Source organism: Bos taurus, chromosome X, assembly GCF_002263795.3.
Source record: "Bos taurus isolate L1 Dominette 01449 registration number 42190680 breed Hereford chromosome X, ARS-UCD2.0, whole genome shotgun sequence".
Lineage (NCBI taxonomy): Eukaryota > Metazoa > Chordata > Mammalia > Artiodactyla > Bovidae > Bos > Bos taurus.
In genome coordinates, this window is record NC_037357.1 from 121,073,224 (window position 1) to 121,300,356 (window position 227,133).

Below are 227,133 nucleotides of genomic sequence, written 5' to 3' on the forward strand. Positions count from 1 at the left end.
TTTGTTGTAGCCACGCGTTCCAGGAAACAAACTCACTCAGAAGGACAATGCAGATAGTGGAGTGCAGTTTATTACACGGGCGGGCCCCAGGCAGAGTCTCCTCTTAGCCAAGGACCCCGACCAGCATTTGTGAAAATCTTTTATACCCCATGTGTACATGTCTGAACCCACCACCCCAAATTCCTTGAGACTTATACAAACCAAGGAAAATACAATCCCAATAACCCCATCATTCATGTGCTATGTGCTCATGTGCTCAAACAGTCAAACAGTTAGCCAATAATCAATAAACCCGAGGTTACACTCCGATAGATAAAGAAAAATTTATGGCCTGTCTGGAGGAAGGGGTGATTAGCGTATGTTTTCTCTTAGGCGATGAGTAACCTAGATACGATCTTCAAGGCTCCCCTGTCTGGAGGGGGTCTTATCCTTTCACTGTTGTTTTCATAGGCACTAAACACAGAGTTCAGAGTCCATTGGAAAGGTGGCCAAGCACAATCAGCATGATCAGGCCTAAGATGGAGTCCAGGCCCTATGAATTCCTTCTTCATTTTCATCATGATCATTTTTTAGGCCAAAAAAAAAAAAAAAATCACTTACAAATGCCTGGTCAATCTTGGAAAAAATCTGCCCTGGGTTATTTTATTCATTCATCAAATGTCACTGGGGTGGGAGGGTAGCATGGCTGTTACCAGGGAACAGATTCCATAGACTTCTAAATCAGTGTGGAAATTGACAGAGTTCACTTCTAAATGATAAACTGTACTGTTCTTTCTGCTTAGGACATACGCAGACATTTCAGCCTAACTGCCAGCATAAATGCTACCTAATATTTTTGGTAGCTTCTACATTGCTGATTTTAACTTAATCATTTAGTGCTTCTGTCTCTGTGAAGTTACGTCTCAATCCAGAATTAATTCGAATGGTACTTTTGTGGCTTGTACGTGGACACTCATCTTTGTTTCTTGGACTCTGAGCCTCAATTTCTCTTTTAAATGGAGAAAGCATAAAACATGAATATGAAGAAGAGCATTTTTCAGCTCTCATTGAGAGGGTAACAGGCAGGAAGGCCAGGGGCCCCCAAATGGAGGAAACAGGCTGCAAGTGTCAGACGTTTTTTATCTCTCTCTTAAGCGGCAGGAGGAAACAAACTCTAAGTGTCAGATTTTTTTCCCCCTTCTCTACACAAAATTAAAAGGAGGTTTCTTTTAAAATCCTGTGTTGCCATGAGGACACCTGGTTCCACCTGAACTTAACTTTTTTAGACCTTGAGCTAGCCAATGCGTTTATCTTATGGAAATGTTTTTCTTAAGCTATGTTAATGAACTATGTATTTACTTCAGACTCTGTCTGTCTTCAAGTCGGTTCCCTAGGATTCAGAACCGACTTGACAAACCAGTATGTTTTACTCAACAAACCAGTATGTTTTAAGCTATGTTCATGAGGCTAGGCTTGGAAACCCACCTTTCTTCAAGATCCATGTTAATAGTTTTAGGGCCCAGGATGACTCACCTTGTGCCAATGTTATCTCAAAATGCATGTTGTGGGTGAGGGGCCTCTCTGAGTTTTGAGACATTTCCTTTCTCTAATTAGCAGTCTGCTAGTAGGTATATAACTTCCTGCTAAAGACTAGCAGGGAGGCACTCTTTCTGCCCCCTTCTAATGTCTATGTCAGAAGCTTTCTCTTTCTCTTTTATACTTCAATAAAACTTTGTTATACAAAAGCTCTGAGCAGTCAAGCCTCATCACTGGCCCCGGATTGAATGCCTCTCCTCCAGAGGCCAAGAATCCTAGCCAAGAGCCCTTTCAGGGCTCAGCATCAACTTTTCATTATGAAGGGAGAAGTAAAAATAATTTTCATAGAAATTCTCTAAAAATCCTAGAAGACATAGCACATATTATTTCATATTTTATTTATTGTCTCAATGGGATCTATTTTAAAAGCTTAGACCATACTGTAAATCCATGGCATAGCCACAGAGTCTTATATTGTTATCTTCCTAATTGAGACAATTAACAAAACAAAATACACATTCAAATGAAACATGTAGCTAAACCATTTATAAATAACTAAAATTATAGATCAGGTTTTCATTCACTGATCACAAATTATGGTAATGCTTTTGTGGTGCTCATTTCCGGGCTCACTTTGGAGTGTTTATTAAAGCACAGTATTGTCAGATCACAGGGACTATCTCATTCTCATTTTCTTATCTCCAATTCTAAAGGGGGTTAAATTATCCAATTAAACTGTTAATTAAAAAGACTCCTACAGAATAAACTGCAGGCTACCAATGGCATTTAAGATTTTTCATTGTGCTGTGCTCAAAAGCAATTTCCTGAATTCAGAAGAGCTCCATGTGACTGGCCAGTATTTCACTTTAGAAGGTATGGCTGGTATCACTACATAATAGACAAACCCATTTCCTCTCCTCTCTCGGCCCACAGCTAGACTATATATCCCAGCCTCCCCTGCAGTTAGGTTTGGCCATATGACTGAGTGCTAGTCAATGGAATATGGGCAGAAGTAACATAGATAACTTATTGGATTAGACCAAACCTTCCATTAGGTATCTTCAATAGCTTCTTCCCCTCCACCAGCTTCGTGTGGATGAGCATACATTCAATAGCACTGAAAATGGCAGAATCATATGGAACGAACGTTGGTCTCAATATCAACAACTGTAGGAGAGAAGCTCATTGATGGTTAATAACCATTTTGTATGTCATGTAAACAAGACATTAGCTCAAACTGGGTTAAACCATTGAGATGATCTCTTTCAACATGTAGTGTGATCTTAACAAAGAAAGCAATTGGACTTGAGGGACATGTAAATACCTTAAGCCTAATTGGAAACATCAGCCTCCAAATTTTGATCAGGTCCACTAAGATATACATCTAAAAATTGAAGTAGACTGAATATCTCATAAAATCTATCAAATTGACCCTAGCAAGAGAGATTCTAGACTTCTTGCCTTCATTCCCCCAAAGCCTGTCCTTCCCGTCCATGCCCCAGAGATCACTCATAAACTCAATCATTTCTATACATCCTTCCTCCTGCCACTACCCTACAGGCAAAAATTCTTTTTTCAAGGATCAGCTCAGAAACTAGAGTAGACTCTCAGAGGGGCACTAACAGGTCATACTGAGACGCTTATTACCTACCAGCTCTACAGTCTGTCTGATGTCTATCTCCTGTACATGAACACTGTGGTACCCCTACCATAAACCAGTAGTTTTCACATCTCTGAATACATCAGAAAGATGTTTAAAATAATCAACAGGGGACTCTACTTCCACTGCCAGTCTAATACCAAAATGCCCCCCGAGGGAAGTTAGTATGAATTCTATGGTATGCTTCTGGATTTGTCTGGACTCAGGAAAGGCAGGCAGGCTTTCATTGTCCTGTACCACTCACTCGTTGTCCAAAGGTCACCAGGGGATGAAAATGGCAGGCACTTCCAGCTCCCTGGAAGTACATGGGGCACAGACGCTCCAGTAGCATGAGGGCAGCCATCCTAGAGATCTACAGCCAATGAGAAAAAAAAAAAAAAAAAAAGCACACAGAAGGTGAAGTTAGGGTCCCCAGTAAAAGGGCTGGGATCTGGGTAGAGAGAACTCTGATAGCATCCACTTGAGGAGAAGTGAATAAATCTTTCTCTGCGTACCAAACCACAACCCAATGTCCTTGAATTTCATCACACTTGCCATGATACAGGGTGAATGTAGCAATTTATGTGTCTGTTTACCATGTTAGACCAGACTGTTCATTGAAGCTGAAACTGCACATGATCTGCTTAAATACAGCTAGTTCAGTGACTTAAATCAAATGGTGGTCAGTTACTATGTACTGAATGAGTGACCATAATCTGACTTAATGGGTAAAGAAAGGTGACAGCAAAATAGAGATTCTTTGGTTTGACAGTAACCGTAATGTTCCTTGTCACTTTTGCAAGACCAGCCATACCATGGTTGATAATCTCCTCCGAAGCCTCTCTTTTCCTCATTAGGAATATAACTGCATAAGCAATAAACCATATCCGTTTATATCCTGGAAGAAAATATAATGGCCAACTCTCAAATCTCTCATTGTCTACAGAAAAAGTTACTGCATTCAAATCTCACTTTCCTAAACTGAGAAACCTAGTCCACTCCAATGCTTTGTGTACTTTTTAGGCAAATATTGTCTAAAATATAACTGAGTATGCTAATGGATATAATCAATTTTAATATTATTTTTAAAAAGAAAGGAAACAGAATATCTTCAACTTTTTATTGTCCTTAAAATGATCGTTCACATTGTTTCACAAGTAAGGGAAGAAAATACAAAGACCATTTAGATATGAAATGCATAATCCAAGAACACCTTTCTTCGAACCAGTGGGGCACTTCCACTAGCAATGAGAATGTTGTTGCTTGAAATAATCATATATTCTTCCATAATTTAATATGCAACTGAGACATACTGTTAAAAATATCAAGGAAGAAGTATATCAAATGCTAATAATTACAGAAATACTGCTGGAACAAATGTATTCAGAAATGGGGTGACCTAAGGGATGAAGGTTAATGCAAAGGCAAGCAGCCCAAAGAACAAAGGCTTTAACTCTCCTGACTCTGGGGTACTTGAGAAGCAATCTCAAACCTCTCCACTGATCTGGTGCAAGCATAACCTATGTGGCAAGCTACAGTTCCTAGTTGCTTCTTAGTGATGCTCTAGGGCTAAATAAGATAAAATTTATGTGCTATGCTTTAAGCTCCATTGAGGAAAGGCACTGAATAAACTTAAGGATAATTTATGAATCCTGAGCTTGCAGTAGTCACTTCCAACTCCATTTCATAAAAGGAAAAAATGGAAATAGGAGGCCAGTGCTGTGTGGTTGGTAAAAAGCTCAACAAACTTTGGGCAATGATGATAAGCCAAACAAGACCATTTTATACACATAAGAACCTTGACTAAACCAGGAGAATTTCACAAAAACCTAACGCCTTCCATTTCGCAGGCAATAGTTCACTGGCAGAATACCTGGTGTATGAATCAGAGAAGTGTGCTATGGCAGTCATAGTCTGAGATCCAATATCTAATTGCCTTTTAATTTTGCATAATTATTTTTGTAATATTTTATGGCTCTCCTCCAGTGGATGTGCTTAGCAAGAACTGACAAAATCCTGGATTCTCCTTCAGAGTCACATTCCTAGGCCAGCTTCTCCTTTCCCCTCCCCCGATTTCCAGTCGCATTTTACCTTCTTCCTTACACAACTTAATCGGTATCTGACTCTTTTCTATTAGTCTGTATTGAAGAGAAGAGACAATAAGAATGTACTCTGAAAATCTGAACAGGAACATGAATTTGGAAATTCAATCTAGAAAATTGTCCCAGCGAGTCGTGGTGACTTGAGCTACTCTAAGTCTATTTTAACAACGGCCATCCTATCGACAGCTTGCAGTATAATTGAGTTACATCAAGTAAAGTTAGTCAAGACAAGTAGCCATATCACTTAGAAACTGTTCAGGCCCCAACTGTTCACCAACCTGTTTTCCTAAACCATTAAGTGACTGATCAAGTCCCATTTCCAAAGCCTATTTCTACACTTTTATCAAACACTTTCTCTGACCGGCAGGAATGTGTTTATTTGGAGTTTAAAAAGAGAAAACTAGAAGGAATATGCTGTTTATGTAAGCCTTAAAAACGTTTAAGCTGATTTTAAATGTCCAGATATAGGAATGAAACAAGGAGAATCTTCTAAGTCTAAACCAAATCAGAATGATTCCTCTAGAGAAAAGACATGGAGGTTTCCAGCACCCTTAACTGCTTTTTTGAAAATGCAAACTAAGGTGATATCAAGTCATGGTTAAGGCGGAAAAGGTAGCTGCCCTTCAGGAGTTTATCGATTCAGAGAGGAGGAAGTCAAGGGGAAAATCACTCTTCACTGACTAATGCACTGAAATTGTTTTCCTCATGATGGTGCCCCTGCATTTTTCTCCCCTACGTTCCCATGGTTACAAAAGGACATGGTGTGTGCACACACACACACTTTTTAATGACAAATTCTAGGGATGTAAAATGGCTTCCTATGGTTAGTCTGAATTTGTCATTATGCTTTTGAGATTTTCCTATTGACCAGCTTAACCTAGAACCACGTGTACAAGGAATAATGGGAAGAGGGGATGGCTATTTTAAAAAGCAAAAATGCCAGGGAAGCACTTTAAAGCTGTTACAATTTTATCCTGCACACACACTCTCTAATAAGACATGGAATAGTTCCCTTGAAAGGACAGAGTTCTGAGGACCGAAAACAGAGTAATGCTCTTTCTTATAAACTCTTTAGAAGAAGTCTTGAAGAGTAAACATTATGTTTCTTTGGACTATGCAGGGAATTTTAAATTCAATCAATAGATTCTAACATGTCTTTAATCAAGAAATTTTTCAAAAAGGATTTTTAAAAGAGGTAACTGAGCCTCAATGTGGGGTTTATGCCTTTGCACTCAAGGGGAGGGAAAGCCATATGTTCCTAATTGGGAATTAGAAAATCATTTTTTTTATGCCTACTTATTTCAGAAACAGGAGAAGGCACATATACGAGGATAACAAGACAACCAGAAATTAGACTGAAGAGAAGCATCTAGCAGATAACATAATTGCCAAGGTTTGAACAGAACAGATCAAATTTTGGAGATTTTGTTTCCTACTGTGCCTGCGGTTGCATGACTAGGAGTTTTGACTTCTTCTGGGACTTAGAGATACAGCCTTGTCTTACTATTTGATAAACTCAAGCCTTCACCAAGCAGTCTTTTCTGCCAGCTTTGTTCATTCTGACTTGAACAGGGCAGTGGGCTACATCAGATACAAGCTATGAGGCGTGTTTTCATCCCAAGAGACTCCAAAGCTGAAGGCCAGAACTTCATCAAATACTGTCAAATGAGGATTCAACATTATTTCTGACTTAACCACCTTAGAGTTAATCAATGCTATGAAAGGATGGTGCAGGAAATCTAACAGTACAGAAGACCTCCCAGGCAACCTCGCACATGTCCACACCACTGAGGGTTGCTAGTGTAATAGGCTGATTTTTTTTTCTGGATATATTCTACCTAGGGCCCCTGCAAAGCTGTAGATAAAAATGGTACATACCGCTTAGCTGCAACTTATACACTAAAATGGACAATAGCAACAATTCAGCAAACAACATTTTAACAAAAGCAGCCTGGGGACTTAATTGGCTTTCTAAAGAAACATATGTGATTCGATTTTTTGTATTCCATTTTTTTAAGTCTTACAACTTTGAATAATGTTTAGATCTAAGCAATACCCAAATACCAAAGATGCATTAAAATAAACATCTTCAGGGGAACACAGGCCTAGGGCAGTAGGTGATGAGCACCGCGCAGCTCTCTCAGGATGGCAGGAACCAACAGTCCTGCTACCAGAGTCGGCAGGATTCTGCGCCTCTGTTCATTGTGGAATTGGATGGACAATTAAAAGCCTTCTGGAATTCTTCAAAGTTGCTAACTGCACCATTGACCCTGAAAAAGATATGTCATAGTCCATGTCATTTAATTCTTACAAATCAACAGGTTCTGAATAAAACTCTAGCAACCTATGGCTTGATAAAATAGTCCATTCATTTAGTCTATTTACAAGGAGATAACTGAAGTCCAAAATGGTTAAGTAGATTTTCAAGAAAATTAACAGAGCTGAGACTAGAACCAGACAAATGCTATTAGTCTTCAAAATATCTTTAAATTTCTATAAACTGTAGGGTTTACAATTCCTATAAATTGTATATGTGGTGGTACATTGCTATAAATTTACAAATTCCTACAAACTATACAATTTACCAATACTTAACTTTTCTAACCATTTTTTAATTTAACTTTTTATGGAACATATAACTGACGTAGCACATGCACATTTAAAATGTAAAGTTCATTGAGTTCACATGTATACACCCATGTTATTACCACCCAGATCAAGACATGGGATATTTTCAGCACCTAGAAGGCTCCTGTGTATGCCCTAACAGTAGTACCTCCAAGCATAACTACTAGTCTGACCTCTGTGGCCACAGATCAATTCTACTGGTTTTTCAACTTCACATCAGTGGATCACACTCTATGCACTCTTTTGTCTCTGATTTCTTTCACTCAGTATTATGTCTGTAAGATTCATTCATGTTGTTGCTATCTCTAAATTATCTTTAAAGAACTCATTCAATCCACAGAAACACTTTCTATAAATTCCTATTACGCTTGCAGGCTCATATTTACCTAGAATTTGGTTCATGCAACAGTAAACTAATGAACGGGGTCTAGTTGCTATTGATGAGTAATGCTTTGCTGGAGTTAGCTCCAAAATCTGGTGTTCTTGCAAGTTCCCTGCCTGACTGCAGTAAAGACTACAGATTCCTACTCAGCACTTTGATTTTAACTGCCTTTTGAAAGTGGTATTTCCATTGTGTGAAATCGGCTACATTCAAAATCTACAGTTAGTGCAGACATCACTAACAAGCTAGCAAAGATCCACCCCCCTCATCTATTTCTTACTCAACTGCAGGTTCAAAAGGCTGACTAGAGACAGCATTCTTGGTCAATGACTCTTTCTTCCCTAATGATTTTGTTCCCTGTGGGCATTTGAATGAATATATCGGCTTGTAATTCAAAACCCCCATAACCTCTTGTGTGTCAGCTGGGATGAAAGAGTCAGACACGACTGAGCAACTGAGTGCACATGCACGCATGTGCACACACACACACACACAGGGAGGGATGCAGGTTTCACACACAGTAATGGCAATCCACTCCAGTATTCTTGCCTGGAGGATCCCATGGACGGAGGAGCTTGGTGAGCTATAGTCCACGGGTCGGACACGATTCAGCGACTTTCACTTCACTTTCACTATGATTCACCCTGGGCAAGTGTTAAGGATCAAATTTAGCTGACAGGTAAGTGTACTCTGAAAATTATCAGTTAAAATCCAACATTACAGGCAACAAGTTAGTGAGAGGAACTTAGTTTTTAAGAACTTATCTGTTGAGTAATTAATCTACTGTGTGATTTCATCTGCATCATTTGTGAGTGGAAGCACAGTTTATTAGAGACTGTCAGCATTTTTGACAGTTTAGCTCAGTGGGGGAGAATTTCTAACATAGTGATTAGGTTTTTATGCTATGGGGTAATTTAGAGTCAATTTCTTGAGAATTTCTAAGGCAAGGTTTTGGGAATAACATTTCAACATATGGAACTTTTAGATGACTTTCCTACAATATGCTAATGGATTCATTTAAACATTACATATAAAGATACCAAGAAATAATACGTTCTAAGCAAAGAACAAATAAATACAAATTACTGTGTTTCTTGGATTTACTATTATAACTCTGTCCCTTAGCACAGAAAATTTCCCTCAAACTATGCTAGAAACTTACTATGGGGTAGGTAATAGTAATCTTAATTTTATTTTTACTTAATATTTTATACATCCTGACAATTAAGATGGTAATTCATTTCCCTTCATATATAAGCAACTGTTTCAAAATAAGACTCAAACTAAAAGCTAAAACGTAGAGCTTTTGCCTCTAGATATGAATTACAATAGCTAAATGCCACCATATATCCTCCTTTGTGTTCAGAGCTATTCTGTAAGCGGGCACTCATTCATGTCTGTTGGCTGGCTGCATGAAAGAACAAGAGGCATTAAATAGGATATTCTACAGCACAAATTAAACCAGAGCTCTAGGTGTTTTAAGGCATAGTACATAAGAGCTCATTTGTATCTAAAAAAGGCTTTTCTGGTCAATATTTTTAAAAAGTAGGCGGTTGGATAAATCAAACATGCCAGTCTATGGAGCACCCATGGTGTACTCATGGCACCCGAGGATTGCTGCCTTTCAAAAACCAGAAGATAATAAGTGGGAATTACTACTAAAGCTATGATTTGGATTCTAAATTACCTTTGGAGTCTTGTACAGTCTCATAGATCTCTTGATACTAGAGGTGTGTACAAAAGCCTACTACAAAAATTTAGGTGAGAGAGTACTGGCTAAACCAGCTTCCTACTAATTAAAGAAAAGACGCTTAGTTTCTGTTTGGCCAGATTTTTTTTTTTTTTGGTCTGTGAAATGAGCTATCACTGTTCACAATGCAGGCTGTTTTTCGGATCACCCATTTGTAGAGCCCTGGAATGGCTGGGGAAGAGAGGAGGTGGAGATGCACAGTTAAAAACTCGTGTCACCCATATGCCTATTTACCTAAACTGTGGGGGGCTGTGAGCACCAGCTTGGATTTGTTCTCGAGCAGCTTCTGGTCTGTAGGAATTGCACCTCACCTAGAAGGAAAAACATCCCGATGATTATGCTTCCATTTCAATCACACATTGTCTACTGCCTTACCTGCTTCAAATCACACGAAGAGTAATTTGAGACTCGATGGATGACAAGCTGTTTTAGTAGATCAGATAAACCTTCATCAGTAGTAACATCTATTATTCCAATCCTCAGAGTAGAAGTTTTTATCACTGTGAATGCTTTCACTATTTGAGTAAATTAAGACAGGTTTCCAGACAAATGCTTTAAATGAAGAGAATAGCATATGTGTCCAGGAATCAACCAATGTATTCATTCAATTAACATAATGTTTGGAATAGCCGTTATCAAAGTTAACCATATTCATTTGAATCAGTAAAATGAATCACTCATCCATTATTGAGTATGGTCATAAGTGGGAACGGAGAAGGCAATGGCACCCCACTCCAGTACCCTTGCCTGGAGAATCCCATGGACGGAGGAGCCTGGTAGGCTGCAGTCCATGGGGTTGCTAAGAGTCGGACATGACTGGGCAACGTCACTTCCACGCCTTGGAGAAGGAAATGGCAACCCACTCCAGTGTTCTTGCCTGGAGAATCCCAGGGACGGGGGAGCCTGGTGGGCTGCCGTCTATGGGGCTGCACAGAGTCGGACACAACTGAAGTGACTTAGCAGCAGCAGCAGCATAAGCGGGAAGGATTTTGCACCCTGGGTGCCTTGTTTGCTTCATCTTAGTTCAGTCCTTGGATAGGAGGACATTGTTCCATCCCCTTTGAAGTTAGGCATGGCTATATGGTCACTTGCTCTCACCAATGAAATGTGAGCAGAAGTGACATATGTTACTTCCTTGGGGAAGCTTTAAAAATCTGGCAGAACTTTTAAGAGTATTAAAAACAATTTAGGATGCTACATTAAAGGCCAGTGCACATTTTCTCCCTACTCCTTCCCTAGTCCTGTCGTGACCATGGAAGCACCTACAAGATAAAGATTCCAAAACCCAGGTCCTGAGTAGTAACTATGAGCAGAGGCCCACTGCTGACCCATGTTACACACGGAACATGAACAAGAAGAAAACTTTTCCTTGCACTGTTTATTCATGTACCATAACCTACTTAATCCTGATTTGAAGTGTATCTTGAAATATGATATAGCTTGAAGTATGAATAGAACTAGGACATATGAATATGATGGGGGGAATTCCAAGTGGAGGAGAAAATGGAAACAAAGACATATTGGAGAAGAAAAAAACAAGACATTCAGCTTGGCTGGACTGTGTGGTGCATAGTGGGCAGCAATGGGAGACCAGGGAAGGGTGAGGATGGGGCCAGATTTCTGGCCTGAGCAAGTCCTGAGCAAGAGGCTACCATATTTAGGTTAACGTATTGCTAATCTTGTTTAACAATACTTAAATATTGTTAATGAGCATGAAGGTGATTAAAAATACATTTTCAAAAGATTTATCCAGCAGGGGCACAGGAGTAGGAGGAAATGAGAGACTAGTTTGAAGATTATTTATGGGCCCCAGGAAGGATCTCCATGAATGTCCACTGAAAGAGGAGCAATGAGAAGAAAGAAGGAGGATAAGAATATCTAAGGAAAAATGGACAGAAACTACGGGGACAGAGGCAGCAGCAAAGGTGATAGGATGCTACTGCTTTTGGAAAAGAGAAACCATCCATCACAGTGGTTCTGAATTTGACTCTAAAGATGTTTCTGTAATGGGAGTACTTAACTTCCTCAGAAGCTAGCTAAGGTGAAGTTGTTTCTCACAATCAATTCCACCTCACTTTTTCTAATGTTATTTCCTCTTGCATTATTATATAGTACTGTCTTTGCTTCATATATCATTTAAGAGATTTCTAAAAACACATTTTTGTTCTTACTGTTTTCCTAGTACCTTCTCAGGAGACAAAATAATTTTCCTCCTTATGAGCAGACTTATTTCAGTTTACAAAAGGTTGAAAATCTCATTCTGCCAGTAGGGAAAAGCTCCAAGAGAAATTTCTCATTAGTAATATAAAATCACTTGCCATTTTTCTTCTTAATCTCTTTAAAGTAAGTCATATATAGTTTGGAATTTTATTTGGAGACATTTCAAAACTGACTGTAATGTTAATATCAGTTAGTTTACTTCATCTACTAAGATGGACCTCAAGTAAGTAAGTAAGAACCTAAATAAGAACTGACGGACCTTGTACTTTGTCCTCTAGAGCATGGGACAGCAAACATTTTCTGTAAAGAGACAGATAATAAATATTTTAGGCTTTGCAGACTGTAAGTCTCTATTCTAAGTACTCAACTCTGGCACTGTAGCACAAAAACAGCCATAGACAATATGTAAAGACCATGGCTGTTTTCCAATACAAAATAGACAGCAGGCAACATATGGCCCATGGGTCCTAGTTGGCCAATCCCTGCTCCAGAAAGTTCTATCTATATTTGCATGCTTATTTTGGATATCTGACCCAGTACTGACCCAAAAGAAAGTCTCTTTAATTGAACTGTGTTAATCTCATCCTTTTCAAGCAATTCGTCTAAAAACGTCAAGTGTCTTCAATATACCCAGCTTCTTTGTTGGATGCTATGGGGATAAATAATAAGTGTATGAAGATACACAAGCTATGAAGATAAAAATCTTCAACATTTTGATAACAAGGTAACTGCACAGTAAAGAAGATAAGTGCAAAGGAGTTAGAGATTTTTTTTTTAGTGAGACCTGGAATCCATAGGGAAGTTTGTGGAAGATGTGGAAGAGGTAAAACTTGACATGGATCCTAAATGGTAAAGATGGAATTGAATAATCTGAGGGGGAGAAGTACAAAGAGGGTCACTTTGCAGAAGGCAAATCTAAAGCAAAACCAGAGACAATGATGAGCATGACATTGTGGAGTGGAAGTGAGGACACCTGCCCAGCTAAGGGTGAGTCTGGTAGAGCTATGGGGATTTAGAGCTGGTTGGGTAGAGTTGTATAAGACTGAGGAGAACTTTGAGAGGCATTTGGTCTCCATGTGGCAGGCACCTGGGAGCCACTGCAGTTCTTTCAGCAGGTCAGCTATGAAATAAAAATGGTATTTCAGTGGCATGTAAGACAGGCAATGGTGGAAAGAAGCCAAATCAGGAAAACATGCCATAAGGCTGTTGGGATAATTCAAAGCAGAAGAGATGGAGGCTTAGTCTACAGATGACAAGACAGGGTAATGGGGAAAAAGAGAGGCTGAATCTGAAGAACAGTTAATGGGATGAAACATCAGCTTTTGAGACACATGTCATATAAATGAGGATAAATTGATCAAATAAGACCTAAGAGTCCAGATTTTCTAACCAGAAAGACCCAAAGGCTGATGGTTGAGGGTATGTTGATAAAAGTAGGAAAACTAGAAAGGAGAGTCACTTTGTTGTTGATTACACTTTTGCTGATGTCAGGTTGATAAATGATCATTTATTTAGTGCTGCCATGTCAGCTTTAAGAGATAACAGACCCCAGACAGATGAGAATCCTTTAACCGGAGTCAAGTGAAGAAGACATGGAAATTAATGAGCTTACTGAGGAGTGAATGAAAAAACTTAGGAACAAAAGATTGTATTGATAAAAACCTCTGTCTAGTTTTGAGCAATACAGATACAGATTTGCCCACTGTGAGGCCATGCATCAGGACTTCATCAACCCAACCCAGACTTGTTTGAAAATGAGGCCTACATATTTGTGACATAAACTAGGGCAATAACAAAGAACAACTGGCACTTGCATCATTGGCCAGATACTCGAACTCGGAATTGTGCCTTATTTAGGGCACATCTTCTTTCAGTTTCTGCTCAGAGAGCCCATTAAACTCGCAAAAGGGTGATATGCCTCTCACCTTTGCTGCTGCTATTTGCAGCTCTAGTACTCTTCACATGTTCATTTGGCAGTTGGGAACATAGACTTGAGGGACCCCCAGGTTGACAGTGGCGGGATCAAGTCAGCAAATGAGGTGAAGGAGGAGAAATGCAGGAAACAACAGAGCCAAGAAAGACTCTAGAGAATGAGTCACTAGAAATGGTTACAAATAGTATCAAATACATTAAGAAGTCAGGATATACTGAAGAAATATCAAGTGAGTCACCTCAGGGCTGGTAACTCACTTGATAAAAAATACCAATAAGCCTCGATTCAATCAGTTAATTAATTATATCCCATAGAACATGAAACACATGAAATTTATCCAGACAATAAGCAGCAAGATACAATTTCAGCTAAAATCAAAAGTTATGTCATTAAACTTTTGTTCCAGACCTTTGACCCAGGAAGCAAGTCAAAGTCCCACATTTTCTCTCTGAGGCCCCTTCCTCAGTCTTACTCACGTGAGCATAACTCATGAAGAAAAGCTGGTTGTTGGTGAATTCAATGCCTGGTAGGAGAGGCTCCTCAACTCCCTGCCTCTTGTCATTTATCCATTTCCTGTAAGCCTGGGGCGAGAAGTAGAGGAGATGACCCTCTGCAATAATGGCTTTTCTCTTTTCTCCTCCAATATAGATATTAACTATATCCTCCCCCATGTGCAAAATGTATCCTGTCAAGCTTTCCTTTAAGAAAACAAACATCTGGAAATGCAAGTCAATGGTGTGTTGCTTAACAGTGAGACAGGTTCATCTGCAAAAAGACCTTTCACTCAACAGATACCAAAGCAGCTGGGCCAAAGTAGGCACATGTTAAGTAACATCCTTTCTTCCCCCCAAAAAAGCTATTTTTTCTATTCCTACCAGGGAACAAATAAATCTAACAAAATGGCAAGCCCTATGGAAATAAATATTGGGACCAATCTATCAGCAAATTTATTTATTTTGCCAGGTAAGAGAGAAAACTATAATCTTCGATCACCATCATTTTATAAACTGAAGTATATTTTAACTAGAATTAGAGGAAGAATATAACCTCAGAATAACAGCTTGCTCTTGACACTGAATACATATAGCTTTATGTATATCTTTCTACATCATCCTTATGTGTTTTGCTTAACCGTGGAGCAGGGGATAATGAAAACATTATGATGGACTCCTACCTGGCCCACTACATGTGAAACACTAGCCTCTGACTGTAATTTAGAAGCTTAGTATTTTAAGAGAAAATTGTAAGGAGGGTTGCATAGAGTATACTCAAAGAAAACACCTACAAACCTAGCCCCAAGATTTCTGTAGCATGTTTTAAGACTACACTAAAAGTATCCTCTGAAAAGTATCTTTTAACTACATGAATCTTAATAACCAATATTACTGTTAGGGTGACTTTATTCTCCAAAAAGAAAAAGGAAAGAAATTCAGCTCTACTCATTTAACAGAATATAACAGTCAAAGGGGAAATATAATTCAATTTACAGAAATTCACAGAATTTATAGAAATCTAACTCCTCAAGAAAATGTCTGTAGTGTAAACTGAGGTGCACCCAAATGGTATTTTATAGCTTAATTTGTAAAATCACAGCAAACATCGCAGTGCATACCCTAAAAGCTTGTCGCAGCCCTCCATTATCAGCAATATTTTCTCCCAGTGTCCTCTTCCCCTTCACCTAACAGAAAGAAAAAGAAAAAATAAGAGTGTTTCACAGCCAACCATCATTCAGCAAGAGGCATAAATATGATAGCAAGAAAACACTGCTGTATTTTAAGGAGAAAATTGCATTCAATACATCAGAGGTAGTCATAACATATTGTGAGATGGCAAACGAACCCCAGCAAAGTGCTCCTGAATATAATTTCTATTTTATTATACTACTCATTTCTTTCTCACCCATCTCTCTATTCTCACCAATTTAGCCAGCTCCAACAAAATGTTAACATATTCTGAGTGACTCTGGTTTAATGGGGACAAAATAGAAATGTCAACATACAGATTATTTTCTCTGATTAACTAACATAATTTGAGTATTCTTTTTAGTGAGCTTCTGTTTCCAAAAATCTACCATCCATACAGGAATAAGGTTTTAAGACCAACCACTACCATTTTACCTTCAGCAACTTTCATGAAAAATTAAGAAGATAGTTCTCCTGGGGAACAAAAATCCAATAGAAGAAGTGCAGACCACAAGGTCAAGGTTTGCAATATGTATGACAACCAGCCAAGCACAGTGAAGAAATTCTTCCAAACACTTGAAGATTATTTCTTCAACCCTTAAATAGGCGAGGACAAAAAGTATTCTAAACCAAGACAGCCACAAGCCAAACTCCAGCCTCCTGCTTGTTTTTGCACAGGCTGCAGGGCAAGCCTGGGTTTTACATTTTTCAATGGTTTGGAAGAAAATAGAAAGAAGGATAATGTCTCGTGGCATGTGAAAATTATACAAAGTTCAAATTTCAGTGTCTGTAGCTCAACTTCTATGGGAACACAGGCACATCCATTCAAGTGCATGTTGTCTGTGGTTGTCTGCTTCCTACAGTGGCAGAGTTGAGTAGTTGCAACAGACCTTGCAACTCACAAAACCAAAGTTATTTACTGTCCGGCCCTTGACAGAAAGAGTTTGCCAAGCCCCATATCAGAGACAAAATAATGCCCTATAATAATAAAGAGGTCTATGTTCTAATCCCTAGAACCTGTGAAAAGATGACTTTCCGCAGCAAAAGGCACATTTAAAACATGATTACACTAAGGATCTTGAGATGGACACATTAGCCTACATTATCCAGAAGAAAGTGAAGTTGTTCAGTCGTGTCCGACTCTTTGTGACCCCATGGACTGTAGCCCACCAGGCTCCTCCGTCCGTGGGATTCTCCAGGCAAGAATACTGGAGTGCGTTGCCATTTCCTTCTCCAGGGGCTCTTTCCAACCCAGGGATCGAACCCAGGTCTCCTGCATTGCAGGCAGACACTTTAACCTCTGAGCCACCAGGGAAGCCCAAAGAGTCCAGTGTACTTAATTACAAGGGTCTATATAAATGGAGGAAAAGGAAGTTAGGAGAGGGAGTGTGTCAGGGTGATGCCATGTGACAAGACCTGACCAGTCATTGCTGGCTTTGAAGAAGAAAGGGAGCAGGAGCCAAAGAATGTGGGCAGCCTCTAAAAGCTAGAAAAGGCAAGGCAAAAGATTCTCTCCTAAAGCAGCTAGAAAGGAAAGCAGCCCTGCAGACACCTTGACTTGAGCCCACTGAGACCTGAGTCAGAAATACAGAACTGCAAAATAATACATTGGTGCTGCTTCAAGTCACTAAGTTTGTGGTGATTTGTTATAGCAGCAACAGACTAATACACATAGTTCCAAATTTTCAAGCTACAGATCCTACCAACTCTACCAACTCCTTATTTTTAAGATAGCCCAGTCACCTGGGTATCAGGAAATACCCATGAATAAAAACAAATCTTCAGAAAACACTCATCTCTGTAATCACCCAAGATCCTCCTAGCTTGCGTCCCCAAAAGTTAGCACTCCTGCTTTACCCAGCGTCTTTCTTTTACTACAGTCCTATGAGGCAAGCGCTGTTATCACCACCGTTTGCTTAACAAATGAGGAATCTAAGGCTGAGAGTGTGTGTCAAAGGTGTTACCCGGTGCTGCACCAGATCCCCTGTCCCACCAGGAACCCATTCCAGCAACTGCTACAGGCTGAGGAAGATTAAGCTTAGCTTAGGGGAATCCACTCCCCTCAAGCTTGCTGGGAGATGATACCAGTTACTTCTCAGTGTGCAGTGAGAACATTCCAGCCCCTCATCCCAGGCTGAACAATTTCTGTGATGCAACTCATGCTCCAGAATCCTCTAAGGGATGAGACTGAGGCTAAACTTCTGAAACCAGCATGTTTTCCTCATCATTTTACAGGTTTCTCCTGAAACTATTTCTGTGGCTGACTCCTTTATCTAAGAAACCCCTTCTCAGGCTCTGTTCTAATGGACCTGACCTAAGAGGGATGCAGTGAACTCACATTTCACAGGGATTCGAACTCAAGTAATCTCTGCCCAGAGCCTTTGCTCCATAATATGTAACCTTCTCAAGTCTTAACTCCTTTTGATTCTACTGCTTCTGTTTCTAACCACTCATGCTCAAATTGAATCTCCTTCCTTGTTCCTCTAAGCTTTTCTTTTAGAGGTCTGAGGAGTAGTTTTACCCCTCAGGCTCCTCCCACTCTTGACCACCTCAGTAGAACATATGACCTCAAGTTTGCCTCTCAGGACTCATCGGCTGCTAAGAGCCTGTTTCTCAGATGCTCCACTGGAGCTCCCCCCAGTCCACAGCAAAGAATAACTCAGGCACAGAGGACTGGCCTCCACAGATGAAGCTAGAAAAATACAGCATGGTCCTTTATATCCACAAAGGAAGCCATCCCTTCTCCTCAGGGAATGAGACCGAAGCCGTTTTCTGATGGTTGAATGGATTTATGCTGAGACAGGCATGCCCTTTCTAGCGTCCTTGTTGCAAAGGTACACATTTGTCAGAATTCAGTTTTGGTATCTGACACTTTGGCCAAAATGGATGTTGTAGAACAGTCCCTGCCCAACACATCACGCAGGTTTCAAATAACGTAAAGTAAGACAATGATATGGGAAGAAGAGTAGGGGTTTTGGAGTCATACCAGTGTAAGCTCTAATGTAGATTCTACCATGGGTTTTAATCTCTTTGAGCCTCAGTTTCCTCATATGTAAAATAGCCTAGTAATATGAACACCTCTCAAACCATTATGAGGATGAAATTCGTTCCAAGTGTAAAGTCTAATCCCCATGCCTGTATATAATAATCACCAGGAAATATGCATTCCCTTCCTCCAAGAAAATTGCTCTTCTACTGTTTGTTTTTTTTTTTTTTTTTTTTAGCCACTATTGTTTGTTCTCCCCTGGGATGGTGTACCTACGAGTATGTCACAAAGCATTAGGAATATTAAGCATGACTCATTGAGTGCTTATTGCACAGCAGGCATTGTGCCAGTGCTTTACATTATCTCAGTTATTTAATTCTTATGACAAGCGAATAAAGAGTTAAAAAATAGCTACCCGTTTCACAGATGAAGTCTCTGAGACACTGGAATGTTAAATAACTTGCCTAAGTTAAAAAAAACTTACAATCTGCGATTGGTTGAACCAAAATATGGACCTGTGTCTGACTCTAGAATCCTTCCCCTGTGCTTTTTTTTTTTTAATTTTGAGAATACTTTGCTAGTTTTCTAGATGGATTTTCACAATGTGATAACCCCTGAATTGAAAACAGAAACACAAAAGTATCTGTTTTAGGTCTTCCCATGACATTGTTGTAGACATTTTAAAAATACATGGGCAGAGAAATGGCTTTCCAGGGCACTGATGAAGCAGCTAGAGATATAGACTCAAGGATACAGACTCTGCTCTCATGTCCCAGATAAGGAGTGGTCTCCCTTGTGCTGTACATAGATCAAGAACCAGCAGAACCAACTCAGCGTTTATAAACATTCCCTTTAAAAGTGCATGGATTTTTTACCTGAATTCTTCTGGACTGATGAAATATAGCTCAGCAGACTAGACTTGAGGCATAGTGAGGTTTCAGGTGCTGTCCCAGCCCCAGGAAGTTACTGGGTAGAGGACATGCTTGACTGATGGACCAAGAGACTCTAGAGAAACCCTGTGTAGACACATCCATCTACCCTGGTTTTGCGGGGTCTCCTGCTTTTCTTAGGTGCTGTGCCCTTGACTAGACAAATTAGGAGCACACAGTTTTCACAGCGTTTTAGAGGAAGATCTTCATGCAGACCCATAACCTACCAACAATTCTTCATTACTGGTCTCATTGTCAAATACAGTGAGAGAAATCTGTGACTTATAATTATGAAAGCAGGGACAGAAAATGCAACTGGAAAACTACAAGAAAAAAAAAAAAACTAATAGTAGGGGAAGGGAATGAAAGCTAACCTGATCAAACCAGCAAAATAAGAAAAGGAAAAAGAAGTAATAAACAATGTATAGGAGATAAACTATACAGAGAAAACTGTAAAATTGCATTTGAAAGCCTGGAACAAAAACCAAATAGATGGAAAGATATACCACATACTTGAACAACAGGACTATGACAGAAATGCCAATTACATACATTTAATGTGATTTAACTTAGAATCTTGGGCTTCCCACGTGGTGCTAGTGGTAAAGAAGACATATGCCAATGGAGGAGACACAAGAAACATGGGTTTGATCCTTGGGTCAGGAAGATCCCCTGGGAGGAGGGCATGGCAACCCACTCCAGTATTTTTGTCTGGAGAATCCCACAGACAGAGGAGACTGGCGGGCTACAGTCCATGCGGTCTCAAAGAGTTGGACACACAACTGAAGCAACTTAGCACGCATGCACACAACTTAGAATCATAATGGGATTTTCTTGGGGAGTGGGTAAAGAGTGGGTAAAAGGATCCTGGAATTTATACAGAGGTATATTTGCCTGAGAATGGCCAACCATATAAAAGAACAGTGAGGGAGAGCTTGTATTGGCAGATACCAGAAAAATCCATACAGCCACAGTAAAAATGCACTGGTACAGAAATCAACAAGTAGATCAGTGGACTAGAATATATAAATCAGAAATTTATCTCAGTATATATGAGATTCTAGTATTTCACGAATATTCAATTCAGTAAGAAAAAAAAAACACATATTTTAGTCAGTGATACTGGATCAATTTATCCTTTTGGAAGAAGATAAAAGTGAACTTTCATATTAAACTCCATAGCAAAATAAGTTGCACATGCATGAATATTTAAATGCAAAATGACAAAACAATAAAAAAAAAATCCTTCCCAGTAAAGCTGCTGCTGCTACTGCTAAGTCGCTTCAGTCATGTCCGACTCTGTGCGACCCCAGAGACGGCAGCCCACCAGGCTCCCCCGTCCCTGGGATTCTCCAGGCAAGAACACTGGAGTGGGTTGCCATTTCCTTCTCCAATGCATGAAAGTGAAAAATGAAAGTGAAGTCTCTCAGTCGTGTCCAACTCTTAGCGACCCCATGGACTGCAGCCTACTAGGCTCCTCCATCCATGGGATTTTCCAGGCAAGAGTACTGGAGTGGGGTGCCATTGCCTTCTCCATCCCAGTAAAGCTAGGAGACTTCATATATGATATAGAATGGAAATGCATAAAAAAGAGGCATCTTTTGACTCTATGGAAATATTTAAATTTTGTTTGTCAAAAAATACCATATACAAAGTACAATGGATGAGAAATATATTGAGGGGGAAATACTATAATATGAATGACATAAAACTTTAACATCTATAATATTTTTTAAAGTTCTCATAAATTGACAAGAAAATAATACATAAATGTTTCTCCACATATCACTGGTAGAAATGTGAAATATTATAGCTTCTTAGGAACAGTAGGAAACTATCCTATAGGGCAAAAAAAAAAAAAAAGAATATACACATAATAAGAGTATTTACTGCCACAGTATTTATTATGGAGAAATAACTGGAGACACAGTGTAACCCTTCAACAGGACATCAGTCAGCTGTGTTAGACTAGGGGTCCCCAACCTCTGGGATCTAATGCCTGATGATCTGAGGTGAAGCTGATGTAATAATAATAGAAACAAAGTACACAATAAATGTAACGCACATGAATCACCCCAAAACCATGTCCCCCACCCCATCCAAGGAAAAACTCTCTACCTTGACACTAGTCCCTCATTCCCAAAAGGTTGGATGCCGCTGTGTTAAGAGTCCATTCACACCATGGACTTTTAGGCAGCCACTAAAAACAATGAAGTAAAGGCAGGTGCGTGGTGTACACACATGTGTATGTGTGTGTGTGTGTGCATCTCCACGTGAGAATGGGGAAAAAGTGTATCAAGGTTATTGAGATGGATTATAGGTGGGGAAGATAAAAGCGATGAGAGGGAAAGGGGAAGGCAGTAGAGGTGAAGACAGAAAAGGAAAGGAACAATATTTCACACAGAAAAAGCATGTATAAAATCACATTGTCTTTATAAGAATGCATATAAGTATATATAAGAGAAAATCAACATTTTAAAAGTTTTTTTTTTTTTTTTGCTCCAACTTCTTTATCTAAGAGCTCTTAACCAATTCAGAGTTATTAATTCAAATTGTGGCATGTCAATGAGAGTTTGCTGTATGGCTCAGGAAACTCAAAGGGGGGCTCTGTATCAACCTAGAGAGGTGGGATGGAGAGGGAGATGGGAGGGAGTTTCAAAAGGGAGGGGATATACGTATAGCTATGACTGATTCATGCTGAGGTTTCACAGAAAACAGCAAAATTCTGTAAGGTAGTTATTGTTCAATAAAAAATAGACAAATTTAAAAATTAAAACAAAATTGTGGCATGTGTGCTCAGTCGTGTCCAATTCTTTGAGACCCCTTGGACTGTAGCCCACCAGGCTCCTCTGTCCATGGGGATTCTCCAGGCAAGAATACTGGAGTGGGTTGCCATGCCCTCTTTAAACTGGTGATTTTTTTTTTTCAATGAATTAAAGCTAAGCAGTAGTTTGGAAAGAAATCTTTCTAATGATACACAATTCATATTTTTGAGATATTTATTGTTTATCTTTGCTACACAGTTTTCTATACTAATCTGAATCTAGGAGAATAGACTAATGCTTAGGCCTATAATTCTCAAACTGTAGCTTCTATCAGAATCACCAGAAGGCTTATGAGAAGACAAAACGCTTGACTACCAGGCTCCACCCTCCCACCTACCCCTACACCCCCACTCCCCAACTCCAAGATTCTGAGTCAGTAGGTCTGAATTAAGACTAAAGAATTTGTATTCCTGACAAGTTCCCCAGGGAGTCTGACACTGTTGACCTGGGAAATACATTTTGAGTACCAATGCTCGAAAGCAAGCTAGTGTCTACATGAGGAAAAATGACTCACAGCATGTCCCCTCCACTGCAGTTGTACTCACATTTAAGCCAGCTTTCTTCCAATAATAGTTGCTATACTGGTTAATCATGCACTTTGTTTTTTCCTTAAACTTTTCTTCTGAATCCATAGACCACCAAGGATCCAGGTTTCCATTTTTATCATATTTTCGACCTGGCCAAAAGGAAAGTTAAAATATATTTGCATTATTTATGGAAACAAATAAATTTCTGCACCTTCCCTTTCCTTCACTTCAACAAGCCTTGAAAACACAGTCATGGACCACTCCTGGAAGCACTTCCTGCTTTCTCTCCAGTGTCACAGGTTAATTAATTATAAAAAGTAAAGAAAGGAGAAAAAGGTCTGAGGAAGTTCTTTACTTCTAAGCAACCAAGGATACTTTAAGGTTTATCAACTTATGGCATGTACCATTCTTGACCAATCTCAGATTGTTTCTACCTGCTCTGACCTCAAATATTCTCTAAATTATGAAATGAAATGGCTGCCTTCAGAAAGCCCATGAAAGGAGTCAAAGCACCACTGCCTGTGAAATTCCAAATGATCCATAGGAACAGCCTCAGTGAGTCACTCACACCCTGCGACCACAGCCCCTGACTCAGCGCTAAAAGGACTGTGTTTCCTCCAAGTTGCCAGCAGCCAAGAGACATATAAAACCTCTCTTATGAATCATTCCACAGCCATCAGTGTAGATGGAAGGCCCATCTGTCCTGCTCTGACAAGGAAGGTTGCTCTAAAAACAGAACTTGAAACAAGAATGGAAATCTCCAAAACACAATGGAAATAAAGATGAGTTATACATGCTTTTTTGCTACAGGTTCATTGTTCATTTTCCCTGTATCCCTCAAAAAAAAAAAAAAACACAACAACAACAACTCTAGGTGTATCTGGACTATCTCCTATACTCAAGGTTGTTATTGGTTTAAATTTAATTGCACAGAGAACTTCTCACTGAGCTTAGAAGAAAGTCCCCAAAGCAAAGGTGTTGAGGAAAATGACCCAGAGCTCTTCAGCAAGGCTGCATGCCACTACCACCCCGATCCCCCCACTCCTGGAGAGCTCCAAGTCACTGTCCTTGACCTGCTAACCAAGCAATCATTAAATAGTTACTGTGCGATGCACTCTTCTAAGTACTGGTTACAGAATGAAATGCCATCTTTAGATTCTGTCCAAAAGGCTGCCAGAAGATTCTGAGGGACAACTATACTGAAGTTTCCCAGGGAAAAAAAAAAAGCCTAGAACCAAGAGACCACTACTGGCTTTTGTTTCTTAGCTAAGAATCTCCTCTCAGATAACCCAAATGCAGCTCAGGGGATTCAGGTGACTCCCAGGCAGCTACATTTCAGCAGGGAGGGGTGGCAAGGGGAGCAAAAAAACTCCAGTGATTAAGGAAAGGCTGGCTGCTGGGAGTAAAGAATTATCCAGAAGGAGAGGAACCGAAAGGGTCTCTGGCCCTGGGGTAGACATCCAGGAAAGGATGTTGGAGATCTCACAGATATGGAAGAAAGAAGTCCCTCTAAACGGGGTTGCCTTGGGCTAGGCAGTTCCTGAGCCTGCTCTGTATATCACTGTGTGCCAGGCTCTCTCTGTCCACGGAATTCTCCAGGCAAGAATATTGGAGTGGGTTGCCATTTCCTTCTCCAGGCGATCTTCCCAACCCAGGGATCGAACCCACATCTCCTGCTTGGCAGGTGGATTCTTTAACACTGAGCCACCTGGTAAGCCCAAAGGAGAAAGGAGTTCTGATTTAAAATGATGACTTTCAAAGGGCAGTCATTTGTTTCGTTTGTGCAATACTCTGCTCTTTTTGCTTATATGTCATCAAGATACATACCATACTCTATATTATGTATTATCAGGAAAACATAGCCTTTCTAAAAGAAATTCTGAATACATGACAGCATAGAGGAAAACTGAGATTCAACACTGCATAAATCTTGAAATAGTGTAAAGGAATCAGTTAGCCAAGTTTCAAGAATCCTAACTGACTGAGTCCTAACTCGGCAGCATGTATAATCATCTTCAGAGCAAAGCTCACACCTCTGGGGAGAGCATCTCAAAATGGTGAATAAAGAAAGGAAGAGAAGCTATAAAGTCATTCCTATAACTACTGTGGCAGCTACAGCAATTCAGATCTAAATGCAAAACTAATTTCACTGAAATTACAAGGTCTGCTTTAATGCTACCCCATCTCCAACAGGAACAATTATTTATTTATTGCAAGCTAATACAACAAGACATGGGGGGAAGTTTTCAATCAGCAATTATACTGCTTTGGATAATCTTCAATCTAAGATGATGCCACTCTCCAAAGATAATAGCAACAATTAACATCCATATCATCAACATGACCATAAAAGCATCAGCTTATACAGTGAATCGGTACTTACCATTATTATCAAATCCATGTGTAAATTCATGTCCAACAATTACTCCTATAGCACCATAACTCAGAGATCTATGACATAAATATATAAATGAGCTAAAATTATAAGCATGAATGTCAGAGCATAATTCTTTATTTTTTTTTCAATGAAAAGCCAAGACAATTCGTTTTCTACTAACCACATCCACAAAATTATAATGAGAGAAAAAAGTAAACACATCCTTGTCATTGAAATAGACAAAGAAACTATAATTTCTAATGGTGTCACTATGAGCATATATGAGCCTTAGTTTCTACCCAGTGAAATCAGGGATATGAAAGTGATGGTTTCTAAAGTCCCTTTCAGCCCTAAGGCTTCTGTGGGTATATATGCACTCTAACTGCAGTTTATATTTATAAACACCCAAAGCAGTAGCAGATTTTGAAAAGATCCTGTCAGTAAACATACTGTTTATTTTTCATCTGTGAACCTGCTGAAAATTGTTTTCCAAATGTAGACATAAAACAGGAATAGAATAGAGATTAAAAGGGATCACCCTGCTTTGGAAGGTAGTCACATTCCTCTGCTTCTGTGACAGACAAATTCACAGGTGGACAGCAAAGACTATGAAGCCTGAACCAGATTTGGAAAAGGTGTTAGAGTATTTCTGTTCACCTACAAAGGTGAATGCTGACAATTCCACACACCCTGAATGCGTATGCTCCTCCTCCCACCAAGAGTTAATCTATTTCCCTCCTGCTTGAAACTGGATGGGCCTCGGGACTTGCTGTGGCCACCAGAATGCAGTGCAAGGGGCCAGGTGTGACTTCTGGGCTGAGGCCTTACAGCTTCCATTTGTGTGCCCTCTTGGAAGTTAGTTGCAATGTAAAGAAGTTGGAGTAATGAGCTGGAGATGCCAAGTGAAGCAAGTGAGAGATGCCAAACGTTGAGAGACATCTAAAGGACGAGAGAAGCCCAGCCATTCGAGCCAGCCCAACCAAGGCACCAGACATGTGAGTGAAGTCATCTTAGATCCCATGGCCCCAGTCGAGCTGCTGAGCCAATACTACACGGAGCAGAAATAAGCTGTCTTGACTGGAGTACTGCCCCAACTGCAGAATCAGGAGCTAACAGTGGTGGCACTTTGTTACATAGCAATAGGTAACTAAAAGAAAACACATAAATGATGTATCAGGAAATCAGTAAGGGGGTTTCCCTATGTATATGTCTGGGATCTTCTCTTTCAACTAAAAGTTCCCTGAAGACAAAACCCTTATCTACTTGATTGCTGCTAAATTCTCTGGACTTAGGACACTGTAAATGAGTAACAATGATTTAACTAACTGATTAATTTGACCATTTCTTGCAAGTGACAGATCAATATGTTACTTATTTTAGTCATTCAATGTGCGCATGAGGATTATAGACAACTTTAAATCCTTGTTATAAAGATTCTTCCTGAGATTTGTAATTATACACAAATATTTCACAGTTGATTCCTGACATGCAACATCAAAATCACCCAGCACTAGATAGGACCTATAAGTGGAAGGAACAAGAAATTTGAAGCAACATGTTATTACAGGACATAATGATCCTTAACATGCTAATTGCTTGTCACAACTATACCCAAGGAAGTGCTGCAAGATTTAATTTTTCCCCTTGGTGGCAATTCCTTCCTTTGTTATTTCTTTCCTGCAAGGTAATTTGCATTTGAAAAAAATGCTTTCCTACTGTTTTTCCATCATTGCAAACCTTCATTAAAGAAGTGAGAGTAAAACGGTGCATTTCAATCATAGAGCTATGAGAGCAGGGTGGGACAAACTTGTAATTCTACATAGAGCTAATTTTTGCAGCAGTAGCTCTCACTATGCAGCCTGTAACATTTCGCTTTTCTAGGACTCTTAGCTCCAAGAATAGTACTCAGTCCTCTACAAGCCTCAGTCAATGCTGTTGACTGGATGAATTTAAGGGATGAACCACGGGGGCTTATAGCAACTGCTCTGCAATAAATGTCCCTTAAGAGGGAGACCTGGCGTGCTGCGATTCATGGGGTCGCAAAGAGTCGGACACGACTGAGCGACTGAACTGACTGAACTGAACTGACTAAGAGGGACTGCTCCAAAGAGCTTCCTATTCACAAAGGGTAATAGAGAATTCAGAAAATGATTGAATCATTGTAAGTTTCAATTCTCAGTTACATAATCACAATCCTTTGGACAAGAGACAAAAAGTAAAAGTAATTTTAGATGACTAAGCCTGACAATGATAATGTTTCATAACACTAAATTTGCATCTTTCATTTTATCAATGGACATTATTTAAATTAGCATGTCATAAAAATAAATTAATAAATTCGTATGCCTTTTAAAATGTGACTGGCTGGCCAGAAACAAGAAGACTCCTGCAGAGAAAATCTAGCCTTCCAAAAATAAAATGAAAAAGATGACAATTTTTCCACCCACTCAGTTTCTCTTTTGTTCTTACCACCCAATGGGTTGCACATATGCACAGGATTTGCTGTCAACAACAAAGCAACTGTGATCTCACTCTGTCATCAAGCAAAGGCTACTCTAGGTCTGGTGTGGAAATTCATAAAAATCTCAGAGTTACAAGCAGCTTTAAGGTCAATTAGTTCAATTCCTTAGCAGAGGCATAGGTCCCCTTTACAAAAAACCCATTAAAATGATCCTAAGAATTCTCTTCTTAGGTGTGTCCGATAACCAGGAGCTCACCCCCTTCTGAGGCGGCCCATTCCCTCTTTGAGTAGTTCTAGATAAAACAGCGCTCCCTAATGCTGACCTGGAATCTCTCTCCTATCTATTGGTCTGGTGGAATGGTACAAGGTGTTCTAGCTGAATACCCTCTGACCTCCCCAAATTTACTAAATGATCTTGCCACACTTTCTTTCAAAAACGTGAAGACGCTTACGAGGTTATCCCTCAAGTACTCTCTTCTCAAGTTCTTTTAACTCTTTCTCTTCAGTCATGAATTTGAGGCCAGCAATTTCCAAAACACAGGAAAAAGGGAGGTTAGGAACTCTGAATTAAACACCTTTAGATAGAATTTTCTTGCAGAACTTCTTGGGAATTTCTATGCTGCTAAGTACTGTGATTCTCCAAAAGAAAGGGAAGGGAAGGACGATTCACCTCCATTACTACTTCATGGGACACACACTTTGGAATATGCTGTCCTAGGCCATTTAAAATCCTGATTTTTTTCTCTGGAAACAATTCAGCTTGTTGATATCACCACAGTTAGACACAACACTCATGAGGGGGCTAAGCTCACCAGTGTGAGGAGCGGGAATACCCACTCATTGGATCTGGAGGAGATCCATCTAGAAGAGATGGATATATGGGAACCCATCTCACTATACTGTGATTCCCATCTCAACAGCATCACCATATTTCCAATGCTAAGTGTCCAAAAGATGCTTAATAATTATTGAATGGGTATCTTAACAGAGGATGGAAGGCTTCAATGCAAAATATAGAACCCCTAGGAAAAAAATAAAAATCTCTCTCTTGCTCAGCATAAAGGTAAACATCAACATTTCCTAAGTTTCTATGATTTTGACTTTTATATCAGAAAATCATCTCATGGACATGATAAACAAATTCATTGATCAATAAATTCAAACTCCAACCTGACTATGTCCAAGTGTCCAGGCATATAACCACAATAACAGAAGATTAGTTTAATTACTAATGATAAGCAACATCAAAAAATTCTAGGACCCTCTTTAGTTTGAAGCAAGCTTAGTGAATATTCAGTCTGTCTTTAACTTTATGGAAATATATATAAATTTCTAATCTTAACAATACAAAAAAAATTGATTACAAATATCTAAACACTGATTAAAACTCTCTGAACACTGATGAAAACTGCTGACAAAGGTCTCTCTAGTCAAAACTATGGTTTTTCCAGTAGTTATGTATGGACTACACATGATATGTGAGAGTTGGACTATAAAGCAAGCTGAGTGCAGAAGAATTGATGCTCTTGAACTGTAGTGTTGGAGAAGACTATTGCCGCTGCTGCCAAGTCGCTTCAGTTGTGTCTGACTCTGTGCGACCCCAGAGATGGCAGCCCACCAGGCTCCCCCGTCCCTGGGATTCTCCAGGCAAGAACACTGGAGTGGGCTGCCATTTCCCTCTCCAATGCATGAAAGTGAAAAGTAAAAGTGAAGTCACTCAGTCATGTCTGACTCTTAGCAACCCCATGGACTGCAGCCTACCAGGCTCCTCCGTCCATGGGATTGTCCAGGCAAGAGTACTGGAGTGGGTTGCCACTGCCTTCTCCGGAAGACTATTTGAGAGTCTTCTGAACTGCAAGATCAAACTAGTCGATCCTAAAGGAAATCAGTCCTGAATATTCATTGGAAGGACTGATGCTGAAGCTGAAGCTCCAATACTTTGGCCACCTGATGCAAAGAACTGACTCACTGGAAAAGACCCTGATGCTGGAAAAGATTGAAGGCAGGAGGAGAAGGGGATGACAGAGGATGAGATGGTTCAATGGCATCATTGACTCGATGGGCATGAGTTTGAGCAAGCTCTAGGAGTTGGTAATGGACAAGGAAGCCTGGCGTGCTGCAGTCCATGGGGTCACAAAAAGTTGGACACGACTAAGCGACTGAACTAAACTGATGAAAACTATACAGCTGAAACCTGGGATGATATGAATGGATTTTGTCCATACAAACTGGTCAATTTTATTTATGCTAATGACAGTGCTTCCCTATTGTAGGCTTTATTGATGCCTGATCCTGTCTCTGGGCACTCACCATTTTTAAGCACACCAATCTGACAGCTTCCAACTGCCAGCACCTGAAACTATTTGCCTGAGAGCTTTCTCTGGCCACCAGAGCCCTCTAGGCTTATGCAGGGCAATGCCAATGAGTTAAAACACCCAGTGGCAGCCTTCAATCAGTTGTGGAAAGTGAGTTGGAAGACAAATACCCCAGTTCCCTTGCCCCTGAGATGAAATTGTGCTGAAGCTTATTCTACAATCTTCCAGCAGATATGAATTCAAGTTGCCTGCAGTAATAATTGGCTTTAACAAAAAGTGAAGGAGAATTTCCCTGGTGGTCCATTAGTTAAGAATCCACCTGCCAATGCAGGGCACATAGGTTTGCTCCCTGATCCAGGAAGATCCCACGTGCTTCAGAGCAACAAAGCCAATGTGACACAACCACTGAAGCCCATGTGCCTAGAGCCAGTGCTCCACAACAAGAGAAGCCCCCACAGTGAGAAGCCTGTGCACCACAACCAGGGAGCAGCTCCTGGTCTCTGCCACTAGGGAAAGCCCTCCTGAAGCAATGAGGGGCCAGAGCAGCCAAAAAGAAATAAGTTTTTTAAGTGGAGGAGAAGGCAGATAAGGAGAGCCAGAATGAGATGTGATTATGAATGAGTGAATGGTCAGAGTAATGCAACTTTGCTAGTTTGGAAGATGGAGGAAGAGCGCCACGAGCCAAGGAATGTGGGCCACCTCCAGAAGCTAGACAAGGCAAGCAAACAGACTCCTCCCTATAGCTTCCAGAAAGAAATGCTGCCCTAACAACATCTTGTGTTTAGCACAGGGAGACCCAGGTTGGAGTTCTGACCCTTAGAACTGTAAGCTAATAAATTTACATCGTTTTAAGCCACTTCATCGGAGAAGGCGATGGCACCCCACTCCAGTACTCTTGCCTGGAAAATCCCATGGATGGAGGAGCCTGGTAGGCTGCAGTCCATGGGGTCGCTAGGAGTCGTACACGACTGGGCGACTTCACTTTCACTTTTCACTTTCATGCATTGGAGAAGGAAATGGCAACCCACTCCAGTGTTCTTGCCTGGAGAATCCCAGGGACCGGGGAGGTTCTGGTGGGCTGCCGTCTATGGGATCGCACAGAGTCAGACACGACTGAAGCGACTTAGCAGCAGCAGCAGCAGCAAGCCACTTTGTTTGTGATAACTCATTATGACCATCATAGAAAATTCATCTGACACAGTTAATTGGTTTCCTTCCTTCCCTGTCCCACTTGCTCACTGCCCTGGTGGTATTTCCTGGTGTCACCTCTGAGAAGAACTACTTGCACTTGAATCCTAGTTACAGAATCTGCTTCTGGGAAAACCCAAATAACAACATTGCCACTGTATTTCTCTTATTTATATATGTATGTGATCCTATGTCATTTTAACCTGCAGAATCATATTCAAATTGTCGCTGATCCAAACCAAAATATAAGTGACTATTAAAATCAAGACTACATTTTTTGTGCATTAAATCATCAGAGCAAGCAAAGGCACATAATAAAAGTGGTGATATAACTGACAATGATTATTAGAATTTCCACTATGTGTGGAAATTCTGAATTACATGAGTCTACAGTAAGTTGGTATTGACAGCCTCTAAAGTGAAATCCCTAACTCCAGACACTGTCCATTTCTGACCTGTTGTATAGCTACCCAGTTTATGCTTCTAAAGACAAACTTCATTATCTCTACTTGCTCAAAAACGTCAGTATCTTCTATTGCCTAATGTCCAGGCTCCTTACTGGAATTCAGAGCACTCCAATATCAAACATCAACCTCCTTTTCCAGACTTCTTTTCTACTATTTCCCTTCAAATAACACTTGGACTCACCAAACCAGACTCTTTGCTATTCTAAAAGCAATTTTCTTCCCTTTTTTCACGTCGTTTCTTCCATTTGGAATGGGTTTCAATCCATCACCATAAAGTCAAATCCCAACAGTCCTTTAAGGTTCACGTATTTCCAGTATGCATCAATACATAAATAAACAAATGCATAACAAATGAAAGCTCCCTGTGTACAGGTTAGCCTTCTTATCCAATCATACACCCTGGTAACAAGCATTAGGAAACAGCTAACATGATGAGAATGGGGACTACCCAAGCTGGTTTCCATGCCTTCTTTTATTTGGTTTTGCTTTTGATTTGTTTGTTTGTTTTTACTTTATATTCTGTGCTCTGCCAAACATCATGTTCTTCCTTTCCTGTCAGTAACTGATTTCTCTTATTAGTTTACTTACCGAGGATATTCTGTTCCCCAAAAGAAAGGCTTCTGGAGTTCTCCTGCTGGAAATCCTAGGAGAAAGACAAACACAACTGTAAGGGATATAGAGATTGATTTGATGATGAGTACCTGACTGTAGCCTTAGTCTTAGAGTTTCAAAGGCCCATCAGAAAGGTACTCCTCATGGAGCTGGGAGCCCTCGAATAGATCCAACTGCCTCTAAGATATTAATTCAACTGAGTTTGAAATCAGTGTCTTCCATCAGTTTCAAGGAGACCATTTTGTGTGGATACACTATGGGCAGTAGTGCAGGCTGCTGTGAGAGGGGTTCCTTCAGACACAGCACATGAGAGAGGCTTCCAGCTGTCCTGCAGCTTCCCCTGACACAGAAAGGGTTGGCTTCACGGGTGCACAACCAGTGCAGTCACACAGGGCCCCGTGCAAAAGAGCCTCACACTGGATTTAACGCTCTGTTGTCACTGTCTGAAACACTTAACAATTTTATGTTTGAATGTGATTTTGGAAGTGGAGACCAAGGGGACAATAAAGCACGTTTGTGAGTAAAGGAGCCATGCATGACATTTCTGTCCACAGTTCCTATTACGCTCTATTTGCACACAGCATACAAGATGCTCCCTGGAAGCACAGAACTCTGGTAGACCCACAACACGTGTGAATTCAGCAGGATTCAAAGCAAGCACAAGTATGTTACATCTAGGACTGAATAAGTGGAGGTTCTGACAGCCACGAAAGGGCTCTTTCAACTGGAACCAGAATTTGCCTTGACCACCAAAAGGCAGCAGTGGCATTCTAACCATGTGAATAAGAATTCTATCTTATTAGACAGATAAGAATTCTATCTTACTCCTGTTACTTCACTGCATTAGGCAATCACATACACCAAAATGATGACATAAGAGGAAGGGGAAAGATAGGACTACCCCTGGTATCTTTCCCTTTCAGCCCTTCCTTATTCATCAGTATACCAAAGGTAGAGATTGTTGATAGAATGCACATGTAATAAGAAATGAAATAAAACCTTCTGAATTAGTTTTCTGCAGTGTTTCCACCATCCTGACAAGAAGAAAATACATCCTCATGTATAAGCTAGAAAATACAAACTATAATTTTGGTGATTCCATAGCTCAAGTAAAAGTTCTTGTATCTGTATTTGTTTTGGCATTGTACAATATAAAGATGAATGGTAAAATAATGCTGATGATTTAAATTTTTAATTTTCCTTCCAACTCACAGTACTAAATAGCAGATAAAAAATACTGTGACCAGTCTACAGAATGAGAGACTTTGGAAGGAAGGCCAAAGCTTTCTGTTGCAGTCCCTTGACAGCACTTTTTCCTGCTTTCTGAAAAGGAGGTCCCTGTTTCTTCATTTGGTACTGAGCCCCACAAATGATGTAGCTGGCCCAGGGTACAGATGAGTGGGAGAAATGCCTTGCTTTGCTTTGCCACTGCAACTCACCATAAATTTTGTACCCTAGAGTGGATCCTAGGAGCTGTACTTATAAGTCATTACAACTGGGAATTGCAATCAATAGTTACAAAAAAAAAATTAGAAAGAGATCCTTTCTGCAACATCCCTGCCTGTTACAGGGCTACTGCTCAAGGATCCTAGAGACTGAAAGCTCTTTCATGAGTTCAGAGGTTTTCTCTCCCTTCTTTTCCTCTCAACAACCTGTCTACCTCCCCTCCAAGATAGGATATTATGAGTCATGAGGGCAGGAAAGCAGGTTCTTAATTTAGAAGTGAAATATTAATTTATATAATTCATATATATATTATTGATATTTTCTTAATAACATCATAGTTTGCAATATCAGGGTACAAAAACCTTATTGTACAATGGAGATGGATCCAGCCTGGAGTCCTCTCTCTTCCTGCTGCTTTCACATAATGGAAACTGCAGAGGGGTGATGTCAAATTAATCTTCATAATTTCCACATTTTCTTAAATATCCTTGGCATCTTTACATCAAAATTCCATCCTCTTTTTGGTGATTACTTTTAGTAAGTCATTCTGACTTGGAGATATATATATATATATATATATATGCAAATATATACCATATATATATGCAAATCACAGTGTTTGTATGAAAATTCTGTCTCATATATCATCAAAAAGCAATGATCTTTGCTAATAAGAACAATGATCATAGACCAATGTGATTTAATTATTAAATCATTACGGCTTTCTTGCTTGGTAATGTGCCCAGCTGGCAGCATTTATGTCCACTGCAAACCCCCTTACAGGAAAGCATCTGACACCTGCTTGAGCCTCCTTTCTGCTGCTGTCACCGTTAGAGGCCCCAGACTCGCCAGCCTCAGCCATCATGCTCCCCTGATCATCTGGGTCTTCACAGCTTGTCAGGGCCAGGGAACCCAACACTGATCAACACAAGAATCTGATGCCCTTAGGACCATTTAGCTAAAGTGAATGGATTAACAGTTTAAGCTGCATTTTTGGAGATGTCAACTGGCAAGAGTGATAGATCAAATTTCAACAGGGCCAACTCGGTATCTTATCTCATAAAGTGAGTGAGTTCTATTGAGCAAAGGGAGAAGTGAAAATAATTAAATAAATGGAAATGGGATTCTTTTTCTTTTTCTCTCCCTTTTTAATAGGCTTTTCTTATCTTTTCTTGCATATTTATTTTATCTCCTCTTCTTCCCATTTCAGCACTGCCTTGCCACCTATTTCAAACTTTTCAAGATTCTTTTTCTATCTGTATATTTATGGGAAACATTCCTTACAAGGTAAATTCGTATGTGTGCATATGTATGTACACATAAATACACATACATATATGAACATGAGAGGAGAGAGGGAGGGAGAGGGAGGAAAGAGAAATTTGACTGTTGGACTGGCAAAAATTAATCAATTGAATAATAGGTAATATTGGCCAGGGTGTAGGAAGTATGTTAGTGGGAGTATAAATTGTTGCGAGCATTTTGGAAAGCAATTTAGTCATCTCTTAAACCTTGAAATGCCAGTGGTTCTCCAATTTTGCCATGCATCAGAATCACCTTATTGAAATACAGATTACTGGGCCCCACCCTTAGAGTTAGGTCCAGAGAGGTGGTTAGGAATTTGCATCTCTAACAAGTCCCCCTGAGAGGCTGATGCTTGGGCAACCACACTTCAAGAACCACTGCCCAATCACTGGTTCACATGCACTGTAGAGTCATGACTAAATACGTTTATTGTTGCATCACTGTAACTGAGAAAAGCGTGCAACAACCTAGATGTCCAACAGGAGGGGAATGACTTGATGATATAACCATTTTATGGACTGCTGTGCAGCAAAGGAAGAGTCAAGAGGTAGATCTCCGTCTTCTAGCATGGGAAACACTCTAAGAAATGCTATTGGCATAAATCAGGGCATAGATACAGACATATAAATGCCATTTATATATTTAAAGTAGCCCAGTTTGTGTATATGTATGAAAATTCACACTAAAGGTCTATAAAATACATATCAAAGTGGTCACAGTAGTCATTTATCTCTTAGAGATCATTGGGATTTGGGGTGGTGGGTGGTTAAAGGGGCTTTGGACATAAATGTAATATTTTAAATATTGATTAATCAAAGGTAATCATCTGTAATTAAAATAAACTCTTTTAGAAATAAACATGTGTGGGGCTTCCCTCGTGGCTCAGTGGTGAAGAATTCACCTGCCAATGCAAGAGACACAGGTTCAATTCCTGATCAGGGAAGATTCCACATGCCACGGAGCAACTAGGCCTATGAGCCACAACTATTGAGCCTGTGCTGGAGAGCCCAGGAGCCACAACCACTGAAGCCCACGTGTCCTAGAGCCTGTGAGAGTAGCCCCACTCACTGCAACTAGAGAAAAGCCCATGCAGCAAAGAAGACCTAACACAGCCAAAAATAAATAAATTTTTTAAAAAGAAATAAATGTATGTGTGTTATAGAAAATTCTTCCAAAGATTACCCAAAAACAGTTTATAGTCTACTCAGCTTACATGGCAGTATTTTGCTCATACATTTGTAAATACCAGCAAATTTCTATTTCAAGCAAAAATACAGCTTGTAGTAAAATAATTTAAAACATTTAACATGAGGCTTCCTGTGTGCTGTTTTGGATCTGTCAGGAATTCTCTGTTCCTTATTAATTCCTGAATATTCAGGAACTAAGAGGAGAGGCAAGCCTCTCCCAGGGGCTGAGGAATCCAGGCATTTCCTTCATTAGTGTTTCTATATGGTGATAAGTACCCTCTTCCCTCTTGTGAACCATATGGTAAAAGTGATTGTTTATAAATCTGTCTCTTTAATACGGATTGCCTATGTTTTGTAAGTCTGGAATTTTCCTCTTTATCTTTGCTGAAAATAACTACTTTGTAAGACGGTATATATGCCCACACCATGTTGATTAAAACACCTTTGCTCCATCAGAGCTCTGGTCCCCGTGTCTTTCTTTCTTTCTCTCTCTCTCTCTCTCTCTCTCTCTCTCTCCCCCCCTCTCTTTTTCAGGCTGATCCCCTGGAGCGCAGAGGCTCTCTGAGTTCACTTTCCTGCCCGGGCTTCTAAGACCCTCTGGAGAAGGTGCTCTGCGCCTTCACCCCATCGAGAGGGCGCCTGAGGCCTTCGTGAATAGAGCAAGCCCCGTGCAGGGACTTCATTGGCTTTCTATATAAACCAAGGAATATCAGCCTCTTTCTCTCCTTTACTTTCTTATCGTCGACTCCGGACCACCAAGTTCCGGTCCATTAAAGGACCTCAACAACTAAAATTCTGACCAAAAAAAATACTGGCATTTATATGGGCTTCCCAGGTGGCGCTAGTGGTAAAGAATCCTCCTGCCAATACAGGAGATACAAGAGACATGGGTTGGATCCCTGGGTTGGGAAGATCCCCTGGAGAAGGGAATGACAACCCACTCCAGTATTCTTGCCTGGAAAATTTCATCAGCAGAGGAGCCTGGCGGAATACAGTCCATGGGGCCACAAAGAGTAGGACACAGCTATGCATAAACACACATGCTATAATAACCTCATTATTTGGTAGCAAAAAATTCTCTTTCTCAAATCTACAGGTAGGAAAATCATAAGGCCTGCTTCAGGCTTTCTACTTGGTCAGCCTTCCATTTTCACTGCAGTTTCTCATAACTCTATTAATGAATACTGACTAATCTGGTTGCAGTCTTAGCAAAACGGTAATGGTAAAAGGCATAGAGTACTTTTGCTTAGGACACAAGTGCAAAAGAACTGATCACATTCACTGGGTCAGGTTCAACTAGTTGGCCTTTGAAGTCATAGTTATATCCTAACTGTAGCTACATCTTTCCAGAAAAAGGCAAATGCCTCAATGTCTCTGGGTTCTAGTATTCATTTTATTAGTGTAAAATCATATTAATTAGGTTTTTTTTTATAGGTAAATATAGAGAAAAAACTAGCCCGTTATCCTAAAGCCTAGACCCTAGAAAACAAACATATGTCCTCAGGCATAGCAAATTCAAACTATTGAGCTTTATGCAAAAACCCAAATGGACTTTTTTGGCCAATCTATTATGCAGAGAGATCAAAATAAAAATTAGTAATTTCTCTTTTTTCTCTCCCCCCAACCCAGAACTTCCCACTACTGTGTTTAAAACTAGCTTCAGATATTTACTCAAATGTCACTTTCTCATTAAGGCTTTCCCTAGTGCTTTTTTAAAGGAGCCAAGTATTATCCTATCCCCCTCAATTGGTTTATATCTCATCATAATATCACCATCTATGGTATCCACATTTTACTTATTGTCTATAAAGTATTGTCTGTCTTTCCCCAATTGGAATGCAAGCTCCGTAATAAAAGGACTTTTATTTACTTTCACCATTCTTTCACTGCAATATCTTCAGAGCTGGAACAATGCCTGGCATGTGGTAAGCACTCAATAAATATTTGTTGAGTAAATGGAATCTGCACTTTGTGAAACTCTAAAGGGTGATGGGGATTAAACATTACCTATAAGTGGGGGTTAGCCAAAGTCTAAAACATTACACAATATTATTAATACTATCGATTTGCTACCTCTTGAAGTTTGCATATTCAGCACCAGAATGGGGATATGCTCCATTGTTCAAACTCTGGTTTTTGTTTACCTTCTAGATTAGGGACTCTGTTGGTTCTACTCCCTTATATTCATAGCCAAACTAGTATAGTTTTGAGGTTTGCATATTTTTTTCCAATAAACTCTCAATCAGAAAGCAAATATTGACAAGATAAAAAGACCTGTCCAGCTCCGTGCCAATTCCATCACCCCTATGTCCTCTTAGCCCTCCCTACCACCAAAGAATAAAAGTAGGATATTTTCCCTTTTGTGGTTAGAGCATAGGCTACAAAGAGAAAATCAGACAAAATACTGATATAGATCAGAGTCCTTTGGTCCTAACAATATTGAACAAACTTAATCTCTTTTCCCTACATTCTTTGTATGTTTTCATGTAATTGCCACATTAATTTTAAGTTCCATATCTGATATCTCTAAGTGTACGGCTCAGAAAGGTTATCATGTGGCAAGTATTTTAAAAGCATTATCTTCCAAAGTTTGGTTATTTTTAGGTGTGAAGTTTTTTAATACATTAACATTTACAAATGGTGACTATTTTAAAAATGACTATAGTCAGACTGGCACATCATTTCCTATTGTTTCCATGTTTGGTCAGATTTAACAAGATGGGAGGCCTCCAATTTTCAGTATGTGTGCAAGCAAATGACTCTTTATGACCCCCTGGACTATAGCCCACTAGGCTTCTCTGTCCATGGGATTTCCCAGGCGAGAAAACTGAGGTGGGGTGCCATTTCCTCCTCCAGGGGATCTTTCTGATTCAGAGATGAAACCCATGTCTCTTGCACCTCCTGCATTGGCAGGCAGATTCTTTACCACAGCGCAACTGGGAAATCCACACACACAAAAAAGAATAAATCCATTCAACGTTCAGGAACATAGATAAAACTAGGGATCATCAAACTAAGTGAAGAAAGCCAAAAACTACAAATGTCCTCAAAGAAGCTACAACCCAGGGAAAGGAAAAAGGATGTAACTAGAAAAAAAATTCCATTTTGTAAAATCTAAAAGGAAGGTGAATTGATACCAAATCTCTCTAAAGTGTATGTTTAATTGAAATATTCTTTAAACTTAGTGGAGAAATATTGGATACAGAGGAGTAGATACATACGTGTGTTGTGGAAAGGGGTTACCTATACACATGTATAGGCTAATGGGTAAAAGATTTGTAAGATCAGTGGGGGTCAGAGTTTTCAACAGGTCCCCAGTTATTTTGGAGCATCCTAATTGCAACCCCCTGACTTAGATCAGAATAAGGATTCTCAACCCCAACTGTACATTAGAATCCTTTGGGGAGGCTTTATAAAATAAACCCACGTCTGCCTCAGACATATCAGGTCACAATGTCTGGGATGGAGCCCTAAACGTCAGTATGCTGATGCATACTGAGCTTATAAAAGCTCCCCAGGTGATTCTAATATGCAAACAAGTACAGAAATCTCAGTTTAGGAAAAATAAGGAGCCGCTTATATTTAACTTAACTGATGTATATAAATCAGCCCTCTTGTCTCATTCTCCTCTCTTTATTGCTCCTCAACGCAGTACTTGTAACATATGATTAGATATTTGTATTATAATTTCACAGACTATTCTTTCAAAACTGAAACTTTACATGGCTTATAAATTATGATTTTACAATAGGACAAAAATAGTTTTAATTGCAACTGCTTTGGAAAATCCAGGCTGAATTCTCACTCTAAGAGAGAATGACTGTTACATCTTATTCAGGATTAGTTCTCATAATCAGATAAGCCGGATACCATTCTTCTAGAAGCTAGGGGGCCATCAGTAGGAACATGGAAATTGCTGCAATTACAAAGCACTTTTGGTTATATTTTTTGCTGTAAAGGGATTTCATTGTCATCACTGCTAAGATTAATAGTGGATTTTTTTTTTTTCAATTTGGCATCTTGCAGTAGTTTGGTGAATGCCAACCATCCCCTTTTCAGAAAATATCAAGTTCTAACAGCTGTGACTCATGTCAAGGGATTCAGCAAGATGCCTTGGCCATCTGCTGGCTTCCCGCAGGTAACCTCCTGCCACCATATCCATCAGCCTAGAACTGACAAGCAGAAAGCAGCTTCCAAAATCTGCCCTCCATCTTGAAACCTTCTCCTCTGGCCTGTCTATTCTTTTTGTGCCATAATTACCTCCAGGCTGCAATAAACAGATCCTCTTCTTATTTACCAGGGTGACCAACCATCACTGTTGGCCCAGGCTTGAAGGGGCTCCTAGGATGTGGAGCTTTCAGTGATGAGACTGGGACAGTCCCAGGCGAGCCAGGCCAAGTTAGCCTCCCTACCTTTACCCACCCAAGTCTGACTTCTTTTGCATTTGCTCCATTTTTATAGCTCAGCAGTTCTCAAACTTCAGCATGCAGCAGAGGTTTGATAGTTAAAATCTTCTTAAAACATATATTGCTGGGCCTATCGCCAGAGTTTCTTATTTGGGAGGTCAGGGGTGGGACCAGGTAAGGTCCGTTTATTATAAATGATGCTGATGCTGCTGATCCAGGGGCCACACTTTGAGAACCACTGCTCGAGTTCAACATCTGGCAGAGAAAACACAGATTTCCTCCCACAGTGCAGCTCAGTATCTCGGATTCTACTCATGTTCCACCAGGTCATTCCACACACACAATTGCTATCCTAGGTATTCAAAACTGACAGTATGGGTAGTGATGTTCAGTCCAGGCCTGGGAGAACAGTAGATGCCTCAACAAATGCCTGTGTGGTGTCACCGAGCCATACCTAGGTGTGACTAACATCTTCCCCTTATCAATTAGGCAAAACAAACAAAAAAACACTGAGTCTCTTTATTCATCTCCTCCAGCAGTATCTTCACAATGCCTAACTCAGTAAAAGAAAACCATCTCATCTACTGTTAGTGAAGATATAAATTGGTACCACTCTTCTCAAGAGAAGCAGGATAACATGTATTTTAAAACTTCATAAATTGAGCATACCATTTGACTCCGCAGTTTCTCCACGTCTGGGAATTTACCCTAAAGAATACTCTCATATTTGACAAAGACTTAGCCACAAAATGCATCTCAGTAGTTTTTGCTGTTGTTGTTGTTTGCAATAGTAGAAGAGCCTAAATGTCTATCGGTAGAAAATTAGAGAAATTAAGGAGATTTTATTTGGTGGAATACTAAGCATGGTGACTGAGAAGAATTCGTAATAGATTTTAAAAAATATTTGTTACAAATTTCAGTGGGAAAAAAAACAGTGTAATTGGATGAGCTCATGTTTAATTTCAATTTTTAAATATGGTAGATAAACATATTGAGATTCAACAAAGGTATTAAATGTAGCTATTTTTAAATTATGATCCACTTTAAAAATATTTTTAGCTTATCTAAATTTTTCGAGATTTGGCACAATAAAGATAAAATACTTTTGTAATAAGGGTTAAAAACAACTAATTTTTCTTCATGGGAGGACAAGTGAGATTGTGACCATCATGACAGATGAGTGAGATTTCTGACGCCTGTTTCCTCTCACCATGGCTCTTTTCCAGCTTTCTGAGGCTTTCCACACTCTGGCTCATATCCATGTCACTCCTAGAGCATGTTCCACTCACAGCCTGCCTCTTGAATCAGAAAGTGAGAGTTGCTCAGTTGTGTCCGACTCTTTGCGACCCCATGGACTATACAGTTCATGGAATTCTCCAGGCCAGAATACTGGAGTGGGTAGCCTTTCCCTTCTCCAGGGGATCTTCCCAACCCAGGGATCGAACCCAGATCTCCTGTGTTGCTGGTGGATTCTTTACCAGCTGAGCCACAAGGGAAGCCCTACTGACCTTTAAAACCGTTCTGTTTTCTGCTGGTGGCCCTGCAGCGAAGCTGCCAGTCTTCTGTCTGGAAATAGCATGTGTCCTGCCCCATGCATGCATGTTCAGAAGTGCACGGCAGGTGGTAAACATGTCCCTCTGCGCAAGGGTCCTGGTACTCACCATTTCCAGGGATGCCGTGAGACTACAGGGCTCCCCACGTAAAGGTACCTTGTCCCTCAGTGGCACTGCCCAGAATGTCATTCTCAGCTGCCTCCTTGGTCAGGCCCCAAGACAGGAGGCTGTATTAGGACCTCCAGAGTCTTGGACTAGACCAGGACAAGAACGTCTTAAAATAGTCATAGCAGGTGTCCCATGACCTTGCTAAGTGCATCATGTACACCATTTTGCAAACTATTTGCAGTTTGTTTATGACTTCACTTCAATGCACTTAAAAGTTTTTGAATTTCGCAGTAAATTTTGTGAAGAAAAACATTTTGGGGAAATAGAGCAAAATATATAACCCATAACCCCCCTCCCCCACTCTACCAGAATCCAGTGGTCGGAAGATCAGGGGTATAACCAAACAGCTCACTCTCACAGACGGCACACATCAGTGGCTGCTCCAGGCCCCACCCTTGAAGACACAATATTAGCACAGCCACCTGATCTTCCAATCCTCACCTCCTGGCTGTCCCCACATCCAACAATATCTTGCTTCCATATCAAACAGAAACAACCCCCCACCACATGGGGAAGGGCAGAATAGCGTGATTACTCTAACATACAATTATATCATGCTTGCAACTTTGTCTGAGTGTGTTCACAGCTACCATTTCATGTAATTCTCACATTTCTAACCCAGCATGGAGCAGTGTAGGGTGAAGATTAAGTCTGTAATGAGAGAAGCTGCACTATACTCCCAGCTGTGCTAGCTGTGTGCTCTTTCACATGTGATTTGGCCTCCCTGAGCTTCAGTTTCTTCTTCTGTAAAATGGCCCACAATGCCAAGCTTAGAGACCTTCCATGAAGACTAGAGATGACACATGGTAAAGTATCCAGCAGGCTTCCCTGGTGGCTCAGAGGGTAAAGCATCTGCCTACAATGCAGGAGACCCGGGTTCGATCTCTGGGTCAGGAAGATCCCCTGGAGAAGGAAATGGAAACCCACTCCAGTACCCTTGTCTGGAAAATCCCATGGACAGAGAAGCCTAGTAGACTACAGTCCATGGGATCGCAAAGAGTCGGACATAACTGAGTGACTTCACTTTCACTTTCTTTTCAAAGTATCCAGCACAATGCTTGGCACATTAGTGGTTCTCAGTGAAGAGCAGCTGCAAAGAACAATTATACTCTCCATTTTATGAGAGTCCTTCAAAGCATCAGTGGAAAAGTTGTGAAACTACCTGTATTATCATTACACCGTTATTTGAGAACAATCTTGGGATTTAACTTATCTACTTCCTAATTCTTCTCACCACTGCCACCACATAGGTTTGCACCCTCCCCAATCTTCCCTTGAACCACTTTCCCAACCCCTAGCTGGCCTCAGTGGCCTCAGGAGCCTCAGTCTTTTCCCTCTTCAAGCCATGATCTTTGAGACTAAAACCAAGGAACTGAGACTGAAGCTTCTCACCTCCCAAAAAAAACCGATGTGCTGTGCTGTGCTAAGTCACTTCAGTCGAGTCTGACTCTTTGCAACTCCAGGGACTGTAGCCCGCCAGGCTCCTCTCTGTGGAATTCTCCAGGCAAGAATACTGGAGTGGGGTGCCATTTTCTTTTCCAGAAAGAAAACTATATCAGTTCCCTATGGCTTGCTCCTCAATGTGGCTTATAAGGTCCTCATTTACTTCTCCTACATTTCATCTCCCATCATGCCTTCCTCCTCGCATCTAACACATGCAGTCTGTCCCCCAGCAATTGTGACCACCTCGCTATCCTATGTGTGTGTTGTCTTTGTACCAGCCAGTACTTCTGCATGTCCCAACCTACCGTCTTTGCCTACAGATTTCTTTTCCTTTCAAAGCCCACTCAAATGCCTTTTTCACTGTGAAGCCAACCTTCACTCCCCTAGGTAATTACCACTGCTCTGAGGCTACCAGGATGCACTGCGCACCCTTTCGTTGCACACTATGATCTCTTATAAATGACTTTTCACAAGTCTCTCTCTCTCCGGACGCCTCAAAAGCAAGAACTCTTTAACAGCTAAGATTTATTGATTACCTACTACAAACCAGTTTCTCTTCCAAACATTTTATATATATATTACCACCTTTAATCTTCACAACCCTACAGGATAGTCACTACTATTATCTCCATTTTATAGATAATTAAACTGATGCCTAAAGATGTTAAGCAACCTGTTCAAGGTTGCGAGTTATCAGTGGCCAAGTCAGGATTCAGAATCAAAGCCCACACTCTTAACCACTACACCATGCAATATTATATAGACTTAACACTGAACTCAGTACCTGGGGAGTTGTAATGTCTATATTACTTATCTTTTGCTAGCTAACAAAGCATTCCCCCCAAATAGTGGCTCAAAACAAAAAATATTTACTGTCTCACAGTTTCTCTGGGTCAGGAATTCAGACACAGCTTACTTGGATGGTCTGTCTCAGGGTCTCTCATGAGGTTGCTGTCAGGATACCAGTGTGGGCCGCCATCACCTGAAGGCTTGGCTGGACTACAGGACCAGCTTCCAAGATGGCCGGCGCACAGGGTGCTGGTCATGGGCAGGAGGCCCTGGGTCATTTACACGTGGACCTCTCCACCAGCTTCCTGAGGGCCCTCATGACATGGCTGCTGGCTTCCCCCCGGGTTATCAATCCAAGAGAACAAGGCAGAAGTCACATGTCTGTTACGACCTAGCCTCAGAAGTCACACTCTGCCATTTCTACAGTATCCTATTAGTTACGGAGGTCAGCCTCATCTGGTGTTGGATAGACTACACAGGAGTGTGACTACCAGAAAGTAAGAATCTTTGGGGGGGGGGGGGCGCTATAAATATGACATGAATCAGTAGAAAAATTACTAAGAATTGCTCTGTCAGGATCTCTTCTAGATAATAATAAGTCTGGATTAGGTGGCCACTTGAGTTTCCTTTCTTCGAGGTCCCAAACTATGGCAGATTATTTTCAAATTCTCCTCAAATACACCATTCAAGTGGATTCAGGGATTTAATTTCATTAAAGTCCAGTAGAGGCCGCAGGTGAGTATTTGCTAACTTGGCTTCCACTTTATGGTTTCAGGCAGTCAGCAAAGCATGAGAAATTCTACCAGTCTGAAACACAGTTATTTCCTTAACAGCAAAACAAGTCTATGTTTGATTTCGGGATTAATTCTATAGTTTGATGCCAACTTAAGCCCAGCCGGGGGACAAAGGCTTATCTTCTTTAGCAGAGTATCTGTGATTAAACTGACGCAACTAAATCCCTTGTGTATAAGATAATAAAATCATTGGTTTTAGCCCTTAGGCCTTGCTTATTTTCAAACCAAGGTTTCATTTGCTTAAAATAAATGCTTAATATGATTTGAGACCTATTAAGATAAAAAAGTAATATTGAAATGAGGCACTACGCAGATACACTTTGATACTGAATACATGAATCTTCTGCTAAACACCAGTCCGTATCAGTGGAGATGAGAACCAAATGTGAGTGGCTCCCCACCACGGCACTGGACCACTGCCTGACTGGACCTGAAGTATTATACTTTGGAAGCTGGGGCAGCAACACACTACAAGGTTCCCTGGATCCCATCCTCTCCCAGTGCTCTCCACTCCGACTGGCAAACTGCAGCCCTCTAAAGAGTTGTGCTGGAGCGCAGCCATGCTCATCTGTTTATGAATTGTCCGTGGCTGCAACAGCAAAGTTGAGAATTTGCAACAGAAATCATATGGCTTCCAAAGCCAAAAGTATTTACTATCTGGCCCTTTACAGAAAATGTTTGTGATCCCTCATCTACACTTCTGGCAGCCTCATCTGAGGTCACCTGTCATCAGCTCATATGTCTATGTATGGTCTATGCTATTCTAAACTTTTCAAAGGGAGAACGGAGGTATTACTATTTATGTTGAGGTATTATATACATAAAGTAAAGGCAAAATTCTATGGTATATAAAAAAATTACAATAGAACACAGTGAGGTTTTACCAAAGTATCACCTGTGCAAACACTTCCTAGATCAAGATGATGTTTCTGTGCCCCATCTCAGTCAATATCCCCCCAAACAAAGGGCATCATTATTTTAATCCTGTCACTTCGACCACAAATTCATTTCCCTATTCCTGAACTTCATATAAATGGAACCACGCATTGTTTCACTGGGCATTATAAGTTAGAGGCATTTTCACATACTGTAGAATGGAGCAGTTTGTTCTTTTTCATTGCTGTGCAATATTCAGTTGTATGAATATACCACAGTTCATTCACCTACTCTTCTGTTGATGGAAATTAGGTTCTTTCTGGATTTTTGCTATTATGAATAAAGCTGCTATGAACATTTATTTGGTCACTCCATGTGGCATGTGGGATCTTAGTTCCCTAACCAGGGATCGAACCTGAGCCTCCTGCAGTAGAAGCTCAGAGTCTTAACCACTGGACCACCAGGGAAGTTTACCAAAACATTTTTTTAATGTATAAAATCTTCTGAGGACAAAAGTTCAAAATATCCCTTCCCCCAAGCTTCATATTATGCTGTGTATCCTGTGACCGACTGGCTATCCCAGGCATTACTAGTGGGCATGGCGGTTTTTGATATACAAAATCATGACCCTGATTATATGCTGGCACTTTTCAAGTTGATCTTGTTAAATCCTATCAAAAACTCTAACCTCAACATGTGGCAGATGAGGACAAGAGGGCTCAGGAAGGAGAAACACCTTGACCAAGGTCATGCAACTGAATCAGTGGCATACAAGGTCTCCCATCAAAGTCTGGTCTCCTTACTAAAAGCAGGAAGACCAGCCCTACACCTATCACAGAGTTAGGGAAGCACAAGTTTAGGCACTAACAACCTCAGCTCCTTGTCTTCCTGTTTAACCACCTTATCAGTTCAAATATAGTTAAATTATGCAATAGCTCCTAAGTATAACTTCCCATACAGCAGACTTAAGTCATTATTATTTCACACTACACTCTGTGTCTGAAGACACTGCTACCTAGCTTGACAAGGGTAGAAAAATAAGAAGCTATAAACACCCTGCAAAAATCTAACATTGAAAGATGACCACAAGTCATAGGATTTCACATACAGGTATGGATTTGTAAAAACAAACAAACAGATCAACCAAAACCCTACAGGTTTTCTATTTTCTACTCAAGTCTCTACTGCATTCAGAAGTTGACGTAAATGGCATAAATCAGAAAATGATAATGGGAACTGAGTGAAATTCTCATAAATCACGTTACTAAGTATAGCTACAACTAGATGTGAAACCCAATTAAACAGATGGCCACATGCTGTCAGAACAGGCCCCTAATCAATAAAGACGTTCATTTTAGAAAATCACTTCAATTTTCCACTCCTTCAGTGGAGCAAAAAGAAGGCAGTTGGGGGTTGGGGGGGCATCCCAGGAAACCCAGTGGGGAAATGTATAAGAAGGAACTCCACCTGTCTTAATTTGTAGTCCAGAAAATAAGAAAAAGAAGAAAGAAAAAAAGTTACCCATAGGACTCCTTGTCATCGTGCCTGAGAATGTAATTTACAATGAGAGCAAGCACTGGTCATTAGGAAAATAGAAACAGCTTGAATCTCTTAATTAAAATACTGCTTCAAATTGTCCATTCCAAACCTCCTCTGCTCCTGAGCTTCCTGAAACCACTTGGTTACCCTGAAATGGCTGCTTCTTCAGTAAACCTCTGATAAGATCAGCTCTTCCCAGAAAAAAAAAATGTTGAACAGGGATGAATCCTGGAGGCAAAAATATTATTAGGCATACTTAAATCCCCCAAAGAGCAGTAAGCATTCACTGACATTGGAAAGTGAATGTGGAAATATTGGTGAGCAATCTATCTCAATGCTTTTTCTGGCATAAGAACTGATCTATTACATTCACTAGAATGGTGAAAATTCTGTCTACCAACGCCAAGAAGTGATGAAAATGAGAACTGGTGAAGACACTCTGTACTTTGGAACACTGACTGTGGAAACATTGGGTGTTACCTGGTAAAGTTGAGTATTTACAAAGTAATTCCACTCAATCATAGTATATACCTAAAACACTTGTTTCAGGGGACATGTATGAGAATATTCTCTCCACCAGGGAGACTTCCCTGGTGGCTCAGATGGTAAAGATGGTCTACAATGTGGGAGACCTGGGTTCAATCCCTGGGTCAGGAAGTTCCCTGGAGAAGTAAAAGGCAACCCCCTCCAGTACTCTTGCCTAGAAAATCCCATGGACGGAGGAGCCTGGTGTCTATGGGGTCGCAAAGAGTCGGATACGAATGAGCAACTTCACTTTCACTTTCATGAGAATATTCAAAGCAACGCTGTTTAGAACAGTGAAAACCTAGGAAAAGGGAAACTCATAGCTCTGTAGAACAGATAAGTAATCTAGGGTACAGTCGCACAATGGAATGTCACACAGCAGTGAAAATGAAAGTCGTACTGCCACATGCTACCTGGATGAATCTTAAAAAAATGCTGAAGGAAAATCACAGTTGCTTAAGATCATGCTAAAAATAACTGAAAATAAATAATATATTGCTTAGGGATATGTAAATGGCTTCAAATTTCTTTAAAAAGAGAAATGATAAACACAAAAATCAGAACAGTGCAATGGTGGGGAATAAGAAAGGGATGGAGAGGAACATAGACAGATGCAATAACATCAGGAATGTTCTGGTTCTTGGATGTGTGGTGGGTTCATAAACATTATTTATTTTATTGTATGTTTTCTTGTATACTTTATAACTTTCTGTGTTCTAGCATGTTACTTATATTCTTTTCCATGTACCTAGTAAAACATTTTCTTTAAAAATAGATAATTCAAAGAATTTTCTATCGCCCAATAAGTTATTCCAAATTATATAATTCATATTATATAAACAAAACCCATATTATTATAAATAGTAGCTATAATTATTATCTAAAATGTAAGTACCCATGTAACACATGCAGCTTAGCTCTCAACTCAGAGCTATAACAAAGCATCATGTTGTATATTTTAAATATATACAATTTTTATTTGTCAATTATACTGCAATAAAGCTGGGGGCGGGGGAAGAAAGCAATGGCGTTTTCATAATAATAATACACCGCCAGCTAACATACTGTTAAGTACTATCCCATACCAGTTCCAGTTCTGTAGACACTGTCGTTCCTCAAAGTGGCCACATGAGGGCGACGCTAAAAAGGTGTGCTTGCTGGGAGTGGGCTATTCTCTCTAGTCAGGGAGTCCTGTCAGGATGCCAGAGGACCTGCCATGAGTGGGTGGCCAGGAGGCCTCAATGAGAAAGTGGCATTCAAGCAAGGATTTGAAGGAAGATTTGATCTTCACAAACCATGCAGATCACTTGGGGAGATTTTCCACGGCAAAGAGAATCCCAAGTACAAATGCCTGGAAGGAAGATTATTTCGTGGTCCAGGAACAGGATGGAGGCCAGTGTGACTGAAACAGAGTGGGGACAAAGGCAGCATGATAACAGGCCTCAGTAACAGGCCCCACTTCAAGTAATATGGCTTGTATTCTGTGTGAGGTGGGATGCTAATAATGGGTTTTGAGCAAAGAAGGGACATGAGACAACTGTAAAAAGCATTAAAATGGCTACAATGTTATATTTAGACTAGATCAAAGGGGGATGAGTTCAGAAGCAGGGAGGCAAGTGAGGAGGGTATTAGAGGGATCTGGGGGGAAACAATAGGGGCGGGCCAAGGGTAGCAAGTCCTCATAAATTCCATCACCTGCATTCACCAAACAGCAAAGAGACAGGCTTAAAACCATGGGGTTAGATGTGCACTTAAAATCACAGGATTCAACGTACACACCATACAAGCGAGGGCATGTGGAGACCAGAAGAGGTGCAAGGTGGGTGAAAAACCAGCAAGGGCATCAGCGGGAATAGCCTGCCCTCCCACAACAGCTCACTGCCACCTTGCACTCGGTGTCTGTCATTTTCTGTCAGTGTCTTCATACTTTTACTACACATGGACGGACCTGTGGACAATATATAGAACTGTTCTGCGTGCTTTTCAACTCTTTTTTTATGATGTCTTCCTCCATGTACTCTCCCAAGTTGTTTTTTCACACACACACACAGCCTATTACTTGTGAACTTCATCCACATCACTCTGGTCACTCATTGTGCACTGCTGCATGGCATGCCCTTGTGTGAACATGACACATTTCATTCATTTTCTTTTGGTGCGCCAGGTAAGTTATTCCCCTCTAGGTGCTATCATAAGGAACACTGCTATGAGCATTCTCATGTGGGCCTCCCCATGTGAGACTTCTCTAGGGCACTGCTTCCCCAGGTATGTTAGCCTCACCTGGAGGGCTTAATAAAACAGATTTCTGGGCCCAATATCCAGGGTTTATGAACAATAGGTCTAAAGTGGGGCCGAATTTGCATTTCTAACAAGTTCCACCTTGGGCTCTGTTGCTGATAATCACTGGACCACACTTTGAGTGACAGCATTTGGGCACATGTCAAGAGCTTAAATGACATTCAAGGACATATACATCCATCTCTGACTTTTCCAGGTGTTGCCCAATTGTGCAGCAAGGTGGGTGAACCAATTTACATTTCCACTAGCACTATGCATCTCTGTCATCAATACTTGGTGCTATCAGATTTTTTTATTTGTGGCAATATGATCCTTAATAATGTTTTTAACTTATCATGGTATTTATAATTAGGTACCTAATTTGTTGCTGTTGTTTAGTCGCTCAGTTGTGTCTGACTCTTTGGGACCACATGTACTGTAGCCTGCTAGGCTCCTCTTTCCATAGGATTTCCCAGACAAGAATACTAGAGTGGGTTACCATTTCCTTCTCCAGGGATCTTCCCACCCCAGGGATCAAACCCACATCTACATTGGCAGGTGGATTCTTTACTACTAGGATACCTGGGAAGCCCATGTACTAGTACATGTAAATAAAAGAAACTCAAGACTTTACATCCGAGGATTATTTAGAGCATTTCAAAGCTTTTCTTAACAGCTTCTAAAATCTGCCCAGTTACCTACTTGTTTTTCCCATCAGTCCTAGAAAGAAAACAAACATCAGTAAGACCATCATGACAGAAAAGTGGAAGCTTGTTCCTTTTTCATGGCCAACATCACTGCAGTTTTATATATTGTAGTTGTTCTCTTTTTTTTAACTTAATGGTTATATAAAGCTTGGGCTTCCCTGGTGGCTCAGATGGTAAAGAACCTGCCTGCAATGCTGGAGACCTGGGTTGGATCCTTAGGTTGGGAAGATCCCCTGGAGGAGGGCATGGCAATTCACTCCAGTATTCTTGCCTGGAGAATTCCATGGACAGAGGAGCCTGGTGGGCTCCAGTCCGTTGTGTCACAAAGAGTTGAACACGACTGAGCAACTAACACTTAGTTATATAAAGCTCTCGAAAAAAAAAGCTTAAAAGGTAAAGAAAATGAGGAAAGCCGGACATAGAGGCAGGGAAACAAACTTTCTTCACCAACATGCCTGGTCACTTCTAGGGGGAAATAAAGAATGCCCTGCTCTTAAATCACAGTTCTGCCCATTTTGGAGCACGTTAAGGAGACAAGGAGCCAGCACTCACGGATCTGGTTGGTGGATGCACTGTAGAAGGCATTGACAGTCGTTGGATTTGTAAACCACCTGTAGAAAGAGAAACAAACATCACCACGTGATCACCATTATCCAGGCAGGAGTGCAGTGAAACACATACAAGCTGGCACAATTTATTAGCAAATAACCAGGGAACAATGGGGAAATAGAACATGTGGGGAAATTACCACCTCAGTTAAGGGCTATTGCTCTGCTCTATGAATAATCTCATCCTAAACCAAACATATCTGGTTATTCACCATTACTGAAAATGGAAAGGGGTACCAGGGCTTCTGAAACAACTTTAATGAAAAATTCTCAAATCTACAGAGATCCACCCACAGATGGAAACAGAGCAACACACTGATGTTTAGCAGGCCCTGTTCAATGGGGCCACGGGACAGCTGAGTTTTGTAGGTTGACTTGGCCATTAAAGGCTTGAGACAGGTGACAACATAGAAGTCCATGTAAAGAGAGATAATAAAGCAAAAACATGCTACCCAAAAGGTCTGCCGGCTCCCATAGAACATTTACTGATTTAAGCACCAAAGGTTCTAATGGCTCATCCGGGCCCTGTCACCAATTAGCCAGGTTGTGGTGCACAAGTCGCCTATCTTCCTGGTTCAGTGTCTCTATAACACTAAGGTACTGCACTAAGCGCTCTTGGGAATGCCTTCCAGCGATGAAGAGTCTACACTGCATTTTAAATGCACAGGAGGTTACTCAGATCGGACTCAGCAAATTTTCTGTGTAAACAGATCGTAAACTTTTAGGCATTTCCTGGACCTAGAGGCAAAATCAAGGATATGTAGGTTCTTCTAGAGTGAGAGAAAATTTTCTATCAAGTTTTATTGATGAAAGTCAAAATATAATAATCGAGTATAGTTTTTGGTAATATGGGCCTATTAATGAGAGGAACAAAATTCTTCAGTGGCAGGAGAACATTACGCTTTGAAGTTCAAAGTTAGTGCTTCCTCCCATCAAACTGACTATGAACATTTACCTCTAAACATCATTCTTAGCTTCTGGGCTGTACAAAACCATGCAGCAGGCAAGATTTAGCCCTCAACCCATAGTTTGCTGACCCCTGACTTTATGCCTGTGAGTTTCATGCACTGCCCTTTATGATTAAAACCAAGCTTTCGTCTTAAGCTAAAGTACTCAAAATAAACATATAAATCCCTTTTCAGAACAATCATTTTACCAATTTATGTCTAAAAAAGTAATTCCATCAGACTAATAATTTATGTCAGACTAACATGAAACTGGCAGGAAATGCAAGTGCTCATTCTACTTGGTCCACCCATACCTTCTCCTCTTATAAAAAGCCCATGACGGTCATCTTGTTATTATCATTAGTAGCAGTAGCAGCAGCAGCTAACACTCACTGAGCACTTATTATGCCCTATGCACTTTCTAGCCACAGGTTAATAATTCTTATAGTTTCTATGGGGGAAAACCTATCTCACAGGAAAGGACAATGAGATTGACAAATACTATATACTCGCACAAGGTCTAGTCTGTCTGCCTTTAAACCAGTTTTCTTCAGGATTATACTGGGGACAACACTGGAAATCAAGAAAGAGTGCCTCTTGCCCAAGCTGAAACCTATATTCATTTACATAAAATATATATATTATTTGCCTTCAAATTTAGGATTTGTGTTTCAATAAATCCTAATGTGTGACACAAATTTACTGGCTGGCTTAAGAAAGCACATTTACTGACCTAATGTCACTACTTGTAGTTAAATATAATTAAGCATCCTCCCAAAGATGTCCGTGCCTTCATCTCTGGATCTTGTGGATATGCTACACTGCATGGCAAAGAGGACTCTGCAGGTGTAATTAAGGTCAAGGAGCTTAAAACAGGGCAATTATCCTAGACTATCCCAGGACCATCCCCATGGGAAAGAAATGCAAAAAGCAAAATGGCTGTCTAAGAAGGCCTTACAAATAGCTGTGAAAAGAAGAAAAGTGAAAAGCAAAGGAGAAAGGGAAAGATATTCCCATTTGAATGCAGAGTTCCAAAGAATAGCAAGGAGAAAGCCGCCTCAGTTATCAATGCAAAGAAATAGAGGAAAACAACAGAATGGGAAAGACTAGAGATCTCTTCAAGAAAATTAGAGATACCAAGGGAACATTTCATCCAAAGATGGGCTCGATAAAGGACAGAAATGGTATAGACCTAACAGAAGCACAAGATATTAAGAAGAGGTGGCAAGAATACACAGAAGAACTGTACAAAAAAGATCATCACAACCCAGATAATCACGATGCTGTGATCACTCACCTAGAGCCAGACATCCTGGAATGTGAAGTCAAGTGGGCCTTAGAAAGCATCACTACAAACAAAGCTAGTGGAGGTGATGGAATTCAAATTGAGCTATTTCAAATCCTGAAAGATGATGCTGTGAAAGTGCTGCACTCAATATGCCAGCAAATTGGGAAAACTCAGCAGTGGCCACAGGACTGGAAAAGGTCAGTTTTCATTCCAATCCCAAAGAAAGGCAATGCCAAAGAATGCTCAAACTACCACACAATTGCACTCATCTCACACGCTAGTAAAGGAATGCTCAAAATTCTCCAAGCCAGGCTTCAGCAATATGTGAACCATGAACTTCCAGATGTTCAAGCTGGTTTTAGAAAAGGCAGAGGAACCAGAGATCAAACTGCCAACATCTACTGGATCATCGAAAAAGCAAGAGAGTTCCAGAAAAACATCTGTTTCTGCTTTATTGACTATGCCAAAGGCTTTGACTGTGTGGATCACAATAAACTGTGGAAAATGCTGAAAGAGATGGGAATACCAGACCACCTGACCTGCCTCTTGAGAAACCTATATGCAGGTCAGGAAGCAACAGTTAGAACTGGACATGGAACAACAGACTGGTTCCAAATAGGAAAAGGAGTACATCAAGGCTATATATTGTCACCCTGCTTATTTAACTTATATGCAGAGTACATCATGAGAAACACTGGGCTGGAAGAAGCACAAGCTGGAATCAAGATTGCCGAGAGAAATATCAATAATCTCAGATATGCAGATGACACTACCCTTATGGCAGAAAGTGAAGAGGAACTAAAAAGCCTCTTGATGAAAGCGAAAAAGGAAAGTGAAAAAGTTGGCTTAAAGCTCAACATTCAGAAAACTAATTTCATGGCATCTGGTCCCATCACTTCATGGGAAATAGATGGGGAAACAGTGGAAACAGTGTCAGACTTTATTTTCGGGGGCTCCAAAATCATTGCAGACAGTGACTGTAGCCATGAAATTAAAAGACGCTTACTCCTTGGAAGGAAAGTTATGACCAACCTAGATAGCATATTAAAAAGCAGAGATATTATTTTGCCAACAAAGGTCCATCTAGTCAAGGCTATGGTTTTTCCAGTGGTCATGAATGGATGTGAGAGTTGGACTGTGAAGAAAGCTGAGTGCCAAAGAATTGATGCTTTTGAACTGTGGTGCTGGAGAAGACTCTTGCGAGTCCCTTAGACTGCAAGGAGATCCAACAGTCCATTCTAAAGGAGATCTGTCCTGGGTGTTCACTGGAAGGACTGATGCTGAGGCTGAAACTCCAATACTTTGGCCACCTCATGCGAAAAGTTGACTCATTGGAAAAGACTCTGATGCTGGGAGGGATTGGGGGCAGGAGGAGAAGGGGACGACAGAGGATGAGATGGCTGGATGGCATCACTGACTCGATGGACATGAGTTTGGGTGAACTCCGGAGTTGATGATGGACAGGGAGGCCTGGCGTGCTGCAATTCATGGGGTCGCAAAGAGTCGGACACAACTGAGCGACTGAACTGAATTGAACTAATCCCAGGCTAGCCTAATCTAATCACACACATCCTTAAAAATGAGGAACGTTCTCTGGCTTGAACCCTAGAGATGCAATAGGAAAGAAAGTAAGAAGAGATGTTGCAGAACAAAAAGTCAGAGAAATTCCAAGGGCAAGGTGGATTTGACATGCTGTGGCTGGCTGTGAGAGGCAGGGGCCACAGCAAAGAGCAGACAGAGTCATCTAGGAGCTAAGAGTGGCCCCCAGCTGACAACCAGCAAAGAAGTAAGAACCTGAGTTCTACAACCACAAGGAACTGGATCTGCCAATGCTTGAATGAGACAGAAAGAGGGTTCTCCCCAGGGGCTCCCACTAAGAGCCAAGCCAGCTGACATCCTGATTTCAGCCTTATGAAAACTGAAGTTGAGAAACCAGCCAAGCCATCCCACATTTCTGACCTACAGAACTGTGAGGGACCACATTTGTGTTGTTCTGAATTGCTGATAAGGTTGTGATAATTCATTACAGCAGCAATGGGAAACCACTACACAAAGAATCCAGCATTTTTATGTCTGCCCTTTGACTCAAGAGGGAAGAATTAACTTGGCTTCTAAATCACATTGAGCTGAACCACAGCATGTACCAAAGATGAAATGTATTCCTATAACTCATCTCTACTCTACCCATTCTTCCCAACTCCCCTCCCTTTAGTAAATAATAAACTTTCAAAACATTAGGGTAAGACCCATGTAGAAACAATGTTTCTAACTTCTAGGGGACAAAGGCAGACAAAACAAAGAAATCAAACAACCAGATGGAGCCTGATGGGGCCTCTGAAGCTTCACTGCTGCTGCTAAGTCGCTTCAGTCGTGTACGACTCTGTGCGACCCCAGAGACAGCAGCCCACCAGGTTCCTCCGTCCCTGGGACTCTCCAGGCAAGAACACTAGAGTGGGTTGCCATTTCCTTCTCCAGTGCATGAAAGTGAAAAGTGAAAGTGAAGTCGCTCAGTCGTGTCCGACTCTAGCGATCCCATGGACTGCAGCCTACCAGGCTCCTCCATCCATGGGATTTTCCAGGCAAGAGTACTGGAGTGGGGTGCCATTTCCTTCAGTAAGAATTACTAAAACATCTTATATGAGATGCATGATCGAACCTTTCCTGATTTCCCAGGGTTCCCTGACTCTAGGATGTATTTGGAGCCTTGGAGATATAAAGCAGCTATACTAACAGAGCCTATCAGTTGTGGATGCTATTATTTCTTCTCCTGGGATAGTACCCACACCAAGTCAGTCTTTAGATATTTTGTATATCTCCCTAATTATATCTGAATATATCTTATATTTAGTTGTACTATTCTCCAACATAATATGACCTGTCTTGGTTTTAATACCTGTTTGTAATTTTTTTATATTCTTTTCATTAAGAAGTGGACTCAAGTTTTCTCCTCTTGACTATAGGCTAGCCTTGGTGACTCAATTCTAAAGCATAAAATGCAGCAGAAATAATACCACATGACTTCCAGCAATCAGAGAAGAAAAATAAATAAAAGGAATCTAGATTGGAAAAGAAGAAGTAAATCTTTCACTGTTTGCAGATGACATGATCCTCTACATAGAAAACCCTAAATATACCACCAGAATATTACTAGAGGTAATCAATGAATATAGTAAAGTGACAGAATATAAAATTAACACACAAAATCCCTTGCATTCCTATACACTAACAATGAGAAAACAGAAAGAGACATTAAGGAAACAATTCCATTCAGCATTGCAACGAAAAGAATAAAATATTTAGGAATAAATCTACCTAAAGAAACAGAAGACCTATATATAGAAAACTATAAAACACTGATGAAAGAAATCAAAGATGACACAAATAGATGGAGAAATATACCATGTTCATGGATTGGAAGAATCGATATAGTGAAAATGAGTATACTACCCAAAGCAATCTATAGATTCAATGCAATCCCTATCAAGCTACCAACGGTATTCTTCACAGAGCTAGAACAAATAATTTCACAGTTTGTATGGAAATACAAAAAACCTCGAATAGCCAAAGCAATCTTGAGAAAGAAGAATGGAACTGAAAGAATCAACCTGCCTGACTTCAGACTATACTACAAAGCTACAGTCATCAAAACAGTATGGTGCTGGCACAAAGACAGAAATATAGATCAATGGAACAAAATAGAAAGCCCAGAGATAAATCCACGCACCTATGGACACCTATCTCTGACAAAGGAGGCAAGAATATACAATGGAGAAAAGACAATCTCTTTAACAAGTGGTGCTGGGAAAACTGGTCAACCACTTGTAAAAGAAGGAAACTAGAATACTTTCTAACACCATACACAAAAATAAACTCAAAATGATTAAAGATCTAAACGTAAGACCAGAAACTATAAAACTCCTAGAGGAGAACATAGGCAAAACACTCTCTAACATAAATCACAGCAGGATCCTCTATGACCCACCTCCAAGAATAATGGAAATAAAAGCAAAAATAAACAAATGGGACCTAATTAAACTTAAAAGCTTTTGCACAATGAAGGAAACTATAAGCAAGATGAAAAGATAGCCTTCAGAATGGGAGAAAATAATAGCAAATTAAGCAACTGACAAAGAATTAATCTCAAAAATATACAAGCAGCTCCTGCAGCTCAATTCCAGAAAAATAAATGACACAACCACAAAATCGGCCTAAGAACTAAACAGACATTTCTCCAAAGACGACATACAGATGGCTAACAAACACATGAAAAGATGCTCAACATCACTCATTATCAGAAAAATGCAAATCAAAATCACAATGAGGTACCATCTCACACCAGTCAGAATGGCTGCTATCAAAAAGTCTACAAACAATAAATGCTGAAAAGGGTACGGAGAAAAGGGAACCCCCTTACATTGTTGGTGGGAATGCAAACTAGTACAGCCACTATGGAGGACAGTGTGGACATTCCTTAAAAAACTAGAAACAGAACTGCCATATGACAGAGCAATCCCACTGCTGGGAAACCAGAATTGAAAGAGACACGTGTACCCTGATGTTCATCACAGCACTGTTTACAATATCCAGGACATGGAAGCAACCTAGATATCCACTGGCAGATGAATGGATAAGAAAGCTGTGGTACATATATACAATGGAATATTACTCAGTCATTAAAAAGAATGTATTTGAATCAGTTCTAATGAGGTAGATGAAACTGGAGCCTATTATACAGAGTGAAGTAAGTCATAAAGAAAAACACCAGTACAGTATATTAATGCATATATATGGAATTTAGAAAGATGGTAACGATGACCCTATATGTGAGACAGCAAAAGAGACACAGATGTAAAGTACAGACTTTTGGACTCTGCGGGAGAATGTGAGGGTGGGATGATTTGAGAGAATAGCATTGAAACATGTATATTATCATATGTGAAATAGATCGCCAGTCTAGGTGCAACACATGAGACAGGGTGCTCAAGGATGGTGCACTGGGATGACCCTGAGGGATGGGATGGGGAGGGAGGTGGGAGGGAGGGTCAGGATGGGGAACACATGTACACCCATGGCTGATTCATGTCAATGTATGGCAAAAAAAAAAAAAAAAAAAAAAAAAACCTGCAGTATTATAAAGTAATTAGCCTCCAATTAAAACAAATTAATTAATTTTTTAAAAATACCACATGACTTCCAATCCTAGGCAATTAAAGGTGATACAAGCTCCCCCTGGTAAACACATGTGCACCCTCATTCCTTCTTTTTCGGGAAACTTGCTCTTCAAAATTTCTTGCTCAATCAGCACACCACAAAGAAGCCCAGTACACATGGAGAGGCCACAGCAGGCCTTCCAGACCACAGCCAGCATCAATCATTCTAGACTAGAAGAGGAAGCCTCCCATGTGACTCCAGCCCCTGCCACTGTCTGACAGCAACTGCAGGCAACACCATGAGCAAGAAGCACCCAGCTGGGCCCAGTGACCACCAGAGCCACGCCAGAGAAAAATGAATAATTATTGCTGCTTTAATCCTCTAATTTTTGGGGTGATTCATTACACAGCAAAAGGTAACTGAAACACTGAAAAGCTGCCTGTCCACGGATAAAGTCCTAGCCAATGGGTTGAATTTCTCCAGGAAAAAAAAAAAAAAAAGTTTTATTGGCCCAACACAGAGGTTTTAGAAGTACCGAACCAAAATTCCTTCAAATGAGGCATGCAATCAATCACTAGTTCTCCATGGCCTCCGTCACTCCTTCCCATGTCTAGGTCAACATGTGTCAACTGATTGGGCCCTGAAGGCATATGAGTTTGCACAACTTACCTCCCAACAAGATTTTAAGTTCCTCTTGGACTAAGACTATTGCCTAAGTGGTATATGCTGAGCAAAAATTCATTAAAATCTATTTAAATCATTGTATTGCTATATATGCACGCGTGCATGCTCAGTCGCTTTAGTCGTGTCCAACTCTTTGTGACTCTATGGACTATAGCTTGCCAGGCTCCTCTGTCCATGGGATTCTCCAAGCAAGAACACTGGAGTGGGTTGCCATGCCCTCCTCCAGGGGAATCTTCCCCACCCAGGGATCAAACCCACATCTCATGCATCTTCTGCCGTGCAGGTGGAATCTTTACCACTGAGCCACCAGGGAAGCCCACTGCTATGTATACATCTACTTAAATAAACAAAGGGTGTCATTCAAGTGCTTTAAATTCTTTTTCTTATGTCTTTACCATGTTCCTGCAGTCTGTGTTTGGAGAAGGATTTGATAGATGAGGTATGAAAAAAGTCTCGTATAAATTTCAAAAATATATGGAGATGAAATTGTACTGGACAATGGGATATATGAAAGGAATATGATGATGAAATGCAAAAATCTAAAGGAAAAGACACTGATACTCTGATTTCTTTGAACAATATAAAATAGATATATGTCAAGCTAAAGTTTCGCATTTTACCTATTAACTCTCAAAGACAGTCTAGGGAAATGTGGAATGGGAAAACCATAGAGTATTTACTGCTTTATTTCTCATATCCTGCAGATTGCATTCATCCCATTCCATGCTATGGGTAATTCTGGGCAGGACCATAATCTGTAGAGACATTTGATGTATTTTTACATATTTTTCAGAAGCTAGAGGAAAAAAAAAACCAGACATGTCTAGTCACAGTAGAATGAGAGTGAGTTAATAGGGAGGCTGGCTTAAAATCACTTCTGTCAAAGAAAGAGGATCCTAAGGGAAAGAAATTACTTTTGACTCAAGCTGAGCAGTGAAGTAAATCCTCTATTTTTAAGCAAGCTGATGAAGTGACAATTCTGAGAACAAACCCCTAAATATGTACCTTCAGGGATGACCACCCAATTAATTTCATTCTTGCTGACATTCCCCATCGTGTTAGAAACTTCCTAATGCACATTAGTGCAGCTAAAATGGATTCCATGAGAATGAAAGATAAAGGGTGTTTATCTCCTATACCCACAAAGAAGCAAAACATTTATTTCAGGGCCTTGTGGAAATATAACCACGATGTGCTGTTCAAAGAAAACCAGTGTAGTGGAGCTACTCCAGAATCATCCTCACTCAATTAACTCCTGAATTTGCAGACCTAAAAAGATGTCAATTACAGTTACCAGGTATCATGAAGCTAAAATTCGCCACAATGCCTGAAAAGGACCCACCTGAAATTTCTTTAAAAAAAAAAAAAACAGGGTCTATCATACCACTGTATCATGCAAAGAGAATCTTAAATTTCTTAATGTTGTTTTCCCTGAAATAAGACATATGGTCTGAAGAATGACTAGCACTGCACTGATTTTCATTCCAGCAGAACTTTTCCAGAAACATTAACCAATTTAATGTTCTTGTGAAAGAGGTATTTGTTTTCACTGACAGAGAAGGAAAAGACACAAATCACACAGTTTGCTTAAGCCCACAGTCAGTCAGCACTTTTCCGAGGCATAAATATTAAAAATAGTCAAGGCCATTAGAGTCTTACAGCCCATCGGCATTTTAGGATGATGTTAAAAATGGCACATTTAGGAGTTTTTAAATTAGCAAGCCAGGCCTTGCTATACACCCAAATGAATAATGACATTTTGAAATTTAAAAAATTAACTTGGCAGCATCTCAAATATAGAAGAAACCCTGAGAAGACCCTGAGAGTTCACAAAAATACTGGTGAGAAGCTTGAATTTTTCATAAGTTGCAAAAACAAGAGTTTGAACTTATCTGAAGTAGACCTGAAGGGGCAGAACACTTTACTTACTACATGTAGCTGCTCATTGAGATACTGGAAACTATTAATATGTGAAGCTGTGAGATTTGAGAAGCTAGTTTAAGAATCCTAAATCTAACATTTCTGTTGAATAGTTCAGATTGGAATGAAACAGGCAAGATAGCCTGAAAGATACTGTGATGAGAAGAGAAAATGAAGGACAGTGGGGCAGTTGGCTACTCATCAGCTATGCGTCATTTCCAAAGAAGTTCCAAAGCCTTCTGTTTCCTTTCTTTGGGCTTCTGAGTGGAGTCAGGGATAGGTAAAGGGAAGAGTTCAGCTTCAGGCCTACTCCTTAAAGTTAAATACTTTTACTTTGCAGATGGATGCTGTAAGAAGATTTGAAGGGCAGAGGGCAGGAGGGCTAGACGGGAGCCCTGGCTAAGAGGGAGAGGCAGTAATCATAGCCTTAAGCCAAGGGATGGTCAACGGCCTAGAGTTTTTCCTAGAGGCCAGAACAGAGGTGGGAGTTGGAAGAGAGAGTAATGAGAGACCCAGAGAGCATAAAAAAGCCAGCAAAAAATCTGGAGACCAGAATTATCGGCCAGGGTTAACACATGGGCCATGAAAAAAAATTTGGGCCATAGAAGTCAGGCTTCCAGCTAAGACACACGAAAAGGTCAACAAATCCTTTCCACCAAAATCAGGTATAAAAATGGACAAAATTGTCAACAAGCAACCATTTTAGGGCCCTGGAGACTGATTGAAGGCAAACAACACATTGAAAAACATTTAATTTTGAAAAACAGCCAGAACTTAAAAGAAGTGGAACAGGAGTCTGTGGCCTTCTTGCCCAGGACTCCTCCCATCCCTCCCCGTTCGATCAGAGAGAACTTAATTTGACTACGATAGGACTGGCTGGAAAATTAGCAGCTCTGCTGCCACAGGGGATGAGCTCACTTGGGGTCATGGTAGAAAGTTGCAGCTCTGTCAGCTAGAAGTGATAAACTTGGTAGAAAACAAATGAGGAAAACCCACACCTTTGTTCCCCTGAAGTTACAGTTCCCATTGGGGAAAGTGATAGAGCAGCCAGAAATGTAAAAGGGAGATAGTGTAACTGAAAGAGTCAGAGAAGCGTGGAGATAAGCTCTCCACACATCCCTGGCTGCGTGGGAAATTAGGCATGTATACAGGGGAGACCCCAGAGAGACCAGTGGAAAGTAAACTGCAAGGGTGATTGAGAACGGCTTGTGACTTGGAATGCACTCCGAACTCCGACACAGATCAACTGGCAGAGGACTAAGCCATGTAGACACAGAGACAGCATACATGAAGTGAGGCTAAAAAACAAAAATAAGAATTTAAAAAGTGAGTAGAGACATCCATGGCCACAAACTGTAGCCAAGACAGATTCTACAGAGTAAGTCCAGGAAAGTAACTTTTTAAAAAGCCTCAGAAAAATAAATCAGAATCCACAGTTGCTACAATACATTGTCGAAAAGGTCATTTTCAACAATGACATAAAATAATGCTAGAAGAAAAAGTGTACAAAAGGAAAAAAAGCAATCAATAAAAACTGACCCTGAGTGAGCCCAGATGCTAGATTTAGCAAAGACTTGAAAGCAGCCATTGTAAATTAGTTCAAAGAATTAAAATAAACTGTATTCAAAAATTAATGGAGAATATGATGACAAATGACAACAAAGAGTCTTAACAAAGAAATAGAAATTATTATTATAAAAATTATATTTATAAAAATTATTATTTTTATAATTTTTTTTACTATTTTTAAAAAAAGCAAATGGAACTTTTGGAGTTGAAAAGTACAAAAATCAAAACAAAAACTGTGTTAATGAGTCAAAAGCAAATTTGAGAATGCAGAAGAAAGAACTGGTAAATTTGAAGATGGCTCAAAAGAAATTACCCAATCTGGAGAAGACAGAGAAAACAACCTTGGAGAACTGGGTCATAGCGGAACAGAGTACAAATATCAACAGGCAGAACGGAAAGTAATGTAAACCTGAGCTGAAGAATTTCTCAGTTGTAAGCCTCTTGTTCATTTTGTAAAATGGGGATAATAAATAGAACCAACAACTCACAGAATTGACTAGAGGATAAATATGAATTAAAATATATAAGTCACTTCCCAGAACATTATTAGCACATAATTTTTAGTTCCTGTCATCATCATGATCATTGAGAATCACAACTGGCCCTGACCCCAAAAGTTCCTAGTGAAACCTCCCCACCTGTAGGAAAAGTTTCTACCAGTACTGGGAAGAGCAGTATAAATCACAACTGCTACTGAAGGAAAATAATCAGAGCTTCAGTTCTTTGATATGCATTCAGTTCAGTTCAGTTCAGTCGCTCAGTCGTGTCCGACTCTTTTCGACCCCATGAATCGCAGCACGCCAGGCCTCCCTGTCCATCACCAACTCCCGGAGTTCACTCAGACTCACGTCCATCGAGTCAGTGATGCCATCCAGCCATCTCATCCTCTGTCGTCCCCTTCTCCTCCTGCCCTCAATCCCTCCCAGTGTCAGAGTCTTTTCCAATGAGTCAACTCTTCGCATGAGGTGGCCAAAGTACTGGAGTTGATATACATTAGCTCAACAAATTCCATAATCATAGGCATACCTTGGAGATTGTGAGTTCAGTGATAGGTCGCCATAATAAAGCAAACATCACAAAATTTTTTTTTGGTTTTGCAGTGCATATAAGTTACATTTATACTATACTGTAGTCTACGAAGTGTGCAATGGCATTATATCTAAACATATATGTACCTTAATTTAAAAATACTTTATCATTACAAAATGCTAAACTTCATCTGACAACAGAGGGTTGCCACAAAACTTCAATTTGTAAAAAATGCACTGTCTGCAAAGTTTGATAAAGCCAAGTGTAATAAAATGAGTTGTGTCTGTATACAATTATTTCTACATTTGTAATCATACTTTATTTTTTAGATATTTGTTTAAGATCTTCAAAAATTTCTGCCCAAGTGTGAAATTCTAGAGCAATTTGTTTGAATTTATAAATATATATACACACATACACTCACAATGAGATTGGGAAATGATTTGAACATTTGTGTCTTAATTAGCCTTCTTTTGATATGTATTGATGCTAGGAGTGGGGAAGTCATAACTAGATTGAACAACTGATTCATACAACATCAGAAATAAGAGTTGCTAAAAGGTAACACAGATTTTGCCAAACCAAAATAATTGGCAAGCCAGCTACTCTGACTTGAGGGGAATTACAAAGTTTGATTTAAAGAGACTCCACTACCCATCAACATATTTATCTCTTTCACTTTTAATTTCTTATTTTTTTTTTTACTCACTCTGTTTTGGGAACAGCTTTTCTCAGCCAGAAGAAATCAGTCTGTGCTAAATACTTGCGGGTTTGCAGGACGTTGCCAAAGTAGTCAGATTCTGAAAACTTGATCTGAATAAAACAAACCACAACCATCACTGTTCTAAGTGTAGATAAGAGATGGCTCTGAAAAAAAGAAAAGAATTCAGCACACAAAAGAGTGGCCAGCAAAGATACCACACTCCTTGCATCATCTCTCAGCCATCACTGGTTAACCAGTATTCACAAAACCATGAAATTTCACCTCAGTGATTTTTCTCTTAAAATAAAAAGCTCAAAAATCAATATGGTCAATTCTGGATTACAATTTTTAAAAAAGTAAGAGAAGCTGCACTAATTTACAATGCATTTCATTTGCTTTACAACTGAAAAATCTACTTTAACCTTTACAGAACATATTAGGTTTGAAATTTCTTTGCCTACATGACTTCTTAATCTTTTTTAAAAATGTGTACTTTATTTATCTGTCATATAGGTTCTTCTAATAACACTCAGTTTAGTCAGCTGAAACCTCGTTTAGTTCATAGATGATGATTTAGCCAAGGGGCAAAATCTAATTTATTGTAATCAGTATTTGTTCATGAAGGGAAAAAAATGAAAGTGATTCAGGCTGATTTTCTACCCTAAGAGTCACTAGAATAATTTAATTATTAACTGAAATTAGCTATCAACACTCAAAAATGATCCGGTCACAAAAAATTCATGAAATGACAGAAGCAAAGTATATATAGCTCACATAGAAAAATAGGAAGTTGATAGCTCACAACAACGCTGATTAAAATAGGGAAAAAGACATAATTGATTCTTGAGTTCCTTTTTGTTGGAAGGAGAATGGCAGACAGTTTTAATTCTATAGGCACTATCTATAAAACTAGCAGTACTTAAATATTGTAAATAGTATCTGTGTAACAGTAAAAGCAATGGTTTGTAGTGCTCCCTGATACTTCAGTTTTAAATATATTAAAATGTAGCAAATAAAATAAGAATAATACACATTTGAAGAAGCAAATAATCAAGAGTAATCATATTTTATTAGCTGTAATATTTTTGTAAATTTAAGCCATGATATTCTTAAAAGCAAAAATTGAAATACAGCAAATGAAGGTATATGAGACCCAGAGGCATCACATCACAGATATGAATGAATATATACAACTTGACAGTTATAAACTTGACAACAGCCTGTTTGTTGGCCAATGTCTGGCTCAGGTTTCTCTTTTCCCTAACATATCATGGATATTCATTTTGTCTGCAGAGTAACGTTTGTTACTCATCTTAGCTTAACTTTAATTTCTCATCTTAGCAATCCTTCCAGGGGACCATGCCAATATATACAGAAAAGAATAAAATAACTAAAGCCACAGAGAGTGAGAAAGGAAGGAATGAAAGGATCAAATCCTGGCATCTTTGGCAATCCAGATGGCCAACAAGTCAGAGAGATAAGACTTCAAATTGTCCCTCCCTCAATCCTCTTAGGGGTGGTGGCTGATAAATAAACCGAGGTATAGTCACCTGAGCCTTCCCTGGTGGCTCAGATGGTAAAGTGTCTGCCTACAATGCAGGAGACCTGGGTTCAATCCCTGGGGAGGGAAGATCTTCTGGAGAAGGAAATGGCAACCCACTCCAGTACTCTTGCCTGGAAAATCCCATGGACGGTGGAACCTGGTAGGCTACAGTCCATGGGGTCACAAAGAGTCGGACACAAGTAAGCACTTCACTTTCACTTTCATAGTCACCTAAAGGAATACCACACAGAAGTCTAAACAAATTGTCTCTATGTGTGAACATGAAATAATTTCAAAGGCAATGCTGAGAACATTAGACTAGTTGTATGCATTAGAGAACTTAAAAATTTTAAACTAATTAAATAATACTATATGTTGTTTATGGGCACATACTTATGTAGCAGAAGCATAAAGAAATGCATGAGAATGAGAAACACTGAATTCAAGAGAGGATATCTAGGGAAGGAGACAGCCTGGGGGGAAGGAGACAGGCAGGGAAGAAGGACATTAGGTCAAGGAGGATTACACGAAGAATTTCCAATGTATGTGCTTTATTCACTTAAAATGTATGTATGCATGTATACAGCTAATATGGCAAATATGTTTGATATATGTTAAAGCTTGAGGTGTTCAAAGTATGATTTTATATGCTTTTCTGATGTTTGAAATGCTTTATAATAAAGAGGAATCTTAAAAATCAATTGCATTTTAGTTAGATGTTTATACTCAGCCTCAGATGAAACAGAGTAAATTCCTTGTTCAAATAAATGACCTTAACTAGAAATCCTAATACATTCCCAGATCACACAGTTAAAAGATGTGTCTGCTATTTAATCATTTTTTAGCTTTCGTTCCCAACACAGCTCTGTCAGAATTTTTAGAATGTGATTGCAACTGATAGAAAATTCAGATATGTTCTTGGGTTCACAGCATGTCCTGGAAAATGCTCCCAAAGGAATTTTCTTCAAAAATACTAACTTTTTTTTTTTGTACTATCAATGGGGTCACTTGTTACTTTTAGAAGAGTTTGCTAATGGTACTTTCCTGTTCCATTTGGGGGAAAGAAAAAAAAAAAAAAAAAAAAAAAACCTTGACATTCAGGTTGTTCTACAGATATTAAATGCAAAATTTTCTTTAAAAAAAAAGGAGTTCCAAGTCTAAAAATACTTTAAATAAATATGGTCCTACCATAGCCATGGAAATGATTATGGAGAACAAAACTTGGAGGCAAATAATGACAATTTGCCAACAGCTTACCTATGTTCAGAGGATACATTTTAAATTGTTTTTATTATTAAACTGAGCATAGCTTCTATTTCTTAGCCTGGTTTGGTTGATCTATTCTATTTATTCAATGGAAATCACAGGTCATGCTGCTGCTGCTAAGTCGCTTCAGTCATATCCGACTGTGTGACCCCAGAGACGGCAGCCCACCAAGCTCGTCCGTCCCTGGGATTCTCCAGGCAAGAACACTGGAGTGGGTTGCATTTCCTTCTCTAACGCATGCATGCATGCTAAGTCGCTTCAGTTGTGTCCGACTCTATGCAACCTTATGGACAATAGCCCACCAGGCTCCCCTGTCCACAGGATTCTCCAGGCAAGAATGCTGGAGTGGGTTGCCATTTATTCAATGGAAATCACAGGTAATAGGGGACAATTTTTACCTTCTCCTGTAAGACAGGTTGAGTGTTCGGGGATAGGAAAGGGCCATATGGGAAATAGAGATGGAGAGATTAGGGAACCTGGCTAAATCTTTCAGTCCACATCATTAGGCTCCTACTTCAATGTTATTTTCACTGGCCCTAATAAGAAAACTGATGATTCAACAGAAAGAGTACAGGGAAGGAGGAGGAGAAGCTGTGATTAAATAAATCAGGGTACAGTTTACTTACTATCAGACAGCTTTTAAAATAATGGTAATGAAGGCTATGGAAGACAAGGACGAAACAATCTATCAACTGTAAAGGTCAGTGTACAAAATTATATATAAGCATCAATTACAGCTATACAAAAATGGAAGGACAAAATAACACACTAAAACAGAAGTATGTATTATTATGTTTGAATAACAACATTCAGGGTTTTTTTCATTCCTTTTCTCTATTTCTCAAATTTTCCATCATGTGATAATACTGTGATAATTTCAAGCATTTCAATAGGACCCTGAAGGAGAAAAAACTATGAAACCTAGCAACCATTGGGAAAGTTCTGCTTGTTGTAGAGATAGCAATAAGAATGAATGTGCATGAATATTTTAGAACCACTTGTGATCTTCCAAAAAAATGTTTTAACTTTGAAAGTGACAATAATTGGCTCAAAAGTCTCTTGTCCTTTCAGTTACTGGTGACAATCTAGGTCAAGCTGATAATGACTTTCAATCAATTGTATCTCCCAACTTTTATTGGGGCTCTCATGTCATTTTCTAAGAATAGCTGTCCAAAAGATAAAATCTAGGGGAATCTGATTTTCTCTTGGTGGACACCCTATCCTGGATGCCTAGCACCAAATGCAACAGATTAAATAGAAAAATAAAACTATTACCCTTCTCAAAGGTGTGGAACACATAATAACGGCAAAACAAGGCAATGTATTCAGCTTCTCTGTAGGATCAGTAAATACAAGTTGATAAGACATTTGGAAAAGGAGATGGCACCCCACTCCAGTACTCTTGCCTGGAAAATCCCATGGATGGAGGAGCCTAGAGGCTACATAGTCCAGACATGACTTAGCGACTTTACTTTCACTTTCAAGATACTACATGAGCCAACAGGAAGTACAGATTCTAAACTACTTTTTAAGTTAACCCATTCAAACATGCTCAGCAATATATCCAGACTCCTCTAGGAAAGATTTTATTTTAGGCAGCAAAGAACTGTGAAAACTTCAATGGCATCCAGATTTTAGAATTATGTTTTCCTTTATTTAAATAGCAAAGTAATATGCAAGATTGCTGTGTTTAGATGGCTTTGCTGTAAGTGGTTATGTATGTATACATATATACACACCTACATACAGGGATGGTGTTCACAATGTTTAACAACCTCCATATACAGAACACTGCAGAAGATAGAATTCCCACAAGCAGCCACGCAAGGGTGACTCTGAGGGAGCATCAACTAGCACACCAACCAGGAAGCAGATGAAACTAGATGGCCTGCTGCCACCACTGGGGATAAAGGGGAGTCCTGGTCTGCTGTAGCCAGCAGAGCACTGAAGATGGAGGCTGGTGTGCAGGAGGGATGGGGGATGGGCTACAAGGCTGGTGGGCACCAGTGCACCTCCCTCCAATGCCCACTCTTGCCTTTCCAGGGTCATGAGGGCCAGAGATCACTTGAGACAGTTGGCCACAATGGTTCATTTTGTGTTTTTACCAAGGAGTACAGAATGGTTTCAACAACCTGTTTTTCTAGAGCACTCCACCTAAGTATCACCTCACTCTTGCACAGTGGCAACAGCACTCTCTGTCATTTATGCACACATAAAACATATTCACACATAAACACACAAGTATTCCACTGGGAAGAATAGACCAAGACCTGCCCCAGAGAACATTATGTGGGTTCATATATTACCTAGACATCTCTATTCACATATTTATGTCTGTGTATCAAATGTATGTGTGTATCACTCACCAGAAACACTGATCTCTGAAAAATTACCCACATCCTATTCTCCTAAGTCTGATAGCTCAGCTGGTAAAGAATCCACCTGCAATGCAGGAGACCTGGGTTCGATCCCTGGGTTGGGAAGATCCCCTGGAGAAGGGAAAGGCTACCCACTCCAGTATTCTGGCCTGGAGAATTCCATGGACTATATAGTCTACACAGTCGCAAAGAGTCGGACACGACTGAGCGACTTTCACTCACTCAATTCTCCTAAGTAAACGGATGCTGGCTATGATGCTGACTTGGGCTCCTACTGTAATTCGCCACTGGCTTTCACAACAGTGAGTGATGTGCCTAATGGGCTCGATTATTTCCCTATTGTCTCTCAGATACACCCTCGCCCTTTTACTTGGTTCTGTAATGCTGGGCTGTGAATCTGAAAACCATGTTTCCCAGGCGCCATTGCCAGTTGGCTTCCTGCCAATAAGAGGCACTGAGGGAAATCAGCCGGTGGTGGCAGGAGGGGAAAGGGTGCTGTGCTTGTTCTCTGCGGTTCCTCTTTCTCCTTTCTTCCAACAATGATGCTGGAGTGGCAGTTCCTACCACCACCTCCTCCCTTTTGCATCCCTAGACACAAGGAACATCACTGCTTCCTGGAAAAGTTACTAATCTCTGGTTTACCTCACCTTCCAACCTATTTACTGTATTAAATCTCCTCTCTTTGAAATACCTGGTGTTGTTTGGCTTTCCTGGCTGATAAGGAAATCTCCCCCAAATTGGGAAAAACTCATTCTTGTGTCTCTCTCCATTAAGGAGCAGTGAAGGTACACTTTATAAGGTTTGTCTAAACGTAGACTGATGTCTTTCTTTTTGGGCTGAGTAGCAGGCTTCCTGTACACTACTGGTGTGTGTGTGTTAGTCACTTAGTCGTGTCTGACTCTTTGCAATCCCATGGACTATAGCCCACCAGGCTTTTCTGTCCATGGACTTCTCCAGGCAAGAATACTAGATGAGTAGCCATCTTCTCCAGGGGATCTTCCCGACCCAGGGATTGAACCTGTGTCTCCTGCATTGCAGGCAGATTCTTTAGCGTCTGAGCTACCAGGGAAGCCTGTACACTACTGGAGGTTCACATAAAGGGCTTTGCCTTTCTTCTTGCTCTTTTAAAAAACTACAAAAAGACTGCTGTTCAGAAAAACTTTGCTGGCTATCTTAGTTTACCCTGTCATGCTCAGAAGAAACATTTTTTTCTAATTCTTTACATTTGCCTGTGAGTTCTTTTCCATTTGCTCTTATCTCCACATGACCCCAACTTCAGTTTTCAGCCTTTCTCCTTGTTGTTGTTGTTGCTCAGTCACTCAGTTGTGTACAACTCTTTATGAACCCCCAGACTACAGCATGCTAGGCTTCTCTGTCTTCCACTAATTCCCAAAGTTTGCTCAAATTCATGTCCATTGAGCTCATGATGCTGTCTAACCATCTCATCCTCTGCTGCCTTCTTTTCCTGTTGCCTTCAATCTTTCCCAGCATTAGGGTCTTTTCCAGTGAGTTGGCTCTTTGCATCAGGTGGCCATCAATCCTTCCAATGAATATTCAAGGTTGATTTCATTTAAGATTGACTGGTTTAATCTCCCTGCAGTCCAGGGGACTCTCAAGAGTCTTCTTCAGCACCACAATTCAAAGGCATCAATTCTTTGGTGCTCAGCCTTCATTATGGTCCAACGCTCACATCCATACATAATTACTGGAAAAACCATAGCTTTGACTAGACAGACCTTTGTCAGCAAAGTGTAGCCTTTGCTTTTTAAAACACTGTCTAGGTTTGTCATAGCTTTCCTTCCAAGGAGCAAGCATCTTTTAATTTCATGGCTACAGTCACCAACCACACTGATTTTGGAGCCCAATAAAATGAAATCTGTCACTGCTTTCACTTTTTTTGCTTCTATTTACCATGAAGTGATAGGACCAGATGCCATGATCTTAGTTTTTTGAATGTTGAGTTTTAAGCCAGCTTTTTCACTCTCCTCTTTCACCCTCATCAAGAGGCTCTTTGGTTCCTCTTCACTCTCTGCCATTAGAGTGGTATCATCTGCACATCTGAAGTTGTTGATATTTCTCCCAGCAATTTTGATTCCAGCCTGTGATTCACCTAGCCTGGCATTTCACATGATGTACTCTGCGTATAAGTTAAATAAGAAGCATAACAGTATAAAGCCTTGTTGTACTCCTTTCCCAATTTTTAACCAATCAGTTGTTCCATATAACATTCTAACTATTGCTTCTTGACCCACATAGAAGTTTCTCAGGAGGTAGGTAAGGTGATCTGGTATTCCCATATCTTTCAGAATTTTCCACAAAGTGTTGTGATCCACACAATCAAAGGCTTTATCAATGAAACAGAAGTAGATGTTTTTCTGGAATTCCCTTGCTTCCTCTATGTTCCAGTGATCAATTTCTCCTCGACTTTTATCTAATCCATTCCCCAGTCCCTATCTTTCCTTTTGTGTTTGTGCCTGATGAATCACATCTTTACTTGCAACAAATAAAGTAAGCTGCTTTTCATTTGCAACAGCCTTTCCTGTTCAGAGTTTGTATTAACAGAAATTTCTCAGAGGCCCTATAGTAGTCCTTATCTACATATTTCTCAAAACCGAAAACACAGTCCCATTGTGTATCAGCAATACTTTAGTCCTTTTGCTATTAACCTTGGTGACACTGTTACTATCTATCACACCATGCATCCTTCACCTATTTTCAGGTTTTCTTTATCAGTTTATGAACAGAAATGGATTTTTTGCTTCTTGCATTTGTATTTTTTTCACTGTCTTTTTTTAAACTGTTAGAAATTCTGTGGCATAATTGTGTTTATCTCAGTAATGAGTCAGATAAAAGCCATTTCTTCACAAAAGTACTTTAAAATCTTGGTGTATAATGTCTTCAGTTCAGGCTGTGGAGACACGAGGAAATATACCTAACACTACATCCTGTCTGGCGTCTTGTCTCTTTTCACAAAAGGTACTACATTTATTGAACTCTTAAATTTGAGGCATTCACTTTAAACAGCAGCAGGCTGCCAACAAAACTTGATCAACTAAACACTGTGAATGAGCCCTGAATGCTATCTTATTGGATTAAGGCTTGAGACTGTTCCATCTGTGCAGCCTCTTAAATCAATTTCAGGCACATGGATACTATATGTGTTAATTTGTAATGACTTCTCCAAACCAAAATAATTTACTATGGGAAGTGAAAATTGAAGAAGCTATAACTAACACTTCTAGTGTGCTTCCTGTGTGCCAGGACCAGTTCTATATACTTTAAGTATGTTAACTTATCTGAGCCTCATAGCAGCCCTGTAGGCAGGGACTGGTGATGGACAGAGTTGGTGATGGACAGGGAAGCCTGGCGTGCTGCAGTCCATCAGGTCACAAAGAGTCAGACATGACTAAGCAACTGAACTGCACTGAACAGAACTGAAGGCAAGGATTATTACTATCTCCATTTTGATATGAGGAAACTGAGATGAGTAAACTGAGGCACAGAGAGATAGTATAACCTACCTCAGGTCGCACAGCTAGAAAACAGAAGAATAGGGATTTAACTCCAGACACTTTGATCCCAGGATCCATGCTCATAACCACTACAACAAACTGCCTCTCAAATCTTCTCATCTGCATTCATTTTTTAAAAATATGTATTTTGGGCTGTGTTGAGTCTTAGTTGCAGTGCACAGGAACTTTCACGGCAGCAGTGCAGGATTCTCTCTAGTTGTGGCACACAGAGCACACGGGCTCAGCAGTTCCAATGTGCAGGCTCAGTAGCTATGGTGCACAGGCTTAGTTGCTCCATGGCCTGTGGGACCTTAGTTCCCCAACCAGAGATCGAATCCACATCCCCAGTATTAGAGGACGGATTCTTAACCACTAGACCACCAGGGAAGTCCCCTCCTCTGCAGTCCTGACTTGAGATGTTTGCCAATCACATGTAATTCTCCAGGTTCTCCTGCTGAGGTACTTTGTGACCTGGTGATGCTCTTCTTAGCAACAATAGTTCTCATTGCTGCTAAGTTATAGCTATCATTTACAGGGAGATGACTTATGTGCCAGACATTATGCTAGTTGCTTTTACATTTATTTAATCTCATTTAAAAGATGCTTGCTCCTTGGAAGAAAAGCTATCACAAACCTAGACAGCATATTAGAAAGCAGAGACATTACTTTGCCGACAAAGGTCCATCTAGCCAAAGCTATGGTTTTTCCAGTAGTCATGTATGGATGTGAGAGTTGGAGTATAAAGAAAGCTGAGGGCTGAAGAATTTATGCTTTTGAACTGTGGTGTTGGAGAAGACTCTTGAGAGTCCCTTGGACTGCAAGCAGATCAAACCAGTTCATCCTAAAGGAGATCAGTCCTGGGTGTTCATTGGAAGGACTGATGCTAAAGCTGAAACTCCAATACTTTGGCCACCTGATGTGAAGAACTGACTCATTTGAAGAGACCCTGATGCTGGGAAAGATTGAGGGCAGGAGGAGAAGGGGACGACACAGGATGAGATGGTTGGATGGCATCACCGACTCAATGGACATGAGTTTGAGTAAGCTCTGGGAGTTGGTGATGGACAGGGAGGCGTGGTGTGCTGCAGTCCATGGGGTTGCAAAGAGTCGGACATGACTGAGCAACTGAACTGAATCTCACTTAATCTTTTCAACAATACTAAGACTTGACTATTATTATCTCCAGTCTTCAGATAACCAAAGGGAAGCCAACTGAAATTTAAAAACTTGCACTATCTCAAATAACTAGTAAGTGGAAGCTCCAGAATCACTCCAAAGCCTGTGCTCTTACCCAGTTAACAATATGACCTCCATCCCTTCACTCATTTCAACCCAACCAGCTCTGCGAAAGCAGTTCCTACCCACTCTTCAACTTACTCCTCTGTTCCTCCAGCAGGGGTGCCTGACAAGAACCCTGCAAAACCCCTTCTCTGATTACAAGCAGAGTTTCCTAGACCCAGATTTCAGTCCTGGCTCTGATGCTTGGCAGGGCACTAAGGAAATCACTTAACTAATTTGAGTCTCTATGTCCTTTTCTGCAAGACTCAGATAAATACCATTTATTTCACAGGTTCAGTGTGGTGTTTAAAAGATAATGTACATGAAGGTGTCAGTATCTTTCATCATCATACTCATGGTGAGATTTTTCAGGACCAAAACAATGTGTAATAAGATGGGCTGTCAGAGCTTTGGGATACTGTGAAGCACAATTATTTTCCTCTAAAGCAACTAGATCAATACTTTGGAAGGCTGTATCTTGGAGCCCAATGGAGAAACTTTCAAATTAAAGTTTTCACTCACTTTTGGATGATCTTATAAAATTCCAATGTTCATGTACAAAGCTAGGATTGCTCATTAAACCACAATCTCAGGAAAGAGCTACACTACAGAACCATAGTTATTTAATTAATTTTTTAAAAACTACTTTTTCAAGAAAATCTAGTGAACGGTAAAAAGAGGGGGTTTTGTGATGAAGAAAAGTTCTTTACCAGAACTATCTGTAGGAAAGCAAATGACAGTGGTTATGGTTAGAAAGGCCTGCCACTACTGGAAAATATATGTCCCATAATATTAGAATAAAAATTATTATTTCTCCATCAGAAACTTACTATACATATACAGTCCAATTCACAACAAATTATAGAATCATATGTATATCCACTTAGTTTGCCAAAACACTCATAAAGTTTAATGAAGTTAACTCACAACAGGCAAGATTTATTACTAGTCATTTACTATGAATGAAGCACATAAAGACTATTTAACAACAAACATCATATATTCACCATTAGAACATGTACATTAGTTGTAAAATACTCAGTTTTCTTAACTCTTTCCTTTATGATCAAAGTAGACCAAATCCAAACCCTTTACGGTATCCATTCAGGTACACATTCTTTCTGACACTTGCTTTATTGTGAATCTGCTCTAAATCTTATGATATGTCTGGCATAATGAGGCTCATATCTAGCCAAGGAATGAGTCAAAAGTTGGTGCTTTATGGCACAACCAGATTTAATTGCCTAGACTTGGGTTAATAGAAAGGCATGAGGCCAGTACAACTTGCCAGGGGAAAAAAAAAAGAAATATAGTAAATTTAGCACTTACTGCCTTGAGGTCTTCATTAATATGAGTATCATTCATTATAAACTCAGGATAGCCAACTTTTGCCAAAACAGCTCTTGCCTATAAAAAGGAAAAAGAAAAATGATGTCAGAATTTCAGCACTTAAGTCATTAATAATCACAAGATGTAAGAATGTAACCTTCATCTGAAAACTCTATTTACTGAATATCTACTATATGTAATCAACTGTGAAGGACAAAAAAATTAAAAAAAAATCTAAGTCCCTTCCCTCAATACGTTAAAAGTATAGTGAATGTAGCAAAGAACTATATAATTCAACATAAAGGTTTAGATATAGACAATATTATCTATAAATAGATAACTATTTATAGACAATATTATTATTGAAGTCCAGAGCAGATACTATTTCCTCATGGGGAAGATGCTTAATGGAGAAGGGGAACAAACTGAGTCTCAGAGAATGGCTGGGATTCAAAATGTAGAACTAAGAGGAAGGAATTCCAGGAGAGAAAACAGCAGGGGCAAAGTCAAGGAGATAAAAAACAAAGCGTACACCAGAGAGATGGTGAGTAGTTGCACGGAGCTGGACAGAAAGCACAAATGGTGGGCAGAAAACAATGCAGGAAAATCAACTTCGGCCTGTTCCCAGGGTTTCCCGAATGCCATGCTGAGAAGTCTGTGTCTGATTTTACAGACAAGAGAGAACAAAGTATTTTTAGCAGCAATAAAATGAGTCACCCTTCAGTGAGATTATCTGTGCAATGATGGCTAGGATGATGGCTGGGAACGATGGCTAGGATGCCAGAAAAATTGGAGGGAGGGGGTCTAGACTAATTGAAGATGCATCATAACCATCCTTTTGATAGACATACCACTTATTCCCTGTTTTGCAGGATACAGGAAATGGATAAAGGAAAAAGCTGTCTCAGGTACATACAAGGAGCCTCCACAGCAGGGACGGGCAAAGTATGGCCTCTGGGCCAAATCTCTCTGCCTCCCTCCCCCTCCATCTGTTTCTATAAATCAAGTTTCACTGGCACAGAGCTACGCCCACTCATTTGCATGACTCATTTACATGGCTGCTTTTACACTATAATGGCGGAGTTGAAGAGTTGGGAGAGAAACCCTGTGGTCCACAAAGTCTCAAATATTTACTCTCTAGCCCTTTACTTTAAAGAAAAGGTTTGCCAACCCTTGCCCTCGAGAAACTGTCTCCCCTCATCCCCCCAATTCAGGGTTTCACCAAAACAAAAGAACAGCTTACTCAAAGGGTAAGTACAGTGGCGGGGCTCTGGCCAGATCCCTTTTGTCACTTCAGCACATCTCTCCCCAGGATCTATGTTCTTCTTCCTTTCTAAAGTCAAGCACCTGAGACTCTGAAGGCCCACCCAAGGGCTACTCCTTGTGAGCACTCAAGACAGCTCCTTCCTTGGGAGTTTATCTGCCTTGGGCCCCCAGCTCCACTGGCGGCCAAGCAGCCCTCAGCCAACGACTGACTATAGCAGGAATGTGAAAGTCCAGCTCCTTTGCTTCAGTTCAGGATGGAGTATAAGGTACAATTTGCATGCCAGAGTTCCCCACAGGATCAGACTATCTGAGACTTCCCCTGAAACAGGACCCGGGTCCATCTCTTACCCTTCCCAGACTGGCTTCCCTCATTCCCCTGCTGGCTGCTCCTGGGAACATTTGCTGAATAAATCATAAATCATTTGAATGTGAATCCTCATCTCCAACTCTGCCTCGAGAAGACCCGATGTAAGACACCAGGCAATCCCAAACATACTGATTTTATTCCATCAAAGCTAAAACCATTGCCCTTTGCACACTGCTCTTAGTAATGAGTCTTTTTTTCCTTCAACCCTTTCAATTTTCCTTACTCAAGAAAGAAATAGAATAAGATAGTACATTTTCTTTATCTTCCTTGAGATAATTCAAATATTAAATGTCTGAGTCTTGAAACTCCAGACTCAGAGAAGATTTTACAAGTGCCATAGGACACAGTCATAATGGGTTTTGCTATTCCAGACTCAAATACAGCACAGATCAAATTTTGTCTTCAAAGCCCTGTGAGTTACACCGAAAGCCTGATGTGACCCAGACAGGAGATAACTAGAGGTTACAGCTCTCCCTCAACACCGAACAATACAGCATATGTCTCTAGGTTACCTTCTTCCGAGACTCTTCTAATATTTCCCTCATTGTTTAATTCCTCACTGTGTTTTATCAGCTCACCACAAGTCATATATATAACTATAACAAATAAAGAGCTCCCGATAGCTTCAAAAAATAAAGGAATATACAAGCTGAGTCATCCACAATTGTTTTCTGAACATCGCTCTTTCCAGAGCATGCTGGTGAATTATGCATTGTTTTTCAAATCTCACGCTCTGGGTCCCCCACTGCACTATAGAGCTTCACAGAATATATTACCTTCTGCACTGTATATGCAGGTCACTGAATCCTTTTTTATTATTTAGCAATACCATGATTTGAAGAGAGCCAGAACAGAGGTATAAAAAATCTCTATTCATCTGCTAAGAACAGAAAGATAAAGTAATAATACTAATAGCAACACTGCCAACATTGGAAAAGAATATTTCTTCCCCCAAACTGTGCTGTGTTGTTATACCTCTATTCAAACTCAAGTCATCCCTGCCAGTCAGCCGTTGTCACCTCCACATCTTCCCACCCCACCCCACCCCATGCTACTCTCCCCTGAGAAGCCTCAAAACCCCATCTCCCCAGACCCCATGGGACCTGGCTCCAGGTCAGACTTTGTGAATGAAAAGCATTCACAGGAGACAGGAGGAGACACGTTATTCACTCACAGCCAGTAGCTCCGGGCAGGCATGGCGCATCTGCAGGTAGCAGATAGAACACTTGACCAGCAGCTCCCACACACTCTCTGCAGAAGACCCCTAAGGGTATGGGCAGCAGAGACCATGGGCAGGCTCTACACTTCACTGCCCAGCCCTCCTGATGACTGCATAAGCCTCCAAATCCCTCTATTACACACCTTTCCACTTGACACACTTAGAAGGGCACCCACTCTCCAAATAAACTCTGAAAGACCCTTTAAAGGAAATAACTGATGACATCACTTTGTAATTTTTCAAGAATGGAAGAAACAAGGCACCAACAGCTTGATGGCAAAGCATTAGTGAGGCAGGCCTGAAATCAATTACTCCATGAGTTATATGGAAAAGAAGGAAAGGAAAGGGCCACAGCAAATACTGAGAGAATGGGGGGATAGATGGATAACAGACTGCACGTTATATCCTGCAAGAAACATTTCCCAGGCTATTTGTGGCTGATCAAAAACTCCAGTCTTCCATAACAAGTACATGCATTCAGTTCAGTTCAGTCACTCAGTCGTGTCCCACTCTTTGCAACCCCATGGACTGCAGCACACCACGCCTCCCTGTCCGTCTCCAACTCCCAGAGTTTACTCAAATTCATGCCCATTGAGTTGGTGATGCCATCCAACCATCGCATCCCCTTCTCCTGCCTTCAATCTTTCCCAGTATCAGGGTCTTTCAAATGAGTCAGTTCTTCACATCAGGTGGATGGATTGGTTGGATCTCCTTGCAGTCCAAGGGACTCTCAAGAGTCTTCTCCAACACCACAGTTCAAAAGCATCAATTCTTCGGCTCTCATCTTTCTTCACAGTCCAACTCTCACATCCATATACGACTACTGGAAAAACCATAGCTTTGACTAGACAGAACTTTGTTGGCAAAGTAATGTCTCTGTTTTTTAATATGCTGTCTAGGTTGCTCATAACTTTTCATCTTTCCTTGCTATTCTTTGGAACTCTGCATTCAAATGGGTATATCTTTCCTTTTCTTCTTTGCTTTTCACTTCTCTTCTCTTCATAGCTATTTAAAAGTACTCCTCAGACAGCCATTTTGCTTTTTTACATTTCTTTTTCTTGGGGATGGTCTTGCTCCCTGTCTCCTCTACAATGTCACGAACCTCATTCCATAGTTCATCAGGCACTCTATCGGATCTAGTACCTTAAATCTATTTCTCTCTTCCACTATATAATCATAAGGAATTTGATTTAGGTCATACCTGAATGGTCTAGTGGTTTTCCCTACTTTCTTCAATTTAAGTCTGAATTTGGCAATAAGGAGTTCATGAGCTGAGCCACAATCAGCTCCCAGTCTTGTTTTTACTGACTGTATAGAGCTTCTCCATCTTTGGCTGCAAAGAATATAATCAATCTGATTTTGGTGTTGACCATCTGGTGATGTCCATGTATAGAGTCTTCTCTTGTGTTGTTGGAAGATGGTGTTTGGTATGACCATTGTGTTCCCTTGGCAAAACCCTATTAGCCTTTGCCCTGCTTCATTCCATACTCCAAGGCCAAATTTGCCTGTTGCTCCAGGTGTTTCTTGACTTCCTACTTTTGCATCTCAGCCCCATATAATGAAAAGGACATCTTTTGGGGGTATTAGTTCTAGAAGGTCTTGTAGGTCTTCATAGAACCGTTCAACGTCAGCTTCTTCAGCATTACTGGTTGGGGCATAGACTTGGATTAGTGTGATATTGAATGGTTTGCCTTGGAAACGAATAGAGATCATTCTGTCGTTTTTGAGATAGCATCCAAGTACTGCATTTCAGACTCTTTTGTTGAACATGATGGCTACTCCATTTCTTCTAAGGGATTCTTGCCCACAGTAGTAGATATAATGGTCATCTGAGTTAAATTCACCCATTCCAGTCCATTTTAGTTCGCTGATTCCTAAAATGTCAACGTTCACTCTTGCCATCTCCTGTTTGACCACTTCCAATTTGCCTTGATTCATGGACCTAACATTCCAGGTTTCTATGCAATATTGCTCTTTACAGCATCAGACCTTGCTTCCATCACCAGTCACATCCACAACTAGGTGCTGTTTTTGCTTTGGCTCAGTCTCTTCATTCTTTCTGGAGTTATTTCTCCACTCTTCTCCAGTAGCATATTGGGCACCTACCAACCTGGGGAGTTCATCTTTCAGTGTCCTATCTTTTTGACTTTTCATACTGTTCATGGTGTTCTCAAGGCAAGAATACTGAAGTGGTTTGCCATTCCCTTCTCCAGTCGACCATATTTTTTCAGAACTCTCACCATGACCCATCTGTCTTGGGTGGCCCTATATGGCATGGCTCATAGTTTCATTGAGTTAGACAAGGCTGTGGTCCATGCATTCCTATCCCTTATTCACACGGACCTCTAGAAAGTGCTGCACATGACAACTGGACTGCCTTCCTTAATAAAGGAGGCTCAAATGCTCTTCACTACCTGTGTGACACTGAGCAAACTATTTAACTTTTCTGAAGCAAATACCGCCTATTAGCTATCCGATATCCACATTCCTTCTTCTTAGTGTTGACAATGGACCCAACAAAAAATAGTTGCATCACCCAGCTTCCTTTGCAGTTAAGGGTGGCTACGGGATGAGATTTTTGCCAATGACATATAACTAAAGGTCCTTGTTGCACTGCCAGGAATCTGTTTTAAAAGATGAAGACTCACCCGGCATGTGCTCTTTGCCTACCGTCCAGAGTTTTTCAACCTTAGCACTATTGACATTTCAGGCCAGATTATTTTTGTTGTGAGCTGTCTTGCGGGTTGTAGGATGTTTAGAAGCATCTTTGGCTTCTACATACTAGATGTCAGTAGCAACATGCCTCACAAGTCATGACAACCAAAGATGTCTTCAGACATTGTCAAATGTCCCCTAGGGGCAAAACTGCCCACTTGGTAAGAACCGCTGCTTTAGCCATCTCTTCTTCCTTTTCACAATGCTGATGCAATGGCAGAGATAAGGCAGCCATCTTGTAATCACAGGGCAACAAACATGAAGAATAAGTCTACATGCTAAAAATGGTGGAGAGAGATGGCAGATGAGATCACCAAGGCTCAGGTCGCCCGGCCTGGCGGCGACACGATCTTCGGGAAGATCATTCGCAGGGAAATCCCAGCCAAAATCATTTATGAGGATGACCAGTGTCTTGCTTTCCATGACATTTCCCCTCAAGCACCAACACATTTTCTGGTGATACCCAAGAAATATATATCTCAGATTTCTGCAGCAGAAGATGATGATGAAAGTCTTCTTGGGCATTTGATGATTGTTGGCAAGAAATGTGCTGCTGATCTGGGCCTGAAGAAGGGCTATCGAATGGTGGTGAATGAAGGTTCAGATGGGGGCCAGTCTGTCTATCATGTTCATCTCCATGTTCTTGGAGGTCGGCAGATGAACTGGCCTCCTGGTTAAATGTGCTATAGGGATAATTTTGCCTTTTCTATGATCAGGTTTGCAAGTTCCAATATGCTAAACAAGTTGTTTTTTTTTTTTTTTTTTGCCTGTGTATGGAGGTATTGCAAAAATAATTTAAAAAACCCATACGTAATAAAAGACATTGTTGCACGGCCTGAAAAAAATAAATAAAAATAAAAAAAATAAAAATGGTGGAATGAAGAGTTGGTGCCATCTGGAGTCCACCATATCAGACATGAGGAAAATAAACTCCTAGTTATATGAGGCATTATATATCATGTTTTATATTGGCTGTAGCTCAGTGTAATACTAACATGGTGTCCTTTTCATAAGACATAGCCTGAGGAAAAAAATAGCACCTATACTTCATTTGGTTATCTGCAAGAATTCACGATGACATTTCATACAAACCACATTTTTTTGCCTTGGTCCAGAGTACATGATGAATAAATTTTGGCTGTAGTTTATACAGAGAAAGTAGACACACAATGTCTTCCAAGGATCTGGAGTAACGCTGTTATGTACCTGTCTGGAGGGTCTTTCAAGGGAACCCAGGCCAGGTTAAATCCTTAACTAAATAAATACCTTGATTACCAGGGGTAATAATGTCACTCTTTTTAGTTGTAGGTCAAGTTTTAGGGACCCACACAACATAGTAAGAGAGAAAGGCTGTTGAAGCAACCCTGCAATCAATGGAGACACAGATGGGCCCATGAGATTCTTGGAGCACAGTGGAAGATTTCTTGAGCAAAGCCAGATTCTAAGCATGAGCCAGGAGAATTCAGGCTGTTTGCATTCCCCCCAAATTCTAAGGATTCTTCTGAGGGCCACTATTTGCACACCTCACAAAATGGACCTAAGAAACATTATGAATGCTAATCTTAGCAAAAATCAAAGAAAAAGTTGCCTTTAGTATTCACCATCTTGGGTTCTGTTTTCCCATCCCTTCTCTTTCCTGTATCCATTCATCCCAGTACCCAGGCCTTGTGTGTTCAGACCTTCTGCTCTCTGATCATATCCAACACTGGCCTTTCATAGCAATATTCTATGCTCCAAAGTCATCTCTCCTTTCCCAACTCATCCATCAAAACTGTTATTCCCTCAAGGCAGCTGTCACTGGGCTTCTAATTTGTAATAAAATGCGAGTGACTAACAGCAATCTAATGTATTAACTCTAGAGAAATATCTGTATTTAAAAGAGTAGTTCATTAATCAAAGTGAGAAATCAAATTAAAAGGGAGGTTTCTGTAGCTGAGAGAACCTTCTTTCTGATACTACTCAAATCAAGCTAATGGGCTATTCCATTTAATCCTCCTTGTGTTCCCCACATGGAACACAGTGCTGGGCATACAGCAAGTGACCAATGCTCAATAAATACTGATTTTTGTAATATGTAATTTAGTTGATAAACCCATTCTGATCAATGGCAGTAATTGTATCAGAAAATATAAAAGGTTATAGTTTAACACATGACCAAAAACATCATTCAATGCTGTTCCCATTAAGGCATATATTTCCATATAAAGAGATCTTACTGAAAGAGATGGAAAACGAGGGGAAAAAAGAAAGAGACTTTCTAAGAACCTAGGAAACTGTCTGGAAAATGGAGCAATGTTTTAAATCCCTGGGATAAACTCTTGATGGGAACCAAAAGTGTATCTTTTTAATATAAGCTATTTCAATCAAACAACAAATATTTATTGATAATGCCCTTGAGGCTCAGGCCTCTCCTCAGTTCTAAAGGAATATAAAAATATATAAGATGAGCCATAGCCTCACTGTATTTGTATTAAAAGATGGAAGAGGAACATTCTATGACAACTTGCCGTAATTGCTACTATGAAAAATGAGCAGTAGCTTAATTATCTGAATCTCTCTGTTTCTCAGTTTCCTCATCTGTAAAATGTGGATAAAAGTACTTCTAATACCAGTGTAGTGAAATAGAGAGTTGAAAGAAGTAGCTGGATAACAAAGGAATTGGGAAAGGATAATTTTTGATTACCTAGATCAGGGGTTAATAATCTTTTTCTGTAAAGGGCCAGATGGTAAATGTTTTCAGCTTTGCAGGCCGTATGGTCTCTGTCACAACTATTCAACTCTGCATTATACCTGGGAGAGCAGTCATGGACACCACATAAATGAATGGCTGTAGCTGTGTGCCAATAAAACTTTATTTATAGACACTACTGAAATTTGAATCTCACATCACTTTTATGTAACATGATATATGCTTTTCTTTTGACTTTAATTAATTATTTTAATTGGAGGATAATTACTTTACAATATTGTGATGGTTTTGCCATACATAGACATGAATGAGCCACAGGTGCACGTGTCCCCCCATCCTGAACCCCCCACCCACATCCCTCCCCACCCCATCCCTCTGGGTTGTCCCAAAGCACCAGCTTTAAGTGCCCTGCTTCATGCACTGAACTTGCATTGGTCATCTGTTTTACATATGGTAATATACATGTTTGAGTGCTATTCTCTCAAATCATCCCACCCTCACCTTCTCCCACAGAGTCCAAGTCTGTTCTTTACATCTGTGTTTCTTTTGCTGCTTTGCATATAGGATCACCGTCACCATCCTTCTAAATTCCACATATAAGCATTAATATACAGTATTGGTGTTTCTCTTTCTGACTTACTTCACTCTGTATAATAGGTTGACTTTTTAAAAACCATTTTAAAATGTAAAATCCTTTCTTAGCTTGGGGACCATACAAAAACAGGCAGCATGCTGAACATGGCTCAAAAGCCATAGTTTGCTGGGCTAACACAGATAATTCAATGAGGACAGACTTCATTGAGTTTCCTCAATTAATGGCATGGATAGTACACAGTAAGTGCTCAACATCACTTGCTAAAGTGATCCATGCTGAACAGGGTGGGGGGTGTGTATATGTGGGCATGGCTTAGCTATTAAGCTTTTTATTTGTTTTTATTTTGTTCTTTGCTATTACTAGCATGTACATGCAACAAATCTTAGTTGCTTGGGAGTTTATTCTGTGCCTTAAAATTCTTAGAACTAGAACTTTAAAAATCACAGTTAATTTCTGTGAAGACAACAGTTCATGAAGATTATTACTTTGAGAGAGAGAGAGAGAAGCTATCATAAATGAACCCAGCAAGAGAGAAAAAAAAAACCTACGAGGAACACTGAAAACTTAAAACACAACATGACTTAAACTCTCAAGTCACCCCTCCTTCCCAGAATTTTATACAACAGCTTGATAGTGCTACTGGGAAGAACAGAACCAAACAATCCTACTTTGACTGTGAGCTCTGAAACAATATGTAATTTTTACACAGATGACCAAACTGATTTAGAGATAGGTCACTTGACTGCTTTATCCGGAATTTTCAAAGCCACTAAGTATTAAGCTGATCAGCAGAATCAAGAAAGAAAGCTCATTTGTTTCAATCCCCGCTGACTTGGCTATTTAGGAGAGTCAGGAAAATTCTCAAACATCTTGCATGTACTACATCAAAGGAATCATTTTAATCACTTAATGCAACAGCTTTGTGTTTCCTCTGTAGTTAAGTCACTTAGCATATTTTTTCCTTTTTATTAATTTAACTAACTTAAGGGGAAAAATGGAACAACTGATGATCAACTGCCCTTTTACAATTTATAGCACAACTTTCTTATGCCTGCAACGGCTTTGAAAGCTTCAGTTGGGCTTAACCATGCCAAGGTCTCATTTTCCCTGATTGAGTTCTATAATAACTATTAAACATCAATCACAATTCTGAGCTTTAAGCACTGGAAGTTCAGGAGATTGTACATGAATTACACTATCCTTCAAAACAATAGCTATTTCCATAATGCCAAACAAACGACTTACTAGTGTAGATGTCTTGGCTGAAGATATGATCCTAAGCAGAGCTAACAGTATGGACGAAAATTGGCCTGGGGAACATGTTTTAATATCCTTTGGGGCTTTCTGGATTCCACAAATAATAACAACTCAGTTATCTGACAAATCAAATTTTAGCTTCTTGATAAGAATGGCAATGATTTATTATGAGTCTTCAAAAACTTTAATTCTGCAAATTGCTTTTGGGTGGGGTTCCCAGGTTCATGCATCATGCGGAAGGGACAACAGATAAGCGCCCCGATGAATCATATGGCTTTTTAAGCTCAAGTCACAGTTCTAATTGTACAAGAGCTGGAAGACAGGAATGCTCAGATCTCGGGTCTTCCACCCTTAACTCTGCCTGAATCATGTCCCAGTATAGTGGACAATGGGCTTCTCAATCCCTGGGTTGTGAAAATCCCCTGGAGGAGGAAATGGCAACCCACTCCATTATTCTTGCCTGGAGAATTCCTTGGACAGAGGATCCTGGTGGGCTACTGTCCATAGGGCCGCAATGAGTCAGACACGACTTAGTGACTTAGGATGTAGTAGACAATCTCCCCTTCTCTCCGATATGGACAACATTCTAAGAAGGCATGTTCCCAATTACAAAGCAGCTCTATCCATCTATCCATCTTCTCCCTCGAAAATGCCTATTCCATGTGTCTTGAAGGTGGGCAGTTTTTCCATTCCAAAACAGGAAACTACTCTGGTACAGGTAAATGGTCATTTAGCCACACTGGCACTCAACTGTTTCCTGGTATCATGGTGATAGCCCTCTCCCTTGGGTGAGCCCTGTACCCAACAGAGATTTTTTTTTTTTTTTAAAGAACATTTGGATTTTCTTTGTAAATAGATGAAGCAGAGAGTAGCAACTGAGTTAGGAACCCAAAACCATCCTATGATTAATCCATAAAACAGCACATCCCCCTGATGGTAGGGGCCATATACCTTAAAATAGTGGCAAAGTGTGCAAGTCACCCAGTCCTGTCCGACTCTGCAACTCCATGGACTGTAGCCTGCCAGGCTCCTCTGTCCACGAAATTCTTCAGGCAAGAATACTAGAGTAGGTTGCCATTCCCTTCTCCAGGGGATCTTCCCGACCTAGAGATTGAATCTGGGTCTCCTGCATTGCAGGAGGATTCTTTACCATCTGAGCCACCAGGGAAGCACAAAGTAGTGGCAATTCTCACGTATTCCTTTTAAAGTTGAACAGGAAAGTGGCCAGATCATAGAATTTTTTAAAAATCAATGTCTTTTTATTACCTTCAATTACATGTGGTACTGCTCACAAAGTTTTCACAAATAGAACAGCTGCTGCTGCTGCTGCTGCTAAGTCGCTTCAGTCATGTCTGACTCTGTGTGACCCCAAAGACAGCAGCCCAACAGGCTCCCCCGTCCCTGGGATTCTCCAGGCAAGAATACTGGAGTGGGTTGCCATTTCCTTCTCCAAAGCTTGAAACTGAAAAGTTAAAGTGAAGTCGCTCAGTCATGTCTGACTCCTAGCGACCCCATGGACTGCAGCCCACCAGGCTCTTCCATCCATGGGATTTTCCAGGTAAGAGTACTGGAGTGGGGTGCCATTGCCTTCTACGAGAACAGCTGCTAGACCTGTTCAAATGAATAGTCTAAGCTTCAATTAAGCAAATCCATTTGTCCAGACATAGCCAAGATGATAAAAGCCTGAGGGCCAGAACAATCCTATATTATAGTTAGGTCTTTATATGGGCCAAAGTAAATAGTACTTTTCTCTGCCCCACATGAAAAGAGCTCTATGTCATGGGTCAGCAAACAAATGCCAACAGGCCAAAACAAGCCCATCACATATTTTTGTTAAAAAAAAAAATACTGCATTTTGGAACATGGTGAAGGGATGCAGAATACACCATTGCAGTATCAAAATTACTGTGAGCTGAAGACATTTGAGAATCAACAGATACAGGAAGAGGCTTCTCTGCACTTCCCTCATCTGCCTAAAAGCAGACCTTCTGAAAGAATTCCACTGTTATAAATCCCTGATAAGGGAGGCTTCTCTTACCAGGGGGAAAGAGTGACTCCTATCACCAGAGATGAGAATTCAGCGCCAGGATAAGAAATTACATAAACAGACCTTACTAAATCAAACCTTACCTTCCACTGCTGCTGCTAAGTCACTTCAGTCGTGTCCGACTCTGTGCAACCCCACAGACAGCAGCCCACCAGGCTCCCCCGTCCCTGGGATTCTCCAGGCAAGAACACTGGAGTGGGTTGCCATTTCCTTCTCTTTACCTTCCACTAGTTTCTCTCATATATTTCTCACTCATTTCCCACCATTTATTGTTCTTGAAATCCTAACTCGCTCCCCTTTTAAGATGGCATATAAGGGCTATGTATAAAATAAATATGCTACAAGGATATACTATAGAGTACAGAGAATATAACCAATATTTTATAGTAATTATGAATGGAGTATACTCTTTATAAATTGTCAACCACTATGTTATACACCTGAAACTTATATAATATTATGAAATCAACTGTACTTAAATAAAAAATATAATAAAGCTTTTTTTAAAAATAGATGATATATAAAGCCTAAATTCTCACTGCTTCTTTGAGCTACATGTTCTGTGAGCTCCCAGATACCTACGGGAATAAATTTTGTCTTTTCTCCTGCTGGTCCATCTTTTGTCAGTTTAATTCACAGACCCTCAACTACTGAACCTCAAAGGATAGTAGTTTTTCCTCTCCAACAACAGCCACACTCATTTATTTATGGATTGTCTCTGCCCACTTTCATGCTCAGGCTGCAGAGTTGAGTTGTTGCAAAAGAGACCATAAGGCCCCCAAAGCCTAAAATATTTACTATCTGGCTCTTTGCAGAAAAATTATGCCAACACCTCTTTTACATAAGAAATTTCCAAATTTTTCAAAACTAACAGTAAAGATAGCAAGGGAAAAACAGGGACAAAGTTGACAGTTTCATCAAGATATAAATGTGATTAAACTTATAATAATGCTTCATGCTTTCTTAAGGTAAATACCTGAATTCTAAAAGAGAGTCAGCATACAAATATTAACCAGAAATGGGAATACAATGGAAAAACCAATGTACTTTTTGAGGAAAAGGAAAAAATGTACATAAATTCCTAAAAACCATTTTCAAATGTCAAGATTCAAAGTGTTCAGAAACGCACATTGAATACCTAGTCCCTAACACCTAATGTTTCTCAGATAAATTTAATCAGCTACTTAATCCTCCTGCAATTGTTAAATTACTTAAACCGGAGGCAAGTTGGAGATCAGGTTAAACAACACACTCTACTCTCTCATCAACAGTCCAACTGACCGGGAATTGTCTTCATTTTTTCTACTGAGGTTTACCTCTGATGTAAACAATACTTTATTAGCCTGAAAAAACTTCAAACTACCTTCCTCATAACTCAGGGGAGAGATAATAAGATACTTCCTGAATTATTAAATTAGGTAAATATACTCTGTCATACAGTTTTTCTTTAAGATGGATGACACAGAGTCAATGTTCAAGTAATGCTTGTTCCTTTGACTCTAGAGTCCTGTGGTTCAGAGCTTCTCAAACCTCCATCCTTGAACCATTAGCATCACTTGGGAGCTTGCTAAAATGCAAATTTCTGGACCTACCTTGGACCTACTAAGTCAGAATGTCTCTGGATTGCAATCCAGGAATATGCACTGTAACAAACCTTACCTTAAGGCAGAGTTTCTCAACCTTGGCACAAATGAATTTTGGCCAGATTAGTCTCATTTGGGAACTAATGAGATTAGTCTCATTTGGGAACCAAGGAAACATCACATGCAAAGATGGGCACAATAAAGGACAGAAATGGTATGGACCTAACAGAAGCAGAAGATATTAAGAAGAGGTGGCAAGAATACAGAAGAATTATACAAAAAAGATCATCATGACCCAGATAACCACAATGGTGTGATCACTCATCTAGAGCCAGACATCCTGGAATGTGAAGTCAAGTGGGCCTTAGGAAGCATCACTACAAACAAAGCTAGTGGAGGTGATGGAATTCCAGTTGAGCTTTTTCAAATCCTAAAAGATGATGCTATGAAAGTGCTACATTCAATATGCCAGCAAATTTGGAAAACTCAGCAGTGGCCACAGGACTGGAAAAGGTCAGTTTTCATTCCAATCCCAAGGAAAGGCAATGCCAAAGAATGTTCAAACTACTGCACAATTGCACTCATCTCACATGCTAGCAAAGTAATGCTCAAAATTCTCCAAGGCAGGCTTCAACAGTACATGAACCATGAACTTCCAGATGTTCAAGCTGGTTTTAGAAAAGGCAGAGGAACCAGAAATCAAATTGCCAACATCTGTTGGATCATCAAAACAGCAACAGAAAAACATCTACTTCTGCTTTATTGACTACGCCAAAGCCTTTGACTCTGTGGATCACAACAAACTGGGGAAAATTCTGAAAGAGATGGGAATACCAGACCACCTGACCTACCTCTTGAGAAATCTGTATGCAGGTCAGGAAGCAACAGTTAGAACTGGACATGGAACAACAGACTGGTTCCAATAGGAAAAGGAGTATGTCAAGGCTGTATATTGTCACCCTGCTTATTTAACTTATATGCAGAGTACATCATGAGAACTGCTGGGCTGGATGAAGCACAAGCTGGAATCAAGATTGCCAGGAGAAATAGCAATAACCTCAGATACGCAGATGACACCACCCTTGTGACAAAAAGTAAAGAAGAACTAAAGAGCCTCTTGATGAAAGTGAAGAGGAGAGTGAAAAAGCTGGCTTAAAGCTCAACATGAAGAAAACTAAGATCATGGCATCTGGTCCCATCACTTCATGGGAAATAGATGGGCAACAATGGAAACAGTGGCAGACTTTATTTTAGGGGGCTCCAAAATCACTGCAGATGGTGAGTGCAGCCATGAAATTAAAAGACGCTTACTCTTTGGAAGAAAAGTTATGACCAACCTAGACAGCATGTTAAAAAACAGAGACATTACTTTGCCAACAAATGTTTGTCTAGTCAAAGTTATGGTTTTTCCAGTAGTCATGTATGGATGTGAGAGGTAAATTATAAAGAAAGCTGAGCCCTGAAGAACGGATACTTTTGAACTGTGGTGTTGGAGAAGACTCTTGAGAGTCCCTTGGACTGCAAGAAGATCCAACCAGTCCATCCTAAAGGAAATCAGGCCTGAATATTCATTGGAAGGACTGAAGTTGAAGCTGAAACTCCAATATTTTGGCCACCTGATGCAAAGAGCTGACTCACTGGAAAAGACCCTGATGCTGGGAAAGATTGAGGGCAGGAGGAGAAAGGGACAACAGAGGATGAAATGGCTGGATGGCATCACTGACTCAATGGACATGGGTTTGGGTGGATTCCAGGAGTTGGTAGTGGACAGGGAGGCCTGGCGTGTTGTGGTTCATGGGGTCGCAAAGAATCAGACACGACTGAGCAACTGAACTGAACTGAACTGAGTGAGTGAGTAAGAAGGAAAAGGCACTGGGACTGGGGAGACTGGAAGACTGAACTGAACTGAATCTCATTTGTGGGGGTCTGTCTTGTGCATTGTGGAATGTTGAGCAACATCCTTGACCTCTATCCACTGGATGCCAGTTGACTCTTCCCCCTTACCAGTTGTGACCAAAAAAGTCTCCAGATCTTGCCAAATATCCCCTGGGGGTACAATAGCACCTTGGGTTAAGAATCATTGCTGTAGATGATTCTCATGCAAGCTCAGATGTGAGACACAATCTGATCTAGACTGTGGTACCTATCAAGGCATCTGGACCCACTTGGGAGAACTCCTGATATCATATTATCCATTTACAAGAAGGGAGTTCATCCATTCCTTCAATAGTCCTTGCTTGCTAGCTCAGTCACTTCAGTCGTGTCCAACTCTTTGCGATCCCATGGACTGTAGTCAGCCAGGCTCCTCTGTCCATGGGATTATCCAGGCAAAATACTGGAGTGGGTTGCCATTTCCTTATCCCGGGGATCTTCCCAACCCTGGGATCAAACCTGTGTCTCCTGCATCTCCTGAATTGCGGAGGATTCTTTACCCATTGAGCCACCTTAATGCTTACAAAGAGCGGTGCTAGGCCCCACTGCAGAGCCGGTGCACCCCTTCCCGCAAAGGCGAGGGGGTTCTGCCCATATGCTCTGGCAGTCACCACAGTGGCCACTGAGCACTTGGGAGGGGCAGCAGCTGGGGGCTCCAGTACCCCAAGGCTCCTCAGTATTCCTTAGGCACTTTATTCATGGTCACCACTATCACACCATTAAGAGCACTTTATGGAGAAAACACCATGATCTTGTCTCCCATCAATTTTTTAATGTGCCTCAGGCAATTGCAGTTCATCCTGATGTCTGGTCAATGTCACCTAAATCCCAGGATGACAGAGGCGAAGAATTAACAACTGGAAAGTGCTCTGCAACTGTAAGTCATGATAGAAATACACCCCAAAATCTCAGAGATCAAGATCTTAGAACATTAAAAGTTCTAATAACTTTTCTCTGAGTAGCTTGGTAAAATCTATTTTTAAGTACTTTGAGGCAACTAAAAAGCCACGTTAATACAATTACAGTTCACTGAAAAATTAGTATGCAATCCACTTTGAAAGCTAAAATCAGTCAAAGCAGGGTAATATTGCATTTAATTATAAAGATTAATTCAACCTTCATTTATTTGTACATGTGTTTGGCCTTTTCATTTATAACATAACACCCGAGATTCAAACACCGTCTGGTAAAAATGCCATACAAGTTTCAGCAGCATCTATTAAGAGTTGCAGATTTCATTTCAAAGTGGAAATGACAAAAAGACAAGGGGAGAGGGGCAAGAAGGGAGATAGAAGCAGTGGAGACTCAATTTAATAATGAGGTTTCCACCAAGGTGATGGAACTGTGTCCTTCTCTCTATTTCATTCCCTGCCATGTCACCTCCACAAACAGTCCTAAATAACAGGTCCTGTCCTCCCCAATTACAGCGTTTTTTGAAACAGCCAGATGAAGATTCAAGCGGTGTTGTGCACAGTAGTGTGAACTCTGATTATGAACTATGTCCACCATACTTTTCAAATGAACGTTACGTCTTCTTCAAAATTTGGCTTTAGTCACATGGTAGTTAAATTGACCACTTTCTTCATCATAATATCTGTTGAATATTCAATCTTTTACTGAATGATTATGAACTGCCAAATAAGCACCACAGACTTGAAAACATCTTTTAAAGTTTTTTTGTGTTCTAACAAAGTACACAATAAGTATACAAATCAAAGATTTGTTTTTAAGTACACACACACACATGGACCTGCACAAGTGACTCTGAAACAAGATTTAAAATATTCATAGCACAGAAAAGGCTCCCTTGGGTGCCTTTCCAGTTAATAAGCTATGCACCCTAAAGAAGATAACCACTATTCTGACCTCTATCTCCACAGATTAGCTTTGCCAGTTCTTGAACTTCAAAAAGAAGTGTGTACTCTTCTGTGTCTGGCTTCTTTCATGTCAACATTACATCTGTGAAATTCATCTGTGTTTTGTGTAGCAGGAGTTGAGATATTACAGTTTAATATATTCATTCCTGTCTTCAAGGAGTTCACAATCTGACACATGGAGAATGGAAGGCAAAAACGAAACAAAAAACTAGAAGAATGCAGAGGATAGGATGGGATGGGATGGATTCAGATAGGATGGGAAAAAGGGAAGGACCTTGTGGAAAGGACATCTTCAAAAAGGAGATTTCATAGCTAGACACAATTAACAACAATAGAAATAACATATTTTAATAATAACAAAACTAATGTCTTTGTTGAACTTTAACTATGGATCGGGTACTGGGCCAAGTGCTTCACTTCCTCATCAGATTCAAATTTATTTTACTACAGCACTATCAGATGAGTGGCGGGAGACAGATAAAAGGAAATACAACCCAAAGCCATCCTCTGCCTTCACAGTTCAGACTTGGTCATTTATTCTGGGATGCCCATGGGGTACACTCTGGAAACAAATTTTAGGTTTTTCTTTGCTCTAATTCTTAAAAGGCAATCTAGGGAAGGAAATCAGAAAGGCCCCCTATACTGAAGACAAAGCAATATGCCACAGCCCAGGGACAACGTGGGCTGTTTGTAAACAGCAGAGTAAATGTCATCATCAATTATTCATCATTCAACAAAGCCAATAAGTAACCACTACACAAAACCACTTGGACTTCCCCAGTGGCTCAGCGGTAAAGAATCAGCCTGACAATGCAGGAGCCAGAGGAGATGCAGGTTCAGCCCCTGGGTCAGGAAGATCCCTGGAGGAGGACATGACAACGCACCCCAGTATTCTTGCCTGGAGAATCCCATGGACAGAGAAGCCTGGTGGGCTATAGTTCATATGGTCACAAAGAGTTGGACACAGCTAAAGCAACTTAGCATGTGCACATCCAATATCACTTAATTCTTACTCAAACTTTAGCCCAACAAGAGAAGAAAGCAGCAAGATGTTGCTCAAAACCCTGAGAGTAGGAAGGCTATCCCACGTTGGTAAGCTACGGCCTGCAAGCCAAATTCAAACTGTTGCCTGATTTTGCAAATAAACTTTTACTGACACACATTCACATCCATTTGTTCACAGAATGTCTAGAGCTGTATTCGTGTGACAACAGTAAGATTGAACAGTGTGGCAGAGACCATATGGCCTGCAAAACCCATAATATTTACTATCTAGTCCTTTAAGTGAGAAGTTTGCCAACTCCTGCTCTCCACTCTCACTAGTCAATCTGTGGCCCATGGGCCACAGGCATCAGCCTCGCCTGAAAACTCACAAGAAATGCAAAATCTCAGGCCCTCCTCCAAACTTATTAAGAATCTGCATTTTCACAAGGCCCCTGGGAAAGTGGTGTACACATTCAAGTTTGAGCAGCAGTGATCTAATAAGGCTCTGCTTCTCAAAATTGGCTGCTTGTTGAAATTGCCTAAGGAGTTTTATTTTGTTTCTCAAAATACCAATAGCCTGGGTCTAAGGTAACACTAGGCTGAAAAGTTTGCAAGAGCTTCCAGCTCTTCCTCACAAGGTCATATGGTACCCTACACAGCTCTCATTCTCATCAGATGCTGACAGAGAACACTCAAATAAGCACCCAATGATTAGGCAGGGTTTGGCAAGTGAGGAGAGAAGATCGGAGGGAAAGGATGCTCTCCTTCCTCTTCTACTCTGTCAAGTTTTCTCATTTCAAGATTTCCCTCTCTCTCACAAGCTCCTTTTCTGTGAACAATTTTTAATGGCAATGAGAAATTACTTAGGACAACTTATAGGGCCTCTTTAGAATATGACTTTTTACAGATCTATACAAACCACTTTGCCAAATCTTACTTTTCATTTTCAAAAGCCTGAAAGAACAAAAAGAACTATTCCATACACCTGTCCTGTAAATTCATTTTATAACTTAACATGAGAATTAAGCAAAGGCTCTTTTCTGCAGCCCTGAAGGACACAGCATCAGCACTGTCCTTGACTCTGCTCTGCTTTGGGACAGGTCCATTCAGCTCATTATTTAATCCTTACAAACCCCTGCAAGGAGACTCTTGTTAACCTGCACAGTGATTTCAGTGCTGGCAATGCCAGAATACACCAAAGGCAGCAGATTTGTCCCCTTTACCTTTGGTCGGCAAGGACACAGAGCAAAGCACAGCCCTATCCAATGCCAAGGGTCTTCGGTTGTAACGTACAGGAAGTCAGAACCCTACGTTCATCAGTGAATTTAAAACGCTCCCTCTCATCTTATATAAAAATAAACTCTAAGTGGTTTAAAGATCTAAATACAAGACATGACACCATAAAACTCCTAGAAGAGAACATAGGCAAATATTCTCTGACATAAATCACAGCAATGCTTTCCTAGGTCAGTCTCCCAAGGCAAAAGAAATAAAAGCAAAAATACACAATTGGGACCTAACCCAATTGAAAAACTTCTGCACAGGAAGCTATCAACAAAACAAAAGGACAATATACAGAATGGGAGAAAATATTTGCAAACAATGCAACCGATAAGGGATTAATCTCCAAAATACACAAACAGCTCAAGCAACTCAGTATCAAAAAAACAAACGATGCAATCAAAACCTGGGCAGAAGACATTTCTCCATAGAAGACATACAGATGGCCAGTAGGTACGTGAAAAGATGCTCAACATTGCTAATTATGAGAGAAATGCAAGTCAAAACTACAATGAAGTATCACCTATCACCAGTCAAAATGATGGAGAAAAGGGACCCTCCTACACTGTTGGTGGGAATATAAACTGGTGCAGCCAATATGGAGAACAGTATGAAGTTCCTTAAAAAACTAAAAATAGAGTTACCATATGATCTATCAATCCCACTCCTGGACATATATCTGGAGAAAACTCTAATTTGAAAAGATCCTTGCACCCAATGTTCATAGCAGCACTATTTACAATAGTCAAGACATGGAAGCAACCTAAATGCCCACTGATAAATGAATGGATAAAGAATATATGGTGTGTATATACAATGGAATATTAATCAGTCATAAAAAAGAATGAAATAATGCCATTTGCAGCAACATGAAGAGAGATTATAATACTAAGTGAAGTAAATGAGACAAAGGGAAATAACATGATATCACTTATGTGTGGAATCAAAAAAATGATATAAATGAACCTACTTACAAAACAGAAATATACTCATAGACATAGCAAAGAAACTTATAGTTACCAAGGGGGAAAGGGAAGGGGAATAAATTAGAAGCTTGAGATTAATAGATACACACTACTATATATAAAGTAGATAAACAACAAGGATCTACTACATATTGCAGGGAACTATATTCAATATTTTGTAATAACATATAATGGAACAGAATCTGAAAAGGAATATACACACACACACACATAAATGTTCATAGCGGTTTTTCTTGTAACAGCCCCAAACTGGAAACTGCTCAGATGTCCTTCAACAGTTGAATGGTTTAAATAAACAGTCATGCATCTGTATCATGGGATACCACTCAAAAATAAAAAGGAACAAATTATTAATACATACCACAAGCTGGGGACAGATCTACAGGAAACTATACCGAGGTGGGGAAAAGTTTATCTCAAGAGGGTAAAGACAGCATGATTCTTTTATGCAGTATTTTGAAATGTTAAACTTCAGAAATGGAGAACTGCTTAGTGATTCAGGGGTAGGGATGGGAAGTGGGTATATTATAAAATGGTAGCGCAAGGTGCTGGAACTATTTAGTGTCTTGACTGTGGTGGTGGGTACATAAACCTGCATGTGATAAAACTGTATAATGTACACAGAGTAAAACTGGGGAAATGTGAAGGTCTGTGGATTATATTAATGTCAATTTCCTGGTTATGACCTATATTGTAGTTTTTCAAAATGTTGCCACTGAAGGAAACTGGGTAAAATGTACATGGGATCTCTCTTTATTTCTTACAACTGCTTATGAATCTAAAATTATCTCAATAAAAAATTCAGATTAAAAAGATATGGTATATAGATACAATGCAACATTACTCAGTCAAAAAATAAAAGAATGAAATATTGCCATTTGCAGGCAGTAACATGGATGGACCTAGAGAATATCATACTAAGTGAAGCAAGCCAGAGAAAGACGAATAGCATATGATGTCACTTATACATGGATTCTAAAAAATAATACAAATGAATTTATTTACAAAACAGATTCAAACTTGTGGTCACCAAAAGGGAAAGGTAAAAGAAGTGGGATAAACTAGGAATATGAGACTAACAGATATATACTACTATATATAAAATAGATAATAGTGTTAGTCACTCAGTCGTGTCCGACTCTTTGCGACCCCATAGACTGCAGCCTGCCAAGCCCCTCTGTACATGGAATTCTCCAGGCAAATGTACTGGAATGGGTTGCCACTTCCTTCTCCAGAGAGATCTTTCTGACCCAGGGATCAAATCCAGGTCTGCATTGCAGGCAGATTCTTTACTGTCTGAGCCACCGGGGAAGCCCAAAATAGATAAACAACAAGGATTTACTGTATAGCACAGGGAAATATAATCAGTGTCTTAAAATAACCTGTAATGGAAAAGGATCTGGAAAAAATGTGTGTAACCGAATCATTTTGCTGTATACCTAAAACTAACAGAATATTATAAATCAACTATACTTCAATTTTTTTTTAAAGCACAGGACTTCCCTGTGGTCCAGCAGTTAAGAACCTGCCTGCCAATGCATGGGACATGGGTTCCATCCCTGGGCCGGGAAGATCCCACATGCCACAGGACAACTAGGCCCATGTGCTCTGGAGCCCACGCTCTACAACAAGAGAAGCCATCACAATGAGAAGCCCACACCCCACAATGAAGAGGAGCCCCCCTCTCACCACAACTGGAGAAAGTCCCAGGGCAACCAAAAATAAAATAAATAAAGTACAGGGAGTCAGTGTCAAGAGTGTGTAAACTGAAAATTAAGTTTATTTACTAAGAAACTCAAATGTAAAACTGGGAAAAATGATTTGTCTACTAGGATGGGGTTGGGTCCCTTCTGACTTAGTCCAGTTCTAGGCCCTAACATGTATTAGGTATTTCTTATACCTATGCAGGAAGGTTTCACAGACTGAGGCTGAATCCTTTAGGCATCACAGTTCGACAATAATTAGGTTTACTCAAACAGTTCTCTAAGTCACTGTGTTAATATATGCTGGGTTTGAACTAGGAAAAGAATAAGTCAGTAATATGAAACATGTTAACCGATCTAACAGGAAAACAGGGGGAAATTTTAATGATACTTGGGGGTCAGGTGTTAAAGAGCAGGTAAAGGTAGTTCAAAATTCTCTATTGTAAACAATGAAAAACTGAACACAGATGAGAAAGGCAAAGGATACAGATTGTAGGTAGGCAGTGGCCAAAGACGGCTGCCAACCATGCCTTCCTTCCCTGTGTGCTCACACTGGTCCTCATATCAAGAGAGGGAGTCTTTCTCCCGCCCTCAAATATGAACTGGCTGTGTCCCTGACCTTGACCAAAAGAATGTAACACAAGAAACATTCTGGGGCTTCTAAGACCAGAACTTAAGAAGACTGTCAGTTTCTGCTTCCTGCCTCTTGGAGACTAAGAGCACCACACTGCCCTTCTGGAGAAAGATGCCCCATAAGGAACACTGAGGCGTTAGGCACGAATAAAGAAGCCACCTCACGTGTTCAGCCATAGCCACCGTCTAACTGCATCTGCCTGACACACTCCAGATGAGATCAGCTGAAGAGCCACCTATCTGAGCCCCAGCCAACCCGGAGAATCACGAGAAATAATAAAATGCTTGGTGCTCGAAGCCAGCAGGTTTTGAGGCAGTTTGTTACACAGCTGTAGACAACCCAAACATAGACCACTGCAGCAGGTGGGTCATTCTCCCCGCACAGAGAGAAGTAAAACCTGCCCTCTTCCCTCTGGCCAATTGACAGACCCAGAATCAAAACAGAACAAAACCCCAAAATTCTCTTTGAGGAATCAATCCTTCCATAAAATCCTTTTTTTTTTTTTTTTTGGTAAGGAATTTTGTTCATTTGAAATGTTAAGAATGATAAATATTTCAAATCAAAATGAGGAAATTCCCTGGTGCTCCAATGGTTAGGGCTCAGCACTTCCACTGTTATGACCTGGGTTCAATCCCTAGTGGGGGAACTAAGATCCTGCAAGCTGTGTGGCACGGCCAAAAAATTAATTAAGTAATTACAAATGAAAAAATAATACAGAATAAATTAATTTAAAAAATTTTAAATCAAAATGAAATTGATTTTGCACAGCTGTCAGCACCTCTATCAGAATACTTTGGTTGTGCCATTTCTTCCTACTACTGCTTCCTCCAACTTTTCCAACCCCAAATCTTTACCTTTTTCCCAGTTTCTTTTACTCTTTCTTCTCTTGGTATCAGGTTGTTTCTCCAGCTCATCAGTGAGATTCTGTCAGAAGTGGATTTGCTATCACGCCCGCAAGCCCGCCTTTACCCAGCTGTGCTAGGGTCTAGAAAATGACAACTCAGAACACCAGGTTAAATACAATCTCTCTCTCTTCACCCGTTTTCCACTATCTGCCTGTCCGGCTCTCAGGTTATTAATGGAACTGCCATTCCTGTACGACTGACGGAGCAGGGCCAGCAGCCAGATAAGAGGGGAGCCACTGACAGCAGCAGACACAGGCCCAGACATAGCAGATAAGTAGACACGTCGTGGCTATTAGTTTCATCTTAGGCCAAAGAGAAGAAGCATCACAAAATAAACACAGAGAACTCAAACATCTCTAACGAACTGTTTTCCCATGAAATTAAAAACCAATATTTCTAAACTGATTCTTATCAAACCAAACTAAACATGTATTTGTTAGCGAATTCCTAACATACTCAATTTGCATTTGGACCAAAAAGGAATAAAGACAGGCATTAAACCTCTCCCCCGCTCCATCCCATGAATAAAAGTAATAAATAGGCTTCATAATTTTTAAAAAGCAGCTCTCTCCCCTGGGCCTCTGGAATTTCAGTCTGAGGCTATCACAGCATGTTCCAATTTATTTCAAAGTCCTACAACCAATAAGTCCCACAAGCCAAAATAACCCTTAATATTACACTTAAACATTAAACACTGTTACAGTATCACATTTAAACTATTACTGCTTGTTCATATTGTTAAAATTTTTTGAATATTTACTATTGCAAGTTCATCTATTAACATAGTCCCATTGTTAAAAGTTAGTTCCATTTCTTGATACTAGCATTAATTTTTTTAATGTATGGCAGGGTCATGCACTAGTCCTATACTTCTTTATATTCTTGATGAGAATACAACACTGCAAAAATTTCAAACATCACAGAATATATTACATGTATATCCACTGACATGAGCGAGTGCCCCTTACAAATGATAATTCACATAAACTTCTCACTCAAACTTCTGCAAATCTGCTTATTACTGAAATTCTGTCTTTCAATTTGGTAATGAGTCTCTCCCCTCTCCCACAACAATGACAACAACAGCAAAAAATTAATATATTGCTCATTGGTAGAACTAATTAAGGCAATGATTTATAAATTATTCAAAACAGTCTGTGATTAAATAAAAATCAAACATTAAAGAGGATATCCTGTGTCAGGGAACAAAGATGCTATCAGAAACAACTAGAGTCAAAGACAAGATGGTGGGGGAGTAGATGGACATGGAGAAACAACTGGAGTCATGTCAAAATTCTCTAAAGTAAGAGATTTAAGTTGGCCAAAATGGGATAGTCTGCGCTAAAAAATAATGATTGTCATGAATCTAAACAGATCAAATACATAAAATTCCCTGGGTCAGGGCTTCCCTGGTGGCTCAGATGGTAAAGAATCTGTCTGCAATGCAGGAGACCCAGGTTCATTCCCTAGGTTGGGACAATCCCCTGGAGGAGGAAATGGCATCCCACTCCAGTATTCTTGCCTGGAGAAGTCCATGGACAGAGGAGCCTAGCAGGCTATAGTCCATGGGATCGCAAAGAGCCAGACACAACTGAGCCACCAACACTTTCACTTTCCCTGAGTTTATCATGATATTTAAAAACGAAACTCTTTTGGTACCTTTGGAGATAGTAAGGCATGAACTCATTGCGAAAATCCATAAATAAAAAGACATTTATGCTGCCTTTTGGCAGTTTATATCAGTATAAGTTGTATGTCAGTGTAATCAAGTGGTTTATGAGAGAAAATATTTTTATAGAAATATTTCAGCTAATAAATGCAGAAAGAATGCCAGAACTGGAAAATCACCCACTGCAATTCCTACTGAACTCATATATCTATGCACTGTACCAATGACCAGTTAAATGACTTAAAGAGCAGTTTTCAACCCTGGCTGTATATTTGTACCTCCTGGGGAACTTTAAATACTGATACCTGGGTCCCAACCCCAGAGAGTCTGAGCTCATTGGTCTGGGGTGTGGCCTGAGCATTTGGATTTTTTAAGCTCCACAAGAGTGATGTGAAGGTACAGTCAAGAAAGAGGACCACTGCCTATCATGAAAGGTTGATGGGTAAGTTAAAAATGAAGGACTGATCTGATAATTCTTGAACCCACTAATCAACCTTTTCCTTGGAAGTGGAACAAAACAGCACCATGTGCCTCTTGGTGGGCTGCATAGGAGGCACACAGCGCTGCTCGTGAAGTCTTGCACCAAAAGAAAATTGAACCTGAATCTAATCAAACCTCTAGATTGAACCCCCAATTTACAAGAAATGCGAGGGACAGAAGAACATGTTAAAAGACAAGGGTAGTATATCATCAGCCAACAGTGCTGAAAATTCTTCCAGACAAATAGCACAATGTCTTCTATAAATCAATTTCATGGATAAAAGTGAATGGAGGTTAGGACTTCCCCAGTGGTCCAATGGTTAAGACCCCACACTCCCAATGCAGGGGGCATGGGTTTGATCCCTGGTTGGGGAACTAAGATCCCACATGCCACACAGCGTGGCCAAGAGAAAAAAAGCAGGGAAGCTTTTAAAACTTTTAAAGCCTTAAAAACAGATATACATCATCTCATCCTTTTTAGTCCATTCCCCCACTTATAGCCTCAGAAGGAGAAAAACAAACCATTTTAGCATTTCTGATAGGTCTTTCCTGTCCCCTCTTAACATCAAAGTGTTTATTTATAACTGAAAAACTCTACCCCCCAAATACAGATTATTGCATTGAAGTGACCCCTGGAAATCAGTCCTGAATATTCATTGGAAGGACTGAGGCTGAAGCTGAAACGCCAATACTTTGGCCACCTGATGCAAAGAACTGACTCATTTGAAAAGACCTTGATGCTGGGAAAGATTGAAGAAAGATTGAAGAAAGATTGAAAATGGGAGGAAAAGGGGATGACAGAGGATGCGATGGTTGGATGGCATCACCAACTCAATGGACATGAGTTTGAGTAAACTCCGGGAGTTGATGATGGACAGGGAGGTCTGGCGTGCTGCAGTCCATGGGGTCACAAAGAGTCGGACACGACTGAGCGACTGAACTGAACTGAACTGACCCCTGGAAGGGAAGAACTGTGGTCCCTGGTTCATTCCTGGCTCATTCAGAACCCAACATGGCTTCCCTTCTTAAAAGTTTTAAGAGGATGATGACAACATTTTGGAACTAGACAGAGGTGGTGGTTGCACAAAATTATGAAAGTACTCAATCCCACTGAGTTATACACTTTAAAATGCTTAATATATTATGTGAATTTTACCTCAATTAAAAAAGGGAAAAAGGAGGCAAAGCTAGGGGAGAAAAGAACTATGAGACAGAAATGGTCAAGATTTGAAGGCTGTTTAGAAGACAGACTCAACAGGATTTGAGTGCTTCCAGTTAGTTGGCTGGGAAGTAAAATGGAGATTTCTAGTTTGGGAGTCTGAAGAGCTGGCTGTAACCCACAGACTGACTTAATCTCCACTGAGAATAACACAGGACCAAAAAAGGAATGGGAGCCCAATGAATGTTCGATTTCCTCAAGTTCCCACTTTTTTAACAGGACAATAAAGCAGAAAATCACAGAACACCCTAAATATAGTGTAATTGGATCATATCAAGGCATTGCTAAAATGTCTTTTGATCTCCTTGTAAGCAAAATGGATAAATCAGATGACAGTTCCGTGAAGCTGTTCAAAGTAGAATAACTGGACTAAAAATCCATTGCTTAGTGAACTGATAGGCACCTAACAAAAGACCTGCCACAGAGCAGGTTCTCTATGAATCTGCTCAATAGATTCTAAAGACTCCGAAGGATGAGTGAATAGGGACATTCCAGTCCTATTGTGTGAGAATGCTCATTAATAACCCAGAAAAACGATCAAACCAAAAAGTGGATTCATCTGGGACTTCCCTTGTTGTTCAGTGGTTAGGACTTGGCACTCTCACTGCCATGACCCCAGGTTCAATCCCTGGTTGAGAAACTAAGATCCCACAAGCTGTATGCATAGTAAAGACCAAAAAAAAGTAGACTTACTAAATTATGAATGATATAAAGGTAGAGACATTGAATAACAGATTTGAGATTTTTAAAGGTCTTTCGAGATGCCATTCTATGGAATTAATCCTAAATTTTGGGGGAAAGCATTATGCACAAGATGTTTATCATAGTAATATCAATAATAGCACAACCTAAATACCCAACTATGGGGAAACATTTAAGTGATCTCCTGTATAACCACTGGAAGACTATGCAATAACAGTGAAAATTCTTTTATAAAGACTATGAAAAAAAAGAAGAAAGAAAGAAAAAAAAGACGGTGCAATAACAAGAGAAATGCTTAAAATATGAGAAAAAAGAAAGAATCAAATTTATATATACAGCATTTTTCAAGCCTATGCATAGGGAAAAAATACAAAGTGATATATCAAAATGTTAGCAGTGGTTATGTTCGTGTGATGGCACTAGCAATAATTTTCTTTCTACTGTTATACTCTACCTTCAAGATTTTCTTTAACAAGCATAGATTTTTGCAGCAAAAATAATAAACATACAGGAGATCCAGAAACATACACTTTTTAAAAACCAGAGCCATGACCAAAGCTAAATGGATTTTTAATATGAATTAATGTAAAGTTCTAGGATGAGGGTTTAAACAAAATGCCAAGCTTATGACAGGAGCAATAGGGCTTAACGACACTTCTTGTGGGATTTAAAAAAAAAAAAAAAAAAAGACCTAGAAATTAACTGACTGTAAATTCGTTATGAGCCAAGAGTGACATGACTGAGGGGAAAAGATAGCCATAATATAAACTTCTGATTTCCAATATAATTTGTATGCAAAACAAAGGCAGTAATAATATTCCCATTGTGCTGTGAGAGTTGGACCATATCTAGAATATTGTGTTCAGCTTTGAACTTGAGCTTTCAAAAAAGATGTTGAAAAGCTGGAGAGCAGCCAGCAGGATGAGGCATCAGAAGCACAGCAGAGAGCAGTGAATCCCACACTCTGGCAGCTTCAGAATCACCCCGAGGGCTTACTAAAACGCAGGTTCTTAGGTCTCCTCCCAGAGTTTCCGATTCTATAGATCTGGGGTGGCGCCGAGAATCTGCGTTTTCAGCTAGTTCCTAAGTGAAGTCCACGCCGCTGGCCTGAGGACCATACTTAGAGACCCACTGGCCCTGTGGATAAAAGCACAGACTCTGAAACCAGACTGCCAGGGATTGAGTTCCAGCTCTTCCACCTACTGGCTATGTGACCTTGAGCAAGCTTGCTTGCCCTCTCTGTGCCACAGTTTTCTCACCTGTAAAATGAAACAACTTGAGCATCCTCATACAGGCATCATGGTTTTGATGTAGTTAATATATATGAAGTATTTACAACATCTCCCTGGTATATTAGGCTTATTAATTAAAGAGGAACATGAGAGATGTTCTATCCGATACAGGAAAACATTTAAACATCTCCAAACACTGGAAGGGCTTTCATGTGGAAGGTATATTCCACAGAGCTCCTGGGGACAGATATGAAGTCTAAGGGTGGAAGTGCCCAAGAAGGAACCTTCGTATCCATAACAAGAAGGACTATTTTAGAAGCTGAAGCAACAATGGAGTGGGTGGCCTGGGTGGCTTCTGAGTGTCCCAGTACTCACTCAGGGCAGAACTACTGAAAACTCTGGGGGTGTGGCTTGGCCATCTGGGTTTTAACAAGCCCTCCAGGGGGTGCCACAGCAACTCAAGTATGAGAACCAGTGGCATCTAACACTGTCCAAAACAACATTCCACAAGGCTTCATCTAGAACACCAAAACTCAATTAAAGTAACCTCACTCCAACAAGGTATCAGGTAATTATATGCCTCTGGTAACTATGTGCAGCAAACCGCTGCTGCTGTTTAGTCGCTCAGTCATGTCTAACTCTGTGACCCCATGGACTGTAGCCCGACAGGTTCCTCTGTCCATGGAGAGGGTAGCCATGCCCTTCTCCAGGGGATCTTCCCGACCCAGGGATCGAACCCACGTCTCCTGCTTGGCAGGTGGATTCTTTACCACTGAGCCACCTGGGAAGCCCTTGCAACAAACTCCTACTTACACCAAATATTTGCTTTTGCATTTAAAAAGTGTATCACAAAGATAACACTGAACTTGTTCAAAACAAGAAAATCTAAAATCCACAGAGAAAAAAGCAAGGTACTCCTGTCCCATCACCCTCTCAGGAGGGGCTGCTCACTATTAAGTGCCCTGAAGGGACTACAGAGAAGGACAGTGTTCTGAAAAAAAAAGCATTAAAGCATCTAAAGGTTAAGAGGGCCCTCAGAGGGAAACACAACAGCCCGGACACATGGAACCTATTTTCCCACCTCTCAGCAGCCAGTGTGGCCAAAGTCCCCCCTCCTGCTCAGGACAACAGCTTGGGAGAGACAGCTGAGCACACTTGGAGAGTCTCATGCTCCAGGCACTCTTCTAACTACTTCAGGTATATTAACTTCTCATGACAAATCTCTGAGGTAGGTACTGATCTCACCATTTTACAGATGTGAAAACTGAGGGTTGGAAAAGTTAAGTCATTCCACAGCTAATAAGTGGCAAGCATGGGCTCTGAGCCACGGCAGTCTTTCTCTAGTCTGAAGGCTTCTGTACCGTACTTTCTGTTGGGGCCAGTGAGGCAGAGAAGGGACAAGTGGGAAGGCCACTACCTTGGCCTGACTGTGTGCATGACAGAGACAGAGAGACACAGAGCCAGAGAGTGTCAGCAAGCTCAAGATGGTAGCCAGTGTGAGCCCGTGATCCAGGCGAGGTGGGGGGAGACCAAAAGATGTTTCAGCTGCCACTTTGTCAGTCCCTGTGTGTTCCTGGGCAAGCACCGGCATGGATGCACAAACTGGCGTGACGGCAATCTTAAGCACCTACGCACACAGGCTTGAACCTGTCACAGGCAAGAGTGAGGAGACAGTTTGACAAAAGCCCTTCCCTTCCTTTTCTTCCACAAAGCAATTTAAAAGGAATATGTGAGATGAGGCAGGAGTGAAGGTAGCAAAGGAAAGTGACAGCTGGAGGCAAAGTTGTTGGGGTTGATAAGGAAGGAAGAGCCAAAGGAGCCACGCTCCCCGGCAGCAGGAACGAGGGCTGTGACAGGGGACAAAGGTAAGCATGGGCACTCCCCATGTCAGTGCCCTCACTCAGGCTGTGTGGGCTCAGAGATTCCTCCTCTAGACCCACAGAATCGCTCTGTGTCTCCATCACATGAACACTTCTCTCCATCGTCTCGGAATCCCTATCACTGTTGTGCTCTCCTAGAAGGGTGCAAACATCAGCTCATCTCTGAATCTGCAGCTCCGAGTCCAGTACCTGGCCCGCTGTCGGTTCTGGATACGTGTGCAGGACTGAATGTACTGAAGCAGTGCTCGCATCCAGATGCAGTGACATGCGCTGTCACCTTAAGGAGAGGGAGGACAGGAAAAGTCACACCCCAGAGGCTGTCTCCTAGGTGGGAAGCCCCCAGGTGCAGATCCCAAGACAAGGACTAAACGGCAAGCAGTTCATCTGGCACGTGAAAGAGACACCAAACACTACGAGAGGACAGGTGAAGGCCATGAAGAAAGACACACTCCACTGAGCCTATCTCATGGAGCCAGCGGGAGCAAGTGCAGAGCACACTCACGGGAGGAAGAGGCTGTGGCAACCCCCATCAACCACAGCAATCGTCAGCTCCCCAGTCCGCTGAGCCCTCTGTGGGAGTGGCCTAGCACACTCCAGTGGGAAGACAAAGCTGTGGGGGAAATACAGGTGCTGGCAGGTGAAGTCAGAGAGATGAGCAGTGAAACAGTAATGGCAAGGGCAGAGGGTTCCCCTTCCCCAGCTCACCAGGCCTGGGGTGGTCCTGAAAATCTGCATGTCTAATGAGTCCTCAGTGAGGCTGCTGCTGGTGGTCTAGAAGCACACCCTGAGAATCACTGGGCTTGGATGTGGGCAGGATACCCGCATGGGTGGTAAAGACCAGATGTTGTTGTTGCTCTTTAGGCACTAAGTCATGTCTGACTCTCTGCAACTCCATGGACTGTATCCCGCTAGGCTCCTCTGTCCATGGGGATTCTCCAGGCAAGAATACTGGACTGGATCGCCATTTCTTTCTCCAGGAGATCTTCCCGACCCAAGGATCGAACCCACGTCTCCTGTTTAGCAGATGGATTCTTTATTGCTAAGCCACCTGGGAAGCCCCAAAAGACTGGATATACCTGGGGCAATTCCAATAACTAGATCTGGGCAGAGACTAAAGATAAAGGAAACCAGATTTACACCCCAAAATATGCCTCTTTGACATAAAAATTATTTTGAGCTGAAGGCAACTAGGCAATTGAGAAGCAACAGATACAAGAAAAGCTCCTGCCCTCCCCCAATTTGCGTAAAAGGAGGAGATAACTTTCTAAAGATGTCCCTCCTGCCGTCTCTACCAGGGAGGACAAAAGGGAATCATTGAGACAACTTGAGACACTGTAGGCCTGAAGACAGCAGCAGGAGACTCCATATAACAGTCTACTAACTAGCCCGTATCTATCATTAGTTTTCCCATGTATTTACAGTCCCACCATATGCCACTTTTGGAAGGCTAAAATTACTTTCCCTTTTTCCTTCTCTTGTTGCTCAGTCATGTCCAACACTTTACAATCCCATGGACTGCAGCATGTCACGTTTCCCAGGCCTTCACCTGTTTTTCTTCCTATTTCTCTACAAATGTATTGTTCTTCGTTTTAGGTGACACACAAGCCAGAGTTCTAAGCCACTTCTCTGAGTTACTCATTTTTCTGAGTTTCTCTCACATGTGTATGAGATATACATGTTACTGAACTTTTGCTTGTTTTTCTTGTGTTAATCTATTTTGTTGTTGTTGTTATATGGACCCCAGTTAAGAACTTAGAAGGATGGAAGGAAAGGTTATTTTCCCTCCCCAACAGAGACAAAGCCAAAGACGTGAGCTCAACTTCTATTTGGCCCTCTGTAGGAAAACTCTTCCCACCGTGCCCAGAGCATGTGCCTGGGAGTCACATGCTTATGTCGATGGGACCGTGAGACAGACTTCCTGGAAACCCGCTGTATCTGCTACAGCTAAAATTAAAGCCATTCACAGCCTCCTGAGAATGCTGCAGTCCTAGGAGTTCCCTCAGGGTCTTTTACTCAAAGGGTGGTGATCTGGTAAGCAAAAGTTGCAGGGGTAAAGAGCACAAACAAATATCTACAAAGAATCCAGCTTTTGGCTGCAGAACTGAATCCAGCTGGAGGTCAGCCAAGTTCCTCCTGCTCTAACACAGGGCTCACCTGCACAAGCCTGGTTCCCGCCTCCAGAGCAGCCAAAGGCAGCACTATATCCCTTCCTGCAGGCCTCACAAACATTATGTAGTGGGGTGACCTTGCGATTCTCCTACTCTGTTTTGGAAAAGGCAAATCTTCTAGAAGACGTCCCCGAAGTAATTTGTTTCATCTTACACTCATTCAATAGCTATGACAGCTGGAAAAAATTAGCAGGCCTCCAGTCCTTTGCTGCTTGTTTATAATAAGAGCATATGCTTGCAGGGAACATAGAATCCTAAACAAAAATTGGTACTTATTTGACCAGACTAAATTTCCATTTTGAAACCTATGCTGTTGGTTTCACAAAACAAAACCACTCTGATCTCCTGGGTGGAAAGGCAGGGAGACTGAGATAACAAACCCATCCTTCATTCACAGAAGCAGAGGTTACACTCCCTTACATAACCTGCATACCTCACTCCTTGTTTCTCTTTTACAGTGATCACCCTTAGGAAAGAGCACACAAAGCCGCAGCCCCACACTTCTGTTCTGAGACTGGAGTAACCAGCACAAAAGCCAAGGTGTTAGGCATCTGGACCCTCCCTGCTCAGGAGGCAGGTCACTGGGGAATGCTAAGGTCAACATCCCTTAGGAGGCACTGTAATTAGTTGCAGACCAGAGCCTGATTGTGAAGGAAAGAAAAGCTTCTCCCCATCACAAATCAGAACATTTTTCCAGCTTTCCCAATGGGTTGCCAAGTGACTCAGCACTGGCCCAGTGTGGGCACTATTATTGATGAGAAATCTTCCGCCTGGGTGATATACTGCATACAACACATGCCCAAAGAACAGTGCCAAGTCATACCAGGAAGAGCAGGCGAATTATTCACCTCCACTTCAGATGCAGGCAAATCCTGTCTTAATGCAGGGGCTACTCAGTATCGGAAAGACAAAGCCCCTAAGATAGTCAGAGATTTCCATCTAAGATTCAAGGCATGATTAGGTAGAGCCTCTTCTTTCTTGTTGACTATTAAAAGGCAATCAAATTGAGGACAGCATAGCAAAAAGACAAGAAAAAGAATAATTTTTCAAAAACAACCCCAAAGCAGAAAGCTGCATAAAAGCCTTCAGCTTCCTAAATGTTGTCTTTATGAGTTCTACGAGCTCCACCCAGAGGTCACTGCCAGATCTGCAGGTTCACTTAATTTAGAAAAGAAAATCTCATCTTCTGGGGTCCAGAGCCAGACCTGCCTTGGAAAACTGCTGGAAATTCTTAGACAATGTTCCTTCTTTCTTGCCTTTAATTAAAGGAACTGCTCTGAGCTTTAAAATTCAAGATATGCTCCAGGAGCCTCGTGTCATCCAACAGGACAACTATCTTTGATATTTGCACCTGTTGAGGAACTAGTGTGAGTTCCTGCCAGGCTGAACTCAGCTCAAAGACAGCAGAGTGTTCAAAGAGTACTTTCAGAAGAAAAGGTGAGGGTTCTCCTTGAAATAAAATATAAGACTGGAGAGCAACTCAAAGGGTGAACAAGAATGTGTCTAATATTAGAAGGACTGAGAATAATCCTCCTTCAAGAAGGACCCATGACTACTTGCCCAGAGGGCCCAAGTATAAGGCAACCACTCCCTTACACAACCCCAGAGACAACCCATAAGGCAATCACCAGCCATACTTTTCAAAGAACTGATTGCAGTCCCCATAGCATTCCCTTGGTATCTAGCCATTCATAACCCACACACCTCACTCCAACCCACCCTCCACACCAGTGACTCTCAGTTCACAATGGTTCAGGCTAGGATCAAGAGCTCCCACTGTGCTGTGCTCTCAATTGCCCAGTGTAAGACATGCTTTGTTTCAGATATCATAAGCCAGCCCAGCAACTAAGTGAAGCCTTCAAACAACGACATGTTGGTGCAAAAAGTTTCATCAACCATCTGGAGAGCTTCTCATCACAGCCTGCGTGCTCCTCCTGCCTTCATCAGCATGTACCTAACCTGACTTCCACCCACTCCAATGTTCTTGCCTGGAGAATCCCAGGGACGGGGGAGGCTGGTGGGCTACCGTCTATGGGGTCGCACAGAGTCAGACACGACTGAAGTGACTTAGCAGCAACCTGACTTCAGACAGATGTGACAGATTCTCAAACAGGAAAAAACAATCAAACTCGCCCTCTATCTTCCTCCAACACCACTGCCCCCCTCCTCCCCCAGCAAGTTCTTTCTTCACTATAAACACTGAAACAGGCTTTTCATGTCTATCGACAAAAATATCTATGGCAATGTTTATTCATCTTAGGAGTATTAAAGCTCTAGAAAATATCTGTGCTAAACCTTGGCACATTCTCATTTCAACAAGGCTAAGCATTCCCAAAATGTTACCCTCTTACTTTGTTAAATAAACTTTATTATGTAGAGTAGTTTTAGTTCAGTTCAGTCACTCAGTTGTGTCTGACTCTTTGCAACCCCACGGACTGCAGCACGCCAGGCTTCCCTGTCAATCACCAACTCCTGGAGCTTGCTCAAACTCATATCCATCGAGTCAGTGATGCCATCCAACCATCTCATCCTCTGCCATCCCCTTCTCCTGCTGCCTTCAATCTTTCCCAGCATCAGGGTCTTTTCTAAGGAGTCAGTTCTTCGCATCAGGTGGCCAAAGTATTGGAGCTTCGGCTTCAGCATCAGTCCTTCCAATGAATATTCAAGACTGATTTCCTTTAGGATTGACTAGTTTGATCTCCTTGAAGTCCAAGGAATAGTTTTAGGGTCATAGCAAAATTGAGCAGGAAGTACAGAGTTCCGACATAGTGGCCAGCCAGTACATACGCACAACCTCCCCCATTATCAATATCCCCACCAGAGTAGGACATCCATTGCAATTGATGAACCTGCATTGTCACATCATTATCACCCAGAGTTCACAGTTTACATTATGGTTGATTCTCAGGGCTGCACATTCTATGGGTTTGGACAGATGTACACTCATATGTAACTGTCATTATGGTATCATACAGAGTCTCCTCCCTGCTCTGAAAACCCTTTTCCCCTTTGTCCCTTGACCATAACGCAGAAAAATTTTTTGCTCAGCATGACTCAGTATGACTCTAAGCAGTGTTCCTGAGGCCTGCCAAAGGATGAGAATCACCAAGGAGACTGGTTACAATCACAAATGTTCAGACTGCACCCTCAATCCACTGCGTCAGACCTTGCTAGAGAGGGGCCCGGAAAGTTATAGATGGTCCATGGACCTAAAGAAGAAATGCTCCTAAGTGCAGTCTCCAAGCAGAAGAGCAGCACCTGTTAAGAATATTGCAGGCATTTCCTACCCATGTGAGCTCCAGCTCCATCAGAATACTTAGAATTCAAGATGGGCCCCATTCTTTATTTTCAAACAGCTAGGCTGCTGCTACTTTTCTCACTTATTCCTTTATCTTGCTGCATGGTACCAGAAAGTTTTACAAGGGCAAGCAAGTGTCTGCTTCTATTAGGAAACATGTTTGTATTCCTACACAATGGTCTACCATTTATAAGCACACTATTTGGATCATTTGCACAAAGTGATGGGTCAGGAAGTAGCTCTGCTTGGTTACAGTAAAGTATCTGCCTGAGGACACTAGCGCACGTGGTGCATGGAGCAGAAGGACACACAGCCAGTATGGGTTTTTCTTCTTTGTGCCTTGAGGGCTCTTCTGCCAGCTGCTCCCCCTGGCTCCCCACTGCTCTGCATTCTGCCATAGCCAATGATGGTTTAATGGCAAAATTCGCTGGGCAGCAAGCCATGTGGCTCTTACACCCGGCAATTAGGAGAGAAGGAAAGGTTGAGTTACAAGGTGTTTGAAAATGCAGTTTGAGTAAGTCAGATCTTATTTTCTCTTACCTCCTGGTAATAAAATCTCCATATTCATCCCAAAACAGATACCTGACTCTGGGGTCATTCGGAGTCAATGGCTCAGTCAATATAAAAATCCACCACACAGTCGATGGGGAGCATGAAAATCCATTAAACCAAAAGTCATATTTTTTTTTCATCCAAAGGAACCCTTACCTTTTCTTTGGCTTTCCTTTTTGTCCCTGCATCCATCCACTCATTTTCTTTCTCCAGCATGTCAATAAAGGCCCATCGAACACCCTCAATCAATTCCTCCATCTATAAGAAAATACCCAAAGAAGCAGGTCAAAACCAAGAAGCCTCAGACAAGGTTTTCTGGGCCACGATAAACAGTCCAATGCTAAACACAGTGGGAAAGAAGCTCCCTTCAGATTCACTACATGCTCTGGCAGAATTTCTTCTTTCAGGGAAATGCCTTTTTTCCCAACTGCTAGAAGAAAACTAACCATTTCTTCCCTTAAGAACAATGTGATGGCCTGGTCGTAAAAGGATTATATGGGAATAGGAATTCACCATAGGTTGTGATTAATAACTTACCTGTAGCTACTAAAGGAGTCCGCCCTTATCAAGGATGCAACTAATTTCACTAAGTTAATAAGAATTTTGGGGAAACAAGCATGGGCTCTGTATTTCAGATCAGTATCACAGAAGAAAGTGAGTGAACCATTGAAAGATATACTGTTAACAGAGAAATAGGTGCGAGAGCCAGCACACTAAAGGATACTCCTCAACATAAATCAGACGTCAGGACCCCAGTTCTCTCCACGTTAGTGCCAGGGGTTAAACCAAATGCTTGGCTGTTCTCTGTCCTCTTCCTACTCCCCTTCTCCTCTCTGACAGCTCTGAAAAGTCTTCTGTTATTTCAAGTCGAAAATGGTAGGTCTAAAGGGGGCTGCTACAGAAATGCTGTCTTCTGAAAGACTTGTTTCAAAGTGTTCCAGGGGTTCGACCACACCCACATTGATGATGTGTTTGCCCTGGCTTTTCCTCCAGCATTTGTGGGTCAACAGAGAAGACTGGGAGAGAGGTGCTAACATTTAACTTCAGCGGCCCACATGGAGCAGTCTGGGGAGGCCCTGCCTGTCTATGGGTACAAATTAACCATAATTCCACTTTCCTACAAAGATGCTTCAGTTTTCCTAATAGGATACTCAAGAAAGAATAAAATACTTGGTTTGGCACCAGAATGAAAATTTTCATTTGCGACTATGGAGTTGTAAATCCATTTTTAGCACTAATTCTAGAAATAAAGAAGTTTAGATGTTTCCTTGGTTCTATAATGAATTGTCAGCATGGAGCTCAAAATAATTTTTTTCTGTTTAATAAGTTTTCAGCTATGTTTTCAGTTCAATAACAGTTGTAAGGGAACGAGAGCTGGAAATCAGTGGGCTGGGTTCCACCGTATGTAAATAAGAACAAACAGCAGATGGAGGGGGGTACTTCACAGCTATTTCTTCCCAACTTAGTAAAAACATTAAAAGAAAAGAAATCTCAACTTGAGATTGGGACATGATGAAGACATGAAATGACAGAAGAGCAAAGGTCCTTTAAAATCATTAAGTCACTCGTTCTCACTGGGATCTTGAGAAGGGAAGGTGGGCTGGGAGGGGTTTAAAGAATGCTGATGTCATTGCTGCAGGGTGAGACCTGAGCACTGGGAGGTTCAACATCACCCCCCACCCCCCACGGGTGATTCTAATGTGTAACCAGGATGAAGACTCACTGGTGTAGAAGAAGCCACTTAGGCTACAGATGAGGAAGTTAGGAGTCAAAAGAGCCCATGATCTCTTCCACCCAGCTCTTCCAGCTAGGAAGGGTCAGAGCCTGACCTCAGAGGTAAAGACAGTATTGAGGCCAGGAACTCCTAAATTAGAGGAAATGTTCCTCATAAATCAGAGGAAAACGTCAGAAAGGTAGAAGAAAACCAAGAGATATGCAGCAGTGGCCATTTCAAACTGAAAACCCACAGAAGGAGGATGCTGAAACAAGGAAATCTTCAGGGACTAGATCTTTTGCCTCTGCAGTCACCAGCACCCCTAAGTCTTTATGACATCACTGCAGGGGAGCAAAACTTGCCCCATAAAATATGCCTCTTTCCCATAGCAATTGTTTTAAGCTGGTTATTTTTGGAGGAACAGAAGACAGAGGGGATCTGAAAACGAAATAGCAGTTGCCCTTTTGAAGAAATATCTATTCATTTGTAAGGGAAATCTCCATTTGTAAGGGTGTCTCCCTCTCTGTACCTGGCAGAGGAGGATGACTGAATCTCCAGAAGGTCTTATCAATGGAGAAGTCATGGGCTTAAATATGCATCACAATCACCCTCCTTTACAGCACTTTTCCCAGTGTTGTCCCATAACTGACGATCCTCAGTCCCAACGTCTTGTCTGTCCCTGAAGATTTAAGGTAAGGCTATGGCCATTTTGGCAAGTTGCTCAGTTTTCCCAGGTCTCTCCCACGTTACTTCCCTTGTGGCTCAGCGGTAAAGAATCTGCCTGCAATGCGGGAGACCTGGGTTCGATCCCTGGGTTGGGAAGATCCCCCAAAGAAGAGAAAGGCTACCCACTCCAGTATTCTGGCCTGGAGAATTCCATAAACTGTATAGTCCATGCAGTTGCAAAGAGCCGGACACCACTGAGCGACTTTCAATTCCCATGTATACACATTATCTAACTTTGTTTCATTTTCTACTGTTATTCTCTCTTAGGGGACTGGAATGCAAAAGTAGGAAGTCAAGAGATACCTGGAATAACAGGCAAGTTTGGCCTTGGAGTACAAAATCAAGCAGGAAAAAGGCTAATAGAGTTTTGCCAAAAGAACACACTGGTCATAGCAAACACCCTCTTCCAACAACACAAGAGAAGACTCTACACATGAACATCACCAGATGGTCAATACTGAAATCACACTGACTATATTCTTGGCATCTGAAGGTGGAAAAACTCTCTATAGTCAGCAAAACCAGGACCGGGAGCTGACTCTGGCTCAGATAATGAACTGATTATTGCAAAATTCAGACTTAAATTGAAGAAAGTAGGGAAAAGCACTAGGCCATTCATGTATGACCTAATCCCTTATGATAATACAGTGGAAGTGACAAATAGATTCCAGGAATTAGATCTGATAGAGTGCCTGAAGAACTATGGATGGAGGTTCATAACATTGTACAAGAGGTAGTGATCAAAATCATCTCCAAGAAAAAGAAATGCAAAAAGGCAAAATGGTTGTCTGAGAAGGCCTTACAAATAGCTGAGAAAAGAAGTGAAAGGCAAAGGAGAAAAGGAAAGATATACCCATCTGAATGCAGAGTTCCAAAGAATAGCAAGGAGAGATAAGAAAGCCTTCTTAAGTGAACAATGCAAAGAAATGGAGGAAAATAATAGAATGGGAAAGACTAGAGATCTCTTCAAGAAAATTAGAGATACCAAGGGAACATTCCATGCAAAGATGGCCTCAATAAAGGACAGAAATGGTATGGACCTAACAGAAGCAGAAGATATTAAGAAGAGGTGGCAAGAATACACAGAAGAAATATACAAAAAAGATCTTAATGACCCAGATAACCACAATGGTGTGATTACTTATCTAGAGCCAGACATCCTGGAATGTGAACTCAAGTGGGCCTTAGGAAGCATTGCTATGAACAAAGCTAGTGGAGGTGATGGAATTCCAACTGAGTTATTTCAAACCCTAAAAGATGATGCTGTGAAAGTGCTGCACTTTATATATGCCAGCAAATTTGGAAAACTCAGCAGTGGCCACAGGACTGAAAAAGGTCAGTTTTCATTCCAATCCCAAAGAAAGGCAATGCCAAAGAATGCTCAAACTACCACACGATTGCGCTCATTTCACATGCTAGCAAGGTAATACTCAAAATTCTTCAATCTAGGCTTCAACAGTAAGTGAATCAAGAACTTCCAGATGTACAAGCTGGGTTTAGAAAAGGCAGAAAAACCAGAGATCTAATTGCCAACATCCACTGAATCATCAAAAAGCAAGGGAATTCCAGAAAAATATCTACTTCTGTTTCATTGACTACACTAAAGCCTTTGACTGTGTGGATCACACTTTGTGGAAAATTCTTAAGAGTTGGGAATACCAGACTCCCTTACCTACCTCCTGAGAAACCTATATGTAGGTCAAGAAGCAACAGTTAGAACCAGACATGGAACAACGGACTGGTTCCAAGTTGGGAAAGGAGTACGTCAAGGCTGTATATTGTCACCCTGCTTATTTAACTTATATGTAGAGGACATCATGCGAAATGCTGGACTGCATAAAGCACAAGCTGGACTCAAGATTACCGGGAGAAATATCAACAATCTCAGATATGCAGATAACACCGCCCTTACGGCAGGAAGCAAAGAGGAATGAAAGAGCCTCTTGATGAAGGTGAAAGAGGAGAGTGAAAAAGCTGGCTTAAAACTCAACATTAAAAAACTAAGATCATGGCATCCAGTCCCATCACTTCATGGCAAATAAATGGGTTAAAAGGAAACAGTGACAGACTTTATTTTCTTGGGCTCTAAAATCACTGTGGATCGTGAATGCAGCCATGAAATTAAAAGACACTTGCTCCTTGGAAGAAAAGCTATGAAAAACCTAGACAGTGTGTTAAAAAGCAGAGACATCACTTTGCCAACAAAGGTCTGTCTAGTCAAAGCTATGGTTTTTCCAGTATCATGTATGGATGTCAGAGTTGGACCAGAAAGAAGGCTGAGCACTAAAGAACTGATGCTTTTGAACTGTGGTGCTGGAGAAGACTCTTAAGAGTCCTTTGGACAGCAAGATTAAACCAGTCATACCTGAAGGAAATCAAACCTGAATATTCATTGGAAGGACTGATGCCAAAAGCTCCAATACTTTGGCCACCTGATGCAAAGAGCCAACTCATTGGAAAATACCTGGATTCTGGGAAAGATTGAGGGAAAGCAGAGAAGTGGTTGGCAAAGTATGAGATGGTTAGATAGCATCACTGACTCAGTAGACATGAGTTTGAGCAAACTCCAGGAGATCGTGAAGGACAGGGAAGCCTGGTGTGCTGCAGTTCATTGGGTTGCCAAGAGTCAGGCACAACCTAGCAACTAAACAACAACACAATGGTGTCCTTCAGTAGGTGACTGGATAAACAAACTGTGGTACATCTAGAATATGGAACATTCTTCATTGCTAAAAAGAAATGAGCTATCAACCCATGGGAAGGCATGGAGGAAGCCTAAGTACATATTACTAGAAAGTGAAAGTGAAGTTGCTCAGTCATGTCCGACTCTTTGTGACCCCATGGACTGTACCCCACCAGGCTCCTCCATCCATGGGATTCTCCAGGCAAGACTGGAGTGGGTTGCCATTTCCTTCTCCAGGGGATCTTCCTGATCCAGGGATCAAACCCAGGTCTCCCACATTGCAGGCAGACGCTTTAACCTCTGAGCCACCAGGGAAGCTCCTTAGTAATATATGTTCAGGTGGTGGAGGGAAAGACGAACCATTCAGGATGGGGTGGGACCTGCTCATGTCTGACCAGCTACCAAACACTCCTGCCTCCCTTCACATGCAGTTTCTGCCATTAACATCACTCACTTTTTTCCTAAACCAAAGGTGAACTTACACTGACACACCACCCAAGGTATTCACATATTACTAAGTGAACCTTAAATGCATATTGCTAAGTGAAAGAAACCAATCTGAAAAGGCTACATATTGTATGATTTCAATGATATCACATTCCAGAAAAGGCAAAACTACGGAGGCAAAAAAAAAAAAAAAGGTCAGTGGTTGCAGGGTAGGTGTAGGGAGAGAGAAAGAGGCAGAGCACAGAGAATTTTTAGGGCAGTGAAAATATTGTATGGTATTAGAATGATAGACTCAGGTCAAAATACATTTATTCAAACCCACAGAATGTTTAACACCAAGAGTGAACTCTGCTAAGTCACTTCAGTTGTGTCCGACTCTGTGAGACCCCATAGATGGCAGCCCACCAGGCTCTGCCATCCCTTGGATTCTCCAGGCAAGAGTACTGGAGTGGGTTGCCATTTCCTTCTCCAATGCAGGAAAGTGAAAAGTGAAAGTGAATTCGCTCAGTCATGTCCAACTCTTCTCGACCCCATGGACTGCAGCCCACCAGGCTCCTCTGTCCATGGGATTTTCCAGGCAAGAGTACTGGAGTGGGATGCCATTGCCTTCTCCAAGAGTGAACTCTAAGGTAAACTATATACCTTGGGTGATGTGTCAGTGTAAGTTCACCTTTGGTTTAGGAAAAAAGTGAGTGATGTTAATGGCAGAAACTGCATGTGAAGGGAGGCAGGAGTGTTTGGTAGCTGGTCAGATATGAGCAGGTCCCACCCCATCCTGAATGGTTCATCTTTCCCTCCACCACCTGAACACTGGTGGTCAGAGCACGTTCAGAAAGCCTCCCTTTTGAAGCCAAGGATCATCACTAGGTTTCCAGCCATATCAGCACCAAGCAAGACAAAACCACCAGCAGAGGTTGGTGAGGGGCACCAAGACCTAAAAAGCGACTCACAGTAACCCAGGGCTCATTTTGTCATATTCATAACAAATTAGCATGGCATTTTTGCCCCTGCCCCCATGGGTTTTGCTTCAGTGCTTATGGATAAGTGTCTGCACATTAGGAGAAAGGTCAAATAACCTAAAGCTGTCAAACAACCTGTCTGTCAAATGATGCAGGACACACCTAGCACCACCCCCTTTTCATGTCTGCTTCTGGTTACCAGGTGGCTCAGAGGTTAAAGCACCTGCCTCCAATGCGGGAGACCTGGGTTCAATCCCTGGGTTGGAAAGATCCCCTGGAGAAGGCAATGGCAACCCACTCCAGTACTCTTGCCTGGAAAATCCTATGGATGGAGGAGCCTCGTAGGCTACAGTCCATGGGGTCGCAAAGAGTTGGACATGACTGAGCGACTTCACTTCACTTCTGGTTTCCAGGTAGCCCACTATCATCCTTTCAGAGCACACTTTCACTCTACCTAATAACACTCTTACTACTTAAAGCTGCTCAATGCCTCTTGACTGAAAGTTTTCCCTTGAGAAGGGCAAGAACCAAGGAAATCACCGTTCCGCAAAATCTCTACACCTTCCTCTCAATTTCATTGTTGATGAAGAGACTATGCCATCTCAAAATATGTCTCTTTGGCTTAAGGATTATCTTGAATTGATTACTTTTAAGAAACCGCACACAAAATAAGCTGCAAAGAACAAGAGGTTACCCTCTTGGAAGAAACATTTGCATTTATAAGGGCAATTGTCATCTGTAAGGGTGTCTCCCTTAGGGCTTCCCTTGTAGCTGAGTTGATAAAGAATCTGCCTGCAGTGCAGAAGACCCAGGTTGGATATCTGGGTTGGGAAGACCCCCTTGAGAAGGAAATGACAACCCACTCTAGTATCCTTGTCTGGAAAATCTCACAGACAGAGAAGCCTGGTGGGCTGCAGTCCATGGGGTCGCAAAGAGTCAGACACGACTGAGAGAGTAACACACACCACACACGCTCCCTTAATCAGGAAGAGCAAGTTGACTAAATCTCTAGAAACTCATATCAGTGGAGAAGGCACGAAGTTATTAAGCCTGCATAACAACCATACCTTTGTTTACTGTGCTTTTCCCAATAAATTTCCTTAACTGTCCCCCACCCCCCACCCCACTCCCAAACATCTTTAGTCTTCAGCTGGAAATAGTATTTAAGGTGATGGTTTGGGCCATTTTGGAGAGTTACTCAGTTTCACTGGCTCTCTTTCATGTACAGGAGATATACAGGTTATTAAACTTATATTTTTCTCCTATTAGTCTGTCTTTTTATGATAGGGAGGTCTCAGCCAAGAACCTGGAAGGATAAAGGGGGAAAAAAATTTCCTCCCCAAGCTATAAACTTAAAACTACTCTAAAAAATTAAGTCCTTTTAAAAATGCAAAATACACACACACACACACACACACACACACACACACACACATGGTGGAAAGGATTTGGTGAAGAGGAAAAGGTTGAAAATATGGGAGAGAAAAAACGACATGTATGGTCCCTGAGAAGGCAAAAAGGGATGGGATCTGGAGAATATATGGAAGGATTCCCCTTAGACATGAGACAGGATTATGAGAGGCAAGAAAGATAAAATGATAGACAGGAATGCAGAAGAATGTATAGATGAGATGATGGAAGGTCAAGAGTCCTAGTAGAATGGCATGTCTTTTCTCCATGAAATAAGAACAAGATCTTCTGCTAAAAGGGAAGTTCTCTTAAAAGTTTGTTTTTTTCACACAGGGCTATATGCATCCTGGCAGCATGAACATACTGGTAGGAAGAGGGATATTCACAGATAAGGACAAGAGGGCAATGAAAGATTTCCTCTCAATATGCTATCCAACATGCAGCCACAGTAGAAAGCCCCTAAATAATTAAAAGCTGAGTATATCCTTATTTGGAGTAAGGAGTACAAAAGCTAATCTGCTTCCATTACAGTTGAAAGTTAGTTAATCAAATAAAACAAGCATGATCCAAGTCAAGACATCTTGGTATATATATATATAATGGAATTAGGGGATTTCCATGGTGAATCTTAAAGTCATTTTGCCTCTCTTCTTCTTGGAGCATTTTTATGAAACATGTACAAATTATTAAAATATGCTGAGTGGTTCCAAATATTTCTCTTTAAGCACCTTGGTTTCTTAGGACCCTCCCTGGCCATTCCTGGGTGTTAACCATGGGTTTCATAATCATTAACATTTTAAGCATTTTGCATAGGTTTTCAAAGCTCTGTACCTTGCTGATTGGCATCCCACATGGAAATAAAGTGGTAAAAAAAATATCAGGTATTTCTGGGATGAAGAATGACAAATAGTTGACACCTATGCATCTTCCTTCTTCCTCTTCCTTTCCTTCTCATACCCATCCACTCCCCTTACCACCTCTGTCTTCCCTAAAGCCACGCTTTGATAACTCAATCTTTCTGTGGTCCTCTTACAGATGTAAAAACCCAAGTACAGTCGGCCCTCTATATCTGCAAGTTCTGCATCCATGGATTCAACCAAGCCAAGATTGAAAATATTTGGGAAAAAAAAAATTCCACCAAGTTTCAAGAAGCAAACTTGAATCTGTGGCCTGCCAACAACTATTTATATAGCATTTATATTGTACTAGGTATTATAAGTAATCTAGAGATGACTTAAAGTATCTGGGAGGGTGTGCATAGATTATATGCAAATATTACACCATTTTCTGTAAGGGACTTGAGCATCACAGATTTTGGTATCTGCCAGGACTCCTGGAACTAATCCCCATGGATACCAAGAGAAACTGTAATCAATTTCCTCTTGTCTTTCCCTGTGAGCCTCAGTTGTTCTCTGTCCTAGTCTTGAGACGTCTCATCATAGGTAAGCAACTCTTTCTTTTTGCACACTCTACAGATGTATTGTACAATGTTTTCTAAGAAATGGTGCTGAACTGCCCCAGCAGACTTTAAGAACAAGGGAAATCTTTGAAGGTTATTAATGTCATTGGTTGGCACATCAATGCAAATAAGAAAAATAATTATTTTACTATGCTGGAACTAGGAAGATAAATAACTGAACACTTCTGATTTTTAACTTTAGACTACTCTACAGCATCACATAATAACATCACCTTCAGTCAAGTCATGTTCCCTGAGGCAGCAAAAGCCTGATGTAATTTTTAAATAAGAAAAAAGACAGGAATAGTATTTCTTCACCAAACCTTGACCTAATGCCCCAACCAGCCAGCATAAAACATTAACAGGAATCACTTAAAGTAGAAGTCATAAGGTAAACTTATCCATAGAAAATATTATTTAGAGTTAAAAATCAAAATATAACATATAAAAATTAAATATTATTATGTTAAAATTGGCCACATTCAGCATGAGAGCCCTCCAGGGAAAGCAGCATTTTGTTAAGCATCTACTTATTTCAGATTTTATGGACCCACACTGAGAAAATACAGTTTATTTGGTCAGCATACCAAGCAGTTTTTAGTTCTTTCCCTCAACCAATGTTATTTAAAAGTGGATCCCCTTTCATACTCTGCACGCCAAGATTTTGCCGTAGTGTTCTACATCAGACACCAGACACTGTTGTGTCCCATATGCATATACATACACCTGTTACCCTTTCAGCAAAGGGTTTTGAAAATGAGATTCTCCTATCTTAGTGCATTAAAATTGTCTCAGGGACTTCCCTGGTGGTCCAGTGGCCGAGAATCTGCCTTGTAATGCAGGGGACATGGGTTCAGTCCCTGGTAAGGGAACTAAGATCCTACATGGGAACTAAGATCCCACATGCCACAGAGCAACGAAGCTCACACGCTACAACTACTGAGCCCGTGTGATCTGGAGTCCACGTGCCACAGCTACTGAGCCACAAGGAGAGAGTCCACTGACCACAACAAAAGATCCCACATGCTGCAACTATGATTTGATGTAGCCAAATAAATTTTTTAAAAAATAAAAAATAAAAATTGTCACTTGCTCTTCTGACTTCTCCTTATCCTCTCTCCCCTCACACGGAAATAAGAACTTGGTGCTCTATATAAATGGGTCAAGATGATTCTATTAACGCTTTTAAAGGGATATATGCTAACACTGCTTTGAGAAGAGGTGAAATCAAGCAAGACCCTGCAGGGCCTTCCTGGTGACAGACCTCTCTGCGTCCCCTACTTCTTATTTGAAAAAAAAAACTTTAGTTTTGCCAGCCTTTCCTGAGTTATAAATAGCAGATTTGATCAGTTAAATAATTAGAGAAGTGAGAGAATGCAGAAACAAATGCGAAGCAGTCAAGCAAAAAGTAATGACTGCTTATACAACAGTTTAGCCAAAAACCCGAATCAGACTCCTAGTTTCTCCTCAAGGGATATAGATTAACAGTCTGGTGCATATCTTTGAGCTGGTTTACAGAAACAGGACCCACCAGATGGAAAGTGCCAACCACAAGCATGTAGCCCCCAGACGGGCAGGAACCAGAAGACTGATGCTTAAGATTCTCAAAACATCACCTTGCCACCTCATCAACAACCAATCAGAAGAATGTCTGCAAGCTGATCATGCACCTTGCAATCCTCACCCCTAATGTTGCATTTAAAAACCCTTGCCTGAAAGCCATCGAGTTCAGGTCTTCTGACTGCCCATTCCCCTTGCTTGGCTTTGCAAATAATGCTATACTTCCCTTCACCACAACTCAGCGTCTGGAGATTGACTTGACTGCACATTGAGTTCAGCTCAGTAACAGAAGAGGTCAGCCAGCCCACTGTCAGTTGTGGTTTCCTTCAAAGCTTTGTCTCTGGTGACAAAGACATCCTACACGGCACACAGGTCCTGCCCCATACCAATGAATCCCAAACGCTTAAACCCACATTTTCAGATCCTTCTCTGAGTTCCTATTAGGTTTATAATCAGAACAACATAGGTATGGGTTTAACAGCCTATATTTATTTGATCTCCCCAACAAATCCATAAGCTTTGAAAACAAGAATCATGATTTAGATCAAATGAGATCATGGATATGTAAGCCAATGAAAAAGTGTGGAAGGGGAGCAGAATTTCCCACCCCAAAACTTACCTCTTTGGCATGAGGATTATTTTACATTTTAGGCTAATTATTTTTAAGAAATAGCAGATAAGAAAAAACAGAGAAGTTACCCTTTTGTAAGGGATATTTACATTTATAAGGGAAATCTGCATTTGAAAGGGTATCTCTCTCTCTGTACCAGGAAGATGTCATGTTGAAATCTCTAGAAAGTCTTATCAATGGAGAAACAAAAACTTAAATCTGTATTTACCCTTACCCTTGTTTACCAAGCTCTGCCTGGTAATCTCCCATAACTGGCTTCCCTCCCCTACAAAACATCTTTTGACTTAGCTGGAAATGGTATTTAAGGTGATGAATTGGTCCATTGTAGGCAGGAGGTGCAGGAGACATGGGTTTGATTCCTGTCTGGAGAAGACCCCCCTGGACAGGGCATGGCAACCCACTCTAGTATTCTTGCCTGGAGAATCCCACGGACAGAACAGCCTGGCAGGCTACAGTCTATAAGGTCGCACAGAGTTGGACACGAATGAAGCAACTGAGCATACAGCACAGGGAGTTACTCGGTTTTCCTGAGTCTTGCTCATATACATGGGAGGTATCCAAGTCTCAAAAATCTAAAGTCTATCACTAAGTAGTGTGTGACTCTCTGCAACCCCATGGACTGTAGCCCACCAGGATCCTCTGTCCATGGGAGTTCCCAGACAAGAATACTGTAGTGGGTTACCATGCCCTCCACCAGGGCATTCTCCCAACCCAGGAGTCGAACCTGTGTCTCCTGCATTATAGGTGGATCCTTTACTGCTGAGCTACCAGGGAAACTCCAAACAGGAGGGATACGTGTTGTTAAATTTCTTTTTTCTCTTGTTAATCTGTCTTTTTATTCAGAGGGGTCTTGGCCAAGAACCTAGGAGGATAAAGGGAAAAAATTCTTTTCTTCCCCTACAGTGTTCTGCAAATTTAAACTTCTTAGTTTTATGATTTCACATCTTACATGATATGATTTCTCACGATATAATTTCACATCTCATAAGATACATAAAGCAGATGTTGAATAAATAGAAGTTGATTTACGTTTTTAAAACCTCCAGTGGGTATCCAGCAAAGAAGTGAAATTTAATCAAATATCTTTTATACATACTAATGTGTAACAGTTATTCCAGCAGTTATTTGAAATATAAACTTTAGTGGGACTCAAATGACTCAGTTAGTCCAGTCCATTCTGAGGTTGATGGTGCCAATGTGGTATAGAACAGATGGCTAAGAATGGTTTTATATATATATATTTACATACATATATATTATATATCTGATACAAACAGCTATAGGCTGATAGAGTCCTTAAAGAAGAAAAGAATCTTCAAAGTTGACTGTATTCATTAATCCTAAAATAATGTAATTTCAATGAAATTCTTAAAACAAAAGCATAATGTTGAGATTTTCATTTTTCATATATTCAGAAATTATAAGTAATATCTTAATAAAACATAAGATTAAAAAGTCTCCAGTTTTCCCATTGGTGTAGAGCAGGACGTGGTTCCTTAAGTTGTAACCACTTGACTAGTGAATGCAAAGAACAAAAATTATTATCAATAATTCATGTGGTTAACACAGAAAAAATAGGCTGTAATGTAAGGGAAGTTCCTAAAATGTTTCTTTCTGACAACCATCACTTCACTAGAAAGAAACACAGACATTAAATAAATCAATGCACTAATAAACATTAACTATCCACTGACTCATTATTTATACTGTATTTATGAAAACAACTTTGAATTGGCTCCTGATAAAAATACAATAATGGCATTGAACTAAGAAGTAAAGAAGGGACCTGTATTAAGCAAGAAGCGGTAAAGCAAAAAAACTGAGGCTAGATAGAAGACGCTCAGTTTCTGGCAGCCAAGCAAGCTAATAAAACAAATCATATCAGTTCGTCAGGATTAACAAACTTGGCAGAGCTATTCAAAATGTTAGTGAAAGAAAAAAATATCAAATTATTTAGGCCCCAGATATACTATAAAGCATGTTAGTCTGGTGGTGCAATAGTTTAGCATGTTCTCTTATCTAAAAGCATAAGGCTAGGATCACATTTACTGACTATAAATAGATTGTGTTCTAATTTTCTAACTCATCTTTTCCTGTTTTCCATTTTCCTACTCTTTGAGAGGACAGATCAGAAACCAGCGTAATATTTATAAGTCAACCAGTCTCACAACAGTCTAGCCTTTGGCTGTGGGTAAACTTCCTCCAGCAAGGAATTCTGCCAGGTCACTTCCAAAACCCAGCTCTGTTGGAAGGCCTAAGTGCTTTATTTGAGTGAATGAATTTCTAGTACAGGGTCTTTGCAGCCCACAGGTCTGATCAGCTTGATGAGACTGTGGCCAATCATAAGTGGCAAAGAAAATAGTGTCCAATGCTATCCAGAGACAGAATCAACAAACAAGCAGGGTGGGCCAAATGTGTCATTACCGTGGCAGCACACTCGAGGACAAGGGCAAGAGCAGTGTCCACACTTATTTCCAAAGAATTCCCAAAGAATTCCCAATGAGCCTTCTAAATTACTTGTTTTGCTGGATGTCATTTTACCAAAGCTTGCTTAAAAAGAGTTGTCATGATTGGGGTATGATGACATTTGTTGTAATAAGATTTAGCCCGCAGAGAGTTGTGAAACCTGGATCTGCTATAGAAATTACATTTGGCTCCTTGAGTAGTTGCATGAGACTCTCCTAAGAGCCAGATTTAGCATTAAATGGTAGGGCAGGTTCTGGAATGTGGCCAGGGCACAGGCCTTAAAAGGATCTTTAACCCAACTGAAAGGTACTACACCGGGCATGTATGGAGAACTAGGTAGAGCAAAAGCCCCAGGTACCTCACACTCACTCTGTTGAAGAGAAATTCGGAAGAAGAGCTGTCAGTGCAGGAGGGTTGCCATGGTTCTTCGATGGCATGCATTTGCTCTTCATGATTAACCTTAGGCATGACACACAGTAATTCACTGGCACTCGCTATGCATTAGGCATCGTGCTAAACCTTCTATGTGGATTATCTCACTCAATCCTCATCACAAACCAGCGAGCTAGGTACTGTTTGTATCCCTATGTCTGATTCACTGCAACGATGGCTTTTAACTCTATACCTCCATGCCCTTTGCTATGGGACCTTTCACCAAAAAATGCATTCTATCACCCCATTCTGCCAAACTAGACTGGCCTTGTGGCTGGCTTTGGTGAACAGAATGCAGACAGGACACATTGCCAGTCCTGAACCTGGGCCTCAGGAAGCCTCATGGTCTCTGCCTGCTCACTTGCACCTCTGCCATCACTAGGAGAGCATGCCCAGGCTGGCTGGGTGATGGAAGGAAAACACTTGGAGTAGAACCAAGTCATCCTGATTACCTCTGCCGAAGCCAGCCTCAACCAGCTGGCCCCCAGACATTGGACAAACCACGCCAAAATAAGCAGAGCTGCCTGGGGGACCACCAGCTAACTCCAGATGCATCAACAGTAGGCCACTGAAGTTTGGTGGCTGAGTGTTACAGAGCACTGCTATAGCAGCAAAACTTGGGTACCATTCATAAACAGGAAAACAGAGAAACGAAGAGGCTAATTTGCCCAAAATGATACGAGTAGAAGTGGGCTATGAGATTTATATATATGCCAGTTTTCAGAAAATCAGATGTAACTTCTTTATAAGGTCGATGTTTTGTAACTGTATTTAGAAGTCCTTTAAAACTCAAATCACTTTGGTTTGCCTTAATTCAGACAGACCCAGAGAAACTGCAAAACTTAATTCTGCAAAGACCCAGAGAAACTGGCCGATATTATAGCTGATACCATTGACTAGGCAAACAGAAACAGGGACACTTGATAGCCAGATAGAATATCCTTTCTTTGCATGAGCTGTGTTGAAGGGAGCTTGATCTCTATCAGTACAGTGGCTATACTGAGACCAGCTCTTTTGAGGAGCAGCACCTGTAAGGAATGAAGAATCCCTCAGTATAAGGGCATTGCTATAGTGCATGACACTGACTTTCATGTGACTTCTGCCACTAACGTTAGAGTTACATCTCATTTACTCAACCACTGAGAAAAACAGTGAGCAGGGGAATTAAAGAACTTGAATATTAATAGCAGTTCATCAATTCAATTATATTGGCTAACTAATGAGGTGAACTGCTAGTGTATGGAGGTTGCAAGTTCAAACTCTACCACTGCGACTGGACCCATGTGGGTACTTAAGTCTTCAGGACCAGCTGCAGCAGTATGGGGAGGGAGGAGAAACCTGTTCTTGGGTGAAGAATTACTACCAGAATTGCTCATGCAGAGCACACAGAAAATTGGAAGATACTGTAGGTCATCTATGGCATTACTTGGGGACATGAATGATGTCCTTACCTTAAAGAGAAAAAGGAATAAGCTACTAGAATACAGGAGGAATCAGTGAATTGTTGGACACAGTAAGTAAAGTTTTAATTAGTCATCTAGTAAAGTCTCGATCGAAAGTATAATAAAAGATTTGTTCCTCTTTAAATTAGCCTTCTGCATACAGACTATCAATGTACGAGAAGAGACTTTATCTTTTATTTCACTGTTGACAAAGTCTCTCTCCTTGACCAAATTTCAGCCAGGTTCCTCTACATCCTCTTCTTGACTAGGTCTCAATGGTGGTTCCATCCTGTCCTTGCCTGGCCTGCACAGCCCAGTTTTACCAAGAATCCTGATAAGCCAGTTGAGAGAGAATCCCCTCCACTCTTGATATCTGAGCACCCTGGCCTGCCTTCAGCAGAAGCCCCCTGACCAGGACTTCCCTGGCAGTCCAATGGTTAGGACACCACACTTCCACTGCAGGGAACATGGGTTCAATCCCTGGTCAGGGAACTAAGATCCCACATGACACATGGCACAACTAAAAAACAGAAGAAGAAAAAAAGTCCCTTGACCTTTGAATGTTTTCTCTTAGTAATTTTCCATTCACTGACTCCTTCAACCTGCTCTTTGGCCATAAATTCCCAGCTGTCTTGGCTATAGTCAGAGTTGAGCCCGATATTACTCTCTCTTACTTTGAAAATCTTGACACCCTTTGCAATAGTCCTGAGTAAAATCCTCTGTAAAATTTTAACAAGTATCCGAATAATTTTCTTTAATAGGGTTTAGCCTATAACAAAAACAGAAAATTTGAGAGAACAGCAATAAAATGCCAATTGGCAGAACTGAGTTATATGAATAAAGTAATTTGGGGACACAGTGTCTATAATGAAATAAAACTAGGTAGTTTAATAACTTAATTCAGCCAAAATGTTCAAATGAAAGCTCAAATTTCCTTGAATCCTTTAAAAACTACAGTTTAAAGCACAAAGTAGAAAGATCTATTTTGTTCCTTTGCAGCAACATGATAGAAAATTGTTCTTTGAGGTATATATTTATATTTCTGCTTCGTAACCAAAAAAAAATGGTAAACATTTTAAAGATTGTTTTGATGAGAAATCTTACAGAGCCTTAGGTCATCATTCCAAACATCAGGGATCACTCCTCAGAATGATATATGTAGAAAATCCCAGAAATTGAGCTCAGTATGGGCACTGAGCCAAAGATATACCTCAAATGTTGCTCTTAGATGAAATCTCTGATAATCAGCTTGTTTCTTACTGTGTCCCTCTTTCTTCTGAAAATTATATGAATGTGAAAAATGCAATGTCAACTGGTTAGATTTGAATTGATAGCGCTTTCACACTCTTTGTCTTTAAAATATGGAAATATTAGAAGCAAAATCTACTTCAACTGATTCCCACTTCTAAAATGCTAAGAAATAGGAAATACATCCCTTTTATTTGTATAAGATCTTAATATATGAATAAATAATTTCCTGATAAGAGTCAATCCTAAAGGAAATCAATCCTGAATATTCACTGCAAGAACTAATGCTGAAGCTGAAGCTCCAATACTTTAGCCACCTGATGCAAAGAGCTGACTCATTTAGAAAAGATCCTGATGCTGGGAAAGATTGAAGGAAGGAGAAGGGGATGACAGAGGATGAGATGGTTGGATGGCATCACTGACTCAATGGACATGAGTTTGAGTAAACTCCGGGAGTTGATGATGGACAGGGAGGCCTGGCGTGCTGCGATCCATGGGGTCACAAAGAGTAGGACACGACTGAATGACTGAACAGCAACAAAGAGTGAATGAATTACAGGACAAGCCACTAAGAAGTCTCTTCATTATGACAGGTCTCCTCATTCCAGTCATTAAAATGGTGAAGATTCAAGTGTTTTTCAGAGAGAGGCAAGGGAATAGAACACCCACTTCAAGCTAGATGGTTTGAACTTGAATTCCACCTAACCATTTTCAGGCTATATGATTTTGGGGAATTCACTTAAATTCTGAGCTTCAGTGTCCTAATCTGGAAAATGAGGACAGTAAAAGCAATTATAGGACTATTGTGAGGTCTAAATGAGTTCACACACCAAAAGCTCTTAGAACACATACCAGACATCCAACTACATCTCAGTAAAAGTTAGCTACTTTCTTATCATTACCAGATTTTTAAAACATTATATAGCCATCTCTGGGATCTTCGTGTGCCTGCCATGGACTTGGGTATCTATCTGGGGCATTTACACATACATTATAGAAATTAATTATCATTAATAATAAAAAATGAAAGACAAACAACTTTAGACCACCCTCCTACATAAACACATACCTCTAAATCTTCTCTCCTGTCACTCAGGTCATGAGCCTACAGATCAGGGTTTGTCACGGTAAGACAGGAGCATCATCTCTATTGACAGTGACAAGATATCATGAATTCTCTGAGAGAGTTCCACTTTCATACTCTGCATATAACTTTTTACAAAAGCAACTCGTTAAATGTTTAGCTAATATGCTGTATTTTTAAATTATGCATGATCTCCTTCTAAATAACATGAAAAAAGTAAAGAAGTTCTCTGACAGACAAGGTCATGACTTTGGGTTCTGAAAACTGGAGAAAAAAATGTTAGTGTACAAGGCACAAAATGGTATCCCAAGGACAGATTCAGTTTGGCCTCCAAAGTACTGCCCAGATTTAAAATGTGGGCTATTTCACATAAAACTCCATATTTCTGACTTCTCTCAAAAAACCAGAAGCTGAGCAACCTTCAGCAGGCATCCTGCATGAAAAGAGCTCGAAGTGAATCCTGACTATCACAGCCATTCTAGATCACCAGTACTGGGTCTCAGATTCCCCAGGGGCAACTGACACTCCTCACTGCACTTGCCCCAGCCTTTGCTGACACTCAGCCAGCTTTAGTTCTGTACATTATTTAACGTTCCTCACTAGCTCTGAGGGGATTTGAACTTGGAACTCCTGACTTTTGCCTTGACCGAGTCTTTTGCAACTTTCAGGCACTGAACACCTTTAACTTGCAGACTCCACACCACCCGGTCCATGAATGAGCCAGTGAGAACCAAGCCTCCAAGGTGCTTACTTCAGAGCAGAATTTGGAATTTGTTGATTGTTTGCTGGTATCCCAGAGAACCTGAAACAGCCTCAGCAAGTAGCGGCCTGACTTCAACTCCCATCCCTGTTCCCAGACATGAATCCCTTGTGGGGACTACTTGAGTCCTTCCCCTCTCATATTAGAGCCCTCTGAGAAACTCAGTTGGTCAGACACTGACGACTCTACCTTCCCAGTCCTGGCTACTAGCACCCACTCACCCAGGGACTGAGCCCTGCCATGCTGATCTCAAAGTATCCCTCTTCAATTCTTCAGACAAGGACTGTCCAATGTGGTAGCCACATACAGCAAGTGAACACTTGAAACAGGGATAGTCCAAATTGAGATGTGCTATAAATATGAAACATGCATGCAGTTTCAAAGACTTAATATAAAATAAAGCATAAAAACTACTGTATCAATTTTCTATTAACGACTTGTTGAAATGATAATATTTTGGATATATTTGATTAAACAAAATATAGTATCAAAATTCATTTCACCTATTTCCTTTTACTTTTTCCCTGGTGGCTCAGACAGTAAAGCATCTGCCTACAACGCGGAAGACCTGGGTTCAATCCCTGGGTCAGGAAGGTCTGGAGAAGGAAATGGTAACCCACTCCAGTATTCTTGCCTGGAAAATCCTATGGACCGAGAAGCCTGGTAGGCTACAGGCCATGGGGTCCCAAAGAGTCGGAAACTACTTCACTTTCACTTTCAGTAGAAAACACATCAGTGGCTCATAGCAAGTTCTACTGGATAGTGCTACTTTAGGTAACAAAGTCAGCTGCTGTCCAGAGTTCCACAACTCCCTACTCTCACTCCACTGGCCTGTCCCTGTGATCTAAGTCACGTTTGCAGCCAGTCCCACATGGATTAATGCCCTGTCTCACTATCTGGAAGGCTCTTTCAGATAGTATCTGATTGTTCCATGTGGCCTCTTTAAGAGGCTTTCTGTGAAACGATTCTCCTTTTTCTACATCCCATCCTTCCCCTTTCTAATTAAATTTTGAAAACTCCCGTAGTTAGGTGTGAGTGAATGAATATGAGCTATATGTGTGTGGCTGTGTGCACATGTATATGGGAAATCACAAGGAAAGAGTAACATAAAATTGTGTGTTCTCCCCAGTTAAAAGGAAGAGAGGTAGGTTGGGGAGGGGAAAAGGATGCTTTCTCGTCTACAAAGGAAACCTCAAAGTGAACTACTCCTTTCATCCTCTCTAGAACAAAGTGTGCCAACCAGTGGCAATTGGGCCAATCCGCCATTAAGAGGCTGGAGAGACAGAGATACTGAGAAGCGCAGGCTCTTAGAGAAACCCAGGTACCAGTTTTCAAATAAAAACTAAAACAGCTCAGAGGAAAACCACCACCACCACCACAAAAGCAGAACTAAAAAGTAGCCTGGAGGCCCGCACACAGGGTTTGGCACAGTCTATTTAAACCAATTTAAACCAACGAAATTTTCTATAATCTGAAATCAAAGCGGTTACTTGCACTAAGATAACAGGCTTTAGGAACCAATGTACTGCTGTCCTGAGTCAAATGCCTGCCCTGCTCGCATGAATCACCAGGGCTGCTTTTTGGTGCTGTTTGCAGACAAATAAATAATGCAAAGGCCTTGCTACTCTAAGTGTGGTCCAGGACCGGCAGCATCGACATCACTGGGGAGCTGGTTATGCAAATTCCTGGATCCTACCCCAGACCCAGTTAAAATGCAGTGAGATTTTGCATTTACCCCACAAGATCCTCCAGTGATTCTGGTGCACGTTAAAGTTTGAGAAGCACCTGAAGTTTAACCTTCTGACTGCATTCATTTGCTTAACAATTGTTTTTGAGAAAAAAAAAAAAAAAACAATGGCAGCCCTCCCTCTGAGTTAGTGTCTCTGGAATTTGTCCCAATGGGGATCTTTCTGGTTTTCTCTTTGCATTGTAGCTAATAATAAAGAATGTTTTTCAAGTAAATCAATGGTTCCAGGTGGTTCTTGGATGACAGCCCTGCAACATGGCTATAAAAAGCCAGATATTTCTCTTATAAGTTCCCAACTTAAATATTCCCTGAAGCAAATAGCTTCTGCTTAAGAGCAGCAAATAATTTTATGTAAAATAGATGAGTATCTGTGTAACTATCCCACTACCTCCTCATCCCGCGTACACCACAACATCGGGGGGAGTGCCAAAATCAACTTTATTTTAAAATGTCACATGCTGACAAGAAAAAGGGACTTTCACACCAAAACTGAGAAAAACAAATTAATCCACATACTTTTCATATTACTTAAAATTCTTCTACTGCCAAAAAAAAAAATCCTGTTACATAAAAACACCTCCACTATCCCTTAATTGTTTTTATATCCTTTCCAGGGCTTATAATGTTACCACTGTGATTATCTGATAAATTCTCAATCCATTTACTCTGACCAAGGAGTGAAAGAAAACACAATGGGAATTTTGAATATTTTGAAATGACATTAATTCTTCAGTGGAATTATTTGCAAGAAGAGTACTTTCAGGTTCAAATATAAAGTCTCAAACTTGGCATTAAATTCTCCCAAGTATCAAAAGACAGGAAAAAAAACCCTAAGTAAATGTACTTAGATATATGACATTCCAAAGCAAACTTCAGCATATAATACATAGTTGTAATATACATTGACATGTAATACCAACTAGTTGAATTATCATGACTTAACAGAGTTTTAACTTTCTTTGCCTTTAAATCCAGTGTTTAATGATGACTTGCATTCAGGGTGCTTACATACTCAAATCTGATTGACTATAACGGATTGTTATTAGTGAGGGAGAGCAAAATATACCATCCCAAAAATGCTTCCCAGGTGATGCCTGCCAATACAGAAGACATGGGTTTGACCCCTGGGTCGGGAAGATCCCCTGGAAAAGGAAATGGCAAACCACTCCAGTATTCTTGCCTGGAAAATTCTATGGACAGAGGAGCCTGGCAGGCTACAGTCCGTGGGGTTGCAAAGAGTTGGACATGACTGAGCATACAGAGAGAAAATATGTCCCTTTGGCATATTGATTATTTGGGGCTGATTATTTTTTGAGAGGCTGCAGACACAGGAATTTTCCTGAAAGCAGGGAAGTCACTCTTTTGTGAGAGAAGTTAACCTTTATAAGGATAATCTCCATTGTAAAGAGGTCTCCCTTTGTGAACCAAGAAGAGGAGAGTGACGAAATCTCTAGAAACTCCTACCATTGGAGAAGGTAAGGACTTAAATCTGTGTAACAACCATCCTTAAATACTGCATTTTGTCTGGTAACCTATAACTGGCTCCTCCCTTTGCTCAACATCTTATTTCATCTTTAGCTCGACTTGGAATTTAAGGTGGTAGCTTCAGCCATTTCTGGAAGTTACTCAGTTGTCCTGAGTATAGGAAATATACATGTTATTAAACTTGTTAGTTTTTCTCCTATTAATCTTGTATTACAGGAGGTTCTCAGCCAAGAACCTAGAAGAGTAGAGAAAACGTTATTTTTCCTCCCCTACCTAGTTAATCATTCCTAGACACTCTGCTTCATGCCATTTGTAAAATATAATTCTTCATAAAGAGAATGCACACCAAAAAAAAAAACCTAGCTAAATTTCAATTTCTAATTCAAAATGGACCTTCTCCTCCAGTGCAGCTGAAACGATGGAAAACATACAGCCAAAATGAGTAGACTTTATAAAATTCATGACCTCCAGGGAATTCTCTTGGAGAAGGCAATGGCACCCCACACCAGTACTCTTGCCTGGAAAATCCCATGGGCCGGGGAGCCTGGTGGGCTGCAGTCCGTGGGGTCACTAAGAGTTGGACACGACTGAGCGACTTCACTTTCCCTTTTCCCTTTCATGCATTGGAGAAGGAAATGGCAACCCACTCCAGTGTTCTTGCCTGGAGAATCCCAGGGACGTGGGAGCCTGGTGGGCAGCAGTCTCTGGGGTCGCACAGAGTCGGACACAACTGAAGCGACTTAGCAGTAGCAGTAGGGAATTCTCTGGTGGTCCAATGGTTAGTACTCTGCATTTTCACTGCCAAGGACCCAGGTTCGATCCCTGTTTAGGGAAAAAAGATCCCACAAGCCGTGTGGCATGGGGAAACATAAAAATAAAATTCATGACCTCCAACCTCACCCAAACCATTACTGCCTCGAGGCACCCATACTACATTTCCTCAGTTTACTCAGTGCTCCACTCCCCTGGACAATGATTTCATACCTTCCCTCTCCTCCAATCTTCCAGCTCAACCTCTGTCCTAAACTCCACTGTACTTCCCTTATTGCCTCTTTGACATCTCCACTGGGAAGTCTGATAACATCTCAAATTCAACGGAGCCCAAACTGAACCCCTGATCTTCCCTTCTAAACTTGATCCTCCCCCACAGCACTCCTCTTCTCAGTTAACAGCAACTCAGTTAACAGTTAATTTCCACTTAATCAGATTCAGAGCTCTGGCTCTCAGATCCCTCAAAAAATCTGTCAGCAAATTGTGTTGGTTCTATCCTTCAGAACGTATTCAGAATACCATGCCTTCTCACAACTTCCACTGCTACCACCTGGTCCAAGCCACCATCACCTCTGGCCTGGTCCCTCCGACAGTCTCCTAATTGGTCTCCCTGCTTCTATTCTTGACCTGCTACAATCTCTTCACAGCACAGCGGCCAGAGTAAGCCTTTCAACATAAGTCAAGTCACATCAGGCCTCTGCAAAAAGCCTGCAATAGCTCCCCACTCCACTCAGCATCAAAGCCAACACTCTTACAATGTCCTACAAGTCTTCTAAAATGCCAGCCCTGCTATTGCTCTGACCTCAGCATCTGCTTCTCTCACCCCCACTCGCCCTGCTCCAGCCACAGGGACCTCCCTGCTCTTCCTGGAGCACTCCAGGCACATCCCTGCCTCAGGGATTTTGCACTAGCTGTTCCATCTGCTTAGAATACTCTTCCTCCAGATAACTGCCGTATCTGATTCTCTCACCTCCTTCAAATCTTTACCAAATGTCATCTTCACAGTGAGGCTTTCTTTGACCATCTCATTTAATCCTACAACCCTCCCCACACACTCACACCTTCCAGCACTCCTGATTTATCCTTACCCTGATCTCATTCTTTTCTTTTCCAGAGTCTTTATCATAATGTATACAACTGTATTAATTTTTTTTTTGTCATCTCAGTGAGGTCAGGGATCTTTGTTCTCTGCTGCCTCAAAAAGTGCCTATAACAATGTCTGTTATATAACAGATATTCAACAAATATTTGTTCAGTAAATGAGCGAAATTAAACCTCAGCCTCTATTAGTGGATTCATCTGGCTGGGTCATTAATGCTACTACAACAAATAGGCACAGATCATGGGTACATGGAAGTTGATTACAATATTCTTTCCATATATGTTTAGAAATTTACAAAATAAAAAGATTTCTTTTTAAGCTTATGAAAAAAAACCTGACAGTGTTTTCTGTGAAACAAATATCACATCTCTTTAGTTTTTAGAGGATAGCGAAAGCAAAGGCGGGGTGGGGGTGGGGGGGAGTCCCTGTATTGTATTTCTATTTCTAAGCCACTTAGTAGTTGCTTCGGAGAAGGCAATGGCACCCCACCCCAGTACTCTTGCCTGGAAAATCCCATGGACAGAGGAGCCTGGTGGGCTGCAGTCCATGGGGTCGCTAAGAGTCGGACATGACTGAGCGACTTCACTTTCACTTATCATTTTCATGCATTGGAGAAGGAAACGGCAACCCACTCCAGTGTTCTTGCCTGGAGAATCCCAGGGACAGGGGAGCCTGGTGGGCTGCTGTCTATGGGGTCGCACAGAGTCGGACACGACTGAAGCGACTTAGCAGCAGCAGCAGTAGTTGCTAAACATGAGAGAGTGTGAAGAAAAGAGAGCCCTCTTACACTGTTGGTGGGAATGGAAAAAAATAGTACAGCCACTATGGAAAACATTAGGGAGGTTTCTCAAAAAACTAAAATAGAACTATCATATGATCCAGCAATCCTATTCCTGGGCATTTATCCAAAGAAAACTCTAATTCAAAAAAAAACCACAAGCACCCCATTGTTCACAGCAGCGCTATTTACAATAGCCAAGAACGGAAGCCCAACCTTAGTGTCCATCAACAGATGAATGGATAAAGAAGGTGCAATATATATACATATTACACACACACACACACAAACACAAGCACACACAATGGAACATTACTCAAGCATAAAAAAGAATGAAATAATTCCATTTGCAGCAACATGGACAGACCTAGAGATTATCATACTAAGTGAAGTAAGTCAGACAGAGAAAAAAAAATACCATACAATATCACTTAAATGTGGAATCTTAAAAAAAAATGAACTTATTTATAAAACAGAAATAGACTCACAGACATAGAAAACAAACTTATATTTACCAAAGGGGGAAGAGGGGAGGTGTAAATGAGAAGTTTGGGATTAACAAATGCATACTACTATATATATAAAATAGATAAACAACAAGGTCTTACTATATAGCACAGGGAATTATACTCAGTATCTTATAATAACATATGATGGAAAAGAATCTGAAAAAGAATAGATATATATGTATGTATAACAATCACATGGCTGTATATCTGAAACTAACACAACTTTGTAAAGCAACTATTACTTCAATAAAAATTGTTTGTTTGGGCAGGGCGTTGGGGAGGGATGTTCAAGTGGGAGAGGACATGGGTAAACCTATGGCTGATTCATGTTGATGTTTGGTAGAAACCAATGCAATACTGTAAAGCAATTATCCTTCAATTAAAAACAAATAAATTTTTTAAAATTGTTTCTTTTCAACCCAATCAAACAATAGGCAGAAGACCTAAATATACATTTCTCCACAGATGGCCAATAGACACATGAAAAGATGCTTGACATTGCTAATTGTTACATTATAGTATATATGTAACTATTACAAACATAACTAAGTCATTTTGCTGTAAACCAGAAACTAACACAACACTGTAAATCAACTATACTTCAATTTTTTAAGTTGTTTATTTTGAAGAAAATACCTAAGTATAACTGGCAAAAAAGGAAAGTTGTTAAATATATTACAAATCATTTCATCACTGGGTCTCCAGCTTCCTAATCTTTAAAACAAAGAAATTTGTCTGGAATATCTTTATCTTTTGTAATTACAATGGTTCAAATATCTAATCCCAAAATTATCCAGGCCCTCTTTTTCCTAAGCATTGACTGAACACATTTAATTTCTACAGGAGAAATTCTGACTCTATATGGCATGATTTCATGCTGTTTTCTCATTTCTAAATTTTCATGATGGCATTGAAACATGTATAATACCACATAAGAAACGAATCGCCAGTCCAGGCTCAATGCAGGATACAGGAAGCTTGGGGCTGGTGCACTGGGATGACCCAGAGGGATGGTATGGGGAGGGAGGTGGGAGGGGGTTCAGGATTGGGAACACGTGAAGACGGGTACACCCGTGGCAGATTCATGTTGATGTATGGCAAAACCAATACAATATTGTAAAGTAATTAGCCTCTAATTAAAATAAATAAATTTAAATTTAAAAAAATAAATAAATTTTCATGATAACATTCTACATTTGAGTTTGAATTAATATGGTACTGCAAGAATTCCTCTTTGAAGCAAAACTGTTATCTAGATTCATCACTTTAAGAGCTAGAAGGCTGATACTGGCCTGCTGACCATATTATCTATCTCGGATCTGTTTAACTGCCACTGTTTTCATCAGCCAGGGGCGCTGGGGGGCAGCACTTACCATTTCCTTCTTGTCTTCCTGGAAGTGTACATTCACAAACATTTTTCCAACGACATAAGGGAGAGTACTTTCAATGAAGTTCACACATTTGTCCCACTGAGGCAACAAAGTTGTGGTCCCCTGGATTACCTGTGGGAGATAATCGAACCAGACTGAGCTTCACTTGGATAAAACCAATGGCTGAAAAAATGTTCAAAGAACCTGAAGGACACAGTCTACAAAACACTGCATCCTGCAACCCATATACATGTGTCAGATAGTAAACCAAAGGTAAAATTGAATGAAGAAAAATATTCTGCTTGTCTCATTATATATAAAACCAAGAGAAAATATTTTAAGAGAGGATGATAATGTATCCCTCCTTTCCTTCCAATTTTCCCACTGAACAAAGGATGTAGACAATAGCATAGTTTTTCTGCAGTTGGCAGGGACATGAAAGGATACTGTCCAAGTGTCCAGATGGTAGTTAATACCTTCTGAGAACTAAACTTCTACCAAGAAAGGTTTAAAATCAATGGGTGATCAAAGTCCCCCCACTCCCAGCAAAGGCTTCCTTGCTCTGGAAAGTACACTCACATGACAGACCAGGAAAATATGCCCACCATGAACAACCCAGGAGGTATATTTACATTGTGTCATAACAGAACACACTGGTAACCAAGTAAAAAATAGATGTGTTTTTCTCATCTGTCCCAATTAAACCATTATAAGAAAATATTTACAAACAAGTAAGGAAGGTCCAAAGCAGGACTTGGAAGGCTCAAAAGCTTACTGTTCAGGGTTGAAGACAAAGAAATTAATATCATTTAAGTTGCCCCTGTGGGTTGGGAGTTTGGAGCGCTCAAAATGCAAAGTAAAGGTAGACAGCAAGGGGAGGCTCTGAGAATGGTGGCTGGAGGCAGCCGGTGAATGATATTAGACCCCGCTTGTAGGTACAGAGCAAATGTGATTAACACTGAAGTTTATCTATTCTTCCTCTACTTTCTGATAACATAACCACTCTCTGAGGAGAGTACGGAATGAATCTATTTTAAAAACTTCTAGATAAAGAGATCCTATAACTTTCTTTGGCAATTCAGTATTATATTTAGCACTTTATGCTTAAGAAACATCCCTTCATACCTAACCTCAAATTTTCACACACTACTTCTTACACCTCTCTCTCTTATTTTCTTCACAGTGGGAGTGGAAAGCAGCTGGGTACCATCTTTTATGGGATCCACAGAAGTTAAAAATACACACAGACACATATATATAATCTACTAGTTTTACAGGTTAACCCTTTGATATGACCTCAATATATATAGTTGTTTTATGATGTTTTCTATCAAGTTCAGTACCCTAGTGACTTCAAGGGCCAAAATGTATCCAAAATAATTGTGCTACTACTCAAGAGCAATGACCCACTAGGAACTTCTCTAGCTGCCATTTTCCCTAATAATTAAAATGTCTATTAAATGAAATTAGAGCTTACAAAATTTTCCATTACTTAACTACAAATTAAGAGAAAATTAACTTAAAATATTTGTTAAGGTCCCAAAATTCTTAAAATGTTAAAAAAAAAAAAAAAAGAGCCACAAAACCCTTAAGTCTGTATTGGTAAGAGAATCACTCAGACAAAAGCCTCTGAAACTAAGAGTGACACTTATGTAAGCTAAAGAGGAGAACAAGTGTGGGAGAGGAGCAGAGATCACAGGGCTAGCTGAGGAGGGGGAAAAGAAAAGTGTTTTAGGCAGTTGAGCCACATCTCAGAGGAGACTAAATTTAGGCCTCGTTGGCCTAGTAGAATTAGGATAAATTAGATTGAATTAAGAAGACCAACACTAATGAAAAAGAAAAAAAAGGCAAAAAAAGACTGAAGATCAAGCTAGAGACAAAACACTACCCCTAAATTAAAGATGAAACTTTACCATCTAATACATATAGCATGCATATTCTGAATATTCAGAATACTGAAAACTAAAGATAGCTACAAATATATCACTAAGAAATATTAAAATTATAATTATAGTGACCCACTTAAAAACACTGGGGGAAAGGGGAATAAATTGGTAAGAAGGGGAGGGTGAAAACGTGATGGTCTCAAGTATTGCCCTAAATATCTTTATATACCTTCATCAAGGAAGAGCTTGAATATACTTTACTGTATATAAGGTTTACCTCAATAAAAAGAAATAAAGCCAAAAAAAAAAAGTAGAACTTGAGCTGTAAAATTCCCTCTGCCCAATACCTAAAGATGATTTTTATTGGATTAGTTAATATACAGACTGTTCTGGCATGTAAAGTTATCCAGTGATATAACACTGCAATCTTCTTAAAACTTACCCGTGAGAACTCCAGCCACCTATACTGAAAGCGCCTGCTTAAGTTTGGAATTCTGGAATAAACCATCCTCCACACCAAATAGTTGGCAATGGTCCTGTTAACAGAAAGAGAACACATTTATTGTACTAAGCTTGATATCTGATGCTCTGCAGAACACCTTGGGAAAATCTGTTGGCAAAGCTCCATGGAGGGACCTTTTGCTCATACAAAACTGCAGAACTTTCACTTGAGAAATGACATCAGATGATACAATGTCAATAAGCTCAACCAAAAATGGCTTGCTTTTCACCACCTAATGCAGACAGATGATACAAAAATTCCAGCCCCAGGTCTCAGCATGAACATTTTGCTTTCCCACTCACAACATGGAGTCCACTGTTATCCATGCTTTCATGCCTAGAAATTGTTGATACCTTCCAATTATTAGGTGACTTGACAAAATGCAGATGGATTCTTACCTTTTGGAAACAAAATGCAATATACCAGCTAATGCCAGTTACCTAGATATGCACCCTTGTTCGATACCTACTAGATGTGGGAGTTTGGGCAAGTCACTTAAGTTCATTGATTTCATCTTTCTTCATCATATAATGAGGATGACCTCTACCTTACAGGGTTATTGTGAAGTTAAAATAACTAACAAAATGTTTGACAGAGTAAATTTCAGGTTTTCTTATTGTTGTTCACTTCCAAACACATAAACAACCCCATACACTCATAATATCCTCAACACATATTTTTAAAAATCCATTACATTTTCTTAATTTCTTCCTTTTTCTATAAGCAAAAGGCACCTTGACCTCAAAAGTATGTGTGATCTGAGTTAATTTCCTACTCAATAGTGATGATGAATTTTTAATGACCCATCCCCTCCCAGCTGTGCCATTACCATGGCGACTAATAACACACATTCTTGAGATGGCTCTTGGGGTCAGCCAGCCATGTGAGAGCAGTGTGACACGATGATGGTAACTGGCCAATCAAGAATAACCCACACTCTCATTTGCATGGCATCCTAACTCAGTGGACATTCACTCTTAGCAACTAAATCTATTTCAGTGTATACACCCAACATATGTATAGCTATTTTAATTTATACAGAGATATACTAATGGGCTAACATATCAGGAATGTCTTTAGCAAATTTAGAAATAGAAATTTTGAAAGATAAAATGAAATAAAGATGTTTTCCAAAGTCCTTAATTAATCCTTCAAACACTTTTAGTTAATTCTTCAATACACATTATCCATATAGGATTAGGTTAATACAACAACAGTCAATGTAAATCAGCATCCCATATAGTCATCTTGACTATTTCAAAATATTGCAACCATATCCTTCCCAGATCTGGTTAGAACACCACTGTTTTTATCTTGTCATCTGGCCAACCAAGATGGCATAACTAGAGTGGGAGAAGGGCCACTTCTGACATTTTCTTCCCATTCACTTTGTGCTTATACTATTAATAATAGTTTCAACTCCTGTTTCTCTACAAGAATTTTTTCAATCATTTGCTCATTTTGCGAGGATTGAACCAATAGTAAAATTCATAAATATATAGGTATATGTAAGTGACTTGAGATTATTTTCAATATATGGAATAAAAACTAATCAGTGAAGGTAACACTGCCCACTCTCATATATAGTATATAGATCAAATGAAGGGTTCATGGCTATCTATACAGCAAAACTAATAGAGCCTAGCTATTCTTTCAGTAGAAAGAATGATACATAGAGGTTCTAAAATTTTCTCCTTGGGGTTCCCTGGTGGCTCAGTGGTAAAGCATCTGCCTGCCAATGCATGAGACACAGGTTTGATCCCTGATCTGGGAAGATCTCACATGCCGTGGGGCAACCACGCCTGTGCACCACAAGTATTGAGCCTATGCTCTAGAGCCCAGGAGCCACAACTACTGAGCCTGTGGGCCGCAGCGACTGATGCCCGTGTGCCCTAGAGACTATGCTCCATAATAAGAGAAGTCACCACAAAGAAAAGCCTGTGTACCACAGCTAAAGAGTAGCCTTCACTTGCTGCAACTAGAGAAAAGCCTGTGCAGCCATGAAGATCCAGCAGAACCAAATAAATAAACTTTTTTCTAACAATTTAAAAAATATTTCTTCTCAGACCCCGTGGATTTTGTTTAAGTATGCACACTTCCCCTCAGAGACCACCACTCTCATCAGCAAAGTCTAGCCCTTGTCTTTGCTCTTCTGAGGCACTATAATAAGCATGTAGTTTCACGTCATTTCTTTGAATCTTTTGAGTTCACATCCCCAATCCTGAGCAAGACAAGTGCTCACTGAGCACATATTGTTGGCCAAGTATCCTCCCAGATGCCACGAGGAATGCAAATAAATAGGAATTCACACCTACATTCAGAGAACGTAAAAGTCTAGCTGGGGGATATGGGACTTCAGATTTCAGCTTGTTCATAGAAATGGGTTTTTCCATTGAATGGGATACATGGTAAGTACACAAGGGATCCTTCCCTCATTCGCTCATTCAGCACCTCCTGAACACCTGATACATACAAATAGTTCTAGGTGCTGGCAGACGGAAAGGTGAGGAAGCTATAGTCCCTGATCTCCCGGAGCTTTCAGCTGAGCAGGGGAAACAGGCAAGCACATAGCAATGATGTGACAGACCCTAGCACCCACAACTGCATGCCAGAGAGTTGGCTGGAAGAGTGCCTGCCTCAAACTGAGGGATGAGAGTAGGAGTCAGGAGAGGGATGGGCCCTGGGCCATGAAGGCTTCAGGGTGTGGAGTGGGAATATAAACTCTGGAGCAAGAATTTAGCCTCTCTGAAGCTAAATAATGGAGGAATAGCTTGTGTGTGAGCGGGGATGGTGAGGAAGTTCATCACTCACAGAGCTGGGCAGAAAGGCCAGCTACAGCCGGGAAGATGCAGGCAGCAACTAGGGTCCAATATCTAGAATGTTAAAGGGGCAGAGACCAACCCTAATGCAAGGTCTGTAGGCTCTTCAACCTTAAAACACTGCTTCCAGGGTGTGAGAGCTGTGCTGGATCCCTACGTACAGATTCAAAGGAGATCCATGGCCAGCAGATATGCTTACATGAATTCAAAAGCTATTCCCTCAAGGTGGTTGTGATGCACCAGATTAACTGGGGAATGATGGTGTTAGGATGGGGCCTGATGGTGGCAGTAAAAGACACAGCATGATGCAACTATGTTGGGGTCTTAGATTTTTCTGCCTTTCCAGCTCCCTTGAAATCTCACTGCTAAGGCATCTCGTATTACCTCTAACTCCCACAGCACCGCTACAGGAGAGATGTCCTGTATGCATTTTACATGACAGGAAACTTGAGGCCTAGAACCATTAAGTAACGCCTCAGGATCACATACTCAGTCGGTCCCCAACTTACAATCACCAGATGCCCAGGCCACTCCAGACCAATTCAATCAGTGTCTCTAGGATGAGACCCAGCACAAATATTATTTTTAAATCGCCCCAGCTAAGTCCAGGGTGTAACCAAGTTGGAGAACAGGTGTAATAAGCATGTAGTTTCAGGTCATTCCTTTGAATCTTTTGAGTTCACATCCCTAATCCTGAGCAAGACACCAAGAGCTCACTGTTGGCCAAGTATCCTCCCAGATGCCACGAGGAATGCAAAGAAGGCTAGACAAGCCTAAGATATGTCTGACTCGAAAGCCTCTGCTTTTCCCCATGCCACACATGGACAGATTAACCCCTCTTGTTCCACCAAGATTTCCTGGCCAGTCAAAACCCTCCAACAAAGGCACTTTCCAAAAATCTGTGGGTATGAAGAAAGAACAGTGTGTGAGGGCTCCACAGGCAAGGCATTATAAGACCACAACACAGGACCTCTGACAGGTAGAAGCCAGAAGCAGGGAAGCTCGCACAGGGAGACAATGGCACTGATGAGCTGCTCCATCATTATAAATAAACTGACAGAACAGTGGGGAGCACAGCTCTGGAGTGCTAATATTACACGCCAGGAACAGATCTGACCAGAATGACTGAATGACTGCCACTTAATGCTCAAAAAACCAAACAAAAAGAAGATTCAGCAATAGTCCTTAAAAATAACACATCTTTCTCTTTTCAAAAAGCATTTTCAGCAGTATGGTAATTTCCCCCAAATGGCAATCAATAAAGTAGAGGAAAACAGAGGCTCAAGAGAGAGAGAATCCACCACAAAGCAACGTGAAATCATTTCCCAAAGCCTCTGACGAGGGAGATTTTTTTTTTAAGAAGATTTTTCTGACACTTGTTGTCAATTAGTGACAGCTTATACTTGTACTGTATTGCATTTAAGAGATCATAAAAAAAAAAAGATCATAAAGATCTTCTCTGAGCCTCATGACAATGCTATGGGGTGGTTATTATTATTATTCCAATTTTCAAATAAATAAAACAAAGATCCAAGGTCAAAGTACTTCTAAGCATGTGTCAAATCTAGGACTAACATTTGGATCTTCAGATTCCATGGCTTGCATTTGCTTCTCTGAGCCAAACCACCTGAGGTAAGCCAAACAGGTACCTCTCAAAGGTTCTCAAAGCTGAAGAGATCTTCCTAAACCCTAGAGGCTGCCCAGAGCTATGCAGCATCAGCATCACCTGAGAATTCCTTGGCCTCCCCCAAGATCTACTAAACCAGAAATTGTTGCCACTTTTTTCTTTCTCTCTCTCTTTTTGGCCATGCTGCACAGCATGTGGAACCTTAGTCCCCTGACCCGGGATTATGCCCATGCCTTCTGCAGTGGAAGAGCAGAGTCTTAACCACTGGACTGCTAGGAAGGTCCAGAAACCCCTCAAAGGCAACATCCAGGTTAATGTTAGTCCCATCACCCAACATGCTCAACATTGAGGACACCCTCCTTTTCCACTATCCCCTACCTGAAAAACTCCTCCTTATCCTTTGGAGTCCTGCTTCTGTGTCACCTCCCAGATAGTGGTCATGGGGCCATCTGGTTAACTTCTAGAAATTTTTAGGAAGAATCTTCCATGTGAGAAGTACCATACTAGGCCATGATGTTATAAAAACAATTACAGGAGTGTCCACCATCAAATGTTCACTGTTTCATGGGGGTGAGGGAGAGGAGCAAACCAAAAAATTAGATAATTTCTTTGATATTTCGGTCTTGGGCACAAAGCTAGACTCTATTTCTCATCTTCTCTTGCAGTTAAATTGGTCATGTGACTGAGTTCTGGTCAACAGAATGGACACATATCACTTCAAGGCCTTCCCATAAAACCTCCTATGCAATCCTCTACTCTCTTTCCCCATCCATCAGCTGAATGGAGAAGATTCCAAAAGGCCAGATGAAGGCAGAACCACAAGATGGAAGGAGTCTAAGTTCCTGAGTCCCTGCTTGGAGGAAAGCTGCCTTACAGGGACAGCCATGCTGGACATTCCAGGAGCATAGGGTACAATCGTCATGGTACAAACCAGTAAGTGTAGGGGTGCTTATTACAGTGACTGGTATGTCCTGACTAATAAAGTAACTATGGGAACCCGAGGGCACATTTCCTTGACCACTCTTGTGCTACAACCCAAGGAGAGGATCTGCTTGGAGCTTTCCTCCAAGCAAATGATTAGCAGTCTAAAAAACTTACTGTGGGGACTTCCCTGGTGGTTCAGTGGATAAGAATCCACCTCCCAATGCAGGGGACAAGGGGACATGGGTTCAATCCCTGGTTTGGGAAAATCCCACAGGCTGTGGAACAACTAAGCCCATGTGCCACAACCACTAAAGCCTGTGCACTCTGGAGCCAGTTCTCCACAGCAAGAGAAGCCAGTGCAACGAGAAGCTCGCACAATGCAATGAAGAGTAGCCCCTGCTTGCTGCAAATAAACCCCATCCAAAACAACGAAGAACCTAATGCAGTCAAAAATAAATAAATAATAGATAAATAAAGGAGTTTAAAAATAAATTAAAGTGGTCTTTAAAAAAACTTACTGTGCTCCGCAAATAACGTGTTATCAAAATTTTCAAGAAGCATACAGTGTTTTGAAATCCCAACATACACACAATACAAGTTGTTTCTGATGAATCAGTTGCTAAAGAGTAAACTATGTGACAGAGAGTTGGAAGGTTCAAAATATCTGCAGATCATCTTATGTTACGGACATAATGTCTGCAGTTAGTTTTTCTATTTACATTTCTTCCACTGTAGTTCACTATGCTTACATCTAAGTTATCATTTTAATAAGAACCAGATTAAAATCTCCCTTCAGTCATGGTCTTTCTTGGCCCTTTTTGTCATGACAGATCCTGCGGTTCTAAAGTGTAATCACCACCACAGAGATTATCTAATACAGTAAACCAAGGCCCAATCTATTACTCCCTGGTTGTCAATTAGGCTTTTGTGGAAATAAAATTAGTACAGTTTCAAAAATTACCTACTAATTTACAACTGAAGATAACACAGACACTGGAAGAAACCAACTCACTAAGTTCTGGAGAATGTGTACATAGCATGGAAACTCCATCTTTCAACAGAAATTACCACCACAATTTAAGAAGTGTTGAGTAACTCAGTGGCATAGGAGTACAAAATCATTGGGGTCATATTTTACAAAATTTCAGAGCTAGGAAGTACACATGAAAAAGTTTCTAAAGCAGTGAATCCCCCCCAAAAAACTAATCATAAGATTCCTGGGGTGCTTGTTAAAATACAGATTTCTAGGCCTCGCTCCAGATCTATAGAGGAGGACTGCTGGAATCTGCATTTTTACCAGAGGCCCAAGGTGATGCTGTTGGCATTACTGATCCACAGATCACACTTGGAATATCAAGGTTTCACCCCACACAGAATCTGAAATGAATTTATTATTTCTACTCTCCCTTTTCTGTATGCTTACTTTTCTGTATGCTTTCTTCAATGAACAACACATTGTTTTTATTTTAAGAAAATAGCATCTTAAAAAGAAGAGTTCTTCAAAAGTGTCTAAATGTTTTCATAGGTGAGGATGGATGCTAAATTTTATTCCCAAGACTTCTCCAGGTGCCTCTTTTTTTTCACATAATTCCTGGCAACATAACCTTGTCTAAGTCCAAATAAGTAAGTATGATTTGGGGGACTTCCCTGGTGGTCCAGTGGCTAAAACGCCATGCTCTGAATGCTGGGGGTCTGGGTTTGATCTCTGGTCAGGAAACTAGATCCCACATGCTGCAACTAAGACCTGACACAGTCAAACAAATATTTTTATAAAAGAAAATATGATTTTTAATCATGGTCCAGCAATTAGCCTATTAAACTGTGATTGTGAACTATTTGACCTTCCTGTGCTTCATTTTCTGTAGTCAAATCTGAATGGCTTCATGAGGATGAAAAATTCTCTTTCCTGATCTAAAATATGACACAAAAGAAACTATCTATGAAATAAAAAATAGAATCATGGACATAGAGAACAGACTAATGGTTGCCAAGGGGGAAGGGGTTGGAGGAGAGATGGAGTCGGAGGCTGCAGTTAGCAGATGTAAGCTTTTACATATGGAATGGAGAAACAACAAGGTCCTACTGCATAGAACAGAGAAGTATAGTTAATATTCTATGATGAACAATAATGAAAAAGAATATTACAAAATGTATAGATAGAACTCAATCACTTTGCTGTACAGCAGCAATTAACATATCAATGTAAATCAACTATATGTCAATTAAAAAGTTATCTTTCCAGAACATTTTTAGAATTCCCTTGCTTTGTAGTGCCAAAGAAACAAAGCAACAAATTCTAAAATATTGTTTAAAAAAAGAAAAACCTGAGAGTTCCTGACATTCTTTCACCAGTCTAATTTTTCTACAGCTTTCTGAGTGGTCTTAAGTCTTTTCAGTATTGGTACTTGGGTTTATTGACACAAAGTGACTTATTGGCTTAAAAGAAGAAGGACGGAAAAAACAGCCAAAGACCAAGAATGAACTAGAGGAAAACAAAGATGTTCATATAGAAATCTCAAAAAATAACATCACTATATAACTAGTTTCCAAAACTAATAAACAATTTAGGCTTTCAGAGGGAATATGCAGAAAGATCAGAAATAAGGGGCAAAAATATTGTATATTTGTTGTCATTGTAGTAAATAAACTACACCAGATGATGGTCTCAGCTCGTTTGTCACAAAAGACACCACAACTTTCCCCAAGACTTTTTTGATATAACTTTCTTTTAAAACAGTTTTCAAAGGACACGAGGGGGAAGACCTTGTAATTTCAAAGGAAAAATAAAAGTCACGGTAAAATGCACAAGAAAGCTCTTACTTCTTCCTCTCAGAGCCTAATATCCTAAACAAATCCTTAAAGTATTGAGGGACTCGGACCACCACGTTCTCTGAGGGGCCAATGTCTTTCAGTTCAGGGTAGAGTCTGACATCGATGACCTTCTTGATGTAGCTCAGCCAGTCAAACTGAGGAGACAAAGACAAAAAAAAACACAGTGAGAGAACCTCTGCTGGGGAACAATCGAGGAGAAAGGCAACCAGAGTCAGTAGAATGTAATCCACGGCTTGTGATCTCAGACCATATAAACATCCAACTGCTCAAATCTAGAAGATAAATGCCTGATCACTGCCACCCAGATCAGACTTGCTGGCTAAAGCATAAGTGGAGCATGTGTCTGTGCCATCTGTGTATGGAGCTCATGTGTGTATGGAGCACCCAGCAGCACATGCGCTCATGTACCTGCACTCTCATCCTCCCATCTCCTCCTCCCACCTTCTCTCCTGCTCTCTCTCTCTCTCTCCATCCCTCTTGCAGTAGCACTCACCTCCCTTCTCCCTGCACTCGGCTCCATTCCGCGCTCATTCACTCTCCTGTCCCCATAGACATAGATGCCCCACGACATTTCTGGTTCTCCCTCTGGCACAGCCTTTCTTACACCGAGAGAAACAAACAACACAGAGTAACACGTGTCTCCCCTTCGTAGCATCACTGTCTTAGCATTTTGACCTGGCTACCTGGAAAGTCCTTTCCAGGCTTTACCTTTTCTTTGCTCCCCTGCCTGCCTCCACTAGTGAAATGGAAAGCCAGTCACTCACTTGCCCAGCCTACCCTGTAAGGAGGTATATCCCACATGCCCCAGTTTTACTCAGTAAGAAATAAAGGGATGACACGTGGAAAGGCTTTGGTTTTTCCTGGTAGAAGAGTTAAACATGGCCCATACTGGGGCTTGCCCCTTCTTCCTGCTCTGAGGACAGATGTGACATATGCAGCTATGGCGGCCACCTTACAACCCTGCGTCGTCAAATATGCAGTCAAAAAGCCGACATGCTAAAAAGCGTGGAGTGGAAAGAAAGAACTTGGATCTTTGACAACGTTGTGCAACAGCTAAACCGACACCAACAGCAACCTATGTCTAGACTTTTGTCCATATAAGGAAATAGGCTTTAAGTTTTTAGGCCACTCTTAGAAAAGTTTTCTGTTCCATAGAGCAGACAGCATCCCAATGCATAGACAAGGGATATTTTATGTGATGACTGACAGAGATGGCGATGAGCAAGAAGACCAATGGTAGCTTTTATGAGGTAAAATTTTACACACAGGTGAAACAGAATTGCTTGTCAAATGACCAGTTGAGATACAATTTCCTGGGCTGCTTTCACTAACCTGGGGAATCATAGCACTCAGCTGGGAGATGTTCATTTTGTTGTACATGGCTTCACTGGTTCGGTTTTCATGCGGAATCATTATCTGGTGGAAAGAAACTTTGGTTACTTTTTTCAAACAAACCATTTCTAACAGCATAGCTACTTCCTACATGTGCCAAAACATCTGTATAGTATCATAAACTTTTTCAAGATTTTGGTGTGGTGCCGAACCTGGGAGAAAGGAGGGGGAAAAAAATCACTTTACGCAGGATTAAGAAAATAAAAAGAAACTTTCCTTTCCTGTTCAGTGTGAAACATTGGACTTGGTACAAAAATAACTACTCAAATCCCTCCCTAACCTTTCATGTGGATGGACAAAATCTATCACTGGCTTGGGGTAGATAGCCATGCTAAGATTGGGCGATTTGAGACAAACATCCACTGTCCACCTGTAGCATCCAGGTAACAGCCTCTACAGTTCATAAACTACAGACCACCCCTTCATTCCCACGGGAACATTCTAAGTGCACTAGACTATCTGAACAGCACTGCCACCAGTGATCGTTCTGTCAACAGTTTCATGCCTCACTTCCCTTCTCCTCTCTGGTTTCTCTGGCCCGGAAATTTCCCTGGCCCCACTGCTAAAGGTATGGGTTCAGTTACCACCCAGACACAGTTCCACATCTGCTTCTCCAGCCCTGACCCTTCACACTCCTTCCATTCCCAACACTTGTGCTCCTGGCAATTTTGGCATCATCAAATCAAAGCTTCTAGGCTCTGCCATATCTAATCTGAGAAGAGCAGCAACAATCATCTTCCTCAAGGGCCATCTTAATCACTTCTGCAGACAGGCAGTAGCTCCTCATACCGCTCAACACATCATGATTTTTCCTAAGGCCCTCCATAATCTGATTCCCCTGCATTAAACTCTCCACCTTCCGACTCACACAGGACTCCCCTACCCTTGCACTCCTGTCCACCATCACTACCCCCATGGTTTGAACCATAAGTCAAGACTTTGCTTGTGATTCATTTTCTGTTGCAAGTCTTTCCAATTAAACTCCACTTGGCTCCAATCCCAAGGGCCATGCCATCAACAAGACCTCCCCTTAGGCACATATCTCTCTAGTTGGGATTAGCTGAATGCACACTTCCATGGCTGTGTTTACAAGGATTTCTGGGGGGCTTGGCGAAGTTGTCCTGTCTCCCCAGCTTTAGAAGTCTGCCTGGGATGATATGCTGCATTAATTCTGAAGGTCCCCAGTGACCTGGGATGTAAGAAACAGAGATGAGCATTATCAGCTGGCAAAAAACCCAAGCACCATGGATTTGTCAAGATACAATCACAGAAGGCTGAGTGGCAGACATCTGCCTCCTCTTCCCTTCAGTGCCCTCAGCTTCTCCCTTCTCACCATCCATGGAAAGACTTCCTGTAGCTCACAGGCAACCTCCTGCCTCCATTTCAATCACTGCTTCAGAGAATGTCCACACTCTTCCTCAGTCCACCCAGACTCATAGGCCCAGGTTGGAGCCCTTTGGCCTTAGAGCTGTTTTCAGCTCTCTGCCAGCTCCTTCCTCCACCCCATGGATTTGTCACTTCATTTAGCCTCTTGACCATTCCCGGTCATGCCTCGGCCCAGCTGTTTTGAGTTCCCTTTTTGGTTCAGATCCCTGGCTCAGGGCAAGGCCTTTCCCGCTGTATTGGAGCTTCAGTCCAAATGAGGTCTCTGGGTCTCCGATTTGCCTGGGAAGGGAATCCAGATGGCCTCTAGACACGGCAGAGAGGCCCAGTCTTTGACTCCAGAACATCTGCAGCAGTCTTTGCCGTCTTCAAAGGTGACACACAGGAAGGAACTGTATGTGCTGTGACTAGGGGGTCTGGAGAAAGACACACACGTACACCACGCCAGCCAAGAGGCCGACTCCTCCAGACCTTATCCATCAGCCTGCTCCCACCTTGCCACCCCACAACACCTCGCCAAACACAAAACCAAACAGCGCTTGGACTCCTAAGCACTTCAAGATTTTTACCAACTTCTATTATAAAAGACTACCAACAAATATACCACCACTTCTTGATAAAAGTATCGTTTTTTTTTTCATTACAGTGTATCTCCCCAAGAAGATTTCATCATATCTGTTCCATTCAGTCCTGAGGACGTATAAAGATTTTATACTTTGGTTCTTCTAGAAAAGTTATTCTTTGAACAAAGCTAACCATTTAGGATTTCTCATTAGTCTCTCTCAAGTTTGTTCTTAGGTCTTTTTGTCTCCACCATGAGACTGAAATAATTTAAAAGGTGATTTACACAGAACACAACATATGACACAATGACATTCATGAAAGTGGGGCAAGAAAAGAAGGAAAACCAGGGCTGGGTATAAGAACTAATTCATGCTTACCAGTCTGCCCTATACACTCTCTACATCAAATTATGTGACTAGACTTCCCAAAGCCTCAATCTTAGATGAGACTAATTCTGCATCGGAATGGTATAAAGAGTAAACTAGATTAAAAAATAATCTTCCACTTAAGCCAAATTCATACAGATTTATCAAATGTATCATATTCCTCAGTTGAGGCCAAACAGGCATTTCCCTGGGAAAACAGAGAGAGCCTCTCCCTGCTGCTGTTCTTTGTCCACCACTGACGAGAATGTGGACGCTGACTGGGCTTCAAGCAGGGGCAGAAGAAGAGTTCTTCTATCTGTTATGGTTTTTCTTCCTGCTACTTCCCAGAGAGGGGTGCTCTGAGTTCTATCTTGGACCCAAAGGACAATGCCACAAAATGACTTTTTATATATATTCTCATGCAAGATACATCACCTTTAAAATAAGGAGATGGAAAAGAAAAAGATTTTAGATGAAGTCTTACCTCAGCTATCTTTATTTCCAACCTAAGCACCGACTTCATGTCATGCTCTGCTCGGGAGCTATTAGCTCCCAAAAGCACAGCAGTATCCACCATGAATTTGTAAAGGGCATCCCGATACTGTAAGAGATAAAGAAGCAAGGGACCATGACAAGAGTCTATTAGGGAAGTATGTTTGAGGAACACAGAAGAGCAGGAACATCAGGTGGAAATAAATGCCCATTGTTTTCACTCTGTACTCAAAGTATGGTATGAGCATTATGCAATACCAACCACTCATCTACCACCTTGGGACAAAGAAGAATGATGGCTACTTGGGTACTGTTTCCATGACAGACAGAAATGTCCGGCCACCAAGAATCAAGAGAACTTGTTTTCTGGCAACCAGTAATATTAAGGATATATGAAACATCTACAAATGAGTCCAGACTCCTCTTTCCAGGCAAGTGAGGCTTTAATATTAAAAAACATGGGAAAGAACTGGTTGCTAAAAGCAGGAGGCATGATCCATGAAGACTAGTGGGAACTGTGATTTATTTTCTTCCAGCTCAATTTACCCGTCTCCACACTAAAAACAAAAGACCAGCAATCGAATGTTTTTTTCCATTTTGTGGGGTTTCTACCAAGTTCTCCTCACTAGCTCAGGGAGAAAGGAAAGGAAAGATGAGAAAATGATGAAGAGAAATTGAGCAAATGCAGAAGTTCCTCGCTGCATGTTCAGAACCCATTTTCAGGCTATTCACATACTATTGGAGAGGAAGACCTTACTTTGTGGGAGTTGAGGAATCTTGTGTGTGTGTGTCAAGGGGTGAGGGTGGGTCCCTTCTCCTTTCAGGTACATTTTAAGAACTCAACACAACAGCTATTAAACTGTTCCATAGTTATGCTATGGGAATAAGATTCCCTAATATACACCTTGATTCTGCAAAGCTTTTCTTATAATGCTTATGACTCTGAGACCTGCACAGCGCTTGGCATATAGCAGGCCCTTAATAAATATTTGTTGAATCAGTAAATAAGCCTCACAGATAGTCAGAATTAGAAATGTTTTGCAATTTCCAGTTAAATTCCAAAAATATTTATTCGATCATCACATATGCAAGATGTCTTGCTAGGCCTTCTGTGCACATGGCGGGAGTAGAGGTGAATAATTAAATAATACTTAAGTCTAGTTCCCAGTGTGTGATCCTGGGAGGGAGATAAACACGTCATTACTAATTGTAACACTAGCAACACCAAAATAAAGTCTTTACTAAAGCTGCTAAGTGCTTGGAAACTCAAGAACTAGTGAATTCTAGCCTCGAGAAACCAGGGAGAGAGTTTTTTAAAGGGGACAGATTCAGGAGCAGAGGCGTCCTTCTGAGAGATGTGCGAGCTGCCTTTGTTGGGGGAAGAATAAAGATAGGTGAGACAGCAAAGTGGTTTGGGACTAGGTTGTAAAGAGGCCTTGAAATCCCTCTAAGGAATACAGAGTCTAACTTGTGAGCAGAAGCACACTGGGAGATGTACTTTGAGAGCTTGCCAAGTGGTGCTAAGGAGGTAATGGAATGAAGGGGAGGAGGGAATAGTTAAAAGGAGACTCAACAAGGATCTGCCCTAGGGCAGTAGGGAGACAAAGGAGGCACCAGGGGGAAGAGATATTTTCAAGGCAGAGTCTAAAGGACTGATTGGTTACAAGGTGGGGACAACATTTCAAGCATGGCTGCGTATTAGGTGGTGACCCAAGTAGAAACAGAAGTGCCTCCAGACTGGTAAAAGTTCGTTCTGTCCAATTTCAAGAAGGAAAACTTGCCAACCTCTTTGATGAGCGTCCTCAGCCAGAAAGTCGCTGAGGATCCTGCCCTTCAGAGCCTTCTAGATACAGGCTTTCCTATCAGCAAAGGAGCAGGGACTCCGTGAGAGCCAGCACTTCCCCCATTGAAGCCCCTGCATTCTCAGGGCAGGCCAGAAACCCAAGCCTCCCAGATCAAGGGTCCCCCAGGCCTGAGGCTCCCTTGGAAGTTCAACAGAGGTTCCAAAATGAATTCAAAGTGTCAGGAATAAAACAGCTCTAATCCAATCTCCAGGAAATGACTAGGTTTCCAAGCCAAAGCAAGAAGTTTGAGAAGATTGATCCCATCTGGTTCTCATTAACCTTACGTTAACCTGGGGCACCAATTTAAAAAAAACGGATTCCTAGGCCCCACTTCAAGTCTACTAAATCCGACTTCCCATGGCTGAGGCCCAAGAATCAACATTTAATAGAAGCTTCCGAGGTGATTCTTAAGCAATACAATTTGGGACCTGCTGGTCAACTGGGTGTCCATTCCCACGCTTCTGCAATCTACTGAGAGCTGTCCACACTTCTGAGGGCTGGCTGCAAGACCACTCCTTGGTTACTGCATTTGGTGTGCTGTCTTCCCTGCTCAACTATGAGGGCACCACGCAGGGAGTGCTCAGCCTTCATTTCCAGATTTCCAGAAAACAGGGAGGGCCATTTATCTGCCCAAATAAAAGTCCTTTGCTTCCTACATTTGGGAAAATGGTTGTCAAACACCCACACTGCTCCATTCGAGTAAAGAGTTAGGGATTTTAGAACAACTTATGAACCTCACAATGTCTGACAAGATGCAGAGTTGAATGAGGAAAACTTACAGACTTGGCTTCCGTGCTGTTATCAAGGTAGTCTTCCCTCACGGCTAGGGAGAGCGCCGCTTGGTCCAGCTGTTGAAACAAAAAACAAAGCATTCTGCTCGCACTGAAAATTCTTCCGTACCATGTTAATGAGTCATGAGATCAGGATCCCTGCCATATTTTGAGCATGTGTCACCATTACTAAAACAATTCAAAGCAAACAGGTGCTGCAGCAATCAATGACAGTTATCAAGAATCAGAGACCTGCCCCTGATTCCGATTCATGGTTTCTAACCTTTTGAGTTTCTAACAATACTAAATAGTGTCAAAGCTAAATGACTTTGAAATAGGATTATCTGATCCCCCCCCCCCATTTTATGGGTGAAGAAACAAAATCCAGAGAGGTGATTTTGCTTTGAGAAATCTTTGCAAACTTTAGAACCCTCTTTGGAAAGTTTAAAATAGGTGATGAAAATACAAATAATAATCAGACAACTAAATATGTGTAATTATTATTAGAGAAAATTATAGCATAATTTCTTGAATTAAAACTTTCAGCAGCTTAAAGGTAATCAAAGAGAAGATTATAATCTTTGCAAAAAAATGTGCTAGAATAATCAGATATCCATTTGCCAAAAAAAATTAATTTCAAACCAGACCTCATGACCTGCACAAAAATTAATACAATATGGATCTAGAACTACATATAAACTATATATAAACCTAACAATAAAAACTTCCAAAATCACTGTGGATTGGTGACTGCACCCGTGAAATTAAAGCTTGCTCCTTGGAAGGAAAGCTATGACAAACCTAGACAGTGTATTAAAAAGCAGACACATTACTTTGCCAACAAAGGTCTGTATAGTCAAAGCTATGGTTTTTCCAGTAGTCATGTATGGATGTGAGAGTTGAACCATAAAGAAGGCTGAGTGCCAAAGAACTGATGCTTCTGAATTGTGGTGCTGGACAAGACTCTTGAGAGTCCCTTGGACTGCAAGGAGATCAAACCAGTCAATCCTAAAGGAAATCAACCCTGAATATTCACTGGAAGGACTAATGCTGAAGCTGAAGCTCCATTACTTTGGCCACCTGATATAAAGAGATGACTCATTGGAAAAGACCCTGATGCTGGAAAAGATGAAAGGCAAAAGGAGAAGGGGGTACAGAGGTTGACATGGTTAGATGGCATCACTGACTCAGTGGACATGAATTTGAGCAAACTTGGAGATAGTGAAAGACAGGGAAGCCTGGAGTGCCGCAGTCCATGGGGTCGCAAAGAGTCACACACAACTTAGAGACTGAATAACAACAACGAATAAAACCTACGGTAAAAAACACATGGGAAAATCTTTGACCTGGGGTTACACAAAGAGTTCTTAGATATGACACCAAAATCAGATACATAAAAGAAAAAATAAATTGGACCTCATCATCATTAAACATTTTTGCTCTGTGAAAGACACTCGTTAAGAGAATAAAAAATATAAGCTACAGATAGGGAGAAAATATCTGAAAATCACATATATGACAAAGGACTTGCATCCAGAATATATAAAGAACTCTCATAACTCAATAAGAAAACAAACTGCCCAATTTAAAACTGGAACAAAAATCTGAACAGACATTTCACCCAAGAAAATATTCAAATGGAAAATAAACTTATGAAAGGATGCTTAAAATCACTAGTCATTAGAAAATGTAAATGATACCCACAGTAAAATACCACTATACATCTACTAGAATGGCAAAAACAAAAAACAAAAACACTGATAATGTCAGGGACTTCTCTGGCAGTCCAGTGGTTAAGACATCTCGCTTCCACTACAAGGGGTATAGGTTCAATCTCTGGTTGGAGAACTAAGTTCCCCATGACTCATGGCATGGCCAAAAAAGCAAAACACTGATGATGCCAAGTACTGGTGAGGATGTGGAAAAACTAGTTCACTCCTACACTGTTGCTGGGAATGCAACATGACAGAGTCACTTTGGAAATCAGTCTGATAGCTTCTTACAAAACTGAACGTACATATGACCCAGCAATATCACTTCCCAGCCACTTACCAAAGATAAATGAAAACTTATACTCACACAGAAACCTGCATGTAACTTTATTCATTATTGCCCCAAATCTGAAACAACCCAAATGTCCTTCAACTGGCAAATGGATAAACTGTGACACTCACCCATAAAAAGGAATGAACTACTGATACATGCAACAATATGGGCATATTTTAATCACATCCCCAAAAAAGGCAAAACTACAGGGATGGAGAAGAGGGGATGGGGAGAGTGGGTGATTACAAAAGGGCAGCACAAGGTAAATTTGGGGGAAGCGATGGGACAAACTATTGTCTGTCTTGATTATGGTGGGGATTCTGTGACTCCATGCATTTGTAAAACCTTACAGACCTGTGCTTCACAAAAAGTGAATTTAACTGTAAGTAAAATTTTAAATAAATAAAAATTTTAAAGTTCCAGAATTTCCTCTAAATTTCTGGCTGTTCTTTCTTGAGTATAAGCAACTGCCCAAAGACTGAATAAAACTGAACACGACATCAAATTTTCTACCTTAAATCTTATCCACACATTTAAAAAGTTAAGCTAATTGGGGGGAAAAGATGTTTTCATAACATCGACCTTGCCTGGGTGTATTGCTAAAAACCTCAAATTATTGTGTTCAATCTTCTTCTCTAATTGGCCCCAAACAACTAAGTCACAAGCCAGCCTAGCTTCATCATATTCCAACTCCCAATACACCACCCTTTCTTCCAAAAATTAAGTAAGCCAGGAACATGAAACACGATATTATGATTAAGATGCTTTGGCTTTCAATTAGAGTTGAACCACTTGGAGAATTTTTTGAGCTTTAGTCTCAAAGGAAAGGAAACTGTGTAGACAATATCAAGAAACCCAGAGCTTCCCTCTGATGAAATGAAGTTAAATCCATTTATTGTAAAAATTTAGACGATTCAAGTGAAGTTACCGGACCTGTTTTAAATCTTCAGATTGCTACAGTTCCGAGGGAACCTCTTAAATATATGAAATCGATTGAATAAGGTTAGTTAACTAAAACTAGAAACAGACACACGCTTGAGGCAAAAGACTTTCTCAAGAGGCCAATATTAGGACACTGTTATTTGAGGTTTTTTAATCCATGCATTTGTAACCGATCTTAATATTGCAAGTAGAAAACAAAACACATGTTTAGGAAATCTGATACCCTGAACTGAAATATGAATTTTTCTCTCTGTCTGAAATGACACACAGGTTAGGAAACGAAACAGTAATACAAGAAACATCTCACACATTATGATGTAGTTATAGGACAAAAAAGAAAAACTTTATCTCCAGGAGAGTCTGTCCTTATCATCCCTACAGATTTTACTAAATGTTGCACAAATGCAGCCGCTGGGTGATGATCACTTTAAGTCACTGTTCTGGTAACACATACTGACACAACCTTGACCTTCCGAACACTCTTTCAGGACCACGGATATTCCAAAGTCTTTTATTGTCCCTTAAATCCTCATTCTTGCTATCTCCTTACACAAAATGAACCCAAACACATGTAGCAAGATATGTTCTGAGGAATTAATCTGCCGTCTCGTGTATTTTTGTTTTTCCTTTCTTCCATTTAAGTCTGTGGCAAATTTTGTGTCATTCTGCCACAGGGGAACTTGAGCACCATCATGTAGCTTTGAGCCGCCCCAGCTTGCCAAACCACATGTCCTCGGCATGGGAATACCCACTGGAAGAGTGCCTTTTTTCTTCACCCAAAGATACCACCCAAGAGTATGCCCACAGTGATGTGCCTTCCCAAGGCAGGTTTTTTTTTTCCCTTATCCCCATGGGTTTGTGGGATTAGAAAAGCCTAGAACATCGAGGAAAATAGCAATAGAATGTGATGGAAAAGGAAGTCTAAATGCATTGAGGGAGAAGAGTTTAGGGGTAAGAGAGAGTTCTCCCAGAGCAGAAAGACGACCTTTGAGGCAGTCAAAGAAGTCAAGAGTTTCTTATGAGCAGAGGGACCGGTCAATGTCCCTAGAAAATGGCAGGATTTGAGAGGGAGTTGGGGGCCCAGGGCCCCAGCAGCAGAGAGGCACAGCTGAAGGAGTCACAGGGGCTGGGATGGTACGTTTCTTTTCAGAAATAGATAACTGATGATCAGAGGGTCTCCAGTCCCCTAGGACAGGGGTCCCCAACCTCCAGGATCTAATGACTGATGTCTGAGGTAGAGCTAATGTAATCATAAGAGAAATAAAGTGACAATAAATGTAATGGACTTGAATCATCCCCCACTCCCGGTCCATGGGAAAACGGTCCTCCAAGAAACTGGTCCCTGGTGCCAAAAGGGTTGGGGATCACTGCCCTAGGGGAAGGCTGAGAAATGAAGCAGCTGCCAAGTGAGGACGGGCCTAGACTGGCTCACTTTCCAACTAGAAGGTGGGGTGGGAGTTCAGCGACAGAGATGAGACTGACTAACGAAAATGGCTGCTTCTTGTGCATCTGAATTTGAGATCTGAGATGTATGTTTGGCACAAAAATTGAAGAGAAACATTCCCCAAATGGTTCTGACAAGCTGCCTGATCATGATTTAAGAGAAAGGTACCTTTACTTTGCCAACAAAGGGTCATCTAGTCAAGGCTATGGTTTTTCCTATGGTCATGTATGGATGTGAGAGTTGGACTGTGAAGAAGGCTGAGCACCGAAGAATTGATGCTTTTGAACTATGGTGTTGGAGAAGACTCTTGAGAGTCCCTTGGACGGCAAGGAGATCCAACCAGTCCATTCTGAAGGAGATCAGCCCTGGGATTTCTTTGGAAGGAATGATGCTAAAGCTGAAACTCCAGTACTTTGGCCACCCAAAAGTTGACTCATTGGAAAAGACTCTGATGCTGGGAGGGATTGGGGGCAGGAGGAGAAGGGGACAACAGAGGATGAGATGGCTGGATGGCATCACTGATTCGATGGATGTGAGTCTCAGTGAACTCCGGGAGTTTGTGATGGACAGGGAGGCCTGGCGTGCTGCGATTCATGGGGTCGCAAAGAATCGGACACGACTGAGTGACTGATCTGGAATCTGGAATCTGTGCATCTGAATTTGAGATCTGAGATGTATGTTTGGCACAAAAATTGAAGAGAAACATTCCCCAAATGGTTCTGACAAGCTGCCTGATCATGATTTAAGAGAAAGGTACCTTTTGCCACATGCTACTGTGCACCAGTATCTGTCCTGTGAATTGTCAGCAAGTTCATCCCATTTAAATCTCACAGCAACAGTGAAAAGTAAATTCAAATCAACCTTTCATTACACCTGGGGAAAATGAGACTGAGAGGCGAAACAACCTGCACAGACATTCAGTGAGTAGATCACAAAGCCAAGTCTCAATCTCTTTAAACACCAAAGCCTACTCTTTTTCCCACTATGGTAGTCGTTTTCAAATTACGTTCCACAAAACTTAAACAGTGCTTCATGGGCTCCAAATATTCAGTTAGATTTTTTTTTTAGAGATTTAACTACTTCTAACAAAAGCAACACTCACAAATTTTACAACATTGGCAGCCATCGATACACTAGTTTTTGTTATCAGGTTCACCGAGCTTTATGCAGATCTCAGAAGAAAGCTGTTCCTACCAATACCTAGACATATGCTTGAATTTCTAGCAGCTGTGTCATGGTTAGAAAGACTGTAGCTCTAACCTGTTAATTCAGGTGTGTGAATAGCCCCTCACACAAAACGGTATGAACAGGGATATACCTAAAGCAAACACACACTGCACTCAAATGCCAGGCCATGCTCAAACACATCAGTTTGAAAGAAGCTGCTACCTTGGCAGAGGAGAGCAGTAGTAAGCACATGAGTACCTCCTTACATTTGGAAAGTGCTATATTATTGACAGTTCAGTGTCTCTAGGATCAGTTTAACTGAATAATAAGTGTGCAAGGCAAGCTGTTAAAAATTGATTATTGTGATCCTCTATACTCATGTTTCCCATAAGCTGGTATTCAAACTACAGGCTTGATTAGACCCAAGTTCTTTTTTTCTTTTCTTTTCTTTTGGCATCATTGGTGATAGCTTATGCTTCCCACTGTACAGTATCAGGAGGCACACAAAAAAATCTGGTTGTCCCACTTTTAGCAATGGCCTACCATTGATATTTGCATTCATCTGATATCAGTCTGCTCTCTCCTGAATTTTCCCATCAACCATTCATCTAATAGTTTTAGCAGCCATTGACGACAGTTGCTTTGATCCTTTTATTCATTAGGGATTTTTTTAAAAGGTAATATTTAAGTTCTATTATTTCTCCTGCCTTTTAAAGCTGAGAAATCTGTATGCAGGTCAGGAAGCAACAGTTAGAACTGGACATGGGACAACAGACTGGTTCCAAATTGGGAAAGGAGTATGTCAAGGCTGTATATTGTCACCCTGCTTGTTTAACTTATATGCAGAGTACATCATGAGAAACACTGGGCTGGATGAAGCACAAGCTGGAATCAAGATTGCTGGGAGAAATATCAATAACCTCAGATATGCAGATAACACCACCCTTATGGCAGAAAGCGAAGAAAAACTAAAGAGCTTCTTGATGAAAGTGAAAGAGGAGAGTGAAAAAGTTGGCTTAAAACTCAACATTCAGAAAACTAAGATCATGGCATCTGGTCCCATCGCTTCATGGCAAACAGATGGGGAAGCAATGGAAACAGTGACAGATTTTACTTTGGGAGGCTCCAAAATCACTGCAGATGGTGACTGCAGCCATGAAACTAAAAGACATTTGCTCCTTGGAAGGAAAGTTATGACCAACCTAGACAGCATATTTAAAAGCAGAGACATTACTTTGCCAACAAAGGTCCATCTGGTCAAGGCTATGGTTTTTCCAGTGGTCATGTATGGATGTGAGAGTTGGACTGTAAAGAAAGCTGAGCACTGAAGAATTGATGCTTTTGAACTGTGGTGTTGGAGACGACTCTTGAGAGTCCCCTTGGACAGCAAGGAGATCCAACCAGTCCATCCTAAAGGAAATCAGTCCTGAATATTCATTGGAAGGACTGATGCTGAAGCTGAAACTCCAATACTTTGGCCAACTGATGTGGAGAACTGACTCATTTGAAAAGACCCTGATGCTGGGAAAGATTGAAGGCGGGAGGAGAAAGGGACCACAGAGGATGAGATGGTTGGATGTCATCACTGACTCAGTGGACATGAGTTTGAGTAAACTCCGGGAGTTGGTAGTGGACAGGGAGGCCTGGCGTGCTGCAGTTCATGGGATCGTGAAGAGTCAGACATGACTGAGCAACTGAACTGAAATGAATCTTGAAGTCCTATTATTTCTCCTGCCTTTTAAAGCTGTGATTCTCCTATAAACAAGAATTTTCTCTCATTAGGTATGAGGTTACCCTGAAATCAGTCAAATTTAGTATGCTGTAGATTAAAATAGATATATCAACTAAATGTGCATGTGATTCTTATTTGGAACCTGAATCAAAGACCAACTGTTAACTTTTTTAGAGGATAATCAGCAAAACTGAAAATTAACTTACTTCAAAACACCACTTAGGGTAATTATTGATAAGTATGATCCTGTTTACTTTATTATTTGGGGTTTGCTTTTTGGAAGTGCTGAATTCTCTTAGCTTTTGTTTGTCTATGAAGCTTTTGATTTGTCCTTCAAATCTGAATGATATCCTTGCTGGATAGAGTAATCTTGGTTGTATGTAGGTTTTTCCCTCTCATCACTATAAGTATATCCTGCCATTTCCTTCTGGCCTGCAGATTTCTCTTGAAAGATCAGCTGTTAGCCTTATGGGGAATCCTGTTGTGTGTTATTTGTTGCTTTTCCCTTGCTGCTTCGGAGACACAGACATTTTGGACATAGTGGGGGAAGGAGAGGGCAGGATGATATGAGAGAATAGCATTGAAACATATATATCACCATATGTAAAACAGACAGCCAGTGGAAGTTCAGTGTATAACACAGGGAACCCAAAGCCAGGGCTCTGTGACAGCCTAGAGGGGTGGGATGGGTGGGAAGTGGGAGGGAGGTTCAAGAGGGAGGGGACATATGTATACCTAATATTGATTCATGTTGATATATGGCAAAAACCATCATGATATTATAAAGTAATTATCCTCTAATTAAAAAAATAAAATACATATTTTAAAAAACACCACTTAATGTATTTGCACAATACAGGATATCACAATAATTCTGAAATTAAAACAAAAGTCTGGTTTTTTTAGGCCACATGGAATGTGAGATCCTAGTTTCCTAGCCAGGTAAACAGGTAAACTCCATACACTGGGAGCAGGGAGTCTTAACCACTGGACTGCCAGGGAAGTTACCAAGAAGGACAGTCTTAAAACATGGTTTGTTGGTTGGTTTGTTTTAAGTGAGTAATCTGTCAACATGGGACAGCGGTCAATTGGGCCATCAGCATCATCATAGAGCACTGAAGAGCATGTCTTATGCTGAGAGCATTAGAATATTCTCAGCACCTTGCTGTTGTTCCATCACCCAACACAAAAATCCAGCTGTCTCTGTAGCTTAAAATTGCCTGTTGAAGAGATGGGAATTCTTTCAATGACTAAAGATTTTTTATTGAGGCAGCCATTGTCTAAATTAAAGATGGACAAACTACAGTCTGCAGGCCAGCCCACCATACAGCCATCTTCATTTATGTACATCCTGTCTATAGCTGCTTTACCACATATAACAGCAGAGGTGAACAGTTGAAACAGAGATCATTATAGCCCACACAGCCTAAAATATTTCCTATCTGATCCTTTACAGAAAAAAAGTTTGCCAGTCCCTTGGTATTACTAAAAAAATAAACTCCAGTATATAGATTTTTTAAAGTTAACTTATATCAGGAGAGAATAATATATCCTAAAATTTTTATATTTATATGATTTAGATATCAATGTACCAAATTGAACTATCATATGACCCAGCAATCCTACTCCTGGTCATATACCGAGAAAAAAAACATAATTCAAAAAGACACATGCACCCCAGTGTTCATTTCAGCACTATTTACAACAGCCAGGACATGGAAGCAACCTAAATGTCCATCAACAGAGGAATGGATCAAGAAGCTATGGTACATATATCAATGGAATATTACTCAGCCATAAAAAGGAAAGAAATTGTGCCATTTGCAGAGACGTGACTGGACCTAGAGACTGTTATACCGGGTGAAGTCAGAAAAACAAATGTCATATATTAAAGCACATACATGAAATCTAGAAAAATGGTATCTTATTTGTAAAGCAGAAATAGAGGCACAGATGTAGAGAACAAACATAATAGGGAAAGGAGGGAGGGTGGGGTGAACTGGGAGATTGGGATTGACATACATCCACTATTATGTAAAAAAATAGGTAACCGATGAGAACCTTGGAGAAGGAAATGGCAACCTACTCCAGTGTTCTTGTTTGAGAATTCCCACGGACAGAGGAACCTGGATTACAGTCCACGGGGCTACAAAGAGTCGGACACAACTGAGCAAGCACGAACAAATGAGAACCTACTGCATAGCACAGAGAACTCTACTCAGTGCTCTGTGCTGATCTAAATGGGAAGGAAATCTAGAAAACGGGATATACGCACACATACGACTGACTCACTTTGCTGTACAGCAGAAACTGACCCAGCAATGTAAAACAACTCTACTCCAATAAAGAGTATCGCTATATCATTAATATTTTCTGATTTAACAAAGAACAGAATGGGGGAGAAAATTGATGGTTCAACAAAATTTTCATTACTAAAGGAATTGTAGAAGCAAAAAAACAAACGGAATCAAAAGACAAAACAATTTAAGAAGTACTGTTTGCATTCTTGCTAAGTTCTCTGACTGATGAATCTTCTGCTGTTGGCAGTTTTCTGACGACTTCCTGACTTTGCAGCATGACTTTCCAGTGCCATACTCCACACCTCAGGGTATGTCCTTGTGGCCCATTCCTTTATGGAAGAGATGCTTACTCTCCCAACAGAAAATGCAACCAAGCACTTAGAACAAGTTTTGCCTTATCCTCTGAAAGGAAAGACAAAAGATTCAAGACTGAACTTGCCAATGACATTTGGGGCATGTACACAAGATCTTAGTGAAAGGAAAACAAGGAACCAGAGCATGTATTCACTCCTTTGTCAGAGGAATGAGGGGAGGGGAAGAGCAGAGTTCAGAAAGTCTCAGCCCATCTCTCCCCACTAGAATTAAGGGGTCCCACACATGCTCAGGGTAGATATTTAATGGCCAGATCACAGATCACTTGAAACCCACTCACTGGCTTCTTGAAAGGCTGACATAACCAGTTTGTTCATGATTTACAATCTGCAAATCTGGCAAAGAATAGTCTAGATCTTAAGATTTAGCAGAATTTTCAACTTTTGTCATTTCACTAAGGTGGTATGAGTCTTTTTCCCTGGGAAGGCAACCCAAAAGGCTAACCTTGGATTGAACAAGCATGATGAATGAGTCCTCACTGTACCTTCAAGATGTGTTCGTTGGACATCTTGTCATCAGAGGACACATATAAACGGATGAACACAGAATTGCTGTATTGGCCACGAAACGTTGCAAGGGTCTGCAGAAGGCTGAACTTTCTCTCTGACCAGACCCCTTCAGGACCAATATTGGATTCGAGCACAGGCCAGCGGAAAGGTGAGTGCCGCAGGATATGTAGTAGTGGCTTGGCATCCGCTTTTTCGATGGCTTCTGAAAGGGAGTAAGTAGGAAGGGAGACTTAGATTTGCAAACTGGATCACCAAACTAGGAAGCACATATATCTTCTCAAGAGAAAATTCCAGTAGGGCCCCAACCTAATTTTTTAGGGAGAGGTACAGTGTGTTGCCCATAACCACAGAGATAGAACTACCTATGACTCCCACTTCAATGTGACTGTCTAAGCCTGATGTTCTTGCCAGGAGAGCTAACGGGGAACCTGCCTGATATTCCCAACAGTGGAAGGTGTGCTTACTATATCGACCAGAGCCAATAAGCAATTAAGCTGAGAACACTCTGCAAGACTGAGGGACAACCCTAACTAAAGGAAACTGCTCAATAAGACTAATCAGTCCCCAGTAAAAATGAATTATTGCTTCACACACTTTCATTATCTTTTACTGCCCTCTTCCAGGTCACCAAACAACATCCCAAAACCTAAACAAGTTAATACATTTCCCAGAGGCACTCACCTCTTTCTGCAATAGCCTTGAGAAAGAGGACCAGGTAGAATGTCCAGTGTCTCTTTTCATTCCAATCAGACCCAAGATGCTGAGACAGGCCTAAGGTCCCCAACAAACATGCCTGTCAAGCTGATGGAGAAGCAGAAGGAGCCTGGCCTGCCCGGAAATCTGGATTTCTCTAGGGTCCAGGAGGTTCCAAAGAACACAGTAACACTCCCAAGTGCCCTCCCTCATAGGCTCCTTCTCAAACCAGATCTAGCCTCCAGATTCAGCTTTCTCTACCACATGCAGTACAGTTTGCCCTTCTGACCATACCCATGTCTCACAGACTAACTGATACCCAAAGAGTCTAAGCCATCCATAGGAATAAAATTTTCCTAGTTGATCCATCAAGCTAGCAACAGACCATTAAGACAGGGGTAGTTAAAACCCAGCCTTGGAAAAGAGCTCCTTTCTTTAAGCAACATTCTTAGTAGAATTCTTAGTAGTTCTCTTTCTCCTTAAACAATATCTTTAAACATTAATAGAGCTCTGGAAAATAAGGGTGATAAGTTATTTTATTTTCTTTATTACTCACTCTCATTCATGCAAGATGAATAAAGGATTTTGGCTTTCTGTATTGCTTCAGTGTCCCGTCTTCTACTGATTGATTTCTCCAAAAGTGCTAGGAAGGTTAAAAAAGGATTCATTAGTATCCATCCACAGGTGATGCTGAGTTAGAGGTCATTTGATAATCACAGTGCCAGCCTCCAGAAAATTAAATGTAAAGACAGACAACCCTGGAAAAGATAAATCTATAAAAGATATGCAGACAGCAGAAACGATTCCAAGTTGCTGGAGATTCAAATAAAAAATAGTTAACATTCTCTTCTCCAGGGTTCTCCCACTTCCAACTGAGACTTGACCTTCTACGGGGGTTAATGTTTTCTGCCACCTACACACACACACACACACACACACACACACACACACACCAAACAGAATTCATTTTTTCAAGAACCAAAAATAACTGAATTCTATTCCCTGTTTCTGCACTGAGTAATATTCTCAACAGAGGCAATTTCATCAGGGTCAGTTTCTTAAGATTTCTTCACAGTCCAGCCTCTCGGGGAGGTCACCTGGAAGAAATTTCTCATTAGAAGTTTTATTCAATGTTGCCTATACATGCTGTGGCCCTGGTAGATGTTGTTTAGACAGGAAATGGAGAAGCAAGAATGGAAATTGCCCCTACCCAAATCGCCTGAAAACCTGTCCATTTACACATTCAAAGTCCTGGCCATTTAAAATGAGGCCATGTATACAAAATGGTTGCCAGCATGGACGCAAGCCCACCTGGAAAAGGATTTTCTATCTATAAAATCACTGATGTTATTGTTTGAAGGTAGAAAATGACAGCTGTCACTATTTCTTTAAATAAGGAAATAGGAAAGCTAAAGACTCAATAAAAACTACCCTGCCCACAAAATAACACCTTGGATGTATTTAAGAATATCAGTTTACCAACAAGAAGCCAAGACAAAGAATTCCCACACAGCACCATGGCACTGCCTACACAGAGCTATGTCAAATTGCAGTTGTCAGGGCATTTGGCATTTATTTCTGAAACAACTTAGCAGCCTCCAAATGATACAACAGATGCTCCGACAGTATTTTGAATAGCTTCAAGATACAACGTACAGAGCTAATCAAATTAATAAATAATAACATATTCCCTACAGCAGAAATCTACTTCTAAACTAGAAGTTCTACATTTCAAAAAATGCAACCTAGAGCTTCTGTCTAGTTTTCTGTAAACATCTATACATCAAATAAGTCCAGATAACTAGATATATTCAAATAAAATAAATTGAGCTCAATGTGGGCATTTTCAATTATTCCAACTTGTTTCTTCCTTGTGTATTATCACAGCAATAAAAGTGGGATAACTAGCCCCAACGATAAAGGAAGGGAATTTCTTTTTTTAATAAACAGAAATCTCTAAAACTATACCTACATATATTTCTATTCAAATCAGATCGTGTGCCTTTCCACCACACTGCTTCCACACTCACTGGATTGCTGGGGAGACATATTTGAAATTAAATAAACCAAATTTCATATGGAGATGTAATATTATCCTGATGTTATAAACACTCCACAGGCTGCAAACATGAATACCCTGGGGACCAAAAAAGAGCCATGACACAAAAGAACTCAAAATAGTACATATCAACCTGAGTTATGTACCCAGGGCACTCTGTGTATCACGAGAAGGGGAAAAGAGAACACATATATGTTAAGTAGGGCAATACCAAAACACTGCTGCTGCTGCTGCTGCTGCTGCTGCTGCTGCTGCTAAGTCGATTCAGTCGTGTCTGACTCTGTGCGACCCCATAGACGGAAGCCCACCAGGCTCCCCCGTCCCTGCAATTCTCCAGGCAAGAACACTGGAGTGGGTTGCCATTTCCTTCTCCAATGCGTGAAAGTGAAAAGTGAAAGGGAAGTCGCTCAGTCGTGTCCGACTCTTAACGACCCCATGGACTGCAGCCTACCCGGCTCCACCGTCCATGGGATTTTCCAGGCAAGAGTACTGGAGTGGGGTGCCATCACCTTCTCCGACCAAAACACTAACCGTGCACAAATATCAATAATTCTTATGTGTCAAAATTCTAGTTTCTGTACCATAATTTGGCCTTTGAAACAAATTCAGCTGCCACAGGTTCCTTGTCCTACTGTTCCCTTTTCCTCCCCTTCTCTTCAAACCCAAGCAGGCAGGAGAATGTTGATATGCAGACAGCGTTGGGACAATCAGCTGGCAGCATCCATTTTATGTATCTCTGTATTTCAATTAGTGGTAAGAAGTGTAAAATCTAGCCTGGAGAGTCATTAATGAGTAGAAAACAAAGTCTAACAAAGGCAATTATTCGGGTTATTAAAATGTCCTTAAAGAACTGAGGACTCACGGGTCACCCATATAAGGGTATTCCTATCATAGTCTGCATTGTTTCCTGGAAGATGTCTTAGTCTCCTGTCACCTCCATCTAGGTATTTCCAACAATGTTACAACAGAAAAGGAAAACTCCAGCTCATAGTGACCTAGAGTGCAACAACCCTTAGGCTTGAAAATCAGTTTCACAGTGCCTATGATGATTAAAATTTGATGTGTGTGTGTGCACGCACGCACCATGTGCGCATGTGTACAGGATATTTTTTCTTCTCACTACACTCAAATAAAATTGGTTTTGTCCCCCAAAATGCAAAATAACAGACACAGTCAAGGGTTTTCAATCACAAATACACGGGTTCCAGTTGCAGCTTGCTGCTCCTTTTAGCTGGAGCTTGAGCAAGTTACTTAATCTCTCCAAGCCTCAGTTTCTTCATCTGTAAATCTGGACAAATAATAGTGTCTATCTCCTGGAGCTGCGGTGACAATCAAACACTATAATGCACAGAAAGTCCCTTCTCAATGCCACAGCACATGGTAAGTGATCGATCAACAGTGGCTTTAACAGGCTTCCAGGCTGAGTTAGCTATACACAGAATTGTAAAGTAATCAAGCTCGTTTCTAGTGCTTCCTCCATAAATGCTTTTTTGTCCTCCCTTCTCAGGATATCAGTAGCCAAAGGCCTTCTGCTAACCCAAGACACTGGCACTCCTTGCATATGACTCGTGTACAAACTAGATCTGCCCTACCAGCCAAAGCATTTCCTCTGCTTCCACAGTAGAGGCAATAGAGAGGATGTCTGAAAATATGCTGCCTGCATTCCTCATCCTCGACAGCAAGGCCTTTTCTTTCTGTAAACTTTTTCAGTGAAATTATAACATACCTACAGAAATGTGCCCCAATCATAATTTGAAGGATCTTCATGGAGTAAACACCCGCATAACCAACAGTCTGACCAGAACCCCAGGAGCCCCTTGTACTCCCTTCCAGGTATTATCTCCAATCAAGACAACCAACATCTTCTTTTATGAAGTGCTTACTCAACTCTATTTCCCACATTTCTATTGGTAATCTATAAACCAGTTCCTTACTGATTTATAGAAGTTCTTTATATATTCTACACACACGAGTCCTTTGTTGAGTATTTGTACTGCAGTCTTCTTCCATTCCATAGACTTCATTTTCCTAATGGTATCAGGTAACGAGTGGAAACATTAATGCAGTCCAATGTGATCAGTGATCATTTTCTTCCATCTTGGTAAGCATGTTTTGTGTCTCATTTAAGAAATCCTTGCCTACCCTGAGGTCATGAAGATAGTACCAGTGATTCCCTCTAGAATCTTCACTGGTTCACATTTAGATCCACAGTCCATATGGAAGTTGGTTTTGCCCATACCTTTGTAACACAGGCTTGGCCTCACAGGGGAGGAATCATGAGATAATTTTCATAAAGAAGGTATTTTTGATCATTGGGCCTCAAATATTATCACAACATAAAATTGGCATTCACAATATCTGTTCGCCACTAGATCAAGTGCTGTCTGGGGCAGGAGCCTGGGTCACATTCATCTTTGAACACTGGAGCTCAGCAATTGGCACGGCTGGTGTTCAGTGTCTGCCGAGTCGAATTCCTCTCAAGGAAAGTCTGAGAGAGTTTTTTGTGCAAATGAAATGTGAGAAACTGGACTTCTCTTATTTCTTTTTATAATCAGCAATGTCCTGATTATACTAACATCCATAATCTCCTTTTCTCACATTCCAGTCCCTATATCACACAATGAGATCCAAGATTTCATCTGTGTTTTGTGAATACTGTTTTTTTGTTGTTGTTCTTTTGTTTTGTTTTCTTTTTTTTAAATTTTATTTTATTTTTAAACTTTACATAATTGTATTAGTTTCGCCAAATATCAAAATGAATCCGCCACAGGTATACATGTGTTCCCCATCCTGAACCCTCCTCCCTCCTCCCTCCCCATATCATCCCTCTGGGTCGTCCCAGTGCAGTAGCCCCAAGTATCCAGTATCGTGCATCAAACCTGGACTGGCAACTCGTTTCTTACATGATATTTTACATGTTTCAATGTCATTCTCCCAAATCTTCCCACCCTCTCCCTCTCCCACAGAGTCCATAAGACTGTTCTATATGTCAGTGTCTCTTTTGCTGTCTCGTACACCGGGTTATTGTTACCATCTTTCTAAATTCCATATATATGTGTTAGTATACTGTATTGATGTTTTTCCTTCTGGCTTACTTCACTCTGTATAATAGGCTCCAGTTTCATCCACCTCATTAGAACTGATTCAAATGTATTCTTTTTAATGGCTGAGTAATACTCCATTGTGTATATGTACCACAGCTTTCTTATCCATTCATCTGCTGCTGGACAGGGTGTGGAGAAAAGGGAACCCTCTTACACTGTTGGTGGGAATGCAAACTAGTACAGCCACTATGGAGAACAGTGTGGACATTCCTTAAAAAACTGGAAATAGAACTGCCTTATGATCCAGCAATCCCACTGCTGGGCATACACACTGAGGAAACCAGAAGGGAAAGAGACACGTGTACCCCAATGTTCATCGCAGCATTGAATACTGTTTTTTAAAAAGTATTGATTTGTGGCTGTGCTGGGTCTCTGTTGCTGCTCTTGGGCTTTCTCCAGCTACAGAGCGGGGGCCACTCTCTTGTGGAGCACGGGCTCTGGAGCATGCAGGCTTCAGCAGCTGTGGCACACAGGCTTGGTTGCCCCACCACAGCCTGTGTGATCTTCCCTGACCAGGGATCTAACCTGTGTCCCTTGCATTGGCAGGTGGGCAAATACCGGTTTTTAAGCTACCCAAGTCTTTTTTTCACCAACAGTCGTGGGTTAACCATCCACTTCCACTTTCCTTCTCTTCTATGAGGGAGGGGGGAGGGGGACACTTAGCATTCCACCTCCTTTAAGCACAGAAGCCAGATATGACTATCAATTCTACTCATTCAGTCTACTTCCGCTCAGACAGGGCATTTACTGAGAGCTCTGGAACAAGACAGCATTCCAAAGGAACAGTGATACTCCTGAGGACTTGGCAGGCCCCTGGTAAGTCGGGAGCTCAGGATAATCATGTTCAGCTCAGGCCAATCATTTGGAGTTTCTGCAATATTTAAGACTTTCCCAACTAAGACTGTTTTCAAAAACTCCACACAAACAAAGTTTTAGGCCTGTGAGCAAACACCTACCAAGAACTCTGGTGTTAAGCTGATGCCATTTAAAGATGGCTCTCAGAGCACAGGGATTCTTCACTTGATCTCAGCCAAAAGGCCAAGAAGTAATGAGCACAGGGATTCTTTCAAAACTCGCTCCTCTGTGTTCTTTCTCAGACCCTGTAATCATTTTGTGCGCCAGTTCTAAAGGGGACTCTCTGGCTATTTGCTAAGAGTTCGCTGGAGCTGTTTGCCTGATTTGCTTAATAGAAGCAGCAACTGCATTGTAAAACCTTGTCAAATTGAATTCTCAATTTCATGCAGATAAGTATTTCCCTCAGAATCCAGGGGAAGTGTCCTCTTAATTCTAGTGAGAGAAAGTACAGGAAAACTCAAAACTTTAGAAAACCAGATCTACGTTTTAAGGGAAAACGTGCCCTTCCACACCTACATAATAAACAGAATATTCTCTAGACACATCTATTTTTTTAAACCTATCATATGATGGTCTGGTTTCTCCTTTGGTGGTACTTAAAAACCACCTTTGGCTGGTCCATGGTTGAATGTCACCTCTAATCTTACTATTTTTAGTCTCTGTTGATTTTCCAGGCTACAGACTTCAATTTGGTTTCCAGGCTCCTCACTTTATTTACTGTACTGAAAAATTTCATTTTTCTAACTCACACTTCATGGGTATTAAATTCTTATGCAGTTAGACGTGGAGACTCTAAATCAGCTTGCAAAGCCTGTTGTTATTCTCATTAAAAAAAATAAAATCCAAGTTAACTAAGTCATGGTCTGTGGATCCCATAACCCTCATGTTTTCACACGAATTGTGTGACACTTGACTTTGCAGTTCCTCAGCCCCATAGCTGGTCAAGCATGGGATTAACTGAGTCTGTTTGACATACTGAAAAGACAATAAGAGCTGGTATTTCTCATTCTTCTGGAAAACTCCCACTCAAATGTAGGGAGAGAAGCTGTCAGAAGGCTTTCCTCTGTTCATTTTTTATGATCGTCTCATAAATGATAATTGTTGGTTGGCACTAGCTTAAGAAAAAGGGACAGAGATTATTTTAGGGGCATTAAAAACCTCTAACTCATCAATATAAATCATGGGTTACCAAATAACATAAAAATATCCCCATTTTAGCATCAAGGACCTCTTTGACCCAGAATGAAATTAATTTTATACAAATGCCAGACACTACAGAAGTCTAACAGAAGGTAACTCTTTTATTATGTTCACTTGTAAGTGAATTTTTAAGGATTTCGCTTATCAGGGTCACACTTCAAAATAATTTAAATTAAATTTTAAAATCACTCCTTGATGGCATAGCATTACAATGAATCTGCCAACATGATATTTTAACTCAGAAAAATAGCTTTCCTATTTAGATAATTTGTATCTTAGCAGGTAATTCAATGTAAGGCCTGTGCTGAACTTAAAGAGTCATTAAAATTCATCTTCAGTTTTTTCCTATAGGACAAATATTAATTACACTTTTCCTGCCTATTTCTACCATCTTAACATTACAAGGAAAAGGCCACGTATGGTTATATACCCCCCACAGTGGTCCTTTCTGAGCAGTCCTGAGACATTCAAGGACCCTGGTGACAGTGTTCATTTATTAAGCACCTGCTCTGTGCCAGGTGTATTGTCCATGACCTCAATTAATCCCCCACCAACCCTAAACAGCATGTATCATTAACCCTAGCCTACAGGCAAGAAAACTGTAATAACTTGTCCAAGAAAACTCAGCTAGTAAAGTTAGAGCTTGGATTTGGATCCAGGTCCTTGACTTTTGCTCATTTGACCAGCAGGTGCCCAGCAAAATTCTGCAAGATTCTTTCCTATGTAAGAACAAGGCCCCCAGGTGGCTAAACCGGAGGCAGTCCTCATGGACTTTCTTGACAGAGCTCTTCATCATTAATAACTGAAAGAAATGCCTTCCCAGGTTATACTGAGACTGGTTTTTGCGGCAGTGGAGTGTGTCTGTACTGAGCCACCTACCCACTTTGCCCTGTAACCCTATTTGAGACCAGGGACACATACTCCTGAGGCTCCTAGTCAGAGGTAGGAGGCCTCGTGAGGTTTGATTAAAACAAATTAGCTGGTCCCTAAAGCTTAACTTCACATTATGTCCTAGTACAAACCAGTGGTTTCCAAACTTGAGCATGCATCAGTATCATGAGAAGGGCTTCTTTTTGTTTTTATTGGAGTATAGTTGATATACATTATGTTAGTTTATGGTCTATAGCAAAGTGATACAGGTATACATATATATATATATATTCTCTTTCATATTATCTTTCATTATGTTTGATTATAGTATATTGAATATAGTTCCTTGTGTTATACAGTTGCACCTAGTTGTTAATCTATTTTATATATAGCAATTTGTATCTGCTAATCCTAACCTCCTAATTTATCCCTCCCCCCACCTCTGATTTATGTCAGAGCATCATTGGCCTATTTTCTTTCCTAGGAGTTCCATGGTGTCACTTCTTATATTTCAGTTTTTAAACCATTTTGAATTTATTTTTGTGTATGGTGAGAGGTTATGTTCTTACTTTATTGGTATACATGTGTCTGTCCAGCTTTCCCAACACCACTTGCTAAAGAGACTATCTTTTATCCATTGTATAGTCTTGCCTCCTTTGTCGAAGATTGAATGTAAATGCATAGGTTTATTTCTGGGCTCTCTATTTTGTCCCATTGATCCACATATCTGTGTTTGTGTCAATACCACACTGTTTTGATTACCATTACTTTGTAGTATTATTTGAAGTCTGGGAAAGTTATGCCTCCAGCTTTCTTCTTTTTCCTCAGGATTGCTTTGGCAAATTTGGGTTTTTTATGGTTCCATATATATTGTAAGATTATTTGTTCTAGTTATATGAAAAATGTCATGGGTAATGTGATAGGTAATTTTCACTCATTTCCCATGCTGGTAAGGTTATGCTCAAAATCCTTCAAGCTAGGCTTCAGCAGTACTTGAATCAAGAACTTCCAGATGTAGAAGCTGAATTTAGAAAAGGCAGAAGAACAAGATATCAAATTGCCAACACTTGTTGGATCATTGAGAAAGCAAGAGAATTCTAGAAAAACATCTACTTCTGTTTCATTGACTATGTGAAAGGCTTTGACTGTGTGGATCACAACAAACTGTGGAAAGTTCTTAAAGAGATGTGAATACCAGACCACCTTACCTACCTTCTGAGAAACCTATATGCAGGTCAAGAAGCAACAGTCAGAACCGGTCATGGAACAACGGACTGGTTCCAAATTGGGAAAGGAGTATATCAAGGCTGTATATTGTCACCCTGCTTATTTAACTTATATGCAGAGTACATCATGCAAAATCCTGAGCTGGATGAGTTACAAGCTGGAATCAAGATTGCCAGGAGAAATATCAACAACCTCAAATATACAGATGATACCACTCTAATGGCAGAAAATGAAGAGTAACTAAAGACCCTCTTGATGAGGGTGAAAGAGGAGAGTGAAAAACCTGGCTTAAAACTCAACATTCAAAAAACTAAGATCATGGCATCTGGTCCCATCACTTTATGGCAAATAGAAGGGGAAAAAGTGGAAGCAGTGACAAATTTTTTTTTAGGGGGCTCCAAAATCACTGCAGATGGTGACTGCAGCCATGAAATTAAGACACTTGCTTCTCAGAAGGAAAACTATGACAAACCTAGACACATATTAAAAAGCGAAGATGGACACAAAGGTCCATCTAGTCAAAGCTATGGTTTTTCCAGTAGTCATGTATGGATATGACAGTTGGATCATAAAGAGGGCTGAACACTGAAGAATTGATACTTTCAAACTGTGGTGCTGGAGAAGACTCTTGAGAGTCCCTTGGATAGCAAGGAGATCAAACCAGTCATTCCTAAAGGAAATCAACCCTGAATATTCATTGGAAAGACTGATGCTGAAGCTGAAACTCCAATACTTTGGCCACATGATGTGAACAGCTGACTCAGTGGAAAAGACCCTGATGCTGGGAAAGACTGAAAGCAAAAGAAGAATGGGGCAACAGAGCAGATGAGATAGTTGGATGGCATCGTTAACTCAATGGACATGAACTTGGGCAAACTGTGGGAGATAGTGAGGGACAGGGAGGCCTGGAGCGCTGCAATCCATGGGGTTGCAAAGAGTTGGACACAACTTAGCAATAAAACAACAATTTGATAGGGATCAACATTAAATGTGTAGATTGCTTTGGGTAGTATGGCCATTTTAATAATATTATTTCTTTCAATCCAAGAGCATGGCATATATTTCTATTTCTTTGAATATTCTTTAATTTTCTTTATCCATATTTTATAGTTCTTAGAATAAGTCTTTCACCTCCCTGATCAGGTTTATTCCTATTTTATTTTTTGATGCGATTTTAAAAGGGATTTTTTTTTACTTTCCCTTTCTGATATTTAATTGTTAATATAAAAAATATAACAGATTTCTGTATGTCAATCTTGTATCCTTCTCCCTTGCTGAATTCATCTATCAGTTTTAGCTGTTTTTGTGTGGAGTCTGTAGAGTTTTCTACATATAACATCATGTCATCTGCATATAATGACAATTTTACCTCTTCCAGTTTGCATGCCTTTTATTCCTTTTCTCCTCTGATTGCTGTGGCTAGGACTTAGAATACTGTGTTGAATAGAAGTGGTGAGAGTGAGCACCCTTGTCTTGTTCCAGATTTTAGCAAGAAGGCTTTCAGCTTTTCACCATTCAGTAGTATACTGGCTGTGGGTCTGTCAAAGGGGCTTGTTAATACAGTGTTGGGTCCTTTTGCCAGAGTGTCTGATTCAATAGGTCTGGGGTGGGGCCCAGGAATTTTCATTTCAAACAAATTCCTAGGTAATGCTGATTCTGAAGCAGAGGAACATACTTTGAGAACCACTACTTTCAACCAATAGCACTCACCATCCTTCCTCTCCATCCCTAACTTTACTAAAGTAGAGCTGACAGTTAGTATTCCTTCTGGGTGCCTGTGACCCCAGGACATCCCCAGTCCAGATTCCCTCCTCCCCCATTCCGCACCTCACCCAAAGTCAGATCAGGACCTTTACCCTTTATTTGCTGATTTCCTTACTCTGCAGCTCCATTTTAATTCAACGTGAACATTCTGCAGGGAGAGCTTTACTTTTTTTTGTCCTGGAAACACTCTCCTTGCATTGGTCTATTTAGGTCTAAGTTAGTCCTCAGTTCTACAAAACCCAGCTGTGAAAAGTCCCTTTCTTATAGATGAAATGCAATATGGGTTTGAGGTGAGAGTCAATTCACTGGTTTAAGAGGAAAAAAAAAAAAGCAGCACTATGCCAGTAAGACTTCCAAAATGAAAAAGACAACACAGGACAGCTATTTTCAACTCCTGCTTATACCACACCCTACGGAGAGGAAGAGTGGGATAAATACTGCATCCCTGAAATCCTAAAAAATCTGAGCTCCAGACTTCACAAGTCCTCTCTCATCTATGACAGCAGCATCAAAACACTGTAAACATAGGTTTAAAAAGCCACTTCCCAACTAACCCCTGTTTTCACTCCCACCTTCTATGAGGAGGTGAGAGCAGCAGAGGTTCTATTCTTGGCTATTCAAACCATAGTGTGTGGTCGAGGGAGCTGTCCCTCTAAAATTGGGTTTCTGACAGTGAAGGATACAGAACTGGGCTTTCTTTCCTTTCTTTACCCAGAATCCTCTCCTGTAAAACAAAGGAAGCAATAGCATCCTTGGCACAAGCAGAGGACCCAAAAGGGCTGGTCGGACCAGACTTAACTTCCACACCCACTGGCTGTGGCTACAGCTCCCCTAGCTGATTCTTCCAGGTGCCTGGAAATGTTTCCCAAAAAAGGGGTGGGGGAGATACAGAGAGAAGACAATGACCCTTCATGCTGAAGTTAGAGAGAAGAGGATACCTAATAATGCTTGAGGTTTTCTGTAACAAGGAAGACAAACTCTACCTTAATCTGGATCCCAAGCTAGAAAACAAAACAGCATGCTGGGGCCTTCTGAACTGATCTCCATACATCAACCCTTTCCTCCGAGCCATGCAGCCAGGATGCTCTGGCAAAACTCATCGCGCATCAGCACACCCTGACATGACATTTACAAATGGCTTCCCACTGCCCAAGGATAGAAGCTAAAACCTTTAAATGGCCTACAAGGCCTACATGCTCTGGTCCCTCCTCTCTTCAGTTTTGTCTTATGTCCCCTTTCCCTTCCAACTCTGAGCTCCAATCACATCAAGCTTCTTGAGTTTCCTCAAAGGCACCAGCTGGACAGAGCCTCTGCTCATGCAGCTCTTTCCGCTTGGGTTAAAATTGGAGACATTTGAAATGTTAGACCCATAATCTGCGGGGGACAAATTATATGGCTGGATTGGTTTGGGCAAGTCACATAATTTTCTTGACCTTCGCTTCCTCGGATGTAGGGCAAAGACAGAAATAAACAATGATGGCAACATCACAGAATTAGAATGAGGAACCATAGAGAAAACAAATGATTTGCTAAAGGAATAAAATTAGAACAAGAAAAGTTTGGGCCTTGGGGAAGTGAATTGATGAATTCAGAATAGATAGCAGGTAGGAGAAACAGTTCAATTTGGAACTCAATTGAAAAGGTCACTATGAGAAGCCTCTGGTTAGTGACACAGGCAAACTCATATTTGAGTGTGTGTATCTCTCTCATAAATGTAAGTTCCCATAGTCATCTTAGCTGTTGTTGAAAATAAAATTCTCCTCTCATTTTATAAACTAAAAGGCCCAGGCATGTTTTTAAAAATATCTCTCACTGTGCAAATATCAATACCAATGAGGCTTTCCAAACAAACATATCTTATTTGTGACAAGTTATTATCCAACAAGTCTCTAATTAATTTTCCTGTTATGGGTAGTGCCTTTTTACATGGAATGTTCTCTTGACACTTTAAAGCAAATAGTCTGTCATTACTAATTCATTAAGTATTCACACAGATGCTATTAATCACAATGAACTAATGCGGTATTAATGGGTAGGTTATTAATCTGCAATTACATGCAGATTTCCTAATAAACTCAAGCTGCCCAAGTTTTTCGAGGAAAAAAGTAAGGGAAAACAAAATGAGCAAATCCTTCATAAAACAAATTAAGGAGAAGAAATACCTCTCCCTGTACCATAAGAGAGGATGTATAAAATTCGTTTTCTTTTCATCCTAAGAAATCTTTGTTCTTACTCAATACAATGACATTTGCAATAAAGAGGTTTTCATCAAAATAATAATATAAATGAAGGAAAAATAAAACACCCATGCACCCTGGAGAGGTACTGAATTTCTTTAATGCCATAACATGTTCGTAGATGTAGCAAAGACTGACTGCTCAACATGAGGTCCCTGAAACAGCAGTGTGAGCATCACCTGAGAACTTGCCAGAAATGCAGAATCTCATGGCCCTTCTCAGATTTACTGAAACAGAATCTGCATTTTAACAAGACTCCCACATGATCCACATACACATTCAAGGTTGAGAAGATTGGTATCAAAGTACAGCTTTGTAGCTGCAAACTGGAAAAGAAGGAAGTGGGAGAGTTTTGCTTATACATCCTTGTTCATTAAAGCCTAGGTGTGCTGAGGAGGGAACAGCAGGCAAATCTTGCTGAAATTGTTCAAACGTACATAAACAAGGTGGATATGACAAGCAGCTGGGAAATCTTGATTACTAGAAAAACAATTTACATACCATATTTCATGAAAGCTAAGAAGCACATTTTTTTTAACATTTGAACATCTCTGAAATTGGAATCCATCTTAAAACTGTCAGCCAGACAGTCACGAAGTAGACGCCATTGCCTGCCCGTATACGACCTTGATCTAGCAGTTCTTATCATCAACACTTCAAATGAGTTGGTTGGTTGCCTTACTAGGAAATTGTCACTTAACGCATCTTCAGAAAGATATCACTGGAGTTTGGCTATGAAAGTAAAACTTACTATGTATCCAAAAAAACAGCCTTGGAGGAAAATCCCTGAGATGATTGGGAGCACATTTTAAAGAAATGCTGAATCACTGCTGTTATTGATGGAAAGAGGACAATGTTTTGTGAGAATATAAAAGTACTGATGGTTTGAAATCAAAAAGACTATGAAGAAGTTTTAGGAATAAATTACCCCATCTCTTTTGCTTGCATTTTCCTTTTTAATTAATGTAAAAGACTAATATGTGATAAAAATTAATGTCTAAGCCTAAAAGAACTTTTGATGAACATAACATAAAAATTCCCAATCCTAAGAAATCATTGTGTAGAAATAAAGGTGCATCTTTCAGCTGGCAGTCTTTTTGATTCGATGAAATGTGGTATTATTTACTAGTTTATTATGTATTAGTTGATGCTATGAAAGACCCAGCAGTGTTTGTGTCTTCTCTTGCTTAATTTTAAGTCAAATAAATATAACCAACAAAACTGCATGTCACTATAGCATTACCACTACAGAAGACCCAGTATTTTTCCTCCTGGGAAATAATAAATGTGTCTAGAATATTCAAGCTGTGTTTCGATTTAAATAAAAGAAGGCAAGAGAACAACTATTCCAAATGACTGCAAAAGCATTTTAAGGACAAGTGAACCTCCGGGTGAGATGAGACATTTTAATTCCCGAATATTGGGTTTCACATCTAGGTCTCAGGGGCAAAAATACAAGTTTGGCTGACTGGGAAGGCAGGCGTGAGGTCTCTGGCAAGAGCAGCTTCGTGGGCGTCCCGCCACACCGTGGGCTGTGCAGCCGGCAGACCTCAACCAGAGCCACAATTGCCTCCCTTCCTCACCCAGCACTTCCCACGCGGTCCCCACTAGACATGTTTCATTCTGGCAACGATCTGCAGCTTTCAAACCCTAACTTCCCTTCCCCTTCTCCGCAGCTCACGACACCAACACCTTTGACCTCAATTTAAATAATCAAATTGTTATGTCTTAATTTACTCACACTGGTCACGTATCCAGACCAGGGTGTAGATCAAGGGGGAAAAGAGAAATCTCTTTTCTTACATTATTCCAAGACTTGGTCAAAATGTTGGGAAATATAAGTTGAGAGAATTAATTAGGGCATTGCCCGACATTCTTTAGTGTGCACTAGCAAAGCATGCTGCCGGAGGGGTTATTTTGAACGGCTCTCATTTCAGAAAACTCACAGAACCTTCTCCAAGAGACAGTGGCTATAGTTCTCTACTCAGTTAGTTTAGAGAGCACCCTTGACTAGGTTCTCAGACTTGGCTGCATGTTAGAACTAGCTGCAGAAGCAGGGTATTAAATAGCTTAAAGAGTGGAAATGCAGGGTGCACACCAGACCAGTTACATCAAAACCTCTGAGGATGGGACCCAGGCATCTGTGTCTATTAAGCTCCCAAATGACTCCAGTGTACAGCTGGGGTTGAGAAGCACTTGACTAGAACTGCCCCGTCCAATTCAGAAGCGGGTAGTTGCAAGGTGCTACTGAATGCCTGAAATGTGACCCGTCTACAAGGTAACGTGTTGCAAGTTTAAGACATGTCCTGCATTTCTTAGGACTTAGTAGGCAAGAAAAAAATATAAAATGTCTCACGTGTAAGTTTTTTATACTGATTCCATGAAATGACAGTATTTTGGATATGTTGTGTTAGATTAAAAAAAAATAATTTCATCCAATTCCTTTCTACTTTAATGTAGCTATTAGAAAATGTAAAATTACATGAGTTGCATCTATGACTCACGTTACATTTCTTTTCGACATCACTATTCTGGAAGATGCCTTATAGGTCACTAGCTGTGTGAATATGAGAGACTTACATAACCACTCTAAGTCTCCACTTTCACAACTGTAAAATGGCATAATACCACTTCCCCGGTTTTCAGGAGTTTTACCATGTGCTAAGGGTCAAACATCTGAATTCGAATCCTTCCTCCATCGCCTCTTAGCTGTGTGATCTTGGGCTGGTGATTGACTTTACTGCTTGGCTACTTCTATTTCCTCATGCCCAAAAAGCAGATCAATCTTCCATCTTACAGCCTTGTGAGTTCAGTTTAGAGACTTCAAAAAAGGTAGCAAGTGTATTATTAAATAAGGTCACCTCTATAACGTGTGTAGACTGTCAGGCCCTTCTCTGTGTGATGTATTCTTATGAGTTTGGGAGGTGAGGGGATCTGTTAAAGGCTAACTTCACAGCGATGAGTCAAAATACCCACATTAATAGTAAAACAGGGGAGAAATGGGGATTTTTCCACATTGTAAAGATGCTCAATCCAGCCACACCTTCAAGCTGCAGTTGAAAAGTTCTCAGAATTGAGGATGAGAGCTCAGCTGAAATCATCTAATCAAAGAGTGAGGAAATGGGAGGATGAAATGTTCAACTCCACTTGGCCATGCCTTTGTGAACAACCAACTTTTTAATTTTTCTAGTGACTGAGTTTTGCCACTGACCAATTAGGAGTAGAAAAAAGGTAAGTGATTGTTCCATTTCTCTAGACATTCAAGACCCAGGAAATCTGAGTCATCTGCTTCTGCTGTGAAATCTGGATGACCCTTAGACATTCCTGCCCAAATCCCATTTTTCTCAGCTCAGTTGTTATTCCTGCTTCTGGCAACCAACAGCAGGAACACGTGGGGACTTGAAGGGGCTTCAGGAATCGTTACCACCAAAGCTCATGTGGGTAGGCTTTGAATAGTTACCACCAAAATGTAGGACTTTTCTTCCCTTTTCAGTCATCTTCTTTCAGGAAGTGGCTTTTCAAAAATACACAACCCTTCTGAACAACTACAAAGTAAAACACATTATACACGCCAACCATGCCAAAAAGGGTGTGGGCAGGTTGGGAAGAATCATTGCAGGTGTATATATGTCTTTCTTAGGATGTGAATATCCTGTGTCATCAGTCATGCCCCAAAACTTATATTTAGTCAAAGGATCCCAAATTTAGTTGACAATCTTCTAAAGTAAAATGTTTTTTATCTTCCTACAACATTCAAGCTAACTAGCAGGAAACTTTTCATTATGTGTTGCAATATTTATACTACAAACATGCCCCCTCATCTGTTTTCCTACTTCTTTTTTTAATGTAGAGCATTTCTAAGCTGTCATTCCACTTTTCAGAAACCTCAGCTTCCTTGCCCCCAGTCAAAAATCTCAAAATGGATTCTGACATCCTTCAGCTGCCCATCTCACTCCTGTCATCTCTCACCAACAGCCCTGCTCATTCCTTCCACAGAGCCAAGTTCACTCCAGCACCTCCAGATTTACAGCCCCGCTCCATCCCTGCCATTCCAAATTCAAACAAGAGTCCCCATCTTTAAGATCAGATGACAAGCAAGCTCTTTCATAAACCACATAATATGTACTTATGAATGAAGACACTACTTTGTGTATTACTACTTCCAATCATTTGCACTGTTTAGAAATATTTTCAGCTATACTATGGCAAAAGCTGTATCATCTCTAGTTGGGCATTGACCTTTTAACTCTCTGCTTTCATAATAGGTATTTGGCAATAGACAGTAATTTCACCTATAAATACATTTGTTCTGTGGCATAGGTAAGCCCATTAAAGCTTGCACTTAATCACTTCAAAGCTTGGCATTGGCACAAACTCCAAACACCTATCTCTGGTTTCATCTAATATCCTTATAAACACCTATTAACTGTCGGTAATGTGTTCATCACCCAGGGATTCTAGACAGCAAATTGTTCAAATATTTGGGTATGAATGGACCCATGGGGCCATGTAATAGCCATCTCCACTCAAAACACCTAAATTAAGACGTATTGTAAAGCTAAAATAAAACTACACCTTTTTGAGGCATGCCCAACAATCTTTACACAGGCAGGGGTTCTTAATCTTTTTCGTGCCAAACATCTCCTGGGCAAGCGCTTAAAACCCATGGGCCATTCTCAAAATAATGTCTACAAGAACATAAGAAACATGGGTTTATAATGGAACCCAGTTATTTCAAAACACAGTTAACAAAACAGTTGTCTTACTGTTTAAAATCATGATAGATGCACTACTTCAAAAATTCATTAAATAAGATCTCGCATCGAGTCTAGCCACCACTATGATTTTGAAGTGGTGATGTAGGTAGATGCTATTTCAAGATAGCTGTAACATCTGTATTAAGATTTTTAAAAATGATGATTCCCATTGGTAACCAAGTCACAGCTTACAAACCAGAGTTTGTAAACTACAGTCATAATTAAAGAAAATGCTAAAGTTCCATCAGAGGTTAGTGCAAATAAAGATGCTTTTTTTTTGTTTTCCTATTCAAGTCCCTGAATTCTATCAACAGCTCTCTTGAGGTGACATGAGTCCAAACTAAAGATCCCCTAGGGATGAGGAAAAGAAAAGAGAGAATGGAAATGGGTATAACTAACAACAACAAAAACAGTGGAATCCAAAGAAGACCGAAAGCAACCTAAGATGACACTTTTCCTTTCACTAATTCCCCTTTCCTCTTCTCTTTCCCTACTGGAGAGACTTAAAACTCATATACACCATTGAGTGTGTTGTCTGACCAATTAAATTATCAAGACTTTTCAGGGTTTGAGGTCATGACCAAGGTCCGGCAATAAAGTTGGGAAAACACAAATATCCTAATCTATTGTTTTCATCCCCATGATGCTTCTTTCCTGATCACCTGACACTTTTACACAGGTGGGCAAGCATAGATGAGAAAAACAAATAAGTATGTATACAAACAAGATAATTTCAGATGGTTATACAAACCACAGAGGACACCTATAGAGTAACAGGATAGAGGGGGACTGTAGATGGGAGTAGAGAACTATTTTTACTAAAGGTGTTCTTTGATCCTTCTCTATCAGTGAAATAAATTTAAATTTATTCACAAATAGCTCACCTTTCTAATGGCCGATTCAAGACTCTAGAGCAGCATTGTCTGATAGAAATGTTATCCGAGCCAAATATATAATTGTTAATTTCCTTGTTGCCATATTTGAATAAGTAAAACAAAAAAAGGTGAGATAATGTTTAATAATATATTTTATTTAACCCAATGTATCTAAAAATATTTCAATATGTAATTTATGAAATAAATCATCAATTTATTGGTGAGATATTTTTACATGTTTTCTAAATGAAGTCTCTGAAATTTGGTGTATACTTTACACTTACAGCACATCTCAATTCCAACTAGCCATATTTCAAGTGCTCAAAAGCCACATGTGGCTAGTAGCTACCATACTGAACAGTGTAGCCCTAGAGCCTTTTATTATTACTTTTGGCCATGCTGCATGGCTTGTGGGATCTTAGTTCCCTGAAGGGAGAGCACCCAGGCCCTGGCAGTGAAAGTGCCAAGTCCTAACCACTGGACAACCAGAAAATTCCCTCTAGAATCTTGATTACAGTACCTACTGAAATATTTTGTGATGTGCAGATTTTTAATTTCTACACAGTAGTCTTGGGGCAACTCATTAACTTCTACATCCTCCTATGCCTAACACAATATCTCTTGCTGGATGCAAATGAGGAAATCTAAATTCTGATTGCTACTGGCAATGATCTAAGCCAAGCAGACTTAGAAAGTATGAGACAACGGATGTCAGAGTAGAAACAAAGAAAGAAATGTGATCCTTAGTTTCAGTTGCTAGATCAACCCTTACCTGAAGCCCACATGATTACTAGATATTGTGGTTACATGAGCCAACAAATTGTCTTTATTGTTTAGGCCAGTCTGAGTTGATGTTTCTGTTACTTGTGATTAAAAACAATTGGCACCAGGAAAAAAGTAAAAGCTCAGAAAATAGTCCTGTGTTCACAGATTAATTAATACAATCAAAATACTGTCTATTTCAATCTATTTGAAGTGAGCACATTTCCCCCAAATCAAAGAGCATACAACTCAGAATAAATGTTATGAATAGATGCAGTTCTTATTTGCAACATTATTTGCAACATTAACCACTACAAAAGAAAAGCTACATTAAAGCCACAGGGGGGAAAAATAGATCTTAAAAAGCTTGGAACAGGTAGGAGTCAAAAAGTAAGACAAGGATATGCACTAGGGGTGGAAATGGATACACAGGAAGAAAATCTAAAATGCTGACTGTCACAGCTACCAGAGCACAGCTTCCTACACATGGTGGCCATTCTCAAGGCCTCTTTACTTCCTTAAGCTATTTAGGAAAGAGGTCATGCCCTAGAGGCAAATACACATTTTCAGAGTCTTCAGGAAGAAATTAATTTCTGTATTTGAAGTAAATGTCTCCTAACAGGAAATTGCTAAACTTTTTAAAATTTCACAACTTCTTTCCCCTTCCTCACACTACACGAACCCACACTCCCACCCCACCCATGCTCAAACGAGGTATTGCAATTATGAAAAATGGAAACCACACCAACAAAAAACTGCAGGTAAAATCATTTCATTTCACATTCTAAGTCTTTGACACAGGCCTAGATCTTTACACAGCATCTCTCTGTGCATACAGGACTCATAACAGCGTATATATAACTTGGCAAGTTGTTGCTTCCTGGGTAGCCCCATGAAAACGAGGCAGAATAGTCAGAAAAAACAGGAATCTGCTCTGAGTAGGCACACTTGGTCTATATAGCAGATTCAATGAGACTTATATGAGCTGAGTTTTCACCAGGAATAAAAGCGCACCACAGTGACTGGCTGCTCATTAGCACTTCCCCATCACGTCCCCATTTTGGTTTTTCTAGTCTGATATCATTTGATTCAAAGAGCTTAATGACATCAAAGGTCATTGGCACATCATGATACCATGCCATGGCATGAAGAAAATGACACAGTTAACTATGTCTTCAATGATCTGAACTTTCTAATTATCTTATGACTTTACAGGGGCTGAACTGTAAGTTTTCAGCTTTTTAGTATTTGCAGAAGATGGTCTGGCTAGGATCACTAACAGGAAGAACAAGATTATAGGGGGGTTATTTAATTATGAGAATCCTTTAAATCTCAGCCAACAGGTATTTACAAATAAATAACCAATCTATGAATCACAGTCATCTTTCTCTGCCTATTAATGCATAGGCCCCACTTCATCTTATTGTTCTGCTAGTGCTGTGTCTGTGCTTGAACATAATAATATACTGCATTTCTTTATAAAATATTGGCCAAGATCGCTATTCCATATAGAGATGAGCTGGCCCTAGCCTAAGTCATCTGTCTTCTGTTTGACACAAGTGTTCTAGCTCACTCATTGCTTTATGTTTCATAAGTGCTCATTTGCAAAATTTTCATCTGTTCGTTCATAAGCAATGCATGCTGTGTCAATTTCATAGTCACATGAAAATTTGGGAGGCTTTGTAGGAAGGAAATTTTAAGACATTCAAATCCATAACTATATTCAGACCTTTAAAAAAAACAAATCCTAATTCTTAGAACAAGAAATAATTTTATTTTCCAAGTAGAAATCTGAGTCTTATATGCCATTTAAAGAAAAAAATTCATGAAGCCAGGTTGCTGACTTCAATAGAGGGCAATTTTTCATCAGCCAGGTGTGTCAAACCCATTTTATTTCACAAATTGAACAGCCATTTCTGTGTGTTCTCTGTCAGTCATAAGAAAATGGTATTCTTTTGATTGGTCTCATCGGGTTTTATTTTTGGATATTCTTTTTATCAAGGGTGAGGAAAAATATCTAGACAGTATTTAATATTTTTGAAAGCACATGATATTTACAGAGGATAAGACCAGAATAAAACTTAAAGCATCTGATAGACACTACTTCATGAGCCGCAGAACTATCTTTGAGACAAAATGGAAGAGCAAAGGACAAATATTGAGGGCCTGCAATATGCCAGGAACTAGACTGGGTAATTTATATAGGTCATCCCGTTTAGTCCTCACAAATCCTATGAAATGGGTATTCTTATCTCCATTTGAAAGACAAAAAAAAGCTGAGCTAGGTGAGCTAACTGACCAAAAGTAACACAAGGGAGAAATGAAAGGAAAGGATTCAAATCCAACTCTGTGGCATTAACACTCAGGCTCTGAGAGGCTTATAATGAAGATAAAATCTGGAAACCACTTAATGGCAACACATGAACTGATGAAACAAATTGCAGTATATCCATACACAACAGTCATGGCAAATAATAGTATAGAGCTATTTATACTGACCTGAAAAGATGTTAACATGTCACATAAAAATAACATTATAAAAATAGAATATACAGTCCTTTTATATATATATATATATAATTGTATATGTATATTTGCATTTAAAAGCTTATCACTTGGTATTAGGATCTGAAGTATGTTTCCTCTCGCTAGTCATTTATGCTGATCTACAGTGAGCTTGTATCACCTGGGTGGTTAGACGGATGAGTAGACTGACTGAAAGATACACAGATACATAGATAGATAAAGAACAAATATATATTAATAATTAGAATTTAAAGACCAAGTGTTTAATTCTTGGATTGGCTTTTCCTCCCTTCCATCTTTCACTCTTCCCAGTCCCCCATCTGCATTTCCTGGGATCACCTCCCAAAATAAACAACTTGCATGCTAAATAAATAAAGAATATTTAGTGTTTAAAAAATAAGATTGCCAGCACATCTGGTATCTGAAAAGTTCTATTTATATACTTGAAGAATATCTGGGCTTCCCTGGTGGCTCAGTAGTAAAGAATCTGCTTGCCAATGCAGGAGATGCTGGTTCAATCCCTGATTTGGGAAGATCCCACATGCTACAATGTAACTAATCCCGGCACCACAACTATTGAGCCTATGTTCTAGAACCCATGAGCTGCAACTACTGAGCCCACGTGCCACAGCTACTGAAGCCTGAGTGCCCTAGAGCTGCTGCTGGGGCTGCTAAGTCGCTTCAGTCGTGCCCGACTCTGTGCAACCCCATAGGCGGCAGCCCACCAGGCTCCCCTGTCCCTGGGATTCTCCAGGCAAGAACACTGGAGTGAGTTGCCATTTCCTTCTCCAATGCATGAAAGTGAAAAGTGAAAGTGAAGTCGCTCAGTCGTGTCCGACTCCTAGTGACCCCATGGACTGCAGCCCACCAGGCTCCCCCATCCATGGGATTTGCCAGGCAAGAGTACTGGAGTGGGGTGCCATTGCCTTCTCCAGGGCTAGTGCTCTGCAACAAGAGAAGCTACTGCAATCAGAAGCCTGCCCGCCACAACTAGAGAACAACCTCCACTGGCCACAGCTAGAGAAAAGCCCACACAGCAATGAAGACTCAGCACAGCCAAAAATAAAGTTCTTCCTTTAAAAAAATCTAATTATCTGCAACATATTTGCAGAGTTCAGAAAGATATATATCTATAAATCTGTGTATTGGTATCATCTATACATTTACATATTTTATCTATATGTATAAATATAAAGATATAGACAGAGAATGAGATAATATCTCTACATTTATAGAGAGAATGAAAGAATAATTTGATAAAGAAAATACAGCAAAACAGTCATAATCAGGATATCTGGGTAGAGAGTATATAGGCATTCCTCATACTATTCTTTCAACTTTTAAGTCTGAATTGCCTCAGAATTTAAAAGTTCCAAGAATACATATTTCAAGCACATACATCTGGCATAAGATGGTACTAATTTAAAAAGAGAAGCTACTCCACGATTTGCTCTCCTTCTTGGCACTTGAAGCAAGAGCCCTATGACTGATTTCGTAATTTATCCTTTACAGTGCATATCAAACTAGAGATTTACTTGTCTGTGTCCTTCCCAGAGGATAGAAATACATGGGGAGCCTCCCATTTTGTTTCACAAGACCAACACAATATTGATAATAGAATTTGACAAACCAAGCACACAAAAATCCATGGACCAAGACGAATCATAAATACAGACACACATATAAGAAACAATTCAATTCTAGCAATGGCTTAAAAGAAAATAATAAACCATCCATATGCAGGATTTATTTCAAGATTATAAGGTTAATTCAGCATGAGGAAATCTAGACAAGTTAAATGAGATACTCCATGTGAGTCTCTTGATAAACAGTGAAGAGATTTTTCTTGAGCAACACTTTTTGTGAACTAGGAATAACAGAACACAATAAAAAATACTACAAAAAAAGAAAAAGTACATTGGGGGTAAATGCTAGAGGCATTACAACCCAAGCTAAGAATATTATACCCATTATCATTGCTATAATTCAACATTATTCTGAGGCTCTAGTCAATTATAGTAAAAGGAAAGGAAGAGACAAAAATTGTAATTGTTTCTTAATTTCATGATTACCTTTCCAAAAAATCCCCAAAAAGCTATGACTTAATAAAATAGTTATAATTAGATCCAATATAGATATAGCAAAGCTTTACAATAAGCATCAGGAGTTGGCAAACTTCTTCCCTGAAGGTCAGAGAGTAAATATTTTAAGCTTTACCTGTCATATGGGCTTTCCAGGTCATATGGTCTCTACAGCAACTACTCAGTTCTGATGGTGTGGTGCAAAAGCAGCCATTGATAATGCATAAATGGATGGATGTGGCTGTCTTTCAATAAAATTTTATTTACAAAAACAGGCAGTGGCATGGATTTGGCCCACGGGCCACAGTTTGCTGACCCCTACTCTATACCACAAAAAAACAGGTGATTGAGAAAAGTTGCCATTTAAAGCAGCAAGAAAATATATGAAGACCTAGAAACAACTTTCTAAAGGACCATTCTGCTATATGCAACAGAAATGAGACCGTGAATACTCTTTCAACACAGTGATCTCACTTCTGGGAATTTATCCTAAGGATACATTTAGATAAGGCCATAAAGATGTGCAAACTTGGGTATTTATTATAGTGTTATTTATAATAAGGAAAGATGTCTACTGACATAATCCACATCTATGAGGAATACATCATTTGTTAAAGCAGCTGATGGAGCAGCATGCATAATATCAGCTATTTTTATTTTTTAAATATATGGCTGTGCATATGACATTATGCATATGTATCCACACGTGGGGGAAAAACCTGGGAAGATATATACCCAACTGCTTTATTAGCAGGTATTTCTAGGAGTGGATTTAAGTGTGACTTTCTTTTTACTTTTTGCATGCTATTTTTGCTCCTTTTTATTTTCATAATTAAGCTTAGAAATAACAGTTTCTCATTTTTAAAAGTAGAAAAAAAAAACTTGTGCTGCACTTAACAATTTACTCTCATTTTTATTAATTTTAGCCCACATACAGTATCCTCCTCAAACAAAACCCATCGATACTGATTTTAGTTTTTACAGTAAGATGTTCCCAGAAATTCTTTAAATTTTAACAGCTTCATGCCCTAAAGATAGGAATCTTTGGTCTATAACTAATACAAAACGATCATCTTCTGGAAATACTTTTTCTTATCCTTCAGTGATACATCTGCTTATTGGATTGTGTGTAGGCACACATCTTTCTGTCTAGGAAGAAAATAAGCCAGAGAAGGGAGATAGGAAACAGGCAAGAATGGTGGGTAAAGGACCAACACAAGTTAATATCCTACAGGGAAATAAGTCTTAGTAAATTCACTCTTCAAGGTCCTATTTACAGTGCCATAGCACAGGAATATCACCTGTTGGGTTATGGGAAAACTCTGACATTCTTCCAAATTCCCACTTACAACTTATGAAGACTAAGTTTCAGCCTTCTAGTATAAAATATAAGTCCATATGGTTTATATCTAATTGTGAAATTTAAGCACATTTTTCCTTACAGTTTACAATGTGTGTTAGTTGCTTCGTCGTGTCTGACTCTGTGACCCCATGGACTGTAGCCTACCAGGCTCCTCTGTCCATGGGATTCTCCAGGCAAGAATACTGGAGCGGATTGCCATTTCCTTCTCCAGGGGATCTTCCTGACCCAGGGATCGAACCCAGGTCTCCTGCATTGCAGGCAGATTCTTTAGTATCTGAGCTATAGGAAAGTCCCTATAACTGACAACAGGTATTTAATTATTCTGCCAATGATTTTGGATGTTATATACATAAATTGATACATACTTAACTTTTATTAAAATTGATTAAATTAATTCTTAAAATCTTAGGGGAAAGGATATGGAGGAAAAATAAAAATGATTATTCTCAAAATTTTTCAGGAATTCTTTTAGATGTGCTACTGAATGCTAGCTGTATGGCATAATTCAGTTATAAGAAAGTGAAAATGGCATAATTCAGTCATAAGAAAGTGAAAAAAATACCATTTTTGCCTTCTCAAAACAATCACCTTACTTGGCCTTCAAAATCTCCCTATTTCCATCCTGAAGTGCTTTTCTCCAACAGCTCAGCATAAAAATTAGATCAACTGTGAGCAGAAGATCCTCTAGCAAAAGACATTTCCAACTTTTGAAGAGCATGTGTGCATGCAGGCGTATGTGAGTATGTGTGTGTGAGCTTGTCATTGTTTGAGAGGCCATGGGAGAAAGGACAGTCTCCCCAGAGTCAACTTAGCATTTAACAGGAACAATATGACAAATACAAGGTCATCCAGAGTTCTCAAAAGTTATGTCAAAAGACAATGAAGTGTTAAGTACATGTTGTAAACCATGAAAATCCAGGACACAATGAGCAAGTGATGAAGTTTGCTCTGAACATAACAGACAAATGAGTATACTGATATAACATGATTTTCATTAACTATTCCTTTGCTCCCAACCTCAATCAAATGCTATTTATCCTTCAGCAGCAAAACTTACTACTATCAAATGTGTACATGAGCTATGCCAGGCTTGCACTGAGATCTGAGAGACTGGAATTCTATAACTTTCCTTCCAATATTCCTTTTTTAAAAATCTTAGAAATGAATTTAGTATAGTTAAAAAGTGAGCAGCCATGCTTCAAATCCAAAACTATGTTTTTCTTGTCAAATATTGCTCTCTGTAAAGTGCATCACCAAACCCCAGCAGAAACTTACCCTTCAACTTGAGGTCGACATTACGTCTGAGCCAAGGATAAATCCCATAGCTTGGCATATCTTCAGGAATTGGATTACTGTGTATCCAGCCATCACAAGCAAACCGGAAGAAATTATCACAAGGGTCCACAGACAGATTTACTTTACTTAAGATGGAAGCAGCTATTTAAAAAGAAAATCATAGGATTAATGACAAGCACTGAACATTGTGTACTGGTCTCTTCCAAATTAAACAACAATTTCATATCAACCAGTTCCCAAGCCTTGGTTTTCACATTTCCCTTCAAATGACTCCCTGAATCAACTTTGTCATATTAAACTACTACATTCAGACCGTGTGGGTAAAAGTTTGGTGGTAATATTGTTATTGGTTTTTGCAGGACCACCCCTAACATCTGTTTCAGCAATACAAACAGAGTGTACAGGTAAACTGTCTGGCAGAATGCATGTGACATTTCCTTCAATTCTTCTGCAAGGTGACTTTGCTACTCTTTCCACCAGCATCTATTTCCCCTGCCTTGAATCTGGGCTGGCCTTATAACTTGCTTTGACCAGAAGAAAATGGCAGGGCAAGTTTTCATGAGTTTCAAAGCTAAGCCTTAAGAGGCCTTTCATCTTCCACATTAAATCCCTTTGAATGGAGCCCTGAGACTGCCCTCTGAAGAGGAGGAGGTAAGGCCACATGAAGAAAAACCAAGCCACCACCAATGGCCAGGCATGTGATTGAGACTATCATGGACCTTTCAGGCCAGGCAAGCCTCCAGCTGAATGCAGCTATATGAATGAGCCTAAGACAATCTCCACAGAGGAACCCCACCAAACCCAAATCATCATAAGAAATATTAAACCACTCATTTCAGGCCTTTAAGGTTTGGGGTGGTTTGTTCCACAACAAAGACTAACTGAAACAGAGGCCCACACACAAAATCTAAATGTTGAAAAGATCTATTTACAATATATTCATACTTTCATAAAGACCTGGAGGGCCAGGTATGGATTCTTAAACCCCTTGACATTTAGGGAAGCTCTCAGAGAAATGAACCCCTGGAAGAGATCCAAAGAGGCCCTGAAAGGAAGCTTGGGGCCATCTTAGAGGGGATTCTGGGTTGCAGAAGGAGAGGGCTGTTGCTTTGGCCCCACAGACTCCTTGTCCAGGGGAGAGGCGTGGCCAGAGCAGGGCAAAGAGGAACTTTCTAAATGAGGGGCCCAAGGCAGACGCCACTCTTGCCCAAGTCTAGGGGCAGAACTGGCTATCTGTATAAGTTAACAGAAAGACACAATAGACTGATCTGCCATTTTTTCCTTTCTTAAAGCCACACTCAATTACATATGGAAGACAATCAGTAGGAAGTTTGTGCATAGCTAAATATGTATCCATGAGCTTAAAAAAAAAATCTTTCATTACAAGATGAGAAGGTCCCCAAATTCCTAATACTAAACTCCAACTCTCTTTCAACTGCTGGCTACCACTCTAACCTAAAGATATGCACCAAATCATTTTTTTAAGGGCAGCCAATATTTTAATGACATTGGAAAGATGACATCCTGGGTGATTTTTATCCTTAATTAATGCCAGAATACATTTATGTTTGAAGTAATGGAAACCCAATGAGTTTTCAGCTAAACATGAATGACTAGCCAAAAAAGTATAATCTGCATAAATTTAGATATGCATACTACAGTTTGGTTATGTGTGGTTCTTCCAGGTTTAAAAGTAAGGCTACTTATTTCCTTAGCCTAGACATTCTATGAAAATTTCAAACAGCTTTATGTCTTCAATGAAGTGACTAATATACAAGCATCCTAATCGCTACAGAAATTCAAATTCCCCACCACTCTCAATCCTTCCACACACTGCCCCAAGAAGCAAAAAAAAAAAAAAGTGGTTTAGAATCTAAGTTTGGCAAAGTTTAAATTAACTTAACATTTTTATCTTTCTTTTTTAATTAGTTATTTTAATTGGAGGCTAATTACTTTACAATATCATAGTGGTTTTTGCCATACATTGACATGAATCAGCCATGGGTGTACATGTGTTCCCCATCCTGAACCCCCTCCATCTTCCCTCCCCATCCCACCCCTCAGGGTCATCCCAGTGCACCAGCCTTGAGCACCCTGTCTCATGCATCAAACCTGGACTGGCGATCTATTTCACATATGGTAATATACATATTTCAATGCTATTCTCTCAAATCATCCTACCCTTGCCTTCTCCCACAGAGTCCAAAAGTCTGTTCTTTACATCTGTGTCTCTTTTGCTGTCTCACATATAGGGTCATCATTACCATCTTTCTAAATTCCATATATATGCGTTAATATACTGTATTGGTGTTTTTCTTTCTGACTTACTTCACTCTGTATAATAGGCTCCAGTTTCATCCACCTCATTAGAACTGGCCCAAAAAATATGGAATGCTTCACAAACTTGTGTGTCATCCTTGTGCAGGGGCCATGCTAATCTCTGTATCATTCCAATTTTAGTATATGTGCTGCCAAAGCAAGCACAATATTTTTATCTTTCAAAATTAATTAGGTTGCCTCCAATTACAATTTTTGTTTCTGCTACTATTTCATCACTAATATGTAATATGCAAATATGTTAGGACACAAAGTTTTCATTTTAGTTTATATTTATGGTTAATCGGGCTCTGCAGTCCCAGAATGAATCTGCTGTGTGACACCTCAGGGACATGGATCACAGAAGTTTCAGTCCCATACAATATTCACATAAGCACACTGTTTACTGGCTACCTTCCCAAATCCCCCAGCCCCAAACCCTCAAATGTATCCCATCTCCTCAGTATTCTTGCAGGTATCTAAACTGCAAGATCAGCTCTGACCTCAGTCCTGATACAAAGTGGAGAATACATCACTCACACTGAATTTGGATCTGAGCCCACTAAGTGGAAAAACTCCAGCTACAGCCTCTCAATTCATCATTCACAGTTCACAGCTGGGCACAGGGTTGCACTTTATACAGAGGAGCTGTGACTTAAAATTGCAAGGGACCATAATTGTCAAGACACCAAAACTCCTTTCCCCCTACTCAGTTCATGGATAAAACTCAGAGAGTCTTCTTTTAATAAAAGAAATACGATGACAAAGAAACTCTGCGAAATGCCAGGCTATGTAGTCCCTCAAGTCATCACATACAAGACAAATTGTTATTTGGTCTCCAGCTAGCATTTGTGTAGTAGAGGTGGAGGCACTACTCCTTATACCAGCCTGACTTCTTAAAGTTTAACCAGGGCTAAAAGGGGTGGGGTGGGTGGTAACAATAAAGTCACTAATACTGAGCAGTTTCCCTCTGTGCCAGGAACTATGCTAAGCCCTTCTCAGGCAGTGTAGCCTCATCACATACTCTAGACCCAGACCACCTGATTTTGAATGCCAACACCACCATGCAATAACTATGCAACCTTAGCCTCTCTGTATTTTAGTTTCCTCATCTGTAAAATGGGGTAATAAAAGCACCACATAGGATTTTCATGAGAATTAAATGAGTACGTGTAAAGCACTTAGAAAAGTGTCAGGCACACTGCCAAATAAATACAGTTGCCAGATAAAGTACAGAATACCTAGTGAAATTTGCATTTCATATAAATGACTACTTTTATAGTGCAAGTACTACCAAATATTTCATGGGACATACTTGTACCAAAAAAAAAAATTTGTCATTGTATATCTGCAATTCAAATTTAACTGGGCATCCTGAATGTATGCATGTAGCTAAATCTGGCAACCATACATACAAATTTGCTATTACAATTTCACAAACACTCATGCTAAACTCTTGACGCCAGATGTTTCAGAGCTCATAGAGTCTAGAAAAGCAATGCAATGCATAAACCACAGATGATATAATACTGCCAGCAATGTCTGAAGTAGCACTCCTGAAGCAAACACATTAATAATTCTATAGGGAACAGTGCGCATTCTCTGAAGACGGATGAATAATGCCTAAAACAGCCTCACATGAGTTAAGATACAGTTCTGCCATCACAAGAATTGACGCCAGGTCCTACCTTGCCAACTGAGTTACAATGCTCTCTGAGTAAGGGGTAAAGGGGAAGACATCATGGACCTCAACTTCTCGTACTAACACCATCATTATTTTCTTCTATTCTCATAACCAGCATGATAAATTAAAAACTCTTCCCTGGTGGCTCAGTAGGAAAGAATCTACCTGCCAACGCAGGAGAACTGGGTTCAATCCCTGATCGGTAACATCTCACATGCTACAAAGCAATTAAGCCCTGTGGGCCACGACGACTGAGCCTGTGCTCTGTAATGAGAAGCCACCACAATAAGTCCACTCGTCACAACTAGAGAGGAACCTCTGTGCTCCACAACTAGAGAAAGTCCATGGGAAGTAATAAAGGCCCAGTGCAGAAAAAAAAAATTCTTTTTCCCATTTTACAGATTGTGAAACTGAGTCATAGGTGGGTTTATGTATTTAGCCCAGATCAGCCTTCGAACTAAAGTTAGCCTCTCTGCTCCTATCCACTACCACCACTATCATTAACAAGTCCTTTTCTTGTTTCCTCACTTCTTTGTATTCTTTCTCCGTTATTCTGAAAGAGGGATTAGGATGTGACTAGAAAAGAGAAGTAAGGAAAGATGGCACCTCAGAAAATATGGCAGCTGTTTGCAAAATGCCCAAAACGCCCTTCTCCCAAACATCATCCTTCAAGCAACACAAGCACGCGGCCCCGAGGCAGGCACGTGACGCACGTGACACACATGGTGCCGAGGCAGGCACCTGATGCACACGGCGCCGAGGCACGCACGTGACGCACGTGACGCACCCGGCGCCGAGGCACGCACGTGACGCACGTGACGCACCCGGCGCCGAGGCACGCACGTGACGCGCGTGACGCACCCGGCGCCGAGGCACGCACGTGACGCGCGTGACGCACCCGGCGCCGAGGCACGCACGTGACGCACGTGACGCACACGGCGCCGAGGCACGCACGTGACGCACCCGGCGCCGAGGCACGCACGTGACGCACTCAGCGGCGAGGCACGCACATGACGCACGTGACGTACACGGCGCCGAGGCACGCACGTGACGCACGTGACGTACACGGCGCCGAGGCACGCACGTGACGCACCCGGCGCAGAGGCAGGCACGTGACGCACCCGGCGCCGAGGCACGCACGTGACGCACGTGACGCACACGGCGCCGAGGCACGCACGTGACGCACACGGCGCCGAGGCACGCACGTGACGCACGTGACGTACACGGCGCCGAGGCACGCACGTGACACACCCGGCGCAGAGGCAGGCACGGGACGCACGGGACGCACACGGCGCCGAGGCACGCACGTGACGCACGTGACGCACCCGGCGCCGAGGCACGCACGTGACGCACGTGACGCACACGGCGCCGAGGCACGCACGTGACGCACGTGACGCACACGGCGCCGAGGCACGCACGTGACGCACGTGACGCACACGGCGCCGAGGCACGCACGTGACGCACGTGACGCACCCGGCGCCGAGGCACGCACGTGACGCACGTGACGCACCCGGCGCCGAGGCACGCACGTGACACACCCGGCGCCGAGGCACGCACGTGACGCACCCGGCGCCGAGGCACGCACGTGACGCACGTGACGCACACGGCGCCGAGGCACGCACGTGACGCACCCGGCGCCGAGGCACGCACGTGACGCACCCGGCGCCGAGGCACGCACGTGACGCACCCGGCGCCGAGGCCCGCACGTGACGCACGTGACGCACACGGCGCCGAGGCACGCACGTGACGCACGTGACGCACACGGCGCCGAGGCACGCACGTGACGCACCCGGCGCCGAGGCACTCACATGACGCACGTGACGCACACGGCGCCGAAGCACGCACGTGACGCACGTGACGCACTCGGCGCTGAGGCACGCACGTGACGCACCCGGCGCCGAGGCACGCAAGTGACGCACCCGGCGCCGAGGCAGGCACGTGAGGCACATGACGCACACGGTACCGAAGCACACACGTGATGCGCACGGCACCGAGGCATGCACATGACCCGCCCAGCGCCGAGGAAGGGATGTGACGCACGTGATGCACACGGCAGCGAGGCATGCACGTGATGCACGCACGCGGCGCCGAGACACGCACGTGATGCAAACGGCACCGAGGCGGGCACGTAATGCACGAACGCAGCACCGAGGCATGCACGTGACGCACGCACGCGGCACCGAGGCACGCACGTGACGCACACGGCGCGGGGGCAGGCCGTTATGCACGCACCCGGCGCCAAGGCACGAACATGACGCACACACAGCCAAGGCACGCACGTGACGCACACAGCGCCGAGGCACGCACGTGACGCACACAGCGCCGAGGCACGCACGTGACGCACACGGCGCCAAAGCACGCACGTGACGCACCCGGCACCGAGGCACGCACGTGACGCACCCGGCGCCGAGGCACGCACGTGACGCACACGGCGCCGAGGCATGAACGTGACGCACGTGACGCACACGGCGCCGAGGCAGGCACGTGACGCACATGACGCACACGGCGCCGAGGCAGGCACGTGACACACATGACGCACACGGCGCCGAGGCACGCACGTGACGCACACGGCACAGAGGCACGGACGTGACGCACCCGGCACCGAAGCACGCACGTGACGCACACAGCGCCGAGGCATGCACGTGACGCACGTGACGCACACGGTGCCGAGGTAGGCACGTGATGCACATGACGCACACGGTGCCGAGGCACGCACGTGACGCACACGGCGCCGAGGCACGCACGTGACGCACCCGGCACCGAGGAACGCACGTGACGCACCCGGCGCCGAGGCCCGCACGTGACGCACGTGACGCACACGGCGCCGAGGCACGCACGTGACGCACGTGACGCACTCGGCGCTGAGGCACGCACGTGACGCACCCGGCGCCGAGGCACGCAAGTGACGCACCCGGCGCCGAGGCAGGCACGTGAGGCACATGACGCACACGGTACCGAAGCACACACGTGATGCGCACGGCACCGAGGCATGCACATGACCCGCCCAGCGCCGAGGAAGGGATGTGACGCACGTGATGCACACGGCAGCGAGGCATGCACGTGATGCACGCACGCGGCGCCGAGACACGCACGTGATGCAAACGGCACCGAGGCGGGCACGTAATGCACGAACGCAGCACCGAGGCATGCACGTGACGCACGCACGCGGCACCGAGGCACGCACGTGACGCACACGGCGCGGGGGCAGGCCGTTATGCACGCACCCGGCGCCAAGGCACGAACATGGCGCACACACAGCCAAGGCACGCACGTGACGCACACAGCGCCGAGGCACGCACGTGACGCACACAGCGCCGAGGCACGCACGTGACGCACACGGCGCCAAAGCACGCACGTGACGCACCCGGCACCGAGGCACGCACGTGACGCACCCGGCGCCGAGGCACGCACGTGACGCACACGGCGCCGAGGCATGAACGTGACGCACGTGACGCACACGGCGCCGAGGCAGGCACGTGACGCACATGACGCACACGGCGCCGAGGCAGGCACGTGACACACATGACGCACACGGCGCCGAGGCACGCACGTGACGCACACGGCACAGAGGCACGGACGTGACGCACCCGGCACCGAAGCACGCACGTGACGCACACAGCGCCGAGGCATGCACGTGACGCACGTGACGCACACGGTGCCGAGGTAGGCACGTGATGCACATGACGCACACGGCGCCGAGGCACGCACGTGACGCACACGGCGCCGAGGCACGCACGTGACGCACCCGGCACCGAGGAACGCACGTGACGCACCCGGCGCCGAGGCCCGCACGTGACGCACGTGACGCACACGGCGCCGAGGCACGCACGTGACGCACGTGACGCACACGGCGCCGAGGCACGCACGTGACGCACGGGACGCACACGGCGCCGAGGCACGCACGTGACGCACGGGACGCACACGGCGCCGAGGCACGCACGTGACGCACCCGGCGGCGAGGCACGCACGTGACGCACCCGGCGCCGAGGCACGCACGTGACGCACGTGACGGACACGGCGCCGAGGCACGCACGTGACACACCCGGCCCGAGGAACGCACGTGACGCACACGGCGCCGAGGCACGCACGTGACGCACGTGACGCACACGGCGCCGAGGCACGCACGTGACGCACCTGGTGCAGAGGCACGCACGTGACGCACACAGCGCCGAGGCACGCACGTGACGCACACGGCGCCAAAGCACGCACGTGACGCACCCGGCACCGAGGCACGCACGTGACGCACCCGGCGCCGAGGCACGCACGTGACGCACACGGCGCCGAGGCATGAATGTGACGCACGTGACGCACACGGCGCCGAGGCACGCATGTGACGCACGTGACGCACACGGCGCCGAGGCACGCACGTGACGCACACGGCGCCGAGGCACGCACGTGACGCACCCGGCACCGAGGAACGCACGTGACGCACACGGCGCCGAGGCATGAACGTGACGCACGTGACGCACACGGCGCCGAGGCACGCACGTGACGCACCCGGCACCAAAGCACGCACGTGACGCACCCGGCACCGAGGCACGCACGTGACGCACACGGCGCCGAGGCACGCACGTGACGCACGTGACGCACCCGGCGCCGAGGCACGCACGTGACACACCCGGCGCCGAGGCACGCACGTGACGCACCCGGCGCCGAGGCACGCACGTGACGCACGTGACGCACACGGCGCCGAGGCACGCACGTGACGCACCCGGCGCCGAGGCACGCACGTGACGCACGTGACGGACACGGCGCCGAGGCACGCACGTGACACACCCGGCCCGAGGAACGCACGTGACGCACACGGCGCCGAGGCACGCACGTGACGCACGTGACGCACACGGCGCCGAGGCACGCACGTGACGCACCTGGTGCAGAGGCACGCACGTGACGCACACAGCGCCGAGGCACGCACATGACGCACACGGCGCCAAAGCACGCACGTGACGCACCCGGCACCGAGGCACGCACGTGACGCACCCGGCGCCGAGGCACGCACGTGACGCACACGGCGCCGAGGCACGCACGTGACGCACGTGACGCACACGGCGCGGGACGCACACGGCGCCGAGGCACGCACGTGACGCACCCGGCGGCGAGGCACGCACGTGACGCACCCGGCGCCGAGGCACGCACGTGACGCACGTGACGGACACGGTGCCGAGGCACGCACGTGACACACCCGGCCCGAGGAACGCACGTGACGCACACGGCGCCGAGGCACGCACGTGACGCACGTGACGCACACGGCGCCGAGGCACGCACGTGACGCACCTGGTGCAGAGGCACGCACGTGACGCACACAGCGCCGAGGCACGCACGTGACGCACACGGCGCCAAAGCACGCACGTGACGCACCCGGCACCGAGGCACGCACGTGACGCACCCGGCGCCGAGGCACGCACGTGACGCACACGGCGCCGAGGCACGCACGTGACGCACGTGACGCACACGGCGCGGGACGCACACGGCGCCGAGGCACGCACGTGACGCACCCGGCGGCGAGGCACGCACGTGACGCACCCGGCGCCGAGGCACGCACGTGACGCACGTGACGGACACGGTGCCGAGGCACGCACGTGACACACCCGGCCCGAGGAACGCACGTGACGCACACGGCGCCGAGGCACGCACGTGACGCACGTGACGCACACGGCGCCGAGGCACGCACGTGACGCACCTGGTGCAGAGGCACGCACGTGACGCACACAGCGCCGAGGCACGCACGTGACGCACACGGCGCCAAAGCACGCACGTGACGCACCCGGCACCGAGGCACGCACGTGACGCACCCGGCGCCGAGGCACGCACGTGACGCACACGGCGCCGAGGCATGAATGTGACGCACGTGACGCACACGGCGCCGAGGCACGCATGTGACGCACGTGACGCACACGGCGCCGAGGCACGCACGTGACGCACACGGCGCCGAGGCACGCACGTGACGCACCCGGCACCGAGGAACGCACGTGACGCACACGGCGCCGAGGCATGAACGTGACGCACGTGACGCACACGGCGCCGAGGCACGCACGTGACGCACCCGGCACCAAAGCACGCACGTGACGCACCCGGCACCGAGGCACGCACGTGACGCACACGGCGCCGAGGCACGCACGTGACGCACGTGACGCACCCGGCGCCGAGGCACGCACGTGACGCACCCGGCGCCGAGGCACGCACGTGACGCACCCGGCGCCGAGGCACGCACGTGACGCACGTGACGCACCCGGCGCCGAGGCACGCACGTGACGCACCCGGCGCCGAGGCACGCACGTGACGCACTCGGCGGCGAGGCACGCACATGACGCACACGGCGCCGAGGCACGCACGTGACGCACCCGGCGCCGAGGAACGCACGTGACGCACCCGGCGCCGAGGCCCGCACGTGACGCACGTGACGCACACGGCGCCGAGGCACGCACGTGACGCACCCGGCGCCGAGGCCCGCACGTGACGCACGTGACGCACACGGCGCCGAGGCACGCACGTGACGCACGTGACGCACACGGCGCCGAGGCACGCACGTGACGCACCCGGCGCCGAGGCACTCACATGACGCACGTGACGCACACGGCGCCGAAGCACGCACGTGACGCACGTGACGCACTCGGCGCTGAGGCACGCACGTGACGCACCCGGCGCCGAGGCACGCAAGTGACGCACCCGGCGCCGAGGCAGGCACGTGAGGCACATGACGCACACGGTACCGAAGCACACACGTGATGCGCACGGCACCGAGGCATGCACATGACCCGCCCAGCGCCGAGGAAGGGATGTGACGCACGTGATGCACACGGCGCCGAGGCATGAACGTGACGCACGTGACGCACACGGCGCCGAGGCACGCACGTGACGCACCCGGCACCAAAGCACGCACGTGACGCACCCGGCACCGAGGCACGCACGTGACGCACACGGCGCCGAGGCACGCACGTGACGCACGTGACGCACCCGGCGCCGAGGCACGCACGTGACGCACCCGGCGCCGAGGCACGCACGTGACGCACCCGGCGCCGAGGCACGCACGTGACGCACGTGACGCACACGGCGCCGAGGCACGCACGTGACGCACCCGGCGCCGAGGCACGCACGTGACGCACTCGGCGGCGAGGCACGCACATGACGCACACGGCGCCGAGGCACGCACGTGACGCACCCGGCGCCGAGGAACGCACGTGACGCACCCGGCGCCGAGGCCCGCACGTGACGCACGTGACGCACACGGCGCCGAGGCACGCACGTGACGCACCCGGCGCCGAGGCCCGCACGTGACGCACGTGACGCACACGGCGCCGAGGCACGCACGTGACGCACGTGACGCACACGGCGCCGAGGCACGCACGTGACGCACCCGGCGCCGAGGCACTCACATGACGCACGTGACGCACACGGCGCCGAAGCACGCACGTGACGCACGTGACGCACTCGGCGCTGAGGCACGCACGTGACGCACCCGGCGCCGAGGCACGCAAGTGACGCACCCGGCGCCGAGGCAGGCACGTGAGGCACATGACGCACACGGTACCGAAGCACACACGTGATGCGCACGGCACCGAGGCATGCACATGACCCGCCCAGCGCCGAGGAAGGGATGTGACGCACGTGATGCACACGGCAGCGAGGCATGCACGTGATGCACGCACGCGGCGCCGAGACACGCACGTGATGCAAACGGCACCGAGGCGGGCACGTAATGCACGAACGCAGCACCGAGGCATGCACGTGACGCACGCACGCGGCACCGAGGCACGCACGTGACGCACACGGCGCGGGGGCAGGCCGTTATGCACGCACCCGGCGCCAAGGCACGAACATGACGCACACACAGCCAAGGCACGCACGTGACGCACACGGCGCCGAGACCCGCACGTGATGCACGGGACGCACACGGCACCGAGGCACGCACGTGACGCACGTGACGCACCCGGCGCCGAGGCACGCACGTGACACACCCGGCGCCGAGGCACGCACGTGACACACCCGGCGCCGAGGCACGCACGTGACGCACGTGACGCACACGGCGCCGAGGCACGCACGTGACGCACGTGACGTACACGGCGCCGAGGCACGCACGTGACGCACCCGGCGCAGAGGCAGGCACGTGACGCACGGGACGCACACGGCGCCGAGGCAGGCACGTGACGCACGGGACGCACACGGCGCCGAGGCACGCACGTGACGCACCCGGCGCCGAGGCACGCACGTGACGCACTCGGCGGCGAGGCACGCACATGACGCACACGGCGCCGAGGAACGCACGTGACGCACCCGGCGCCGAGGAACGCACGTGACGCACCCGGCGCCGAGGCCCGCACGTGACGCACGTGACGCACACGGCGCCGAGGCACGCACGTGACGCACCCGGCGCCGAGGCACGCACGTGACGCACCCGGCGCCGAGGCACGCACGTGACGCACGTGACGCACACGGCGACGAGGCACGCACGTGACGCACACAGCGCCGAGGCACGCACGTGACGCACCCGGCGCAGAGGCACGCACGTGACGCACACAGCGCCGAGGCACGCACGTGACGCACACGGCGCCAAAGCACGCACGTGACGCACCCGGCACCGAGGCACGCACGTGACGCACCCGGCGCCGAGGCACGCACGTGACGCACACGGCGCCGAGGCATGAACGTGACGCACGTGACGCACACGGCGCCGAGGCAGGCACGTGACGCACATGACGCACACGGCGCCGAGGCAGGCACGTGACACACATGACGCACACGGCGCCGAGGCACGCACGTGACGCACACGGCACAGAGGCACGGACGTGACGCACCCGGCACCGAAGCACGCACGTGACGCACACAGCGCCGAGGCATGCACGTGACGCACGTGACGCACACGGTGCCGAGGTAGGCACGTGATGCACATGACGCACACGGCGCCGAGGCACGCACGTGACGCACACGGCGCCGAGGCACGCACGTGACGCACCCGGCACCGAGGAACGCACGTGACGCACCCGGCGCCGAGGCCCGCACGTGACGCACGTGACGCACACGGCGCCGAGGCACGCACGTGACGCACGTGACGCACACGGCGCCGAGGCACGCACGTGACGCACGGGACGCACACGGCGCCGAGGCACGCACGTGACGCACCCGGCGGCGAGGCACGCACGTGACGCACCCGGCGCCGAGGCACGCACGTGACGCACGTGACGGACACGGCGCCGAGGCACGCACGTGACACACCCGGCGCCGAGGAACGCACGTGACGCACACGGCGCCGAGGCACGCACGTGACGCACGTGACGCACACGGCGCCGAGGCACGCACGTGACGCACCTGGTGCAGAGGCACGCACGTGACGCACACAGCGCCGAGGCACGCACGTGACGCACACGGCGCCAAAGCACGCACGTGACGCACCCGGCACCGAGGCACGCACGTGACGCACCCGGCGCCGAGGCACGCACGTGACGCACACGGCGCCGAGGCATGAATGTGACGCACGTGACGCACACGGCGCCGAGGCACGCATGTGACGCACGTGACGCACACGGCGCCGAGGCACGCACGTGACGCACACGGCGCCGAGGCACGCACGTGACGCACCCGGCACCGAGGAACGCACGTGACGCACACGGCGCCGAGGCATGAACGTGACGCACGTGACGCACACGGCGCCGAGGCACGCACGTGACGCACACGGCGCCGAGGCATGAACGTGACGCACGTGACGCACACGGCGCCGAGGCACGCACGTGACGCACGTGATGCACACGGCGCCGAGGCACGCACGTGACGCACACGGCGCCGAGGCACGCACGTGACGCACCCGGCGCCGAGGCACGCACGTGACGCACACGGCGCCGAGGCATGAACGTGACGCACGTGACGCACACGGCGCCGAGGCACGCACGTGACGCACGTGATGCACACGGCGCCGAGGCACGCACGTGACGCACCCGGCGCAGAGGCACGCACGTGACGCACACAGCGCCGAGGCACGCACGTGACGCACACGGCGCCAAAGCACGCACGTGACGCACCCGGCACCGAGGCACGCACGTGACGCACCCGGCGCCGAGGCACGCACGTGACGCACACGGCGCCGAGGCATGAACGTGACGCACGTGACGCACACGGCGCCGAGGCAGGCACGTGACGCACGTGACGCACACGGCGCCGAGGCAGGCACGTGACACACATGACGCACACGGCGCCGAGGCACGCACGTGACGCACACGGCACAGAGGCACGGACGTGACGCACCCGGCACCGAAGCACGCACGTGACACACACAGCGCCGAGGCATGCACGTGACGCACGTGACGCACACGGTGCCGAGGTAGGCACGTGATGCACATGACGCACACGGCGCCGAGGCACGCACGTGACGCACACGGCGCCGAGGCACGCACGTGACGCACCCGGCGCCGAGGAACGCACGTGACGCACCCGGCGCAGAGGCACGCACGTGACGCAAACGGCGCCGAGGCATGAACGTGACGCACGTGACGCACACGGCGCCGAGGCAGGCACGTGACACACATGACGCACACAGCGCCGAGGCACGCACGTGACGCACACGGCACAGAGGCACGGACGTGACGCACCCGGCACCGAAGCACGCACGTGACGCACCCGGCACCAAAGCACGCACGTGACGCACCCGGCACCGAGGCACGCACGTGACGCACACGGCGCCGAGGCACGCACGTGACGCACGTGACGCACACAGCGCTGAGGCACGCACGTGACGCACGTGACGCACACAGCGCTGAGGCACACACGTGACGCACACGGCGCCGAGGCAGGCACGTGATGCCCGCACGCGGCACTGAGGCACGCACGTGACGCACAGGGCACCGAGGCAGGCACGTGATGCACGCACGCTGCGCTGAGGCACACACGTGACGCACACGGCGCCGAGGCAGGCACGTGACGCACGCACAGGGCGCCGAGGCAGGCGCGTGACGCACGCACGCGGCGCCGAGGCAGGCACGCGCACACAGCAAGGCTTACACTAAAAACAGCTAGCAAGGGAAACAAGCTGTCAGGAAGCAACCGGATCAGTTTCATTCTTCAGGCTTTACTTTTTCATTATTGTGATTTGTAGTAGAGACAAAACTCATGAAATAACTGGTACTCTATACAAAAACTCAAGTAAACTCAAATTGAAAGTTTGAGTTCAAAAATGTAAATTTCACACATCTATGAGACCCGTTCCCTAGCCAAAGCACAAAGGGACGTCAGGTCTAAAAGCTGTCCTCTGATAATCCTACCTGGTCCTTCACCCTACTCCAGGTCACCCTCGCTCCACTGGAGAAAACCCTGGGTCATCTGCTCTGCTGGGAACAAGAAAGGATCTGGGAATTTGCACTTTTTTTTCACCCTTTCTGGGATAAGATAAAAAAGCTGCAACAGTTGTCTAGTCACTAGACTCCAGTAGGTCTAATGTTATGAAAAAACAGAGCAAGACAGGACTAGGATCCAAGAAAGTTACCTGGCATGGCCTCTAGCGCACGGGCACAGATGGACAGGAGCCAGACATGAACTTGAAGCCCAGCCCTGTCGCTAACTCAGATTGTGACCCTTAGCAAGCTATTTAGCTTTTGGAAGCCTACATTTCCTCATCTGCAGTTGGGCCAGGTGATAGCACCAACTTCATGGGGTTCTTATGAAGATTTTATGAGATGGTACATGTAAGTCACAGAACATATTGCCTGGTTAAAATGTGTGTGTGTTTAACTTAAGAATGAGCCAAAAAAAAAAAAAAGAATATACTGGTGGTTGTCAAGGAGTGTGGGATTAGCAGATGTAAACTATTTTACATACAGGATGGTTAACAGGGTCCTACTGTATAGCACAGGGAACTAAATTCAGTGATGGTGGTGGTTTAGTTGCTAAATTGTGTCCAACTCTTGTGACCCCATGGGCTGTAACCTGCCAGGCTCCTCTATCCCTGGGACTTCCTAGGTAAGGATACTAGGCTTGCTTGCCATTTCCTTCTCCCGGGGATCTTCCCAACCCAAGGATCCAACTCAGGTCTCTTTAACTGCAGGTGGTCTCCTGCATTGCAGGCAGATTCTTTACCAATTGAACCCCCAGGGAAGACTGTGATAAACTATGATGGAAAAGAATGTATATATATATCAGTTTAGCTCAGTCGTGTCCGACTCTTTGCCACCCCATGAATCGCAGCACGCCAGGCCTCCCTGTCCATCACCAACTCCCGGAGTTCACCCAGACTCATATCCATCAAGTCAGTGATGCCATCCAGCCATCTCTATATTGTGTGTGTGTGTGTGTGTGTGTAGTGTATAGTATAGTGTATATATATATATATATATATATATATATATATATACACACTATATATTGTGTGTGTGTGTGTGTGTGTGTGTGTGTGTGTGTATAGTATAACTGAGTTGCTGTACAGCAGTAATTAACACATTGCAATTCACCTAAACTTCAGTTTTAAAAGTTTTTAAAAAGGACTGTAATAACATATATATCTAACCTAGTATCTTTGTATAAATCCTCAGAGTTTAAAAGCCCTTTTACCTATGTCTTTTCCATTTTAATCAATGCCACTGCCAAAAATCTAAGTATTTCCTTGATTCTCTGTATTTTTTTACAGCCCACATCCAGCTAAGGTAATAGGAATGTCGATAGTCTCTGTCTTCAGGTTTTAAGAAAGGCCATTCAGTCTTCCACACCCCTTTCTGATTTCCTTATAATGACTTGGAATACTGCACAGCTGTTTTATTGCAAGAAAAAAAAAAAAAGAACAGGAAACCTATGTTCCACAACTTCACACCAAGACTTGAAAGTAAAGTTAAAATTTCATCAGAATTGCATTTCATACTTGGTAAACCTCAAACAAGCAAAATACTAAAAATACCACCTGTTTTCTCTTCCATTCCCCAAGGTACCATAATTATAACTTGACACAGGGTGGAAAACTGACTTACCAGCTTCGATGCATTCTGGCTTCAGGCAGTACTCTGGTTTAGCATGGAGACTTAAGAAACCTTGACTCACTGAAAAAACAGACCAAAATAAATGACTGGCTTGCAGCAGACCACCAACAGGTAACCCACTGTGAGGCACACTTGTGAGACATTTGATATCTATTCATCCTTCCCTGTATTGACACCACATTCAAAAATCCACTTGGCTCATTGTCACAGAACCAGACTCTGGTCACTAGCTAAGCAACCTTGGTGAGACTCTTGGTTGCTCCCAAACTTGGTTTGCTTGAACGTGAAGACAAGTGGGCACAACTAGACCCATGCTTCTTAGAGTGGGGTCCCAGGGGCAAAGGCAGCACAGCAACATCACCTGGGAGCTAATGAGAAATGCAGATGACCAAGCCCTACCCTGACCTTCAGACTCACAAACTCTGGGGTTGGGGCCCAACCATCCTCCTTTTATTTATTTAATTTTAGTCTATCTATTTGCTTATGGCTTTACCGGGTCTTCAGTGCTTTGCATGGGCTTTCTCTAGAGAGTTGCAGTGAGTGGGGGCTACTCTCAAGTTGTGGTGCATGGTCTTCTCATTGCAGTGGCTTCTCTTGTTGAGTGGCACAGTCTCTAGGTGTATGGGCTTCAATAGTTGTGGCACAGGGACCTAGTTGCCTCAAAGCATCTGAGATCTTTCTGGACCAGGGATCAAACCCGTGTCCCCTGCATTGGCAGGCAGACTCTTAACCTCTGGTCCACCAGAAAAGTCCCATTTGCATTTTAACAAGCCCTCCATGTTATTCTGATGCACACTCAAGTTTGAGAACCATTTGGTTAAATAATCCCTAAAGTCTCTATCTCCGATTATCTGTGGTTTAAGTCTAATCATTTCACTTTTTGTTTACAACTACATTCTCATTTTAGTGATGGGAAAATTGAAAGTTATAGATTGTGTCATTTGGACTAAATCCAGAGCTGAAGGAGAAAGCTAGCATATGTGGCATTTAAAGTTCTGCATCTTATCTAAACCATTCATACAGATACAGCCCATAAAAGGAGGAAGAGTAACAGAGATTTTTTTTCGGTCAAGAGAATCATTATCTGCCTGTCCTGTACTCCACACCCACCTCCCACCAGGCCCAGCCCAGCTACCACACAGATACAGCTTGGTGGACCAAGTTTCCAACTACTTCCACCAAAACAAAACCAAACAGAAACCCTACAAGACCTAAGTAGCTTTTCACCAATGGCTTCATTTCCCCCACCTGGCTGGCAACTTTCAGCAAATGTTTGGAGGGGTGCCCTGTTCATAAACTTCACGTGGCACCTGGACGTTAGCAGATATGAGTTTAGACTTTGAAAATATTTGTGGTAGCCAAGGAAATTGTGGGGAATTCATTATTGCTGTACTCTGTGAGCAGAAATAAGGAATCATTTGGAAATGTGGCCGTGGGGAGATGGAAGGTAGAGGGTGAAAGGAGGCCAAGCCCTTTCAAGGCATCCTCAGCAGAGGAAAAGTATCCCTATGTTTCTGCTAGAGATGGAAGACCTATACATCACCTGCCAGTGTGGCAATTTGTGTTATTTATTAACCCACATTCTAAGAGGAGCCTGCTTTGTCTTTGTTCTTTTCTCTGCTGCCATCCTCCAGTCTTTTTACCTGTGTTACATTAAACATTCAAGAAAATTGCTTATGAAACAAACATCTCAGGCCTATTTTTAAGAAAAGAAGTATCTTAAAGTTATATTTTGATTTCTTTAGAAATCAAAAAAAGTAAAAATATATATGTGGAGCATAACAATTAGCATGAAATATTTCAATATGCCTTGGTGATTGAACCATAAATTTTTCCCTTCAGTCTATTACTATATGTTTACCAAATTTTCTTTAATGAGCATGTCTTTTTTTAATGTGGAAAAAGAAAGTTTATTGTAAATAATAATACTTTAACATTCTGGACAATACCTTCTTGATACTAACCTTATTTTATTTTAGAAAAAATATAATAAAATAATTAAAGACTTATTCCTTTCAAGATACAAACTTCCAGTTATAAAATAAATAGGTCATGTGGTAACATATAGCCTGGTGACCATAGTAACACTATATTGTATATCTGGAAGTTGATAAGAGAGTAGATCTTAAAAGTTCTCACCACAAGAAAAAATATAATTTGACAAAAATACCATTTCTTTTTAAATTTCAGAGCGTGCAACTACTTAAAAGCAAATGTCTCTGAATGTATACATCCAAATGGACATGGCCACCTGAAGCAATACTTCTCAAACTTTAATTTGAAAATGAATCATCTGGGAATCTTGTGAAAAATGCAGGTTCTGAATCAGTAGGTCTGGGGTGGGGCTCTGGCTCCCAAGTAATGCGGATGCTGCTGGTCCACGGACCACACGAGAATTATTCTCTAACATCATTACACCTTCTGTTAAAGATTCTAAGTGAGAGAGAGCCAAGTTATCGGGCACATTGGAAAGTTATTTTTTTCTATTTTATGTAGGCCTCCTTACCCATAATAGCATCAACTGGCTTGATGAATTTTACTGTGCTTGAAAAACTTTAGAGCTGATCCCAAAGGATCGTCTTCTCTCAAAGAACAAAGATTTGGAATCCCCTAATTCTAATGGTTAGGACTCTGCATGGCAGAGGGCCTGGGTTCGATCCCTGGTTGGGGGACTAATATCCCACAAGCTGAATGGTGTGGAAAAAAAAATGCTGCCATCAAGAATATTCTAATAATATGCTACAGCCTCAGAACTCCCATAAGAGTGGGAGGAATTTCAAAGAAGCTTCAAGCAGCAGTAACATCATTAAAAAGAGAACATATTTTTACATAAACAATAATCACTTGGATTTGTAAGTTTGGGAGTATTTGCAAAACACTGATAGTCTAACTTTGTAGTCACTTCTCACCTAGTGCATAGTCCTTGACATTATCATTTTTCCCCCAGTTGTGAATTTCAGGATAGGACACTTGCCTAAACCCCAAGCGCCAAGAAATCTCACAACACTTTTCAAAAGCCTCAAGTTCAGTTGCAGGAATAGGAGATTCAGCGATAAGCCCATCTAATTCCCTAAATCTTCAGCCACAGAAAACATGGAAAGATGGTTTGCTCATTTTAGCAGTTTTCAACCACACAACTCTAACGTTTTAATGTTTAATTACTGGCTTTCCCCTGCCAAGATAAACGTGGCCGCCTGCATCCTGCATATGCCAAGGTCTGTTTCCAGGCTTGCTACATTTCAAACAGCACCTAGACTCTGCTCAGGAAAGGGCTTGGACCTACATAATTTTCAAGCTAATGAAATAGTATAGGCCGCATGAGAAAAATACAAAGGAGAGCAAAGATTCAGAATGCCTAAAATCTTAGAACATCCCTCTCCCCTTTCTAAGATATTTCCTTCTTTCTCATAAGAATATGTTTTTATCATCATATATACTCTCTGGGAACATCATTCTCACCAACAGTCATTAAAATCAATGCATCGCAATACCTTTCAAATCTTGGGAGGAAAACCTCTGTTTTCCTTCATATTAACTTTTAAATCTAATAGAAAGAGTTAAAATTTTATTCCACCAGAGTTACTAGATTGGAAAGGAATTGAAGAATACCACTAAAGGTGCATTTTTAAAGACTGATTTGTATTTTTTGAGTTAAATTTCATGAGTCATTCAGGCAAACATTGACAAAAATCAAATGGAAAGAAATTCCAGCATGGTTTGATCACAGTGTAAAGTCTTTCCTCACAAAATAAATGAAAGTATCTGACTATGAATTCGTCCACACTCATTTTGCTAACTATAATGCATAATAAAATGTTTGCCTGAGGCAACCAAGTCCTCCAGCCACTCAAAGCCACTTTATACCCACTTCACATTTTGGATTATGTATTTGGTACTTGGGCATTCCTATTTATTTACCTTCCTAAAGAAAAAGCTTCCTTTCATTTGCATATTTAATAGAAACTAAGGACGCACCTACTAACAGAAGCAAACAGCCCTCCACCTGCATCCTGACAAGGTTTGCCAGAATTAAGCACAAGGAAACCACTGCACACTCACCCAGTTCCCTGGCCTCCAGCGCCCCCACTTACCTAGAAAGAGGACTATGCCCAGCACCAGGGTGCCACCAACGAACACCGCCAGGGCGATTCGAGTGCCTCTGTTGGCTGTCTTTCCGATCTCCATGCTGCTCCCTGTTTCTGCCTCCATCGGGAGAGACAGAGAGGCCAGTCAAGAAGAAAGTCGCTTTTTGTGGTTTGGTGGCTGGTCTCAAGAGTCTGTTAGGCGTTGACATCCAAGGTTCTCATGCTCTTCTACTAATGGACAGGTTAAAAAAAAAAATCCCGTCAGGAAATGTCCTCTTGCCACCCTTTCTCAAATAATTCTTCACAAATGAAATGAAACCCAAAATATTGGTTGCTTTGCCTTTCCCCCTGACCAGACAAAACAAACAGTGGTTGCTTTATCTTGGTGCTCTCCCCCAGCAAAGTCCCTCTCAACCGACCGTTTGGCAGGCTCTTCTCTCAGGCGTTCCGAGTGTACATGTTTTACTATGTTGCTGAACAGATGTTTTAGCTATTTAAATGTATAGTCACTTGGGGAGGAAAACACAATTGTCTTTATCAAAACTGGATTCTTGTCAAACTCCCCCAAACCATGATAAGTTAGGTGGCAAGGATTCTTCGGACCCACTTCAAGATCTCAAAGAATCATATAATTCTTTTGCCATAAGCATTCTGCTCGCCTGAATTGTCTTCATCAAAGATATTCTTTCAGCGTGCAAGTCCCCTTTTAAAGCCTTCTAAGAGTTCCGGGGATATCCTGGAGCATTTTATTTTCGGAACTTTGTGTATGACAGCATGTGCCAAAAATCAGAGTCATAGCCCAGTGCGGTGCAAAGTAGCAATTAAGACAACCTACAGAGGCTGATGGTTTGGACTGGAACTTGTTTTTAAGGAAGAAGGAAAAGTACCTCCTTTCTGTGGTGCTAAGAATTGTAAAAAGGTGAATAAGTGTTCAAATTAAGCTTATTAGCAAGCACACAAGATATGGCAAGAGGGTTTTTCCTCGCATGTTTTGATGAAAAGTACACCCATGTATTTTGCCCTCCAGCCCCACCACCGGTTAGTTCGTTCTTGTGTTTTCATTAAGCCCCAGTCTCAGCAGGTTCCCCAAGATGAACTCAGAGGTTATTGATTTCACTGGAAAGACTGATTAATAACTGGTTCTTTGATTTCTTGGATCATACTAACAATTTAAGTGATAAAAATCTGCTTTCTTCACGGGGCAGGGCAACTGATATTTCAATGTTATTATTATACCTGATTAAGTTTTGCTGGAGGTCATACAACAGTTTGGAGTGGAGCTGAATTCAGCTACATCTGGTAACCAGGAGACTGCTTTTCTTATACAAAACTTCTGCCCACTGCCTTAGGGGTTCATACAAAGGCTCTGCAGACAGTCCTGTAACACCTGTTAGCTTACTTTCTGCTCATTGCATGCCCCTCCCCCCAAGCCAGAAAAGCACAAGCTTTTGCCCAAATTATGACATCATGGTATGTTGTAGACATTATGTGCTCATCAACTGGTGGTTTATTTTGGTGTTACCGTTCCAATAACACATCCTAGCAGGCCTTTGACTTTTAGGATGGGATCCTCCCAAGAGTTTTGGGACTTGACTCCATAATGCTTCTTAGACTGCAAGCTCCATGAGATCAGGAATCATATCTGTCAAGTTCAGTGCTGCAGCCCCATCAGCCATAGTCTCTGGCCTGCAACAGTGAAGGGAGAAATACAAGCAATGAAAATTATACCAGTCAGCTCCAGCCACTTACTCTTTAAAAACAGCTTCAGGAACCCCAGACACTAGTGTCTTTCAGCTTCCTGATTCCTTCTAGATGCTCAGATGGTAATAATACTTCACACGGATATAGCAGTTTCATATCACATTTTAATCCCATGGTAAACCTATATATGGGGCTTCCCTGGTGGCTCAGCAATAAAGAATCCACCTGCCAATGCAGGAGACCTGGGTTCATCCCTGGGTTGGGAACATCCCCTAGAAAAGGAAATAGCAACCCACTGTAGTATTCTTGCCTGGAGAATCACATGGACGGAGGAGCCTGGTGGGCTACAGTCCACGGGGTCACAAAGAGTGGGACTGGACTGAGTGACTAAACATTAACAACAAACCTTTATACTTGCTAGCAAAGGTATTTTTCTCTCTGTTTTCCCCCAAGAATGCTGAGGTCCAAGGACTGGCCTCTGGTGACATAGGGAAAGCTGGAAGCGGAAAGATAGCAAGGGGATCACTACCATCTCCTACGCACAGGTAAGAGGACACACTCAGAAGCACGACACCAGGACCACACCTTCCCTTTCTCCTTCCTTCTAATCTCCTCACACCTTTCCAGGTCCAGGCTGGTGATTGTGAGTTGACAACTGGAAGCCTTGGACTGGCAGTTTCCCCAAAGATGAGGGCAATTGGGACTTAGTCTGAAGCACACCTGTCCATCACATAACCACACGGATTCATTCCTGAACACTTGACTGCTCAGTGAGAAGCCTTTAAACCCAAAAGTAGTTCCATTACTTGTAATAGGAAAATTATGGTGCATGTCATCCCAAATGAAGATATGCAAATATAGATAGAAAAATGTATTAATTAAACAATGAAAATAGGTCTTTTCAAAATGTCGAAAATAAATAGTTCATATAATGTAATGAAGGTTTATTTTACCCACCAAAGGACTAAAGGAAGACATGAGAGTAGGTGGGGATTGGTAGAAGAAAGGGTACAGGTTAATCATTCATCATCAGGTGCATTCGTCATTCTGTGCCATTGTCTGCACTAATTTTTCAACCTTTTCAGAGATGATTATTTTGCTCTCAAACTGCACTTAAAAATAAAGTTGTAGCACAGAAAAAGACCTTTAGAGCAAAATAAATTCAAAGCACTGTGTACTCACAAGAGACAAAAGCAGGGATCTGCAAACTAGGGCACAAGGCCCACTGCCTGTTTTTGTAAATAAAGTTTTATTGGAACAAGGTCATGCCCATTTGTCAATGTATCATCTATGATTGCTTTCATGAAATGAAGTCAAAGTTGAGTAGTTTTGTGACACAGATGGTATGTGAGGCTTAGAATACTCTCTGGCCCTTTAAAGTTTACCAGTCCCTGAACTAACTGCTGCCTCTTCACCTCACCTACATGGCGCACATAAACAAAGCAAAATTGTCACTGCCCACATTTGACCTGCTTCTGAAAATCATTCTACTTGATATTCTGTAAATACAAGCTGTTGTGTCAAGGAAATTGGCCAATGTGTCTATGCCTGAAATTGTAATATTGAAGTTACAGCATATTGTTTAGTGTGTTTTGAGGTGAAAAGTCAGTATTCTGCTATTAAAAAGAAGAGGGCTTTGTCAAAAAAAAATGTGTAATTTCTCAATAGCTGTAAAAATCAGTAAAGTAAAAAGTCACTGTGCAAGTGAGTCTATTAATAGTTGGGTCTGTACCAACTCAGTTGTTTCAGATAAGAAGCTCCAAGCGATTTCCCTGGTGGTCCAGTGGCTAAGACTGCGTTCCCAATGCAAGGGGCCATGTTCAAACACTGGTCAGGGAACTAGATCCAGCATGACACAACTAAGACCTGGTGTAGCCAAACAAATATTTTTAAAAATAAAAAGAAGCTCCAAGACTATCAGGAGCCTTAACTAGAATCAATTAATGAACCAACAGAAGTTTCTTGAGCTTTTCTCAGGTGCCTGACCCTCTGCAAGGCCTGTGAGGGAAGACAAAGAAGCTATGCCAGAGATTCCAGACTGGGAAACTGAGCTTGAGCAGGAAAATAAGCAAAACACATGGCAACTCAATTACAGAACACTACAGGCCAGCAGTGTCTAGAGAAGTAGAAATCTCTGCGCAGTAGATGTGTTGGGAAGACTTCCAGGAGGACCTGCAAGACTGGACAGCTTAGGGAAAAAAGGAAGGCTTTCAAATAGGCCAGACCCCACCCCAAGAGGGGACTTGCCTGGGCATTCACATCTCTGCCTGCAGAACTCACAGGTGAGACTGTTTATCCAGAGACATGAATCTGGCAATCTCAGCCCAACCCCAGTGGCCTGGAAGACAACTGGAGGCAAGTCCTTATGCTAGACATGAGTGCATCTGGCCATTACTTGGATGTTCGGGGTCTTCTGTTTCTGGCAGTAAAATCCCACGTGGGCCACAATTTCAGTGAGAGGGAAGGAAATGATTCAAATCCTGAAAAATGTACTCATCCATTCCCTGGAAGGAGGAGGGAGTGAGTGAAGGGAAAAGAGGGAGAGAGAAACACTGAAAACACAGAGTTGGGAGCTGTGGCAGGCTCTGTTATTTGTTGGCAGGTCCATCAGACTATGGAGGGTTCAAGATCCAGGCCTTCCACTAATGAGACTCATTACTTATATTATATCTGATCTGTTACAACCTCTTTCTTAGCTAGGTGTTCTGTCTCCTTTTACAGATGAGGAAACTGAAGTTTGGAGCTAGTAAGTGATTTGCCAAGGTCACAAAGCAGATATTTATCTTAGGGCCTGAGGGGTTTCAAATTCCAACATCTTTACTCTGTGCCATGCTACCTGATAAATTTGTTTATCTACCTCAGGTAATTAGCACAGTTAGGTGTAGCATGTCAAAATGACACTTGAGCTGAGGAAAAGCTATAAACTATGCTTCCTCTAATTCTCTTGTTTAAAAGACATGAGGTTTTATTTCCTTAATAGGAACAGCAGCCATAATTTAATATGGGGGAGGGGAAAGCTTTTGAGTTGGGGAACAAAAATAACGATACATAAAATATCTCCTGATTTCCTGCTGCTAGTAACTGAACGTTAGGAAAGATATATAAATTTGAAAGGTATCTAGTCATGAATTATACTTGTTTATTTCTGAGCCTAAAGGGGGCTTTTATTCCCTGATTTTCTCACCTCCTGGGCCATACATCTTCTATTTCTTCAGGATGCCTCCACTTTATGGGTATTATCATTGGTCCTTCCAGCAGCTCTAGGATATAGGAATCTTTTCCCAGGTTTTACAGAAAAGGACACTGAAGCTGGCAGAGAATAATATTCCCAAGGTTACCTGGTGGGTAAAGGACAGGGCCCAGTTGGAACTCATATCTACGTGGCTCCTGTTTTGAGAGGTACCCAGGATTCATTCTAAACAGGCATGATAAAATGACAGACACAAAGACAGGCTTCAAAAGAAGAGTATTACAGTTTTCAAGAGGAAGGTGTCAGCTACAGATTGGCGTTTAACAAAAGTATTGCTAACAACTGAACAAAGGCATTTGCCATCTGCATCTACAGAGACTGAACCCCATGCTGCTATACCTGTTGACCTTCAACAATCCCTGAGGGAGTTCAGGGTGGAGTGAGGCACTCTGTGCTCCAGGGAATCTGGTGGGACAGGTCTTCAGAGTTGGATGTTTTTAGGAACAGATTTTATGATCTCAATCCTTGCATCTAGAGAAGCACTAAATCCCTTCATGGTGACATCACATCCTCATGACTAACAAGAAAGCTTTTGTAAAATGAGTGCTTAATGGTACTGAACTCCCCCATCACCAAAATCTTATATATTGACCTTCCCCCACTGCCACTTTGGAGCAGTCTCTTGGAGCTATCTGAGATGCTGCGTCCTGGGCTGCAGTCATCATGTTGCCCCAAATAAAACTTAACTTGCAACTCTCAAGTTGTGCATCTTTTTAGGTTGACAAAGGGACATGGGGAAGCACCAGGGTTGATCGGACAGCAGGAGGGGAGAGGGTAAAGTATGAGCAAAAAGGAAGAAATGGGCGAGCCTGGGTAAGTAACTGAACAGGTTTAGAATGTGAATAATTTCAGCAGCCTCTGGTCTACCAGAGTGGTCTCCAGTTGCCCAGTTCCTAGCCCTGGGGTGATCAGGGCAGGGGGATATGGTCCTGGACACTGCACAAGCCTGATCAAAAGAGGCAGGTGGTGGCATGGGCTCAGGATTGGTTGCTTTGCATTTCAGAGGCAAGGTATGAGGCAAGTCACTCACTATTAGCTAAACCTTCGAGGGGCCACCCCACTGCTTCCAAAAGGCCTGAAGGTGTCAAAAATCATAAAATATAGAAAAGAACAAGATTAATGGCTACAAAACCCATGAGATTTTTTTTCCAGAGCACTCTACTGCATAAAATTTCTATTAAAACTTAGTGACTATTCATCCAACTAGTACTTACCTACTACATCCTCAAATTGACCAGGCCCATCCTGACCCCTCAGTTAGACTACTAACATCTTTAAATATAGCCAACTGTTCAAGGATAGCTTACTCAGATCTGTTTCTGAAGGCAGGAGGCATATAGAGAAGCAAGGCACGAGAATCTTCTAGAGGGCTAGGCTCTATCCCTAGGGTATCTGATCTAGTAGGTTGGAAATCTGCATTTCTAACAAGCTCCTGCATGCATGCATGCTAAGTTGCCTCAGTCGTGTCTGACTCTTTGTGACCCTATGAACTAATGCCCACCAGGCTCTGCTGTCCACGTGATTCACAAGTCAAGAATACTGGAGTGGGTTGCTGTACCCTCCTCCAGGGAACAAGTTCCTAGGTGATGCTACTACTGCTGGTCTGAGGACCACATTTTGAGAACCAGTGGCTTAGAGAAACCACTGAATCTCTTTACAGTGTAGTAAGGTAAACTCAAGAACTAGCAAAACTAAATGTCAAACTTATGTACTGAAACCAAGGATGACATTCAGAATATCTAACAACCAGTATGGCATGGCATTCATTCACCAGGGGCTGGGGCCAGTCTCACTGGCCCCTGCTGTGGCAAGCTGTTGCCATTTTGTTAAATGAACAGTTGTGAAGTGGAGCACAGGGTACCGGATGGTGATCCTTTTTCAACAAAAGACCACAAGAGGAAGTACAGGGCACACCACACTGGAAGGTGAAGGCAGAGTGCAGACAAAGAGGTGCGACCTGGGGCACAGGCCTCTCTTAGCGTCCTGGGGTGGAGTGCTTTGGGGTTCCCGAGTAAGGCCAGATGGATCAATTCAAAGCAAAAAGAGGACTGTGGTCAGCTCCACAGGGGTCTTATCTAAGAGTCAACCAAGGGGGCTGAATCTGGGAGCAGGGGAAACAATCACAAGGGCTGCTGTGGGCTGTTCTCTAGGACAGCAGTCCCCAACCTTTCAGGCATCAGGGATGGATTTCGTGGGACACAGTTTTTCCATGGACCAGGGGTGAGGGGATGGTTTTGGGAGGATTCAGCACCCCACTCCAGTACTTTGCCTAGAAAATCCCATGGACGGAGGAGCCTGGTAGGCTGCAGTCCATAGGGTCCCTGAGGGTCGGACACGACTGAGCGACTTCACTTTCACTTTTCACTTAAGGAAATGGCAACCCACTCCAGTGTTCTTGCCTGGAGAATCCCAGGGACGGGGGAGCCTGGTGGCTGCCGTCTATGGGGTTGCATAGAGTCGGACACGACTGAAGCAACAGCAGCAGCTGAGCAAGTGCATTACATTGACTGTGCACTTTAATCTAATGCCGCTGCTGATCTGACAGGAGGTACCGGACCATGGCCTGGAGGTGGGGGGACCCCTGATCTAGGACACACACGTGTAAGAGAGGCGAGTTTCAGTTCAAGGTCCCCATAGGCCACTTGGCCAAACAAAATGGATGCCGAGGCAGCAACACCAGGGAATAAGCAGCTTAGCAGGCACGACGTCTAGTTGCTGGATCTCGAGGGTCCCAGGAGCAGGGTGGGGTAGACGAGGCTGCAGGGGGCCCAGAGCTGCAGCCAGCCACAGCAAAGTAAGGAGGGGCTTCAATATTTAACAACAGCTGCAGCCACAAGGTTATGAACCAACTGAATTGCAGTCCTGAGTCAAATTTCAAGTGGACTTTTGATGATACTTAAAACTCTTCAGTGGCTGCCAGTGGCTTTTAGGAAAATGTCAAAACGCTTCATGTGGAGGTCCTACGTGACTGAACCCATGCCATCTTCACTGGACCGACAGCTCCTCATTTTACACCCTACACACCAATCATTCTAAACCTCTTCAAGTTTCCAAACACGCCAAACTTCACCTAGCCTCTGTGTCTTAGAAAAGATTTCTCCTTTTGCCTGGAAAATCATTTCCTCGGGAAACTCAAATTCATCTTCTAAGACTCAGCTCAAACTTTGCCTCCTCAGGAAGTCCTCCTAGACCCCTCTTCCTCTCAAGGTCACAGGCAACCTGTCATATCATTCAGATTCTATTACAATCATCTCTAGAGGAATTCACCACATTAGATGACACGTAAGGTGAATGTAGGCTTCCCAGGAGGCTCAGTGGTAAAGAATCCACCTGCCAAGTGGGAGATGAGTGTTTGATCCCTGGGTCGGGAAGATCCCCTGGAGGAGGAAATGGCAACCCACTCCAGTATTCTTGCCTGGAGAATTCCATGGGCAGAGGAGCCTGGTGGGCTATAGTCCATAGCGTCACAAAGAGTCAGACATGACTGAGCAACTAAACAACAATAAGGTGAATACAGGCATTTATTATTTATAATACAGGTATTTACAGGTAAATACATCAATTTTAAGAGGGGCTTTTTGCAAGCTTTAATGTCTCTAGAAGTAGGGTGTACCTTACAACTGGTGGTGTGGTGTAAGTTGACAGAGTTTGTCTTTCTTAATGGTACACAGTATTGTGGTACATCTTCAATCAACTGTATTTTGGATTCAATGAAATAAGCTTTTCTCCTTCCCATATCCACATCCTATGCAATACTGTGCATGGAGGATATGCTTTGACTCTCAGCCCCACTCAGACCTTCTGACATGTTTAATGTGAGGCCCACCAGCTCACTTGCCAAGCTCCCTTGCCAGTCGGGACATCCATGGGCCATTGGAGGGCAGCAGGCAGGTAGAAGCCTCCTGTGGTTTTTGCTTGCTGCCCCTGGCTCTGCCCGTGGCTCCAGCAGGAGCAGGGCCAGAGGTGACAGCAGCAGGAGTGTGTGGGACTGTGCCTCCTGGAGTCCCACTTAGCAGCAGCCACCACAGGGTGAGTGTGCTCAGGCTCAGGGTCGGCTCCTTTCCCCCTTAGGTGGCAGTAGCAGCAGCAGCTTTCTGCAGTTACTGAACTCTGGGTAGCATCACCCCCTCTTCGCTCCTTCTGCCAGTTGGTTCCAGTTGGAACCAATTCCCAGCATTAAATACACTGTTAGAAATACCCAGAGTGGAGGAAAGAGCCTCATCTCTCAGGGTCTCAATTTTGCCATCTGACAAATGGAGATAATAATAGTCTATCTCGTATAGGGTGTTTTGTTTCTTTTTAAGATGAAGAGCTTAAAACAGTGCCTGAAGAAATGTTAGGCATTATTATTGCTGTGCTTCTCAGTATTCTGTATGTTTTGTCACCCACAGATATACCTGTAGATGTTTCCTATTGTTTCTCTTTTCAATTCTTATTCAGGACTATCTATGCCTATTCAGACAGGTTTGTTCGAGGAGGGGAGGAGGAAGGAAGGATGAAAGAATGGAATGGAAAATACAAGAAGGAAAAGGAAAGGGAATGGAACCAAAGTGGGGAGGGGAGGGGAGAGGTGGGGAGGGGAGGGACAGAAAGCGAGAGGACCGATGCAGGGAAGACAGCGAGGGCTCAGGCGGCAGCTACTTCCCAAGAAGCATAGAGTGATTTGCTTACCAGCAGACCATCAGCCTGGCTCCCTTCCTCATCCGTGATCTCAGAGTCACACCAACTCCCGCTCTTCCCCAACACAAGATACACAAATCAATCTGCCAAAGGCAGCGCTAATGATTT

At 42.1% G+C, this 227,133-nt stretch overlaps 1 protein-coding gene, 1 non-coding gene and 1 pseudogene across 3 annotated transcripts; 1 reads left to right on the plus strand and 2 right to left on the minus strand.

The window, feature by feature from the left end:
* Positions 1-4,260: 4,260 nt before the first annotated feature.
* PHEX (phosphate regulating endopeptidase X-linked) lies at positions 4,261-225,641 on the minus strand. 2 transcript variants are annotated; one of them, NM_001192871.2, is given in 23 exon segments: positions 7,424-7,526; positions 10,251-10,327; positions 14,646-14,750; positions 15,782-15,847; positions 23,137-23,267; positions 25,502-25,569; positions 32,515-32,569; positions 52,106-52,164; positions 65,459-65,562; positions 76,759-76,836; positions 114,155-114,256; positions 140,785-140,913; positions 143,110-143,203; positions 151,360-151,505; positions 152,704-152,787; positions 155,560-155,676; positions 158,191-158,259; positions 168,669-168,895; positions 169,943-170,029; positions 196,342-196,503; positions 213,301-213,369; positions 217,401-217,625; positions 217,814-218,057. In NM_001192871.2, coding segments are annotated over 22 exon segments (2,250 nt in total). In that variant the 5' UTR covers positions 217,519-217,625; positions 217,814-218,057.
* On the plus strand, positions 82,599-83,156 carry LOC782238 (histidine triad nucleotide binding protein 1 pseudogene; annotated as a pseudogene).
* On the minus strand, positions 198,743-198,846 carry LOC112445297 (U6 spliceosomal RNA). Its single transcript, XR_003033654.1, has one exon. It is a non-coding gene; the product is annotated as a U6 spliceosomal RNA (small nuclear RNA).
* Positions 225,642-227,133: the final 1,492 nt, after the last annotated feature.

Bases quoted from the DNA above. Each gene is read 5' to 3' on its own strand.
- PHEX (XM_024988135.2), bottom strand. From the start codon at position 217,518: ATGGAGGCAGAAACAGGGAGCAGCATGGAGATCGGAAAGACAGCCAAC. The intron at 168,896-169,942 runs GTGAGTAATAAA...ACTCCCTTTCAG, and splicing joins TTCATCTTGCATGAATGAGA to AAGCCATCGAAAAAGCGGAT. The intron at 23,268-25,501 runs GTAAGTACCGAT...CCTTTTGGCCAG, and splicing joins ACATGGATTTGATAATAATG to GTCGAAAATATGATAAAAAT.